At 41.9% G+C, this 288358-nt stretch overlaps 1 protein-coding gene across 1 annotated transcript; it reads left to right on the top strand.

Annotated features, from left to right (window-relative positions):
- The first annotated feature begins 139169 nt into the window (after positions 1-139169).
- On the top strand, positions 139170-155724 carry ST3GAL1 (ST3 beta-galactoside alpha-2,3-sialyltransferase 1). Its single transcript, XM_049765587.1, has 6 exons — positions 139170-139531; positions 146985-147181; positions 149074-149253; positions 150333-150378; positions 151935-152054; positions 153187-155724. Exons 1-6 carry the CDS (start codon positions 139220-139222, stop codon positions 153358-153360), a joined length of 1029 nt encoding a protein of 342 aa, XP_049621544.1. The 5' UTR covers positions 139170-139219; the 3' UTR covers positions 153361-155724.
- The last annotated feature ends 132634 nt before the right edge of the window (positions 155725-288358 follow it).

Raw genomic sequence — 288358 nt, 5'->3', positions numbered from 1 at the left:
GTTGGCAAAGAAAACAAAACAAATAAAGACATGTCAAACTAAAAAGGTTTACACAAAAAAGAAAACATGGCTGAAATAAAAAAATACATCGTACAATAAGTAGAAAAATAATTGCACATCATAAACTTGACAAGAAACAAATATTCAAGATACATAAAACATGTATAATACCACAACAAAAACAAATAATGGCATGCAGAAATAGTGAACGATCATGAACATTAATTCTTCAAAGGTGACATAGGAGGGACAATAGGCATATTAATAAATATGACAGTCCCTAAGGTGTGACACAATTCCATTTCTGCCCGTTCTCTCCAGATCCACTGGCTGTCTTTTCCTGGAATAAACTGTTCTTTGAGTGGTGTCTTAAGTTACAATTTTAAATCTCCTTGTCCCTCTGTGCCCTCTACTGAACACATTTCACTTGATCTCTTAAAAGAAATCAGGTTTTTATTAACAGCTAAAGAGAAAAATGGATGGGTGGCTGGGAAATTTTCCACAAAGGGGACTTCAACAGATGCAAAGAATCTGAGGCAGTTAGTCTTGGCTTAGTGAGGAGCCCAAGTCATGGCAGAAGTAAAAGTTGTCAAAGGGAAGTTAAAAGTAAATGAAAACTGGGCCAGAGAAATAGCACAGTGGTAGTGTTTTCCTTGCATGCAGCCTGTGGATGGTGGTTCAAATCCCGGCACCCCATATTGTCCCCCAAGTCAGCCAGGAGTGATTTCTGAGCATGGAGCCAGGAGTAACCCCTGAGAGCCACCGGGTGTGACCAAAAAAAGTAAATAGAAATGAGGTTATATTAGTTTTATTGGTCAATAATTCTACCTACATATATTCCTAATTATTAATTACTAATAATTTAGGATAAATTACTCATAATGTTGATAAAGTTCCAAGTAATGAAAGCGACATTATTCATTCATTTCAAAGACATATCAATGGCTATAAGGTGGGCAAGGTGGAAATAGATGATAGAAAGAAGTGAGAGTAAGAAAGAACAAAGCTAAACAATTGCAGCAACATAGATGGAACTAAAAGATATCATGCTGAGTGACAGAAGGAAATACGTACAGAATGGCTCTATAATAGGTGAAATTTAAAGATACTCAGCAAGGCAGAACCACAAGGCCAAAATCAACATATTGGGAGAGCTGATTAACACAATTGAGTTGAAAGGACATTGAAAGGGTGTAATGATTTTTGGGAAAAATATGTGATGGGTGTGGTGTTGTAATTATGTGCATGGCATAGCATCACTAACAGTATAATCGCATAACCTCAACCGATAAGAAATATTCTTTTAAATGTGACAGATGAAGTAACTTTCCATCAAAGTCATATCATCATATCCATCACCATATCACCATATCCATCAAAGCGCTATCATAAACATTCAAACCAAACATCAAAATAAAAAATATAAAGAGCTTACCAAAGGAAGAGATATTGGCAGATGGATACTGATGCTGAAACTGGTGCTGATTATGAAGTTAGAATATTTCATGCTTGAGGTTATTATGAAAGTGGCAAAATAGGAAAACATTTAAAATTAGAGATATTTATATTATTTAAGTCAAAAAATAAAGCGATAAATGATAACACAGAAAATTTCTGAGCAAATGACTACTATGGAACTTTGACACTGATGCCGAGATGGTTACTGTGCCTCCAGGAGCACCAAAGGAAGTGAAATCACAGAAGATGTGGAATATCTTCATTCAAGGCTTGTTTTCTACCATTTTTATGTTCCTTGTGAGCCAGGCACTCTTCTATAGGCCCACATAGAAGTTTTTCACTTTATTTATATTTTCAAAGAGCCTGCGAACTTAATCAGGTTGTTGTAAGGACTCTATCTTAGAGCTGTAGACCAGAGATCTCAAACTCAATTTACCTGGGGGCTGCAGGAGGCAGAGTCGGGGTGAGGCAGGGCCGCATAAGGGATTTCGCTTACCGAATATTTGCAATAAAAAATTGCATTAGTAAGAAAAAAAAATCGCAGAGAATCGCATTAAACATTTGCATACCCCAAACACAGGCCACGAGTTTGAGACCCCTGCTCTTTACACTGAGGTATAAAGAAGTAAGAACAACTCCCCACTGAGAGAAACTGGAGTGCTGCTGAGTGATTTTGGTTTCCCATTATCAAACCAATATGCTTATGAAATTCACATCACCTGTTCGGAGATCATCCAAAATCTGTGTATCATTTGAAATTCAGGAGACGGGGATAGGTGTGGGGGATCAATGGATCTTTCTAGAAAAGAGCTGTTCCACTGATCTCAGGGCTCCAAAACGAAGTCCTTTGTGTCAGGGTTGTGTGTGGGCTAGAAAACTGGTAAGAATTACTTTCTTATATTATAATGTGCTACAATCTGGGGACTTGAGGGACAAAGTAATTGTACATGGATTCTGTTTTATTTATCTTAACGTTCTTTGGCTGAAAGTTCAAAGTTAAGATATCAGCAAGGGGACTTCTTCTGAGAATTATGTTATGGCTGATTGTCCTTCCACTGTAACTTTACCTTGTCCTCTTTCTTTGCATCTTTTGTTCTCATAATTCAAAATAAAAAAATTAAAAATTAAAAAAATTAATGTAGTCCCATTTGTTTATCTTTACTTCCACATTCTTAGCCATTGTTGTTTTTTCCTTGAAGATATCTTTTCCTTCAATATTTTGGTGTGATCTGCCTATGTTTTCCTATGCACCTTATGATATCAGGTATAGTATAAATGTTTTTAATCCATTTTGACTTTTCCTTTGTGCACAATGTGAAATAGAGGTCTGAGTTCTCTTTTTTGCATGTTGTCTACTAGTTTCACAACACCACTTATTAAAGAGGTTTTCCTTGCTCCACGTTGTATTTCTTGCCACTTTATCAAGGATCACTTGATCATATACCTGGGGGTCAGTCTCAGAATATTAAAGTCTAATATAATAAAAAAAAAAGAATTACTTTCTTGAGGAATTGAAGTTGATTGTTGAGTCAATAAGGAGCTATTTATCCCATTACTCTTTTTTTGGCCTCAGTTGGTACAACTCAAATAATGACAATGAAGAGGTGGTGTGTGTGTCCTTGATCTCCCGACTAGAAAGAGGCAGGGTCCTCAGTAGGTTCTTATTTAGCAGCCAAGCCTCTTGGTAAATGTGTGAAGCTCATTAGTATTAAGGATGAGTTTGAAGGAGAAGTTTCTGAGCACATGTTTTTGGAGCACTCCCATTGGACACATCCTTGCTTCGGAGTGTTAATTAGAGCTTCTGTTAATCACAGCTTGGAATTTAGCGGGATATAAGTTGAAATAGGTTAGTTCAGGGACCAAAAAGGACTATTTCTCCTTGAAGTTTCATTATCTTTCATGTTTGAACAGCTGGGCGAGGGGTTAGGGCAGCGCCTGGAGATCTCAGCACAGTTTGTAGACTATGTAATACCCAGAGCTTCTTTCCCATTAGCAATGTCAAAATCCTGCAGCACACACACAAACCCGCTCCCAGATTTGTTTCTGGACTTGATTAGTTCTGAGACTGAGAAAATTCATACCATCTCTTTACATTTCAGTGTTTCCATGGAAATGAGAAAAATAAGTGTCTTACAGATATCAAAATCAAAGGCATTACCTAAGGACCCTGCAACAGAAGTAGATCCTCAATAATGTCTATGTTCCTGAGTTTGATTCTGTCACTGTCCTCCAAGGGAACCTGCTATGAAAGTGTTCTAATTTACAGCAGAGGGCAAAGATGTGTTTCCTAGAGGTGGCGCTAGAGGTAAGGTGTCTGCCTTGCAAGCGCTAGCCAAGGAAGGACCACAAGTTCGATCCCCCAGCATCCCGTATGGTCCCCCCAAGACAGGGGCAATTTCTGAGCACTTAGCCAGAAGTAACCCCTGAGCATCAAACAGTTGTGCCCCCCCCCCCAAAAAAAAAAGAAAAAAAATATGTGTTTTCTGTCCCAGGCCTGTACTACTCACTACTGTGAGAGGGTCTTCCTCTCTTTGTACAGTGACCCACTCTAAGAAGAACATACTAGTTGCTGAGAAGTAAGTCAGAGGAAATCTTCATCTCCTTGTACTTAGGCGTCAGTCCAAGGAAGGCAAGGGTATTATGTAAAAAAAAAAAAAAAAAAAAAAAAGCCTCTTCACTCCTAGAACCTTTTCAGATCACCCCAGGTGAGTTGTGTTTGGCAGATTGTTGTATTTTAGATTCGAAACACCTGTTCAAGTTCTATCTGGGTCACCCAGCGAGCATACCATTTCAAGGTACCTGACTATGAGTTCATTTCACTTCCTATAATATCAATATTGCTTCTTTAGCTGGTCATTATGGAAAGCAGAGTTCCTGAGAGGAGCAGAAGTGGATGGAAGTAGATATATCAATATTCCCCTCCTTGCCTTGGACAGGACATCTCAGAAGGAAAACATGCATCATTCCCCAAATTCCCCAAGAAGCTTCATCCAAAACCACCATTGATGAGGTTTTTCTAGAAATATAATTTTTCTTGGCCTGATCTCCTCCCAGGGCTTCTATCCCACCAACATAATAAAGCATTTGATGCATACAGTTTCTAATATGAAACTTCTGCACGCACTATTCCCAGCTCTTTTCTAATGAACCTAACCTAAAAGAAGCTCAAATTAAAATCCTAAATAAGTTGCCTTCTTAGTAAGCAGCTAAGTGAGGAGGCTTTTAAAAAATTGTATTATCTTCTTTTCCAACCAAGATGCCCCTAATATCTTTTTTGCCTATGTATGTATGTATGTATGTATGTATGTATGTATATGTATGTATAAACAGGTGATTCCTGGCTTAGATGTGGTAAGAAATGGACACTCTGATGGGGGAATTAGAGTTGGAATATTGTAAGCTTAAAACCCTACAATCCACAGTATTGTAAAATTGTAAAGCATGGTGACTAAAATATTTTGAAAATATGACCCTCTGCCCCACCTACCCAATGCATTATCTATTTTAATTCTCATAGTTAAGTCTAGAGAAATTTTATAAAAATAGAAACCATTGCCTTAGAAATGTAAAATATACTTCAAAATACAAAGTTAGCAGGTGATGTCTTGAAAGTTCAGAAGTCTTATGTCTGCTTCACAAGGATGGAATGCTAAAGGAGAAGGAAGCTGAGGGTTGCCATGTTGGCTGCAATCATATAGCAAGAACTTCCACCTTTACTCTACCTTGAGTTTAAATGGAAAATTTTGTGTCTATGGAAAGGTTCTGTTTAAAAAGAGCAAGCTGGAAAAACACTGCACTGTCTATGCTTCAGAAGAGAGCCAGGAAGATGAAATGATAAGATAATCATAATATGAGCACAGAACTTGGCACATGGCATACAGCTGATAAATGTGAGCAGACAGGATGATCTATTTATCACCTGCCCTCACAATTTTTGTTATTGTGATAAATATGCCATCTATAATTTAAGAATACAAATAATTTATGTATTTTCAGTAGATACAAATATTCTCAATGTCTAGTTAGTAGAAATAAATGATAGAAACATGCATATATGCATTATTTCTGGCTATATATTTAGAATGTATGGGTACAAACAATCTGACTCTAAGATATAGACTCATGTGATTTCTGGGGATGTATCTCCTAAAGAAAGGTGAAACGTAGTGGGGAAATTTCACCCCTCCCTACCTAAAATGCACCCTACTTAATACTCATGATTATTCTGTATGTCCCAAGAAGTTGAAAGAATTTGGCTTCATAACACCAGCTCATCTAGCCCCAGTACCTCAGCAGAGAAGACCTGGAGTGACTCTTACTGTCTGACTCAAAGCAGGTGTCAAGACCCCCTAAATCCATAGCTCTCCTCCTCGTTCTTCATCTCCTAGCAAGTACATGGGAAGACTACAATGTGGTAAGTTCTCTGAGAAACATTAGGACTGATGTGATGAAAAAAAAACAAACAAACAAGAAAACCGTTTGATTATATATAAACCCTCCCCACATAGTAAGGAAAAGTAACATATTTCAACCAATTATAAAATTTTAAAAAAGCATCTTTTACCCACTGATTTCTCTGAAAAAGTGAGGGTGGAGATGAAATTCACAGGATGACAAAGTATTAGTCAACAAAACCTGAGAAAATATTCAGGTGAAAAAAACCCTCCAAAACAGTGATCATAAAATTTACAGAACACAGAGTTGTTTTTTGTTTGTTTGTTTTAAGTGGAATTTCTCAAGTACTGTTTGGGAAGTCTGGGGGACACAGGGAAATACTTGGTCAATTGGGCCAGATAGTCTTTTTTTCAGGCCCCAAAATGATGGAATCTTTGGACTCACTTGTGCTAAGGACAACCAAGGCTGTTCTGGTGGTGCTTCAGAGAAATACCTGGGACCCATGTACTACTAAGAATTGACTTGGGTCATTGTGCTTCCAAAGCTTGTGCCTCTGAACCCTTAGCAATATCCCTGGCATCCACAACGAGAAAATATGGTAGTGATCAATATATATGGAACTATGCTTTAGTTACAATCAATAGAATGTGCATTGTCAAGTATGAGGACTAAAATAAAAACTATAAACTCAGGGGCCCTGTAATAAGGAAGAGACTATTGTTTAGACTATCAAACTACTCTGTGAGTTTTGTATTTTATTGGGTTGGGGGTCACACCCAGAAAATACTCAGGGCTTATTCCTGGTTCTGCACTCAGGAATCACTCCTGGTGTTGTTCATGACCTTGCATGTGATTTTGGGGATTGAACCCAGGTCAACTGTATATAATGCAAACCCCCCCCCCACCACTATGACTCCAGCTCCCTGTATGTTCCTTTTGCTTTGTTTGTTTCATTGAAACCCAGTGATGCTTGGAAGTAACTACTGTCTCTTCAGCATGGGATCATTCCTGTCAGGGCTGAGGCTATCACATGCAGGCTGTTCAAATACAAGTCAAGTAAATGCCATCTGCACTTACCACTCCCCTACCTGTTCCCTCAAGGTGTGCTCAAGAGAGAGTTTTCCTCCATAATAACCTTTGTTTTATTGCATTGTAACTATTTATTGCTCTTAGATAGTAAATATCTATATATCTTGTTATTTAACTCCACCTTAGTTTATTAAGACAGTTTGTAGGAATATTTGTAATTGAGATAAGGAATTATATAGACACGACTAACCATTTAAAGGGAGAGGGAAGGAGGGAAATTTCTCTCTGCACAAAACATTATGAAAATGTAAATTGAGTGTGCCCAGAGAGCTCAAACAGGCTTGTAGGGAAGATTCTCTTTGAGCTGCATATTGCAATATAAATAAAAGTTTCTTGATCAGAGAAGAAAAACATGGTGGTCCAAGCTAAGAGAATAATGTGTTGAAGTGCAGAAGCTAGAATTAACATGCCTATCAGCAACAGTATGTTTGTGTGTGTTGTTCTTGTGATGTCTGTTTTATATCTGGAAATGAAGCAAGCTTAGATACAGGCAACAGGAAAATAGGAAAGGTGATGTTAAAACAAACATCAAGGATAGAACTTCACCTACCATAACAATAGACAAAGAGAATTTGTAGCAGGAGATTGATGGTGGCCAAATAGCTACTTTTCTTCTTGACTATCAGAGCTGACTTAAACAAGTCATTCAGGATCACAAAACACATTGAGGCTAGTGTCCATTGCCTTTAACAGCAGCAATTTATATGGGGTGGGTCCTTTCCCCAGCTTCCTTCTGCAAGTTTTCCTAATGAAGAAATAACTAGCTTCTTTGTAGCTGATGGCAGAAACCCCAACTTTTTATATGTATTAATTGTGATAGAAATCCCACAAGGAATGATCACACCAGCACTAGAGACCAGAAATTGGAGTTCTTAGGGGTCTCCTGAGCCCAGCTCTGTATTCTACCTGATTAAAGTTGACAGGGCCCATGACTTTTCCCAACACATCAATCATAGGCAGAATTAACAATCAGATTTTTCTCCATATTCCTGAGCAGAGAGACTAGATCTCTAACACCATCCACTGTGGAAGCTTTGTCAATCCCTGGTCTGTATTGTGAGTCTTAGAACCTCCTAAGCACAGACAGGATAAATTTAGACTTCATAAGCTTAGATACGTGCATGTCAAGGACCAAAAAAGTAATGTTAATCACCGACTCTTTATCTTCCCAGGACTCCATGCACAGCTGTCTCCATCTCTAGTCTGAGACATCCCAACTCCTAGATTGGTCTAAGACTGGCACAAAAATATTCACAACTTCCAGAGGAACCTGAAATTTACTCCAGCCCAAGGCATGTCTCAGACTGAAAACATAATGTCAGAATGCTGACTGGTGATACAGCTGGACACAGATGAGATATGGGGAGAAAAGCTATATTCAATGGTAGGTTCTTTTCATCTCTTGATATTTGTTTTATTCATACAAAACTTGTTCAATGGGCACATTTTTAAATGATAAAAACTTGCTTTCTACAACTGGAGCCCAGATATGACTGATTCAGAGAATGAGACTACAGAGAAGAAATGGACAAATTTACAGTAGCTTCTGGACTGACTGGTACCTAGCATAATGTAAGTCTTATGACTCCGGTATATCTCTTGTTTCCAGTGGAAAAGAAGATACTATTTGGGTAGGTTTGAGCCATGGGTCTATTTCTGGAGTCAGAGGAAAGCTGGAGGGGGGAGGGTGCACCCATCTTTTTCAAGTTGTATTCATTGTAGAAATTTCATTAAAGAACAGTGTGTCAGGCACTGATCTCTTGCCTTCTATGAGCTTGCAAAGAAATGAAATACAGATGAAGCAGATGTAGTAGTGCGAATTCTGAGAAAGAAAATAAATCAAGTATTGGAGGGGAAATTCCCTAGAGGGGAGATGTTGTGGTAACAGTCAAAGGGTAGTTGAGCGGGGTCTCCTGGGAGAGACATTTTTGCAGAAACTAAGGATGCAGCCGATTAAACCAAGTGAGTCTTGGGGGGAAAGTAGCTACAACAGTCTGAAGAGCTATCTCTAAATCTCAACAGTACAGGCTTGAAACTTTGGGCATTGGCAGACATTTTCTAGCTTCATTAGCAAGTGACAGGCAACAAAAAGCAAGTATTGAAACCTGTGAAAGGACAGCAAGGACTTTGCATTTTATGCTGATGACAATGGATACAAAAGGGCTGAGCAGGTGGGTGAGGTATAATCAGAGAGAAAACAATTCTCAGAACAGAGACCAGCAGAAAAATACTGAGAGGATAACATGAATAGAACAGGAATAAATATTTGCAGAGCGACTGGGAACATCCTTGGGATAGGATATGGAGAAGAATAAAAAATATATATAAAAGTCATGGAAAGCCCAAGCAACAACCTCTGTTTAGACTAAAGGATTTAGAAAAAAGAGACTGTAGTAGAATTCCCACAAGGAAGACATAGAACAGGGACCAAATGTGGCCTCTCTTGTGCTCTAGACCCATGACCAGATGTTGTTGACATTCAGCCATGTCTCTGTGGAGGTAGAAGATGCTGGGTGAAAATATTTCCTTCTAATCTTCCTTCCCAGGAAACCTGCAGGCATGAAACTGACCGCTCAAGGGGAAAGTGATTTGATTTCGGTGTAATTTGAGAACACTTTGTGCAAAAGCAGAACTCAAGAGGAATAGGGAAAACATTTCCTGGAAACAGTTTAATTTCCATTTCTTTATAAAATCATGGCCAGCTCTATATTTAAAACGTTAGATGGAGAATATTGTAAACAGAAATATATTTCTCTGCTGCCCAGGAAAGGGTCAACGGTTTCAGGATTCCCAGGGCCATGAAAATATTGCAGGCAAAGCCCCAGAGTTGGCAAAGTACCACCCACATATCTACTGGCACAGTAGTAGCAGCTAAAACAGGAGTGAAACTTCACTCTACATTGCCCATAGCCTCGGGATTTTGGACGCACTCATATATCCCAACAAACACTGTATGACTTCCCAGTAATGTACCACATAATAGTCCCAATCTTGATGAGTGACTAGGCTTCTCGTTCATATCAAGATAGTTTTCTTTGAAAGGAGAAGCTACAGATACAGCTCTCAGAATATAACAGCCACAACAATGACCATAGGCAATACCCTGACTGTCCCTATATATTTACAGAGCACTTTTGCAGCTGACTTTTTCAGGGGCTTTGATCCATCTTGCTCTCAAAGTAACTCTATAACAGATGTTGAGCCATGTTTTATGACTTTGGAAAGTGAGTGAATGCTCTACAAGGCTCTGGTCCTTTTCTTATCATTCCAGCCTACCCCTCCTACTGTGTCCTTTCTATTGTCATTGTGGGATTCCTCTTTTTACCTCCCTATATGCAAGGCTGGGTTGAGGACAGATTTAATTTTGAGAATAATCCACAAACTAGCTGCTGTTACTGGCCTTATGTTCAGACTAAGATACTAAAAGTTAGATTCAATAAATAGTTTGAAGGTCATTGCTAGGCTTGACCCAAGCTATCCTGGCTCAAGAGAATAGACTTTGTAAACATTCTCACTTGGTACCTGGCAATGAAGGTGTTGAGTGCTCAGTGCGTAGAGCATTTCCAGTTGTTTTTAATTTCAGACAATCTTTGAAAGCTTCAGCGTCTCCTGCTCAGAACTGGAAATGGACACTTGGAGATGCTAAGCCAACCCTGATATCAGAGTCATTCTCTGTGGAAATGCCAGGGGTTAGTCTTGAGCCAACTTGGCCCCCGTCCCTCTGCTGAGCCCACATAGGATTTAAAATCATTCACAAACATTCCAGTTACTCTGGACATTCACTTCTTCTCTTCCCTTTGACATTCCAAAATTTTGGCCTGGTTGGGGTAATTTTATCCCCTACCCACATTGTCACTCTTAACTTCTGTTAGATGCTACTGAAGTTGGAGGATCCCAGGAGAGAGGGAGGTCACCAGGAATTTTGTTTTCATGTATCATACTGCTAGTCTGACCACAATTCAACACCAGGAACACAGTGTCCATTGATGGAAGGAGTGGTTGAGTTGGGGTGATTTTAGTCTGATTAGAACAACCTACCTGTTCCGTTTGCGAGGAGCAGTTTATGGATGAAAAGGACACAAGGCACAGAGTTGAAGCTCTTGCCTAACCTTCATGGCACTCATTTCTCCCAGAAAACTGCAATTCTGTTTGCTCTATCATTCCACTGTGGGGAGGAAGGGAGATTAGCTACCTGCTTATAGAGACTTTTATTACAGTGGAGATATGACAAGGAGTAGTCAAAACAACTGAGGTAGATAAAATAATATATAATCTTCTTTTATTGATGGGTCACTTTTTTCTGAACAAGTATGTCACACCCAACTTACAATTTATAAGTTCCATTTGTGTGTGTGTGTGTGTGTGTGTGTGTGTGTGTGTGTGTGTGTGTGAGTCAGAGCTCAGGGCCTACTTCTGGGTCACTTTGTTCTGAAAAATTACAGCGTTACACCCAACTTATAATTTATCCATTTCGTGTGTGTGTGTGTGTGTGTGTGTGTGTGTGTGAGTGAGTGCTCAAGGCCTACTTCTGCATCTGTGATCAGGGATCACTCCTTGGGGTGCTTGGGGAATCATTTGCAGTCCTAGATATCAAGCTCAGGGTTGTGAATTTCAAGGCAAACACCTAAATCTCCTTATTGTCTCTCCACAACCACATCCTCCTTGCACCCACACCAGATTGCTCTTCATAGCATTCTTTCTTCATTCTTCATCTTGTTATTCTATTGCTAAGCCCCTCTGAATAGCAGAGATGGCCATTTGCTGGTAGTGTTTGCAGAATAACTGGCAAAACCACTTCACAGGGACCTAGCAGCCTCTTGATGAGGCACATTGTGCAACTTGAAATTTTACAGAAAAACTTACTGGTAAAAATCCTGAAATCCACCTGGGGATTTCTACTTCATAAAGTAGGGTTTTGGAACCCTTCAGCTTCTAGAGAACTAGAGGAGAGATACTGTTGCCAGAGAGGATACCCAAAGTTTTTTTTTTTTTTTTAAACACCTTGATTACATACATGATTGTGTTTGGGTTTTAGTCATAAAAGGAACACCACCCATCACCAGTGCAACATTCCCATCACCCAAGTCCCAAATCTCCCTCCTCCCCCCCCAACCCCCGCCTGTACCCTAAACAGGCTCTACATTTCCCTCATACATTCTCAATATTAGGACAGTTCAAAATGTAGTTATTTCTCTAACTAAACTCATCACTCTTTGTGGTGAGCTTCCTGAGGTGAGCTGGAACTTCCAGCTCTTTTCTCTTTTGTGTCTGAAAATTATTATTACAAGGGTGTCTTTCATTTTTCTTAAAACCCATAGATGAGTGAGACCATTCTGCATTTTTCTCTCTCTCTCTGACTTATTTCACTCAGCATAATAGATTCCATGTACATCCATGTATAGGAAAATTTCATGACTTCATCTCTCCTGACAGCTGCATAATATTCCATTGTGTATATGTACCACAGTTTATTTAGCCATTCGTCTGTTGAAGGGCATCTTGGTTGTTTCCAGAGTCTTGCTATGGTAAATAGAGCTGCAATGAATATAGGTGTAAGGAAGGGGTTTTTGTATTGTATTTTTGTGTTCCTAGGGTATATTCCTAGGAGTAGGATACCCAAAGTTTAACCAAGTGGAGAGATAGTAACTTGGGGCTGGGATTGGATGGCTTGATACTGAACCCCCGGGCTCCAATAAGTGAAAGTTTGGCTTGGAAAAGACACCCCTTTTTATCCTCTGAATTTCCCTAGTGAGGATAAAAGAATGAATTAGAAATCTATCCTCTGTCACAATCATTAAAAAATAAATAAATTTTCTACATAAGAAAAAAAGAAAGAAAAAATTCTAAACGAGTGAAAATTATTATGTTCTTAAACATACTACTTTTACCATCTCATCATCTCATCACGTTATTTTAGTATAAGCATGAATGTGTTGGTGGTGGCAATATTCTCTATGTCACAGATAAAGAAGCACAAGTGATTTATTAGCTAGCACAGGACCCTGATATCACAGGGAAAGAAGAGATTGAGACAGCACTAAAGTCCTAAGGTTTTGAATTTCCTCTTCTTTGTTCTTTCATTAGGAGACTCTTTTGGGTCAACTATTACATATTAAAAATTTAATGTCTCTACCCAATTTTGAGAGCAATCTACACTATGTTCCAAAGAGACAGCAAATGTAGAATCAGGATTCTAAGAATTTCGTGTGTGTTTTCATTTGAGTCAAGAACTCGGGAAGCCAAGTTTCAAAGATCACCATGTTTGTGGTATGACCTCTCTCTGTCTCAGAGAACTATTCATAGGCCTCACCACCACCACACAGTAGGAGACTTAAGAGATCTTCTGATGTTTTCCTCAATTCACCCAAATGAATTTTCCTACACACCTTTTTTTGAGGCTCCTGGGAGGACTCAGCTTCTTTGCTCATGGATTCTTGTTGATGTTCCATCAACAGCTTCTTGGTTCATGATTTGTGCCTGTAAATACATGATTCATGCATATCCTGCAAGAGCCTAGCTATGCCTGCCTATCTTTCCCAACTCTCATTCCAATGGCTATGGAGGCTTCTCAGTGGTGCCCTAAGACTTTCCTCTCATATTATACCAGAACTTAACCCTTAAAAAAAGCTACATATTGTTCTCCAACTTGTCTTTCCTTCCAGAATACCCTCCCGGGTGAAGGGGCATGAAGACTTGTTGGTAAACTTTCCATTGGCTTCCTCCCAGGCCTTCTTGTTATTCTTGTTGTTCAAGTTTGTTTGAGTAGTCACACAACCCCCTCGAAGCAATTCAGAGAATGAAATTGCAGGTCAGCTGTCATCGAGACATTTGGTTTCCTGTAAAAGCGTGATTTTTTTGAAGAGTTGGTGGTTGAAACTGAAAAACTATTCTCTGTAGTTTACAGATATTGCCATGACTACAGACCTTCTGACAAATCCCAGATTTCAATAAAAGGATCTAAATATCTCTAACTGAACCTTTGGTGCACTGAGAAAAGTAAAAATGAATATTTATCTAAGACCCATATGAGGTGCTCTGTGTTCATGGTAGATTCTCTTCTTGATATGTTTTGCAGAATATTTTTAATATGTTTATAGCACACAGATGAGAAAACTGTGCCTTGAGGAAGTATTAAGATGTTATTACATAACAGGATCACAGTTCTGGGCTCATTTTTTCATCACTCACAACACCTATGGACTTTGCACTTGGTATGTCTGAGCCAGTGTTTGTGTTCAGTTGTATAGCAAAACATTTCCATAAGATTATTCTTTGCCTGTTGTCTCACCTTGACCTTCCAGGTGGGAAAGCTGTTCAGAGCCAAATAGATAGTTGGGGAGCGAGGTGTTCAGGGTCTTTTGGAGAGTTTTCTGGCTGGCTCCAGGTGTTTTTTAAAGCTTGCAGCAGGCAAACAAAGGACTCTCTTTGCCCAACTTTCACCCCTTAACACTCCTGTCTGTGTGGATTATTTGCTGCAGATAAATACTACCAAGATTTCCCCCCCCCAAAAAAAAAGAGACAATGGGATGGGAATCAATTTCTCATTCTGGGAGCTCTTTGAGGATACATAAATAACCAACATAGAAGTAAACGGGACCCCACAGGTGGGGCAACAAATGGCACCTGAACAGGGACATGAACCCTGGCAACGTGCAGTCTCTATTAAGTGGACACTCTTGAATGTCTCCTCACCGTGTCTCATTTCACCATCTTTGAAAAAGAGAGCTAGATTAGATTTCATTCCCAAATCTCACCAGTAACAATGGAAGAATCAATCCCTTCATGTTCACCGCACACAATCACACACATTCACATAGACTTAAAAAACAACAAACTCACATAAAACATGCCACAAACACTACTCACACAGCACACATAACCACCTTATATGCCCTCACACACTACAACCACACACTCATATACAAATACAACACCTATTAATGATACACTAATCACAGCATAAACCTATAGCACACAACCCAATACATACATACATACACACACCACTCACACGCATACACAAAGAATATAAAAAAATAGTCATCTATGACATACCACATACTGTAATACATCATATCTTCCCCATATCTCAAATTCCATAGCACATAACACATACCACGACACTGACACACATACCAAAAGAAAGAAATTGTGAGATACCTGGCTGTCAGTACTGTGGAATTCCTGGGCACCTAATGATGAGAACTAAACCAAATGACATCTGAAAAAAATAGTACAGATAAGTGCCCCAAATATGACACTGGTTTATCCTTTATTCTGCATGTGGACTTGCACTAGTTACACTATACTCTTCCCGTTTTACTCTCTCAGCAATGACTGGGAACTCAGGTTCAACAAACTGGTGTGGTAGCAACAGGGTCATGCTAGTTACTGATCTGATCCCATTATTTATCCTTTCTCCTTTACATGAGGATAATGCTAATGGCCAGAGAAACTGAGGCACTAGGAGTAGAGGATAGAAAAGAAAGCCTTGGCCCACCAGTTTTTATTTCAAAGCTCTTCTACAGGCTACATTCACAACTGTCCAGGAGTAGGTTACCTATAATTTTCTCATGCTGCTACCTGAAAGGATGGGCTATCACTTATTTTTCCTTTAAGTCTTTCACTATTTTCCTTCTTGGGATGAGGAACGTGTCAGACTTTCAATTCTCTTTTTCAGATTTTATTTTTTGCTTTAATTATTTCTGTCATTCTGTCTTGTGAAAAGACTTGCTCAATCTTCCATAGTAAAAAATATCCCTTTATAGATAAGCATCATATGAGAATTTCCTCCTCAATTGCAGTAACAGAGGGTCTTGTTCTCTTGTTTTCAGTCTCAGTGGATCCGGGACACTCACTGAACTCTCTCTGGATTGTTTTTATTTGCCAGTGTCACCTTCCCCTTCTCCTCAAAGCAAGCCAATGGCTCCTTTGAAAGACAGTGCTCAGAGCAAGGTCTCTAGGAGGAGCAGAGAGATAGCACAGGCACTGGCTTTCCAAGTTTAAGACCCAGTTCCTCTTATTGTATCCCCATCCCCAGTCAAGAGCTACCCCTGAGTACAGAGACAGGAATAAAACTTGAGAACTGCCAGATTTGGCCAAAAAAAGGGAAAAAATACAGAGCAGATTCCTTGGACCTTTATGTCTCCTCCAAGGTCAATTTAGTGTACTTTTCTTTTTGGTTTTTGGGTCACATCCGGCGGCGCTCAGGGATTACTCCTGGCTCTGGGCTCAGAAATCGCCCCTGGCAGACTCGGGGTACCATATGGGATGCTGGGATTTGAACCACCGTCTGTCCTGGGTCAGCTGTGTGCAAGGCAAACGCCCTATCAAAGTGCTATTGCTCCGACCCCAAGTTGGTGTTCTTGCGTCTCCTCATCTCAATTTTTTCAATTGTAAATTGAGGCAAATACTGCCTGGTTACAGGATTGGTAGAAAAATTGTATGAAATTATCTGGACAATGCAGGAAGCAAAGTTCCCAATGGAGAAATACTAGACATTGTTACTTTTTCCCAGGTATTGTGTTGAGTTTGACAATGGCTTTTTCTCTGTGCAATGAAAATACCAACTTAGTCCCTTACACCAAATTCCATTTAAATGAGAGATGAAAACCAGGCCCAATCAATTTTTGCCAGCCACGTCATACAACTAGATAATGAACTAGACTGCCTCTCTAACTAAGGAGCCTTGTGTTAAGTTAAATAATCTGGTTAAGGTAGATAACTATTTTACTTCCTTTGCGTTGACTCTCTTTGATTTATTTCGGTGATTTATATTGGGGAGCATTCTTATGTTTTAATAAGTAATCATGACATCTCAAAGCCTTTGACTCCCACCCTTTACCCCAATAAACACAGATCCTCCAGGCTTATATTAAAAATGACCCCCTTATCCTCTCTTTGTACCCACATCACCTTATTGTATGAGAGCTGTCTTAACTCCGAGTTATTTTTTAATAATCCTTTGCTTTTTCATAGGTTCTTGATGGTTTTTATGGAAGTGCATGTTGTAACCATAAGAGCTATAAGAAATTTCCCAGTCATACCAGTGGTTACTGATTTCTTAAACTTTGTACACAATACCAAGTAAGACCTTCCACCAGCATGTTTTAATTCCATTTAAGAAATTTTTAATGATCAACTCTCTCTTATGAATAAGGAATCTGAGGCTGTACATGCTTGCCTCCCACAAGCCTGGCCAAAAAGCTAGTTTAGTCATTTTAAAACTAGAGTAGGCATTTGAATCACCCAAACACCTTATTTTAAAAACTGACGGAGCCTTAACGCTCTTAGGCTGCCTAATTCAGTAGCTTTGAGTGTAGTTCAATAATTTTTATTTCTCCAGATAATGTTAATCTGAAGCCTCTTGAATTATGACCTTCTATAAAGAGAATGTTTCTCTATCTCTCCTGGTATCCCCCGCACTTAGCATGATGCCTTGTCTGAATCCAAACAGGTATTCTGGGACTGGTGTATGCATGCTTTGACTTCCTAAACTGTGAGTTCCTTGTTTGTTTCATAACAGCACTCTCCAGATGCCTTTCACTGGGTATCCTCCTTTTGCCAAGGAGGTATCTCTTATGTCCTCAGCCTGTTCCAGAAACTTCAGTGTGTGATCCAGGCGCAAACCTCCTAAAAATACAAAGAAAATCTCATTGTGCAGTATTTTAATGAAAGTCTACTGATCAGAGGGACAGTGGTGTACTTGACACATACAGCAGAAATGATAGATTTGCTAGGTGCCCAAAATTTAGGTTGATCTGGTCTAAGTAGAGTTCAGTCCCTTGGACATATTTGGCATTAAAATTTTTTTTAATAAACATGGTTTGTCATTGTTCTAATGCTTGTGTTTTGATGCACAAAGGTACAGCAACATCATCATTAAGTAAAGAGAAAAGACCCCTCCTCCATAATCCTTAAGTCACTTCTAGTCTTCCTCTGCACCTTCCCTATTCCCCAACCTGTTCTAGTGTATAAAGCTCTGCTTTATTGGAATGGTCCAATCACTTTTTGTTTCTTTTTATGATTGGTGTCCTCCAGTTGTACTTCCTCTTATTTCTCTTGAAGAGTTAAAAGAATTCCACTTTGTAGTAAAGGTAAGATTCATTTTTTCTTAGAGCTGAATAGTATTCCATTTCTTACAGCTTCTTTATTCACTCATTTGTCTTTGGGCTTTTGAGTTGTATAGGTCTTAGCTATTGTAAATAATATTATTTTTGAATTAATGTCTGTGATTTTGGGACTGGTACCAAGGAGTAAAACTGTTGTGTCATACATGTAGCTTTGCTTTTATTTTTTTCAAGCTATTCCTATTATTATCCATAGAGGTTAAATGAGATAATGTACCCACTCATATTGAATGAAGACCCTTTTATCATCATATCTCCACCTTAGTTTTTACTGAACTTTTTGATATTTGCCATTCTCAGTCAGGTTTGAATTTTTGGTTTGAATTTCCTGGATGCTCAATACATAAGCCTCTTTAAAGCTCCCCAAGGGACAGGAAAGTTTTAGGTCTACTGAGTAAACTATGTGCAAAAATGAGCTTTCCTGTCCAATGGCCAGCGAAGAAGAGATCGTATCAGGATGTGGCTAAAATCACATTGGATGAATAATTATCAGATATTCTGTGATGGTTTAAACCTTCAATTTGTTTTGGTGAAATGTATCACTTTTCGATTAAAAAAATTGCTGTTACACGTTGGTACTAAACAAATAAACCCAGTAACATCCTGGTTTGGGGGAAAGGGTAGAAATTTTCTGGGTGATCATACATCATGCTCCTGAAGGTGTCCAGCCCTTACCTGGGAATAACATGAGGCTGGAAAAGCAGTTTTTTATTCCCTGTGAATACAATGACTGTTCAGTGTCCTGCACTTGCCAATGATTTCTGTATCTCCTCTTATCTCTCATTTTTGATGTCTATGTGCCAAATTTTCTCTTCAAGTTGTTAGTTTGCCCTCCAGGATTAATATTTATTTATAATTTCAAGGAAATGCAGCATCTCAAGCAAAATTCCAATGAATGGGCAGAGGAAAGGCTGCCAGTCATCTGCCACTGTACCCATACAAAAGCAAAAGGGAATTTCTCAGAAGTCATGGAAGCACAACCTCATTCCAGGTCCCAGCAAAGAAGGGGAACAAAGAACTTCAAGCCACCTGTGTGAACCCCAAACCACTTCAGCCATTTCCACATATTCTGAGCCATATCCCCAGCAACTCCCATAACAATCTTGGAGCTGAGCCTCACCAATCACAAAGTGCTGCTATGCAACTTCAAATGTGCAACTTCAAATATGCAGAGTGCTGCTAGCCAACTTCAAATCTTAGCATGGTAGGATTCTGCAGGTCACCTCACTACTATAAAAATTAGCTGCTTGAATTGTAATATTAATTAATATTCACTTCTACCTGGGATGGTAGTGGAGATTATGTGTACAAGTGATGTCAGAGGTCACTCAGGACATCCCCCTGCTTCCTTTGTCCAAGTTCAGATATAACAGCTGTAAAAAACAACTCCAACCTTCCATGCTCTGGCATGAAGCCTGAGATATGGCACTTATTTGGGAAAAATTTAGAATCAGGTCAGTTAGAATTGAGCCTAAAGTCACCTCTTGTGTTGGAATATAACATTGCTTCCATAAGGCAGAACAAAAGAAAAAAGAAAAGAAGATAGCTAGAAATGTTGACATTTCTCTTAATTCTATAGAATTGTGTCTGGATATGTACAACCAACCTAATTTCTTTAGTTTACAGCTCAGACCTAATTCTAGGATAGTCTGTGTCATTCCTTTCTCTATTTGTATTTATTTATGTGAGCATTGAGTCTATATCCACAAAATACTTGGGTGTATAATTATTTCTGTAAAAGAGCAAATAACAGATATTTTTGGCTCTGTGAATTCTAGAATCCATGCCACAGCAATCCAACTCATTCCTGGTCACCACTTATACTAGCATCCTGGGGGGAAAGGGAGGGGGATATGGGATGCATGCTGGGAATGGGGAGTGGAGGGAGGACAACCTTGGTGGTGGGAATTCTCCTGATTCAATGTCAATATGTACCTAAAATATTACTGTGAAAGATTTGTGATCCACTTTGGTCAAAATAAAAATTATTATTATAAAAAAAGGAAAGAAAGAAGGTAGCATGTAAATTGTGCGTTCTAATGAAAACTGGCATTACCATTAAAGTTCTCATGAAAGCTCATGTACTTTAGTATGTGGAAAGTCAAATTGATCGAGGCATCCCTTTGCTAGAACCCACATTAAGTGCTGGGAACTAGGGATGACTGGTGTTTCCTGGAGAAATTCTCAGATAATGAAATTGTTAGGCACAGGTCCTTGTGAACAGGCTTCTGCTACAGAGGTGCTATACAACAAGAGAAGAGCCAGTCAGGTAAGAGAGAAGAGAGGGGAAACCTTTCTGGTCATTTTAGAGAGAGACCTATGAAAAAGATGAGTTGAGATGAAAATATGTCTTAAAAAGTGAGTTTATTAATCAAAGGGCAATGCATGGCCTAGGTAGTAGAAAAGTATACATAAACATGAGTGGCTGGAGAGTGCTGGCGTCACCACCATTTACATCAAGTCTTGTCCTAATCTAACTTTGGTTCTGTTTTATTTAACCAATTTATTTCACAAGTGAGCTAACCAAAAGTTCTGGAAAGACACAAGTGACCTAAAATATGTGGCATTCCCCTCCCCTTTCTTCCTCTTCCCCTCTCTCACAAGGCCTGATCCCACAATGAAAGTTACACTGTTTTTACAGTGTTTTTACAATTGTCTGTTTGTAGGTCTCTCTACTTCTCAACTGTGAACCTTTGAAGATAAGATCCAAGTATTTTTTTAAATTTGGATCAGAGATAATGTGGTTTAAATAGTGTCAATATTAGTGCTTGGCAGATACAAATCACTGCACCACCACCAAAATGCCAAAAATTCTACCACTGCCCTTATGCCACTGTTAGTCTGTCTTTAAAAAGAGTGTTATTAAAAGAAAAAGGGTACCTGCTGATGTGGTGCTTTACAAATGCCGTGAAAGAAAGTTGACATACTCTATCCCTTGTTAAACTGATCTGTGACTTGATCACTGTTTTCACACTACACCAGGAGAGAGAAAGAAACAGAGCGAGAAAGAGGGATAGAAAAATAAGAAAATGGGCTGTTCAGGGCCTCCAAGTGATAAAGGGGCCAAGTTGAGATGACTTCTGCATATTCTACAACGTGAAATCAAGTATAGGCCACTTCCATTGCTGTCCTTTCTTCTCCTAATGGAGGATTCAACTTTGAGAAGTTTCCCATTTCAAGCATAGTCCACTTAGAACAAACCCAACACTAAGTATTCAATTCCCAGAACCTTGAACAAGACCTTTACTCTTTTCTTGTTATGGATTTCATTTGAAATGTTTCTAACAGTGCTGAATCTAATTCATGTAGCATGAAAAGTTACTGAACAACTGCCAAAATATCAAAGACATGCCACCACTGATCTTATGTCACTTTAATCAGACACTTCTTTCCCCCTCTCTAATATCCCTCCCACCAACTCTTGATTTTCTGTTTTGCAAAGTACAAGGGTTGGTTGTAAATGGCTAAAGTCTATACCTAAGCTCTGCTGTCTTATATGCCACAGTTGAGAGAGCATATTGGGTATTTGTCTTTCACTGGTTATTTTTTTCTTTAACATAACCCCTTTCATGCCATCTTCAATATAATAATAGGGAGGATTTTAGCTTTTCTGATAGCTGAGTAGTATTTCATTATGCATTCATACCACAATTTCTCTTTTTACTCGACTGCTGATGAACATTTGAATTGCTTCCAGACCTTGGCTTATATAAATAGATTTGCAAAAATGTAGCTACGCATTTACAGTTTCATGATAATGACTGTATTTTGAGATAGATGCCAAAAAGTGGATTTATGAGGTCATTGAGTATTACATAAATTATTTTAATTTTGGACAAAACTGCATACTATTTTCAATGCGGGTTGAGCCACCAAAATACATTTTCACCAACAATAAATGGTAGTCCCTATTTCACTGCAACGTTGCCACCACCAGTTATTTTTGTTATGCTTGATATATGACAATTCCTGGTGTGAGATATTATCACATTATCATTTTGATTTGCATTTTCCTGAAAATAAGTGGTGATCAATATCTTTTCATATGCCCTGACATTGTGCATGTCTTCTACAAATGTCTAATCATCTTTTCTCTCAATTGTTGAAGAGATTATTGTTTATTTTGTTGTTGGATTTTGTCAACATTTTACATATTTTGGATATTTTGGCCCTTTGTACACCGTCTGGTTTTATAATATTTTTGCCTATTCAGTAGAATAGCTTTTGATTTCAGTCACATTTTCTGTCACTGTGCAAACGTTTTAAGTTTGATGTAGTCACATTTTTCTCTCTTTGCTTTTGTTTTATGTGAAATGGAATCAGTTTAGGTGCATGAAAAGACTGGTATTTTGCCTAGGCTTTCCAAGGTTTCTACCTATATCTTCTCAGTGTATATTATGGATTTGTGTATAATATCAATATCTTTAACCAATTTTGAATTTGTGTAGAATATGATATGTGGATTCAAATTCTTTTTTCTTTTTGTAAATATATCTATTCAAAATTCCCAGCAACAATTATTGAAAAGACTATTTCCACTTGATACATTTAGAACTGTTTTTCATGAAGTATAATGGTCTACATACCTACAGGGTTGCTTCCATGCTCCAAATTTTTTTCTATTAGGGCCAGAGAGATAGGGCATTTGCTTTGCATGCGGCCAACCCAGGACAGATCCGGGTTCGATTCCCAGTATCCCATATGGTCCCTTGAGCAGAAGTGATTTCTGAGCCCAGAGCCAGGAGTAACCCCTGAGCACTGCTGTGTGTGGCCCAAACACACAATTTTTTTTCTTCTTCTATTATTCTAAAAGTCATTTTTATGCCAATATAATGCAGTTGCTAAACTAGACAGTAGAGTTTAAAGCCAGATAATGAGATGTCTTCTATTTTTATGTTTTTCAGCTGTGCTCTGGATATTTGGGTTTGTTTTATAGCTCCATTTTGAACAGCCTTAGAATGTCATTGGTATTCTGAGAGTATCTACACTAAATATGATTAATACCTTCAGGAATAAAAGTGCTGTGTCTACTTAATTTACAGGTGTCTCCCCTGCCACTAGATCCTTCGATGAAGATAAGAAGAAATGCTTTTGGATGAATCTACCATTCAACATAGCAGACATCGGTAGAAATCTTGGTGCCAGAGGTAATACAGGAGATAAGGCTGGAGAGGGATCAAGGGCCAGATGCTGAAGACCTTATGCTTCACAGGAATGGGCTGTGAAGTTGATCCAAAAGTGTTGGGAGACATTGATTTGTCTCTTTGACAGGAGATCACAGTAGGAGAACAGTCACATATCCTGCTGGTGCAAATATGGGTGAAAAAGGTACAAATGTCTCTAAGCTCAGGACTACTACATCTTGAAGGAGGAGTGATTTGGGTGTATCTCAGCACCCAATATGCTCTTACTAGACCACTACTAAGAACAGAACTTAAATGCTATTACTGGATGAAGTCATATATTCTTCTGCACCAGTGCCCTAACTCAGACTTCCTAGACACCAAACTCAGATGAAGAAATTGGTGCAAAAGACACACTAGAAGGGACTCCCGTCCAAGTCAGAGGTGGGAGCAGAGGAATGAGGCAGAATAGGGCAGTGGAAGAGAGAGAGATTGGAATTAATTACAAGGGGCCCTGGGACTAGAAGGACATCAGGGCTTAAACTGAACTGAGGAAGGAGGAAACCTTGCTTTTTGGCCTCACTTAAACTGTCACTGAACTCAGATAGGTAGAATCAAAAACCAGAATAGAGGAAAAGCAATTGCTGCTACCAACTGTAAATTGAGGGAAAAGAATTCATGGGTTGAAGGATGAGTCTTCCCACTGAAGGTGGCCTGGAAAGCACCTTATCAAAGTGTCCCTTGTGGCCTGTGAAGTGTACTGAGTGGAACAGTTATTGGAATAACAATGAGAGGTTGTTATTTCAGACCCATTTTTGAGTCATCTCAGTCTTTGCACTAACAATTTAGTCATCATGTAGATTGTTAGGAAAAGAGCTAAGTCTAACAGATAGATAATTCACAGGTCTGTGACAACACTAAGAAAAGTTGCTCAGTCTAGGGCTATGTGTCCTGTAGAGAAGCCTAGGCATCAAGGGAACACTTCACATGACAACCCAACTCAGAGCGACAAAAATAAGTTTTCTGAATAGAGAGGTCTAGGTCACAGCTGACCGTATACCTGAGTCTCACTCCTCAACACTCCATTAATCTGGGTCTGCTTTTAAGGGCTGCATTTCCACTCTTCATTGTGGATTGTGATTTGCTTGTATTCTTTCTCTCTTTAGGAAATTGGCAAAGGGCGAGGACAAGGACAGTGCAAGGACAAGACTGATAAGAAGAACCACAGATTTTATCTGGATTTTGTTTTAGACCCAGAGGACACACTTCTCAGAGGCACCTATTGTGGGTGGTGAGAATAGTTTATCGACCTTGTTGGGGAGCTGTATCCCTCCACACGCTGCTCTGAGTGTGGCCTATGGAGCAGCTGCTTCTGTAGCACCTAGGAGTTCAAGCAGAATAAAATCTCAGTCTCTGCCTACCAGACTTCCTACATCAGAATCTGCTTTTTTAGAAATGTCCCAAGTAATGTCAGTTTGGAGAACAACTGTCATGTTACTTTGGTTTTATGGCATACAAACTTCATTTATATTTTCTGGAAGAAAATTTGCCATGGGAAACACCATATATATTCGAGTAAAAGCCAACCTGAATATAAGCTGACCCCTCCAATTTTACCCAAAAAACTGGGAAACTTAGTGACTCAAGTATAAGCCGAGGTGGAAAATGCAGCAGACACTGATAAATTGCAAAAATAAAAATATATACCCAAAACAATTACAATTGAGGAATCAGTAGATTCATGTTTTTTCATTATTTATTGCTAACGAAAAACTATAAACTAGCAACAATAACTTTAAAGCTTTAAATAAAGTGCAGAAAACCTAAGCTTAACAGGTAATCGAACTAAATCACCAAGGTTAAAATCTTCAAAACTGGATTCCTCCTCATCATCATCTGTATGTCCAAACAGAGCTTCAGCTGTATCTAATGTGAGATGTGAGGGTATCAGCATAGACATTGTCATCTTCACTGAGTTCGCAGATATCATCACTGTTGTTGGTCTCATACAAAGCGCGGAATATTGTGGATTAAACAGTTCAGTGTCATACAGTCCAGTTTAACCACAACTTGTGGACTGAGCTGAAGCACCGCCCCTGCCAGCAGACTGCAGAAGATGACTGGAGACTGAAGATGCCTGCACCAAATCAAATACCATGTATGACATGTATCACGTGTATAAGCTGAGTTCGGGTCTTTCGGCACACATTTTGTGCCCAAAAACTCGGCTTATACTCAAGTATATAGATAAATAGTTGAGCACATCTGTAGCACAGCTGTAACACCACACCCCTCCAAGAGACATATAAAATAATAAAGGTCAGAATCAAACTCTACTTATGATCCAATCACATGGTTCTAAGAATTTACAAAATAACATTTGACATAATATGTCAAAACATCTTTACCAATAAGAGAACAACTATGGAGGTCCAAGTAATATCACAGCATGTAGGACATTTGCCTTGCAAAAGGCTAATCTGTATTCAATCTCCAGCATACCATATGACTCCTGACTGCAGGGCCAAGTGTAATCCCTGAACACTGCCACGTATGTGCTCAGAACAAACAAGCAAAACCCAACTGACTTGGTAGAACAAAACATTCGGCTCTAAAAAAAGATATATGTATTTGCTGTATAATCTAGCTATTATTTGTGAAATGTGCTAGATAGTCTTTTTTCTTATCATTCTTATCATATTTAAATGTCTACCTGACCTGAGTCCATAGGTCTAAGCTGTAAAAGCTAATCCAACAAATAAAAGTTTTCACATCGAAACCCACACCCACACCCACCTATCCCCAACACACAATGTTTCTGGCATCTTCCTGGTCTCAAGAGGAGAGATTTGATCTCACAGTTGATTTCTCTGAGCTTCACTGGCATCCAGCAGATGTTAAAGGCTAACTGCCTTCCATTCTTGGGGTTTTTTTCTGAACTGTTTTTCTTTCTAGCATTTCCCTCTCAACTCCAATAGGTGTGTGTATCTCTATATGCAAGGTGACCTGATCCTGGTATCTCTGAGAGATGAGATTCTCATCAGTAAAAAACATTTCCCAGACACACTGCTGCCGGGGATGTATGAGCATTACAACAAAAGTGTCTGTGTGACTCCCACTGACCTCTAAATGTGCAAGAACCACAACCAAGCCTGTACGTGACTTTGTCATGCAATGCAAGTTTCCAAAGGATCCTGGGCACAGCAGATAAAGTTGTTTTGCACATAACCAACATGGATTCAGTACCCAGCATTCCATATGGTCCTCTGAGCCCCACTGGAAGTAATTAATCCCTGAGCATAAAGCCAGGAATAAGCCTTGAGAACTGCCAGAAGTGGCCCCAAAACCTAAATAAATAAATAAACAAGAGCTTCCACAAAGGGAGAGGAATGGTAAAAATAATGCAAATGTCCTGGAGCACAGGAACCTATGCGAATCATGTGCTGCATGTAGTACACTGCACAATGGCTACAAAGAGTTTGAAATCCAGCTCATTTTCTTCTGGTTAAACTGTGTCCCAAATCAAAATTATAACTGTCCAAAGCAAGTGGCATTTTTCTTCTTGCATAGGAGTCTTCTGAGTAATGGAGCTACACCCTTACACACACACACACACACACACACACACACACACACACACACACACACAAAAGGTATCCATACCTTTTCCCAAATGCATAGAGATTTGATAAGCTCAGTTTAGAAGCCTAGCACTATCCCAAATATGTTCAGAGAAGACCAGGTCTGAGTAGTTTTGGAAACTGAAGAATGTTCTCTTTAAAAATGAGAGAAAGTGATGACAAGTGGTAGCACAGCGGTAGGGTGTTTGCTTTGCATGCAGCTGACCCAGAACAAATGCAAGTTGAATTCCCTGACTCCTATATGGTCCAAGAAATTATCCGAGCCAGGGGTAACTGCTGAGCACCACCGAGTATGGCAAAAGGAAAGAAAAGAAAGAAGGAAGGAAGGAAGGAAGGAAGGAAGGAAGGAAGAAAGGAAGGAAGGAGGAAGGAAGGAAGAAGGAAGGAAGGAAGGAAGGCAGGCAGGAAGGAAGGAACGAAAGAAAGAAAGAAAGAAAGAAAGAAAGAAAGAAAGAAAGAAAAAGAAAGAAGAAAGAAAGAAAAAGAAAGAAAGAAAGAAAGAAAGAAAGAAAGAAAGAAAAGAAAAAAAAAAAGAAGAAAGAAGGAAGAAGAAAGAAAGAAGAAAGAAAGAAAGAAGAGAAAGAAAGAAAGAAGAGAAGAGAGAAAGAAAAGAAAGAAAGAAAAGAAAGAAAGAAAAGAGAGAAAGAAGGAAGAAGAAAGGAGGAAAGAAAGAAGAAAGAGAAAAAAGAAAGAAATAAAGAAAGAAAAAAAAAAAAAAAAAAAAAAAAAAAAAAAAAAAAAAAAAAGAAAGAAAGAGAGAGAAAAAGAAAGAGAGAAAGAAAGAAGAAAGAAAAGAAAGAAAGAGAGAAAAAAGAAAGAGAGAAAGAAAGAAGAAGAAAGAAAGAAGAAAGAAAGAAAGAAAGAAAGAAGAAGAAAGAAAGAAAGAAAGAAAGAAAGAAAGAAAGAAAGAAAAGAAAGAAGAAAGAAAAGAAAGAAAGAAAGAAAGAAAGAAGAAAGAAAGAAAGAAAGAAAGAAAGAAAAGAAAGAAAGAAAGAAAGAAGAAAGAAAAGAAAGAAAGAAAGAAAGAAAGAAAGAAAGAAGAAAGAAAAGAAAGAAAGAAAGAAAGAAAGAAAGAAAGAAAGAAAGAAAGAAAGAAAAGAAAGAAAGAAAGAAAGAAAGAAAGAAAGAAAGAAAGAAAAAGAAGAAAGAAAGAAAGAAAGAAAGAAAGAAAGAAAAAAGAAAGAAAGAAAGAAAGAAAGAAAGAAAGAAAAAAGAAAGAAAGAAAGAGTGTGGATGGAATCTCAGACTCTAAAAGTGGATCAACTTGCTCAGAGTCACATGCCCTATTAATGACATTCTTCAGAGAACTGGTTCAGCTGTAAGCTCTGTAACTTCCAAGAATCTGTGAGAAAGCCTTTGGGAATAAAAATTATGACAGTGAAGGAGAGGAGAGGCTGAGGTGGTGCCAAATCTTTACGACTTCTTAGAAACTCAGATGCCCTGAGGTCAACACTTCCTCAGATTCAACATAAGTGGCCTATTGTAATATTCATGTCTACAATCAGCACATGCAGATGATATTAAAAATATCCACTAGAACAGCAATCAATGGAAGTCATTTTCTGGTCAGCTTATATTTTCCCATGTAGTTTTATATCTCAAGTCTTTATTCTTTCCATAAATCAGGAGCTCCCTAGGATTATGAAGAATATCAAAACATATATTCAGAAAGATTTGCTAGAGTGGAGCGTGCCTCACACTGATGCTGTCTTAAACAAGTAGAGGGAGCTCGTTTATGCCCAGATGCTAATGTCTAAACATTCACCGAGTTTTGCCACAAGAGAAGCCAACTCTATATAGTCACATACAAAAGTCAATTAAATATCCGTCTGCTGCTCCAGAGGCTATGCACATGCCTTGTCTGGTGTGGGGGCTCATAGATCTTTTGCAAGAATCAACCCCACATTTCTAGAGGGGAGGGAGATCTCTGCTCTGTCATGTGTCAATACCAGCTCAGACAGTCTCCAGAAAATGCCATTTCTGGAAGAAGTGTTGTGAAATTAGGTGATATGGTAGCGTGTCAACCATTGGTCACCAAGCAGTTGACTACATCCTACTTTGTCAGTTCAGCCATAAATAGCCCACTCATCATGCTGAGTATACTGATGGGTTGAATATGAGACTATTAGAACAGTAAAGAAACCTCTCCCTTTTGCTTCACCTATGCTGGCAGTCTCAGTCCCAAAGCAACTAAAACAAATCAGTCCCTGCACAACATATATCCCTAGAGGCTGTCTGATGCATTCCCTTGCAAACCTCAGATAAGCTCCCTTTGCTCTGGGCTGAGTTACTAAAGCAGTTACCAGGTAGTTGTGGCTGTGGTTCACATTATTAGAAGACCTGGCTTCTATGTTTGAGTCCCTGAGCTCCATCCTGAGTGCTTCTGCTTGTGGCCACCACAGCAAAGCCACAAAACATAACGCAAAGTGTTAGCTGATGGAAAAGAGGGAAATACAGGGCAGTGTCCGTGTGTGTGTGTGTGAGAGAGAGAGAAAAAACAGAAACAAATGAAGAAATAAATACCTCCAAAGAACTTCACACTTGCTTTCCAGCCACAGTGACAGTCAAGGGCAAAGGACAGAGACACATGTGAATGAACAAAAGTGTTCTTTCCTCAATGGCTATTGTGCGGGGCTTTGAAGGAATGGAATGATGATGAGCCCCAAACAAAGGCAGCTTGGGGGCTCCCCAAGAGTGTCTGGTCCTGCCTTTCTCACTTCGGGCTCATTTGGGTGTGAATCAAATATTTATTGAACATCGAGGTACCAATTAAACCACCGAACATTTAAAACATTTAACCCCTCTGAACTTGCCCGCATTTACCAAGTCAAATCTTGTCACCAACTTATTAAACAAAGACGTTCTTAATAATCAGAAAACATTGTACTCGGTCAACAGTCACTCGCCTGTTAGAATTAGACATGCGCCACACATCATGTTAGATTCCAAAGCCCTTACACAGAAATCGGAGGCTTGTTCCGTAACACAGAGGTAAATAGAACAGACTAGACGGAATTGGCCAGGACAATGTGGGCTTGGACCTGAAAGCCAGCAAGATTCAACAACTCCACAAGACATGGAAAGCAAAGAGCCTTCACCTGCCAGACCTCCCCAAATCCTCTCTTTTCTAGCTCTGCCTGAAGTTTAGCCCTATTCCTGGGGAATGAATACGCTCCTCTAGGGTTCTCTCAGCTAAGGGGGGTGAGAGATAGCTATTCATAGCTCAGAAGTGCAGGAGAATGAATCCCCTGTGAAGCAAACCTTGATACTAGAAAGTAGGAGCTACTAATGTATTCTTCACCCTCCTTTTCCTCTTCTAATCTATTCCCTGGAGTCAGAATTCAAGAACCTCTTAGCCAACATTCACAAATGCGGGTAGATCTCCTGGGGACCAGCTCAGCAATGCTCCCTTCTAGCAGAAAATCCCCTGCCTGCTTCTCTCCACCACCCCACCCCGAGCTTGTACTCTTTCTAGCTGAGGAGCAATGTAAAAGGCTTTTTTTGTTGCATCTACTCTCAGTGGGATTCTCAAAGAGCATAATTGCTCTATCATTGCTATTCATTAGGAACAGCTGAAAGGCAAGAAAAAGGAGGAGAGGAAGGAAAAATGAAATAAGAAAAGACAGAAAGATAAACACACCAGAGAGTGATACAGGGAGAGGAGAAAAGGGTAATAGAGAGGGAAAGATTGGAAAAGAGCCTCATGGGCTGCTCGCTACCTGCTGAAGAAGTGTTGCTCTTTCGAGTGCTAAAGCAATATTTAGTGCAAGAACTTCGCATCCTCTGCCTGGGGTCATGCGCCACTTTCTTTCACCATAAGTCCATGATCAGAAAACTTGCTAGATGTTCAGTTTCCTCATCTGTAAAGTGTGTGTATGATAATTCCTACATCACAAGGTTTCCAAAGAGACTAAATGTGCTGATCTTTGTAAAGTATCCACAACAATCTGCTACACTGAAGCTTTATTTACGAGCCATAGTTTTCTTAGCAATATAAGGAAATATTTAAATGAATAATCAAATATTTGACCAATTCTAACCTGCAGTATGTAAAGGAGAACTTGGGTTTTTAGGGGAATTCAGCACCTCTGTGGATCAGGGTCAGCAATAATACCCAATATTACTGGCCTCATGCTTTATACAGAGACCAGAGAAGCAATTCATACCAGAATATTTGCTGTGCTTGTAGAGGATCTTGGTTTCTTCTCTACCTCTGAGCAAGGGTGTTTTGTTTAAATATATAAATCCTCTTGTAGTTTATCCTCATACGAGTTCAAAGAGGCTGTGGTATATCCTTATTTTATACATGAGAATGGCCTTGATTTTTGTATGGTGACACATGTGCTCTGGGGTGACATCAGAAACTCGAGTCAGATTGAGTCGAAAGCCCCACATGTCATGACGCAGGGTCACCGCTACCGCAGAAGTTGAAACCTCAGTGCTCAAAATGCAAAGGGCTGGCTACACTCTTGAAACTTGTGAATTTTTAAGTGTGCAAGTGATGTGATAAAAAAAAGAATGGCGTACATATGAGATGGGATGTACCCGGTGGTGGTGGATGTGGGTGAAGGAGGTAACACCCACTTTAGAGGGTAGATGCCAGCTGAATAGGAGCCCCATTGTTTGTATCTATCACATCATGTGCTGAATCTAGCACCAGGAAACTAAATCTCACTTTTTATGTGGCTACTTAAGGTTTCCCTAAAATTTTGGAGAAAAGGAAGTTTGTTTATTTTTCCTCAAACTTTTGTGGTTTTCCCTCCCAAAACATTGTCTCTAGGTTACCATAAAACAATTAATATTTTATTAAAGAAATGATTGCATAAAACAAACAAGATGTGGTTTCTTTTGCCACACCTCTCCCCAGGAGAATAGAAGAAAAAGTTTCAGTTATGATTTCACTAGTTGGTTTGAAAGTAAAAAAGCTGACAGGTAATAAATAAGGGGTTGGTGGGGCACCAGGAGGAGAAATAGAGTCACACACCGCACAATGCCTGTCCTTGGGTTTCCATTTCTGCAGAAATTCTGATACTTCCCTGTGGTCCAAGATAGCAGCAATTGCTGTGAGTTTATTTTGACATTGTCACAACTATTCCCCAGAGTGAAGCTGACATGCTTTTCTTCTCCTCTCGGTATCACAGGACCGAGTTCTTGCTCCTGGGAACATCAGAATCTCTTCATCTTGACACTAAATCCTGGCATCTGATGCCAAGTGACTTACTTATGCTTCTCTGAGAAGTCCAGACAGCCCCTCATGCGGGGTGTCCAAGAATGTCAAAGTCTTTTCTTTGGGTAGAGATAGCTTTATTTAAGGGTGGGAGAAATAGCTCAGACTGAGGTGTACAGATAGGCAAGTGCATGGATTATTTAAACACCTTTTTTCACCATTCACATTCCATACTAATGACCTCGCAGCAGCTAAGGAGACAGTTCTGTTCTCACAGAACGAAGATTAAGACCCAGTGTAGACAGTAAGTAAACCAATATCACGCATACCCACTTCCAAGAGTTTCCTGTTTTGTTGTTGTTTGGGTTTTAGTTTTATTGGGGGGGGTGGGAGTATACCTGGTGATATTCAAGGGTTACTCTTTACTCTGCACTAGAGAAATTACTTCTAGTAATGTTTGGGGATCATATGAGAATCTGGGGATTGACCCCTGGTTGGTCGCACGCAAGGCAAGCACCTCACCCATTGTATTATCTATTTGCCCCACCCATACAACTAGTTTCTAGCTTCAGGCACAGGAGTGGTATGCATCAGAGTTGAATCTCAGGGCCTGAGGAAGACCAGATTCTGTAAATATTAAGTATCAATAGCACTAAATTAGAAGTTATGCTGGCAGTGCATTAAAACTAAGAGAAAGACAAAACTTTGCCCCAAAGAAGACATGTCTAAACAATGCCAAAAGTGAATTATGTATAAAGTACAATATGAAGTAGGGGATATAATTCAACCGCATGCCTTGGAAGAAGTTGGGGACTGTTTCAGAAAGATGGTATGTGATCAGGTCCTTAAAGATAAGTTGGCAATTTAGTCCACAAGATGGTCAGAAGGGAAGAAGAAACGCTGGGATCTGGAGACACAGAAGGACACAGAATGCATAGGGCACAGCAGAAACTAATACTCAGGAGAGAAGCAGTAGCAGCATATGACAAGGAGAGGCAGAGGAGAAAGCCCACATTTGCCACCTCAATCCCAAGAATAAGAGGCCTACAGAATAACACGGCAAGGTGGTCTTGTTTTCCCCCTTCCTTAAACTGACACTTGATATATAGCAGAATTAGTATTTGCTCCTCTTGTAGTCATCATAGACCCTCCCAGGATATCTTGCAGAGTTTATAGTCACTGCTTATATGCAATCCTTTGCATCCTCAGGTGTCACTGGAAGCAAAGAAAGACACAAAAACATGGTAGTACTTCTTCACATAAAGGGGTCTAGGGATTCAGTTGGCTCATGGTTCATGCATGATCCAAGGAGGTTATCTTAAATTGCTGTAACTAGTAAAAAAGGACCAAATAAGCTCTGCACTGCTATAGTTAGTTACCTATTCAAACCTAGAGACAGAGGAATTCAGTGGAAAGAACTGGATGCATTCACGTAATTAAAACAAAATCTCTATAACTAATTAATGATTATTTATTAGTAACTTCACATAACTTAAGAACTTACATACCAGAAAGTATGATGAAGACCAGGATTTTATAGCCGAGGAAACTGACTCTCACAGAGGTTCAATAGAGAACCCAACATACATCACAACTAGGCAGTGTTAGAACTCTTGAGTTGATGGTCAAAATCTGGTATTTGGAATAAGTGACTTTTATCACTCTGCTGCAAAACAAGAAGCATAACTCAACAGTGACATATATGGAAGGGAAAAGGGAAGAGGCACCATTTACTACCTTGCAGTTTCCAGAGCATGATAAACAAAACTTCCCAAATTACTTGTGGTCAGACAGTTACTTCCATAAACTAAGGCCCACAGTGTGGTTCTAAATATAAGATGGGTTGTGTGTTTATATTTGAGCAGGAAAAAAACTTGGCTTGTTTGTCTTGTATATCTAAAGAGGATGTGGGAGTAAAGGGTAGTATTTTTTTTATCAGCTTCAATAAAAAAAACTTTTAGATCTGAATATTTCCGTGTGCATTCTTGTATTTTTAAATGAGGTCAGTTTTTTTGCTGCTGCTGTTCTAACCAGTTGGCAGTGACAGGTCTAGGCAAACATGTTTTTTTATTTATTAAAAAAATACTACATGGTGGTCAGGAGTTACTCCAGGTGCTCAGGAGACTGACTATGTGGGTGCCAGGAATTGAACCCAGAGCAGTACAACCTCTCCAGCCCTATTAACTTGCTTTTAGTATATGGTGCAGGTTGAAGAAAGAACTCAGAGGACATGTCCACATGGTTTGTATGTTGGAGACTAGTTTAGATTCTAGGCACAGTGCTCCTCTGTCACTACTACATAAGCATTGAGCACTGAGCTGGGAGTAGTTGTAGTTCCTGACCATTCTGACACAAATTGCCCCTCCCCAAATAAGTAAAAATGGAATACAAAGACTTTACAAAATGATTTTCAGTTTCCAGCACTGCTGGAAATAAATAATTACCTTCAATTCAGCTGTTCCCACCTGTCTAAACTGCAACTTGCCAGCACATCCCAGAATCGCTCTGCTGCTGAGAGAATATTATTCCTGTCATTCAAGATGTAACTTCCATATTTTGCCTAGTTTCTCTGCCCTCCTTCATTTTTCTCAGGTATCCAAGGGCTCTTTGATTTGATTTGTTGTTATTGTTTTGGTTTGGAGGGCCACCTCTGACTGTGTTCTAGGATTGCTCCTGGCTCTGCACTCAAAAAGTACTCCTACCAGCGCTTGGGAACCCAACCATATGGGATAATAGGAATTGAACTTGGGCCAGATGCATGCAAGACACTGGACTTTCTCTAGTCCCCTCTTTTATTTGAAAGGTTTGTGTTTATTTGTTTTTAGCTTGTGGACCACACCCAACAATACTTAGGGGCTATTTTTAATATAAAATATTTATTTAAGCACTATGATTACTAACATGATTGTAGTTGGGTTTCAGTCATAAACAGAACAACCCCCTTCACCATTGCAACATTCCCACCCCTGCTATTTTAAGTGCACTGCTTAGTGGTGACTTGGACCATATCCACCACATAGAAAGCATGAGCTAGTCCCTTTAGTTACCTCCTTGGCCCTTTTAAAAATATTTTTGGGGTTATCTTTTACAGGATGCTTCTCCAAAAGCAACGTTTCTGTTTTGAATTTTTTTTTTACTGTTTTATACACCAAGAGAACTCTAATTGCAATTTTAAATCCAAACATGCTCACTGTTCAAATACCTATGTCATTTTTAGAGAAACAAACTTTTTCCCACAAGATTTAACTTTGAACTACACATGATAAACAAATGGTCTTCTAAAGAGAAAAATTAATTACCCCCTGAGTTTGTTATAAAAAAAATTAGGAAAAAGTTCAAATTAGTGTAAGTTGTTTATCATAATCATCAGAAAACTTTTTCATAGAGAAGCAAATATTTAAGATTGACTTTTATATATGTTAATATACAGATCGCTAAAAAATACAATTTTTTACAGAGGTATTTGAATTTAATTTGTGAATCTCTAAACACAGACTATTTTAATAGATTCTTTCTCATTCAATCGTTAAAGAAAGTTAAATTACTTTAAACAATGGGCCCAAGTGATAAATTAATTCATTAAGCCTTTTTAAATCTTTAATCTGACAATCTAAACAAGTAATCTAGCAATGATTAAACTTCATATTGAGTTTAAAGAAATTCTTTGGTCTTTAAAAACAATTAGAAATAGCAAAATTCTAATAGAAATCTAAATTAAACTACGTTTTGGTTATCTTTTCTATTGGTATTATTAACTGCTATGTCTCTAAAAATTCAAAAACTTTTCTTATGAGACCATAAATATCAAATATCGTTTCTGTGATTTACCTCCCATGTCTTCCCATAATTCTAAGCTTACTGAGGCTGAACAAGCACTAGGAGAAAAACCAAGTTACTTTAATATCATAGCCAAGTCCCATTTTAACACAAGAGTTTATCAGCAAGAGGCTAGAGCACAGAACTTAAGAAGCAAGCTACATTTAGTTTCTTCACCCTGGTTGAAGTCCTTTTCTAGTTCTTAAAACACAAACTTCAAATAGATTGTATTTACCAAAGTCCTTTGCAGCTAAGGAACTGGGAGTGCTTCAGAGATGAGAAGGAAGCAGGAAGGTCTAAATAACTCACAGGAAAATCATCCTTAAAAATAATGGTCATAGGCTGGGATTGTGTCTCAGTATGTGCGAGGCCTTCAGTAAAATCCCCAGCACCACTACAAGAAGGCAAAGAGCAAGCTGTTTGTCCCTTCTGAACACTTGTAATCAAAGTTTAGATGGTTTCAGCCAGAGCAGACAGTTTGTACTCAAAATAAAATTATATTATATATTTTATATTATATATATAAACAAGTACAGTATTTTGGAATGATAAGGACAACAAATTTTGAATTTCTAACACTTTAGAACTCCATAACAGTTCTATACACTAGGATTTAAAAAAGATAAATATTACCTTTCCGCCATGCCAAAGGCCTTTCTAACCAGGCCAGCAAGAGTGCAGGGATTGGGTCACCCCAGCCCCTTTCCACCCCCTTTCTCCAGAGCTCCAGGGCTACCCCTGAGCCACATGCTGGGGGGGGGGGCAGAGAGGAATGTCCTGCGGAGGAGTTTAAGGGGTACCCCAGACTCTCCCCATTCCCCACCTAGCTCTGGAGGGAGGGTTTGGGTGGGGGTGGTGACCTCCTGGGCTTCCATCTCTTGAAGAATCTCTTTCCTTCCTTGGTACTGGCTTCAGGCAACTTTCCCTCCTACCACTGTCTATTCTGAAACCGCGCAGGGGCTAGTGGCCCCGCACGTAATGTATAGACAATTTCTTGGATATCATTGGATTTACTCTGTCATATACAGAATGTCTATGTTGTATAATTTCCTTACAGCCTTGGCTCATCACTCAAAGCTCATTTTTAGTCCTTTACTCCCTCACTCCCACGGCCTATTACCTCACATTTAACATTTTTACTCTTCAGTTCTGTGCTACCCATGAAGCCATTATTATCCTCACCCAAGCCAGCTGCCAAAGAGCTATCAAAGTGAAAAATATAGATTCTCAGGCTGCAAAGAATCCAGTATTCTGTTCCTACTTACCTACTCTCAGCACCCTCCTTTCCTCCACCTTCCTTTACTGTGTAATTGTGGTTGCTACCATAATAGGTTTCTGATTAGTTCCCACTCAAAGGCATTTTCTAATATGGAAATGCTAGTAGTCATTCGACTATTTTTAATGACATAAAAGAGACATGCATATATATAAATGTATTTGATGTATTAGATGTATTCCCTCAACTGCTATAACTCTTATTGAATATACCCTTAGACAGTGAAAATTGTGCCCACTGTTTTGTTTGCTTATTTGTTAGTTTTTCTTTCTTCTTTCTTTCTTTCTTTCTTTCTTTCTTTCTTTCTTTCTTTCTTTCTTTCTTTCTTTCTTTCTTTCTTTCTTTCTTTCTTTCTTTTTTCTTTCTTTCTTTTCTTTCTTTCTTTTCTTTCTTTCTTTCTTTTCTTTTTTCTTTCTTTCTTTTCTTTCTTTCTTTCTTTCTTTATTTCTTTCTTTCTTTTTCTTTCTTTCTTTCTTTCTTTCTTTCTTTCTTTCTTTCTTTCTTTCTTTCTTTCTTTCTTTCTTCTTTCTTTCTTTCTTTCTTTCTTCCTTCCTTCTTTCTTTCTTTCTTCCTTCTTTCCTTCTTTCTTCTTTCTTTCTTTCTTCTCTTTCTTTCTTTCTTTCTTTCTTTCTTTCTTTCTTTCTTTCTTTCTTTCTTTCTTTCTTTCTTTCTTTCTTTCTTTCTTTCTTTCTTATTTAACACAAAGAAATCTTTTAAACAAGAAATTATGGTAGAAACGTCTTTTGCTTTAGAATTCATGTTAGAACCAAGTTAAGAGGATAGTTGGACTTGTTCTTTTGGCTCCCCAGAGGCTCCAATAATACATTGTGGCATTGTTCCTCTTTTGCATAGGTGCATTAAAATGGGAAAATACTACATATGCAAACAAGCTATTATCTAACAGAGACAGGGACACAAATGTTGTAATGTAGTTAGGCCTTATACCCTGAACACTGGCGTAATGACTTGGCTCAGGCCTCTGAAGAATGGGCATTGTCCGTACACCCCTGAACCATTGACCATCTACAGAACAACCACAATTGTCTAGAACATCACCAGGAGGCAAACCTCTACCAGGGGAGATCCTGCTGCTACCCTGGCATTGACTTTACTCCAAAGAGTGTTCCATTGACACCCAGATGACTCAGTGACAGCAGCAACTTGCTTGCAGGGCAGGATGCTCCGCATCTGAGGATGAGGTGAAACTGGAGGACGCTCCACATCCTGACTTTGATGAAACACAGAAACCAGAATCCTTCTGGCACAGAAAACAGAATCTTTAACTACAGAGACAGGACAACAATAACAGCTAATGTGAGAAAAGAAATTTTTTTTCACCACAGAAAATGACTAAGGAATTGGACAACCTAGTATGCCTGGAGCCCAGAGTCGGTCTTATGCCAGAGAATTTCAGGGATAAGGTTTCTTTGTATTTAGGACAAGGCTTTTTTTCTATTTACCCATATTTTGCTGGGCCTATGCAAAAAAACACTTGCCACTCTTACACTGTTATTGCTGTATTTTTTTTTACTCTTATCCTTTATATATATATAAAAAAGAACTTACTAAACTTTCTGCTGGTGCTTCATTGAATTCAATGTGAGTCAATAGTTTTCTTTTCTTTTCTTTAATAATATCTTTATTTAAACACCTTGATTACAACATGATTGTGATTAGGTTTCAGTCATGTAAAGAACACCCCCCCCCCCAAGCCACCTACAAAACATCCAGCATTGTCTTTAGCATCACCTGGAAGCAATCCTCTACCAGGGAAGACCCTACCACTGCTCTGACATCGACCTATTCAAAAAAGACTTTCCTTAACACTGAGTAGACTTAACAACAATAATGTCCTGCTTACTGGACAGGGCTCTCTGCATTGCCCTTTAATTTTGAGGTGAAACTAGAGGACGCTTGACACCAGCCTGACTTCAATGTAGGATATGCAGATTCCAGGATCTTTTGCCAACTACAAAGACTGTTTGAAAAATAAAACTGTATTGGTACTACAGACAAGGACTTGGATTAGACAAACTATTCTGCCAGAACCTAGAGCTGGTCTTATGTGAGAAAACTTCAGGGGTAGGGTCTCCTTGTATTTATGCCAAGGCTTTTCCTTTTCATGTCACCCATATTTTGGTGGGCCTATGCAAACAATAATTGCCACTTTAACACCGTTTTTACTTTGCTCCTTTGACTCTAAATCTTAAATAAAAAAAACCTACTTAAGAAATAAATAACAATAAATAAAATAGATTTTAGGAATAAATAAATATGGCAGCAATTATCCAAAAAATAAAATCAACTAAAATAGATTAACATTTAGGATACTAGAAAAAAATCACTTATTGCAAATTAAGGCAATTAAAGAGGAATAGAGGCAGAAAAAGACGAGTTTATAAAAAGCAAACTTATAAATATTAACTTACTATGCAACTTTATTAAAAGGCAGAGATTGTCACCTTAAAGTAGAAAACACAATCCAAATACAAAAAAATATATTATAAATTCAAAGTTAAAGACAGATCAAAAATAATAGAATAGAATTATTTTATTATATTTCTACAATTTAATGGAATTATCATTATGTGTATTTTCAAATTATACCACTTTTTTTGTCCATTATATTTCAGTAAAGCTGGGGGTGGGTGTTGACTTTTAGAAAAAAAATAAAAAGAATACATGACTGGATAGAAAAAAAAAGAACACCCCCCCCCACCAGTGCAACATTCCCACCACCAATGTCCCAAATCTCCCTCCATCCCACCCCACCCACACCTGTACTCCAGACAAGCTTTCCAGTTCCCTCATTCATTCACATGGTTATGGTAGTTCTCAGTGTAGTTATTTCTATAACTGCACTCACCACTCTTTGTGTCAATAGTTTTGAAAAATACTCTCCTTTCTCTCCCATTTCTTTAGTTTTTCTCTCAACTTTCTATTTTCTTTTTTTTTTTTTTAATAAAAACATGTGGTGTTTGGTCTTTCTAAAAATGTATTATTCTAAGTTATGTCAACTATGTAATGCATTTTCTTTAAATACACTAAAAAAACTACCTTTCACCTGAATAAACCATTGTTATTGGAGGGTTTTCTACAGCCAAATCTAATCCTATCCATTACACATGCTGTAACTTGATTTGCAAATGAAATTCTGAATTATTTCTTTTCAATAGAATCCTACACCAGCTGGTTGCCTCTTTCGACGGGTAAAATCCCCCTTTATCCTAAGGACAAATGGCCAAAGATTCCCAAGTGGCATAACTGACTTTATTAAATTTTGACATCTTCGATTAGTAACATAAGTCTCATATTTTAGACCTAGGACCAGAGTTTCCAAAAGAATCTCCTTAGGCTGAGCTATTTTCAGAATTATTAAATGTATAAATTTGACATTAATTTATATTTTATAGGAGTTTATAATTCATAATACATGAGAGGACCAAAATATTTGGCAAATCAATACACATAAAATATCAACTGCTCCTTTTTAGCTTACTGTGCACTTACAGTGTATCCAAGCTCACTAACTGATATCTTTATTTAACCTTCACAGCAGAAGTACTGAGGGTCTACCATATCATTATCCTTCTAGCGTGGAAAAGCTACATGTCTGGTGGCATCTACACACACACACACACACACACACACACACCAGAGATAGGTGGCTCTCTACCCTCATTTATGTGTTCTATGTGTTGTTTTAAGTCAGAAAATAGGGGAAAAAAAGATGTGTGTGGCCTAATCTCAAGAAAACTTGGCTCATGAAATGATAAAATGCACAGATGTCATTTCAGAGTCACATTCATTTATAAACAATACACACTTAGATGACATTTCTATGTTTTTTTGAAAAATAAAACTTCATATATATGTATATATACTTTTTTATTAAATATAATTTTTATTTTAATCATAGTGGCTTACATATCATTGGAAATAATATTTTAGGTACATATATATATATGTATATATATATTCTAATGTCCTAAAGTTGAATCTTTATTATTTCAACTCAAAAAACAAAAATAAAAATAAAAACCAAGTCTCCCCTAGGTGGGATAAAAAGGGAAAGTTCAAATTTTAAGGTTGCCACCATGCTTATATCTCTTCTTTAAAAAAATATTTTTATTAAAGCACTGTGATTTACAAAGTTATACACAGTTAGGCTTTAGGCATACTGTGTTCCAGCATCTGTTTCATCACCACCAGGGTGAGCTCCCACCTGACCTGCCAGCTTACTTCCTTGACAGGAACATTTTTGAGCTTGGACGTTGTGATTTAGACCTTCTGCTTTCATTTTTATTGACTCTATGGTTTGGATATATAGCTAAACCACTGCTCTACACCACCAATGAGATACATTTTTAAAATTTATTTTTAGACCACAGCTAGCCACATTCAGTGGTCATCTCCAACAGTTTGGATTGATCTACAGCCAGGCATTTGCTAAGCAAGCACCTTATCCTGTTCTATCTCTCTGACCTAAAGTGCACAATGCTATTTAAAAAGAGCAAATAGAATGACTTTCTTCCCCAGTGGTTAGCCCTTGGCTTTAGCAGAGCTCTGATATTTGGCAACTTTAAGCTGCGTGATTTTCCATTTTCATTTGCAAAAACATTTGTAGGCATATTGACAAGTCTAATGCACATAAGAACTATTCACATTAAGGATGGTCATGTTTTATTGAAAGCTTACTGAACCTCTGACACTGAAACAGTAGCTTTTAATGTGGACTTTACCCCTAAATTGACTGAGAAATAAGTATAAGCATCCATTTTGTAGACTCCTTAAGCAGACAGAAACTGTGCCTTAGATTCATGTACTAAAAATCAGCCCCTGAAATGTCCCCTAGGAACATATCATCCAGAACCCCAGCTAGACACCTAAATGCTCCTATGCTTCCTCCATCATGTAGTGCTGTGTTTTGTCCTGCTCTGTGATTGTTCTAAAACTCAATTTCCCAGGTCAAGGTGCTGGTTTTAAATGTCATAAAATGGTGATCTTGCACATTGCTGACCCTTAAAAAGCTTCCACAATTTCTTCTAAGAATGAAGGTGCTAACCTTGGGGATTTGGAAAGATTTCAAATTCAGTCATTGCATTTGGCCTTCTTTGACATGTCACAGTGGTAAAAAATCACACACACACACACACACACACACACACACACACACAAACCCAACATCATAGAACAAAAGGTTTTCTGTGGCAATAGGACCCTTAGAGATCACCCAAACTCATGGCTTCTATCCCAGGAAGAATTTCTCCCAAGAGCAAACTAAGCAGAAGCATACACACATTTAAAACCATCATGGCAAGCTCCCTCCCTCATCCCTTCTCAGGTCCCAAGAGCTTCTCTTTGGAGGAACCTTTTATTATGGGATTAATCATTGATCCTGAGCGATCTAGCAAACATTCAATGAATTATTTGCTAAATGGATTAATGCAGGTGGGGAGCCAGTTAAGGAACCCTGAGGTCTCACAAAGCACACTTTGAAAACATATTCTAACACAAGTTCTTAGCTGCACAGACAAGAAAAATGATGTCATCAGAAGGAAACAGAAGTCAAATGTTTAAATAGCAACAGAGCCAGAACACCAAAACACCACGATTGTTGGTGATGCCAGTGGCATGAGTGATGGCTAGCTAAAGATCTGTTTTCCATCAGTCCTCGGAGAAACACTATGGAAGTTATTTGTAACCTCTGGCCTCCATGCAAATCTACTGAATGCTGAGTATCAGGGGCAATTTTTTGAAAGGTAATCCCAAAACCAAGTCATCTTGTACCTATTTGAATTTTGAGAAGCACACTCTTAGAATAGCTTGACTGGTCCCAGGAGGAAGTAAGAAATTCTATCTGCTGAACATTTTCTGCTTGAGGTCAGATAAAGAACTACATTATGTGTCTCAGGACAGTGTGGGATTTATACAAAGTCAAGTTCTTTTTTTTGGGGGGGGGGGCACACCCGTTGATGCTCAGGGGTTACTGCTGGCTATGCTCTCAGACATAGTTCCTGCTCGTGGGACCATATGGGGCGCCAGGGACTGAACCCAGGTTTATCCTGGGTCAGTCACATGCAAGGCAAACACCCTACCACTGCACTATCGCTCTGACCTCCAGTCAAGTTCCTAAAGCTTAGTTTTACATTAAGAAACATCCTGCTGGGGCTGAGAGATAGCACAACCTTAGACGCAGAAGGACGGTGGTTCAAATCCCGGCATCCGTATTGTCCCCCGAGCCTGCCAAGAGCAATTTATGAGCATAGAGTCAGGAGTGACCCCTGAGTGCTGCCTGGTTTGACCCCCCCTCCAAAAAAAAAAAAAGAAACATCCTGCTAAAAATTTCCATTACTTCAGAGCCCTATTTTTACCTCTTTTCATGTTTTATAATATTCACAGGTGATCTTTGCCATATCTATTAATGTGTGCATCTTTTCCAATAACTGTGATCTCCAAAATGTAATCACCTGTAACTGTGTGGTTTCCAAAACCCTGGCTGAAAAACCGTTGCCACTTCTCCCATGGAAATGCACAACCATGATCCCTTCTGGTGTCTGGACAGATCTATGGTTCCTTGTGAAAGAGAACAACAAATGCTAGAGATCATATAAAATATCTGTGACTTATCTGTTTCTTCTGGTTTAGAAGAGAACTTGTCATTCCAGATTAGAACAAGTTGCAGTCAAATTTTACACACAAACACACACACAAGGTGACATTTAGAAATAATACTCAACCCCTTTCATCTTCCAGAGAGGGAAGAGACTACCATCATCTATACCTGGAGTGCAAGTGACACAAAGAACCTCACATAGGTGCCTTAAAACAAGGCTTCTTAACCTTTTCCTGACCAGAGATCCCTTCTGACCTTATTTACTCTCTCTGTCCCTCTGTCCTACCATTGACTCCATAGTATCGTGTTGTAGTCACCCACTTGTATGATATCATACACAACTCTTTAGACTATCCTGATTCTCATAAGGGGACCTCATGAATTCTAGTTGAAAAAGGATTCCCTAAAGAAATAATGCCATGTATTGTTGTATTTTTTATTGTATGAACCAAATAATCCAATCTGGGCTACTACCATCAATGACGTCCTAGCTCAAGGATACCACTGGGGATAAAAGATCTGTTTATCTTTTAACCTCATTGTTTTCATGCTGCTCTTATCATAGAAAATGAATTGATATCTCCTGGGCATATTTGTGTGTTTATCTGTGCATGCAAGCATGCCACTATTTAAATAATCTATTCTGTGGCAAATAACAAGTAGTAAATGGATACTGGGTGTGTAAGTATTTTTGTCTGAATAACTATCAGTATAGAAATAAAACTGTGCCTCTTTCCATTGTCCCCTATCAATCTTGTATGTGTTGCTCCTATTTAAACTTGGAACTTACCCATCTGTTGCCATGTTTTATCTCTCTCTCAGATCAAGATCCCTGATTTCTCTCAGATTATTGCAATGATTAGATTCATGGTCCATGCTCTAGAAATTTTCCTCTGTACCTTTGTCAGGCTTCCCGGGTATTCTGACTGACATGGCAGTCACCATCTCCATTCCATTCTCTGCCAGGAAAAATCTCCAAGTGAATCCAACTGCTGTCCAACCAAAGTCTGGATTTTTCCACCTCCTTCTCTGTGACCAGAAGACTCAAAAAATTGCCCCTGATACTCAGCATTCAGTAGATTTGCATGGAGGCCAGAGGTTACAAATAACTTCCATAGTGTTTCTCCGAGGACTGATGGAAAACAGATCTTTAGCTAGCCATCACTCATGCCACTGGCATCACCAACAATCGTGGTGTTTTGGTGTTCTGGCTCTGTTGCTATTTAAACATTTGACTTCTGTTTCCTTCTGATGACATCATTTTTCTTGTCTGTGCAGCTAAGAACTTGTGTTAGAATATGTTTTCAAAGTGTGCTTTGTGAGACCTCAGGGTTCCTTAACTGGCTCCCCACCTGCATTAATCCATTTAGCAAATAATTCATTGAATGTTTGCTAGATCGCTCAGGATCAATGATTAATCCCATAATAAAAGGTTCCTCCAAAGAGAAGCTCTTGGGACCTGAGAAGGGATGAGGGAGGGAGCTTGCCATGATGGTTATTGTCCCCTGAACAGCCTGCTAAGAGTCTCTAGCTAAAAAAATTGCCATCTAAGTGACCTCACTATAACTAATTGCTTCCTGACACTGCCAGGATTTGGTTAAAATAGGTAGATGCCATTGATCCCCTGCAGAATCATGACTCCAAGAGGCTGGGGACTGGGCTGTCCATTTTGTGTCCTCAGCACATAGCATAAAATATGACACTTCCATAGATGCTCAGTGAAGGAAGGAAGGAAGTGCTTTTGTAATTGGAATTGTCAATGTGCAAGGAGACAATAAATACACACAGTAACAATAGCTTCTAAGAAGGATAGTAGGAAAGTAGCATATCCTAAGGGGAATAGACTAGAGTCATTCAGAGAGTGAGAGTACAGGCTTACTGTGGGGTGATCAATAGAAGGTCATGCCTTCCAGAGTACCACCACTCTATACTATATCCAAGCCTAATGACAGAATTTGCCTTTTTTATTTTTTGTTTTGTTTTAGGGCTATATCTAGTGATGCTCAAGAATTAACCCTGCTGGTGCCCAAGGGACCACTTAGGATGCCACGGATCAAACCCACATTGGCTACATCCAACGCCAGTGCCCTACCCACTGTATTATCTCCCTAGCTTCCAACAATGGCAATTTGTCTAGAACTGCTGCCATGAGTGAGACACAGGCATCTTAGATATAGGAGAATATTCCATTTAATTGTTCCTTATTATGAGTTGACTAGTTTTAGCTAGACATGTAGATTACATGCTTCTGCTGCCTCAAATGCTCTGGTGGCATTTTTCACACAGGTTTTCTCTCCTTCCATGTGTGTATATTGGGGTTCTCTCCTGTTTCATAAGCTGCACATTTAAAGTTGGGTTGTTGATCCATGACCTTACGAGAACTGCTCATTAAAATCATCAGGAATTCAAAATGGATGAAGAGTGGGTAACGATATTGGAAGGTCCCCTTTGAACAGTCAAGATATAGAGGGATGGGCCCATAAACACACAGAAAAGTTCTAGAGCAGACCCAGGACTTAACAGAAAGAGTTTTTCGGACATTGGTGATAGGAATGTTGCACTCGTGAAGAGGGGTGTTCTTTACATGACTGAAACCCTACTACAATCATATTTGTAATCAAGGTGTTTAAATAAAGATGTTAATAACAAAAATGAATAAGGGTCTTTGAAGCTAAAACTAAAAAGTGTTAAAAAAAAGAGTTTTTAGGTAAGCAGCAGGAGTGGGGAGGTAAGTAGGGAGAAAGAGAGAGAAAGAGAGAGAGAGAGACTCCCCTCTCTCTCTTTAGCTTCTACTCAGCTGCAGGCAGCACATCCCAACCTTCTTTCGTCTAAGAAAGTTGAGCCTTGCTGGGATCCCCCAGAGGCATCTCAGTAAAGCTCTACCCCAAGCACAACACTCATTGTGCCCCACTAAGATCTCTAAACTTGTCTTTGACAAACAAGGCTCTCCTTTCAGCACCATCACCCATAGCATCATGATCTGTTAGAGTCTTTCCGCTCTAATGTGCCAAGAAAGAAAGAAAGAAATCAAATTCCTTGACCATTATTCCTGAAAGCTTGGCTGCTGCTCTAAAAACATGAGGGAAATGAGCCTCTGATCAGTGTCAGGCCTCCAAGAAATGTTCTCTCTATAGTCACGCCCAGTTGAGACTGCTTACAGGTGCTCTTGATGAGTGGGGAGACGTACTTAGGATCACAGAGATGGTGATCTGAGTATCTAGAAAGGACCTGGGAAGGCAGAGCACTGCTTCAGGGAATGCCATGACTCTAGGAGAGAGGGAGTGGGGGTTGGTGGCAGAAAGGGTTCTTTTGACACCCAAGTAAGAAATAAAGCAGATAGGAAATGGGGCAGAGAAAAGGCCTTGCTGGGTTAACTCATCAAGATGGGATAATGACACGATGATATGTTGAATTAATTCCTTGGGTCCTAATGCTGAAACACTGGTGAGAGATGGGTCTGGAGACCGAAGGCTGTCTGAAAAATAATTCACACACACAGAAATGTAATGAAAAAAGTTTTGGAAGAGTTCCTCACGTTACCATACACTCCTATTAGCTGGCCAACATTTTCAACCAAGCATGTTATCTGAGGAAAAATGTCCCACCTTCAGAAAAACCATCAGGTTTTCTCTCCAAACTAAGGTGCAACATTCAAAGATAATTCTATCCAATGAGTAACGATTCATATACCAATTGAGGTAGAAACAGACAAGTCCTGCAATCCCACATCTCCCCCTATTTTACTATATAGAAAAAGTGCAAAAATAAGAGGTACCATAGGTAATATCCTTCTAAGGGAAAAAAGCTACTAAGGGGAAGATGAAAGACTCTAACAAGTTAAAAATGATAGCACAATTTTTGCATAGGCACAGCAAAAGCTGGAAAATTGGAAGCAAAAAATTTTGGCCTAAAACTACAGGATGTCCCAATCCACCAATCTCCTGCCATTAGATCAAATACAGGCTTCAAGCACATTACTGTATCTAACTCCAAGGCCTTTCTCCAATAAACCTAGAAGAGTTACCCATTGGGTGCCCCTTCCAATACTGTCTTCACAATCAGGTCACAGTCCTTCAAGATGTTGATGAAGCACTTCACAAAGTTATGATGTTTTGAGGCATCCTGTGGTTACCTCGCACCATTTTGCAATGAGCTAGCTCTTTCTAGACACACTCCAAGTTTCCAGGCAAGTCCTTCTTCATGGTTTCCTTATCATGACAGGAAATGTACAGGAGATTCTGAGGTAATGACTTGAGTCAATGGAGTCCATTGAGCCAGAAAAATGGCTTTAAACTTATCATTTGTAGTAGTGTCCTGATGGAGGCATTCACTCCTTCCATAACTTTCTTGAAGCTGAGAATGATTAAAGCCCAAGTCAAATCATTATGGTGTGGGGAGGAAGGAGTTGGAGGGCATTGGTGGTAGGAGCGTTGCACTGGTGAAGGGTGGTGTTCTTTTGTATAACTAAATCCCAACTACAAACATGTTTGTAGTCATGGTGCTTAAATAAAAATAATTTTTTTCATCTGTAGTATGGGTTTTTTCCTTTTATTTTTTTGTCAACAGTACAGAACTTGGTCATTTCTTCATATCTATATTCAAAGTTGTATACTATTCTTTTTTATTTTTTAATTAATATCTTTATTTAAACACCTTGATTACAAACAAACATGATTGTGGCTGGGTTTCAGTCATGGAAAGAAAACCTCCCTTCACCAATGCAACATTAAAAAATCATTATGGCAACTGTTCAGAGTGGAGTGGCCCAGTAACCAGAAAATACTGAGTTCTCATCCCTAATGGATAATAATTCCTCTTAAAATCTATAATTTTCCAATTTTAAGTCTCCCATGTAAAAAGAATTGTGCCATGGAACACTACTGGAGCCTAAGGGTACAAAATAATAACACACCAAGCAATTCTGACCTAATTATACAAGTAACATAACAACTACAAAGTTACTATTTATACTAAATTCTAAATAATTCTTACAAGCTAATCTATATCACAAGAAGAAAGCTATAATTACTTAGTAAAAATATACAAAAAAGATATGTGTTAAAAATTACACTTAAACAAAATACAAAGAAAAGATGCATAGTCTTTTAAATACAAAGAAAACATACATATCCCTTCTGCATGTTAAAATAGTGACTGATAAGTAAATAAAGTTTGGGTTATAATTTCAGTTAGTAACATAGTCTTGTGGAGCTTGAGGTACTGGTTAGCAGTAGTTACAGTTCTGAAGATAAATTAAAGTTAAGACACTCAAAAAATAAAAAGTTAATAATCTCTCTCCCAAACTAATACTGGTCATGAACAGTCTAAAGGTGGCATGAGTGGTAAAAAAAAAAGACAATTTCTACTAACTTACCAGCACTATCAAAGTGACTCTGAAGAAAGAATCACTGCTCAAATGATTTGAACAACTCTGACAGAATCTGCAACCAGAGTGGTAATATTTTGCGGGACGAACCATTGAACAGGACCATGAACATTTCACATGCCAATGATACCGTCCTTTCCTCACTCTTTATTCAGTGAGTGGTTTGCAGTGGCGACATAATCTTCTTCCCATGATGAAAACAGGAGTCAAGCGGGAGGTGGGGAGTCCCACCAGCAGCACCTGAAAATTTGGACCAGGTGAAATGGGTCAAGCACTTTTAAATATAGAGTCAGCCTGTTTGGAGAAAACCTTTTCCATCTTGTAGACGTAGTTGATATAGATAGAGTGGAACTTTGCTGTTGAAGTCGCAGTTTGTTTTCTGTTCTCATCCATTCAAGTGATATGTGTCACTTCTAAGGGGTGATTTACAGTCTTATATTGCATTTATGTCTGAATTTCTTTTTTATTTATGGGAATCCTGCTTCTGACAAGGCAACATGGAACCCAGAATTTCTTGCCTGGGTTGCCATCTGTTGAAACATAAGCATATCATTTTCCTCGATTGAGGAGGTTACCAGCAATCCATTCATTATCATTTTTACCCATAGAGGATAAATCAATTATGTTTTTTGTACCTGAGCATCTTCTTTAAAGTGTCTTTCTGCAGCAGTATAGGTTTCTGCTTGGTGTAAATTTAAGAAAGTTAGTGAAAATAATGTTAAAGGAAGAAGGTTGGTAGGCGGCATGCCACATTTTTCTATATCTTAATAGTTGAGTTTTGAGAGTCCTGTGAACTCTTTCGACTATGGCTTGTACCTAGAATTAGAAGGTAATCCCATGATGTGCTTGATTTGCCATTCCTTACAAAATGATTGAAAAGTTTTGCTTACATAGCCCGGGGCATTTTCTGTGTTAATGAATTGGGGGCCCCCCATGACAGAAAAGCATCATAGCATGAAGGTAAAAACTGCTTTAGCTCTTTTTTTTTTTTTTTTGGAACTCCCCATATAAAATGGGAGTAAGTATTCACCACCACACGAAGATAGTTTTTGTTTTTTGTTTTTTTTTTAGGAAAAGAATCAATCTGTGTGATATCCATTTGCCACAATTCATTAGTCTGTAACCCTCAGGGTTTGGCCCCAGCCACAAGTGTTCTTTTATTCCAGGGTACACAAAGGGTAGATGTACTAACTATTTTTTCTGGCCTGCCTCCAGGGAATATGATACTTGACATACAGCCAATGGGCATTTGTAATGTAATGCTGCATTTCCTTCTGCAGGAGACTTAAATATTGGCATGGTCAGGTAATCAGCAGTTTTATTCCCTTTAGCCTTCAGCCCTGCGATGCCAGAATGGGCTCTAATGTGAGTGATAAATATAGGATCAGAGAATTTTTGTAAGAGTGCTTGTAATTGCTGTAGCAAGTCTTTTTTTTTTTTTAAATATCTTTATTTAAACACTGTAATTACAAACCTGACTGTCTTTGGGTTTCAGTCACAAAAAGAACATTGGTGGTGGGAATGTTGTACTGGTGAAGGGGGATGTTCTTTTCGTGGCTGTAGAAAATCTAGAACAACCTGATTATGAGCATTCAATGAGGCTGTCAGTATACTTGGAAACAAGTATCATATAAGCTGAGTCCCTTACTTTATTGCATGGCTATAAAACACGTGATCATAAGTGACTTAAAGTAGCAAGACCCACCTGCTGATCAGACTTATAGTTAGTATGAACTATTGTGGTTAGTGAAGGACCAATTTAATCTCCTTTCCCTGATGCTAACCCATTAATGTAAAACACGGTGTCAGGTATAGGAGAGAAGCGAATAATTGATGTTACCACACGTTCATTCTTTTCAAGAAGTCATGGACTTTCCCAGCAGGATAATGGGAAGAAATTTCCCCTGAAAAATAAGATAAAGCCTGTTGAAGGAGCTAACTGAGAGGTATTTACATTCTATTTCCTTTTTAGGAATATGCAACACTATTAAATCTGTACCAAAACCTAGTAGGGAAACTGTTCTGAGCCTAGCCTTAATCATAAGAGCAGCTACCAACTCCAAATAAGGCACATATGTGTGAGGCTGTTTATTATGCAAATAAATCCATTCTAGAGGCCCCAACATCTGAGCAATAGCACCCATAGGAGAAAAAGGGGTAGCAAAAATTATGTCATACTTTCTCTCCAGGTATAAACCTACTAAGATAGGACTCTTTAATCAGTTCCATACAATTTTTGAATTCCTGTTATGCCTTTTGAGTTAAACACCTGGGACTATGTAAGTCTGATCACCTTCCAAAATATCCAACTCTGAGTTTAGAGTTTAGGATACTCAGAGATGGACAGACCCAATTTAATCACCTAAAATTTTTTGAAAGTCATGAAGACTTTTTTCTAATAAATAGATAACTTTTTTTTCTAATAAATAGATAACTTTTGTGGACTCGCTGAAGTCCACTCCAGTACAAATTTCAAATATTGGAAGGGAAGCAGTTTCTGGATTTTTAATGGACATAGCCCAGCACTCTGCAAGCAGTTAATAACAAGTTCATAAACACCTTGTAATAATTTGTGAGTCTTGGCTGAGACAAATGTCATCCATGGAATGGACCAAATATACCTGAGGAAAGTTTTCACAAGCTGGACATCAAACCGCTTCAACAAATTATTGACACATTATGAGTGAAATTGCCATGCTCTGAGGCAAAACCATCTATTAAAATCACCACATAGGGGCCCTATTACTAAGAGAAGGAATTGAAAAGGCAAAACTTTTTCTGTCTTTGAGTGTATAGAAATATTATAAAAACTGTCTTTTTTAAATCAATTACTATCAGAGGCCAGTCTGTTGGAATGGTTGCTGGGGAAGGTAAGCCATTTTGTATTTTGCCCATCAAACCATGTGAGAATTAACAGAGATTAAATCAGTTAAAAGTCTCCAACTACCTGATGGATTTTTGATAATAAATATTGGAGAATTCCAACTAGAAAATTAGGTTTCAATATGTTCCAGTTTCAACTGTTCGTCAACAAAATTTCTAAGCATTTCTAATTTTGTGCTATGAATGGACCACTGGGAAATACAGATTGGAACTTCGGATTTTTATTCAATGGAAATGGGTTCTGTGTGCTTTAACCCAGTGGCCCCAATTAAAAAGGCAAAAACTCTGAATTAGCATACTTGGAAGGTTTTGATAATGGATATGAAATTCTGCTCCCCATTGTTTATGGAAATCACGCCTCCATTTGTTCAAAGAAATTGGAGCTATAAATGACAAAAATACTGTTTGTTGTGTCTCTGGACCTACACATTACATAATTATCTGGCAAACAGAATTATTAGGCAAGACACCTCCTATCCCTTCTAAACTGTGTCGAATTTCTTGTAAGACCCAATTTCAGGGCCAACTCTCAAAAAACTATATTCACTTCCACCCACTATCAAACATGCAATCAAATTTCTTGCACTTAATTTCAAGAGTTAACATTGGATTTTCCTCTTTCAATTTTGTCATAATGGCTACACATTTATTAACAGAAGCTTCAGGGTTAGTGCTTCAAAAGCTTCCTTCGTTGATGTGCTGTGATTTCCCAGGCATACCATAATGAAGCAATACTATTTGAGCTATGTTTTCATTTCTCTTAAATGCCCAAATTGTGGGTACTTGTAGGCATTCCCTTTCCCAACTTCATGCTTATCCCACCTAGAACCCTAGTGAGATACAGGAGTCAGAAGGCTGTCTGAAAACTAATTCATATACACATGTATGTAATGAGAAAAGGTTTTAGAAGAATTCCCCACATTACTATGCACTCTTATTAGCTGGCCAATAGTTCAAGTCCAAGCTTACCTTCCAAGTGGGACCATCTGGTTTCCCCTCCAATCCAAGGAGTTACATTTACCATAGCAAGACTCTGGAAACAGCCAAGATACCCTTCAACAGATGAATGGCTAAAGAAACTGTGGTATATATACACAATGGAATATTATGCAGCTGTCAGGATAGATAAAGTCATGAAATTCTCCTATACATGGATGTACATGGAATCTATTATGCTGAGTGAAATAAGTCAGAGAGAGAAAAAAACGTAGAATGGTCTCACTCATCTATGGGTTTTAAGAAAAGTGAAAGACATTTTTACAATAATAATTTTCAGGCACAAAAGAGAAAAAAGCTGGAAGTTACAGCTCACCTCATGAAGCTCACCGCAAACAGGAATGAGTTTAGTTAGAGAAATAACTACGTTTTGAACTATCCTAACATTGAGAATGTATGAGGGAAATAGAAAGCCTGTCTAGAGTACAGGCAGGGGTTGGGTGGGAAGGAGGGAGATTTGGGACATTGGTGATGGGAATGTTACACTGGTGATGGGTGGTGTTCTTTACATGAATGAAACCCAAATACAATCATGTATGTAATAAAGTTGGTTAAATAAAAAAAAATACTATAGTCCAAAAAAAAAAAAAAAAGAAAGATAATTCCATCCAATGAGTAACAATGTGTATACAGACTGAGGTAGAAACAGACATATCCTGTCATCCCACGATGATAAGCATTTTTTAATGTAGATCTGATGATGACTTATATATGTTTCACTAAAGACTCACTCAATAGGGAACTTCCCACCCACTCTGTAGTCATCTAGGGGATCTTCCAAAGGCCCGTGACTGGAATAGCACTGGCTTGATTCTTGGCTTTGAGCCAGATGATCTGAGACTGCTGGTTTGCACACTAGCATCCAGTAGAATATTTCAGTTGATACCAATGAAGTCTTATTTCACAAAGTGCTCTCCTGGATATTATTTCCTGCAGTTCATACAGTGAATAGCACTTCTTCATTAAGTCATCCTAAACAACTTTATTATTATTGTAATAATTATGACTCGGGGCTACATCTGCTCAGTAGGCTCTTGTTGGATCTGTAACAAGAATCAACTCCCTATAGTGCTGAAGGACCAGGCCATAAATGAGTCTAAGTCTCCGGTATACAAAGCATGCTCTCAGACCACTGAGTAATATCTCTGGACCCCCCAGTATTTGTCTCATTTGTTATGTTTAGTGATTTAATGTTCCTTTTTTATATGTGGAGGAGTTGTGGGACTATACCAAGAGATGTTTAAGGTTTCTTCCTGGCTCTATGCTCATGGTAATGTCTGTATTGAACCAGGGTTAGCCAGTGTAAGGAAAATACATCTCAACTCTTATATTAACTGTCTCCCTAGTTACTGATTGGTTTATTGAGAGGCCATATTGGGTCCATGAACTTTGTGATTCCCAGGGCTACTGTGTGTTTTGTGCTTGGGAGTTGCTCCTCCTGGGTGCTCAGTGATCAATAGACAACAAAGTCTGAGCTATTATTCCCTGTACAAATCCGAAGGCAAGAACCATCAGCTCCACAGTCATGCTGCAAGAGCTGGTCCCTGGAGGACAGCAGGATAAAGGAGGGCAGTCGCATAAAGCAGAGGATGCCTTGTTTTGAGGAGATCATCCCAGGCACACAGCCAGTGGCTGAGCCCAAGGGGTCCATGTGAGAAGGATCTTGAAGAGAAGATCTGGGCTCTGAAGATAGTAGTTCAACCCATAGGAAATCTCTTTCTGCCCCTTTTCTCCAATACACTACTTGAGGAATATAATAATGAGGAATACCAAGACTCACATCTCAGAAAGAGCAAAACTCCACAGATGCCTCCAGTTAAAGCAGTTCGCCCCCTTCTCAAGAACTGAAACTTCAACATAGGTGGGGGCTGGAGCCACAGAACAGCCAGTAGGGTGCTTGCCTTACACATTGCAGCCTCAGTTTGATCTCCTGGCACCTGCCTGGTGAGATCTCTGAATACAGAAACAGAGCAGCCCTACCCTACGCACTGCTGGGTACGGTCTTCCCCTCCTCGCAAATAAACCAACAGGGTCTGGAGATGTCTGAGTCAGTCATGAAAAACCTAAAACTTTTTTCCTCGAACTCCAATGAGCAAATAGGAGAGAGGAACAAACGCAGCCAGATCCCAGGTTGTCCTAGCAGTTTGGCGGTGCTTCTGGAGAATCTGTGAGGCTGCACATGTTTTCTACTTGCTTGATTGCTTTGTTTGGCTTTGTTGTTGTAGTTTTACTGACTCCTTGCCTTTATTTTTGGCATCTAAATAACAACTGTCATTTTTTTCTTCTCTTGTTTACTAGTGTATTTTTTCCTACCAAAAAAAAATCATTGTATTTCAGACAACTATTAAGAACTTTGTAAATCACAATGATTTCAATAGAAATAAAAAATATTAAAAATACACATTTTATTCACTATGAATTATAGAGCTGGTGATAACAGAATTCTGGGCATTTAATGTTCTAGTTACAAAGCCACCACCTCCACCCCAATAGAGTGCGAGCAAGCGCTCTCTCTCTCTGTCTCTATCTCAGTCTGTCTGTCTCTGTCTCTGTCTGTCTGTCTGTCTTTGTCTGTCTGTCTCTGTCTCTGTCTCTCTGTCTCTCTGTCTGTCTCTCTGTCTGTCTCTGTCTCTCTGTCTGTCTGTCTGTCTCTGTCTCTCTGTCTCTCTCTCTGTCTCTGTCTCTGTCTCTCTGTCTCTGTCTCTCTCTGTCTCTGTCTCTCTCTGTCTCTGTCTCTCCCTGTCTCTCTGTCTCTGTCTCTGTCTCTGTCTCTGTCTCTCTCTCTGTCTGTCTCTCTCTCTCTCTCTCTCTCTCTCTCTCTCTCTCTCTCTGTCTCTCTCTCACTCTCTCCCTCCAACCCCAGATGGAATGCATGAAGGCTCCTATCTTAACCCCTGTAATAAATCCCAGGCCGACTCCCTCCCCAAACACAGACTGACCTCTTCCATTGGAGTTGTGGAAGGCAGAAGAATCAACCGACCTTTCCAAGAACAAATCGCGGCATTTTGCATCCCACTGCCCCCTCTGTCCTTTGGCTCATCAGAGGCTTAAGAGCTACCCCCCTTCTCTTCTCTACTCCTCTCAAATTTCTAGGAAAAGTTGCTCAAGAAGGGGGAGCCCCATTAAGGAAACAGAGACCCCGACCCCGGCAGGCAACGCGATGGACTTCAATGCTTCCCCAAAGCATAAGGCTGATATCCAGTCTTTAAGATTATTTTTCCTACCGCTTGGCAAGACCTTCCCACCGCCCCCACTTTCCTACACTGGGGACACAGCCCACTTCTATTCCCCTATTGAACCCCCAAAGGAAAGGTGGTCTCCTGTACCCCAGCCTAGGTGCCAATCTCTGCCTCGGATCACTTTGCCAAGCGCTCCAGCCTTTCCAGACCCGCCGCAGCCTCCGTGGCACCAGAGGCCAAGTCCAGTAGTGGGGGCTGCCAAGCCCGGGCGATGGGTGCCAGCGGGGTTCGGCTTAGAACAGCGGGGAGCACTGACTTGGCCAGGCAGAGGTGCCTGGCCAGCCTGCTCCCCCATTCCCACCTGGAGTCCTGCGCCCGGAGAGGAAACCGGTGGCCTCGCCCAGTCGCTAGCAGGGACGATCGGATCAGATCGGCCCCTTCTCGCCCCACTGAGCACCCGGACCCGGGGAGTTCCAGAGCAACACGGAGACGCCTCTTCGGGGAGCCGCACTGGGGTGGCGGGGTCGCCTCTGAGTCCCGCTGGAGATGGCAATGCGCCCCCCCCCCAAAAAAAAAATCCCAGAGCCGCTTCCAGCATCAGGGCCCGCCCGGCCTTCTCCTTCTCCTCCTGCTCCCGGTGTCTCGCTTCCCCGGGAGCGCGCAGGCCTCCAGGAGCGCCCGCAACGCCAAGCTGGGCTCTGGGGTGGAGAAAAGCGGGGGGCGGAGGGGACCCCGAGGGGCGGGAACTGGGCGGAGGAAGCAAGCGGTGGGCGGCGCGTCTTTGGGGGGCACCCTTCGGGAGGGAGGTGGCGCGCCCCGGGATCCCGGCCCTGGCCGGCCAGGGGCAGGGACAGAGATAGGACTGAGACGCGCGCGGCTCCTCCCCGGCTTTCCACCGGGGCCACCCCAAGAGAAGGTGTTCCCGAGACCGCTCCCCTCTTCTGCCCGCCTCCCCGCGCCCCGGTTCCAGCCCCGCCGGCGGTACCCACTATGCCAGACAGTCCCGACACTTTGCCAAGACAAAGAGCGGGGAGGAAGGAGGACCAGAAGCGAGAGAGCCAGTGCCAGAAGAAGGGGGTGCCAGCTGCGGGAGCTCGGGACGCTCCAAACCCCGGGGATTCTGCACCCCGAAAGTCCAGCTGCGAGTCTGTACAACCGCCGCGGTGAGTGCGCACGGGCGCGCTGGGGCGCCTAGCCCGGCTTGGGCTGGCACTTGGGGCGCGCGCTTTTCGGGGTTCAGAAGACAGAGGCGGACGCCTGCACCCCGAATCCGCAGGGGGAGAAGGCTCAGAGGCTGTGCCCGAGGAAGTGGAGCTGGACACTCCAGGCGCATGGAAGAGGGCGCGCAGAGAAGCGTTTTGGCTCCGCCGGGAAGGCTGCCCAGATGTTGGGCATCCATGCGCAAAGGCTGGCTCGGACCCGGGGCGCTTCTGTTCTTGGGGAGTTCAGCCTAGGGCGCGCGGAGGGTCCCGGGCAGCTGTTCCCGGGACGGCCTTGGTGACACCGCATAGCGGGGCACAGCTGGCATCTGCCAAGTCGGGGCCGCCAGAGGGTGAAGTGTCTACCCGGGTGGCGCGTGAGTGGGGAGAGATCCAGGAGTTTTGGGGGGCTTTAGGGGACACTTGGGGGGCTGAGGCCCAGACGAACGGACACAGGACCATCTCCTCTCCGGACCCGGCCCCCGAACCCGCCGAGAAAGACGCAGACCCAAGGGCTGGTGGTGGTCCTGGGGGTTGGTGGGTGATGATGGAGATCTGGCCGGAGACCGCTTCTCCACGCGCTCCGGAGGTGGCGAGGTGCCCCATGGCTTGGGGGACAGCTAGGACTTGTGGTGGGGGGCTAGTGGAAGACGGCAGGGGGTCGTGCGTACTGTGGGCAGCTTTGGGAGTTCGGATCCTCTCCAGGCGCCGAGTCACCATGGGGCAAAAGTTAACTTGGTGGCGCGCGCCTCTGGGTGCCCGACCCGCGCGGGGCAGGGACCCACCTGGCAAAGCGGCCAAGTGGGGGTACGCCTGGACCCGTCCGGGACATCGGGGTCTCCTAGTGCTCTTCTCACCCCCGTTCCAGCCAGAATGTGTCCAAGCGTGACCTTGCGGGAGGGAGGGAAGGAGGGAGATAGCGCGCCCAGCTGGTTTGGAGATGGAAAGCGGCGTCCCAGACGCCCGAGACTGTCTTCGCCCCCATCTCGGCGCTCAGTGTTCTGGGGAAGAGCGTCGGATCATCCGGAGTGCCCCCCTCAAAGCCTCTCCTCCCCCTGCCCGGTCGGACCTGTCCCCCAGCCCCCCAGTTCAAGACTGGACACTTGTGCGCCCAGGAGGCTGGGCTGGCCACTGCGCCTTTAGGAACACAGCCTTGACCTTAAGAGCAAGTGAGCATTGCGTCAAGGCACAAAGCAGTGACCCGGCCTTGGCTTGTCTGCCCCTGGGCCACGCTCACAGCTGTTTCTCCCCCCACTTTGGGGTCCCAGGGCTCCCGAAATCTAGGAGGGAGACTTCATCGAGCGCTCACAATGGTTTCATAGCGGTGGGACGGGAGGAGTGTGAAAAGGAGCGCAGGCAGCAAAGGTCCTGCCATGGCCAACCCGCAGGACAGTGCACAGAGGTGTCCATTCGGTTGCAAAGGACAGCATCGTCTTCTTTTTCCCATTGCTCTGCTCTTGGACGCACCGCCCGGCCTTTTGCGCGTCCAGACGCCCCTTCAGCACCTACTACGCGCCGGGCTCCGAGCCTGGCCTGTCCGTTCCTAGAATCTGCTGGGATCTTCTGGTGGCCTTTGCCCAGTCTGGGTGCGCGGAGCCCAGGCGTCGCCAAAACAAAAGCCGTGGAGCACCGCCCTCTACTGGCAGCTGTGGGGGCGCGTCTGTCTCTAGGCTGCTCTTTGGGGAAGGGGCAAAGGGTTTGGAGTTGCCTCGCTTTACTTCACTCTGGAACCCCTAATACCATGGCCATGTCTCTCTCTCTCTCTCTCTCTCTCTCTCTCTCTCTCTCTCTCTCTCTCTCTCTCTCTGTGTGTGTGTGTCTCTGTCTCTGTCTGTCTCTGTCTTTGTCTCTGTGTCTCTGTCTCTGTTTCTGTCTGTGTTTGTCTGTCTCACTCTTTTTGTCTCTCTGTGTCTCTGTCTCTTCGGTTTCTCTCTCTTTGTGTGTGTGTCTCTGTCTCTGTCTGTCTCTGTCTTTGTCTCTGTATCTCTGTCTCTGTTTCTGTCTCTCTGTCTTTATCTCTCTGTGTCTCTGTCTCTGTTTCTGTCTGTGTTTGTCTGTCTCACTCTTTTTGTCTCTCTGTGTCTCTGTCTCTTCGGTTTCTCTCTCTGTCTCTCTCTTTGTGTGTGTGTCTCTGTCTCTGTCTGTCTCTGTCTTTGTCTCTCTGTGTCTCTGTCTGTGTTTCTGTCTGTGTTTGTCTGTCTCACTCTTTTTGTCTCTCTGTGTCTCTGTCTCTTCGGTTTCTCTCTCTGTCTCTCTCTTTGTGTGTGTGTCTCTGTCTCTGTCTGTCTCTGTCTTTGTCTCTCTGTGTCTCTGTCTGTGTTTCTGTCTGTGTCTATCTCACTCTTTTTGTCTCTCTGTGTCTCTGTGTCTTCGGTTTCTCTCTCTCTGTGTCTCTGTCTCTGTCTGTCTCTGTCTGTGTTTCTGTCTGTCTCTCTGTCTTTGTCTCTCTGTGTCTCTGTCTCTGTTTCTGTCTGTCTCACTCTTTTTGTCTCTCTGTGTCTCTGTCTCTTCAGTTTCTCTCTCTCTCTGTCTCTACCTGTGTGTGTCTCTGTGTCTGTCTCTGTCTGTCTCTGTGTCTCTGTCTCTGTTTCTGTCTGTCTCTTGTGTCTCTGTCTCTGTTTCTGTCTGTGTTTGTCTGTCTCACTCTTTTTGTCTCTCTGTGTCTCTGTCTCTCTGTGTCTCTCTCTCTCTGTCTCTCTGTCTCTCTCTCTGTCTCTCTCTCTCAATTTCAGGTTGGCTGAAACTATAAACAGGAGTTTACCATTCCATGTTCCCCTCCTCTGTCTGGATCTGATGTGAAGCTCTTCTCTCCTATAAACCATTTCCTTGTCCTTCTTTGTCTCGGCCTTTGTTCAGAATGAGGTTGGGCTCAGGTCATCCCTGGGCGTCTCCTAGCTTAATGGCCCTCGGTAGTGCCAGGGCACTGGATGTAGTGACAAGAGATTTGAACAGGAGAGGGTAGAACGCAAGGCCTTAACCTCTGTACGATCATTACACTGGACATCTGCTAAATCTAAAACAAGTTTTTCAGTAGTCAAGAACTTAGCGTCTCTGAGATGGACTTTACAAAGAAGTGCATAGAGGAAAAGGCCACATGAGAGGGTGAACGCATATGCCAGCGGGTGCAAACACATGGTCACAATTCATTCACACTATGTATGAGTTTATATCTATGCATTTGTGTGGTGTTTAAATGAAAAAAAAAATGACTACACGGTCTTTCTTGCCTTTGCATAGTACCAAACAGCTGAGCATGTACTGACTTGTTTTATGGCCACTTAATATATTGAGCCAGGGCAGAGCCTAGGTGGGTGGATTTCTTCCTTACCCTTGTGAGTACTGGACTAAGAGAAAAAAAAAAAACTGGAAAAAGTTTTTTGCCAGAAGTGATGGCAAAGACTATCTCTCGGGATATGAATTCTGTGCTGACATTTCACCGCAGCAGACAGAAACTAACTTCTAAGCAGCTTTCTGGATGACCTCAAGGTTATAATCCAACTTGGCACACAGATTCTGGAGGCATGTCCCCTGCTGAACTCCCCAGCACCTCTGCTAAAGTTGAGAAACAACACAGCAATTATTGCTTTCCTGAAGTCTGTTGGTTCCCCCAGGTATGCTACGTAGGTCCATCTGGGAATTTGGCAGTAAGAATTCCCTGGAGGTACTGCAGCCTCAGAAGGGGTGAGGGAAAATGCTGTCATTACTCTCCTCCATAGTCTTGCTGTCTAGGCTATCCTCTGGAGTCAAGCTGTCTGTAGCAGGGAGATACAGGAGCCTCCGGATCCTGACTTTAAAACCTCCTGACCAGTTAACCTTGCCAAGTTTGTTGCTATGTTGCAGGCTGCTGATTCATAGGAGTTATATTTGGAATGGGCTTTGCTGCCCAGGCTGAAAACTTTAGCTCTCTCCCCAGGCCCCTACCTGTAGCACCAAAAGCAACCATAAAAAAAAAAAATAGGAAAATGTACCCACCCCAGGATCTCCTCAAGCTACTTTCCAGCCAGCTTTGTGTATATAAACACACACACACACACACACATCAATGTGCATGCCAGGAATGGCCCCCCAAAATTCTAAAATTGGGCTTCTACATACTTTATTCAGCTGTAGAACCTCCAGAATCGGATTGGAGAGCTCTCTCCTCTCTACCCTAGGAGCCCCAACCAAGTGGCCTCTAGTTTGGTGCCAGCGCTTAACTGCTTTTGCAACTTGACATCCAAACCACTCCCGACTGTGGGTCTCAGTTTCACTTGCTGCAAAACAAGAAGCTTGCAGTTCTACTGACATTACCTTGGGTTCATTAAAGCCTTTCTTTGTGAATCCAGCCCCTACTTATTTGGTTTTGCACTTCTTTCCTTCTCTGGACCCTATTGGCCCATCAACAAACCTTTCCATGTTATCCAGACTCAGGTCAAGAACCCAGGGAATCCACCTTCAACCTGGTCAAGTTTTGACAGAAGAGGTGGAGGAATGGAGTGAAAGTGTCAGTTGCTAGGAGTAGAAAAAGACTGTAAGGGTGAGGACATGGTGGGACTCTCTCATGATGCATGTTGCAAGAAGGAATCGCAGTGACTTCACCCAGACCTCACACAATCAAACATATTCTCAGAAAGCCTTGGTTCAAGAGGCTTTCATCTTTATGCAAATGCACTGAGTTCTGGAAGGAAGTCAGAGAGCTAGTAATGAGAAGCTAGTGTTCAAGGTTGGTAGATCTCAAAAACTCCAAGTGGGTAGGCCTTCTCTGTCCCCTTCAATAAGCCATCAGTGTCTCTCTTTTCTTCTGGGGAAGCCTGAGTTCTGATCCTTGTTTAGGGTTGTACTGTTGGTTGAATGTTTTGGATTGTCATTGAACCAACTTTACCAGGAACCTCCTGGGTTACGGGCTGTTTACAAGGGAATGAAATATAGTGGCAGGAGAGTAAGGGATTGACTCTTGTTGCCTCTTTCCCCAGGTTCTGGTGTGTGTTGGGACATGCGTGGGACTTGAAGAGTTAATTATTCAGAAGTGTAGCTTTTGCTACAAAGATGCCTGAGCTGGAAGAGGAAAGGACCCAAAAAGGGAATGGTTTGGAAGTGGTGTTTTCTGCTTTGGGGATGGGGGGGTTTGCACTGGAGGGTTCTTTGGAAACACAAAGTCCAACTAATTTGGAGAATTATAGTCGTAAATCACACTGCTTGTACCTGCAGAGATCTGGGCTCTAATTGGAGCAACTTGCACTCTAGAGGGCCAGAAAAATGAAGATAAATAAAAGAAAGGTTAGCAATAGGTCTTTTTGGCATGGCTCTGAATTACGGATATTCAGAGTCTTCTGCCTTGCATCTACCCACCCTCCTATTTGGTTTCCTGCAGTTGGTCCAAAATGTACCTATGAGGTGCAGTGGGCAGTTACGCCCCATTGATAGGGTTCATCCTAACTGTCAAAGGGGTTTGTATGTATGAGGTACACCCATGTGGAGCTGAAACCATCGTCTGAGCTAAAATAGTTACCTGTGGCACAGCATCGCATATAATACAAGCTAAAAGTCAAAGGAATGTGGAGATGTTGAAAGGGTGTGAATGCCTGGTTATTTGACAGACTTAAGAGAATGTTGCCAAAGACTTGGAGAACCTACATTTGGGTACATAAAGAAGACCCTTGCTCTGAATTTTATCTGGTGTCTTTAAAAAATAGAACCCAATAGAAGTTATTAGGGTATAATTTGTTACGTTAAATAAATCCATGTGAGTCCACATTGAACTAACAGACTGGAAGAGCTAAAAATTCCCTTCATGCATATTTACTTAGCAGAGGGCTCTTGAGAAAAAAAACTAAAAAACCAAAAAACACCCAACCAAATCAATCCTGGGCTGCTTCTCTAACTAAGAGGGTGGAATGACTCCAAAATAAAAATGTTTCTTGCTGAGAAAGCCTCAAACAACTTGTGAAAAATGAAAATCTATCTAATTGGGCATTTACCTTTCCAAAAATAAAAGCCACACATGGGAAGACAAGGAGACAAGAGGGGAGAAAAAAAAGAACTACTTTCCTTGGAAAAAGTGACAGGAATCCAAAATAAATCCCCCCTACTCCGAGTTTGTTTGGCCCAGTAATGAAGGAGCACATTCTTTCGTTCTCCCTTTTTGTACTGTTGTCTAATAACCCTAGGAAAGAAGCTTCCAGGGTCTGAGCTGAAAGCCCATGGCACCAGGCACCAGCTTTTGGTCTCGCTGACACACAGCTGTTGCACTGACCCTGTTTGGCCCTGTGTGCTGGCATCCTGGCCCTTCTCATTTGTCCAGAGAGGTGACATGTCTAAGGTCACAGAATCTCTCTACAGTCATCGAGATGTCTGAAATAACCTCCCAGGGAAAGATAATTTCTCATACTTTTCCACCTAGCAAAGGAGGAAGTTTAGTTGAGACTGGTTATATGCATCTTACCCCTGGCTAAAAGACAGATCTAGACTTTTTCCCTTTGACTTTATTTCTGGTTTCTTACACTCTCCACCTCTCACCCCCCCACCCTCTGCCTCTGCCACCCCCCATCTCTTGTTCCCTCTATCCATCTGCTTGGCCAAGAACGTTGGCAATGCAATAATCATCCAAATCTCTAGATTCAAGTTAGAGTTTACTCTCATTTCATGCTGCAAAAGCTTTACCATCATAGCACACCATATGGCCCAAACACAGCTATCTACTCCGCAGCACTCATGTCAAGTTGGTTCACATGACTTGGATCAGAAGCAAACTTGTCAGAGGGAGAGAGATGGACACAGAATAGTCTCATTCATCTATAGGTTTTAAGAAAAATAAAAGTCATTATTGTAATAATGCCCAGAGACAATAGAGATGAGGGCTGGAAGATCCGGCCCATGATATGAAGCTTACCATAAAGAATGGTGAGTTCAAGTTGGAGAAATAACTACACTGACAACTACCGTGACAATAGTAGTGAATGAGAAGAATAGAATGCCTGTCTTGAATGTGGGCAAGGGGTGGGGGAGATGGGAGATGGAGGGTATTGGTGGTGGGAATGTTGTACTAGTGAAGGGGGTTGTTCTTTATATATATATATATATATAACTAAAGCCCAACTACAAACATGCTTGTAATCATGATGCTTAAATATATTTATTAAAAAATCTAAATAAAAAATTAAAGTGTGCTTAATAGCAAAAAAGAAAGAAAGGAAAGAAAGAAAGAAAGAAAGAAAGAAAGAAAGAAAGAAAGAAAGAAAGAAAGAAAGAAAGAAGGAAGGAAGGAAGGAAGGAAGGAAGGAAGGAAGGAAGGAAGGAAGGAAGGAAGGAAGGAAGGAAGGAAGGAAGGACCACCATGATGACCCTGGTAGGCCTAGTCCCCCAGGTCCAGACTATTGGAATCTTCTCAGCATAAGGCTTATGTAGGATCCCACTAAACTCAACTAGGGAAAACAATTGCACAAAAGACTCAACTAGCAACTAGCATAGCAGATCTTGGACAATAATTTCAGTATACTATTACAAGCTATATGATAAAGAAAAAGTCATAGAAAGTAAGTTATTTTGTGTCTGCTAAAGTCGCAGAGTGTGGGTGGGTGGATAACTTGGGACAATGATAAAAGGAAAGTAATACTAGTGGTGGAATTGGTGGTGGGATATTGAATACCTGAAATGACTGACTGACCGTGTTGTAAACAACTTTGTAAATCATGGTGCTTATATAAAGTTTTAAACAGAAAAAAAGTGAGCTTGTTCTGAACAAGCTTCAGCATAGGGAAAATAGGGAGTTGCAAAGTAGAAGTCCTGGTGGTCTTCTAAAGCAGACAGTTTATAATTAGATTACTGTGGAACCTCCAGAATAGAGCTGTCGGTGAATTATTCAGAGATATTTAGTTATCTAAAATTATCCCCCATACAACCTAATTATTTTGTGTATAAATTATTTTTGAGTAAGGGAACAAGTCAACTAATCCATTGGATTTAAGTCAAGGGAACTAAGTAAACAGGATTTGTAAAAGGAAGTGAGATAGGAGAGAAAAACTGAATTGTTGGGGTGGGGAAATCTTACTAATGTATTTTGGGAGGAATCAACTAATTAATTGGCACCAAAATAAGGAGGTTATTCTTTGTATCCTGTCTTTAAGTAGGCTATCAAATATTTCATTTTAGTGCAAGAGATGTTTCAGTGATTAAGTCTAGAGTGCACTGACCCCAATTTGACTCTAGAACCATACTTTTCTCCCAGGTCCCCCAAACTGCAGAGAACAACCTTGGAGGCCCCTAATTAGTTCAAAGTATATTCCAGGAAGTCCTTAGCATTGTATCCTCACACCTTCTCATAGTACTGTTTAACTGGTTGATTGAATATTTCTAGGACCCTATGAGCCTTGCCTAGGAGCTCAAAACAAACAAATAAGAAAGTAAAAAAAAAAGAAAAGAAAGAAAAACCTAAAAAATAATTTCAGTTGCTAGCTTTTCCAGAGAATTTCCATGAGAATAAAGCTTTGGGCATGTGCAATAAATCATCTTGAGCCCCAAGGGTTTTGGGGAATTGAGTAAAAACAGAACTTTCCCTAGTGTGCCTCAGATCTGTAAGCAAAAGGCTTTATGTATAGATTTTGTCAGGGGGTTAGCAAACTTAGAGATGCCTGTTGGTCCACCTGCTTTAGTCAAAGACTAAGAAAAAGGTGCAGCTTCAGTACTGAATACATTTTCTTTAATAGTATTTTTGCAAAGGAGAGAGAGTTGGGCTGTCCTACCACCTGGTGGAGTGGTTACCGAATAAAGCTCATCTCTGGAGAAACATATTAACTATCAGCAACTAGACTGTCTTTACTAGGGGGTATTCTTGGTTCTTTCTAAAGCGTGATCTTCAATTTTAAACTCCAGGCTCCTGCCAAGAGGAGAAATTAAAAGGCAGCAGGGAAATTAGAAGGCCACCAAATAGTGTGCCACCACTTGATAGGAATCTGACAGGGAAGACTTGCTTTACACAGTGGTTTGAAGAATTGCTGTCCACAAGATCTACTGTTGTGTCTGTCTCCACCTATAACAGACAGCAAAGGGAGCTCAACTGGAAAGTCCTCAATGAGAGGATTCTCTATGATAGATTCATGTGTACACCATGGTAAATCTTCTACGACACAAGGAGAAAACCCTCGCTGGCCTCAGTGACAAGTTGAAACCTGGAAACTGTTCTCTGCAGCCTCAGGAACCAGCCCCTGGAATGGGGAAAGGATCTTTGCTCTTTTCTCCTCATGTGAACCAAGGCCAAGGGACCGGGAGGAAGTTGTGTGTAGGTGGATTTGAATACAAACAAGTTATAGAGGTTGCCTTGAAGAAGACCCACTAAAACCCTCACATTTGCAAAATGCCTCAGAAATGTCCTGGTTCAACCTTCTCTTCCTCCAGGACCTAAATTATTCATCCACTGACTCATTCATTGATTCACTTAACCAAAGACTAGTCTTGCTACTTTCCTGCTGTGTGACCTTGAGACATTTACTTAATCATTTTGTGCTTTCTATTTCCCCATCTAAAAAATAGAGATAAGTGAAGGTGAAGAGATAGTACAGTGAGTAGAGCTCTTGCCAGGTTCTACTCTGAGCCAGGTCCTATTTCTGGCATCCCATAAGGTCCCCCAAGGCCTTGACAGGAGTAATTACTGAGTGCAGAGCCAGGAGTAAACTCTGAGCACTGCTGTATATGGCCCCAAAACCAAGAAAAAGGAATGGATAATAGTCCTATCAACCTTTCTGTAGGTACTGAATGAGCACTCATTGGTCACTAAGTACTGTGAAAAGTTTTCCCTGCATATATGTTGGCCTGGTAAGTGCTCGCTAAGTATGAGTTATGGCCAGAATGATGATATGAATCCACGAGGCTCATGGACTCTTCTACCTCACTGCTACTATCATTGAGTTTCAGCATCTTGTCAACTGAAGGAAGGAAGGCCTTGCTTTCTCTGAGATAATCACCACCAGTTTCATTAGGTTCAGCTTCAAAACAGATGAAGATGACTGGCATTAGCTCTAAGGCACAAGTGGGGAAACTGAGGCTCAGACATACAAGTCACTTTCAGCAGATCCCAGGACTAATGCTAAAAGGTGGACTGTTACTGTCTCTAGGGCTGGAGAAGGCCGCTGCCCTCTGCCTTGCAGCCTAATGGAAGACAACACCACCCCTCTTCTTATTGGGGAGATGGACTTTGCCTTGGAGAAGTGTGAAGCTGGCTGGCTGAGCAGTCCCCAGGTCCTAGTGGGCATCACTCTCTGGGTCTGCTCAGAGCTGCTACTTCTTGGTCTCTAAGAGGAAGTGTGAAATCTGTGTTTGTTGTCTGGCAACAGCAGCCTAATTATGGAGGCATGGCTGTGTGTTTTTGAACAAGACTTGACTGAAGGAAAAGAGAGAGAAAAAAAAAAGAAAAATGCAAGGGAAGAAGAAAGTGGGAGGAAGGGAGGAACAAAGATCTATCATGGAACTCTAGAGTGGAAGGACAGGCTGATGGCATGCAAAGTGTCTGTTCTTGGTGGTAAATGTGACCACCAGTGCCACAACAACGGTCCTACTGACAGTTCATTGAAATATGACTGCGTGGAGGGACTTTCTTATTTTGAATCCTACCTGATTCTCAAGAACAGAGTGCAGGAAGAAAGGAGGGAGGCTGAGGCTGAGCTGATCTACAGGCAATCAGAAGCATGTGCTGGCCTGGAGCATGTGTTTGTAGGTGTATCGAATATGGTGGAAGGGGTGATGCCACAGCTCCCCAACTCAACTCCTCTCAACTAAGGGAACCACAGCCTCACTGGCCTATGTTCTGGAGCCTTTGTCTTCTCAACTATCAAATCACCAGCAACAATGACAGGCATATCCTGTTCAGAAAGCGAGTGGAGTCCAGAATGTTCAGCCATGGTGTTCAGCCATGGTATTTCTTTCTTTTTTTTTTTTTTTTTTTTGGTTTTTGGGCCACACCCAGCGGTGCTCAGGGGTTACTCCTGGCTGTCTGCTCAGAAATAGCTCCTGGCAGGCACGGGGGACCATATGGGACACCGGGATTCGAACCAACCACCTTTGGTCCTGAATCAGCTGCTTGCTAGGCAAACGCCACTGTGCTATCTCTCCAGGCCCAGCCATGATATTTCTTGAGCAGAAATTCGGAAGGATAAAGGGGCAGATATGCCGCTGCTAGATACCAGAATTTACAATAACAACATAGATGTGCTCAGAGGGAGATCTGGAGAAGAAATGATGGGGGAGGCATTTTGGTGGAAGAGAGCTTAGCCAGCTTAACTTATGAAGAAGTGGTACCAGAGTATGTGTGTGCTAACTGCTGTGGATGGCATTTGAGGTTGGTGCTTTGGGATTTCCTACGAAGACCTTGAGAGCCTCAAACTGCCAAGGGGAGGAACCACAGAAATCAAGCATCTTCCTACTTCGTCTTAGCTTACCAGAGGAGAAGGAAGGTCTGAAAGACCATGTTTAAAGCATGGAGGCTGGAGAGAAAGGACACATGCTTGTTGTCAGCCTTGGTTTTTGATCCTTGGTACCACATTGTCTCTCTAGCATCATAGCATGTGATCTTGAAGGCCTCAGCAGTTTACAGGGTCTCCTGGATAATTGTCAGACCTGAGTAGCATGGTATCCTCAGCCCCTGACACTGAGCTTTTAGCCAAGTAGCCAGGAATCAGTAGGAGGGGACCTGAGTACTGCTTTAAAAAAAACCTTCTGCTCCCCACATAAAAAACCCTGAGGTGTGCCTCACTGGTCTTGGGTATCTGGGGACCACACATTCTAGCTTCATAGAGTCATCAGTTTTCAACCTAAAATTACATGACAGCTCTGGCTAAACCCACCCTAACACTTCCTCCAGAAAGTAGTCCAGGATTGGAAGTTGCATGGGAAAGTTGCATGATTTCTAATTCACTGAAGAGTCCAAAGTTCCAAGGACCACTGAGGGTGGTAGTGGTAAGCCACAGATCTAGTTCCTTATCAGAAGCCTAGCGACCAAATGACAAAGAAAATGTCACCTAGGGGTGACAAAAGAAGGAAACCACCATGTGGTTGTGTAGATAAAAGAAACAATTTGTAAGAAGCAAAGTGAGGGGTTTCCACAGACCCAATGAGGGCAATATCCTATCCTGTGATGGGAGGACCGGGGAAGAGGGGCAAATGTCAAATCCCTAACCTGGGAGTTCCAGCTCCCTTAAGGATGAGATATAGTCACCTTTGCCTTTATGTGGGTACATTCAGTCCCACATTTAAGGGGTTTTGTAGGGGCAGAAAAAAGAACTGATCCCCCACAGGGTAGGTTGTCCCTGTGAAAGCTATTGACAGTCATGGGGGCATATTTGCTCCCCTGCAAAGCCAAACTACCTGGGTCCTGAGAAACTTGAAACTGAACACAATAAAGGGTTTCATTCTAGTTACCGGTTACTTGTGAGCCATTATGTTTTCCCAAATTAAATTGAGGACAGACCAGAACAGAAATCAGCTGAAATTTTAGGTGGTGCAGACCATGTTCAAATACCTGAACACAAGTCCCAAGATATAGGCCAGCAGTTAGGTGCATGCTTATTATACCCAAGATCCATATTTGATTCCCAACATCACATGACCCCCTGCATATCAAGAGATGCAGTTCTTGAGGCCTCCAGAGTGGCCCATGTGTCTCAGGGTCATAGCATAACTTCAGGGTCATAACAGCGCCATATTCCCCAGCCCTGGCCTTACCTGGTTGGTCTTTTTGACCACCCCTTGGGAACCTCCCAAAATAAAACAAAAATAAAATCAAAGTTCAGTGCGTAAGACAGCCCTGACTTTGAATCATGCCTTTGCCAGTTTCCAACTGGTAGTTGTGGACAAATGACATTTAGCACTCCATGAAGTGGGGCTCAGTCCACCTCCCCTAGTTTAGAGAACAGCTAAGCATAATTAGAAACCTGGGGTAGGGTTCTTTCTTGCAAACTCTTTCTTGCGAACTGCTCTTAACCATAACTCACCTTCCAAAGCAGCCAAACTTCCATGGGTATCCTCCAGTTCAAGCACCTACTCATTCTTTGCGTTCCACCCCCATTGGTTTAGGGACCCACTAAGAGAGGTTGTACACACTAAGAACAGTCTTGGACCAATAAGCTGGAACAAAGTGTTTCTATCCCTACAGGTCTTCTTCAATTTCTTTCTAGCCAGCCCTGGGAATGGAAGTAGGTGGTATCTTCAACATTCCACAGGGTCTGGCAAGCTGCTTCCTGCAGGGCCCTTTCATCCCTGCTCCTCATACTTGGAACTCCAGTCCCAAGCCCTACCTACACTGAGCATTCTGGCATTCACCCCAGACTTCCTAAGTTATCTGTCTCACCAGCAGCCTCTGGGCTCCCTCCTCTCCTTTGTGCTTTAGGTCACCTGTTCTCTTTGCAACCTACCCACTGCCCAATCTGTCATCTGTGCTCTTGGATGGAATCGTGCCATTTGTCTTCCACTGGGTACAGAGAAGCACTCTGCACTGCTTGGATGCCCTGACTCCTGTCTGCTTTGTGGGATCCTCACAGGCACAGTCTGAACTGACCTTTTTGTTCCTGCATGCAAGAGAGGCTCTGAAATACTGATGTGATAGCACAGCAGGCAAGGTGCTTGCCTTGCCAGTGGTTGATTCTAGTTCAACCCTTAGAATCCAGATGGTCCTCCCCGAACACCACCAGAAACAACTCCTGAACTCTGATCAGTGTGGCCCAAAAGCCAAAACAAACTGAAATGCTGATGAGAAATGCAATTCAATCAAGTCCAGTTGGCGTAAGATGATCATACTCCAAGCTTCTCTAGGATCCCGAGGACATGTATCTTTTTCAACCTCCATATATGCAAACTGGGACCAGAATATTAGCACAGTAAGTAAAGCAATTGCCTTGCTTGTGGCCAACCTGGGTTTGATTCCAGGTATCCCATATGGTTTTCTGAGCCTGCCAAGAGTGCAGGCTAAGTACAAAGCCAGGAGTAACTCCTGAGTGCTTCCTAATATGGCCCCAAAACAAATCAAAACAATCAAAGAAACAAAAAGAATGGTGGGGCCCATGACAGGTCCCTGGACTGCCAAGTTTTACTGTGATTTTGAATACATCAGGCTCACTGTAGCAAAGTACTAGTAAACAGCTAAAATATTAATCCTTGCTACTATCTCCACTGCTTTTTGTACTCTGATTACTGGCATTCCTCCTCTTCCCTACCCTGCAGCTATTGGCAGAGGTGGAGATGACTGGAGTTAGTACTGCTGTGGTGCTGGCACTATTTTTTAAGTGACGGTTCTGTTCAGGAGTTCCTGTAGATAATTCTTCACACCCCAAAACCAGAGGATTGGGGACATAGATCTGAAAACAAAGCTACTACAGGGAAATAATCCAAACAAAACTGGAGAGATGAAACGGATCTGGGGATCGTTCCACCATGAGAAGTGAGAGATATGCCAAAGCCACAGTCTTTATTGGGAAGAATAGGAACACCCCCATGGGTGGAGAACAGCCTGGGGGAGAGATCCGATCCAGAGGTTCTGCCCACCCAGATGGGATAAATATATGTAAAGAAGAAGCCATCTTTGTGTCTGGTACAGATCAGTTAATCCAACAAGTCCCCACTTATGTTGGGTTGGTGATTACATACATTTGACTGCAAGGTGCCCCATTTTGCAGACATCTCCCACTTTATTATGGTGTTGGAGAGCCCAAACAGTAGTGCTGCCTCCTTCTTACTCAGCATCTGAAGCAGTGGTGGTGGCCGAAGTTATGCCTCATGTTTGCAAAGCAACTGTTCTATTAAGTTATTAGGTGGGCGGGACACTTATGAATATTAGCTATGAATATTATGAACACTTAGTTATGAATACTCAAGTGTTTGCATGCTTAGTTTTGCATTGTTTTACTATACAACCCCAAAATGTAGAGGGAGGGAGGAATAGTTTTCGACTCTACAGTGAGGAAAGTGAGACACCAAAACAAGGCGTTTCTCTGTGTTCCACAGTGAGCCTATCTGGGCCTCCCCTGATGCCACCTTGAGCAACAGACCATACTGTTTCAGATGCTGACCTGGCCCCAAGCCTGTAGGAAAAGATTCCTGTATCATTTCCAAGTGCCACAGTACATGCAGCCAAGACAATGTTCGTGATTACATAGATGATAATTTTTTCCTTGGAGGGAAAAACTAATGATTAAGCAAGCTGGATCCTTTCTTCCAGGACGCATGTGGTCACCATTCCAACCTCCAACTCTACCTTGCAAGAAGCAAAGCTGGAGGATGGGGCTGGAGGGATAATACAGGGGTGAAACCACCTGCTCTGCATGCAGCCAACCTCAGTGAGATTTCATTATATAGTCCCTTTGCTCTGCTATAGCATGGCCTAGACCCCTAGACCCTCCCCCAAAGGAAAAAAAAACTATAGGAGGACGCTCTTATGCAATGTTTTGAGGGTCTCGAAGTGAAGAAAGGAACTCTGAGAAATACAAGGGGTCTGGGGTGGCAGAGACACAGAAGGATCCAGAGCAGAGTCGATGGGGTGAGGTGGGGATCATAATTTGATGACTGGAGCTGGGCCACATGTTCAGGGAGTTGGCAGAAGCTTTAGCTGCTGCGGGAGCTTCTGGTTCAGTTCAACAGTTTGTTACTAAGGGCCTCTGCTGTTGCCTGTGCCTGCCATGGGATAGGTGATAAGAGAAGAGCCACAGCACATGGGTCCTATAGAGTTAGTGACTCATGTAGGAACTAGGAGAGCATAAGGCTCTGAGTCCAAAGCCTGTGGTCCTACTCTCTAGCCCTGTGACCCCAATACTTCCTCTTGGGAATTTATTATGGCTGGGTATCCAGTAAAGCAATAGAAATACATCTCAACCCTTTGGAATTATTGAGCTAAGGAAGCCAGACTTTGGAGCAGGATAGGAGATTGGGAAATGCAGATTGTGAGACTAGAGAAGCCCTGGCATTGCATTATAGGAAAGGGTTCAAAATGTGTAGAAATGTGGCATATGAGGCTATTTTCTAGAGCTAGTAGTGAAGGCAGTGAATGACTTACCTCTGTCTGTGTTCAACACCCCAGAGTTATATTATATAAGCTCAGAAACAGGCCTCAGTAGGTGAGTAGCATTTTAAGCACTTTATTTGCTTTAATTAAAAACTATACTTTTTTATATGTAGATGCCATACCAGCAGGACTTAGAAGGCCTTGGGTCATTCATAAACAATGCTAATCTGGTGATTTGGGGCAGATAGTTCAATGCCTGTGCTCAGTAGTGACTTGGGACTACCAGGGCTATATTTGGCATTACTCAGGAGCTGATGCTCAAGGAAGCATGTATTTTTTTTTTTTTTTTTTTGGTTTTTCGGGCCACACCCGTTAGATGCTCAGGGGTTACTCCTGGCTACCCGCTCAGAAATTGCCCCTGGCTTGGGGGGACCATATGGGACGCCGGGGGATCGAACCATGGTCCTTTCCTTGGCTAGCGCTTGCAAGGCAGACACCTTACCTCTAGCGCCACCTCGCCGGCCCCCGGAAGCATGTATTTTTGAGAGATTTCGTGGCTTGACTATGCTAGGAATGTGCTATTCCACCAGACTATATTCTGGTCTGAACTAGACTTAAAATTTCTTCAGTTTTTGTTCATAATTAGAGGGAGAGAGGAGTGAAAGGGAAGGAGAGAGAGAGGAGAGAAAGAAAGAAAGAGGGAGAGCGAGAGAAGACAGAAAGAAGGAGAGGGAAGGAGAGAGAATGAGAGGGAGGAGGGAGGAAGGGAGAGAGCTCAGTGCATGGGTATGGAAAGTGATTAACTACATGCAAAACAAGTTAAAATTTAAAAAAGAGAAAAATAAGGAGGAGGAAGCAGAAGGTAGACAAGGAGGAAAAGGAAGGAGGTAGAGAAAGAAGGAAAAGGAGGAGAAGAAGGAAAATAAAATTGCACTTGGATACTGAAGAAGAAATTGGACCCACGTCACATACTACTTAATATCTGGATAATTAGATTTGAATCTAAAACATACATCAAGGAAAACATAGCTCAGACTCTCTATGATACTGATTTGAAAGATGCCAAAGAAAATAAGAGCAAATATAAGCAGGCAAAATTACCACTCACAAAAAAATGTCCGCATTGAAAAGACCATAGCTAATAAAAAAAATATACCCTACTTAATGGGAGAAAATATTTGCACACCTTAGATCTGATAAAAGACCAATATGAAAGATAAAAAGCAGTCACAGAACTAAATAAGAACAAAGTCACCTCATCAAATGTGTGGGGAATTTTTGAACAGACAGTTCCTCAAAAAAAGATATATAAATGACAATAGAATCATGACTAGGTGTTTATTTATAATTATCAGAGTAATGCAAAAATGTTAATTCAACATCTCATATTCCTTGGGGGTAAAAGTGCCATATAGTAACCAAACAAGATGCAACTTGTGATCTCAGGGATGTGGTAGAATTTTTTGTTGTTGTTGGTAGAATTGTTGTTTAATTTAGTCACATGATTCCACAATTTAGCATCTATCCCATAAATGCAAAACTTTAATTCAAAAAGATAAATGCACACCAGGGTTAACTACAACACTGTTTATAATAACCAAGTTCTAGAAATAGCCAAGTGCCCAATGACAGAATACACAAGTAATAGAATAATCCTTAGCTATAAGGAAAGATAAAATTTTGACTGCGTCTACAATTTGGTAGGAGAGCATCATTCTTCTATCTTTCTGTACCTATAGACCAGCACCTGTCCTGCATTTTGGTCCATGGACCAACAAGTATAACAAAGGTGGAAGACTAGTGGTTTTCAACTTTTCTACATTCACAGCTCAGCAGTGGCCCATCATGGACCAGTGGTTGAAGAATGCTAAACTTGTGTCATGTCATTTTAAGTGATTTGATTATGAAATAAAAAGCCAAAATGCCAGATAATCTCATTCCTGTGTGATATATAAAGGCAAAACAAAAATTAAACAAAGGCAAAGGACAACATACAAACCCTTGGGCTCTGACAACAGAATTGTTTACCAAGTGGGAGCTGGGGTGTATGGAAAGAAAGGTCAGGCTAGAAGTGACCTAAAGATAGTGGTGGAGTGTTTTGACACTTTGGTGGTGATGGTGCAGTAATTTGGACACCGAAAGAATAAACATGAACACTACTATTGAAACTATTATCCCAATAAAAATAAACAGAAAGCCTGCAGTTGCAAGCTGTCCAGTTGAAGTTTGGAATCTGATGCTATTTCTAACTGTATTAAAAAAAAAAAACTAGTTGAAGATTGGCAAAACCTTTGGTTTGGGATTAAACTTTGCTCCATGGTTAACATTAGGTTCTAACCAGTGATTTCAGGTGGCTGGGAATGCCAGGCTAATAGTGAGATAATACAACATGCAAAGCACTTGCTTTGTACACAGCCAAACTGGTTTTTGATCCCCTGCATCACAAGTGGCCCTGAACTGAACACAGAGCCAGGAATAAGCCTGTGTGTCTCCTCCCCTAGTGAATTAAAGAACATGGAAAGTGTATGTCTTTATATATGCATTATTTGCCAACAGATTACTCAGAGATATTCTGCTTCATTTTGTTCATTCATTCATTCATTCATTCATCCATCAGCCATTTTTGACAGCCTTATGATGTCCAAAAAAAAAAGGGGGAGGGAGTCTTATGAGAAGTGACATATTGACTCTCTTCCCTTCTGCAACCATAAGGTAAATGCAACAGATAATAGGATTCAGGTGGAACCTGATAATTAGGGACTTGCTAAATGGAAGAATATACTGAATGAAGATAAGCACAGGAAGCCATAGGTACCCCCAACGTTAAGGTCCTTTACTCAGTTTGAAGTGTGGAAGGTAGTGTGTCCAAGAAGGCATCTTGAGAGCTTGTTCGGAGATGCTAACAGGGGAGCGCAGCTATTCCTACACCCTCTACAGTTCGTCTCTATTCTCTATTCCGGAACAGGAGGGATACACATGAAGTAGGGAGGGAGGAAGGAGACACCTGTCTAGACAGCCAGATCAACCAAATCAGCCCTGGTTATCAGTGGGGTGACAGATATTGAAGCCAAATCGCCCTCAACCCCAGGAAGGCATCTTGGAAGTAGAACACAAGAATCGTTATCATTGCTCCCATTCAGGAATGAGGAACTGCATTTCTCCCATGCACTCACTCATCAAAGTGCTGAGGATGAAGACTCAGCAATGTATAGAGCAGGCACACATTTTTCTTTTTTGAAGGTTATCAGGCTAGTGACAAAGATTGTAGAGGATCAGTAGGAATGTTGGAACATAATGCAACATGTGTAGCCCATGTCTGAGCAGTCAGAGTCTCTGGTAAGTACCACTGCTAGTGAGAGAGAGAGAGAGAGAGAGAGTGAGAGTATGGTAGAAGCCAGAGGGAAGAAGGTCTGAGCGACAGTTAACAAGGTTTCTTCTGGCTGCTTTAAGAGCTGGCGAGGGCACTAAAGGAGGCCCAGTGGAAAGCCTGGTTAGAAGGCAGGGCAGCCAGCACCCCTTCCTAAATCTTTCAAATACAAGGCACTTCGAAGAAAGTGTGTTTGTTATTCCCCGTGCTTTCCCTTCCCCTACAGCTCTGAGCCCTAACTGACTTGGCTCTTACCACTTGTGTATCTTCCTTCCTAGTAAACATTCCGCCTCCATAAGCAGCTCCAAATAGATTCAGTTTAGAGTTCACACCAGGCGCTTTCAAATAAACCTGGGGTCAATCTGTCACCAAGTCCTGTTGTTGTTCCATCCAAAATAGCTCTGAAGGCTCTCTCTCCCCGCCTAGTTCTCCTTTAATTCAGGCTCTCAGCCTCTGATAGTCATCCATGCACAGACTTCTTATTCTAATATACATTTTTGTAGTGTTATTGCTGCTGCAAGTTTATGATGACCTAGAGATATTATTACTTAGCTCTTCCTGCATATTACACTGCGCCAAATCTTAGTTCCTTCACAAAGTATTGGTATTTCCTCTGATTCTAGGCATTAAGTAGACTTTGTAGGGAATGGGGAGGTATCTGGGCTCCTCGGGTCAACTGCCTACATTGGTCTCACCCACTAACTAACTGGGTGCTCCTCTGAAAAATTTTAAGGCTTTGAGTACAGTTCCTTGCTGCTTCACCTCTGTAGGTCCCTAACTCAAACTTGTGAACACAGCAAAAGAATGAGCTCCAACAATAAAGGAGAAGAACACGCTATTATGTCTGAGTTTTGTGCCTTGTTAGCCTTTGTGCTTTGTGATGGGTTCATTGATCAATGCAGATCAGATGCCTAAGGTCTGATATAAATGGAGGACAAATGTGAAGACTCCCTGTTAGGAGATAAAGCAAAGTCAGATTGCAAACGGGTGTGTTGTAAGATGTGTGAGTTATTCAGGGGACTTAACTACAATTCTCAGTTCCACTGGTTGGCTCACAGAATATTGCTGTGGTTGGCTGTGCTACAGATCTGCCTTGATTTTCTGGGCGAGTTGAATCACCGAAGCCTCATGTCTTAGTATGGGAATCATCTAGGATAAACTCAGGGATTTTCTGAGAAGATCAGGTAAGAGATGGCACAGGTTGCATCTCTTGGCACATAAAATTGTGAGTGTTACTATGATACTTTCCAAATGAGGAGTTTGTATCTGACCATTTCCTGACTACCCCAGTCCCACAGATCTTTGACCCTGAGCTCCTGCTTCCACTCTCATTTCTTACTTTAATCTTATCCTTAGAGATGCTTTTCCCAAACCCTTTCTTTATTTTTTGACAAACTGCCTCTCACTGGTACTGTTAGTGAGGAAAACGAGGTTTCTAAGAAGAAGGGGTCCCTTTGTTTCTTTGTCTTTGAGGGAAAAGTCAAGGGCAAGAGAATGTTAGGTGTTATTTGACCACCAGTCAGCAGGTTCAGAAAGGTTGAAAACCACTGTTTACTACCTTGATTATAGCTGTTGTTTATTGGACATGCATGCCAGGTGCTGGTTCACGGATGTCAAAGTATTGAAGAACTCTGGTATAGATAATAGTAGAGAGAGCTAGTAAAGAGGTAGCATACAACTCAGACAGATGTGAGTACAGGTCCTCTCAGTGACAGTCCCCCACTGGATTTGGGATAACAGTTTTTATTTTAACTTATTTTGGGGGGATATGTGGGGAGTTGTAGGTTTGGACCATACCTGCCATTGCTTAGTCCTGTCTTTCTTTTCAAGGATTACTTCTAGCAGTGTTCAGGAACCGTATCCAATATCAGAAATAGAACCCCGTCTCTCTGGACTGGGTAAGAGTTTTTAAAGGAGTGATCCAATGTCAATATGTACCTAAGATATTACTGTGAAAGATATGCAATCCACTTTGGTCAAAATAAAAAATACTATTGAAAAAAAAAGGAGTGAGTTGAGACAAGAAGTCTGCAGGAAGTGTGAGGCTTAAAGTAGTATAAGATGGTGCTAAATTTTCACATTGGTATAAAATGACATTCCTGTTAATACAATACATATATTATTAGCATATAATTTCCTCCAGGGGATGTGTAAGTAAATAGAGAGTTGGGCTTTAATAAGGAGGAGAGTTAAACAGAACAGTTTTCTACCCACTGAACATTCACAGTGGCTGGCCAGAACTGGTTTTCTAAAATCCTCTCATTATTAGAAAGCTAGTAACTACAAAGCATTCTGGTTTGGAGTCGCAAAGATCCTATATTTTTTTAAATCAGAGATATAAGATTGTCCTCTTTGTTTCTTGTAGTATTTTGGGGGGACGACACACCAAGTGATGCTCAGAGGTTACTCCTGGCTATGCACTCAGAAATAGCTCCTGGCTTAGGGGACCAGATGGGGTGCCAAGGGATTGAACTGCAGTCTGTCATAGGTTAGCATATGCAAGGCAGACACCCTACCGCATGCGCTATCGCTGAAGCCCTCTCTTGTAGTATTTTCAACATGACTTCTCCTTTAACATTACCTTGATTGAGGAGCCAGTAAAAATATCTTTGGATTATCTTTTCAGACCAATCTGTTATTTCTTTCTTAATTCTCTGATATTCATATTCACACTGTATTACCTTGCCATGGATCATTTGTTTATTTCTCTTTTTTCTTGATAAAGCTCAGATCCTGTAGGGCATGAACCTGGTTGTACTAACCTATTTGTCTTTGGTGCTAGACTCTGCATGGAATAGAGTGGGTGCTAATTGAAAAATGGGGTAAAAGAAGTCAATTATATGGTATACCATAAAAATGATATACATGAATAGTGAGCATAAAGTAGTTCTTATATATATACACACACTATATAAATAATATATGATTTATAATGCAGTACACTTGAAAAATATGTGATGTTATAATCCAATACTATTTTAATTAAAAATGTAAATATATAGGGCCTGAGCCATGATGCAGTGGTAGGGTGTTTGCCTTGCACACTGCTGACTGGGTCAGGCCACGGTTAGATCCTCAATATCTCATATGGTCCTTCAAGCCAGGGACCCTAGGGATTTCTGAGTGCATAGCCAGGAGTAACCCCTGAGCATCACCAGGTGACCAAAAAAAATGTAAATATAGTAAAATAAAACAAGACTTGGCAGTGGGTTTAGTCAGTCCTCTGCTTACATTCTTTGTCAGAAGTAAAGGCCAGAGCAATTTTAAAAATAACTAATGTTATGTTAAGGTGTGCCTTCCAAATATGGTATGACAAAAATCTCACATTTGTCTCTGGGACCTGTTCTCAGAAAATTCATAAATTTAATATGTTCTGGGGGAAAAAGGAAAATACGACAAATTCACTTTGAAAACCGATTACAAAATATTTGAATACTGCGCCTTAAAACTGTCATGGTCATTAAACACAGCAGAAAGCCTGAGACCTGGCACAGTCAAAGTATCCCATGAAATGAGGCATGACTACCTGGACAAGTGTTCTGTCCTCAACTGGGGCCCCAAATGGAATAAAAACCTTAGAGCTCTTTTTAAAAGTGGGGTTTTCAGTTAGTAAAGTTCTGTCAATATGGGCTGATTTATTATGACAATTATTTCCTACTAATGTGACAACTAACAATGTAGTGCAAAATAGCTTGCACTATACTGTCCTTGCAACTTTTTAATTAATATAGGATTTTCTTTAAAACTTTACATATACGGGGCCACAAGGGCTGCTTGCATGTTTTGTATGCAGGAGTCTCAGGTTTGATTCCCTGGTACTGCATAGTTTCCTGACAATAAAACATATATGGCCCCAGAACAAAACTATATGTACATGTGAAGCAGTAGAAATATGAATAAATGCCTTTTATTTTGAGTTATCTTCAAGAGGCAGTAGATGAATTAAATATCAAAATTGACTTAAACTTTACTCTTCTTCCCTGGACCTTTGTGAACTGGAAATACCAAAGGAAGTAAATAGCGTCTCTAGAGCCTGTGAAGAGCAAATATTTTGAGCACTGTGGTTGGAATGCAGTGACATACATGCTCTCAGCCTGCTAAGGTAAAAGGCTAACTGACCTCTTCTGGCTCTAGGGAGATGCACCATCTTTTCTGCTATTATCTAGAGACAGAGTTGGGTGAGGGAAGGAGATTCCTCCTCTGACCTTTCTGCCAACTTGATAACCTTGATTTTGTATTCAAAGTTCAAGGAATTGTTGTCTTTATTCTTTGGTTTTTATTATAATTTTTATTTTGTATATACCACAGATGAGTAATAGTATCAGGTATTTGCTTCATCCCTCGGTTTGCACTTATTCCCTATACCTCCATCCAAATAGGGGCAAAATGCAAAGATTCCATCTTTTCTTATAGCTAAGTAGTAGAAATATATACGTTGTGCATAGACACCACAAGTTCTTTATCCTCTCATCTGTTTTAGGGTGTTTGTGACAGCTGAGAGTCTATGAGAATTAGTAGTAAAAAGTTGGATTGGAGAGTGTACATTCATGACATGGACTGCATAAAGTGAAACTGTGTGTCCTGGAGTAAGCATTAGAAAACTTCCTCCTAGGCCTTGCCATTTTGTTGTTTTGTTTGGATTTGGGGTCATATTCAATGATGCTTAGGTAATACTCATTACTCTGTTACTCAGGGAACTCTCCAAGCAGTGCTTGCAAACTCAGGTTGGCCTCATATAAGGCAAGCACCCTATTACTCTATCCTGGGCATTTTATAAAGCTTTATTGGTACTCAGCCATACTCTTGTTTAGGTTTGTCTGTGGCATTATGACTCCAGAGCAACAGTTCTGACATAGACCATGTGACTGAGATTTTGCCATAATGTCCATCATAAAAAAAAGTATGCAAGTCCCTGATCTAGAGCTAAACTATTCCTATGTGGCCACTCCATTTTATGTTGCCTTTTTGGGGGGTTGCTATTTACATTTTAATTACTTAGAATTAAAGTTTAAAATTAAGCTCTCCGTTACACCCAGTACTTTCCAAGTCCATAATAGTCACATGTAGTTTGTGGTTGCCACTTGGCACATCACAGAGTTGGAATATTTCTGTCTTTATAGAAATGCTTGGAAAAAGTGATCACCCTGGGATGTCACTTCTCTCTGCCAATTTCATCTTTCTCATAATAATGGCCATTGTGAATGAAAGAAGGTTGGCTTTGTATCTTTATGTGTAGGGCTTCAATATGATTTCTGGTAAGATATCAATATATTTATATTTATGTAAGAATTAAATCAAACTACACTAGCTTTTTAAAAACTATTTTTTACACAACCATCAAGTGCTACATTATCCATCAGGGTTGAAGATAAGGACAAGGAGAGAGGATCAAGAAGAAATAAATGAGTTAAAGATATCTGTGGGGCCCTGAGAGATAGCACAGCGGCGTTTGCCTTGCAAGCAGCTGATCCAGGACCAAAGGTGGTTGGTTCGAATCCCGGTGTCCCATATGGTCCCCCGTGCCTGCCAGGAGCTATTTCTGAGCAGACAGCCAGGAGTCACCCCTGAGCAACGCCGGGTGTGGCCCCAAAACCCAAAAACCCCAAAAAAAAAAAAAAGATATCTGTGACTCAAGAAGAATGATAAGACAAAAGATGTTGAGGAATTAAATTTGTGTCTCTAATAACAATTTTCACTGCTATTATCTGAAGACTTCCCCATACCAAGAAACAATTCTCTAACACCATCAGGTATCCAAGAACTCAGTTCAGTTCAGCTCATTTGAACACTGTTCACTATCAGACTCTACAGGTTAAGGGTGACACCTGCTAAAAATAACCCGCTATTTCAGACACTGGTCTAGGTTGTCTTTACCTGTGACTCTGAAAAGCTTGTTTGAAATCAAAAGTTTCTCCAATCACTTCTTAAAGTTTGAATAATCTACAGTGGCTCATTTTCTCACCAGATCACAACTTTATTTCAAAATTAGCATCTAATCGGAAGAAATAAAACAAAATATGTCAAAGAGGGATCAAGCTTTCATATACTCTTCAGGTGTACCTTTCGCCCCGAACTCCATAGATGGTCTCCAGAAGATAATATTGTGAGGAGGTCAGAGAGGTGGCACAAGGGGTAAGGCGTCTGCCTTGCCAGCACTAGTCTAGAAGGGACTGCAGTTCGATCCCCTGGGTCCCATATGGTCCCCCAAGCCAGGAGCGATTTCTGAGTGCATAGCCCGGAGTAGCCCCTGAGAGTCATCGGGTATGGTCCAAAAACCAAAAAATAAAAATAAAGATAAAAGTTAATATTGAGAAGCTCTATTTTCCTGTGCTGTTGTTTTATTTTATTGCTTTTATTTCATTTCACATTTTTTAAGTAAATACCAAGAACAAAGGCAAGAAGAACAATTTAAGCTCATTTTATGTCAATATAAAAATAGAGAAGTTGGGAACCAAAGCTATAGCACAGCAGTAGAGCCTTTGCCTTGCACATGGCCAACCCGGGACAGACATGGTTTCAATCCCTGGCATCCCATATGGTCCCTTGAGCCTGCCAGGAGTGAATTCTCAGCTCAGAGCCAGGAGTAACCCCCGAGCACGGCTGGATGTGGCCCAAACCCCCCCCCCCAAAAAGTTGCAATACATTTAAAAATCACAGACAATACTAGGAAAGAAAGTAATATCCTGTTGTTTTTGAAATTACAAGTCAGACCCACCTCTAATTAAATTGAAGCCAAGGGAAGTCTTACCATAGCTATGTGAAATATCTGGTCACATAATTCATCACCCAAAGAACAATTATGTTTTCACAGGTTTATATGCAAGAGCCTCCAACAAAATCAATATCCACTTACAATGCAAACTTAGCAATTGAGGAAGAACTAATCACCTTCAAATGGATAAAAGCAGCTATGAAAGAAAATAAGCTGTTATCATAAAAATTATACTCAATGCAAAAAATGAAAGAGCATAAAGATAGAATTAAAATAAAGCTCCTTCCTGTCAGATTTTTTTTTTTAAGTTTAATACATTAATCCATCTGCCAACAAGGCCCCCAGGGCTGGCCAGCCAGGGCCATCCCCTGAAGGAGAAGAGTCCCACCCAAGGTCATGAGGAAGATCCTATAGGGAAGGGATATAGGGAGGTTCCAGCATTCTGATGATGCTTAAAATGATTGGCTATTTTCTATGGGTACTTTCCTATTGCTCCCTTTTCTTTCCCTAATAGGTTACCTGGTATGGCCAGGTAGCTTGGGCGGAGTCTATGGAAAAAGGCTTGTGAAGTCATAGCATGTGGCTTACACCATGTGGTTCTCACAAAATGGCGTCCCTCCCTCTTCAGAGCCTGGGAAACCTGCCATGTGGCCTTTACAAAAATGACATCCCTCCTTATTCAGAATTCAGGTCCTAACATTCCCTCCTCTTCTTATGGACCTGAGTCAAATCTTTGTGTCTCCTTGAGGTTCCTCACCTTTGTCCCTACTTGTGGACACATACTGGGACCTTAGTACAAGCATCTTAGTCAGGGAGGTTTCCCAGGGTGATGTTGAACCACTGTTTATACCAGATGGCAGTCTTCCTGTTGCCTTTCCTGCTCCTGCAAACTAGCCTTCACATGCTGCAGTGTCTCATGGGTGACTTCTGATGTCTTAGCATCGAAACTTTGTTCCCCCTGAGCCTAGGTTTAGTTCCCACCTGCTCTGGAAGCAATGTAAGCTAACATCCAGATCAGAATCTTCTCGATAGACGAGTTCAACTTGTTCGCACTCACTCTCTCCCTCCAGGCATGACACTTGGGGTGGGAGAATGACTATGATGCAAAACTAATATGAGTTTGCAAAAACAGTGGCAAACATACAGGGGTCAGTTCCTTGATACACACAAAGTCATGTCCCATTTAGCCTTGATGGGGATTATTTCCCCATGCAACTATTGGCTTCTACAGTCTCATTGCAATAGTCTAGGTAAGGGGAGGGGACATTGATGGCCCTCAAGCCAAAGTTTAGGGATGGAATCCCCAGGGTCCTGTCAGTTTTTTTTAAGGAAACCTATTACTTTAGAATGATTGAGGACCATTGGCAATTTCATTCCATCTCTAGCCCTTTGTATTTCCTAGAGTTCAGGAGATTGTACTGGAAATTCCAGGAGCCTACTCTTTTGACGAATTTTCCTACCAACCAGCCCACCAAACTTAAGTACTTCCATGGGTAATCTCATTTAGATAACAAAAAAAAAGATAATTTTATAACTCTCAAGTCTTAAAAAATTTAGAGGCTTGAGAAATAAAAAAATGAAGACCAAACCAAATAGATATAAGAGATTATCTTATCTTAATCACATGAATAGCCTAACTGAAGTTTCTTATAAATTATCAGAAATGGATTTCGAGTTTACTTTCAAAGAACATGTTGAACAAAATAATTATATGTCGGACTTGATTAAGTCTCAAAACTGAGGTCAACTCTGCAAATTTTATACAGACAATCAATAGAGAAAGCTATTTACTTAACAGTACTTCTTCCATCTTAGATGGGTCAGGATTGGAGTTAAAATGAAGCTGTACTTGAATAAGTCAGTGTGCAGTAAAGTAAAATAAAGGCCATCACTGAGATGCATGGTTTAAAGAATGAGTTCCAAGAAGAAATAGAAATTCTCAGAACCAGCACATTGAAACAAAGCTCCAGGCTGCGTGTTAGAATATTTAAGGTCTTACTTAACCTTGGGTTTTCTAGAAACTAGCAACAGTCAAGCTGAGATTCTAGTGATAAAAAATGTTTCATTGATACACATTCTATATCTAAATGTGCACCTAGATCTTCTACCTATCTGCGTTTTAAATCTAGATATAAAAGTGGCCCCTGTCTTTCATCTCTTGGTTGCCCTTCAGTCTCATATTGTAGGTGAGCATGCAAATATATAAAACAGGCGCTTTAGTTATAGATCTTTAAACAGTACAGTCTCATTTAGACATTGGGTAGTTAGATGTAAACATAAGAAAAAGTATCAAGTTTTCAAATTTAACTTCAGACACATCAAAATGGCATTGATGAAAACATTGATATTATTTTCCATCCAGTTAAAGCTTATTATGTATCAAATGCACTGTTCTACTATGATTATTATTGGTGTAGATTTAAATTATTCGCCATGTAGAATGTTCCAATAATGTCCTACAGCTTTCTTGTCAATCTTCCTTTTTATTTATTTATTTTTACATTGAAATAATTTATAATGCTTCTAATTCATTTATGTATGCCCATGTTCATAGCTGCTTTATTCATAATAGCAAAGATAAAAACAGTTCATAGGTCTGTTGACAAATGAATAAATAGAATATGGTCATGTCTACAATAGAATATTATTCAGCCTAAGAGGGAAGAAACTTTGACCCTGCTACAGCATCTTGTCAATCTTTCTTAATCATCTGTATCCAGAACATTCTTTTTAATTTTCTAGAAAGGTTTTAATTTTTTATTATTGGAAATTTAAAGATAAGTAAAATAGTCATTCCTATATTCCCTCTACCTAATTCTTTGAGAGCTTATTTTTTTACTATAGTTCATTTTTCCTATACTGTTTACTAGAATTATGTCTCTCTATATATTTTCCTAAAGTCATAAAAATAAACAACTTTTGAAGGATGATATAGGATTGACCTCAAAGTGATGTGTAGGAGACCTGAGAATTTCCTGACAATTATTATTATTATTAATATTATTATTATTATTATTATTATTATTGGTTTTTGGGCCACACCTGGCGGTGCTCAGGGATTACTCCTGGCTGTCTGCTCAGAAATAGCTCCTAGCAGGCACGGGGGACCATATGGGACACCGGGATTCGAACCAGCCACCTTTGATCCTGGATTGGCTGCTTGCAAGGCAAATGCCACTGTGCTATCTCTCAGGCCGACAATTCTTAACAAATCAGATCAGCTATTACCTGAGGATGCAGCACTGCAGGGGCCCTGTAGTGTCTGAAGACTACAGAGCTATACTCTGGCCTGAGAAGTAGTACAGTGGGTCAGGTCTTACCTTTCACCTGGCCAACCTGAGTTCAATTCCAAGCATCCCATGTGTTCCAAGAGTCCATTAGGAGCAAGCCCTGAACACAACCAGCATGGCTTCCAAAGTGATGAGGTATAAAAGCAACAACAACAACAAAGCACTGAATTATGTGGTGCAAGGGATTGAATTGGGGTCATCATCGTGGAAGAAAAACACCCTAACCCCTGCACTATCTCTTTCAACCTTAGAAATCCTTATAAACATAACAGAGCAGTGTTGATTTGTTACCATTAGTTCGTTTTCAAATTGCATGTTCAAAGTCACAGCAAAGAAAAATTTTGTTTGCATGTAGCTGTTCTTTTTTCTAAACTCCCCTTTACTGTATTCCATGATATTAACCTTTTTTGAAATATTCAGACCAATTAATTTTTCAGGATATGCCTCATTCCATGTTTGTCTGGTGCCTCCTCATGATTAAGTTTAGCTTTTATGCTTTTCCAACAATACTGTGTGGGTGCTGTTATGTCATCCCAGGGTCATGCAACAGGAATCAGGTAGCATAAGTGTCCAATGATGTTGGCTTTTTGCTGTTCCTGTTGGTCATCTGTATGTCTTCTTAGACGCAGATTGTATCTAGATTTTCTGTTCATTTTTTTTCTCAATCAGGTTGTTTTTTGTTGCTAAGATAGATGAACTCTTTATATGTTTTGGATATTAACTAGTCCTTTAAGAGTTCTTTAGTTTCCTCTCCAGCATCAGAAAAGTCAAAACATATGGGCCGGCTGCCCCCCTTTCTTCACTCTCCAGGAACCATATTTACTTTGCATCACTCCTGAGCCACGCAGCATCTAACACAGGGTGTATGGAGATGATATGGCCATGTGAAGATATGCACATAATTGTGTGTACCTGCATGTTCTCATTGTTGAGTAAGAGCTACTGTTCTTTGCTTGCAAAAAACCTTAATCAAGTTGAGGATATGATTATAGAACTGGACCTCTTTATCCAATGGGCATATCCTGCCCTTTAGATGGTACTAAAGATTGAATCCCACACTTCATCCATGCAAAGCCTGCATTCTACCTAGCCAGTCTCATTTCCAGCACAGGTATTTCTTCTCTTGCAGGGGGGTTTTAACTTAAACACAACAGTATGCCCTGCTGGTAGCCAAAAATAGACACACAATGTGCACTTGATTAATTCTAGTTTCGTTTCTGCATCAATTATTTCTGAGTTGTGTGCAAGGCATGAAAGGCAGAAAAGACAGGGAAAATCCTAGAGAGTTCCTCTCCTAGCAAGGATTGGAGCAGAAAATGTTGACGGTTAAATAAGAGAGATAGTAGACCTACATGACTGGGGTAGGTAGAGGAGCAAGGAGGAGCACAGTGATGGGGGTTGGTCCAGGAAATGTTTTCTGGACCCAATCACGTTGAAAATAGGAGATAATAAACAGTGTGAGTGGGGAGTTTGGGGACTGACCAGGCACATTTGTTTTTCTGGTGAGGGGGCAGCAACCCTTCCTCCTTCTTCTCTATCACTTCCCTGAAGTCTGGCTTGTTTCTTCCTCTGGGTGTGGGTTCAGTCTTAAGAGAGTCCCTCGCATCAACACTGTGCTCCCAAACTCCCAAATTTCCTCCACCAACTAGAAAATGTTATCAGCTGGCCCAGAGGCAGCCTGAAGGCCAAGACATTCCAGCTAGATAAAGAGACTTCCTGGCAGCCATTTGTTATTAAAATAGACAGCAGCAAAAAGCTTGTGGAATTTTCAATGCTGATAACCTTTATAAAAAAAAATAACGGTATTTGAAGAAATAAAGTTTGCTTCCTTGGAAGGGAAGCATATTCTTCAATATGCTTTAATAGTTTAATGAGAAGCAGACGACAGAGCAAACGGGTGGTGCTCACAGATACAGCTCTGAAAGCTGAAACTTCTAACAAATGGGAGTTCTCTTTGTTGTCTGCTGGAGCACTTGTTTCCCAGAGCTGGGGAGAGGTGCCATAATAGTGTTTTGTACCTCCCTGTTTGATCCAGAGCACCTAGCAGAGAATGGGCTAGGAAGGTCAGCCCTGAGCTCCAACATGCCTTAACGCTCAAGACCTGAGCTCTACCAAGTTTACCTAGCTTTGTTGTCCACTCTAACAGAAATGATTTAGGAGCAGTAAAGAACAGATTTTATGAAAAAAAGTAAGAGAGGCAAAAAATTGCTATACATAAGAATGTAGGCTTCACCGGGGGGGGGGGGGAGAGACACGCCCAATATCTCTACACACACCCATAAAGTAAAAGAAAGGAATTACAGAGACCAGAGCAATAGTGCTGGCCTTGCATGTGTCTGACTCAGGTTCCATCCCCAACCCCAAAAATGTGATCCCTAGGCATAGACCCAGAAGGAGTAGACCCAACCACCACCACCACCACCACAACAACAACAATACAAAGGAATTACACACCCAAAGTTGAGACTTCGGTTGTCTCAGAAATTCCCATGTTTTCTAAAATTTTTTTTATATAACTGGACTTGAGTCATTTTTTTTTCAAACTGCCTGATCTCAGGTCATTCTTTGTTAGCTAAATGTTTATTGTTAGGGTTTTGTCTAGAAAAAAACTGTGAACTTTGAGGGCTTTTATTTAAAAAAAAAATGTATGAAGCTCACCAAAAAGAGTGGTGAGTGCAGTGAGAAAAATAACTACACTGACAACTATCATAACAATGTCAATGAGTGACAGAAGTGCAAGGCCTGTCTGGAATACAGGCTGGGGGTGGCGAGAGATGAGAGATTGGGGCATTGGTGGTGGGAATGTTGCACTGGTGAAGGAGGTGTTCTTTATATAACTGATACCCAACTACAAGTATGTCTGTAAAAGCAGGTGCTTAAATAAAAATATTATTTAAAAAATATTTTTTTCAGGGTCTTTTGTTTTTGTTGATCTTTTTTTCCCCTGAGGACTTCATTCAGCCCTTTTTCAGTTTCAGTTTCTATAGACTCTTCTCCAGTTGCTGGGAGATTCTTTAATCCTCCTTCTTTGAGGCTAAACAGAGAGCAGATAGTTATGTAGTTTCTTTTCAGATCCTAACTTTGTTGTATTAATCCCAAAACTCTTGGTCAAGGGATGTCTACCTGACTGCCAACTTCATCTTTTTAAAAGAAACACTGGAGGAGCCGGAGCAGTGGCGCAAGTGGTAAAGCATCTGCCTTGCCCACGCTAGCCTAGAACAGACCGTCATTCGACCCCCTCCCCAGCGTCCCATATGCCGATCCCCCAAGCCCTGAGTGTCACCGAATGTGGCCCAAAAACTAAAAGACAAAATTACAAACCTTAATGGGCTCTACATCGAACATGCCCTGAGTTCCTTCCTCAAGCCCTAGCATTGCCTGACCCTGAATATCACCTGCTGTGACTTTTCTAGCCCCTGAATCCCACCCAACCAGAATCAAGGAAGCAATTATCTCTGGGTGTGTCCACAAGACTCCCAACCTCCCTGGGGATGCCAGTACCTAGGTGAGTGCAGTGTCAGAGAGGGTCTTACTCCATAGCTTCCTAGGACACCAAGTTTCTTTATGCTGTTGGTGGAGAAAAGACTTGATTTGGGGGTACACAGTCGTTACAGGTCTGGGTGGGATTTAAGAAGCTGTGCAAACTCTTGCCCAAGAGAATGGTAGGGGGGATTCTGGTGTCTTCGGAGTCCTCACAGTCCTTGTTTGTGAACTAATCAATAAAGGACAAAGGCCAATTTTCTTCTAAGTATTGTTGAAATTTGTTTTTGTGACCACCTCTAGAACATTTCCACTTTCTCGAAGGTACTACCTATAGTAAGAGTACTACCTAGCAGTGGTCCTCAAACTATGGCCCGCAGGCCACATATTGTATTTGTATCTGTTTTGTTTCTTCATTGCAAAATAAGATATATGCAGTATGCATAAGAATTCGTTCCTAAGTTTTGTTTTTACTATAGTCAGACCCTCCAATGGTCTGAGGGACAGTGAACTGGCCCCCTGTTAAAAAAGTTTGAGGATCCCTGACCTATAATATTCAGGGAATAATGTGGTGGTGGGGATAGAAATACGACTCCAAGACCCATGTAAGGGAAATGTATGCTTAGCACTCTGAACTGTTTCTCAACACAATTTTGCTGGGATGGTCAATCATTTCCCTGCAGTTTTTCAGGCTGGCCAATGCTCTTGCAGTCCAGTCTGTGTTCTATGGAATATTTGAACCTCACAAATGGAGGCACAGGTTTGTCAGCAAGAATAGAAGAATGACTGTGTGCCTTCTGTTCTCATCAACCCAGGCACTTAAGCTATTTCTTCAGCTCCCCTGGGCTATCCACTGTCATTCTCCCAATTTCACTAATTCTGGACCTGAGTGGTTAATACTGTGCCCACTCCTGCTGAGCTAATACAAGCGGAAGAGTTGAGCTTTCCAGGAATGGGATGTACTGTTAGACCCTACGCCTCTTGCCTCTCTGCTTCTCTGTGATTTGTGCTGCCTAATTTTTTTATAACAAGATTCTGGAAATATTCAGAGTAACCAGGCTTAAAGAATGGCCAAATTCATCTATAGAAAAGAATATTCTGTTGGATACACACAGCAATTTTTACCAGAATGTTGGAAGACCTTGGATATTAGATTTAAAAGTGAAAATAGAGCAGGTCTTCAAGTAATGGCATTTTGCTTCATGCTGTTGTATTGTAAGGAATTAGAAAATAAAATTAATTCCAGCTGGTCTGACTATAGGACAAGGGACTAAACATCTCTTTTTAAAAGTCTTGTGTAGGTCTTCTCCAGAAAAGCCTCTGCATTAACTCTTCTGTATGGGCCCTTCCTTTACAACATTCTGTCTGGAGCTATAGCACAGTGGGTAGAATGTTTGCCTTGCACATAACAAGCCCAGAACTGACCTGGGTTTGATCTCTGGCATCCCATATGATCCCAACCCTGCCAGAAGCAATCTCTGAGCTCAGAGCCAAGGATAACCTCTGAGAGTCATCAGGTTTGGCCTCAACACCCCCCCCCCCCGAAGTATGCAACATTCCAATTAATGACTTTTCCATAAGATAGAATTGACTGGAATAGCTCTTGACAGCAGCATCTTGAATTAGAATGTTAAACACATTTTGCCTTCCTAGTGAATGTGGTGCCCCCTTAAGAGGAAGAATATCCTTCCTGGGATGGTTCTTACTGTACCTTTAGTGGCCAGCACAAGCTCTAGTCACTTATGACCCTGAACTGGTCCGAGTAAGTTGGAAAATGATAGAGTCTGAAAATTAGATTTTGGGGGGCTCTATATTTAGATGCTTGGTGACCGATAATCTGCCATAGGAATTTGATTCTAGCTTCTAGACCCAAATTTGTTTCATTACCATTTTATTGTCAGGTTGATATTTTTTGCCAGGTCAACTTGGTTTTATTATATTTTATTTTACTGGAAAACTATGGTGTCTAAGAACCTTAAGTGTGTTAGTTACTATACATAGAAGACCACACAGAGTATTAAATGTAACTGAGTGTCCACGCTGCTTGAACTCACTCTTGGCTTTTGTACCTCCTCTGGGGTGATGACAACAGGTTCATGCCTACTGTCATCAGGTTGCATGCCTGGTGATGGCTGGGGAGACAGTGGGAAGAACATAGACATGATTTCTATTCAAAAGACACCTACAATCTGGCCTTCTCACTGTCCACTCTGCTGTGTGTTTTCCCTTCAAATAGCACTAGAATCTTCCAGCAGCCCTCGCTGGTCCCAGTGCTTTCAGATTAAGTCCTCCTCAATAACAATTACTTCTTTTGTACACCCAATTAGAGACCTGAAACCCTTTCAGACTTCAGAGGGTAGGCCCTCCACACTTGTCTGCAGGAGACTTGATTGGCATTATTATTGCTCTGTTTTAGAAAGGTCAGCAACCCAATGCTGACACCCTGGCAGTGATCAGAAATGAGTGTCCTTTTACATGCTTTTTAAACCCAGCTCTAGGAGACATCTGATTGGAAGGGAGAAGAAAGGGACTTGATGTATCTTTAGAAAAAATTACAACATGGCTCTTGTCTTGCCCATCCTTGAGCTGCTAAGTTTTTTTTTTCCTTCAGTAGAGCCATTCCCACCCATCAAGAGGGAGAGAGAGAGAGAGAGAGAGAGAGAGAGAGAGAGAGAGAGAGAGAGAGAGAGAGAGAGAGAGAGACCTCCACAAGAATGTGTAAAGAGATAGCTATTTCTATTCAAGATTCTGGAATCAAACATCCAGGCAGGCTCTCCAGTCACCTCTATCTACCTCTTGGAACAAGTGCAGACCTTTGCTTCACTTGTCAACAACTCAGGGCCCCTCTGTGTCAGAAAACAGTCAGTGAGCCAACCACCTGCCAGGCAGGATAAAGGTTAAGTGGATCTTGATTCAAGAGGGAGATTCTAAGCCACAGCTGTGGTCAGTGCTAGAGAAATCTCACTGTATCATCAACATTATATGGCCTATCCCACCATGGGGTAGACCATGAATGATTCCTGCAAGGGACTTTCGACCCTGCAGCTCAGGGAGGCTGACTGGCCATAGCAAAGATCATTGCTTTCTTGAAAAGAGGTCCCTACTTCCCTGGACCCAGAGGCCTCACTGACACTTGGTCACAGGGAAGAAAGTACACATGGAAATTTCCTGTCTGCTTCTAGAAGCCAAAGTCGCATACTGAGTCATCCTCAGAAAAACTGATTTTTATTCTTGTTTTGTCCAACTGATAAGTTTTTGGACACTTTCCAGTGACCTCTTGTTCTTCTCTGTGTCTGTGTCCCTAAGGCCCTGGAGCCAAGTCCAGATCCCATAGCAGGCTGGACAGAGGACCTGCCGTAATCTATAACTTTTACTCTGGTTTCTCAACCTTGCCTCACCTTCCGCCAATTACATAGTAAGTTGTTGAAGGAGGATTAGTGGATTTTTAATATTTCAAATTGCATTGGCCAGAGGCAGCACCTTTTTAAGCAGGCACTTAGTTTCCTTGTCACTGTTGGACTGGGACAGCCCCATAGTTCTTATGATGGCTTTTTTATTTCTTCCTTCAGATTCTGACTTAGGAGATAGCTCAATGAGCTGAGTTCATGCTTTTCTTAAAGAAGGTTACAGATTTTTTTTATTTATCACTGGCATTGCTTGGTCCCCTGAGAACCACTGATGTGATTCCCCAAGAACTCTATCTCTGATCCCCAAACAAAACAAAAACTCCATTCAAGGAAAGCCTTGAGTAGAAATCACTCTTCTGGGAATCTCTCCTTTTGCATTCTATTAGTGCCAAAGGTCACGGAATTTTGATACACAGTGTGGATTCCTTCCAGGTCTGAAAAGATTCAGAGCACTCAATCTCAGACAGGGAGATTATAAGAAAGAGAGGAGAGAGGGTGTTCTGTTTTTATTGGGGTACCTAAAATTTCATTGGTTCACTACTGGTAAATTTCAAGAGAGGTGATTAGGACCAAGGGAGGGAAAAGATGGGGTCGTTCAAAGTGATCAGTTTTCTGGGTCATCTTGAGCTTCTTAAATGGGGACTCCCTGGGCATCAAGGTGTGTGTCCTTCCCAGTTGTGTGCCAGGAAGTGCATTTAGGGAGATGGATGCCTCATGTTTGTAGTCATGGCGCTTAAATAAAGGTAGTAGGACATTGGGAAGGAGAGTGTAGGAATGCTTCCTTTTTCATCCTATCTCCCCTCTGCTTTCCCTGACTGCTGCTTTGGGAGTATGGTCTGTGTGCTCACCCATTTCTCCAGTTTGTCAGGTAGCTTTTGGTCTAACGGTATAGTTCATGGGGACTTGCTGAGGGATGTATCTCCCCAGACTGTGTCTGCAGACTGACCCAAATGTTGTCTGTCACAGCCACTGATGTGAGACATCTGGGGACAGCTGGCTGAGCAGTTCCACTGAATTGGACATAGGCTGGACACAGCCTGGCTTTCTTTATTTCTTATTCCCCTCAGGCATCACACAGTCATCCCCAGGCTTCTGTGGGGATGGAAAGGCAGGAATCTAGTGTCTGGCAGCTTAGGGTTCTATTTTTTAAAGTCCCTCCTCCTTCCTCTTCCCTTTAGTGCTCTTGATGGCGCTGTGGCCAGGGCCACACACAAATGTTTGGATGTGTGATTCACACATTTCACTATGGTGCCTGCTGGGAGTGGTACAGTAGGTAGACAGTGCTCAAAGTGGGCCACAGTGCTGGCACCAGTGCTTTTCTGGTCTTGCACTCTTAGTGGAAGCCCAGGTGTTCTAGTTAAAGTGCTCACTGAGGTTGCTGCAGTATTTATACATGCTTGCTGGGGCTTACACTTGTAAACTGTCACTCACGTCTTTCACTGTCAGTGCTCACTGAGGCTGTGACCCTCTGTCGTGGTAACCATCAAGCTGCACTGAATAGCTTTGTGGTACCAGAGAGCTGAGGCAGTAGCAGTAGAGCTAACACCCTCATCCTGAATACAAGTGGTGACACTAGGGATTGAGTTTATGATGACATGCTTGACAAACTCCAGGGGTTCATGACCTCTGAGACAGGTCACTTCCTCTGTTGCTCACAGCTCCATCTGTGAGCACCTGCTATTAGGATCCACCAGACCTTAGATTCACTAGAGCCCAGTCTAACAAACTAGCCCCTTCCTTTCAGATATGAAACCTAGCAAGAAGGAAGTACCTAAGGGAAGTGGAGCTAGCCTGTTGGCATCTGTTTGACAAACACTATTCTGTCTACCCTGTCCAGAGGTATATTAAGAAAAGGCACCTCATCTGGTTTCGCAATGGTTTTCATGTCATTACATTCTTGCAGGCATTAAAAATCTCTGTGCTGGGGATTAGCTATCAGAAAGAGCTGTGCAGGAAAGCCTCATGAGAGGAGAGGCAGATTTGCTCATGTTACTGTATAAATAAACTAGAATTCTTCCATGTACTTGGACAGTACACATGGCAAGTCACTCAATGGCCACATTCTAGAAACGAAGGGTGTCTCCTTCCTTCAATAAATCCCTAAACCCTGAGTCAAAGAGCAGCCACTCCTGGGGTGTTTGGGGCATTGGTCTTAAAAGTAGTCCTCTGTGCATTATTGTACTGACAAGCTGTTGCCTTATATATGGATCCTGTTACTCCATAATGATAAGCTATGTCCCTCGATGTATAACAGCACCATCATCACTATTATATAAACAGAGCTGGGTTGGACTTCTCTGCTTTTTTTAGGCATTTCTTGCACTTGAACTATTTCCTTGATGTGATCTCAGGGTAGAAATTCTGGAAATACTTGTAAATTCTTGCCCTGGCTCCTGCTCCTGCTTGTGCCAGGCCCCAGGTCCAGGTCAGGGAGGAAAAAGAAATGACTTTGGGAAGGTAAATGGAGACACTCATGAAGTAAAGGAGGGAGGCGTGTTATGAGAGCATATCTCCCGAGCCTCACATAAAGGAGGAGAAATGCTCTAGCTACTGCATCGCATTGGACTAGAGCTTCTAGGCTCTCCAAAATCCAACAAGGAGATGTGGCGTGTTTTTAGTCCATGGCGGAAATAGAAACATTCTCTGGCACAAATAAGGATCTAGAAATCCCCAGTGTCTACAAATGACACCAAATCATGTGTCCTGGTTCCCAGGACACAACAAATTTTAAAAATGTTGGAGAAATGTGGATATGATGAGTCTCTTAAGTCCATGGTGCTACAATATTTGTGCGAGTATATGTGGTAAGGTGGGGAGTGCAAGTGAAGAGAGAGGGAAGTGTGTGTGTGTGTGTGTGTGTGTGTGTGTGTGTGTGTGTGTGTGCATGTGGGATGAGGTGCCATTGGATGGGAGGGAAATATAGTGGCTGAGCTGTACAGAGAGCCAGGGGCTCCCAGAGTCGCAGCAACCAATAGAAATCCAGAGTTATAACTCCTAAGTAATTCATCTGCATAAAAAATAGTGAAGATGTGTTAATTTACAGCAACTCTGTGAGCTCCAACTTACCAACTAATTAGGCCCCTAGAGGTTTGAATGAATGAGGAAGGGAATGAGGATTCATTTCCCCACCTCACCACACAAACGCAGACACATCCCCTCACCTCACCCAATACACTCACACACACCCCACATCACCACATAGAGACACTCTTGCTCACACATCTTCCTCACAGTCCCTTCCATTCTACACACACACACACACACACACACACACACACACACACACACATGTTCGCCTCTCATCACACACAGTCAGAAACACAGACATTCTCCCACTTTACCACATTATGGACCCATCCACGCACATAGTCACATAAGAAAAGAGGCATGCTGGCTATGACAGCACTTGGAGAATCTTCTGGAATTTTGTAGGCAGGTGGGGATTTTCTACACCCTGCAACAGACATGTCTGCCCTGGATAAAATGGCTCATCCCTTAGCAGAGGACCCTCACTTTGTCTTCAGGACTCCTTTCTTCTCTCCAGAATCACTGACAATCCTACATAATTTTGTTTCTGTTATTCTCTTTGGTATATTAAATCAAGTCATTTCTCATTCAATTGATATGTAACTATTAAATAATTTCATAGTAATAAAACATTATATATTATATATACAAATTCATGAAATCACTTTAAGACAGAACATCCTAAACCCATCACACAGTAAAAGAAACAATCATGGAATCCAAAAGAGGAAAATCAGTGAGAATCTGGGTGGTGGTTGACAGAGCTGTTTACTCTCTGGCTTCTATGGAAAGAACCAGATTCTGCTTGTCTCTGGTCTTCTGTGTAAAGGAAGCTTCACACAGTACACTTGGCATGTTTAAGAGTGACTGTGTTTTCTCCAAGAACTCCAGGCTTCGCCTCAGCCCAGAAATGTACCCAACAGGTATTCGGGCATGTCTCAGTGGCCTCTACTGGAATGAGTGTATTGCAATGAAGGGTGACCTTCATTGGTGGGGGGGGGGGCATTCCTGTACTCTAATGTTGCCTAGCAGTCCTAGCCACTCTACCATAAATTGAAATAAATGGATTGGAAATGAATGACACAATGGTCGTTGAATAGTAAAAGTGTTTGGGGTTGTTAGAAGTTTGGTGATCTTTTTGTTTGGTTTGAGGACCACACTTGGCTGTGTACTCAGGGCTTATTCCTGACTCTTCACTCAGAAATCACTCTCCTTGTGGGGGTTGAGGATCTATTTGGGGTGCCTAGAGTCAAACCCAGGTAGGCCTAGTGCAAGCTAAGAGTTGTATGTAGTATATATTCTATATCTGTCCCCACTTTGGTGATATTTGGAAGACAAGAAATATGTCCTAAGAATGTAACACTTGTTTATATTCACTAATGAAGGTAAATTGGTTTAACTATATTCTATTTTGTTTAGAATGACAATTTACAAGAACCCATTTAAACATTTAGTGTAATTTACTTAGTATGTTTAAACTGCATACAAATACATCTAGATCTAGATAATCATGTACCCTGAGCTAGTAAAAAAATACTTTTAACATATTGCAGCAATAGTTACCCATTTTAAGGAATCTGAATTATAAACACAGTTTATAAGTTTAAAGTTTTAAAAACAGACCTTCTGTTTCCTCACCAGAGTGAGTCCCCACCCTACCCTGCTCAGGGACAGAGGCAAAATGTAGGAGCCCGCAGGAAGGCTCTGGAGCCCTCTGCTTCTCCTTGAACTTCCTGGGAGTCCTGACAAATGACAGCCGCTGCCTACCCACCTTGATTTCTCTCCCTGCGTTGGCTTGTGAAGTTACTGTCTTCTTTTACCTGGTGAAAAAATACTGGACTGAAATCCAAGAAGGGATCCTGGAAGCCCCAGGCTTTCTTCCTTGTAGGCTCCTGGGGTATCAGATCAGGGACATACCCCAAACAGAATGGCTTTTCCTGAAAGGCCTTTTGTTTGAACCTCTCAGCATTGCTTTATAGAGGTGAGTTAAAAATACACACAGTTATGAAACAGGGGCAAGTGTTTCTGGCATAATCTTACCACTTAACATAAAAGCCTGTGAGGAAGGAACTGTTTTCTTTTACTACTATTAATTATTTTAATTTAATTTGGGGGCTTTGGTGCCATACTCTGGTACTCAAGCCTTACTCCTCCTAGCTCTTTGCTCAGCAGTCACTCCAGGTGGTATTTGGAGGGACTTCTGTGGCTCTGGAAATAAAATTCTCCCAAGTGCTTAACCCTCTGTACCATCTCTTTGGCCCAGGGAGGTCACTTTTTATAGCCTCCCTTCTTTTCCTGTGCCAGGACTCTCCGTGGACAGTATCAGGAAGTTCATCTCAGCATCGCCGTCCCCTACAAGCTTTCCCTCTGGTTTACTCATGAATTCCATGAATAAACATTCACACATTGATCAAATTTTCTGGGTACCTAGTGGTAATGAGAATATCTGGAACCAAAGAGTCATCTTTTATGAGGGGTTTGGTGTGATAAACTACAAGGTTAACAGATATTCAAGGGTTTCTAGGAAGAAGAGAAGTGCTATGAGAGAGAGAGGGGAATGGAGAGGACAGGGGAGTGAGATCATGGAGGGAGATGAGGCCCAGCCACATGGAAAGAGGAGAAGAGGCTGGAGGCTGGAGGATTGGGGTCTCCTGGGGGTACAACCACTGCCAAGCCCTGAGGTTTCGAGGAGGACTGAGTTGGCATATCTGAGCAGCAGAGAATGTACTGGACACCTGCTGTGAGTAAGGCCGTCAGACATGGTCATAGGAGAAGGAGGAGTGACTTTGAGTGACATTGGGAGACACTCCTGCAGCCATGATTGTGAATTTAGCTTTGACCAGGCCTGGAGACATGTGACCTTTGAGGCTGATCTCCAGTGCCACAACCCCCCCTGTCCTGTCATGCCTCCCGTCCTGCTGACTTGTACTTTTCAGAGTTCTACCAGTTAGCAGGCACATCCAACTGACCCTGGATTTTATGGGCTCTCACAGCTCTTCAGGAGCCCCATCCCAGGCTTCGGGGCTAGTGAGTCCCCCATCTTTACCATCTGAAATGCTGTGGAGGGACTGAGTAAGCTCTCAGGGACCCTAAAACTTTGCACCCAGTTTTCTTCTCCTAATGCAACATTTCTGGTAAGATTTTATTGAATTCAGAGGGGCTCTTTGCCCTGGAATTGTCTCTGGAGAATTCAACATTGTATTTTCTCTAAAATATATTAGGAATAGCTTCTTCCTGGCCACAGCCCCCACCTATGATTTGAGCCCACCTGATTTGCCTTTCAGAGTATGAGGAGAATGATAGGGCAGGTGTGATTTTCTGGGTGCTGAGGAATGGCACTGCCCAAAGGCAGGTGCTTCCTCTAGGCAGGAAGCTCTGGGGGTCACTTGGGTTCTGAGGGAACCTGGCTTGGATCCTGCTGTTCATACGGCAGCATCACATTTGTTTCCCTTATACTTCTCACACTTTAGAATAAAGTATGCTGGGGAATTTGGTACTTGGGGTAAACTGAGTCACAGTAGGTGACTTGTCTTTGCTGAGGAGCAAGGCTTGAATTTGAACTTGATGACCTGATACCAGTGACAGACACACCCGCCCCTTCTTCCCACTTGCCAAAGAAAACAAATGATCAGAGTATTTTCAGAGCCATGGTGGATTAGATGGGGTCAGATTCGTACCTCTTGCAGGCCACCCGTCTCTAGCTCAGGACACAATTGCACAGAGAAGTTAGCCAGCTTGTTCCAGGTCACACAGCATTTATTTGTAGTTATAGGCTCAAGAATTGACTTAACAATCATAATTCAAGGGCTGGAGAGATAGCATAGAGGGGTAACACTTTGCATACGGCTGACCCGGGTTGGATCCTTGGCATCTCATATGGTTCCCCAAGCCAGGATTGATTTCTGAGCGCAGATCTAGGAGGAACCCCTGAGCACCACCAGGTGTGGCCCCAAAACCAAAAAAATAAATCACAATTCATCATTTTATCCAGAAACCCAAACTCTTTTTTTTTTTTTTTTTTTTTTGGTAAAACAGAGCAGAATAAAACCATCATCCCTCCTACCTTATCTTTTGTTGTATTTCTCTGAAAGAGAGACCAAATAAACATGGAGCATCGAGGGTACACTAGGTCTGGAGTAGCTGTATGGAGGCTCAAGAACCAGTGGTAGGTGTGCTTGGGCATAAGTCAGATTTTCCAAGAAAAAATTACTTCGACTAACCTCTGAGGCCACCAAGCCCCACTTAGCTATTTTGCTCTGAAGACCAAGTACCAGGCTGGGAACAAACCTGAGCATCTGGCTTTCCCGTTACTCTCCACCCTCTGCAATGTGGCTTCTGTGGCTACACTCTCCTCTCTCTCTGCAGCTTCCTTACTTACTATCCCCTGGGGAACCATAGGGCACACCACCCACAGCTCGAAGCTGCAAAACCTCATCCACAGATCCTCTTAGAGCCACTCCTATGACCTTTTGTAGCAAATCCAAATCCAGTCCAAATCCAGGAAATCATGACAGACTATTTCCACCCCACCTCACCCTCCTGGACCATGCTGATCATTTTTTCATTCTTGCCCAGTAATTGCAGGGTGTTATGGTGGTTTCTCTGTTGCCTTAAAGTCCCAGTATTCTCTTTGACTTATAATTGCATCTCAGGAATGCAGCCGAATTAGGTCCCCAGCCCCTCAGTGATGTCTGTTTCTATGGAGACAGATGTCTGGATATGAAAGGCAAGCATTAGTGGGAGGAAGCAAACACTATGATTTCCCCAACCCTTGGAGAATCTTTCTGAGAAAAGAAGTGCATGGATGTCGGGGACCCTCATCAACTCTTTCTGTTCCTTCTTCTTGATCTGGAACAATCTGCAGAAACCCAGAACTTAAGCAAAGGGAATGAGGGAAGTGTAGGATGAGGGTCTCTAGAGCCGGAGGGAGGTCAGGACAAGGGAGAAGTGTCATGGCAGGAGGGGAAGGGGGCTAGGGTAGGTTTCCCTGCTCAAGAGCTTGTTAAAATGCAGGCTGACCCCAGGAGCCCAACTTTGCCTCTCAAAGCTGTCCTTTATAGAACTGGGGGAGAAAAAGGAAGGAAGGAAGGAAGTAAACACTCATCTGCACAACAGTGTTGGCAGCTGGTGGTCATAAGACTGGTGATTAGGGCTGGGAGATAGTCAACAGTCAGGTTCTATCAGGAGTGCCACTTGTTTCCCTAAGCACTACTCCAGGGTGCAGCCCTGGAGACTTGCCACCACCACCTAGGAGACCTTTTATCCCTAGTACACCAGGCCCAAGCAGCACACCAGCCTTGAGCCTTTGCATTGAACTTCAGTGTTGTTTGAGAATGGCCCAGATCACCTCAGGACAGTTTGAGAGCACATGTGGTACTTCCAATGAGCCAAGCTTTGTTCTGGTGAGGAGGGTGAGTGTTGCCAGTGTTATGTACTTGTCTTATGTACTTGCTACAACCTTGGGTGTATCTGAAAATTGGATGTATTAATAACTCATTAACTCTTGTTAAAAGGTGGCATTTTATTTTAGAGATCTTAATCCTGCTACCCAGAGGGAATGCTGACCCACAGCAAGGCCAGCTGTGTTAGCTGTGCTTGGAGGTAATGGGAGAGAGGACTGGCCCATCTTTTGCATCTCCATCAGCTCCTCCTTCCAATGCAGGACCCTTCTCCAGTGCCTTATTTGCAGCAACACCTGACATACCTCAAACCTTTTGAGGTAGTGGCTTCTTTTAGCCTCACTGGGATGGCTTTTTTTTGGGGGGGGGGCATATGGAGGAGCCAGTTAAGTTAAAAAGAAGTTGGGACTTTCTCTAGAATGGCCAATAGAGAATCTGTGGTGATGAATTCAGCTTAATCATGAGGTTTGTCTGCTTCTCACTGGAGGGTGTGGCTGTGCCTTCTGGATGTCATATTGTGAAATCAGGAGGAGAAGGATCTCTATGTCCTTGACCCAGGCTCCGTCTCAGGAACTTGCAGCCTCCCAAGAAGGGCCGTGACCCCCTCCTGCCTTTCCTTCACTGGGGCCCAAACAGTTCCTGCCTGTAGTTGAGTCAGAAGGTAGGGCACACCCCCAGACTTTCTGGGGCCCCTGGAGTGGGCAGAAAGCAGCGTGGCAGGGTGGGATAAGCTCAGACCCATCTGTTTGGAATTAGACAGAAATGGAGCCAGAAACTAGCTCTTCGGAGCCAGAAAGCAGGGCTGGGAAGCACTGAGAGTGCCTAAGCGAAGTCTCTGAGAGTCAGCAGGATCGTCATTCCAGAGCACTTTCCCCCTTCAGGGTTGGGAGACATTGCCAGAGATCCTTTTCCTTGTCCTGTCCTGGGAGGGTGGAAGGAGGATCTTAGCATCTTGCCCCCATGAGTCTGTAGAAGTCCTTGTTTCAGGGAGACAGTGGTTACAGACGACATGAATGACATCTTGTCTGTGCTGCCAGTGTGCCAAGGCCAAGCGTCGGCCCGATTCAGCCAAAGTTAGGCTGTTTTCCATGAATATGTGGAACCTTGGATCTCACAGTGGCCACTCGGTGCTCATTGCCATGATTTGAACAATCAGCTTGAGGGTGCCAGTTCTTGCCTTAGGGACCAACTGTGGTGAAGTGGGATTGGAGGCTTGATCCTGGAGTCAAATGAAAAAACTTGAGACTCGCTTATTCTATCTGCTACCAACTGTGTTGCTTTAGACCTTCAGCTGAGACATTCATATGACTTACTTCATGTATATGAATAATTTAATAAAATATTATATATAATTGTAATATATAATATTTTAGGGTGTTGTATTAAAGTCTATAATAATAAAGGAAGTCATGGGGTATTACAAGAACACCATTTCCACTGTCACCAAACCTTCAATCTATATAACAAAAACTTATTGAGGCTTGGGATAGGAAGCTTTGACTGACCCAGGAGCTTTCCCCTGGGCATTTGGAGAGGAAAATATGGGGTTCCGGAATGGGGGACAGTGTTCTCAGTTCCTCATTCTTCAGAAGTCATTTGCAGGAGTAGCCACACTTGCCTCCCTAGGACACAGAGCTACTTCCTGTTTCCTTCCCAGCTCTTGATCTAAGTCTCAGCAAATGAAATCCCAGATCTCTAGGGACTCATTCAATCAAGTCTGCCCTTGGGAGAACTCTAGATCAGGTTCCAGGAAAGTACGACTCAGCAGTATACTTTAAAAAGTCCCTTTAAAAGTGACATTGTTCTTCATTACGGATTTGGGGATGTTGTTTGTTTGTTTTGTTTCATTTCTGATAATAAAAGTCAGCCATGATCACTGAAGAGGATCACATACAGTACTGGAGAGATAATTACAGTGACTAAAACACTTGTCTTGTTTGCAGCCAATGCTGGTTGGATCCTCAGAATCACTTTTGGTTCCCTACTCACTTATAGGAATGACCACTGAGCACAGAACAAGAAGTAAACCTCAAGTACAGCTGGATGTGAAGCAAAAATAGGGGGGAGAGAGAGAGAGAGAGAGAGAGAGAGAGAGAGAGAGAGAGAGAGAGAGAGAGAGAGAGAGAGAGAGAAAGACAGAGAGACTCTGAAACCCCAAAGAGGAAAACATGAACAGAAACTCTCGCTCAGAAAGCCCCTTTTCTCAAAAGTCTACACTTTGTCCTTTCAGAGTAATTTTGGCACCTGTACTTTTGAGATTAATTCTCATATTGGGGATAACACAGGTTCAATCCCTGGCATTCCATTTGGGCCCCTAAACTTACAGGGACTGATGCCTGAATTCAGAGCCAAGAGTAATCTTTGACCACTTTATTGTGTATGGCTCCAAAAACAAATGAAAAAGAAAACAACCCACTAATTCTGATTCTAATGTATATTATTTTGCTTTTCCTCATTTAATTATATAGCTATTATTTTCCCATATTATCTTACGTTCTTCCTGAGCAATATTAAGAACACAGACTTTTCCATTGTAGAGCAGATAGATACCTGAACATATACCATCATTTCCTTAAGACAGCAGTTATGAGTCCTGGCCTTGACACAGACCCTGGAGGCCTTTGAGTACCGCTAGGGTGACTCCGGTTATTTCCTGCACCATGGCAGCTTTGCATCCGGGGTATTCACATTGAACCATCAGCCCCTTTGCTGAGAAACATGGGTGTGGCTTACAGGCCAGAGAGCCACCTTTTGGGAAAACCCTCTTCTCAAAATAAAGTTACATGGGGAAAAAAACTTCTTGAGAACCAAACTACCCGTTGACAGAGCTATTTCTTGGAATAGAGTCTAGCAGAGGAACACAGAGGGATTTTGGTCTGGTGAAGGCTTTGGATGCCACTAGAATACCATGTTTTTTATTTTCAAAGGCGTGACTGCCTTACAAACACAGGAGGCAGAGGTTTCTGCTGGAAGGGAACTAAATGCCTCTGAGTGCTCCTGTCTCTGGAAAGGATCTAGCTGGGACATATTTAACACTTTTCCATCCTGGGTCAGCTGAGTGCAAGGCAAACATCCAACCACTGCGCTATCACTCTTGTTCCCACATTCAATACCTTTCCTTGCTAACTGGAAAGTAGGTTTCTAGATCCTGATAGAAATGAGGTTTCACATGAAGTTGGAGTTACTAGCTGCTGTCAGGAGTTAGATTGTCAGAGTACATAGTATGGATCCTTGGTCATGCTCTATTTGGGAGGTACCCCCTCTTGGTAAGGATCCCCACAGTATGTGCAGCAAACACTATACTAGCCTGTATGCACATTCATTCCCCACACTCCCCATTCACCTCCTAGGAATTCGTCTTCATCTCTGACTTCTGGACGTTGGGCCAAGAATGCATTTACTTCTTGTTTGCTATCCACTAGAGATGTCACATTATGTCATGGCCCTGGGGATCCCATGCTTGGACATATGGTGTAGACTGCCAATAAACTTGAGGACTCATATTAGCCGGGCAAGTGCTTTCCTGCTGAGCTGTCTCTGTACCTGCATTTAATTCTTTGTTGACTAGATTAAATGCCTAGAATGAAAGTTCCTTTCATCCATTTACCTATAGTCCTGCCAGCTGGAACATTCTTTGATCACTGTCAGCGATCAGTGAAAGATGTATTGAATGAATAAATGATGAAGGGGTGGGTGGGAGTATGTAAAGAGTGACAGGGTAAAGGTTCCAACCATGATGTTACATACATGCATTGAGAATGACGAAATGTGTGTCTAACATGTATTGACTCCAGACACTTCCCAGGACTTCCTTTCCCCACACTTTTAAAAGGTAGTTCTGTTAATGTCCTACCACTGAGCCTTTAAATAGAAACATCCTCCATGTTTCTCAAAATGAGAAACACTTGTAAGTCAAAATGCTGGTGAGTCAAAATGCTTTTTTCTTTAACATACATCAAGAACATTCTGGGGCCGGCGAGGTGGCGCTAGAGATAAGGTGTCTGCCTTGCAAGCACTAGCCAAGGAAGGACTGCGGTTCGATCCCCCAGCGTCCCATATGGTCCCCCATGCCAGGGGCAATTTCTGAGCACATAGCCAGGAGTAACCCCTGAGCATCAAATGGGTGTGGCCTGAAAAAACAAAAAAAAATCCAAACAAACAAAAACCAACATTCTGGTTGGTGCTTTCCTTGACACATAAGATAGCCCAATGCTCATTTTGTAGTGGGGTTGCAGAGCCTGCCTGACACTTGTGTCAGTCCTGCCAGGAGATTCTCTGCAATAAATAAAACGGCTGCTTTCTCATTAGCTGGCCAGAGGGTTTCCTGTCTCACACACGCCTATCAATACCTGACATACCAGCTAGCACCTTCTAAGTTTTCCCAGAACAATAGATGTTGAGTGATGTTTCTTCTTCCTGTCTTCATTGGCATCCTTTGGTTGTTCATGAGTCTCTAGAGCGCTGTGCTCAGCCCAACCCTTTCTCCAGCATGGCCACAGTCTCTTCTGCTCAGTTTCTTCAAAATTCAGAATTGATTTGCTCCTTTTACCAACTCTGCTCTTCAACTAAAGCAGGCCTAAGGCTATTTGTTCACAGGGTCAATTCAGTCCTTTAACATGGTCGGACTTAAGTTCCTACCCTGGTACTTAATGCAATTAGTTTCTCTGAGCCTCAATTTTCTCTGGAAACCCAAGGATTATTTGTAGCAACACATGGTATTTTTCTGGAGCAGGAGGTCAGATTGAGCACAGTGTTTTGGTATTTTATGACTGAGTAATGGGAACTCTCCCATGCTAGAGACCTCAGAGCTCAGATTTGAGCAATAGCTTTGTCACCATTTATTTACCTTGTTCTGGGAGTGCTTCTGAGTGGAGTTGCATTTGGTATGTCTTTATAGTTTCAGCTTCCATTAGTGCCAGGCAAATAGTAAACCCAAGAGTAAGCCATATCAGCCTCTCTGTAGGAGAGTGAGACATCAAATGAAGGATTAGTTTAGATGTCTTTTTATAAAGTTCCTTACAGTATATGATTGGGAAATTACACAGGAAAAAAATTCCCCTGGTGGGGTCCTTTCTAAGGGTTCTGAATGGGACTTTATTACATGCTGCAGGTAATTATAGGAGAGGGCAATGGCCAGGGTGCCCTGTGGCCTGACTGTTTCTTAGTGCATTTCAGAGGCTCTCATCTTTCTGCTGACCCAAAGCTTGGAATCCTTGCAGAGCCAGGCAGAGCCCCTTCTTACCACACACTGGAGAATGTTGGTCTGGACATTTTAACCTCAAACTGGCATTCTTCCACAGACTATTCTAGGGTATGGCAGAACATTCTTGGCATGGGAAGAATATCAGAAAAGTCATGAAACTTTCAGAATGCCCCACCCGAAGGGCACAACCTCCTATCTATACAGTGGTGCTTAGCTTGATACCAATGAATAAAGAGATTTGGGTGACAATAGGGAACGCTGGGTCCTGCAGGAAACTGGAATACTAACCAAATTCTGACCAAAGTCACTGACTACTTGCTCAACCCTAAAGAACTGTGATTATAGGAACTGCCAATTCAGATATTGCCTGCTTTTATCAAAGAAGTATTTTTTCTGTGAGGTTTTCTGTTTGGGGGGAAGGAAGGCTTCGAAGCAGTGCCCAGGAGATCCAGGGACCCCACCAGGATTCTTAGACAATATAATAGCCCAGTAATGCTTGTTGGGTCCTGCATGGTTCAGATACTTGGACCCCAAGGGTGGTGCTGGGGGCCTCCAGAGTTGCACCTGCCGATGCTCAGGAAACCACATGCTGCCAGGAATTGAAACTAAGCGAGATGTTTGCCACACCGGCTACCCAGTCTCTATACTCTAGCTTCTCATACCCAGTTTTCTGATTTTTAAAGGTCGCAGCTCATGATAATTTTGTCAGTTACTGTTGACACAGAGGATTGAGCTAACCCTGTTCATATGCTCTGATTTAGCTCATTTGATGGGGGGGGGAGCCAGAGAGCAGAAAGATAAAAGCCACAACAGAGAGAGAGAGAGAGAGAGAGAGAGAGAGAGAGAGAGAGAGAGAGAGAGAGAGAGAGAGAGAGAGAGAGAGAGAGAGAGAGAGAGAGAGAGAGAGGAAAGTTCTGCTGTTCCCCGACCTTGCAAGTGAGGGTGTGCAGGGATCCAAACTGATAAAGTCTGCAGAGTCCTTTCATGGCACAGACTCTGGCCCTGCCAGTTTCCACAAAGGCTACCAGCAACCTGCCTCTGAGGCCCATTTGATCTGCACGCTGTGGGATCTGGTTCCTACCACCTACGTTTTTAGCAAGTCCTATCTCTCAGACTGCAGTGAGTCTTTGATCAAAACAGAGGTGAAGGGAAGACAATTTGGTGATGGGAATCCCCCCTGATGTTATGTAAATATTTAACTAAAATATTATTGTCAACATGTAAACCATTATGATCAAAATAAAAATTATATAAAAAAATAAAAAAATTAATCATTTAATCTTTGCTTTGATATTTAAATCCACTGGCTTGTAAAAACACAATGTCTGTGCTTTTATATGTTAAAATACTATTGAATAAAAATAATTCAGAATTTAAAAAAATAGCAGGTTTACAATATAAACACATTCACTCTATTAAAAATGAAAATATCTTTCTATGCCTTAAAAAAAAAAAAGAAAAGTCCATCTTGGTTCTCAAGATCTTTGTATATTCTTACCGAAGAAATTTCAGGAGAAGACAAATAGAGGAGCATAGAAATTGTATCAAGAAGGGAGGGAGCAAAAGAAACCTGTTCAAGTGAAAATGTCATTTTTTTTTTTTTTTTACAAAGAGACCTTTCTGGAAGGGGTTATATGTAGCCTTTCTCCGAGGTGTGTCGGCCTGGAGTTCTCTGAGAAGGCAAAACTGTTGCAAAGGTTTGTTGAATCAGAAGAACTTTGAGCCTTTGTGGATTTCTTTTGTGTTTTCATTAGGGCCTTTGGTCCTATTGAAGATGTTCCCTGCCCTTAGGGGGTCCAGAAACCCCCTGGACTGATATGGGCTAGTGCCATCATAAAGCCTGTTGGTCCTTTGTTTCTACTGAATCATCATCATCATCGGAGGAGGGTCCAGCATGCCTGCTTTGAGGCTGGCCAAAGAATAACTCAACAAAATTTATCTTAGTTTTATTATTTTTCAAAATCCCTTGTTATGAAACCCTCTGTCTGCCTAGCTGCCTGTCTTACTGTACAGCCTCCAGGATCTGAATTTTGGGGTTTGCCATATATCCCCAGGGATATCAAAATGGCCTTTAGTGATGTGACACTGTTCTTCCACTCCCTTGGATTCCTCGAAGTCATTTTTATTTGAGGAAGCAATAGAAATCCAGAGAATGTATGGACAAGATACCCTCAAGTCACACATGTTCACCCTGACAGAAATAGAGGTTTGAGGACTTCTCCAAGGACAGGAATCCTGGACTAAAGAGAGTGATGCCAAAAGTGATCCTAGAATGGTTTTCGGAAAGCTTGATTAGAAGGTGGAACTTTGCCATTCTGACCTCCACCAACCCACAGGGAAATGCTTCCCAGGCCTGAGCCAGGAAGCTGCCAAAACACTTGCTCTGTTCAGGGTTGGTACAAATAAGATCATGAAACAGCGCTGCCAACCCACAGGGTGCAAAGAACAACTCTGGCTCTCTTGCTGAAGATAGACAGCTGGCGTGGATGGGATTTATCTTGTGGAAGAGTCCACCTGTAAATTGTAGGACTGAAAGGTGAAATTGTTTCGCTTTAATGGTTAGCCATAAGTCAAGGAAAGAAACTTAAACTTGAGTTAGAAGACTTCTGAGCAGTCTAGTTCACATCATAGATGTCACACTGGTCTGGCCCTTTTAATATCATTGTCTTGCCAATAACATTTAATAATATTGAGTAATGTCAGCCAATAGATCTGAAGTGCCAGTAAAAATATTGGGCCAACACAACCTCTTTGGGGCTTTATGTGCTATGAAAATGATAGGAAAGTGTCAAAGCATTCAGCAAGTGTAAAAGCCCAAAGGCAGGAATAGGTTTGAAGGATTTACAAACAGGTACAGATGGAGTTATCAGGGAGGAGAAAGAGGGCACCTAAGAGAATGTAGTAGAATGTGTCAGAGCAGCAGCAAGGCGGACCAAGGGCTCACTATCCCGGGCATAGGGTAGTGAGGCATTCTGCAACAACAGATAGAGCACAGTTTCAGAGACTGAACTTTCTATCCCAGCGCAGGATTATACGTATGAGAACAGAGAGGTAGAGAAAGTGGAAAAGATTTCGGTGGTGGTAAGTATCTATCATCTTAACACTCATCAGGAATGGAAGGGTAGGTCATCTGGTATGTGAAGTGAAAGCAAGAATTTAAGTAGACAGTGAAAGGGTTTATCAGATGGCACTTGGGATTAGACGTGGGGAGAGCATAGCAGTGAATTTTACTGTTGGCCTTCATTGAGTCACAGATTAAAGAGAAGACCCAGAACAGCAGACTAGAAAGGCCAAGTCTTGGGGGGATAGAACCATGTAATGCTTTGATTCCAGCTACATTAAATGCCTCAGAAATGCAACACTCCTTGCCTCACTTTCAGAATTCAGAGAACTTGGGAAAGAATCTCCATATCCTAGAATGAGGAGGTTGTAGTGTTCTAGGGACCACATTGCCTCTGTATTTGATTTTCAGATAGTAGTTTAAATGACCATCCCTCAATGAGAGCAAGCAGTGGAGAGGACAAGAATTCCTCTGAGTCTGAGTGACTATTGGAAAGGGTGAAAGGGCATGGAACAAACACAGGAAACCCTGAATTTTATCATTCCTGCCTTTTCCTTCTGTTCCACAGCATAGAAGGCATATCCCCAGTGTGTTCAATATTCCCAACACGATGGCAATCAGTGGATATGGCTTTGGTAGTCCCAAACTCACCCGTGACCCTAAAGCTCCATGACTAGCCCCCATTCCTTTGAGTATGTTGTCCAAGGTGGGACAATATTGAATGAAGAATGAAGTAGGGATTGATCAGCTATGTTCATCCTTGAGATGTATGTAAGAACAACTCTTGGGCTAGAGATAGTAAAAAGGTTAAGATATTTGCATTGGGGATGGAGCAGTGGTGCAGCAGTAGGGCATTTGCCTTGCACTTGGCTGACCAAGGATGGACCACAGTTCAATCATTTGGTGTCCCATATGGTACCCCAAGCTAGGAGCAGTTTCTGAACGCACAGCCATGTGTAACCCCTGTGTGTCACCAGATGTGGCCCCAAAACCAAAAACCAAAAAAACATAAAAAACGATAATTGCATTGCTTGTGCTTCATTATGTTTGATCCTTGACATCACGTATGATCTCCCAAGCACTTCTAGAAGTGATTTCTAAGCACAGAACAGGAAAACTAGCAGGAGAACTGTTGAGTTTGTCTGTCACACTCTGATACCCCATCCCACCCCCCACCCCACACCCAAAAAAAAGGCAGAGCAAGGAAAAATGTATTCCAAAGTGATCTGATTAAATGGTCCTATACAGGCATCCTGGCATTCTGGTAATGCTTTATCTGGTCTTCAGCAGGTTGTAAGTCCCTGGTGACAGAGGGTACCTCTGCAGGGGAGACCTGGAGAAATCCCTGAGCAACTGTAGGCCTCAGGCTGTGACATTGGAGGTTCTCTGGCTTTGAGCCTCCTCTGGCTATTGCTCTCACTGCCGACCTTGAAAACCAACTTCCCAGGAAACTTTGATTCTATCAGGTCTTGAGTGACAGACAAGTCAAGTCAACCAACTGGTTCTAGGGAACCAAGTAAAAACCTTTAACTCATGTGAAAATATTTAGTCACCATTCCTTTCTCCTCTTCTGTGTCTGAAACAGTTTGTTGCTTGATTTTTTCAGTCTGATTTTAAGGAGTCACATGTAAGTATTTGTACAGAGCAAAGAAGAGTCCTCTACCATTTTGTTATAATGCTATTTCAAATTAACCCAGTTAATTCAACATTTAACAGAGTACTAAGTACAACTTTCTGGTTAAAAATGATAAATTCAAAAATGCACACGTGGGTAGAATGATAGGAAGCAGGTAAGGCATGCAGCCAACCTGGATTCAATCCACTGCATCCCATATTGTCCCCAAAGCATACCAAGAGTGACTCCTAAGTGCAGAACCAAGAATAACCCCTGAGAACCTCCAGGTGTGGCCCAAACCCCCCAAAAGTAAAAAATAAATGCGAACAGTTGAGGTATTTAAGTCTCTAGATTTCAAGATGTGAAAGGATTTTCCTCCTTTATCCCCCAACATGTACTCTGTCTTAAAGCTTGGGAGAGCTCAGACCACACTGCAGAAAGAAGCTTGGGGGTGACCACTCTTGATTAGTTTCCTGACTGACACCAGCTGGCCCTAAGACCTAGAATGGACCTTTCACATTTCGGCATCTCTGAGTTCTTAAGAATGAGCCAAAGGATGACAGGACACTGGTCAGTTCTGTCACGGGGTGAGGAGAGGGAATAGGCTATCATCTGGTTAGCCTCAGCTCCAGAGCCTGGGTTCAGGCATTCAGTTTATCAGACATGTGATCTGGGGCTCACTCCATTCCCCCCCTGCTCCTATAAACGTGGGATGAAAATCAAGTAACCGGTAATAAGTGATTTGCAAAACAGAATGGTTTGACTTAGACAAAGTCTAACAAGAGCGCACATACTTGGGCAGTGAAAACTAGCTGTTATCATCGGGTATTTGGCACGTAGTAGGGGCTTTATACACAACAACTGTGTATTTAGCTCTGCTGGAATAATTCTATTCTGTTAATCTTGCTATTTTCAAAGGGACCATATGTTCAGGTCTCTCTACCTCACATGCTATTAATTAGAGCCCAAGATGCAGATAACCTTGCTTTTCTGTCCTTTGCAAGCTCCACTTGATGAGAATATGTGAGATGTGTTTGTTGATCTTTTAAAACCCCTAAGATGAGTATTTACTGCAAAATGTGCACGTAGATCGAAAGGACTTAGTTCCAGCACTGGATAATAATGCTGGAGATTTAAAGAGGGGGGAAATGACAAGGTTTGTGTGGCTTTGCCCTCCTGCTGCTGCGGCGACCAGCCTTTCTATAGATCACTGAAAATACCCTTTGTAAAGGTCACCAGAAATTTGTGTAAATCACGAAGCCTGCCTGCTCAGAGTCTTCCTCTATCTTTGGCCTTTCCCCAAAAAGAATTTTATCCTGTGTCTTCTTCCTGTTATCTACTCAAGGGCTAGTTTGCGGCAGTGAAGGGCTACTAAATGGATGGAGGTGGTTCTGACTGTGAATAAAGACCAGTGACTGTTGTTCGTAAGTGCCTCCATGCCTGCTTTCCTGTTCTTTAGTGTTCACATTTCCCAGAGAAAGATGCAGAATGCTAAATGCCTTCAGCCCTGTTTGCCAGCAGCTCACCAAGGAAGCCATAGCAGATTCCACAACCTTGGTGGTGAGTTTGAGCTCCTGCCCAGCGTGTAAGCTCTGCCTCTGCTGCTCTCTGATTCATTCTAGCAGGCAGACTCATCCTGCAGCTGGGGTTTCATTCACCATGAGATGAAACACGGGTGATAAAATATTGATCAACTTTGTGTCTGATGGATACCTTCACCTTCAAGCACAGAGATGTGCTCTGGAAAGCAGAACTGGGGAATCCAGAGGCCACTCATGAGTGTAATCTCAGGGAGGAAAGTTGTCCATGGAAGATGGGGGAACCCATGTGAATAGGCATGCTGTGTCACTTCCAAAGATTGATCTCCCCAAGGACACAAGATATGATGTGGTCAGAAGCTTCCGTACCAGGGATGACGTGGTGAGTGAGCAGGCCATGTTTTTCAAGATGATGTGATGGGGAGCTACTTTCCTTGCTGATCCCATGCTGTGCTACTGTGTTGGCCTGTCTCCAGGTATCATCATCATACCCTCTCTTGGGCCTGAGCTCTACCCTCCCCACTTGTCTTTGAAGGCTATGCCATCACTTCAATCTTTTGCAGAAGACATGACCAGATGGTGGCTTATTTCTTGGAACTGTCATCAGTGATCTTGCCACCAGCCAAGTGCCCACATCCCCAAGAACACAAACTTCTGGATGTTCATAAGGCCCAGAGTTGCCCCAAGCAGCTGCTGAGGGCTCTCTCTGTGCTTGACAGAGAACCTGATATTTTGTCTTCCTGCTGGTCCCACTCAGTAGAGCCTTCTGAAGCAGGGATCTGCCCATAGATCAGGAGTTCGTGAGTAGCTGGGAGATACTATGTGAAGAGGGAGGGAAGGAAGGAAATATGTGTGTGTGTGAACTCTGAGGCTGAGTAAGGGGATATTCATGCTATAAGTGGCCTCTAACTTAATGCAGGGTCTCTTGAAGTACTGACTCTGCCCATTGTGTCAAAACAGGAAGCCAGCTGTGAAGTACCCCAATCCCTAGGGATGTCCGGGGTGATTGGGGACAGATAATATAGTTATTGTGGTGCTAAGATCTTTCTATGAAGTCTAGGGTGGCTGTGAGCTAAACAGCCAACATCCCAGAAGACATCAGCCTGAACTCTACCTTTGTGAGTGAAGGCACTTTAAGGGTCACTGGGTGTCATTTGTCACCAAAGGAGCACCAGGCAGGTCTTGATTACCACCTCCCGTCCTACAGAGCAGCTCAGGTTTCCTCCTGGCCCTTGGGCCCAGCTCTGAAAAGAAAAAGGAAACATTTTCTTTTCTTACTGTCCGGATGGTGTGTGTTGGGATCTTCCCAGGAGCTTTGCATAGATTGTTGGATTGAATTGACTCCTAACAACCCTGCAGGGGGTCTCACTATTAGCAGAAGACGGTATTTCTGACTGCAAAACCTGGCCAAGGGCTTCGAATATAGACTGGCAGTCCAGAATCTCTCCTGGGACTGAGGGGCCAACTGACCTCCTGTAGTGTACCTATCTGAGACCCTAGATCTAGGTGTAGCTACCTGAGACCCACCCATTTCTGGGAGGGGTCTTGGGAACTGAATATTAGGTGTGACCTTACCTGCTAGACCCCGCCCATTCCTGGGAGTGGTCTTGGAATAGGTTTATAAACCCTGAAGCCAGCAAAGATCCAAAAGCCAGCGAGCGCAGCAGGGCAGAGACCCTTAATTCCCTGGCTTCAGGGTTTATAAACCTATTCCAAGACCCCTCCCAGGAATGGGCGGGGTCTAGCAGGTTATCAGTTCCCAAGACCCCTCCCACAAATGGGCGGGTCTCAATTAGCTACACCTAGATCCAGGGTCTCGGATAGGTACACTACAACCTCCGATCTCTCATTCCACACTTTCTCCCTGATCTTGAATGGAGAGTCAACAAGTTCTTCAGCTGTGTACAATTATTTTATGGTGAACTAAAGATTTGGTTTGATTTCTATTTTTTCAGAATTACAAAGTTGTTCATGGTTGAGTTTCAGTCATATAATACAGGACACCCGAAAGCACATGTTCTGTCACCGTTCCCAGTTTTCCCTCTTTCTCTCTCTTTCTCCCCCGCTGCCTACCTCTGTAGCAGACAATATCATCCTCTTTCTTTTTTATCATTTTAGAAACTGTGGTTTGCAATATTGTTCCTGAAATAGTTCATATGTATCACGTTCTCTCCTTTCAAGGCTCCCACATGCCCATGCTATGACCAAGCCATTGGTCTTGGCTTCCATAACTCCTATGATTTCCCCACCTTCCTTCCTAAACAATCATCTCTCCATATCACCTGCCGTGTCACATCAACTGTGGTGTGAAGGGAAAAAGGCATTTTTCTCAATAACTAAGAAATATTAACTCTGCTTCAGCGAGTCCTCTTCCTAGGCTCTGTCTAAGCTATGCATTTGCTAGATGATATGCTGTATAATGCTAACAAGAACTCAGGAGGTCAGACCTGTTTTTCTTGCCTCCCAGATGAGAAAAAAAGGACTGCAGAGAGGTGACATCATTCATTTGATACATGAATCTCAAAGCCAGTGAGTAGGGGCAGTTAGGTTGACCCGGCTCTGTGCCCTTCTCTTGACAATAGAGCTTCCCAAATGAACTTCCCAATCTTAAGGATGTTCTATCCATGGCCTCTCTAGCCATGGAAGGCTATTAAATGCTTGAAATGTGGCCAAGTGTGGCTATGTGTTCTTTTAATTAAAAAGAGGCATATGTGGTCATGGCTGAAAAGCTGGGATAGCTGGAGTTGCCACTCTATCTGCAAACTAATTCTTGAGCTTCCTTATGGGAGCTGGCATATGTGAGTTTACTGAAGCAGAGTCAAAGGACATGATTGCTCAGAGTACATGACCTGATGTTGGTATGTGCAGCCTCTCTACCTGCCCTCTTCTTCCCATGACTTTGCTTCATGGACGTGGAGCCAGGATGTTTTTGTAATAGACAGCAAGCAAACTTATCCAACTTTCTCCATTAATTTTCTTAGATTGTCTTTAACACTCTACGCCATCATCTCTTTACTTTGCATTGTTAAAAGATGTTCACTAAAGAAGTTGTCCACACTTCTGTCCCAGAAACACATCAAAGTGCAACACTCCAGTGGAGATTCTGGGGATCTTGTATTGGAAATTGCAACTTGAGACCTTGTTGAATATTAGTTGTATGTCCTTGCTTAAATCTTGTTTTATAATTCTGACAAAGGTGCCATTGGACAGTGTTTTTATTGGGCAAATGCCAGAATGTAATTATACAAATTATAGATGACACAGACCACCATATGTGTCTGATCCAGCATGGTATATATGTGGTCTGCTATTGTCTCAGATGTTGTTATATGGCATATGATAGTAATCACCTCCCCGAAAATCTTTTTCCAAATCTCCAACTGCAGTCACAATATAGTGCAATACATCCAGTCAATTCATTAAGCGCCTACTTTCTGAACTGTTGTGATGATTTAACAGACTCAGGACACTGAAACTCAAGGAAACATTGATTAAAGTTGTGTGCTGTTAGTACTCTTTTCCATGTTATAATTATTAAGTAATAGTCATTGCGCTGTTTCCTGCCATGATGATTTCCCATCCTTTCTTCTACCTTTGACCTCTTCCCAATTCTTGTCATAATTGGTGCTTGGAATATACCATGAAACACAATTGAAAGGATTCAAGAGTTTGGGGATTCTGGATTACGTCTGTTTCCCCACAATACGGCCATTTTGCTACGTGCCTGTGACAAATCACTGTCATTTTGTGCTTAGGGAGGGAAGGAGAGGTTTCATTAGTCACAATATATTATGGATATATAGATATATTATGGATACTCTTGGCTACTCCTGGCCCAGTGCTTAAGGGTCATACTCAGTGGGTCACAAGCTAAAGTAAAAATCCAGGTCTCCCACAAACAAGCATTCACTCAGTACTCTCTACTATCTCTGTAACCTAAATCTAAAATCATGATTTTAGGCCAAGCATGGTCTGCTCTGCATGGAGATAGGCTTTCCAAGAAAAATAAATAAATTCTGGTGCTCTTTAGACCAAACTTGGCAGGAAAAAATATTTTTGTATTATTAAGTAGCACTTGCCTGTGCTCAGGGATTATTCCCGGCTCTGCACTCAGGAATCACTCCTGGTAGACTTGGGGGACAATATGGTGTGCTGGGTATTAAGTCAAGGTCGGCCAGGTAGAAGGCAAATATCCTACCTGCTGGACTCTGGACCAGGCAGACAGTGTTCAGAGTCAAAGGCGACTTGCAAAATCTTTTTCAAACAAAACTATGGTTACAAACTCCACAGTGGCAGTAATTCTCCAAATCACTTCAAAATGTACTGTTTTGTGTTTTTTTTTTAAAACTCATCTTTACCCCAGGAAAAGTAAAAGCACCATGATGTTTTGTGAAAGGGTTGAGCAAGACCAAGCATCAGGAAAATTTACTTTTGCTGATTTGTGCCCAGGGATGTTTCTGGTCTTGATTATAAGTCTAGATAATGTTCTGATTTTGAATAATTACTTACAGACACAGAGCCCAGCCTCAGAGCCTCCTCTTGGAATTGCTCTGCAAGTCATTGTCTTGCCCACATCTGCCCTTGTTTAGGAAGGGCTGTGCGTAAGGAAGAGAAGGCTGTAGGACAGCCTTTGGAAGCCCCCTGCGTGCATGAAAATACAGCACCATGAGGAAATTGTTGACCCTCCTTTTAGCTCGCTGCAATTATGTTTTACCAGAGGAATACTTCAATGGGTGTTGACTGTTTTCACATGTGTAAAATGGGTGCAATAACACAGTGGTGATGATGATGACGACAATGATGATGATGGTCCTGATGATAAAGATTATGGTCTTGTTGATGATAATAGTATTAAGGATGGCCCTGATAGTAATTGAGACAATGCTCACAATAACTGAGCCCTTCGAAGTATGATAACATGGCAAAAAGACTTTAAGCACTTTATCCAGGTTCACTTTATCGCAATACTTCACAAGTAAGCTCTAACATGAGTCTGTATTGACAGATGAGGAAACTGAGGCATGACAGTCAGTGACTTTCCTTTCTATGACAAGAGAAAGGGCACCTATATTGTAATTACTCATGATTCAAATGAAACGAGAATCAGATTCTCCCTTTTGTGTTGTTTCCATGAGTTGAGGGGCAGGGCGGGTCTATTTTGAGCACAGTTGTTGCCTGCTAGCTGGGGCAGTCACCCTGTAATATTACCATCTACTGGCCTCTGGGCCATGCATCATTGATGTGCAAGGTCAGGAGCTCAGTTCCCCAGAAGTAGAGCTCAAGGTGAGATGGAAAGAAAAGAAGCCTGAGCTGCCTTGAGTCCTCAGTATATTCTTTTCCCTCCATGCCCAGGAAAGAATTTTTTTAAATCCCAGGTGACAAAGGCCAAGACAGTGTAAGTCTGAAGTTGCTGCTTTAAGTTCTTAGACCAGTTTCAGGGAGTAGATATTATTGTTCTGAGTCTTTGTTTACTGTTCTTAGTTGCTACTATTTAGTATTGCTGCCACAAGCATTAATACAACACCTACAGTATTATTGTATTATCAGTTATTGATTTTTTTTAGTTCTATGGGGTTTTGTTTGTTCTTAAATCACACTCAGTTATGCTCAGGGGTTACTCCTGTCTCTGCATGCGAGAATTATTACTGGCGGTGCTCAAGGACCATATAGGGTGATAGTGATCCAACCCAGGTTGTCTGCATGCAAGGCAAATGCCCTACCCATTGTACTATAACTCCAGCCCTGAGTTATTGTTATATATAAAGACCCTTCATCTAAAACAACAGTAGGATTTTATCAAGTATAGGCACAGTTCATTTTATTCTATTTCACTTTATGACCCTCTAATATGTTCTGCATTTTTGCTCAAGACAATCTCAACCAGCATAATGATTTCTACTCACCAAAGTCACAAAAGACATACAGCATTATTTTTTTTTGTTTAATTTTGGGCCATACCCAGTGATTCTCAGGGCTCATTCCTGTCTCTGCTCAGGAAATATGCTTATGGCAAGACAAGGAAGAATGTAGGGTGTACCTGAAGTCATGCACAACAAGTATGCTACCATACTATCTCCCCATTCCCAAGCATTCAAATATTTTTAATAATGGAATCTAGTTTTCACAACAAGAATGCAAACAGATGACAGGGCTATGTAAACAGATTTGGAGAGCAAAGTAGGTAGGCTCTGGTGACTCACTTTGTTGTGATATTTGCTCCATCTCGGTCATCTGGAACTGAACCTGCAACATGTCTGTTTTTGCTCCCTTCACAAATGCCCAGATGTATTTCCTGGCAACTGGAATATTCCAAAGTTAGTTGCTCCCTCTTCTCCCCCTCTCCTACCCCGCACAGGACTTTGTGGTGAGGACCCACACATCTTTCACCTACAGAGACTTTCAGCCTCTCTCACCCACTCACTACCTGTGATGCTGCAAAGCTTCCAAGACCCCATTTCTTCTGTGCAATGGGAAACTGGGGCTGTTTTGAGAAACTGTTTTGAGGCTGTATGGTAGAGGTGAAGTTGGTTTGCCAGCCCTGGGTACATGACTGGTCCTAGAAAAAAGCGTGTATGCCCTCCATAGTCTGATGTTTAGGAAGGACAGATCTTAGAAATCAAGCCGTACAGAGCTTTTACTTATCTTCTTCAGGCCACACCCCCTGCCCCCCAACACCCAGCCCTGACTCCGGCCCTCACCACAGTAGTCTGGTGATCTGGTTTCATACCGGTGGCCGGGTGGGGCTCTTCTTATTACATTAAAACTTACATAACTTAATATTTCCTCCTACATATGGCACATGTTGCATGCATTCTCTAGAATTTTCACAACTAACCTTCTTGGTACAGAGTCTGAGTATTTTCTCTTCTGTTTTCCAGAAAAAGAAACAGAAGCTCAGAGAAGTTAAAGGACTCAAAGCTCACAGACCTGGTAAGAAGCAGAACCCATTTCTCTTTGGCTCTAGAACTCGGATCTATGAGCGGCTTTACTGTGTCTTATATGTTATTGAAATACTTGAGTCACTCCACACAGTGGGTTACAGAAGGGTCCGTGATGTGTTTATTGTATCTCTCCCTGTGTCTCCTTCAATACCCAAAATGTCATAGTCTCTGTAAATGTCTCCTTAGAAAGCAATCTCTGTTTTTATTATTTTTGGTTTGTTTTGTTTTGGGGACATACTTGGTGGTGGTTAGGGCTTACTTCTAGCTCTGCACTCAGAGATTTACTCCTCATGAAGCTTGAGGATGTCACGAGGGATGCCAGAAACAAACCCCAATTGATTGCATGGAAGATAAATGCCTTAGCTGCTGCAGTATCTCTTGGGACCTAAAATCATCTTATAATCTGTGTGTGGGGGACAGTGTTCATGGAATGGGATGTTCAGGAGAACATAAGAAAGTTCTGATTAATTAAGAGTTTCTCTTTTTCTTTTCCTCAACATCCAAATGCATCAACAGAACACTTATTGGCATGGATAAAGGCAAACAGCTCCTCTCTATGACTCTCATATTCCATGTGCAAGAGCTTATCTCTCAGCTATTTTGAAAGCATTTTTATAGGACTTTCTTTGTGATTCAAAAAACAGAAATCTTGACTTCATTCGGGGAAGGAGGGAGGGAGGAGCAGGAAAAGAGGTGGGACCCAGAGCCCACATCCCACCCTCAGCTATGTAGCAACTGTTAACTTTCCACTTGACCTCTCTTCTGAAAAATGGCTGATGACTGTCCATTTTCTCCTCCTGTTCCTTTTACCTCCCACTCTTTATTATAAATTTACTTATTTATTATGATTTATTAATTAAACTTGCTTATTAGAATCTCCCCTTTCTTTTTCCTAACTAACTCTCCACCCAGCTTCTTATCTTACAGTTTTCCAAAACCTGTTTCTGAAAGATCACTGAGAGTAGCAAGCTTTCCTTTGTAAGAAGACCATAGATTAACTGATAGTCTCTGAGCTCCAGAGAAAACTCAGCATTGGGGCCACTCTTCTGAAAAGGGGAGGATGGAGGCATTTTGTTAAGAGCATTGGTTTTCATATAATTTCACAAATAGTGAGGAGAGTCAGCAACTGCCTTTCAGGAAAGTTTAGTTTCAGTACTTCATCTCAGTATAAGTATAAGTATAAGGTAAAGCCACTTTAAAGAAAATAGAAAACCAAAATGTACAGGACATATCACTGCCCAGAAGCCCAGAAACCGGGTTCTAACTCGGTTTCTGCCACCTTCTGCTGTGTTATATTACTAAGCTCCTACCCTCCACTGGGCCTCAGTTTACTCCTCCCACCCAGACGGTGACTGTCCAGTCAAGAAAACCATAATCTTTTAGTAATGCTCATGCAGATTCCTGGGTTGACAGGAAAGTGCCTTTGGGTAGAGTACTGAACAGGGGAAAATAGTTGGTAAAAACAATCCTACAGCCTATGTGTGATCTGAACAGACACAAGCAGATTCTGGAATGAATCTCTAGTGACTGATGAAAACCTATAACCACCAATACCAAGAAATTATTTCGAGTCTCCAGGCTCTCTAGGAACCAGCCTGTGGGTCCACAGTGGGCCAGGGGCTCCTTGTGTGCTGTGACCCCAGCACAGGAAACCCAACCCATAGACTCGCCCTCACTGATCACAGATCTGTGCCACTGTTCTGAGGCTGAATGTGGTTTTGTAATATTTTGGGTTTTGTTGTGTTTTTGCAAAAGTCAGAGGAAGTGTGTAGGCTGAGCTCCGACTTCCTCTTCAACACAATGGCTGATCTGCAGTTAGCTTGCTCAGGTTCAGAAAAATGCAGCCAGGAACCAGGAGATAGTAACTACCTCAGTGGTTGGAGAACATACAAGGGCTCAACCTGGGTTGGCTTCCCAGCACCACTTGATTCTTCAAGCATCGCTTTCTTTGCTATCTTCATCATCGCCGGGATGACCCAGTATCCCCAGCACCAGCTCTGCATTCTTCTGCTCTTAAGCTGAACCAGTCACCCATCAATCACTGTTGAGTTCCACAGACCTTATGAGCACTCATTGGGACTCTCCTCCACCCAATAAAAGAAGAACTCAGTTGGGTAGGAAACCACAACCCTAGGTGCAGAGACCAGCAGGTACCACTCAGCCCACCTTGTGGCTGGGCCTTTCATGGGTGGAACTGATTTTCTGTTGTCCCATCCTGTTTTCCTATTTACTCAGATGCTGAGGCACAAGCACCACAAGACACTCTTCCTTTCATCAGTCAAAGCTCCCCACATGCTCTAATTGCCTGATGGCTGCCATGGCTTCTCTAGACCTTTGTATCCTTAGCCTAAGGGGTTCCCTCTCCCACATAAAGCAGAAATGTTGGCTCCTCTTTACTGTTTTCTGTGATCCTAAAATGTCATAGCCTTTGCCTTAAGTGGCAGACAGAGCTCTGACAAAGCCCCTTTGATTCTGTCACCAGTGACTCTTAGCAGAACTGTGCCTAAGGGGACCTCCCACTTCGGCACCCCTGCTAGAGCATTAAGATAAAAGCTTCCTTTCCCACCTTTCTCTGATCTGAGACCTGTGGCTGCAGAACCAGAAACTCATTTCCTGGAGCAGGAAAAAAAAAAAATGTGTCTCTTTCCTTGGAACCCAGAAGGCCTTATTAAGTCTTCCATTAACTGAATTTCATTCAGCTGGAAAAATAATAATCAGAAAGCTGTTCTGCCTGGTTACCAGCCTCTGAGCTTTTAAAAGTATCCCACAAGGAACACTCAAAACCCTCATCTGGGATGAAGATTCAGCCTGAGCCTGCCGTTTGCTTTACAGGGTCGGTGCTAGTGGTTGATCAGAAAGCCCGTTGCCTGTCCGTCCCACTGAGATCTGTCTGTCCCTTTGCCTATTGTGCTGGGAGACAGAGCTAAATCAGCTATGACTGTGGTCTCAACAGGAATTCATGCTCAACTTCACCACTTTTTCTATTTGATTGAATTCCAGAGAGAACTTGACTGAGCACATTCCCAAGGCCATAAAATTATAAATGGTCAGAGATTTTCATCTCTTCTCTGTGATCCATTTTTTTTTTCAGGATCCATGTTAATGGAGTATTTTCATTGGCTTTATGTTTAGTAAGTATAGCCGATCTTTCTCTCTCTTTCAAATGCATCCACTTTCCGCCAGGTCTTTATCCAGTCCATCCAAGACTTGGAATTCTGAGGAATCTAAGGAAGAGTAGAGGGAATGAGAAAGTGTTCTAGCCAAGGAGGTGCTTGAGGCGTGAAGCTCATTGGGAGGGAAAAGATGGTCACTGCACTGCACATTCTTAGTAATAAAAAAAAATGCTTCAATCTGTGGAAGATAGAATGGCAGCAGTGTAAGGCCTTGGATTAGGTTTTGTTCCACTTGAAAGCTAATCAGTTACTCGTGAGTGTTTCATGGGAACTGGCAGAAGACTGATAGTTAGTTGGAGACAGGATTTCTTTTTAATTCATGGCAGAGCAAACTGCATGGCCCTCTGTACCTGCTGACTCCCCATTAACCCTCAAATTTCCTAATGCCAAATAGCGGCTCAGACAGAAGCCTCCATGTTTGATGGATTATATCCTGAAAAGGAACCCTGAATTTAGGGTTCCATTCTGATGAAGCTGACAGTAAGCAGCCTATTGTTTTGTCCTGGAGGAAGACATTCCCACATATCTCACTTTTGATGTCTGCAAACCAATCCCTTCACACTCAAAATGCACCAGGTAAATAGTGGCCAGAGCTTTGTATTCTTAACCAACTCAGAAAATTCTATGTATAAACAGGATCAAGGAGGAGGTAGCATTGGAGACATCTACATTTGAATTTGATATCTGGCATGCACTGAGATCAGGCAGACTATAATTCTGTCTTTGTTTTTTTAGCCTCAGTTTTCTTATCCATAAATTGGATTACCATGAAAGATCATGTGCAACATCATTTCAGCTTTCTATAAAGTCAGAAAGCAAAAACATATTGGTGAATTGACATCTGATGCAGGAATGCAAAAGGTGTAGAAAGGTGAATAAAATGACCCAGTGGTGGAGCACTTGCTTGTATGTGGAAACCGTGGGTTAGAATCCCAGCACTAACAATAATGATTATAATAATATTTAGTACTCCTAATAAAAAGAATATAGCAAAAGGTGCAAGCAAAGTGCACCGGATTGACCTTGAAAACAACCTCCTGATTTAAGTCAAGAAAATGTTAATATCGGTATGGAGAGATTTGTGTTAGGACATTAAGCTTGTGCTCTGTTTCTGTGAATGGCATGTGTTAGGTCAGTGTAACTTGAGCAGAATAAACAGGAGAAAATGTGTCAGAGGGGATCACCAAGGAGGAGGAGGAGTGGGAGAATCTTGCAGACCTGAAAGAACTTGGAGTTTGATTCTGAGGGTGGAGGAGTCTATTGGAGACTTTCAAGCAGGTGAGAAGAGAAGCTTGAGTGAAAAATAACATAGGAAGGGCAGGAAAGGGTGTGAGATCTGGGATCTGATTTTATTCTCCCAAGACTCTAAAGTAAGCCTGTTCATGTTTCATGGATCCTGACAGAGGGAGCAGGGTTCCCAGATCTAAAACAAAGGAGGGCTGTGAAGCAAGAAAGCCCTCACTCATTTCGTGCCTGCAACCTGAACTCAATGCACGCACTTCTAAATTTTAGGGAAAATTGTAGCTCTGTTGAGATTTTAGAGGCTGAGCTCAGGAAACAACAGAGAGTAAAAGTTCTTGGGACCAATTCCAGCTCCTGTTTCTCAAAAGGCACTTATCCCTTCAAAGTCTGCTATCAGTCTACAAAAAAAGGGAGGAAATTAGCATCTAGGCTCATCATGGGGGTGAGAGTGAGGGAGACTAATAAATTGCTTTTGAAAAACATTTGCTCTATCTGCAAAGTCATCCTAATGATTCATCCTTCTAGGATCTTTTTTTCTTTTAATTCCTGTGGTTTCATCCTGAAAAATAAATGTTTGCATACATGCAAGTACCCAAGCAAAATGTGTCTGCCTGCATCTTATCAGATGGAGGGTATTATTGCTCATTCATTATCAGAGGGAGAGAAAAAGCAAAAAATATTGTACTCCCAGAAGGCAGAAAAAGAGAGCAAAGCAAAGAGCTAAATAGCCTCTCTCGAAAGCATATGCCTCTTTCACCCTTGCTGTCTAGCAGAGACAGTTTATAATATTGTCTCTCTACCCACAAACAGTTTTGGTCTTTGTGCTGCCCTTTGGATACTCAATGGAGAGGATTTGCATTATTCACTTTATAAATGAGAAAGTCACTCATTTATAAAATGGCAAAATTTTGACCCAGTGGCAAAATACAAGTGCTAGAAATTCTTGCCAAATCCACAGTACCCCAGCATGTGCCAAGGATTGGGGAAATAGCTCAGAAGGTTGAAATGCCTGTTTTGCATGTAGGAGATTTGGCTTTGATCCTCAACATCTCATGGTCTCCCAAGCACTGAGCTGGGAGTAGCTCTCAGTCAGTATGGCCAGGTGCTTCCCCTGTAAACAGAGAACTTGTCCTTTTAGGGCCAGAGATATGGTCTGTTGGGATGTGGTTCTGTGGTTGACCACTTGCCTTAAAGACAAGAGATCCTGAGTTTGATTCCTGGCCCTATCAAAAACAAAAGGAAAAGGCCAGCATGGGCTGGAGTGCATGCTTTGCTCTGAGTATGATCCCTGGTGTCAAAGCTCCACCAAGCACCATATCAAGATTAGGTATTAAACAAAATAAACCAAAATGTATACTTATATATATATTATTTATATAAAGCATGCAGAAATTTTGTCCTACCTAGTCTGGGATTCTGAGACCACAGAATAGCAGCCTACCTCTCATCTGTGATTCACAAGATCAAACAGCATCTGTATGTTATTCGGTCAAGTTGGCAGAACAAAAGACTTTAGTTAATGCTCTGTTCCCCCAAGTGGGTGCTGTTAATAAACTTCAGGGCACAAGCTGTGCAGACTCTTGGCCCAGCCCTTGAGAGATGGACAGATAGCTTCTTTCCCTGAGAAGCCCAGACATTTAGAGTCCAGAGCTCTGAACCTTTGCCTTCTCTTCTGCCACCTCCGCTTCACAAAGTCCTCTGTGGGTGGTGGGTAGGTGATTAGGAGACATTTTGAGCTTCTGCCTGCACCTTTGTGAACCAATAGCACTGTTCTTGTGAAGTCTGGACATTCAAAAAAAGGTCTTGAACTTCAAGGGCCGGAGCAATAGAACAGCGGTAGGGAGTTTGCCTTACACGCAGCTAACCCCTACAGACCTGGGTTCGATTTCTGGCAACCCAAATGGTCCCTTGAACCTGCCAGGGGCCTGAGTGCCACCGGGTGTGACTCAAAAACCAAAAGGTCTTGAACTTTAATTTTCTCTGCTTCAACTGGAACCCAGCAGGTGCCCCCAGTCTGCCTACCAATTCACCCCCTTGATTGTGGCTTCTTATCAACCAGAACACTCTTTCAGCTTGTCCATCATATGTGCTGCGAGTAAGGTATGGGAGGAGTGGAGATAGGAGTAAGGCTGTGTGGGAGAGGCTGAGAAAGAGGTTGAGAAAGAGGCAAATAGTAAGCATCAGAATGCATGGTCCTAGGATATGTGATTTAATCTCTTTGGAGCTCAGTTTTCTTATATATACAATGGGAATAGATATAGTAGATATAGAGGCAAAAATTAACCAGTATTAATTAATTAGATCTGTGCTGAAAATTATACTGACACACACAATCCACTGTGGCAGGGAAATAGGACACTGTCTAAGGTACTTGCCTTGCATGTTGTTGACCCAGATTTTACTTCTTGCAGAGCATATGATCCCTTGAGTCTTGCTAGGATTTATCCCTGAGAACAAAGCCAGGAAGGAGTAAGCCCTGAGCACTTCTGAGTGTGTAACACCGAATTAAAAAATAAATTGTTAAAAAAAATGTTTGTGTACTGGAGGTATCTGTCTGCTCCTGAGGATCAATCAATATAAAGAACATCCTCTGGGAATGTCTGCTTTATTGTTTATTATCTGAGGAAGTGGCCATACCCAGTTGTGCTCTGGGGCACTCCTGGTGATGCTCAGGGAATGAAGAGAAATGTCAGGATTTGAGTCAAGATGGTAGCCACACGCCAAGCAAATGCTTCACTTTCTGCACCATCTCTGCAGCTGTTGTTTCTGTCTTGCACACAGGTGGTCTCCCTGTGATCAGGTTCAAGGTTATACAGCTAAGGAGGTTTGAGAACTGCCACCGCCATCTTTCTCATTTCCCATTGTAGATGGTGAAAGACCCAGATTCTGGCCTCCAGTCACTGCTTGTGGGACACATGGTCCTTGCACCTGCCTGGGCCCTGGGGTGTTCTGAGAATAGAACAAGGTGTCACTGAGCGACAGATTTGAGGCCAGGGTGCCTTCTCAGCCTCCACTGTGACTCGGGTATCTCCAGACTCTGAATTCAGCCCCTTCCCCTCTACACACATAAGATGATTTATGCATTTTAAGCTCCTTTGTGCAGCTCAAAATATGAAAATGTATCCCTCTCCTCATGTGACCCTAATCCTGGCTAATCCTATTTCTCAGAATGTCTGTGTCTAAACGCCCTTTCTGAGCCACTGTTGTGCTTCAGGGGACTCTGCTCCCTCAGCTAACCAGCAAAGGAATAAGCAAGAGGTACTGGGGTGAGAAAAGGGAGGTGGGTACACCAGAAGAAAAAAAAAAGACTTCCCCTCATCTGACAGCACTCCTGGGCTGTCAGGAAAAATCAATGCAGGCAGAAATGGGGACCACAAAGAAACAAAGAAGAGTCTCCAGGGTTGTTTTCTGACTTTGATGTCCTCTGTCCTCTCGTCTAGTTCAGTTTCATTCTGCCAGTTGCATCTCACCAACCCTTAGTGGCCCCAGAGTGCATTTGTCTTGAGGTCTGCTCTCCTGTCTTGCCACTTTTGGCCAACCTGGAATGGGCCCCATCTATCGGGCTTCCTTCTCTCGTAAAGAGAGACATGGTGCCAGACGCATAAAGCTGTTCCAGTGCAGGTCATGCCTGAGGTGAAAGCAAGTAGGGTGCACTGAAGAGCTTCAGGCCTTTCTATCTGGTGATCCTAGGAAAGCTATCCAGGCCTGTTTCACCCTCTGTAAAAGGGTAATTTGGTCAGCCCCTGGCATCAGAACCCAGAACTCTCTTTCAACCTCTGGCCTGTCCTTCATCAAAGCTTTGCTCTCAGAACCAAACTTCCTCCTCTGGAAAATAGATCTACAGGGGATTCCCCTAGTAAATCTGGGCAATTTGATGTTCACTGGACAATTTGCCTGGCCAGCAACAGGCATACATATATGGGCTCCATATTCCCAGGGCCCACTTGGTCTGGCTTGGCAATTATTTAGGAGACTTTATCTGCAGACAGAGTCATGAAAATGTTCAGAGGTCAGTCTTTGAGCAAGCAGCCAATGAGTGGAGAGGAGTGCAAGGAGAAACAGAGGGAGGCTAGGCTGTGGGTGAAAATCAAGACACAGTCTCCAAGGGGAGAATCCAATGACCCCCAAGGCTTCAGATGCATTTCTTTTGTTTATCTTTTTGTTTGTTTGTTTGTTTGTTATTGGGCAAAGCTCAGCCTCACTCAGGCTTACTCCTGGATCTATGCCCTAAAATCACTCTTGGTGTTACTTTGAAAGCACTCTTCTCAGTGACCTTTCTCAGCCTCCTATTGTTTATTTTATTAAAGTTCCATGACTTACAAAGTTATTGATAGTTGAGTTTTAAATATATAATGTTCTAACACCTATCTCTCCACCATGCCAACTCTCCTGTTCCACTGATTCCAAATTTCCTCCTGCCTTCACATCCGCAGCCTGCCACCTTGACAGACACGCTTAATTTAAGCTTTGGTTGTTTTATTTTGGACCTCATGTTTTCATTGTTTTTACCATTCCCTCACATTGCCAATGTACCCAAGACCTCTGACCCCTGTTCCTCCATTCCTTCCCTTTCACATCTTCTTACTCCCCCCTCAATTTCTTTCCTTCTCTGTCTTTCCTATGCTCTGGGGTTAATGGTGATATAGATATCTCTGTTTTCCACACTGCATTTCCTCATCTTGTTGTTCTAGTTGTCAGTTCAGTGATATTATTCTGTGTTTGTCTTCTTCTGGTGTACTTCACTCAATATATCGTCCAGTCCCATCCTGCTTTGCAGCAAATTTCATGATTTCATCATTTGGGGATATTGCGATGTATTCCATTGTGTATATACCAAATATTTATACTCTATTAATCTGTGGTTGGGCACAATCTCTTAGCTTTTGTATTAAGTGTAGCATCAACTATATTTTATTGTTTTGTTTTGCTTTTTGAGAGGGAATTCTTGGCAGGCTTAGGGAATCGTATGGGATGACAGTGATAAAACCTGAGTAGGTCACATTCAAGGCAAGTGCCTACTCGCTATACTATCTCTCTGTTCCATTCAACTTTATCTCTGTTTGAAGCAGGGTCTCGGTGATTGATGATTGTCGTTATCTTGTAAGCCTCCTTTGTGTGGCTTGCAGTGTGCTAAGTCTGGAATCAGAGGGACTGGTCTTGCCCATTCTTTGGCCTTTGCAGGGGAGGACATCTTCATGGGTGAGTTTCCCAGGTGATGGAAGAGTTTCAGAAGAAAAAAAAAAAACAAGAAAAGGATTTGAGGCTTTCAAACATGCAGCTGAGGGATCTTGTGATGAGTCTGAGGGTTTTTTCAAGAGCAGTTTGGTCTCCCATTGGGAAGCTGGGGACAACAGCAAGCAGCACCCTTACAACCATCAGCACCCCAATAGGATGCAGTGAAGCACCAGTGGGGGTCCTGAGAATGGTTAATATTCACAGAAGCAGGGTCTAGACTACCACAGCTGTGTGCTGGAAATCACAGGACAAGGATGGTATGGTCCCCGAGATGGAATTTGTAGGTATCTAGAGTGGTAGCTAGAGAGGCAAAAAATGAGGAAGAGATGCTTCAGGACTCCTGAGACAGAGCTGTAAGGGTTTCCTTACAGAAGGCCCTCGACCCCTGGCTGCTCCACTGGAAGGCCATACATCTACCTCAAAATCACAGAGAGAGCCCCTTAGGTAGCCGGCTAGTGCAGCAGCCAACTTGGACATGGTTGGGGGGAGGAAGAAGGGATCCTTGGAGGGAGACACAAGAGACCAGATCACTCTAGAGGTCCAAGATGGCCTGAGCAGGAGTGCCCTCTGGGACAGGCATACCTGACAGCCTCCTATCACATGTGACCCCAGGCCAGAGCAAGAAAATATTGTCTAGGCAAGAGCCCAGCCCTTGTGGGATTGCAGAGTTGCCCAAACCATCTCCGCTCCAACTCCGTCCTGCCTCATCCTCCTGGGCCCCAGTAGCTGTACCTGTTTTTTTTTTTTTTTTCAGTTCCTGCAGGGGCTCATTTTCCCCGCAGCTCTTGGCACCTGTGCTCACCCCTGCCCTCTATCCCACCTTACCAAAGACACCATCCTGCAGCCTTTAGGGCATGACCACTTTTACAGGATGCCCTGAGTCCCATCCCTCACCCTGTCCTCCATAGCTCTGAGGAAGGGCATTTGTCTACGCATGTGCAGGGATTTATTTTCTAGAATGGACTAATGAGACAGTGGGAGCTGGTAAGTTCTATTTCTCTTGATGGTGAGGTTGATGGATTGGAAACTCAGGAAAGTTTTGATTCCTGTGTTACAGTAGAGGAAGAAGAGGGAAATTTGATGTCTTTTGGACTCTTCATTTCTCCCTGTTCTCTAAGGGTGACCCCTTTTACTTAAAACTGGCTGTCAGTGCTAACTACCTGCATACAGGCATCTTTACAACAATGCCTAGAGTAGAGGTGGAGCAAATATCTGGACACCATCTGGACTGCCCTATTTAATACATAAAATATTACCATCTATGTATAATTCTTCAACCATCTCAGCCTCCACCCCTCACCAACCCCATTATGCAAAGTTAAATTTCAGTAAAGCAAGGACCAAGGGCTTTTGTTCCCCCCCCCTCCGAGCTTTTTTCCTTGAGCACTTAATAAATTGACAACTACAAACCCAGTAAATAGTGCCAGTAGAAAGATATTGCCCAGGGCAAAGTAACAGGTACGTAGAGAATATTCAATGGCACACGTCATTGTTTCTTCAATCTAAACTACACCTTCCACCAAATACACACACACACACACACACACACACACACACACACACACACACGCCTGCACTAATTTTTCAAATGCCTGCCAGGGCAGGGTAAAATTTTCCTTTTCTAAAATTGATCTCTATTGCCTTAGACTTATTGTCTGTCCATAATTTTTTGTCATGGATCCTGGTGCACATTTAACATGTTGTCTGACTTATGAGCGGTATATATTATAATCCTTTTGGAAAGCATCATCCTGGACAGAGAACTCATTCGTTTCTTCAGCTCCTCTGAGTGTCGGATGAATTGAGACTGGGATTTTTGTCTGTTTTCTGGATGAGGAAGTGAGATCTCTGAGGCCCCAAGTGGCTGGAACTGCAGATCTGTCCCAGGGTAGGACTTTCCCTTTTGTTCCAGGGAGATGCAGGCAAGATAGAGGCATCAGGGTGGGCACAGAAGCTTGCTGGGTTTTGTGGGACCTGGTTTGGGAGTAGAGTTTCTCTACCTTCCTATCCCTGCAGTAATAGGGAACCTCTGTGGACTCAGATCCTACTACTCCCAAATCTAACCCCCAAACCAGGAAGCTATAGGAAATCAAGGTAGAACGTAAGGTTGACCTGTGAGGAAGCAAGCTAGTGGTCACTGATGCCCTGTTCTTGCCTCTACTGAAGACTTTGTCCTTCTGGAGCAAGAATAGGCTTGCAGCCTTACTGCCTTTCAACTCTTCTTTTTCTTGCCCCCACATCGCAAATTCATCTAGAGCCCTCAGGTAGAGAGGCTAGGAAATGTGGCTTCTTGACTACCAAGCACAGCAGCAGTGATAGAGAGAATCTTCACTCCGATTCACTATAAACAGCACCAGGAGCAATGGGCCACCGAAGCAACTGGCCTCAAAAAAACCAGTATAAGGCAGGACATATTTCTCCATTGTTGGGGTCCAAACATCTGTTAGTCATGTCCCGGGGTAGGCTGCCGTGTGTCATGTTGTTCGTGTGTGAGAAAGGCGTGGAGGCAAAGTGAAAGCAGATGGACCAGACATGCTGCAGCTGCCTTCGTCTGTTGATTGTTTTTTCTCCCACCATCTGGGTAAGTGCCATGGTACCTCTGGGACACCTCTGGAGCCCCACCTTGATCTTTAGTGCACTGAAACCCCAACATGTTCAGGATGCCACATAGGTGCAAAAGAAGCAAAGAGTAGAGACTGTGACTACAATTTGCATCCAATTAATTCTCCCCGAGTGAAATGAAATCCATCTCATTGAGTGTATTAGAGGATGACCAGGGCAGCCAGGCCTTGCGGGGTGAAGGCTGTGTGGAGAGGAAGGTTATGAGGGGAAGAAAACCCACTATCTAATTCTTGATGCACACAGGATATGGAGTCTCAGAGTGGGCTGTAAGGAGTCAATTTTGGTGCTTCCGTAGTGGCCAACCTCCAAGCTGGGGAATAAAAACAAAAGAGAAGAAATGGAGTTCAGGAGTGCCAAGGCAGCGGAAAACCCAAAGATCCAAGAAACTAGAGCAACGGAAACCACAGAGTCCTTATTTTCTATTTTGGAATCTGCCAGTATTGAAACTGCTGGATCCAGTACCACACTGAAAGCAATTATTGAAAGGGTGAAAGGCTGGTCTGAGTTGATGAAAGTCTCACAGTGCAGGGCATATAGGCACTGTAGAAAGTCTGCAAGGAAGGTAGCCCTGGGTAGACAAACTTTCGCTGCTCTTGTGAAGGGCTAGATTCTGTCATCAAAGGCAACTAGATGCGATCAGGAGCCAAATGGTCCCAGTCACCAGTTAGAACAAGGTCATGGCCTCTGCTCCTCTTGCCCAGAAAAAGAAAGTATTTCTCTCAGAGTAAGGACAGCCTTCTCCAGAGTGTCTAGGGCTTGGACATAGGCAGGATGTTGATGGTTCTTGATAAGTCAGAATACAGAACTATACAGCCAAAGAGATATATATAATAGACAATCATAGTAGACCCACATGTTATCCATACATCAGTGGATGTAGAATAGACATAGATTTTAAAGTACTGATTGAGGAAAATAGGTGACAAGATGGAGACATGCCCCACAAAAACTAAGGCATAATAGAAATGCATTACTCAAATGGAAATTCAGGAGCTGACAAATATAGAAACTGAAATGAGAAGCTAGGTTCAAATTTCAACCAAAAAAGCTACAACAGAAGAAACAAATAAGCTAGTATCCATTTCAAGGAGCTGGCAAGATAAAGCTAATTTCAAGTGCAAATAAATTATAAGGAAGGCAATGTCAGAGACAAGATAAAAAACTGATGAAATGGGGCCCAGAGCCATAGCACAGCAGTAGGGCTTTTGCCTTGCACACAGCCAACCCAGGACCTAACATGGTTCGATTCTTGGCATCCCATGTGGTCCTCCGACTCTGCCAGGAGCGATTTCTGAGCATAGAGCTAGGAGTAACTAAAAACTGGAAAAAAAATATAAATAAAATGAAACCTGCTAGTCACAGCTACCAGAAAGGCTCTGGAAAAGGCAGAAGTCTGGGTCTTAGTATTTGTTTTGCTCCATTTTTCTACATGACCTTGGACAGCTCACTTGCCTTCCCTGATCTTCTGTTTCCCACTTCAGGGAAACAACCAACCAATAACCATAGTGTGGGGAACTAGGCAAAAAACAATAAGGGTATTTCAGCCTCCAGAAATCCATGGTGTTCATTCACTCCATTTTACAAACACTTTAATGAATTTTCTTCCAGTGTCTGGAAGCTGCTACTATCTCTCTGTGCCAGGAAAGTTTATTTATTTTTATTTTTTTATTTTATTTTATTATTATTATTTTTTTTTTTTTGGTTTTTGGGCCACACCCGGCGGTGCTCAGGGGTTACTCCTGGCTGTCTGCTCAGAAATAGCTCCTGGCAAGCACGGGGTACCATATGGGACACCAGGATTCGAACCAACCACCTTTGGTCCTGGATCGGCTGCTTGCAAGGCAAACGCCGCTGTGCTATCTCTCCGGGCCGGAAAGTTTATTTTTATTAGAGATTTTGTGGTGAGAGGTGTGTCAATGGCTAGGTATGCTTCTCAAACTGGTCAAGTAACCGGATTAATTTTGGTAGATTAGCAGGAGAGAAGGACCAATTGAATTGCATACATGAGGGGAATGGACACAGACCTGCCAATTCCAGAATTAGTGAGAGAAAAATAGGGTGCAGGAGGGACCTATATCTGGAGCTAAGGATTGGGGCAGGGGCCTGGCAGCTTCAAGGAGAAGAGGAGAAAGGGTCTTCTAGCAAGGAGAAAATCATATATTGAAGAAGCTTGCACTCTGCTGAGTAGTTGTTCCTGTCATGTTCATAACCTGTTTTCAAAACGAAAGCTTATTCCTGGCAATGACTCTAATTCTGGGTGCAGGAGGAAGGGTATTCTACTAGATAGTTAAGGGAAGGGTATACATTTCTCTTGGATCTGAAGGGATAGTATAGTGGTAAGACTGTATGACTTACATACAGTCAATCCATGTCGATTCCTAGCTCCCCTGAGCTTCATCAGGTGTCATCGCTGAGTACAGACCAGGTGTAAACCCTGAGGACTGCAAGGTATGTCCCCAAACAAACAAAAACTTTCTCATTAACCTTCAATTGATCTCAACCCAAAATACACCTACCTAAATGGCAGGGACGTGCCATTTCTGAAAGTCCCGGAGATCCTATTCTGAGCACCTTCCATTCAGCACTTTCCATAGTGAAATTTTCACTTTCTAGAAGAGTACAGATTGAGTGGCAGGGCAGTGCTGCATGATGGCAGACTCAGCTCTTGTCTGGCTTCTCTCTTCCCACCTTGAGCTGGCAGGGCCACAGATGAACCCTGAATTGTTTCCACAACCCTTCCCTCTACTTTGCCATCCACGGGCATAGAGTAGGCTACCTCACCTTATTGAGTATCAGACTGTCACCACTTTCCTTGAGGCAGGAGGCAACGAAGGGCTACTCTTTTCCACAAAGACTTATATTCCAGAACCTCTGCTGACAAGTGGGACTCTAGAGAGAACCTCGAGTGAAAGATGGTATTAAGAATGCTCCAACTGAGCCAGACCTTGACACCTCTGCTTCTGTAACTCAGTCATAGGCCCCCCACAGGCTACGTAATAGCATCAGAGTGGAGCTCTAATATCTCTCATATAGAGGTAGGAAACAAAACCTCTTACTCTAGACTCTTACTTCTACGTATTTGGGTACTCAGTAATTTAAGTCAATGTCTGTTCTTGGCCTTGGCAAAAAATAGGAGCATCAAAGACTCTGCTCCTTGCAAAGAAACGGGGAGGGGGGGAGTGGCACTGTCACCTCTCTACTCAGTTTCTTCAGCATCTGTCCTTGCCCCATCATCAGAGAGAACAATCTTGAACCTGGCCTCCTAGGTCCTGTACACTCTCCTCCCTAGTACCTGCTTGCTTACCTCTGACCCCACTACCTGCCCTCTCCAGCCACACTACTCCAGCCATTTCCTCTCTTGAGAAAGCATCTGATAACATCTCACAGAGATGTCACAGAAACTTCCTTCTCCTAATCGCCTTACCCTAGGCATACCCAGACTAGATCCCCCCCAAAATAGGCAAGTAAATAAATCAGAAGAACGGGAAAGCCTTGCTTTGCTTGAAAGTTCCAGGAAGTGATCAGTGAGTGTGTTCATAGCCCCATTTTTTTATATATATATGATACAGAGTAATTTGTTCATGGTCATACAGAAAACGAGTGATAAGAATCATCCTGATAAGAATCTTCTGAAGCTTTGTGCTTTTCTTTTTCTCTCTGCTCTCTCCTTTGAAATGTCAGCCGTTTCAATCATTTGCCTTCATTTATTTCTGCATTTTGATGCCATGTAAAGGACCGAGTGAGAGAGCGCAAACATTTAGACTGGATTTCTGTTCTCATGGGCTCCCAGAAGGGAGGAGGGATATTTGGGTCATTGGTGATGGGAATGTTCCACTGGTGATGGGGGATGTCATCTGATATGACTGAAACCTAACCACAATCATGTTTGTAATCAAGGTGTTTAAATAAAAAATATTATTTAAAAAAAAGAGAAAGAAAAAAGAGTGCAGGACAGTGAAGTCTAGGCACTGGGAGAGGCCAGGTACACATTCCTTCCAGGGGTCAGTTGTAGGCACGCCCTGGAAGAAGAATGAAGAAGAGTCACTCTGCCAAGCAGGATGGGATGGACTTTCTGCACAGAGGAGAGCACCAGGGCAGGGGCCCAGAGGGAGGAGGAACTGGGCCCTGTGGGTCAATTGCATTGGGTTTAGTTACCTGTCATCTCTTTTACACAGTCATGGCTATTTGTTCTCCCACAGCCCTGAAAAGTCAGAGATAGTGGGGACTGTAAGGATGGCTAGTTAAGGTATTTAGCACCAAAGGTCTGACCTGTTCCTATGGCAGAATCTTGACCCTTCCCTCGAAGAACAATACAACCAGAGCAAAGCTTGAAACGTGACCTTCTGGGGTTCATTGATGGCTGAATTAGAAAGCACCCATCTCTGGGCCAAGTATTGCGGTAAGCAGAGCCCTCTGCTGGCCAAGGTGCATGTGACTCATCCTTCTAACTAAACAGGTTGATTTAACTCTGGCAAAGCTGCTTCGGGCAGCTAGAAGCCACAACTGTGGAATGCCGTTGGTTCCCAATGCCAAGCAGGTTGCTGCGAAAAGTGCAACATGAACGCTCAAAACAATAAAAAATGACTTTGCCAGATAATGATGGTTCTGAAACGAGGTGAAGAGATGGAGGGATTTTGTGCGTGCCTTCAGCACACAGTTGAGCTGTAGATGTCCTCAGGAAGATATTGTTTAATGAATCAGGTTTTGAGCTGTTCCTCTTTCTACCCTTCCTTCAGTGCTCTCTTTCTCTGAGAAATATTCTGCTTGATGACCATCTAACCAGTGGTCCTCAAACTATGGCCCGCGGGCCACATCTTGTATTTGTATCTGTTTTGTTCCTTCATTGCAAAATAAGATCTATGCAGTGTGCATAAGAATTCGTTCATAAGTTTTGTTTTTACTAGAGTCAGACCCTCCAATGGTCTGAGGGACAGTGAACTGGACCCTGTTGAAAAAGTTTGAGGACCCCTTAAACATTAAAGACTCAAAGAATCAAAAGAATTGATTGAGCAAACAGGAATGATAGGTCTAACAAAAAAGTAGGTATGCTCAGGTTCAGAAGCTATCAAAAGTCACTGAAGCCTGGACATGATGTTCTGGGCATTTTGGAGCTCCTCCTTTGTAAATGCGATTGATCAGGTCAGATATCAAGTGGAGAAGTCACTGGTGAGGTCAGAATCTCTGGATGCCAGAAGTCACTGAGGTCAGATCTCAGGCAAGTAGAGTACTCACATAGAACGCGAAGAAGCATCCACCAGCCATTTGGGGAGAGTGACTGCTTATTGTAGGTGGAAATGGATATTTATATTAGGGGAAAGTAGAGTGTGGATTCTGTCAGACAATCAGGTAGGATGTGAGAGGAGATTGAAACAGGAGTGTGCTTCTGTGTTTAGGAAAGACAAGGGTAAGGTTGTTGGAGAAAGCAGGATGCATGCTCTGGATGTTAAAAGAGGGTGTGTGCTTAAAATGATTGGCTATAGTTCTTGACTTTCTTTCAATCCAGTTACTACCCTTTTCTCTCTGTCCTTCTGGGTGCATGGGATATGAGGAGTGGATTTGGAATGAGAATCTGCTTCCTTCTTTTTCTAGAACTTCTGGCAGGTCATTTAATCCTTTGAATCTCAGTTTCTTTTATTTATAAAATGGGAAACTCCTATTTACCGGGCAATCTACTTTGAGGAGTCTCTGAAGAAGTTGATACAAATGAATATATCATCACGTGTAGGTGTTAGTTAGTGAACAAGCAAAAAATTTCATTTATTCAGAACCAAAACTAATATCAGAGTGTGGATTTTGATCTGTGTCCACCTGTCAATGCACAGGCCTTTGGGTGAATGCCTAGGAGTGGACTGAATTATTTTGTTGAATTTCTAAATCCAGGAAAGTGAAGAAGTAAGAACTAATGTCTCCTCAATAAACTCGGTGTTCATTGCACTTGGGCTTAGCTCCCAACCCCACCTTTAATCCTCTGTGTCCTATGTTATAGCTACAGAAAAGCTGACTGGGACTTTTTTGTGCCCCTTAGCAGCTTTGTGAAGTAAGAGTACACTCCCAAGTCTTAAGAGGACAAATGAACTGTTCAGAGTTGTCTACAACTTTGACAACCGCAGAAAAGACAACTGAAATAGTCTTAACAGCAATAGGGAGGGGATGAAACGTTTTTCTAGTAAGTTAATAGAATGTTGTTTTGTTTTCTAGCCTCTTTCTGTGAACATGACAGAAACCATGAGTGCCTTCATTGAACTGACTGCTTACCCGTGAACCTCTATCAACAACTGGAAAGAATTATCAAAGCTTCGTCAAGAGACCGGATCTTTTGTTCCAGGATTACATACAAAGCCAATTCCTTATTTCCTGAAAAATCAAATTCTCTACACAAAGAGGGTCAAGTCACTATGAGCTATCCTCTTAGCATTTGACTTCCATCCTTATGGCGGTCTTTGCACCAGCCCAGTGGAAGTGAGGGCAGCCCGAGATATCCCCGAGGCTCTCCACCATCAGGAATCTCTGCTTGACTTTGGAGTTCAAGTGTCTTCGCTGGGATTCCAAATTCTTTCTCCATCCAACATCGAGAGGGGCCCCCTGAGAAGCGAGCCATAATGGCCAGCCTGAAGAAAAGGATGCTCAAGATCCTTACCCTTCTGATCTTGCTCATCTTCGTTACTTCCTTCTTCCTAAACTTATCCCTCATCCTGGTCCCCACTACCTGGATCCCCAAGCAGCTTGTGCAGGAGCTCTCAGAAAACTTTAAGAAGTTCCTAAAATACCCCCACAGGGGCTGCAGCTGTACACGCTGTATCGACGAACAAGGTTTCTCATCCTGGTTCGACAGCAGGTTCAACAGGTCCATGCCACCACTGCTGACGGTGCAGAATGCCTTCCTAGAAGAAGACACATATAAGTGGTGGCTGGTGAGAGTTGGGCCTGGGAGAAGGGATGATGGAGGTGTGGGGAGGAAGACTGTGGTAAAAATGGCAGATTGCTCACAGCCATTGCTCATAGAGGCTCAGGAATCAATGTCCTTGACCCTGCCATGTGCTTTCAGCAGAATCAGAATACGGGCCCTAATAGAGGCACTATCTGTTATGAGCATAAAGCAGCTAATGGTGCTTCACTTTATTGCTTGTCACAAATCGTTGTGCTTCTGTACAAAATGCAGGTTTGTAGCCTGCATCCAGTAAATCTGTTGGGCTCATTTTTTTTCCAAGAGCTTGTGTTCACTTTCTGTCTTTCTATCGCATTTCATTAAGGCAGGGACTTTTGGGGGAGAAGGGTTGTGCTACACCTAGCGGTGCTCAGGAGTTGCTCCTGGCTCTGTGCTCAGAAATCATTCTTAGTGGGCTTGGGGGAACATATAAGATTTCAGAAATCAAACCTGGGTCTGTTCTGGGTCAGTCTCTTGCAAGGCAAACGCCCTACTACTGGAACATTTTGCTTCAGACACTATCTGAGTATTTTTGTGGTGTATGCGAATTGTAATTTATTTCTTTCATTGTTGCATCCCAAGCGATATTCAAAGGGTCACTGACACTGTACCCAACAAGGCTCAGAGAGTCATGGATGTCAGGGATCAAAGTTGGGGTATTGTACATGCCAGGCATGAACTCCTATCTCATGAGCTCTCCTCTTAGTCTCTAAACATAACTTTTATACACACCAGGAAGGAAAAACAAGATCTGCCACTCACTTTATTGTGATACCCAGTTTATGACAATATTTGCATTCAATAGTGGTCTGCAACCAAACCATATTATTTCTGAACCTCTCTGTATGTGCACGTCAGAGCAAAGAATTCCATATTTATTTTCTCTCTTTTTTGTAATGGGATGTAACAAGTGTGATGGTTTAAAACAATAGGGCCTCATTGGCTCACAGTTTACAGAGGTGGATGTCTTTGACCAAGGAGTAGAATGACTTGACTCATCATCCAGACCTTGTTACTGGACTGTGACCCGCACAATCCCTGACTTATATAAACAACCATCCTATCTATGCCTTTGATTTCACATGGCCCCTTTCCTATGCCCCAAACCTCCATTTGTCTTGCCCTGGCCATGATTCAGGGCTCAAATTGTATCTAAAAGTAGCCCTCATTTAATGACTTCTGTGAATGTGGACATTGTGTTTTCCCAAAAAAGTCATATTCAGAGGTTACGGAACCAGGACCTGATTTATTCTCCTGAAATTATTCCTCTGTGAGCAAGTGATATTGCAAAAAGAATAAGAAAGGAAGAAAGAAGAAGAGGGAAGGGAGGGAGGGAGGGAGGAAGGAAGGAAGGAAGGAAGGAAGGAAGGAAGGAAGGAAGGAAGGAAGGAAGGAAGGAAGCAAAGAAGGAAGGAAGGAAGGAAGGAAGGAAGGAAGGAAGGAAGGAAGGAAGGAAGGAAGGAAGGAAGGAAGGAAGCAAAGGAAGGAAGGAAGGAAGGAAGGAAGGAAGGAAGGAAGGAAGGAAGGAAGGAAGGAAGGAAGAAAGGAAGGAAAGAAGGAAGGATAGGCTCAGGACTAAGGATAAGTAGTACACTGAGGAAGGGCAAACATGGAATGTAATGTAGAAACTTGGGAAGCCAACCTTTGTTCAAGGGAAGAATTGGGGAGGTCTCTAAAAAGGCAGAACTTGAAGTGAGATCCTAAGGCATTAGAAAGTGTCTATGAATAAAAAAAATGAAACAACGTATACATGGTCTTAGTATCTGCAAGAGTGAGATATGAATACTGGGACAGGAAGTAGCCTATGTGGTTGTGAAGTGGAACAGGGTGATATGAGAAGGGTCCCAGGGCAGTAAAGATGCTCAGTGTGACTGGAGGACTCTGGTATTTATTTTAAGCCTCTTCAATTCTTAGTCCTAGAAGTTGATGATCTGATAGAGTTGATTGCAGGACCATTTCAGTTACTGAATTCAAACTCAATAGAATGGGTGCATGAAAGCACTGGCACACTCAGATAAAAGTCTGTCTGCCCTTTCTGGGGTACAGGGAAGCAGGCAAAGAAGGGTAATTGGTGCCCAGTAAGGATAGGGAAGTGCCATTGGGTAAATGGGACTAGGAAGTAGAACCACAGGAGGTATTTTTCCATGGAATAAATAGCCACCTCATGAAGACTGGTCCAGGAAGATATTAGAGGAAGAATGATCACAGCTCTACACTGGCTGAGCTATGAGATGTTGTGGGCCAATTCTGTTGCAGATGTCAGCGCCTGCAAACAGATTCTTCATGGATTTCGGGAATCCTTCACAGGGAGAGAGTGGGTACACGAAATGGCGAAAAGACGGAACACTATTGTAGAAATGAATGAGACCACACAGAATGCATGGGGACTTGCGTCTAGAAAGACGAAGGCAAATTTATTTTTTGAGCTGGCTGCTTTTAAGGTTTGAGGTTTGGAATGTAGGGTGTAAATTTTTGACATCAAAGAAAATGGAAAAAGAATGAAGGACCCTGGCTAAAATTAGCATATTAAAGAGCCGATACTGAAGGTGAAAAGGCAGTTTCTGTTGGGTTTGCTTTGTTTTGGGTAAGCAGGGGGAAACAGGTAATTTTCAGGGAAGTGGGAAGAGAGAGAAATGTTTTAGAGTTTTTGGGGGAAAACTGAAAATTGTTTTACTATGAGCTAAGTTTTTGGAAAAACCTGATCTTGGCGCCAAAGTAGCAGAGATCACAGGGAGCTGTTAGTGGGAGACTTTTGGCGGGATTTGTACTGTCCTCCTTTGTTAGAAAGAATTACTAAGGCCTGGCCTGATTTTTAGTAATGGTTAAAAATAAAGAGAGAGATAGTTACAGCCACTTTAGAATTATGGCCAAACGATCCACGCAAAGGGTGAACTGATTTTGACTGCTCTAAGCGGGCCTTTTTGGCAAATAATTCTTTTTCAGGAGTGCAACACTTTTAATGTGTGCCCTTCCTGAGTGAGGCGCAACAATGAGATGCTGTGTGTTTGCTTGTGGGAGTATGCCATGGCTCAAATCTGTGTGTGGGCAGAGAATGAGAGCTATGCATGTGGCTATGGATATAGCCACCAAGTTGGTTATAAATTATTCTAAGAGCGTGAACACTGGTTTGAAGGGACCCAGAAGTTCATGGCCAAAGGCCTGGAGCAGGGTCTGTTTTATCATGGTGCTTTAACTTCTATGTATAGGTGCTAGAGTGGACACGGGGCTGGTGACAGCAGGAGGTCAGGGTTTTTACCCTCTTAGAGATTTGCTGCTCACAGAGGCCAGGAACTGAGTGTGATCGGATGAGAGAAGAGTTTGGATTGCAACTTTATGAACATTTGAGGTTGAGATGCAGGGGTATCACTATCAGGGGCCTGGCAAGTAAAACCCATGCATAAAGCTCAAGACCCATGTTTCAGGTTGTATCAATGCATTATAGAAATGGCTATATGATTAACATTTAGTACTATGCTTCCATTCTGCCTCTGAGCTTGAAGGGGCTTGTATGGCAAAGGACTGTGTTTGTGGTTTGGCGGGGGTGACTCTTTTTTTTTTTTTTTTTTTTTTTTTGGTTTTTGGGCCACACCCGGCATTGCTCAGGGGTTACTCCTGGCTGTCTGCTCAGAAATAGCTCCTGGCAGGCACGAGGGACCATATGGGACACCAGGATTCGAACCAACCACCTTTGATCCTGGATCGGCTGCTTGCAAGGCAAACACCGCCGTGCTATCTCTCCGGGCCCGGGGGTGACTCTTTTCAACATGGCAGATGGAATGTGGAGGTCAGAAGCCAACTATGGTGTCTTATGGCTGAACAGCCCACATCCCCATAGCTTCAGAGTATGGGATGGGGCAGATATGGAGATGTGTTAAGTGAAGACCTCTAAGACCTGCCCATGAGCTTCTCCTTGCCCCTGATATGTTTGTTAAAATAGATTCATATTCCCAGCTCTGTGTATTGTACCCATCTTTCTGTGCAAGCTAGAGAATCTCTCATGTCTCATTCTTACCCTTCTGCATTCACATTATCACAAAGGGCAGAGAAAGTAGAATGCTCTAGGGGCCTGAGAGATAATGCAGAAGTGAAGGTGCTAATGCTGTATATGGCCAACTTCAATTCCACCCCTAACAGCAATTATGGGTCCCCCATTACCTCCAAGGGTTACTCCTGAGAAGAGTCAGAAATGGCCCCTGAACACCACTTGGTGTGACTCAACAATCCCCCCATAAAAACTAAACAAAACAGAATAAAGTAACCACCTCTCCCCAAGGTTTTGTTCTCTGAGGTTTAAGTTATCCAGCTGCTAAAAAAATGGTATAAACAAGAATCAGTAGTATAACTCACTGGTAGATCACAAGGGTGAGAGTCTGGATTTGACCCTGACAACAATGCCAAAATAAAAAATAAAATGTTTAATTAACTGCAATAAAACTCATATACAATAATATATTTTGAAAAGAGAGACCAGAGTCACATAAGTTTTACTGCAACGTCTTATTCTGGTTTTACTATTTTGATAATTGTTGCTCTTAATTTATTATTTATGGCTTACTATGCCTAGTTTCAAAATTATGCTTTTGTGTGTGCTCATATGCATAAAAAAGAATACCTATAGAATTTAATAGTGGCCACATTTCAGGCATTTACTCAGGGTCTTAGAGGCCATACCTACAGATGGGATGGAGTGAGGCAAGGAACAAGGCTGGCTCCACCTTGAGTAGGCAGTCCTATCTGACCATCTGGGCTTGATTTAGGGTTGGGATCTGCATACATACAACTCAGTTTCCCTCAACAGAGCTCTAGCTTAATCTGCAGTCCATATGCCCAGGGACTCATTCTATAGTTATAGTCCCTTCCTTCTCTTTGCCTCAGTTCTCCTACCAGTAAGGGGACTAGAGCAGATCCCAAGATTCTACTGTTGGTCACACTTCCAGTACATGCATCATGACTGTGGGTAATCTGAGGGTGGGAACTCACCTCTTAGTTCAGTGCAGTGATTTCCACCTCAACTGTCCCTCTGGCTTTGCAGGATGAGGACTAGCACCTGAGCTGTCTCTGAAGGCACCTCTCGAGCACATGTCAAGGGTGGTTTTAATGTGAGTCAGCCTGTTGGGGTTAGCAGTGGGAACTGTTGAAATCCAGTGACATTGCTTTGCTCCATATCTGGTGTGATGGCTCCTTTACTTCTACCAAGTCATTCTTGCATTGTGTGTGTTGGGGATATGAGCTCTCCTTTATAATAAAAAACACTAGACCCATAGTAGCATCATAGGAATGGGTCCAGGCCATGTTCCAACCCAGATCCATTGCCAGAAAATGACACACACATGTGAAAGACTCAGTGAATAGTAGGCTGACATTCCCATATCATGGACAAAAGAGAGAACATGGTTATCACATGCGTGCACGAGCTCAAGTTCAGTTTCTGGCATTACATGGCCTCCGGAGCATCATGAACTATAGTCCTGATGGATCTACTGCTGAGCCTGAGCACTGCTGGATGTGGGCCTTCCTGAGTATTTCTTGGAGCCAAAAGACTCAAATGCCATGTCACTCTTGCAGTATGACATGTCACAGCTACCTATTGGAGTGACAGTGCAAGGTTTCTTTCTGGCCTGAGAGTGTCTTTGCTGGCTTGAGGGTACCAGAGAGTCATCCAAGGACTACAGCTCTTTCTCCTAGGCTTTCTAGAATGTGGTTCCTACTGTAGCAGCAGCAGCAGCATCCAAGTGTCCTTGAGAAATGCAAGATTGTGTACCCCAAAAAGCCTATCTAAAGCTGGGCTTTCATCTGCATATAGTTTCTCTTTGGTTGTGGTAAAACATGCATAACATAGTATGAGTCATTTTAACCATTTGTAAGTATACCACTTATACTTTCACAATGTGGTGTGACCCAAAACCCCACACTCACTAGATACTAATGTCCCAGGCCTGTGGCCTGCCCCTGGCCAACATTATTTGCATTCCATCTGTCTGTAACTGGTGGTCTTCTGTAACTGGTGGTGGAATATCACTCAGCTGACAGTCCGCTACTATGTGGATGGAACTGAAAGCTGTCCTGTTGGGAAAAGTGAATCAGAGGAGTAAGACATTTGTGAATATAAACACTATAAGAGAATTCAGAGACACTCAATAATGTCAGATGCTGCTCTTCAGCTCACAGAATTGAGTTTGCTAAGTGTGGCGAGGGAAGGGGGAAACCTGGCGAGGGTAGTGGAGGGTCTCTGACGGTGGTGGTGAGTGTGGAGGTGTGAGTCCATGTACTTGAAACATTATTTACAGTCAATTACAGTGCCTTAAAAATATTCTAAGAGACAGTACAGAGGGTAAGGTGCTTGCCTCGCACTCAGCTGACCCTTGCTTTATCCAGGTCACTACATATAGTTCCTTGAGAACCAACAGATAGGATCCCTGAGCATGAAACTAATATTACGCCCTGGGCATAGCTGAGTAGGGCCCCAAAACAAATAGAACTGCACTATCCCTTGGCTCATTTCCTGAGATTTTTGTCCCACCTCTACTATAGGATATACTTAAACGCCAACCCTTCTATTGTTGGCAATTTTGCTATTATACATATATTTGCCTTTATTTTAAAGTTTAGTCTTAGTTTGTGAGCCATACCTGGCTATACTTAGAGATAATTCCTGACTTTGGCTTAAAGAGTACATTTGGTGGTTCTCAGGAAACATATGAGGCGCTAGGGACCAAACCTGCGTTGACTTTATGCAAGGCAACTTGTATTATCTCTCTGATCCCAGCAATGGGTGTTTCTTAGGAAATCTCACCTGGTTTTCCTTTGAAGGAGCAAGCCAGTTTGTCAAGAGGTAGCCATATGCTGAGTTCATCCTGGAGTGGGCTACACATGGAATGTGAATCTTTCTTAATCCCAGGCAGGAGACTAACAGGGAAACTCTGAATGGTTTAGCACCAAAAGTTCTACATCTGGAGAAACTCAGCCCAGCCAAGAACACAACCAGCTTTTGCTTTTGCCTGGGACTAAGAAAGTTCCTGGGGCAGCTGATTCTCATGTCAGGTGCTAGAGAATTCAGAATTTTGTGGGGTCTTCCTGGAACTTGGTGGTCTTGAAGCTGGTGGAGTTGAGGGGTCTGTTGTAGGTTGAGGGAGTAGAAGCAGGTGAGATGGGTACAGAGGGTTACCTGACCCTTCTCTCTGAGCTTTCAGACCAACCGATCAGGTTCTTGCTTCCTGCAGCCAGAGCCATGCTTCATCCTTGATAGATGCTCCTTAGACATTTGTAGAAGGAATCAATACCTAAAGGACCAGCTTCCTTCCCACCTACCTAAGCATCATGGGCATCTGCAACCAAGAGATGATTATCCAAGACATGTCAGATTCCAGCTCCCCAGTAAGGGAAAGGGACCAGAAGCAATGCAGCGAGGCTGATTTGTGCTTTTGATCCTCTGCCTACAGCGACTCCAAGGGGAGAAGCAACCCAGTTACTTTAATGATACCGTCAGGGGGCTCTTCCAGGTGGTCCCTGGGAACACAGACCCCCTTCTGGAAAAGAGGCTGGTGGACTGTCGGCGCTGTGCAGTGGTGGGCAACTCTGGAAACCTTCGAAATTCTTGGTATGGCAACCAGATCGATGACCATGACTTCGTGATAAGGTGAGTGCCCCAACCTCAGCCCAAAGTTACCAAGCCATGCCCAGTTGCCCTTGGAAGCTATTCGGTAAAGAACCCACATGAGGAAACCAGTGGGCTAGGAGCTTGGCACCTTAAAGCCTGGTGAGAAGGCAAGATTTATTTGAAAACTCATTGTTCAGCCTTACCTTTCACTCCCATTTTGCTAAGGTGCTAAATAAGATGTTTTTAGTATAATCCCTCTACTCTTGTCTCCATGAAATCAAATGTCCAACATTTCTTTGGGTGTCTTATAGTCCCTGCCATACCATTCTCAACTTGAGAATACCAGTGTCTGAATGTAATGCAAACCTCAGGATACTTTTATTTATTTATTTATTTATTTATTTATTTATTTATTTTTAATTTAAACACTATGATTACAAGGTTTCTCATAGTACAGTTGTTTATTTTTTCACAGATAAGGTTGTTTTGATTAACTTACAGTTATACAATGTACAACAGACCTCACCAGTGCACAATCTTATCACCGATGTCTACAGTTTCCCTCTCACCCTCCCCGATGCCCTCTCTCCTTACTGTCTCTGCAGCACACAATTTTCTTTTCTCTCTCTCTCTCTCTCTCTCTCTCTCTCTCTCTCTACTTATCACTCTCTTTTCAGGAAGCTTGTAGAGTAGTTTGTTCTGTGATCTCTGACATTTTGCCTGTAGACCCCTCACCTGGCCTTCGGGGGCCTCTATGTGTCCAATATAAGCATTGGAGCTTAGATTGGGGTCATCCAAACCTGAGCTCTGGGCCTTCACTCGGTAGCTCTGGGGTCTGACACAAAGTCTCTGCACTTAAAATTCCTCAGCCACTAGCCAAGAGCACAGATGCCACCCAGGTTAATGAATCATATCACTTGACTACAGTAGAATCTCTCTCATCATCAAAAGCGGGGGCTAGAGAGACTCATCAAAGGATGAGTACATGCTCTGATGTAGGAACTCCATGCCACCACATGGTAGCCTAACATTCCACTGAGAGTGATGACCATGTATTGAACATAGAATAAAAGACATTTGAGTTCTTCTAGGTATGGCACTATTAAAAATGAAATAGGAATGATGAAATTAAAATATATTAATCATGCTTTTGCTTCTATGAATCATGCTCCTGCTCACAGGCTTTATTTAAAGTTTAACTAGAGCCCCAAAGCCTAAATAGTGGACAGGACATACCAGGACAGCTCAAGCCTACAAACTGAGCAAAAAACAGAACCTCGGCAGCTAAGAATGTCTTACTCTTGCCGTTTATTAACTAGGTATTATCCTAGGTATACCATGAGAGATACAAACATAAAAATAGTTAAAAGGACAATAATCTGACATACACAGAATGCAGGTAACATAGGAGAGAATGAGCCCCTGGGGACCAGGTAATAATAAAATCCCCATGAAATTGGCATTACAGATTGGCAGTCTCTCTCTCTCTCTCTCTCTCTCTCTCTCTCTCTCTCTCTCTCTCTCTCTCTCTCTCTCTCTGGGTTTGGGGCAATGGACAACCCTTTGGCTTCTCTGACTCTAATAGCACAAAAATCTAATTAAAAACAATTTTTTTTGTTTTGGACCATATCCAGGTGTGCTCAGGGCTGAATCTTGGCTCAGGAGATACTCCTGATGGGGTTTAGAGAATCATATAAGGTCTTACGGATTGAACTCAAGTCTGTTGCCTGCAAGAAAAGTTCTTTACCTACTCCGCTAGTTCAGGTCCCTGGTTATTTTTATAATTTGAAAAGATAATTTCACAGATGAGGAAATTGGGACACAGTGAAGGTGGAGAAGAAGCCTGAGTTCCACACTGTAGTGCAATACTGAAAGTTCCCCTTGTAGTCCCGGTGAAATGACCTCTGTGTCTTTGTTCCCTTCCTCTGCAGGATGAACAAAGCCCCTACAGCAGGCTTTGAAGCCCACGTCGGGAGCAAGACCACCCACCACCTTCTGTACCCTGAGAGCTACCGAGAGCTTGGGGAGAATGTCAGCATGATCTTGGTCCCCTTCAAGACTTTGGACCTGGAGTGGGTGGTCAGTGCCACCACCACAGGCACCATCTCCCAGTAAGTGGATGTCTGATGGAAGTCCTGTCCCACACTTGGCTGCATGGATGCCGCCTCCCTCTTCATCCTCCCGTCATCCACCTTTGCAGCCTTAAGCTGCTCCTCTGGAAATGTCTTTTTCCTCCACTGGAAATTTCTCTCTCCTTTCAGGATGCTTGAGGGCCCTACCTTCCAGACCCACCCACTCCTTTCCTGTTTTTCTGGGCTTTTCCCGTCCAATACACACTCAGCTCCCCCTGATTTCAGCCCTATAATGTCCTGGGAAGGCGAGGAACCTCCTTCCTCAACTCCACTTCTGAGAAGATGCACCAATTTCTGAGTTGGAGCCCTGGTACTGAAAGAAAAAAAAGGTGTTGTGGAAGGACAGTGGTTCAAATTCCGGTATCCTATATGGTCCCCCGTGCCTGCCAGGAGAGATTTCTGAGTGTAGAGCCAGGAGTAAGCCCTGGGTGCTGCCGGGTGTGACCCAAAAACCAAAACCAAACAAACAAACAAACAAAAGAATAAAAAAGTGGAGATCAGCTTAGCCATGGCTTGAGTCTCATGGAGATCTCTTGAGTGGAAGCACTCATCATCTGAATGACTGGCTGGCTTATTCCAGCCATTGAGGTGAGGTGTGATTTGTCCAAATCGGCCTTTTCTGAGCTTTGGGGAAGTCTCAGGAATGGATTTGCAGGGCTTGTGCACCGGAGGAGAGTAGAGGGAGAACTGACTGGTCCAGGTGGGTTCCTCAGGGAGCTAGAGACAAGTGTCCTTACATGCTTTTATTTAGAGAACAGCTTGGGCCTGTGCTGTACCATCTTGAAGGTGCAAGTTGGGGCCTCAACACAGTGTGACCCTGTGTTCTCTCTACAGCTGTGCTGATGGCTGGGCGCAAGGTTTTGTTCTTCCTTTTCTGGGAGAACCAGTCATCGAGTCCAAAAGCCTAGAGTTAGCCAAACTGACTCTGCTTTCTGCTGAGGTGGCTGCTCAGATATCGCCAGAAATATTGTCTCCTCTTTGCCCTCTCCCTGTTAACCCTGGAGCTGTAGGCAACACAGCTTGTCCCTCCTGCTTGACGCCTGTGCTCTCTCCCACAGCACTTATGTTCCTGTACCCAAGAAAATCAAAGTGAAAAAGGAGAAGGTGAGTGGAAGCTGGAGTTGTATTATGGAGGGCTCTGCTCTTCTGTGCCCTTGATTTTCATTATTACTCTCCTCCTCCCAGCATCTGGCTGCAGTAAACGGCCTTCTCCAAGGCTGAGGAGGAACATTCAGTGCTTCCCCAGTGAGTGAGGTGCAACTCACCCAGAGGATGGCCACATATACAATATTGCAGGCCCCCCACTCCTAATATTATTCCACTCCACCCTCCTCTGACATCCCATCCTGATACCCCATTCCTGCCTACACAGAATGCCAGTGTGAGTGTAGTCTCTCAAACTGGTCTCAGCCTGTCAAAATTGTTCATCTTCTCTCTCTCTTTATCTTTATATATAAATATATTATATCATATAGATGATATATATCTTATATATATAGATATATTCATCACTCCCCTGGCAAACAATTGGCCAATGACATGCTCTAAAGCAGGGGTCTCAAACTCGTGGCCCGTGGGCCGTTTGTGGCCCTCCGTACAACATTTTGTGGCCCTGCCCTAGAGGAAACTTTTTTTGTTTTGTTTTGTTTTACTTGTTTGGGTGACACCCCCCCAATGTTCAAGGCTTACTACTGACTTTGCACTTAAGGATCACCCCGACTTTGCCTCCTGCGGCCCCCAGGTAAATTGAGTTTGAGACCCCTGCTCTAAAGTCAGAAGTGTAAAAGAAGGAACTTATCATTGGCAATAAGCACTGATTCTGTGCAAAGATTATCTGTAGATGGAAGGAAAGGATCCAGAGGTCAAGTTACTTGCCCAGGAACACAGCTGGTTCTCAATCTGGCTAGACCCATAGCCCTTCAGGGCCTCAAGCTCTAGTTGTTGGCTTTGGGGTCTCACAACCCTGGGGAAGAGGTGAGATTGGAGAAGCCAAAGGAAAGACTAACTTAATGCCTTTCAGTTGATAGAACAGGAAATGGTTTGCCAGACACCCACCAATTTGCTCTCCAGCCTTCTCCTGGAGGCAAGTGCTAGGCTTCCTGTAGATGCCTAAGAAATCAGTCTGTACTCCTCCAGGTCTATGGGTGGTGAGTGAAACCAAGGAGGCCAGACTTGGCAGTGGGAGATCTCAACTTGTTTCTGCCAGCTGTGTGAGCTAGACCAAACCACTTATCCTTTCTGAACTAGTTTCCTTTTCTATACCAGAAGGAGAGAAAGACTGTGCATTGTGCAAGGCTCAGAAATTTTTAGGGACTGCTGAGCACACAGGCAGAAGTAGGCAGAGCTGGGGAGTCCCCTGTCCTACTCTCCTATTGGAACAGTGATTACCCAGCTGCTTCTCAAGCTGTTCCCTGGAACCTCTGCCCCTCACCTCTCTCCCAAATGACTCCCTGGCCTCATATGCATGTCATTCTGTTGTCCTCTATGCGTATTTTACCTTCAGCACCTTCCAGCATCCATTATTTAGATCACCATCTGTCTTCCCTCTGGAAAACCAGCCCCATTAGATGGCAGCACCTGTCCAACTGTTTTTTCATGAGGCTGTGCCCCATGGCCACTGCTGGAGATGAGGCTCCCTCACTGTCCTCCTTCTCCCACAGATCCTAATCTACCACCCAGCCTTCATCAAGTACGTCTTTGACAGCTGGCTTCAGGGCCATGGACGGTACCCCTCTACCGGCATCCTCTCCATTGTCTTTGCACTGCACATCTGTGATGAGGTAGGCCCCCTGGACCTGCAGGGCACCCCAGGGGCCAGGGTTTTTGTTTCTGGGCCTGACACCATGAATGCATAGCTGGAAGACCATGTCACCTCTCCCTGAGGTCAGCTGAGAGGGAACAGCTTCCTAGGGGAATGTTGTGAGGACAGAGTTGGAGTCCTGCTGAAGGACATCTCCAGGAAGCACCAACATGGGCTGGAATCAGGAGCAGGTAGAGAGCAGTAAGCACTGTGCCTTCAACTTCAATGGCTCTTTGAAATTGTTTCAGGCTAAGTGGCAGTATGTAGGGCTCAACTTTAGCAGATGTGAGAGCAGGAACCGGACCCTGAGGCGGCAGAACTCACGGGCATTTCCCAGCAGGGGTTAGCTGCTCTCAGCAAGACTGTGTCCAGCTTCCTATCGGAATCTGGATTTGGAATTGGACAGATAGTACAGTGAGCAACGCTCTTGCTTTTCACTTGGCCAATCTGGGTTTGATTCAATATTCCCTATGGCCACCCAAATACATCAGGAGTGACTCCTGAATGTAGAGCCAGGAATAAACTCAGAAAACTACAGGGTATGGCCCAAAAAGAAAAAAAGATCTATGTTACTTGGATGCTGGAGAGGCAGTACAGAAGTGAAGGTTCTTGCCTTGCATATTGCCAACCTGGATTCCATTTCGGGCACCTCATATGGTGTCAGTAATAGAACCCTACCAGGAGTAAGCCCTGGCATGGCTAGGTGTGGCCCCAAAACCAATAAAATAAACTAAGAAGCAATACCTTTCACCTGCCACATTTCCGCCTTATCTTGGGACTCTATTTTCTAGGTGGAGAAGTGGGGGGGGGGCTCCAAGAATGGATTGGGCAACTTTGGGGTCTACAAGGAAAGCTCAGAATTAGAGTTTGGGGCAGCTTCCTCCATAGCTCCTAAACAAGGAGAGAAGTTCCAGACAGTGGAAATGAGCTTCTTGAGGGCAACCGTATGTATAAAATCATACCTTGCCTCACCTTCCTTTGACTTCACTGGGCCTGTGGAGGTCTACCAGGAACCTGGAGAAAGATTGTAGGAATCTTTGGAAATGGTACTTCAAGAATCTCTTTGAAGACTTCCCCTGAAGCTCACTTTTACCCTTGCTTTAACCCTGTAGGTGGATCTATATGGCTTCGGGGCAGACAGCAAAGGGGACTGGCATCATTACTGGGAGACCAACCCCTCTGCAGGGGCTTTCCGCAAGACTGGTGTGCACGATGGCGACTTTGAGTCTAATGTGACCACCATCTTGGCCTCCATCAACAAAATCCAGGTCTTCCATGGAAGATGACAAGGCCCAGCTTGGAGATTCTCCTTTCCACGGCAGCCCCAGGTGTTCACTAGAGCCATGTGTTCCAAGAGCTTCCAAGACCAACCTCGAGAGAGGGGGTCCAGCCTCTCCTACTCCAACATTGGGCAGCTTCTGTTGAACGAAGCCAGCTCCTAGGGCTGCAGAACATGTGTGGGAACCAGCATTGGGTAGGAGGACCTGCTCTACTCCAGGGCAGGGACACTGTGGGGGACATAATGGGAGTGTGTGGGGAGGTGTCAGACCCTGCAATCTTCCACGTTCCTAAAGGAAGACAGTCTCCAAGAAGATGGGATGCATCTGTCCTCGGCCAAGGTCATGGTGCAGACTTTGCATCTGGTGCTCCTGGCACAATTCTCAGTGAGGACAGCCACTTTGGGACTGACCCCGGTGGACACTGAGGATTAGAAGACCTCTCTCTGCATGATGCTGGCCTTCTCCACCTGGGGGCATGGCCTCCTCTCCCTTTGCTTCCAAAGCTCATGTCAAATGGCCACGAGCTGTGAGTGTGCCATCCATAGGGCAGCATGAGCACTGGGTCAGGTGCCTCTACCATGCCAGGTGCCTCAATGTGAAGGAATCGTTCTATGACCCAAATCCCAGTGGGCAGCAGCCCTTGCGACTTCCTCGTGCCTTTGTCTTGGGAGGGGAGCAACATGGGCTCTGCAGATGAGACCCTGCACCATACAGCCTTTGCTCGCTGATTGGGTTCCTCCTTTCTAATTTCCTGAGCCAGCTCATCAGTGGGAACATGTCTCGGAAGATACTGATGCCATCCTGAGGACCATTGGCCATGACACGGCCCCTTATCCTATCCCAGAGTACTGGATGTGGTACCCCACATCCCACCTTCCAAGTTGACCTCCAAGTGAGTCGCCTTAGGCTGGCTTTACCCTGTGATGGTTGCATGGCCCAGGTCACAAGGTGCCCAGATGACTGCACAGGAGAAATCATACCTCATACCCTGGCTCCCCCAACCTATTCTTTTGTTTGACTTGTCTGCTTTACTGGTTATTTATTGATTTGTGCTTTTAATTCAGCTGACCTTGTATGCACTTTGTAGCTCTAATGCCCATCCTGATCTTCCCATCAATCTTACTCTTGCTTCTGCAGAGTGGCAAATTTCAAGCCAACCTTTTAGATATCTACAGGCCTGGATCTTTGGAGGGGTCTAGGGTTCACTGATGAACAGATCCTGGCATGTCAGGATGGTGTTTCCCTATCCCACCTCTTCCAGTTTTACTTTCTTCTTTACTCATTGTGAGTCCATGTCAGCTAGGAATCTCCAAAACTCAGGGGTAACATCTATGGACTAGGTAAAGAGTGGAGTCACAGCATAGGAAGAGAGGTTGTTGACTCCGGTTTCTGATAGTCAACAGAGCCAAAGCGCTTTTCCTTTGAGCACATTTGCTAAGAGACCATTGCCACCTGGAACAGATGGAGCATGAAGGTGCATTGTCAGGAACACAGGACTTCTCCTTCCCTAAGGTTAGTCCTGCTTTTTTGCTGGCCACTCTCTGCAGACAGGAAAGGAGCATAGCAGCCACCAATGGCATCAGGTAATTTACAAGAGTTCCTAGAAATTGCACGTCTTGTCTTTCCCCTTTGTCTGTACAAGTGGGTATTTTCTTAGGCAGATGTCCCTGGCACTTTTAAAAGGATTCTCCAGGATTCAGAATCCAGAAAATGTTTAGAAATAAAAACAAACCTTATCATCCTCCAAAATATCAGGGTCTGAGACTCATATACAGTCACTGTGTCCTTTATGACACCATGAACACCGTGTCAAAGTCAGGCTCTCAATGGTGCTTGGAGGCAAAGTCTCTGTGGGCATCTGCCAGTCAGCCAGTTAATTCCAGGGACAGAGCTGGAAAGAAAACTTTGGTTGACACTAATTGGAGCATGAATTTCTGAGCTGTCAGCTGGTCCTACAAGCTGAATATGCTTAGGAGAATAGGGACAGAATGAGCACTCTGCTTCGCAACTCATCATTAGGATGATGAGGAAGGAGGCTGTGGTCATGGCTGGGCTGGAAGCCGACCTGCCTGGCTTACAATCCAGCCTATGTTCAGTTTCCTATTCTCTCCCTCCTATGAGGCCCTTCAAGTGAGAGGTAGGTGCCTTCCATACACAGCATCTTCCTCTCCCATTGTATAGATGAGAAAAAGCAAGACTGAGAGGTAAAATGACTTTGGAGGTGAAAATAAAAATGACAATTGGCACCAGTCAAACCAGTGAGGAAATCGAGTTTGCTTTTCTCAGCAAGGCACCCATTGACATCTCCATACTGAGAATCTGTTTGCAGGTTTTAGGTTATGCTTTGCTTCATTCCCAGTCCAAATGCCTGCCGGTGACTTCTCTGTTTGTCTCCTGGGCTTATTGTCTCAAACAGTACCTCACCAAATAAAAGCCAATAATTAGACTTGAGGTGAAATGCATGAGAATGAGAGTGTTATTTCCCACAGTAAAGTTGTGTCCTGAAAAGAGAATAAGAAACATCAGCCCTGGGAAATGTGAACCCAAATATAAGCTCAGGGCACCACCAGCTGTGCTTGCCAAAGGTTGGGAAGATCAGATCAGTCATATGGGTCTTGGGGTCTTGGAGACTGGGTGCCATCTTGATCTTTAGTGAATCAGGGCACTGACTATGTCCAAGCAGAAATATCTACAACCAAACCAGCCTCTTCAACCACACCTCCTGGCAGTCCCTGGTCTTGCCCATGTGGTGAGTAAAAAAGAAGTGGCATGGATTCAAAACCTCTAGTTCTCAGGAGAGGCGGAAGGGACAAGTTCATTAGAAGAAGGGTCTTGAATTGATGTCTTCAGAAATTCTTGGTACCAGAGAGGTAGCAGTAAGGAAGTGTACTTTGTACCTGGCTGACCTAGGTCTGATATCTGGCACCACCTATGGTCTTGTGAGGAATACCAACAATAATCATTCAGCATAGAGTTAAGTGTAAGCCCTGAGTACTGGTAGACATGGCCCCAAAACCAAAATAATACAGTAGAAACCCTGGGTTTATGGATCTGTCCAGAAAACTACTAGGGTGCAAAAGAGGGAGATTAGAGACAATGGTAGGATTAATGGAAGATCACAGTGGTTCTTGTAGCACAAAATTGGGAGGCTGCTGGCATCCCTGTCTCCATTGTCCCCAAAAGGGCTGCTGGAGACCAATCCTACCTCAACACCAGTTGGACCTCTGGGTTAGAGTAAAACATAAACTCGGCCAGTCTTTAGAACCACCATAGATGATTTACCTGATCTTAAGGCAGCACAAACAACAAAGATAAAAGTCCTCAGGCACTTCATGCTGGGATTATGGAAAGGATAGAATGCCTGGTGCCCAAGGTGGCCAGTGCTCTACATCATCTTTTGTCTAGACCAAAGAAAGAGACTTGAGAGGGACAGACAGACCAGTCACAGGGCATCTTGATGTTTTCACACCACACCAGCTGTGTGTCCTCCTATGCACCAGGGATCAGCACTTTTGTTGAACACAACTGCTCAGATCCCAGGCTCCCAGCTGCTAGCTTTAGCCCCACACCCAAGGATAGATGTGGGGGTGCCTAATCGCTTTAGCAATTCACTGAATAGATGTCAAAGCCAAAGGTTCTTGAGCACTTTTTCTTCAATCTTGCTAGGTTGTATGGTTGTTGCTTTTATCATTTTACAGACCCTGCAAACCCTCCCTGCCTCGAGCTTGTTGGTTGTTTTGGGGTCTTATTTTGGAGCTGAGTGTTCATCTGGAATGTTTGGTGGGAAAGTAACAGAGACTTTGCCTTCCTCCTCAACTTCTGCTCTGTCTTATTTATTGTTGAACATTTCCAATGTCCCAATCAGAGTGAATAAAGAAGAACTATTTTATCATTTGGCTGTTGGTGCTTTCCCCACATGTACCCTTTTCCACGCTGTTTTCACTCACATCTTTAAAATCCTCAACACACATGGTTCGTTGTGCCTGCCCAGGCCTCCTTGGTGAGCAGATCTCCAGGGAACTAGTGAGAACTGTGTTCCTCAATAAGGCACAATTCCCCACACCACTCAGGGCGCCGGAGAACCCCACGGGATGCTGAAATAGTCTTGGAGCTTTCTATTTGTTTTCTTAAAGTGATTTCCAAGGGAGGTACCATACTGATTATCTCTGGAGGTTCAGAAGAACAAGAGATCTCTACATGCCGTTCTGCCTCTCCCTGTTGCCCCCTCACCTTTGGGGCCTGGCTGTTTTATTGGATGGGTCCCATGGGATTCTGGCCATTGTGGAGGATGAGGGCAGGATGAAAATCAGTGCAGGAGGCTGAGCAACTGCAGGACAGCTTTGCCACATTTGCTATCGGAAATAACCTTAACTGAGTATTCTTATGGGACCTGTTATTGTCCATCTGTCCTAACACAGCAAGCAGTACTCGTGGGTGAATGGGATTCTGGCCCCAGGTTCTATCAATCTCCCTTTAAAATAGAAAACAAGATGGACAAGAGATAGTCCATTGGTTAGGGACTGTGTGTGGCTTGGGTATTTCATGCACCATGGGACAAGCCTATGTACTGAAGCTCTGGCCCAGTTGGTTGAGGAGTCACCAAAATTCTTAATCAGCCATGCAAAAAGAAAAATAACCAAGAACTAGGATCAGAAAGATAGTACAGGAGTTGTGAGTTCAAATCTTTGCAGTTCAAATCTCTAGCACCTCTTATTGTCTCTGGAACACCACCAGCAGTAACTCCTGAGCACAGGTAGCCAGAAGGAAGCCTCAAGCACCACCAAGTGTAGCCCCCAAGGCTAAGATAACTTGATGAAAGAAACTTCAGTAGTAGTAAAACAACAAAACATCCATGAATCTAATATTGGGGCGCTCACATAAGAATAGTGTATAAAAGCTCCCATTTCTGAGGTTTACACATTTACAGGCTTGACTTAGGTTTTACTACCAAATCCTGTACAGGGCCATCCATGAGCAGTTGCTAGATTTCCATTGAGGAAATAAGCACAGAGTATAAGCCAGTTGACAGCAGAGGAGAGGATCAAGCCAAACCTCCCCTCAACCCCAGACCAGGGACTCCTAGTTGTTCTGCTTCTCCTCAAGGACATAGACCAGATTTACCTCAGACATTTATCCTTGGGAACCTTCTAATGGCAGCACAGAATCCTTTAAACCAGGGAGTAATAAGCCCTGAAACCAGGCAGTCTGGGTTTCTACCTGTTGCTGTGTGAGATTCAGGGAGCTAATGTACTTTTCTGTGTCCTGTGCTCTTAGGGATCAAATCAGGTTAAAGCCTCACCCCTATCCATATCTCTCTAGACTTGTTTTGAGGAACAAATGATTTACCATGCAAAGTACTTAGATAAGAACTCAGCACCTAAGAAAGAAACCTCAGTGAATGTTATCGGTCATTCAGGCAACACAGGAACATCAAACAAGATTCCAGCAAAAGTGTGAGGTCTTCCAGAGGGCTTATGTCTGATTTCTGACTTTCTTTCCCCTCTATTCTTGCTTTTCCTTCCTGTGCCTCTTGCCCCAGATGCTGGAAGCATTTGCTCCAATAGTTTCCTTCAGTTTCAAAATATTTTTTCTCCCTTTCTTGAAGCACTCACTTATCGTCACCCTATCTGGGACCCTGCATTTAACCATTGTTTTCACATATCCGACCCTATCCCCACCCCTAAACTCAGTTTCCTACAGATGCAAAGTACACATCTAGCTGCAATGTTAATAGGTGGCCACCAGGTGGCCACACTGGTCAGCTTCCACGAGGAAAGTTCAGGTGGTCCCTGGAACAAACACCTGGGTCCTGCCATCACTTGCTACATGTATGTCTTGCTCAATCCTGGTCATAGCCCTGAGAAGAAAAGAAATGATCCAGGGCCCTCCACAGAGAGCTATAGGGGTTAAAAGCATTTATCCCAGATCTTTCAGACACCTGTTGACACAGAAATCAAGAGCAGGGACCAAAGACGTTGCCCACCCTCACTCCTCACCTCCACAAAGGAAACTTGATATTGGGGGATTGGGCAGAATTCAGGGCAAGTTCTGCTACACACAACGCCTCAGTCTTTTTGAGCAGGGTCTGGGTTGTAGCTGGAGTGTTCACAAAAACCAGTGGAAAGGTGTCTCATGTTCCTTTAATAAAGCGAGCTTTAAAAATTTACAAATCAGGGGCCAGAGAGATAGCATGGAAGTAGGGTATTTGCCTTGCATGCAGAAGGATGTTGGATCGAATCCTGGCATACCATATGGCCCCCCGAGCCTACCAAGAGCAATTGATGAGCATAGACCCATTAGTAACCCCTGAGCACTGGCCAGGTGTGACCCCAAAACAAAACATATACAAATCATGGGTCGGAGAGATAGCATGAAGGTAGGGTGTTTGCCTTGCATGCAGAAGGACAGTGGCTAGAATCCTGGCATCCCATATGGTCCTCCGAGCCTGCTAGGAGCGATTTCTGAGAGTAGAGCCAGGAGTAACCCCTGAGCACTGCCAGGTGTGACCCCCAAAACAACAACAACAACAAATATAAATCAGTAACTATACACAGCAAAAACATAATTTAACATTATTGTAAACATGATACAACCTAGGATAAGTAGATACAAATATATACTTTCCACTCTGAGATTCAAGAACCATTCCTGTTGACTTCATGGTTGTAGGCACTATGGTTTACATGGCTGTTAATTACAGTCTCTCTCCACACTCTCTCCTACAGTGCTCACTTCCCAATATTTGTCCCAATATCCCCCACCTTCTTCCCCTATGGTAAACTTCTACTGGAAAGCAATTTTCAGTTACTTTTAGCCATTTGTTACTCCTCAGCTCTCTTCCTTTATATCCCACACATCTCAGTGAGATTATTCTGTGTTTGTCCCTTTCCTTCTGTCTTCACTCTGTTGCATTAATTTCCTATATATTTTTTATTGCTTCTATTTTTATACAGGATTGAGTGACCCACGTCAGAGGTGGCCCTCCTCTTGTGTGAAAGAGTGAATACCTTAATGGCCTCTAAATGTGTGTGGGTGCTCAGGTTCACTGCATATGAGCAATCCCCAGAATGTTTAAACAGCTGACCTCTTTACCCCAGAACTCATTCTAAACTATGTACTGGCTAGAAAGTTTAAAGGTCACAGATGATAGAAAGCTAGAGAGTTGACAGATAGGTGCATTGATGATTGGTGATTGATAGAGAGAGAGAGATAGTGTATGGTAGGTCACAGATAATATATATATATATATATATATATACATACATACATATGCACTTTCTTATCCTATTCACTCCCCAGTCTCAGCTGCATTTATAAGCTGCTCTGATCTCTGCCTGAAGCTTCTCTGTCTCTAATACCGAGCCAAGCTCTATCAGTTCTAGAGATTAAGAAGCTGCCTTTTATATGCCAGAGGCCATAGCTTTTACCGAGGTCCTCAACTGAGATACCAAGTCTTCACAGTAGTAGCATATTATAGGTATCCTGCTGCAAGGAGATGTAGGCAGTTCCACACCCAACCCCTACTTGCTAGCCATGCTTCAGGTCCTCTAACCTGGCTATAAGAGACTTGCTCAAGTCAACACCGAGTGTTGAGGTCCTTCTCGAGTCCTCAGAGGCCATAAGAAGTCCTAAAAGGATGGAACTGGAGATAGGGTCTTTGGTGTCAATGAGGGTCTGTGAGAATAAAGAGGATGAGACCCTGAAAGGATGGGATCAGCACCTTCACAAGGAGATGCGCCCAGAGTTCAGGCCATAGAGACTGTGGTCTGAAGGAGAAACTTCTGGGTGATGAGATCTGACAAGCTCAGGAGAAGAACTGATGCAGATAGTACAAGAGTGAGGGCAGCAGATACCTCAGGCTGGGTGGTACCCCAGATAGTCCAGATGGTAGGGTATTTGCCTTGCTTGCTGCTGACCCGTTTTCTATTTCTAGCATGGCTAGGAAAAATTTTGAGGGCAGAGCCAGAAGTAACCTCTGAACTCTGTCAGTGTGGTCCAAACATTCCAAATGTACTTTTGAGGTGAAACAAGCAAAGAAACAAAACCCAAGGGCCAAGAGGTGACTCAAGTGGTGGAGCACATACCTAGCAGATGTCAAACCCTAAAATCAGTGGGCCAGATGTCAAACCCATAGTAATCTGTAGTAAAGATGGCCATGGCCCTGGTGACTTGACAGTACTGCTGAACTGGGGCGACTGCCACAGGCTCGCACTAGTGAGGATTGCAGCATTGAGCAGTGCAAGATGTATTCTCTCTACACAAGTCAAACAAATGCAAACATAAAATTCTAACATAGGAAAGCCTGAGTCCTACTGGAGTTTTTCCAAATCCTGGAAAAATTTAAAAGCTGAAAAACCCTGAACAAAATTTCAAGTGATTCAGAGCTGGGTAGGTGTCTCGGCCTCAGTTTGATCCCCATTTTATTGTCTGAGCCTAGCCAGGAGTGGTCCCTCAGCTCAGAGTCAGGAATAAGATCTGAACAAGCTTATGGTCCAAAGACCAACAAAAATGAGAGAGAGACAGTAAGAGACAGAGTGAGAGACAGAGAAAGACAGAGAGAGAGAGTTGTTTTCTTAATTGATGCCCTCAGAGTATGGCATGCTAGGTGCAAGTGGAGGTACAGGAAGAGATTTAATAACAAAGTCGTGGACCTTCCCACACCCCATTGGGTGGAGTGAGACAATCATTTTAATACAATATATGACACAGAAATCTGAGCTCCTAGACCATCTCAGGATCTTGAGTTAAAAATATCTGGCTTCAAATCTCAGTTCTGCCTCTTACTAGGTGTTTGAGCTTGGTGAAGTCCCTTAACTTCTCTGAGCCTTTGTTTCTTTATCTAATAAAAACAGAATGGAAACTATTCAGACTTTCCACCAAGATGGTTATGCATGAAGATTCAACCAGATAATACAAGCAGCATGCTCTTCTTAGGAGGAAAACATAAGTAATGTAAGTTCTAATGTAAGAATAAGTTAGCCTGCCACTGATCTGAAGCCAGATCACCAGCCTGCTGTGCTGTGCAATAAGAAACCGAGTAGAAGGGACACTATGTCCTAAAGGAAAGTGAAGGCTCTATACTGCTTGATCTCTAAGATCTGTCCTTCCTAAACAAGAAATGCAACTTTACCACTACTATCCATCCTCAAAAGAATTCCACAAAACAACCCCAGTTTTCCATCCCACAGAAGAAATGCAGTCATGGAAAGTTAGCATCATCACAGGTGGTGAGTAGGACAGATCTGGGCTGAAATCCCTCAAAGGTCAAAGATGCTTGTGTCCCCTCCACAGAAACCTGTCTGGGGTGATGGGAAAGGAAAGGGATCAAGTAACTTTGGAATATTTCAGTTGGCAGAAAAGAAATCTGGGCATTTGTGAAGGGAGCAAGTATAGAGACATGCTGCAGATTGGATTCCAGATGAATGGTGTTGGATTACTGGTCCTACCCTAATCAACATCCCTACTCCACTATAGGGTGTGATCTGTTGATAGGATTAGTGGATTATTCCTACTTGGTATTCCTCTCCCACCCTAGGTTGTGGCCTGGTTCTTGTCAATAAAAGGAGGAAGGCAGGTGCTCATTCTTCAGTCTTCTTCCACTAAGCTGCATTCCTTCGTAGGAGCAGAAAGCTCATTTTCTTCAGCTTTTTAAGATATAATTTAAAACTATTTTGTACCAGTACAATATATTAATTTTAAAAGTGCAAAATGCTATCAGTTGTTAAAACATCTGCAAAAACCACACAGCCTACTTGAGCCTTATTGCACAATATCTATAAAAAATATTAATTTTTAAATTAGAGAACATAAAATGCTTTCAATATAGAAAAGACTGTCTGATTTTAAAGACGATACTTGAGAAGAATGTCTACACAGAAAATAACAAAATCACAGGAATCCATATTGGACTGATGCTTCAACAGATCCAGTACAAGGCACTACCTGAAATAGTTCTTGATTCTTCATTTAAACTATATAGTCATTCTTCATTAGAAATCTAGATGCAAGGTGGTTTTTTATACTTAAGAAAACTGAGTCATTTTTTTTCATTGTGAGCATTCTGAATATGCCTAACATGTCAAAACAACATTTCAACTTAATACCCATTTGCTGGTTTATTTCTTGTGTGCAGAATATCTCTGAAAATTGGTTCAAAGCTCTATTCGATGATACTTTGCTTATGCTAGTTAAAAAACATACAGTGAGGGGCTGGGAAGGTGGCGCTAGAGGTAAGGTGTCTGCCTTACAAGCGCTAGCCAAGGAACGGACCGCGGTTCGATCCCCCGGCGTCCCATATGGTCCCCCCAAGCCAGGGGCGATTTCTGAGCTCATAGCCAGGAGTAACCCCTGAGCGTCAAACTGGTGTGGCCCAAAAACCAAAAAAAAAAAAACATACAGTGAAATATGCTTTTAAAACCTTGTCCTTTACAAAAATCCGTTTATAAATGTGTGTCATAAAAATTAGTGTCGAGACCATCGAGCTGGTCTTCCTTTTGTTTTCTTTTTGTTGACTCTCCCAGAGTTGGGATGGCAACTATTACAATTTTGTATGTAGTGTTTATTGGGAAATCATCCAAGTACTAACTAAGCTGAAATTCCAAAACAGTTAATAAGATTGTATGATAAATTTTAATGGGATGGATATTTCAAGAAACAGGGCCTTCTTCTTTTCCAAAGAAATTAAAATACCTAAAATCCAATACATCAAAGATTATGAAGAAGCCACATTAATGGAATGTAAACTAAATCCACAAATCCCATACACAGAATTTTCTGACATTATTAAGAAGCAGAAGATCATGAAAAAGCTGATAGAAAGAAAACAAGCTCATATTAGAAAAGTTTACCCTGGACTTTCATGTTTTAAAGATGGAATTTGACAGATTCCAACAGAAAGTATTCCAGGAATTAGAGAGACAGTCTGGAAACTGAGCGGAAAGAGAAAAGTAAGAGCCCAAAGACCCTGACCAGTTTTACAGCATCCTCAAAAGCATCCTCCAACAGGAAAAGAGCCACCAAAGTGCCCTTCATGGAACCGGTGAAGAGAATAGAAGCTCTGGGAATATTATGAAGTTATAAGGTTTCTCATGGATCTGACAACCATGAGTGAATACCTCAAGAATAGGTACATGTCTAAGAAATTACCCATGGCAGACTTACAGCGAGTTATTTTTACCAGTTGCAAGGAATACAACCCCTCTGAGAGGAAATGCCACAAATTTGCCAATATTCTGGAGAAATCTTCAGTAAAATTAAGGAAGCTGCATTAATTGACAAGTGATTCTCCACCCCCCTGGTTCTTAGAAACTCATTAAACAAAGCCAGAAATCTTGTGTGGTTGGATTCTTTGCTTGAGTGCTGGATTTTCTGAACCCACCCTTATACCTTTTCACTGAGTGAATTACTTCCTGTGTCAATGTTTGCTTCCATACCTGCATCTCAGCAGATCCTCATTTTGGAGCCCTGTGTTCTAATAGCTGCTATGATGCAGCAAATATCACAACACACAATTATGAGGCCTGCTTTTCTCATCGATGCACAGAAAAGTCCGTTTACATGACCCTGTCTTTTATTCACAACTGGCTATGACAAGTAGATTCAGTTATTAAAAATGCTTGATTCCTTGGAGCTGGACAGATATTTCATTGTGGAGGATGCTTGCCAAGTATGTGACCAACCTGGGTTTGATCTCTGGCATCCAAAGCTCTGCCAGAGTGCAGAATTAGGAGATCAGAACTAGGAATAAGCCATAAGCTGCACTTGTTGTGGGTTAAAACAAACAAACAAAAACATCTTTAGTGCTATAACCTGCTATCTTTTTTTTTTTTTTTTTTGAGCCTAAAGTGAATGGCAATCTTTTAGCTGGTGGAGAAACTTGTCAAAAATGCAGAATCTGTGGAGTGTGATAAAGTTGAGTAAAATGAGTTCAAACAGATGAACTCAAGTATAAGGCTGTGCCTATACTTGAATCTGAAAATCAGAAAGGTGCTGTTGATGTTTCAGATGAGGGGCCTCTGTACATAACTATAGCCAATCATGATAATAACACTAGCTGTGGTATTAATATTGAACAACATCTGAGATCAATATTGCCTGTGGTATTAATATTGAATAACAATAAGTGAGAACAATAATACCTGCTCCCTGAAACTGGTCCATTGACTTACACCAACTTTAGACTCACATTGTCTTGGCCCTTGTTACTGGGAGTTTACAAAATGTTTCCTATGGATGGAGGGGAAACTATCCCTGAGGAAAATATCCTGAGGGCTCAAGGAAGCCCGGGCTTCATTTCTTTCCCTCTCACATTAAGCTCTGCTTCTGAGGAACTGAGCACCCATGCTTACACTCAATCATGATGCATGGCCTAGAGACCAGTAGATGGTAAAATTACGGGGTGACTGCCCCAGCTAGCAGGGGACAACTTGCTCAAAATGGTTCGTATCTGCCCCTCTTCTCCAATGAAAACAACACAAAAGTGTAGATTTTAATGATTATTATATAGTTGAATTATAGATACAGTTCATGTGTCCTTTCTCCTGTCACAGAAGAAATAGAAATGGCCAAAAGACACATGAAAAAATGCTCCACATCACTAATCATCAGGGAGATGCAAATCAAAACAACTATGAGGTACCACCTCACACCCCAGAGATTGGCACACATCACAAAGAATGAGAACAAGCAGTGTTGGTGGGGATGTGGTGAGACAGGAACTCTTATCCACTGCTGGTGGGAATGCTGTCTAGTTCAACCTTTATGGAAAGCAATATGGAGATTCCTCCAAAAATTATATGGGAAATCGAGCTCCCATATAACCCAGCTATATCACTCCTAGGAATATACCCTAGGAACACAAAAATACAATACAAAAATCCCTTCCTTACACCTATATTCATTGCAGCACTATTTACCATAGCAAGACTCTGGAAACAGCCAAGATACCCTTCAACAGATGAATGGCTAAAGAAACTGTGGTACATATACTCAATGGAATAATATGCAGCCGTCAGGAGAGATGAAGTCATGAAATTTTCCTATAATGGAAGTACATGGAAACTATTATGCTGAGTGAAATAAGTCAGAGAGAAAGAGAAAGATGCAGAATGGTCTCACTCGACTATGGGTTTTAAGAATAATGAAAGACATTCTTGCAATAATAACTCAGACACAAAAGAGAAAAGAGCTGGAAGTTACAGCTCACCTCATGAAGCTCACCTCAAACAGGGATGAGTTTAGTTAGAGAAATAACTACATTTTGAACTATCCTAATAAAGAGAATGTACGAGGGAAATAGAAAGCCTGTCTAGAGTACAGGCGGGGGTTGGGTGGGGAGGAGGGAGATTTGGGACATTGGTGATGGGAATGTTGCACTGGTGATGGGTGGTGTTCTTTACATGACTGAAACCCAAATACAATCATGTATGTAATAAAGTTGTTAAAAAAATAAATAAAAAGAAACACACCTGAATAGTCAGAACAAACATAGACTCAAAATCAAAGGCTGGAGAAAAATCATCCCAGCAAACAACACCCTCAAAAAAGCTGGGGTGGCCATATTAATATCTGATGACACCAACTTTATACTCAGAAAATAGTAGGGGACAAAGATGGACACTATGTACTAATCAAGGGATATGTGCAAGAGGAAGAAATCAGACTATTAAACATATATGCAGAGAGACCAGCAAATTATCTAATACAGTTACTGACAAATCTGAAAGAAGGCATCAATAATAACACAATAATTGTGGGAGACCTCAACACGGCCCTGTCAACACTTGATAGGTCAACCAGACCTGGGGAGGTTTTAACTCTCTTCCTTAAGTATTCTCAGAGGATACCAATGCTCAGGTCCTTTCCTCCTCATGAGGCCCATACCCTGCACTCAGCTAGTGTGCCAATGGTGCAGAAAGAAAATAGAGGGTCCAATTGGGATTTTCCTGAAAGCACTGATAATGAGAATATGGGCTGGCCTCTGTGCACTGAACAGGGCTGGAAATTACCTCCCACAGCAGCAGGACAACAGAGCTTCTGTGCCTCTCTTTGTTTGAAAAGGCCTCTGGCCCGTGTCTTCCTAGGAAATCAGTTAGGCTCTTCCCATAAAAGCTTCATTGCATGACTTAGAAAGGCCACATAAATGAATGTGGTAAACAGGCACCTTGAAATAGAAAGGTGCGAATGCCTCTAAATTTTGGGTTGGCTAGATCTTTAGAATGGGGTTACTTAAAACATGTGCTACTGATATGGTCCAGAAGATCATATTGAATACAAAAGTTAGGAGACACAAGGGACTGCTTTGTGACAGTGACCTTCAAAATGAATAGTGTTTATCATACTTCAAGAATTATGCCTATTTTAATGAATGTTACAAAGCAATATTTTCAAATCCCTAACCTTGCTATGGATTTGGCTAAATAATACAGAAATGTGGTGTTTGTTTTGAATTTTGCTACCCCCAATTCAATCCTCAACTTCACATTTGACTCCCTGAATTGCACATATGGTGCCCTGAACAATGCCAAGAGTGACATCTTCAGCAAAGATGCAAGAGTATGTCCTGAGCCTATCTAGATTTATCAACCTCAAACAAACAACTAATTCCTAACGTGAAAATGAGTTGAATTTTTCTATTCAAAGGCAAATAGCTAAATGGGTTAGAAGACAACGTAGCTGGATGGTTCTGAAAATAAAATTTAAAATAGTGCATGTCTATATGAGCTAGAGTGCTAGTACAGATAACAGTCATTTGCTTTTCAATTGGCTGAACTAGGTTCCCTCAGACTTGAGGAGAGTAATGCATGAGAGCAGAAGCAAGAACAAACCTGGAGCAACACTGAGGGTGGCCAAAACCACCATCACCACCACCACTACCACCAGCACCACCAATGACAACAACAACAACAATCCATTTTGCTTCTTTGAGTAACTCATCACTTCCCAAATGATTTGGGAATTACATGCAATCCCATGATAAATGAAAAGTGATGATCATACTGAGAACAGAACCAATGGCCTCAAAGCTAAACTGTCCTGAGATAGAGATGAAGTTTACCTAATGTCTAAGGGTCCTAACCATCAGCAGGACTGCATTGTTGTCCACATCTTTACACCAAACTAAGAGATAGTAAATGTTTTGAAGCAATGACTGAGGATCACAAGGGTGCTCATTGAACAGAATGGCCTTGTAAGATGTTAACACTTAGCTCACATCTTGGGATATATCCACCAATCTGATCATCAGACAGAGTCCCAGTGGTCAGCAACCTGTGGCTTGTGAGCCACATGTGGGTCTTTCCACTTTGAATTTGGCTCTTCTGTGTGCCTGGCGGCCCCTCCAGGAGTCAGGACTCTGCTCCTAGCCTCTGTCAGTGCACACCCTGTGTGACTCTCAAAATAAATTTCAATCATGGTTTTGGCTAGATTTGGCTCAGTGAAAAAAAAAGGTTGCTGACCAGTGGAATAGGAGAAACTATTCACCCAATATCCATCTGGTAAGAGATTAATATCTAAGTTATATAAGGCACTGGTAGAGATTAACAAGAAAACAATATAACCTCATCAAAAAATGCAAGAATTTATGAATAAAAATTTCTTCAATGAAGAATTACTCATGGCCTAAAGGCAAGTAAAAATGCTTCATATCATTAATCACCAGGAAAATGCAAATCAAAACAACTATGAGATATCATCTCATACCACAGAGACTGTTACACATCTAAAAGAACAAGAACAACCAGTGCTGGCAAGGATGCAGGGAGAAAGGGATTCTTTTTCACTGCTGGTGCAAATGTTAAGTGGTCCAAACTTCCTTGAAAGCAGTATGGATATTCTTCACAAAACTAGAAATTGAACTCCCATATGACTTTGCAATACTGGTCCTGAGAATACATGGTAAGGACTCCATAACAATGCAGAAAATTCATCTGTACTTCTATGTTCATCACTATTCATCACTATTCTGGAAACAACTCATGAACCTGAGAACAGTTGCGTGGATAAAGAAACTGGGATGCAGCTTTTAGAAAAAATAAAGTCATGAAATTGACTTATACATGGATGTACAAGGAGAGTATTATGCTGAATAAAATGAGTCAGAGGGAGAGAGACAGATCTAAAATGATCACACTCATTTGTGGGATATAATAAAAGATATTATGGTAATAATAAACAAAGACAATAGAGATGAGGGCCAAAAGGTCAGGTCCTTGGTAGGAAGCTTACCAAAAATAGCCATGCAGTGAAATTTGGGAAGAGAAAGGACCCAGTATAACAATGTTAATTGGAAATGATTACTGGACAAGAACTGGGTGCTAAAATAAGTTAAAGTGATATGCATGAAACCCCCTCAGTCACAATATTATAAACCACAGTATCTAAAAAGAATAAAGAAACAGAGAGAGAAGAAAAAGAAAAATGTCTTCTATAAAGACAGGCAGAGGAGAAGGCAGTAAGGAAGGAGGGATGAAAATGTGACAATAATGGCTGGAAATGTGCACAGGTGAAGGGATGGATTTTGAATATTGTATGATTGGAACTCAATCATGAACAATTTTGTAACTATATTTCATGGTGATTCAATGAAAAGTTTAATTTTAAAAAGTTTAATTAATAATAAAAAAGAACAGAATCAAGAAGTCTGTGCTGCATTTCCCAATTCGAGACCCAATGTTGATCATCTCCACTCTAGTCTTGCACTTTGATGTCTTTCTAGGACAGAAATTTAGAAAGCTTCTTTTCCAGACATGTTTTTAAGGATACAGAGACAAGAGAAGATGGAGTAGAAAGTATCAACTGAGTTTAGGAAGCACTTTAAGAAAGTTAAACTTTCTCCAGTGAGAAAGTTAGGCAGGTATGCTTGCAACCCATTACAAAAAAACATCCTTGCTTTTCATATGAAACAAAGCCATGGAAATGAGAGGGCAGGTAGAGAGGTCACATACTAATTTCAGGTAACCTGTGTGGACAGTAGGGTCCTTGGTCTCTTTGCCTTATTTCACAGCTGATATGTTAGTTTGCAAATGGTTTTCCAAGAGGGAGTTATGTGGGCAGCTGGTGAGAGAACCACGGTCGAGGAAAAGTGGCAAAGTTACAGTGGGTAAGGTGGCATGGGCAGCAAATAACAGTTTGCTGTGAGGGCATCCAGCTCAGAAACATTGGGTGGACCAGTGCTCACCGAACACTTCTGGACAAGAGCACCATTTGGTCAAGATGGCAGTCAGTATAGCAACTTCCTCTCTGTGAGAGCTTAGGGCTTGAAGGAACACGTGACTCTCCACTTAGACACTGAATGCAGGATCTGGTCATTGCTTCTAATCTTGATAAGATTCTTTCTTGACTCCCTTGGAAGAATGCTGATGTAGGGTTTATTGATGCCAAATTTGGATCACTTGAGAAATGACCGACTGACTGCTTTCAAGAAGAACTAGCGCTGCCCAGGAAATCCAGTGTGGACTGAGGCTCCTTCTGACCTTTGCCCCGACTTGGCTACTTCGTGATGGTGGCCACCAGAGGGTGCCATGGACTCACCTTCATCGAGTTTTCTTTAAATAGGCTTTATTTGAAACTGGATAGAGGATGTTTGGGAAACAATTAAAGGGGTGGGGGGAAGCATATGCCCATATGCTATAAGAACATTGAAAGCTCAAGTCCAGAATCCTTCCGATAAAGAGTCTGCGATCTCTGCTATTTGGGCAAGAGAATTGGGTCAAGAGGAAAAGTCTAGGTTCTGTTGGTATTAACCTAGCTCAGTTCCATCTAAGTGTGAACCTGGCTGATAGGTTTCACCCGTCATCATGTCTTCATCACAAAGCACAAATGGACGCTTGACCAGAGAAGTTCCTTTGACACTTTTCTCCACTACTCATTCCATTCCATTTATAGCCCATGGGGAAAATCTACTCTCTTGGCACCTACAATCTTGAACTGAGAGATGGGTATTAAGTGACAACATGAAAAATGCCTGAGACAGTAGGTGCCATCTTCTGAGTCCTAGCTATGTGCCAGGTTTTCAATTTTCACAACAGCTTGTGAATATTGTCACCCTTAGGAAGAAACAAGATGATCTGGGACCAGCCAGATCCTGAAGGATTCTGGACTTCAGGCAAACCCAACTCTATCATTCATCCCAAGACAGGTTAATACTGCAGCAACAAACAATCCCAGAAATGTAGAAGGTAAGTCCATGGTGGAGTTCTTAAGATGTTACAGCAAAACCAGCTGATATCTGGATCCTTGTTTGTTTGTTTGTTTGCCATACCCAGCAGTGATCAGGACTGACTCCTGACCCTGAACTCGGGGTTCTCTCCTGGCTCAGTGGGCTCATGGTGCTAGGCATTGAGCCTGGGTTAAAGTCAAGCAAAACAAGTACCTTAACCTCTATAACAATCTATCCAGAAACAATTCTTGTGGACAATGTATAGATTAACATGCTGAGAGGTGAAGTAAGGACTATGGCACAGGGTCATGAACACGAGTGATGTACAGTAATTGAGAATTAGTAATACTATAGACTGTTGTAAATATATTACCTAAGCTATAAAAATAAAGGGCTTTTATTTTATTTTGGACCACACCCGGTGACACTCAAGGATTACTCCTGGCTATGCACTCAGAAATCGCTCCTGGCTCAGGGCATACGGGATGCCAGGGACTGAACTCAGATCCATCCTGGGTCAGCTGCCATGCAAGGCAAAGACCCTACCACTATGCTATATCTCTGGCCCCTCGATAAATTGTTTTTCTTTTTTTGTTTGTTTGTTTTTGTTTTTGGGTCACACCCAGCAGCGCTCAGGGGCTATTCCTGGCTCTACACTCAGAAATCACCCCTGCCAGGCAGGCTCTGGGGACCATATGGGATGCCGGGATTTGAACCACTGTCCTTCTGCATGCAAGATAAACACCTTACCACTATGCTATCTCTCCAGCCACTCAACAATTTTTTTTAAAAAATTAGCATGCCTACCACCAAGTTCCTTATGCTACAGTTTATTTATTTTACATTATAAGATAATTCATTATAATATACTGAAATATAAAGTTGTATTACATATAACTCTGTAGAAACAAGAATCTATGCATCGGAAATAGTAACCATGATATCTACTTTTCTTTCTGCCTTGTTTTATGCAGACTTGTCCCACACTGTATTGGCTGCATTGTATATGTCATCTTCGCCTCAGAAGTCAGATCTATGCAGTGATCTTTGTTTATATATCTTACCTACTTCCTCCTTTAGCTGTCTCTACAACCTACACTAGATCATCGAGGCTAGCATTATTGTAGGTAGAAAGATAAGTGGGACAGATTATGTGTATTTTGGAAAACAGTAAGAAACCTGAACCAGCTTAAAGGGTCTTTGATACAAAAAAATCCATTTCATGAGGCCAGAAAAATCACCAGGATGCAAAATTTTAGGCCTTGTACATAAGGTTTTCTGGATGAAAGGTGGTTGGATCCCCCAGGTGGAGGAAAGGGTGTAGCACTGGAACAAGAGTCTTTAAAAGAAAACAATCAACTGTCCCAAATGCACACTTGTGGCCTTGTGGTGGCCAGCACATGTCACATGCAACTCCCCTTTTGAAATGTGGACTTTACTACTTATGTTTGTGTGTATGTTTGCTTTTGTTGTTGTTTTTTTTACTGAATCACCATGAGATAAGCAGTCTCCAAAGATGTGATAGTTGAGTTTAAATTATACAATGTTCAAACACCAGTACATATTTCCTGCCACCTATGTTGCCTTTTTCACTGCAAATCCCACTCTCTCTTCTATCTCTTTCTCTCTCCTTTTTTTCTTTTAGTATTTCACTACTGTTACTTAAATAATATCATGCATATCACTTTACCTCCTTTCAACACTCAGTTCTTATCCTGAATGATCGTTGTCAACAATTATTGCCATAATGGTCTGTTCTTCATCCTAATTGCAGTCCACTGGTCTTTGTGCAAGCATCCTACCATAGACCAATCCTCTTAGCCCTCATTTCTATTGCCTTTGGATATTATTCTCATGGGTTTTTTTTTGTTGTTGTTGTTGTTTTGGTTTTTGGGTCACACCCGGCAGCACTCAGGGGTTACTCCTGTCGCTATGCACAGAAATTGCTCCTGGCAGGTTTGGGGACCATATGGGATGCCGGGATTCAAACCACCGACCTTCTGCACGCATGGAAAATGCCTTGCCTCCATGCCATCTCTCTGGTTCCTATTATTCTTATGTTATTTTTAATATCCATTATATAAATGCAATCATTCTATCATTCTAGTTTGTACCTCTTACTCTTACTCTTACTCATTTCACTCAGCATAATGCTTTCCATATGTATCCATGTCAAAGTAAATTTCATGACTTTACTTTTCCAATGGCTGTGTAATAATCCACTATGTAGATGGAATGTTGTTATTGTTGTTTTTATCCACTCATCTGTTTTGGAATACCTGGGTTGTTTACAGATTATGGCTATTATAATATTGCTGCAATGAACATAGGAGTGCTGAGGGTTTTTTGCAATGCACTTTTAAATCCTGACTTTAATACTTTTTTTTTTTTTGGCTTCAAGCCACACCCTGTAATGCTCAGTGGTTACTCCTGGCTATGATTTCAGAAATCTCTCCTAGTGATCGTGAAAATTGTGAGTGCTTCCTGTGTGTGTCTGTCTCCTATCCTGTCGCATGAAACTCTTGGGAGTGGGCTGAAAAGAGACTCCAGAAGAGCACTTAACTCCCCTTTGCTATGCAACCATGTGCTCTTTCTAAGGAAAGAACACCATCGCACCAAGAAGAAAAAAAATCACACTAAGAACTGAGCTGGATCACTGAAACCCAGCATTTCTTTCCAGACTGTCTTCTCTGCAGCATGCTCAGGCCTAAGATTTGATCCTGTGAGAGGCTTCATCCACGGAGGACTCCCCTCCCTTGGAGGCAAGTCGACCCATCCAGAAAGGGTGGAGCCAAAGGAGTGTGGCTGCGTACATCATTTAGCCAATGAATACCACCACAACACATAGAAAAACCCACAATACAAGTGTGACAATGGGAAAAAAACGCAGGCCAGCATCAGACATAGAGAATGAAGATGACAATTCTGATGACCAGATAATGACCAACCAACTAATCAACCTCTCAGATAAGGACTTTAGGTAAGCAATATGGAAGATGCTCAAAGAACTCAAAGAAAACATGGATCGAGTTGAACAGAACACTAACAAGAACCAAGAAAATATGAAGACATAAATCACAAAACTCCAAATTGAAATAACATGTCAACTAACAGGCCTGAAAAACTCAGTAAACGAAGTGAATGACAAAATGGATAAGCTCTGGGATAGGGTAACAGAAGCTAAGAATAGAATTGGTGCTGTGGAAGATGAGATACATAACAATTCCATACAGCGGGAGAGATTGGGAAAAAAAATTAAAGCAAATGAACAGACAATGGGAAAATTAGTCAAAGAATGGGAACAGATAAAAATAGAAGTCTGTGATTAGCTCAACAGAAACAACTTAAGAATCATTGGAGTCCCAGAGACCCAGGAAGAAAATTTCCAGGAAGAATCAACGGTCAAGAACATCATTAAATAGAAACTTCCAAAGCTAAAGAATATATGTGATCAAATCCTGCATGCTCGTAGACTACCAACCAAAAGAGACCCCAGAAAAAATACCCCAAGACACATCCTAGTCACAGTGAGGATTCCCACAGATAGAGACAGAAAACAGGAAGATCAAAAAGGGAAATTACATGCAAGGGAGCATCCTTGTGATTTACAGCAGACCTGTCACCAGAAACACTCAAGGCCAGAAAGCAGTGGTGGGATATTGTGACAAGACTGAATGAAATGAATGCTTTACCCAGAATACTATACCCAGCAAAACTCACTTTCCGGTTTGACGGAAGAATACATGGTTTCACAGACAAAAAACAGCTCAGAAACTTTACAGACTCAAAACCAGTCTTAAGAGAAAAACTGAAAGACCTAATTTAAGACAAGACTAACCAAAAGACACACCAAATTTTGATATAAAATGGCATTAAATCACAGGACAATTCTTTCTCTCAATGTCAGTGGACTAAATGCACCAGTTAAGAGACACAGAGTGGCTAAATGGATCAAAAAAACTCAATCCAACCTTCTGCTACCTAAAAGAAACGCACCTGAATAGTCAGAAAAAACATAGACTCAAAAAAAAAGGCTGGAGAAAAATTATCCAAGCAAACAACACCCATAAAAAAGCTGGAGTGGCCATACTAATATCAGATAATGCAAATTTTATACTCAGGAAGGTTGTAAGGGACAAAGATGGACATTTTATGTTAATCAAGGGGTATGTAGAGCAGGAAGAATTTACTCTCCTAAACATATATGCACAGAATGAGGGGCCAGCAAGATATTTAATACAGTTGTTGACAAATCTGAAAAATAATATCAATAACAACACAATAATTGTGGGGGACCTCAACACTGCTTTGTCAACACTGGATAGGTCAACCAGACTGAAACCCAACAAGAATATACTAGACCTGAGGAGAGAAATGGAAGAAAGAGGCCTAGTGGATATATATAGGACACTCCATCCCAGAAACCTGGATACACATTCGTCTCCAATGTACATAGGACATTCTCCAGGATAGATTACATGCTGGCATATAAAACATACCTCCATAATATCAAGAGGATAGAAATATTGCAGGCTACCTTCACTGACCACAAGGCTCTGAAATTATTTGTGAATTCCAAAGGGACTCAGAAGAAAAACTTTAACACCTGGAAGTTAAACAGCCTCATACTGAATAACCAGTGGGTCTGAGATGAAATCAAGGAGGAAATCGAAAGGTTCCTGGAAACAAATGATAATAAAGACACAAGCTATCAGAACTTATGGGACACAACAAAAGCAGTACTGAGAGGACAATTTATAGCTTTGCAAGCACACATTAGGAAGGAAGAAGGGGCTTACCTGAGTAACTTAATGACGCAGCTCATAGAACTAGGAAGTGCTCAACAAAAGGACTCAAAAATAGGGAGACAGAAAGAAATAACAAAGCTGAAAGCAGAAATCAACAAAGTGGAAACCCAAAAAACAATATGAAAGATCAATGAAAGCAGAAGTAGGTTCTTTGAAAAAAAATAAACAAGATTGATAGACCACTGGCAAAACTAACAAAGAAAGAGAGAGAGAAACTTGATAACTCATATTAGAAATGAAAAAGGAGAGATCACTACTGATATGGCAGAGATTCAAAGGGTAATCTGAAACTACTTTGAGAAACTCTACGCCACTAAAAATGAGAACCTGGAAGAAATGGATAAATTCTTGGACTCTTATAATCCTCATGGTTGAAGGAAGAGGATGTAGCATATCTAAACACCCCCATCACCATTGATAATATTAAAATGGTAATAAAATGTCTGCCCAAAAATAAAAGCCCAGGCCCAGATGGATTTACTAATGAATTCTTTCAAACTTTCCAAGACAAACTACTACCAATCCTGGCAAGACTCTTTCATGAAATTGAACAAACAGAAACACTTCCAAATAGCTTTTATGAAGCCAACATAACCTTGATACCTAAACCAGACAGAGATGCTACGAAAAAAGAAAATTACAGACCAATATCGCTAATGAATAAAGATGCAAAGAACCTCAACAAAATCCTGGCAAATAGGATTCAGTGCCACATTAAGAAGATTATCTGGACCCGGACAGATAGCACAGCGGTGTTTGCCTTGCAAGCAGCCGATGCAGGACCAAAGGTGGTTGGTTCAAATCCCGGTGTCCTATATGGTCCCCCGTGCCTGCCAGGAGCTATTTCTGAGCAGACAGCCAGGATTAATCCCTGAGCACCGCCAGGTGTGGCCCAAAAACAAAAACAAAAACAAAAACAAAAAAAAGAAGATCATCCACTACGATCAAGTAGGTTTCATCCCAGGAATGCAAGGCTGGTTTAACATCCATAAATCTATCAACATCATACACAACATCAAAAACAAATAAAATAGAAATCACATGATCATATCAATAGACACAGAGAAAGCATTTGATAAGGTCCAACACCCATTCTTGATCAAAACTCTCAGCAAGATGGGAATGGAAGGAACCTTTCTCAATATAGTTAAGGCCATCTACCACAAGCCAGAGGCAAATATTGTCCTCAATGGAGAAAAACTGAAATCATTTCCTCTAAATTCTGGCACAAGACAAGGCTGTCCTCTCTCACCACTCCTATTCAACATAGCACTGGAAGTACTTGCTATAGCAATTAGGCAAGAAAAAGATATCAAGGAAATTCAGATAGGAAAGGATAAAGTCAAGCTCTCACTGTTTGCAGATGACATGATACTCTAACTAGAAAACCCTAAAGTCTCTACGAAGACGCTTCTAGAAACAATAGACTCATATAGCAACGTGGCAGGCTACAAAATTAACACACAAAAATCAATGGCCTTTCTATACACCAATAGTACTAAGGAAGAAATGGACATTAAGAAAACAATCCCATTCACAATAGTGCCACACAAACTCAAATATCTTGGAATCAACTTGACTAAAAATGTGAAGGACCTATACAAAGAAAACTAAAAACTCTGCTCCAAGAAATAAGAGAGGACACGTGGAAATGGAAGCACATACCCTGCTCATGGATTGGCAGGATTAACATCATCAAAATGGCAATACTCCCCAAAGCATTGTACAGATTTAATGCTATCCCTCTAAAGATACCCATGACATTCTTCAAAGAAGTGGATCAGGCACTTTTGAAATTCATTTGGAACAATAAAAACCCTCGAATAGCTAAAGCAATCATTGGGAAAAAGAATGTGGGAGGAATTACTTTCCCCAACTTTAAACTGTACTACAAAGCAATAGTTATCAAAACAGCATGGTATTGGAATAAGAACAGGCCCTCAGATCAGTGGAATAGGCTTGAATACTCAGAAAATGTTCCCCAGACATACAATCACCTAATTTTTGATAAAGGAGCAGGAAATCCTAAATGGAGCAGGGAAAGCCTCTTCAAGAAGTGGTGTTGCCTCAAGTGGCTAGCCATTTGCAAAAAATTGAACTTAGACCCCCGGTTAATATCATGTACGAAGGTTAAATCCAAATGTATGAAAAACTTTGATATCAGACCCAAAACCATAAAATATATAGAACAACACATAGGTAAAACACTCCAGGATATTGAGACTAAAGGCATCTTTGAAGAGGAAACTGCACTCTCCAAGCAAGTGAAAGCAGAGTAACAGATGGGAATATATTAAACTGAGAAGCTTCTGCACCTCAAAAGAAATAGCGCCCAGGACACAAGAGCCCTCCACTGAGTGGGAGAAACTATTCACCCATTACCCATCAGATAAGGGGCTAATCTCCAAAATATACAAGGCACTGACAGAAATTGACAAGAAAAAAACATCTAATCCCATTGAAAAATGGGGAGAAGAAATGGACAGGCACTTTGAGAAAGAATAAATACAAATGGCCAAAAGACACATGAAAAAATCAATAATCAATAATCATCAATAATCATCAGGGAGATGCAAATCAAAACAACAATGAGATACCACCTCACACCCCAGAGATTGGCACACATCACAAAGAATGAGAACAAGCAGTGTTGGTGGGGATGTGGAGAGAAAGAAACTCTTAGTCACTGCTGGTGGGAATGCCATCTAGTTCAACCTTTATGGAAAGCAATATGGAGATTCCTCCAAAAACTAGAAAGTGAGCTCCCATATGACCCAGCTATACCACTCCTAGGAATATACCCTAGGAACACAAAAATACAATACAAAAATCCCTTCCTTACACCTGTATTCATTGCAGCACTATTTACCATAGCAAGACTCTGGAAACAGCCAAGATACCCTTCAACAGATGATTGGCTAAATAAACTGTGGTACATATACACAATGGAATATTATGCAGCTGTCAGGAGAGATGAAGTCATGAAATTTTCCTATACATGGATGTACATGGAATCTATTATGCTGAGTGAAATAAGTCAGAGAGAGAGAGAGAAAGATGCAGAATGGTCTCACTCATCTATGTGTTTTAAGAAAAATGAAAGACATTCTTGTAATAATAACTTTCAGACACAAAAGTGAAAAGAGTTGGAAGTTCCAGCTCACCTCTGGAAGCTCACCACAAAGAGTGATGAGTTTAGTTAGAAAAATAACTACGTTTTGAACTATCCTAATAAATAGAATGTATGAGGGAAATAGAAAGCCTGTCTGGAGTACAGGCAGGGGTTGGGTGGGGAGGAGGGAGATTTGGGACATTGGTGATGGGAATGTTGCACTGGTGATGGGAGGTGTTCTTTACATGACTAAAATCCAAACACAATCATGTGTGTAATAAAGTTGTTTTAATAAAACAAATTTAAAAAATAAAGAAATCTCTCTTAGCTCAGAGACCTTTTTGGAGCACTGGGGGATCGAACCAAGGTCCTTTCTAGATCAGCCATTTGCAAGGCAAACGCTCTACCACTGTGACTTTAGTACATTAATGATGAAATGTATGCCTGCTCCCTCCTCTCTGGGAGCTCCATCCACTCTCTCCTGAGCACTTTTCTTACCTTAGCTCTCTTCTTACCTCCCTTCATTTTTGGTAAAAATGTTATATTTCACTGTTCATCTCCTTCTATCATTCTTTTTTGGGAGAAAGGTAACAGATCCTAATGACCTGGTTAAGGCCTAGGACTAAATTTTTTTTCCTGCAAAGAACAATTCTTCACTCTAGATTGAATTTATGAATCCCCAGGAAATTGGGTACTAGGGATCAACTGTGACACCATGCAGAACAAGTGGGTGTCAGGTGTGGCTGATGGATGCCTAGTAGGACTAGTGGGACAGGAAGTTTGTGCCACACTGAAGTTCATAGCAGCTGCCATTGGTCCTAAATCTCTTAGGCTTTCTCAAGGTGACAAATAGTAAAAGGAAAAGAAGAAGATTTCCTTTTCAAGGCTGTTGCCTCTCCCCCCCACACACACACACTTCACATAAGTTAGGAGACCTTCACCTCACTGATAATAATAACAATTGAAATGCATATATTCTATGTGACTGAGATTTTGTAAAACAACCAATGAACAGTTGGAAGTCTTGATTACTGACACAATTCACTCCCTTTCCTTCCTTTGTAATAACAGGACAAGTGTTGATGTGCTAAGAGTTTCCCTTCAGGTGCTGATTCTGTTTCCCCAGCTATTTGCTTCTTTTTTTTTTAACACAATTTTTATTTTAATCATAGTGGCCTACATATCATTGACGATAATATTTTAGGTACATAAAATCAGGGGAATTCCCATCACCGAATTGTCCTCCCTCCACCTCCATTCCAGTCCTCCCTCCCATATCCTCCTCCCTCACCCCTGGGGCTGCCAGAATAAGTTGTTCCCTCTGTGCCTAGTTTACTACTTAGTGGTCTTACACCTGTTTGGTCTTGGTACCTCCCTTATTTCCCACTCTAATTGGGAGGCAGGACTAGATAGTTCAAATTATGTGGTTTTGTTTGAAGAAGAGAAAAGTAATAAACTGGGGGAAAAATCAAATATGCCGAAAATGGGCAGAGTCCTTCTAGAGGCTCTCATTCTAGGTTTGAGAGAAGAAGGGAAAAAGAAGGTGAAACACCACCACAGTACAAAAAGAAGTGTCAAATAAAATATCCAGTGAGCACTCCAACAATAAAGATAAGCACCACATAAAAGCCATGGTCTTGAGATAAAAAAAACATGGCAGAGCACATAAAGGAAGAAAAGAAAAGAAGAAAATAAATAAAAATGGAGACAACTTCAATAACCACACCAAAACAAAGAAATCAACGAAAACTAGATAGATAAATAAAAAATTGTTTTGTGCTTTTTGCCTTTTTTTTCCTTTTTTCTTCCCTCCTGCACAGGCACAGTAAATATTGGGGTCATTCGAAAAGGAATTTCCTTGGCCTTGGAGATACAGGGTTTCTCCACCCTTAAAGTATATTGTCATGGGATTAACAATAGACTCCTTTCAGGTTCATTTACTCTCCCCTTCATGCTTTTGTGGTGTATGGAAGACTTCTGCTCTGTCCTGGGAGATAAAATCAGACATTTGTATCTAGAGATCTCGGTATCTGCACAGGTAGAGATCTCGGTATCTGCACAGGTTAAGGAGTGGAACTTATGATGAAGTCTTTCTTTGTGGTTCTAGAAGTTCTGTTCCCTCCATGCCCTTTTAATCCATTTTCTGTGATTGGTGGTCTTGGTCTTGCGCTGATCCTAGAATGGGGCCTGGGATAGTGTCTTTTATTATGTTTCCAGAAGATCCATCCATTGCAATTGTCTCAGACAAACCTCTGTAACTAGAGATCATGGTTGTTGTGCAGGTCATAGCTCAAACCCTACAATAAACCAATACAGCAAAATGGCTGGTTACAAAGTTAAATCACAAAAGACAGTAGCATTTCTTTATACAAACAATGAAGTAGAGGAGAGAGAGATTAAAAATACAACTCCATTTAAAATAGTATCAAAAACATCAAGTACCTAGGAATCAACCTTACAAGGGAAGTGAAGGACTTATACCAGACAAACTTCAAAACACTTCAGAAAAAAATTGAAGAGGATCTATGAAAATGGAAGAACACCCCATGCTCATGGGTAGGTAGAATCAACATAATCAAAATGACCATCCTACCCAAACTCCTATATATTTTTAACACAATCCCCATCCAAATTCAGACATCATTCTTTAAAGACTTAGAACAATCAATCATAAAATTTATCTGGAACCACAAAAGACCCAGGATAGCCAAACACATACTAAAAAACAAGAAGCTGGGTGACATCACCTTACCTAACTTATTTGCTTCTTGTTGCATGAGCAATGTCATCTTGCAGCACTTGCCCTTCAAAGTCACCAGGCAAGGAGAGATGAGAATGACTAATTTTTTACTTTCTCCATTTGGAGCTGGCACTCAACTCTTTTACTCAGGCTTAATGACCAATGCTGTCCATATGACATGATCAAAACTCTGAGGAGGCAGAGAGCTGTGGGCGAGCATCTGAGACAATAACTCATCTCTCATGTCACAAAACCCAGGTCTTGGATCAGTGACCCAAAGGCACAATATCTGCCTGCTGGCTGGTGACACCTCTGTTTTCAAAGTTGCGACATGGAGAAATTAAACAAGAATTGATGTCTAAAGAGCACCTGATTGTTGGGTACAGGGATTGAGAGCTCAGTGGAAAAGTGCAGGTCTTACATGCAGGAGCTCTGAATCTGATATGTGGTCACACACACACACACACACACACACACACACACACACACACACACACACCTACTGGATCCTCACTTAGCGAAGAGTCCTGAAGTCAGGAGTGTCTTTCTACCCTTTAGCACCCTGAGACTTAGCTGGATATCAAGCATTATGATAACTGTGTTGGTTGATTAGAAGGTCTCTTGGAATTTATTTGATTTAAGTGAAATACGATTTGATGAACTACCATGCTGTGGTCTAGTAGTGGTGTTTTCAGGTTATAATGCATCACCTTTGCACATACTCCTGCAGGCAAGCAGTAGGTATTTTATAGGGATGAAAAAGGTGTGCTCAGACACTTGAAATACCTTGGTGGGGGTCACATGGTTCAGCCGCAGTGGAGCCCGAGTGTAGACCAGCTAGTCAGACTCCAAGTCGCCTTTAATTCCCCAAATTATTCGCCTTGCGATATCCCTCCCAATGGCAGTGAGATAGATACCTTTGAGGACATGAAACTGTGATGAGCATAGTAGTGGCACATTCCTGAAAGAAATGACACATACTGGCATGTAAAAACCCTGCTCTGTGCCCCAGCCTGGGGTCACAGGGCATTGCTCTCAACTAAGCCTTTGGGACTTATTAATCCTAGAAGGGTCAGTCCAGACCACAGAATCTGAAGGAACCCAGAGTATTCATCTTAAGCTTGGTCAGGAGCATTGGGTCACCAAACCTAGGTGGAGTGTGATGCTAAGCTGGTAAACTCAGAAAAGAGAGGGCAATCTCACCCAGCTGGGTGATGAGAGTTCAATGGGTGTTTAAAGAAAAGAGAAATCAAGGGAAAGGAATTCCTAATTGAAAGGCTGATGATCCTATAATTCCTATCACATAACTTGTTCCTCTTTGAGTCCTTCTTGGGCCCTTTGACATTTCTCATCTCTCATCTGCCTTCAAACATCAGTTTCTCCCAAGATGGCGTAATTGACCTTTTACCCTTTCCTCTTTATTTTGATGTAGGGACATACCTGGCTATGCTCAGGAGTTACTCCTGGCTCTGTAATCAGAAATTATTCCTGCTGGAGCCCACGGGTCCACATAAGATGTTGGGGATCAAACTCGATTGGCTACATGCAAGGCAAGTGCCCTACTCACTATACTACCACTCCCCCCTTCTGTTTTTTTCTCTTTTAATGAGAGTAGTGAGGATGTTGAGCTGTTCTCAAAGCCTACCCCTGGCTCTTTACTCAGGAGTCACACCTTGTGGTGCTTGAGAGAACAACATTCAATGCTGGGGATTGAACGGAGTTTGGCTATGAGCAATGCAAGCACATTAGCCCAAACTAACTATATTCCCCCATTATTATTTTTTTAATAAAATAGGGAGTCTTCCAGGAAATGCTTAGCTTAACAGTGCCATGCTCAGGAGCCAGGCTGAGAAAGGAGTAAGGCAGGGCCAAGAACCAAACTGAGGGTCTCTCATATGCCAGGCATGTGTTCTATCTACCAGCTTCTTATATGTCACAGTCATCCTCCTAGCTACTGGTGCCACCACCAACCCTGCCCATTTTTCCTTCTTTCCTCACTGAGTCCATATATAAATATGTCCTTTGGAAATTCCCCCTATACAACTCTAAATGCCTACAATTTTTATACTTAATGCAACTTCCAAGCCTAATGCATCCCCCCCCCTTTTGTCAACTCCGGTCTCCAGGTCTTCCTTACAAGAAAGGTCCTATATTTTGAGGCACCAGCCAACCCAAGTAACATCTTCCCCTTGAAAAGAAAATTTCCTTTACCTTTCTTTACCTTTGGATCTTCACAAGCTCTGTTGGTTTGACATTGATCCTCTCTTCCACCCCACCCCTCTGGCCCAATGGCAAACAGAGTACAAGTCTTAAATGTTGGAACATTTGGAACTCTTATCTGTATCTTGAAACACAAGCTTAGGGATTCCAGCAGGGAAACTAATGCATGAAAAGGGAGGGCCATGGAGGGAAATCCCAGTATCCTGGTCAGCTGACAGGAGCACTGGCTCACGACCACATAGGTTTGCCTCCTTGAACAAAGATCCCCAGCCTCAGAAGTGCTGCTCCCAGCATTATTATAAGGAGCTGAGTTGTGCCCTCCCCAACCAAGCCTTACTCCAGCTGTATACTTATGAGTTGGGTAAAAGAATATTGTGACTTTGGACCTCTATTTTTGAGGGGAGGGAAGATATTATTATTATTATTGGGTCACTGATAACAAGAATAGTTGACTATGCTCAACACGCTGAGTGAGGATCAGCTCTCCTTCCAGTGGTAGGTCATGAAAAAGCAGAATATGTTCACATTAAAGTCAAGGGAATAAAGTATGAGAATTGCTCATTTAAGGTACTGTGGTAGACTGTTGTCCATATATCCAAACATTAAGGTTCATGATAAAGACCAAAGTCCTTAAGAGCTTGAAACACTGATACCCCCAAACCTTCTTATAGCCTGGGCCTACAAGTCAGCCACTTTAAAGTCCCTTATACTCCAAATTGTTCTTCTCCTCTTGGCACTTAGTACCTGCTATCAACACAAAACCCTGCACAAGACAAAGGCAAGAATGGAATATCTCTAAGAAAGGGTTTGCCCTGGCATGGGCTCAGGGTCTGCTCATCAGTATTGACTCCCAGCTAGAAAGACTTAAAGAGGGTCCCCATCTTCAAAAGCACACTCACAGGCCCCTAAAAGTAGATGCTGCCTGGACAGGCCACTGCTTAATATGCAGTGGTCAGAGGCTGAACTGTATGGGACTCTGTGCCACAAATATATCCTGCATCTATCCACATCAGCCAGGCACAGGCACTGATCTCAACTCTCATTAATGTTGCTGCGCAAATACCACTGGGAACAAATGTCCCGTCTCTCATCTGGATGGTTGTGAGGAGATCCAGCCCCACTGTATCCCGAAGAAGCAGCTTGCAATGTTCAAAGGTTAACCACCCAGACATCGCCACAGAACCCAAGTGCTCTGCAAGTTATGACTTGAATCTTTGACTAAAAGAAAAGGCCATTTTTCTTTCTTTGTGAAGGGAGAGAGAAGAAGCAAGGAAGAGAGGCAGGGGAACAGAAGTGGGAGAGAAACAAGTGAAAAGAGGGAGGGAGGCATAAGGGGAAGAGAGTAAGAAGTGAAGGAAAAAGCAGAAAGGAAAGGATATCCCAGTAGCTCTTGTCTTCTCCCTCTTCTCACGGATGCAGATGTGTTTTATCAGAGCTCTGGTCCTACTGGGGGATCTGCATTACATTTTGAAACACGCTTTCCAAGTTTCCATTTTATTGGCAGCAGGGAAGTCATTCCAAGAGACTTATTGAGAAGCAACTGCAGCCAGTCATGACGTCAAGAACAGGGGTTGTCCTCCAGACAGAACTCATAGGCCAGGAATAGGTGTTGGGGGGATCTTTGGGAGAGGGGCTCGTGGTTGGAGAAGTATCACAATTAAGTAGGTCAAGTCTGGGAGTGGAGGCAGAATGCCTGTGGGACCCGGAGGCTTTATGCCTCAGTTCCAGGAAGTCAGGCTCATTGTGGGGGAATGTGGAGTTCAGAAAGGAAGGATATCTGTGGGAGTTGGCAAATAAGGAGGTACTAGAAAGAGCTCCAGGGAAGAGAAAAAAAACCCTTGCTAAAGTTATTCTGCTCTTTCTTTGTTCATCTATAAAGAAGAAAGCATGTGGGGCCAGAGCTGTGGCACCGGATGTAAGGTGTCTGCCTTGTGCATACTAGCCTAGGACAACCACGTTTTGATCTCCCATATGGTCCCCCAAACCAGGGGCAATTTCTGAGCATATAGTCAGGAGTAACCCCTGAGTGTCACTGAGCGTGGTCCAAAAACTGAAAAAGAAAGAAAGAAAGGAAGGAAGGAAGGAAGGAAGGAAGGAAGGAAGGAAGGAAGGAAGGAAGGAAGGAAGGAAGGAAGGAAGGAAGGAAGGAAGGAAGGAAGGAAGGAAGGAAGGAAGGAAGGAAGGAAGGAAGGAAGGAAGGAAGGAAGGAAGGAAGGAAGAAGGAAGGAGGAAGGAAGGAAGGAAGGAAGGAAGGAAGGAAGGAAGGAAGGAAGGAAGGAAGGAAGGAAGGAAGGAAGGAAGGAAAGAAGAAAGAAAAAAGAGAGAGGAAGGAAGGAAGGAAGGAAGGAAGAAAAGAAAGAAGAAAGAAAAAAGAGAGAGGAAGGAAGGGAGGAAGGAAGAAGAAAGAAAGAAAGAAAGGAAGAAAGGAAGGAAGGAAGGAAGGAAGGAAGGAAGGAAGGAAGGAAGGAAGGAAGGAAGAAAAAGAGAGACAGAACAAAGCATGTCATTGAGAAGATGTAGAGCTTTTTTTGTTTTTTTTTGTTTTGTTTTGTTTTTGTTTTTTGTTTTTCCAGTCCTATGATTGGCCATACTGTTTAAGCTGGCATTTCTGGGCTCTACCTACCAAGCCTTACAGCTAAAAGAAAAGTCCATGTAGCATCAGTGATTGAATTCAGGCTCCATGCAAGGCATGAACTCCTGTCTTTGGAGCTACTCCTTAACCTCTGTGTATAAGGTTTATAAAGTATTTGAAAGAATACTTTAGGAGGAAGAAACATAATGGGTAGAAAGAGAGGTAGGAATGGAGGCCATTAAAAAAATTGTTCCTGGGGGAAGGAGTTTGCTTTGTGGTGGCCAACCTGAGTTTGATCCAAAGCCCTCCATATGGTACTCCAAACCCCACTAGGAATGTTTCATAGATCCAGAAGTAAGCCCTGAGCCTATCTATATAACCCATCCTCCACTCCAAAAAAAAAAAAGAAGATTATTCACCCACAGGGTTTAATCAGAAGAAATAACAAAATCAGTTTCAATCAGTTTCATCACTGTCCTTCTTTGGGGGTAATGCTCTGAATGTAATGCCCTCTGTTATTCTTTCTGTCATTTGTGTAGATGGAACAAGCTTGATACACAAATGCTGGTTGCGACCCCAACCAATGACATATTTCTGAAATTCTAGAGTTACTTTCTTACCCCAGCCTTCTATTCATATTCCAATTCCTCAGTTTGGGGAAGAAAATGAAAGAATTCAAAATTCACATTAATTAAGTATCATTGCATGCTAAGTCCTCCAAAACTTGGCAGAAAAGTAAACGCTTTGCTATCTTAATTGCTGGCATCAGAACATCTCACAACAAGACTTGATTAAGAAAAATTCTTAACAAGTCACTTAGAGGAATGTGAGACCAGGAGGGGAGAGATGGGAATAATGAAAGGAATGAGCAATCCTTAGAAAATGAGGAAAGAAAATGAGGGGCATCTTGCTTCTGAGAGAGCAGGGGAGGGATTGCACTGCTCTTGTGTTGGACTAGTGCCAAGCCCATAGTTCCCCATCCTGGGAAGGAGAACTACATCATTATACTCATTCATGCTGTTTGTGGGGAACAGGGAGAGAACCTAGCACCATGGCCTGTGTCTATTGGCTCTGCATAAAGAGCTATTTCAGGGCAGGTAGCTGGAAACCTATCATGCATCTGCATTTGCCCATTGGTTGGCTAAAGGGGTCTCCAGGAGGCAGGGAATAGGAGCAGATATAAAGGTTTTACTTGGGGTGTGTGTTCCTTATTGCATGGTTGTCTAAGGGAAGTCATATTCTTCCAGGTCAATGCAAGTTTCTATAAGTTACCTCCTTGGGAGCAAAAGAGAAAAACTTGCTGTTCCTTATGAAATTATGTGGCAATGTGGCAATTTTTTCTTTTTCAAGCTACTTCAGTGAAACCAACTCAGACCTGCCCAGAGGATCACAGCCTGACACAGATGAAAGAGGGAGATGAGAATCAGAACAGTAACTCTGGGACTTTGGGACACTAAATCTGGAACTAACTTTGGAACTTTGAATTCCAGGTACAACTTGTGGTAATGTGAATAAAGACGGAAGCAAGACTCCCAGGCTTTAACCGATTCAACCAAAAGGAAGCCAAAAATCCAGAAGCAAATTTGAAACATTAAACTCAAGTCCCTGGAAAATTTCAAAGCTTGACATTTCCCTTTGGAGTGCCACGGAACACAGACAGGGGAGCCAAAATAATTTTATTTCATCTCTCTATTCATTTGCTTAGAAACTACCTGGCATCAGAGATGGTGGCAGTACTTGAAACAACACCAGGGACCAAGGGAGCTGGAATCTTTGTTATCATCATTGGCCCTTTAGTGAGAGAGACCCTCACGAATGAGCAAATACACATAAAAATGTCAGGGATGGCCAACCATTGCCAGCTTTCAGTAGCTCAAAACTATGGAAATATTGTTTATGAAGTATTCCAGTGTGTATGTCTGTGTGACTTCTTTGTTCTCAGTCTAAGATGTACTATCAAGTGATCCCTCTTCATTGACCTTGATCTTCATCAGGTCCTTAGAATCTGACCTTATGGATGAGTAAGGGAACAGAAAGGTCCTGCATATCACTCCTGACCATGGCCACTGGCCACAGTTACAGCCTGTGGTCACACCTCACCACAGTGAAGAACGGGGATGTGGAAAGTGTGTCTCAGTCTAGAAAGAGAGGAACATAGGAAGTTATAAAAAAAAATGAGAGGCTGCCTTGCATGTGTCAACCTGGAATGGACCCAGGTTCGATCCTCAGAATTCTATATAGTCCCCTGAGCCTGTCAGGAGTAATTTCTGAGTGCTAACCCCTGAGCACTGCCGTGTTGTGGCTCAAAAATAAATAAATAAATAAATAAATAAATAAATAAATAAATAAATAAAATAATGGTCCCTTAAAAAAGGTATGGAGACTGGGGGTACGGGGGGAAATCAATTTCTATTGAGCATTCAAGAAAGGCCTGTTAAAAAGATGGGACTTATGCCAAGAGCTTAAGATCTCGAGGCAGTGATTCTAAGGATTGGGGAATACATGAGATGAGAAGCAAAGCCAGGAGAAAACTCAAATGTGGGACCAGGTTTGCTGTGTTCAAGGCATCAAAAGTCAACCGGAGGAGTTAACGGAAAGGTGGTCACGGGCCATGTACAGGTCCTCAGGGAGGAATCATACTAACTGCAAGAGCCAGTAGAGGCATCTATGAGAAAGTACAAAGCATGAACAAGCAGAATCTGGGCCTGTCCTTATCATAGGGGCAAATGATGGCAGTGGGTATTTGCATTCTGTGCATTAGAGTGACCTTGCCAACCTCCTCTTACAGCAAATTACTTTGTTAGTTTAATTGCTCTGGGGTGACACCTGAGAGTGCTTTGGAATTACCTTTGGCTGTGTGCCCAGCAATCACTCAGAATAGTGCTCAAAGGACCGTATGTAGTGCTGGGACCAAACTTGTGTGGGCTGAATAGAAGAAATTGCCTAAATCTTTGTACTATCCCTCTGGACTCCTCCCTAGGAGCTTTGGGAAGGAATATCATTGTGTCTTGTATACATGAGGAAATGGGAAACATCAGAAGCTATAAAATTTTGTTCACTGTCAGTCTTGACATAGGAGAGTCTGGTAAAGTGAGAAGCCATGATTGGAACTAGAAGGTAAGACTGTGTTAGGATCCAGGGTATATAACAAGGGTGGAAGGGGTTGAAATCCTGTACTTGGAGTTTAAGATGGAGGGGACCAGTGTGGCCATAGTAGCACTGAATAGGAAAACAGAGAGATGAGTCAAAGTCTCCAAAGATACATCATAGTGTGGGATTGTGGCCTTGAATCAAGAAAGAACCAGTCTCGAACCTCAAGGAAGCCAGTTCTGTTGATATCTAACTGTGACCCCTGACCTCCACAATAGGCTCGTGATCCGCATCAAGTGCTCAAAGCAGGGAGGAGAGGCTGATTTCACTGCACATAATGAGCCTCATGGATGTAGAGGAAAAATGAATCCAGTGCCTTTGCCCCCAAAGCATCCCACAATGAGATTCCAGGTGACCACTCAGTGCAAGCACACTCATTACTTACTCGAAGTGTCTTGTCTTGACACAGGACCGGAAGACGAGCTGGGGCTCCGATGTGTGGCCTCCTTGGCAGCAGAACAGCTGGCAGGCCGGGACAGCAGAGGTCAATTAATCAGTAAAGCTCTTGTTTGTCTAGCTTGGCCTTCTGGTCCTTTCTCACTGCTTGGCCTATTTGGGAGGGTTTACCATATCAGCGTTTAACACTGTGTAATGAGTAGCCAAGACCCCCCGGGGAGCCACACCTGCCTTCCATAAACACAGTTGCTTGGTCTCCCTCACCCTGGAGGACTTTAACCTGGGTCAGATTCGATATGCTTGAGAAGGTGCAGCATTCTGTGGGGATGGGCCTGAGCAGGCTCCTCTCAGGGTCACTGCCCAGTTCTCCTGACCATTGTGGGTCACTGACCCCTTTCTGGAGGCTCTGGGATTGCCTCTGAAAATCACATGCCTTTGTTCATCCAACAAATGCTCATGAACCATTACTTGTAGGGCAGTGATCAGCAATCAGCTGCTCCAGAGCCACATGTGGCTCTTTCCACTTTTAATTTGGCTCTTCTGTGAGAGAGCCGGGTGGCTGCTCCAGGAGTCAGGACTCTGCTCCTAGCCTCTGTCAGTGCCCGCCCTAACATAGATTGTTTTCCTTTGACACGGAATCATGAACCCTGGAAAAGGAAACAGTGTGACTGAAGAGCTCGGAGCACTCGACATGCGCAAGATGCTCCACCTCCAACTATGCACCTAGACATCACTTTCCAGTGCACATGATACGTTCATGAAGATAAGTCAAAAAACAAGCTGGAGCACAATTCAAGGATTCATACATTTAGAAAAATAGAATTGATATAGAAGGATCCCAAGTGGAAGAAATACATTTTCTTTAATGGCTGAAAAAGATGACTGAAGACCAAGTACCACTGTCCCACCACACACCACACACATAGGATTAGGACAAAGTGGTTTCTTCCTGAAGGACAAAGAAATTATCTGAAATGTGCTTGACCAGGAGCTAGTAAAAATTCCACAAAGAACTATCTTTTATTCAAATTTTGGTACCAGCTATAAAGAGAGAGTCAATTATAAAATAACCATTCTCAAGTTAACATGTCATTTTGATATAACATATCAATATACTAAATCGAAGATATAAGTTCTAAATTATGGTGTACATTAAAATGTTTTCTAACATCGCATATAATAGTATAGATAAAGTATTTGGTTTTACTGCACTATATATACATACCTATATATGTATATATGTTTACATACATTATATATATATATATATATATATATATATATATGATAGAGAGGAGAGAAAGTTGAGGAGAGTCATTTAAATTTCCGGAAATAATGTGATCACAGATGTTACCAGTCTCCATGTCTAAATGTGTCAGGAAAGAAGAAAGTGAAAACACAACAGTATCTTGTACTAGAAAAGGTCTAGGACACTGCTCAATTTATTTTTGATTAATGTATTAATATTTTATTATTATTAATTTTTATTATTAAATTAATAGTTAAATGACTAATTTATTTTAAAGGATTCCTTGGATTCCCTTCTCATATCTGATTGCTAGTGCTAGGACTTGTAAAATTATGTTGAATAAGATTGGAGAAAGATTATAGAAAGACACTAGGCAGCCTTGTCTACAACCCTGACTTTAGTAGAAATGATTTCAATTTGTCGCCATTAAGGCTAATGTTGGCTGTGATTTTTATAGATAGCTGCTCTATCTTTTTTTTTTTTTTTGTGGTTTTGGGTCACACCCAGCAGTGCTCAGGGGTTATTCCTGGCTCCATGCTCAGAAATTGCTCCTGGCAGGCACCGGGGACCATATGGGACTCCGGGATTCGAACTGATGACCTTTTGCATGAAAGGCAAGCGCTTTACCTCCATGCTATGGATAGCTGCTCTATCTTAAGAAAAGTTTCTTCCTGCCCTATTTGCTGAGTGTTTTCATCATGAATGGGTGTTGGATTTTGTCAAATGCCTTCTCTGCATTGAAGGATACGATCCTGTGGTTTTGTCTTTCTTTTTGTCGATGTGATGAATGATGTTGATTAATTTTCTTATGCTGAACCATCCTTGCATCCCAGGGATAAAACTCCCTCGTACATAGTGAGGAATCTTTTGGTGTATTGTTGGATTCAGTTTGCCAAGATTTTGTTGAGGATTATTATCTATTATCTATTATCAGAATGTTTGATAGACTTCACCTGTAAACCATCTGAATAATTTTTTTTCTTTCAGGATCTTTTCCTCTTTTTCTTTTTTAATTTTTACTTTGATCATATTGGCTTACATATCTTTCACAGTAGTATTTTAGGTACATAGTAACATTGAATCAGGGGAATTCCCATCACCAGATTTGACCTCCCCCATCCCCGGTCCCTTCCTGTTACCCATATCCCTCACCCATCATCACCCCCCAGGCTGCTAGAGTAGGTAGTCCCCTCTTTGTCTAGTTTACTACTAGTGATCAGATATCTGTTTGGTCCTGGTACCCTACCTTGTTTCCCCCTCTATTTGAGAGGCAGAAGTAAATAGTTCGAGTTATGTGATTTTGTTTGAAGGAAAGAAAAGCAATAGAATGGGGTAAAAAAATCAAATAAGCTGAAAACGGGCAGAGTCCTTCTAGAGGCTAGATATTAAAGTTGATGTCTGCAATTAATTTTATTTTATTTTATTTTATCTTTCTCTGTCTTTTTGCACTCCGGCATGGTTTGTTTTCAGGACCGAGACTATTGTGTGGTGCTTGTCTATATTGCTGCAGTGCTCACTGGATATTTCACTTGATATTTCTTTCTGTATTGTTGTGGTGTTTCAATTACCTTTTTTATGTCCTTCATATGAATAATTTTTTAACCTAAATCTTCCTTCCTTCCTTCCTCCCTCTCTCCCTCCCTCCCTCCTTCCCTCCCTCCCTCCCTCCCTCCCTCCTTCCTTCTTTCCTTCCTTCCTTTCTTCCTTCCTTCCTTCCTTCTATCCTTCCTTCCTTCCTTCCTTCCTTCCTTCCTTCCTTCCTTCCTTCCTTCCTTCCTTCCTTCCTTCCTTCCTTCCTTCCTTCCTTCTTCTTCCTCCCTCCCTCCCTCCATAAATAGGGAAATTTGATGACTTTATTTTCCAAACAGCTGTGTACTATTTCATTATGTATAAGTACCACAAATACACACATGACACCCCAGAACATATGATATCTGATTGGCCCCCACATCCATGCATCAACCTCATCTCTCTTCATGATCTCACAGAGCAGAGACTTTAGTCTCCTGGGAGGACTCAGTGCCCAGAATCATTTTCATTCTTCTGTCAAGAATGGATGCTTTGGTAGGAGTTGTGATATTAGTATTGGTCAGCTTGCAGGATGCTGATCCTTTACCGGTGAAGTACAAAGGTAAAAGTTTTTCCCCAGTCAGTTCCCCAGAAGCAGAGCTGAGCACTAGGCCTTCTGCATCCTCCTGTCCATATGCCTGGAGCAGAGTCCTAGGGAGGTTTACAACTGGACATCAGTGCCCAGCTCCGACCTTGACATGACATGCCTGTGGGCAGAGCACTCCCCCGGGCCTTTCCTTCTCAGAGAGTCCCACAGTCTTCTTAATGAGGCATTGAATCCTATTTGCCAGGATTTTGTTGAGGATCTTTGCATCTGTATTCATCAGCGATATTGATCTGTAATTTTCTTTTTTGGTAGCATCTCTGTCTGGTTTAGGTATCAAGGTGACGTTGGCTTCATAAAAGCTGTTTGGGAGTGCTCCTGTTTTTTCAATTTCATGAAAGAGTCTCTTCAGGATTGGTAGTAGTTCCTCTTGAAAGGTTTGAAAGAATTTATTAGTAAATCTATCTGGGCCTGAGCTTTTGTTTTGGGGCAGATATTTGATTACTGTCTAAATTTCCTCAATAGTGATGGGTGTGTTTATATATGCTACATCCTCTTCATTCAACCGTGGAAGATTATAAGAGTCCAAAAATTTATCCATTTCTTCCAGGTTTTCATTTTTAGTGGCATAGACTTTCTCAAAGTAGTTTCTGATTACCCTTTGGATCTCTACCATATCAGTAGTGATCTCTCCTTTCTCATTCCTAATATGAGTTATCAAGTTCCTCTCTCTCTCTTTCTTTGTTAGTTTTGCCAGTGGTCTATCAATCTTGTTTATTTTTTCAAAGAACCAACTTCTGCTTTCGTTGATCTTTTGGATTGTTTTTTGGGTTTCCACTTCCTTGATTTCTGCTCTCAGCTTTGTTATTTCCTTCTGTCTCCCTATTTTTGGGTCCTTTTGTTGAGTACTTTCTAATTTTATGAGCTGCGTCATTAAGCTATTCAGGTATGCCCCTTCTTCTTTTCTGATGTGTGCTTGAAAAGCTATAAATTTTTCTCTCAGTACCACTTTTGCTGTGTCCCATAGGTTCTGATAGTTTGTGTCTCCATTGTCATTTGTTTTCAGGGAGGTTTTGATTTCCTTTTTGATTTCATCTCGGACCCACTGGTTATTCAGTATTAGACTGTTTAACTTCCAGGTATTAAAGTTTTTCTTCTGTGTCTTTTTGTAGTTCACATATAATTTCAGGGCCTGTGGTCAGCGAAGGTAGCCTGCAAAATTTCTATCCTCTTAACATTATGGAGGTATGTTTTATGTGCTAGCATGTAGTCTATCCTGGAGAATGTCCCATGTACATTAGAGAAGAATGTGTATCCATGCTTCTGGTGGTAGAGTGTCCTGTATATATCTACTAGGCCTCTTTCTTCCATTTCTCTTTTCAGGTCTAGTATTTTCTTGTTAGGTTTCAGTCTGGTTGGCCTGTCAAGTGTTGACAATGCCATGTTGAGGTCTCCCACAATTATTATTAGGAGAGTGATTTCTTCCTGCTGTATGTATCCCTTGATTAATACAAAATGTCCATCTTTGTCCCTTACAACTTTCCTAAGTATAAAGTTTGCATCATCTGATATTAGTATGGCCACTCCAGCTTTTATCTGGGTGTTGTTTGCTTGATTTTCCTCCAGCCTTTTATTTTGAGTCTATGTTTGTTCTGACTATTCAGGTGCGTTTCTTGTAGGCAGCAGAAGGTTAGATTGAGTTTTTGATCCATTTAGCCACTCTGTGCCGGATGGCCGCTCCAGGAGTCAGGACTCTGCTCCTAGCCTCTGTCAGTGCGCACCCTATTTGGCTCTCAAAATAAATTTCAATCTTGGTTTTGGCGAGATTCGCTCGTTCAAAAAAAGTTTGCCGGTCACTGTGTCTATGGTATTGTTAAGGACCATCTATTGGAAAAAAGAAAGCAGAGGGGGAAAAATTCAGCAATCAATAAGTATTTATACAGGAAACTCCTTGTCCCCTCTGTCTCTACATGTCAGCAAGGACTGTAGATCCTACTCTCGGGGGACTTTTGAACTCTAAGAGAGAGGAGTGGAGTCGTGAGGGGCCTATGTAAAGAGGGCATTGTCCAAAGATGCCAGTCAATGTTGTCAAAATAACATATGGTACTGGACCAGACTATGGTATCCAGCCATGGGCAAATGTGCAAATGACCTTGTGTCAGAATCAATGCACTGATATGAATGCATCCATGTCATGCTTGGCTAAATGAGAAGATCTAACTGTCACCTGTGTGACAGGTACACAGAAGTATTGAGCAGAGATTGGCTATTCTTCCTTCTCCATTCTACTAACTCTTACCTCAATCCAGATGCTTACTCTATGCTACTTACTGTATGCTACCTCAGGACCTGGGGGCGTGAGGATGCTTGTGGATACCTGCATTAGGATGATCCAGTAACAACTCTGTTCTGGACCCTGCCCTGGTTATGAAAAAGAGCTCAGATTTCTGGTGTCTCCTCAGGAGTCTGTTTTCTGCTCTTTGGAATAAAGATTTGGCTGCAGCCTTGCCTGTCTCCACCTCCTTCCAGCTCTAACTTGTTTCAGTGGACTCTGAAATGGGCTTAATGCCATCACACTCCCTGGATTTGAAGAGCAAACTGTGTCTTTCATATGACCACAAAAGCTCAAGATATGAACAGTCTACACTCTGTTTTGAGAGAACGGAATTATGAGAAATGGGGGTGCTCTTTTCCTCTCCTCTTGTCTCTGTCACCCCAAGTGCTGGCCTCTCTAGTGTCCCTTGTAGATATGGGAAACTGGATAGAATCTCAGACTTCAAATACCTCTTCCCTGCCCTCCTCTTCCCCCTTCCCCCTCCTATTTCCTCTTCTCCTCTCTTCTCTTCTCCAGCCCCTATCCTCACTTCCCCTCCACTGACCTCTTCTCTCCTCTCTTCCCCTCTCCTTTCTCCTTTCTTCTCCTCTTCTTTCCTTTCCTCTCCTCTCCCCTCCCTCTCCTCCTTTCTCCTCTTTCCACCATTTTCTGGAAAAGGCCTCTTATGCATTGTTCAAGATGTCTGGGAGCTATTCCCCATACTATTCAATCAACTGGGGTAGTTAGGTTGACAGATTGCTAGGGTCAGCAATGCAATGTTGTTTAGAGCCAGCAGTTCTGGAAGCAACCCGGACCACACCCCATAGTGTGGGTGACCATGAAGGACCAATGATAATATTCGAGGTCTCATATACGCAAAGCATGCTCTTTAGTTCTTTAAGCTCTCTCTTGGGCCTCTTCTGACCTTTTTTTTTAAATTTATTTTTATTTATTTATTTGGTGAGAGGCCACACTCATCAGTGCTCAGGGCTTATTTCTGTCTTTGTTTTCGGATCACTTTATAAGCATTCAAGTTGCCATATAGAATGCTGCAGATAGAAGTTTGGTGGGCCACATACAAGACCAACACTCTGCCTGCTGTACTGTCTTTCTACACTCTTTTTTTTTAAAATATGTTGCATATTGAGCTCAATCTCTGCTGGCAAGTTCTAGTCATATTTACTTCTTAAAGGCACATACATTTTTTATAACAGTATATTGCTTTTCATACAATGTCTCTTAAAAGTGACATCAACTTATTGTAATCTTATTTTAGAAAACAGAATTGCCAAAGAGTGAAACCTGCCATCTTTTTTCTTTTGGAGGGGGGTGTTTACACCCACTTGTTCTCTGGAGTTATTCCTGGCTCTGCACTCAGGAATCATTCCAGGAAGGGCTTGAAGAGCCATATGGGATGCAGAGGATCAAATCCAGGTCAGCCACATGCAAAGCAAATGCCCCAATTTCTGTAGAATTTCTCTAGCCCCCTGCCTGCTGTCTTGACAGGCATATTACAAAGTTTGGAGATCGTAGCTTAGTGCTCAGTGCTGCTGAGTCTGTGCTTTGGATGCAAAGCTATATTATTTTCCCACAACATTAGTATAACTGAGACCCCTACCCTTGTTCCCCATTACTTTGCTTTCTTATCTTCCTTTCAGCTTTAATTTCTTTTCTTCTTTGTCTGTCTCTTCCCTAAGCTCTAGGAGTCAAGAGTGATCTAGTCATGCTTTTCCCTCCGTTTACAGTCATTACACTTTCTCATCCAGTTATTCTATATATCACAGATAAATTAGATCATCTCATGCTTGTCTTTCATTTTCTGATTGACTTGACTGGATATAGTACAGAGGCTGAAGTGCTTGTTTTCATTGAATCCCAGTTCAATCCCTAGCACCACATATGGTCCCCAAGCACATCAAAAATATAATAATTATTACTAAAGTAACAATAATTATAATGATGGTGGTAATGATGATATATCAGAATGATGAGCATGGTTATCTCTGTGGCTGAGTGCAGGCAGGGGAGGGGTGGAGAATAGGACACGAAGGAGTATGGGAACTCTGGTATGGGAGTTGACACTTGTGGTAGGATTTATATTGAAATTTGATATAGTTAAAATGAGCCTCTTTACCCCCAGTTCTTACCTCCTCAGGAACCAAGACTGTCTCTCAGCCCCAGTAAGCTGCCACCCAGCTCCCAAAGTGAAAGGACACCCTCATAATCCCACATCTGTCAGCCCGGCAAGAAGCTGCAGCTGCCATCCCTGCTGGTTCATTCTATGTGGCCTTTTATCTTCCAGCTCCCCTCAATATGGACTTTTGCTTGTTATGGGATTCACCATTAGAGGAACCTTCAGCTTAAGGCCATTTCTCAGATTCCATAAGACCATGGAGCAGGACAAAAATGTGCCCTGGATCTTATCTCCCAATTCCAGATGATCTCAAAAGACTTAATGGGTATATCTATATTTCCTTTGCAAGTTTATTTCCTTAATAGTTGTAACTCTTCGTGTGTTTCTTTCCATATGTAGAGGTAGGTAGCCTCCTCTATCCTTTTTATTTCTTAGTAAGAAATTCTAGTAGAAAAGTTTTGCTTGGGATAAGAGCTCAGGTCAAAACCAGGGCACAGAGATTGTATAGCTTGTCATTTTACCCTCAAATGAACCAATAATATAGTATCTTATGATAGATATCTTATCTAATAGGGATGAGAACCCACAAATTATATAATACAGGAGCACCTTCCACCCTAAACATTTGTTATGGGGATTCAACTTAGACCTCATGTGATCAGACATCAGACATGCAATCCCAAACCCTGGGTCCCAACCTTAGAACTGGCACAGTCCCTCCACCAGCACTAGGAATCAAACTCCCCCTATTAGGGGGAATGTTAATACTGCTCTAGCACCAACTTGTGCCAGAGTAGAATTATATGACACCCTGGTGATGAGGAAACAGCAACCATCTTGGTCAAAGAGCAGGAAACGCCAACTCATCATCTAATAGTGAGATGAAATCAAAAGACCATCCATCCTAAAATCTGTCAAAAACCAAGATCACTAATTATAGAAGACTGACTACAACAACTGCGACTGAGCAGAACTTTTTCTGGGACCATAAAGAAATACTGTATTTTAGTCTTTGTACAAAAACCAAGATCTCTAATTACAGAGGACTGACTTTGACAACCATGACTAGGCAGAATGTTTCCTAGCACAATAAAGAAAAACACAAAAATTTGACAACTAACATGTCCAGAGCCTGTACTCAGTCTCATGACACTAAGAAATTTCCTTTCTAATTTTCCAATATTTACTGTACCTAGGCAAAAAAAAAGAAAAAAAAAGACCTTGCCACATCAGCCTCCCCCCACGTTTTTTCTTTTAATTTCTTGTCCTTTTTTTCTTCTTTTAAATTTATTTATATTTATAGCTTCTAGATCATAGCTCCCACCCATTCTTTTCATTTTAACTGAACTGTAGAACATGAGTCATCTTGTTCACCTCATATTTCAATGACTTCCTACAAATTGAGAAAAAAAAAAGTGGATGGGATCCAGGAGCCAAGTGGTTTCAAGAGCATTGGGTGGAAATTAAAAATGGTCAAACCAAAAAAACCAAACCAAAGTCAATGACAATAGAATCAAGAGACACAAACTACAACAAGCTATACACAAAAGAGACCTTTTACACTAGCAGTCCAGGGTGCTTAGGAAGGAAGTATAGGAGACATGCTAGGACCTACAGTGGAGGGAGGTCAACACTGGTGATGGGAATGGCCCTAATTCACTGTCACTATGTACCTTAAACACAACTGTGAAAGACCTATAATTCACATTGGTGTCAATAAAAATTATAAAAAATAAGAAAGTAGGACTCTTGCCTTGCACGTGGGTGACCTGGGTTCAATCCACATTACCTCATAGGCCACCCTACCCCATACTAGGAGTGATCCCTAAGCTCAGAGCCAAGAAGCCTAGAGAACTATAGGGTGTGTCCCAAAACAAATCAATAAATCAAAATACACCTGTGCGTTTTTATTGAATCAAATTATATACACAGATTTTATTCTATTTTCACATAATTCTTTTTTTTTTTTTTTTTTTTGTGGTTTTTGGGTCACACCCGGCAGTGCTCAGGGGTTTTTCCTGGCTCCGTGCTCAGAAATTGCTCCTGGCAGGCACGGGGGACCATATGGGGCGCCGGGATTCAAACCGATGACCTTCTGCATAAAAGGTAAACGCCTTACCTCCATGCCATCTCTCCGGCCTTTTTTTTTTTTTTTTTTGGTTTTTGGGCCACACCCAGCGGTGCTCAGGGGTTACTCCTGGCTGTCTGCTCAGAAATAGCTCCTGGCAGGCACGGGGGACCATATGGGACACCGGGATTCGAACCAACCACCTTTGGTCCTGGATTGGCTGCTTGCAAGGCAAACACCACTGTGCTATCTCTCCGGGCCCTTCACATAATTCTTTATCAAATAAAAATCCTACAAAAACAAAAAATTTAAATGTTAAATTCTACAAAAATTTTATTTTATAACATACATAGCTTATAATCACATGAAATTACCAAAGCTTATTTAGCTGATCCTCTACATTTTGTTATTTCTATTATATCTTTTCATTTTTTATTGTTAATTTTAAAAATTATGAATATTCTTAGAATGATACATTTTCTATTCATCCATGAATGTTCCCATTTCTGATTCTTTATCATTTGCACCTGTAGGAGGTGAGGATGCAACTGCCCAGCATGGAGTCTGGGAAAAAATGTGGTGTCTGTCCAGGTGGCCCACACAAGCCTCTCATTGCGCCCTGAACCCCCTGCTGTTAGAATTCTGAGTGGAGTAGCAGAACCGGATTTTGACTGGCATGTGGGCAGCGCCAATTCCAGGAGCCAACTGGCACTGCACAGAGATTTCTGGAAAAAGCCACAGCCAGCCCACCTGGACAGGCCCTAAAGCTAACTTGGCACCCCAGTACACCTCCCCTCAGGAGGAGCCAGGACTGGGTGGGGGAGGCTCTGGGCACAGACGGTCTGGCTGGCTCCATGATTTACCTTCCAGCTCTCTTAACTCTCAGCAAAGCTGACCTGCCATCAGTCCAGACTGTTTTCTTCTAGTGCTGCCAGCCTTTCCCTTGGGAAAGGGAGCAAAGAGAAGATTAAAAATAAGAAAGAGAGAGTTCTGCCTTTGGAATCCCTGGATCACAGAGATGAAGGTCTTGGCACTCTTTGATTTAGAGGAGCTGCTAAGAGCTGGGTTTCTGGAGCCAGACTGCCTGGTGCCAATCCCCACCTGCCATTTACTGCTCACGTGACAGTCACTCTGCTTTTGGGGGCTGAATTAAATCACAAATGCGGTGGTGTGAGCCCAGGGGAGACAGGGAATCCCAAAGAATGCTGGTACTTGGCGTTTGTGTTGATTTCTTCTCAGTATAGCAAGAAATTAACTTAAAAATGACACAAACAGGCAGGAATCTACTATCCACAAATAATTCAGTGGGTAGGGCATTTGCTTTGCATGTAGCCAACCTGGGTTCAATTCCTGGCATCCCCTATGGGTCCTAGCAGGAATGATCCCTGAGTGCAGTCAGTAAGGTTTGAGCACTACATGATGTAATCACCCATTTCTCCCTCAAAAACAAAACAAAACAAAACAAAACAAACAAACAAAAAAAACACAAATTTAGGATCTTACATTATAAGAGCTCAAGATAATAGCCAGAAGGCTAACATTAAGGTGTAGGAATGTTGTATTATCTAGGCACACTGGGGAACATTTGGGTTTGAAATTCACATACAGTAGTACTCAGGGGCTACTCCTAGAAACTATACCATGCTGGGGGGAAAACCTGGTCACACATAAGTCATGTATCTTAACCCCTGTACTATCTCTAGGGTCTTGAGATAGTTGTTTACTTCTTTTTACAGCTTCTAGAGTTCACCTGCATTCCTGTGATGGTGGCCCCTTCTGTTTTCAAAGTTACTATTCCACCATTCCTTCTATTACCCTCTAATCTTATAAGTATTCAGTGGGCACCTTGGGGAGCCCAGGACAATATTCTTAGCTTTAAATGCTTATTCACATCTGCAAAGACCCTTTTATGTAAAATCATGTCTGCACAGAGGTTAGGGATGAGACATGGGGGAGACCGTTATTCTTCCCATGACTTTACCATAGTCTCAACCATATTATTTTTTGATGACCTTAGTATTTTATTATGATTTACGTAGCATTTCGGTCTATTTTCTCAAGAAATTCAGATGTGGGGGCCGGAGCAGTGGCATGGAGTGGTAAGGCATCTAGCCTAGGATAGACCACGGTTCAATCCCCTGGTGTCCCAAATTGTCCCCTATGCCCGGAGCGATTTCTAAGCACATAGCCAGGAGTAACCCCCAAGCATCACTGGGTGAGACCCCCTCCAAAAAAAGAAGAAAGAAAGAAATTCAGATGTGATGCAAAATAAAAGGTTTTAGACTATAATGTTCTTTTTTCTTTCTTCTTTTTATTTTGTGGGTTTTGGGCACCCGTGGTGGCTCTCGGGTGTTACTTTTGGCTCTGTGTTCAGAAATCACCCCTGGCAGAAGGCCTTAATGCTGCCGTGGCCTCAACTTGCTCAAGAGTGGGTTCATATGACACCGCGACGACTGAGTAACAGCAACAATCTTCTTTCAGGGCAGGGTTCTCTGCATTGACACCAGAAGATGGCCTGCGTCACCCTGACTTCCACACAGGATTTGTACAAAACCCAGGATCTCTAACTACAGAAATCTGACTGCAACAACCATTATTCTGAAGAGCTTTTACTGGGACCACAGAGAAAGACTTGGGGGGGGGGGGTTTAGACAACTCAGTATGCCTGGTCTTATGGCAGAATACTTCATGGTTAGGTCTCCTTTTTAGGCCAAAGGTTTTTTTTCTTTCTGTTTTCTCCATATTTTGCTGTGCCTATGCAAACAAACAATAAAAAACTTGCCGCGACAATTGTGATTTGAAGAACTTTTGCTGGGACCACAGAGAAAGATTTGGGGGTTGGATAACTTAGTATTCCCGGAGCCTGTAGTTGGTCTGATTCCAGGATACTTCATGGGTAAGGTCTCCTAGTTTTTAGGCCAAATCCTTTCTATGTTCCCCATATTTTGTGTTCCTATACAAAAACAACAACAACAACAAAATATTTCCTCACACACCTTTTTTACAATTATTACTGTATTTTTTTTTGTCTCTTATCTTTTGAATTGGAGCTCCTGCCTTTTTCATGGAATCTTGGGTCATGGATTACTTTGTTTTGCCACATTTTCCCACATTTTTTTTTTTTTATAAAACTAAGAGGAACAGAAGGAAGACATACTTGGGACCCAGGGCCTAGTGGTCTTGGATACATTGGCAGGAAAATAAATAAGGACAGAACTAAATATCAAAACCGAGGTCAATGATAATAGAATCAAGGGACCTAAACTTTAATAATCTAAACTTAAAGGGGCCTATTATACTGGCAGGCCAGTTGGCAAAGGGTGGTGATGTAGGATGTTTGGTAGAGAGAGGTTGACACTGGTAATGGGAAGGGTCCTGACTCATTGTATATCTGAGAATTGACTATAAAAGACACTATAGATCACAATTGCTTCAATAAAACACAATTAAAAAATGAAATTGCAGCCTTGGGGACCATATGGGATGCTGGTAATCGAACCCACATCAATTACATACAAGGTAAATGCCCTACTTCTGTGCTAAGACTCTGGCCCATCAGAGTATGATGTTCTGCGTAGAGAATAGGAAGACAAAATGAGGAAGAAAAGAGATCACGGTAGAATAAATCCCAGGTAGAAGGAGCAAGCTAAGTAAACACAAAAAGGTAGTAAGATGATAGGTCAAGATTATGCCAATGAATACAATATGAGTACTGCTAAGAGTATGTTGATATAAGTAAATTACATATAGGTATAACATATTAAGATATAGTATGCTTACATACATCTATATGTATACATTAGAGTTGTAATGTGTTTTGTCATGGGCTAAAGTGACACTGAGACATTAATCTAAAATGAAGGAAACAAGCTAGATTATAGAGTATAGTATATACAATGGTAAACCACTTGTATTGTTTTTAGTAGGCAATGAAGAGAAGGTGAAAAGTTGAGAGCAGGGTATAGTATGAATATATTTCTATTTTATAACTATAAAACAAATTTTAGGGGATGATGCACAAAGGGAAATCAGCTTATGATCCTCTTCCATCCTTTACCTACTTATTTATACATCTTTCCAACCATCCTCTCCTCCATCTGTTCTTAATGTACTAACCCATATATGCATTTAATAAGCACTTATTTAGAATATTTCTGCCTGAAATTGTGCACAGAATGCAAAGACGTAAAGAAAATCATTTATGTCTTGAAGAACTCTACTTCTAGAATTAATAATGATTAAAAATAAGTTACACTAAAAGTGATGAATATCAAAATGTCAGATAGTCCTAAGGTTAGGAGAAGGGATGGTTGAAGGCAGCACATAAATATACCTAATCCAGAAGAGTCGATTGGAGAGGACTTCTTGGAGGTGATAGTGATTAAACTGAGTATTTACAGTTGAGTAGTGACTAACAAACAGAACGGGGTAAGGGCAGGAAAAGCATTTGAAGCAGAGGAGACTTAAATGCATGAAAAGCTGATGAATTCTGTAACTTTTCAAAGAACCATACAGGAGTACATAACAGATATTCCCATAACTTTTTTTTTGGTAGAATGTCAATTCTACTATACGAATTAGCACATTTGATATCCAGAAGGTCTGACTTATGCTTAGCTACAACTTTTTGAATGACTGAAGGATGAATAAATGAATACTGAATGGGTAAGGATGAAAAGAAAGTCAGTTTCCTTACATATATTTCTAACAATTGTCTATATCCACTGCTTGTTTATTTTAATTGTTATTATTATTTTCTTTTTTTTTTTTTTTTTTTTTTTTTTTTTTGGTTTTTGGGCCACACCCAGTGACGCTCAGGGGTTACTCCTGGCTATGCGCTCAGAAGTCGCTCCTGGCTTGGGGGACCATATGGGATGCCGGGGGATCGAACCGCGGTCCGTCCTAGGCTAGCGCAGGTAAGGCAGGCACCTTACCTTTAGCGCCACCGCCCGGCCCCGTTATTATTATTTTCAACAACTGGCTTTTAACATCTTGTCTCCTGTTTCAGAACCATAATTCTTGCAATAGATTTTGAAGTACTTTGGCATTTAATTGAATTCAATGTTCATCTCTAGTCTGTTTGTAACAGCTTCCTCACATTAGAAATTTTTATCTAGATTTGTCCTTGGTTAACAGAAATTCCTATAAAACCAGGTTTTCTCTTGTTTTCCTTTTTCATTTTCCCGAAGGACTTTATAGACTCTCTGTTCCTAATTTCTCTTTTATTACCACGCTATCCCTAGATTAGTTGTTGCCTTCATACATAAAATTCACCTTTGTTGTTTTTTGCCTATTTAGACCTCCCTTCCTTCGAAATTCCATTGTTTTGGTAACAGCTAGAGAAAATGCAGGAATCAGCCTCCAGTTATCCCCTCTTATGTTTTCTTAATAGTTTCAAATTCTACTAAGAATTATAAAATTCTACTAGGACTCTCAGGGTGCTGGTAATTTGTAGGCATCTGTATTTGGTGAATTTGCTCGTTGAAGCTTCATGTTGATTTTTTAAAAAAAATTGTGCTATAATTATGTGAATAATGTTTCCATTTTTTTTCTGTTTCTCTTCACAGAAATCCTTATGACTGGGGCTGGAAAGAATACAGCAGGTAAGGTGTTTACCTTGCGCACAGCTGACCACAGTTCAATTCCCAGCACCCCATATGGCCCTCCTAGTTCTAGTAGGAGTGATTCCTGAATACAGAGCCATAAAAAAATAAATCCTGAATATCAATAGATGTTGGTGAAAAAAACCAAGATGCCCTTCAACACATGAGTGGCTAAAGACACATGGTACATATACACAATGGAATACCATGCAGCCGTCAGGAGAGATGAAGTCATGAAATTTTCCTATACATGGATGTACATGGAATCTATTATGCTGAGTGAAGTAAGTCAGAGGGAGAGAGAAAGACACAGAATGGTTTCACTCATCTATGGGCTTTAAGAAAAATGAAAGACATTTTTAACAGTATCTCAGAGACAAGAGAGATGAGGGCTGGTAGGTGCAGCTCATGACATGAAGCTTATCACATAGAGTGATGAGTGCAGTTGGAGAGATGACTACACTGAAAACTATCATAACAATGTGAATGAATGAGGGAAGTATAAAGCCTGTCTCGAGTACAGGTGTAGGGGGGTGGGGAGGAGGGAGATCTGGGAAATTGGTGGTGGGAATGTTGCACTGGTGAAGGGGAGGTGTTCTTTACATGACTGTAATCATACAACTATAATCATGTTTGTAATCACGGTGTTTAAATAAAGATAATTATATAAAAAAATAACAAGAGAAAAATAAAGAAAAAAATCTTAGTAATGAATATATTGGAAAGTTTCAGATTGTCTTCATTTTTACTTTGCTTTCCACACTGTTGAACCAAGGCAAAGAGAAGAAAGTGGAAACTAAGAGGGATATATATATATATGTATAAACATATTATATAACATATAATATATAAATGTATATTATAATATATTATATTATATATTATATTATATTATATATTATAATATATTATATTATATATTATATTATAATATATATAAATATAAACACAGGCCATAGAGATAGTTAAAGGGTAAAGCACATAACTTACAGGTACAAAGTCTTGATTTTGTATATGCCAGGGCAACATACTTGACTGTATTAAGGATTTAATTCTGGCTTAATGATTAGGGATCACCCCTGGTGGTGCTCAGGGGACTAGACGTAGTGCCAGGGATAAAATTGGGGTCAGTTGCCTGCAAGACAAGTTTCTTATGGCTGTAATATCTTTAATCCCTGGCACCATATGACACTTTGAGCATTGCTGGAAATTGTCCTTTGAAGCCTGCTGGCTTTTAACCCCAGTATTCAGAGATAAGTACCAACACAAGCCCTCTTTCTCCAGGTTGTGAGAAGTCCTGGATTTCCTGGAACATCCTTATTGAAAGCAAGACAGAAGTTGAACGATGCATGACTTTGCAATCACCAGAAAGTTTTAAAGTTTCCCCTCGATTGACATAGAAAGCTAGTAGGTCACAAACTATTGGTAATGTTGTATTTGTAGCTATATTTAGCAAAATGGCTGCTGGGCCGTGAATTGATTATTCATCTGTAATTGGGTTAAACTTGACCATTTCTCTGCAGCACTAACAGTAAATAAACCCTGAGTTCTGTGCCTATATCCTGGGTCATAATACTCCAATCACAAAGAGGCAGGTTGATTTGCCTCCCTGATCATCCTCCTGTTTGGTTGTCTCTGCACAAGTAGCGAATCCAATCCAAGAAGCAACAATAATTACTAATTTAGTAACCAGAGAGAGACCAGCTTAGCACCCAACAACCATATATTCTTGTTGAATGTTATCAGAAAACTCTTCAAAATTTCCATTCTTTTTCCTAGATGTGAATGAAGACATAGCATAGGATCAAAAGGGGGTTAGAGGGAAGTAGTTGGCATCTTGTCCCATTTTGTTAAAATGCCTGAGGCATCAGAGAATGGCTGGATAAGAAAGTCCTGACAAATAGCCAATGATTTTACAAAAACAAAAATAAAGCAAGAACATGGAAGTCTCCAGGCAAAGATAAAGACCACTGTAGTAAACGGCTACTAATATCAGATGCCAGAGAAATGAGGATCGGATGAGCTAGAAATGTGGGAAAGGAGGCAAGGATTTTAAGCAGTGAGGAGTGTACAGAATGATAGTGGATTCAGAAAAAAGATGCCAAGTCTTGGGTTGAGTTTCCAATAATCAATTCTGACACTGGATTTACATGTCAGTAGGTCATTATTTGTAACATGATCCAAGTAAGCACCAAGGAGTAGGAAAGAGAGGCACACTATGGAAGCTGCACGCATCAGCAGTGCCTGTGTGTGAGTTCTTGAAATTACTCCTGGAATTCTATTTTGGGGGCAGCAATGGCTCATTCAACAGGCAAGGGGACTGGAAAGGTATCCATTACACTTCCCATATGACACTGGTATATCCAGGTAACTCCTAAAGGCCTCTGTTTTTGCCCCATAACCAAGAACTTTGCAGGTGCTGGGAAAGAAGCCTTCTCTCCCTGAGGGATACCAACAGGAAGAAGAGAACTTTAGCTGTAGCCTTCAAAGGTTTTATCTAGGACATTGTCTGTATAGGGTAAAACCATGTAGGCATGAATGGGCTAGAAATGATCCTGCTCCCATCCTGGGCCAATTCTCATACTTCTGTCCCACACAGAATTGTGGGACGAGAAACTGCTCTAATGTACTTGGAATCCTCCCTTTCCATGAGTTAGTGGATTTTGGGGAGGACTCTTCAACTTATTTTTTTTCCAACTTGACTAAGGAATTCATAAAGTCAGCTCTTACCTCCTCCATATCCCACCAACCCATTACAAACTGGGTGAAACTTTGCTGACACTGTATAAAGATAGGTGTATTTCTCTTTCCATTTACAACTATATATGTAAATAATATTTGCGCATTACAAAAAGACTGATTAAAATGTGAAATAAAGGAAATAGATTATACCTGACATTCTATCACTAAATGATAAACACTTAACATTTTTTAACTTAGCTTTCTGATTATATTCATCACATATATTTTTGTGATTGAAGTCATATTGTACATACAATTGTGACTCCTGCTCTTTCAATTTAATGCAATCTGAGCATTTCATTGTTGTTAACTTTCACAATGTGATGTTTACAATAGCTTATCATTCTAAGGTGTCACTGAATTTAATTTTGTTTACTCACCACTTATTAGCTGGACATCAAGGTTTTATTTTACCAAGTGTTCATCTTATACAAACTCTCTGATGACTTGGTTTGTGCCTGAAGCTATCTTTGCATTGGAGATCATTTCCTTAGGGTATCTTCCTTCACACTCACTATTAAGAAATCAGATCAGTCAAATAGACTTGAGTATTCAGAAATTTGGCCCCAAACATACAATCAATTAATCTTTGATAAAGGGACAAGCAATGCACAATGAAGCAAGGAAAGCCTCTTTAACATATGGTGCTGAGACAACTGTTTAGCCACATGCAAATAAGTGAACTCGGATTCCATCTAACACAATGCACAAAGGTCAAATCTAAATGGATTAAAGACCTTGATATCAAACCTGGAACCATAGGTATATAGAAGAACATGTAGGTAAAATACCCCATGGCATCAAGACCAAAGGCTTCTTCAAGGAGGAAAGAGCACTGCCCAAACATGTGGAAGCATAGATAAACAGATGGGAATGTATTAAACTGAGAAGCTTCTGCACCTCAAAGGAAATAGTGACTAGAATACAAAGGCCACCCACAAAATGGGAGAAACTATTCACCCAATACCCATCAGATAAGGGGATAATATCTAAGATATATGAGGTACTGACAGAACTTAACAAGAAAAAACCCAACTAACCCCCTCAAAAAATGGGGAGAAGAAATAAACAGACAATTCCTCAAAGAAGAAATACAAATGTCCAAAAGGCATGTGAAAAAATGTTCCATATCACTAATCATCAGAGAGATGCAAATCAAAACAACAGTGAGGTACCATCTCATGCCACAGAGACTGGCACACATCACAAAAGAACTTTCATTCACGGCTTGTGGGAATTCTGTCTAGTGCAGCCTTCATGAAAAACAATATGGAGATTCCTCAAAAACTGGAACTTGAGTTCCAGATCCAGCTATACCACTCCTATGGATATACCATAGGAACACAAAAATACAATACAAGAATGCCTTCTGCACAACTACATCCATTTCAGCACTATTTATAATAGCCAGAATCTGGAAACAACCCACATGCCCAACAACAGATGAGTGGCTAAAGAAACGGTGGTACATATACACAATGGAATACTATGCATCCATCAGGAAAAATAAAGTCATGAAAGTTTCCTACACATGGATGAATATGGAAACTATTAAACTGAGTAAAATAAGTCATAGGAACAGATAGGCACAGAATAGTCTCACTCATCATTTTAAGAAAAATAAAAGACATTATTGTAATAATACCCAGAGATAACAGAGATGAGGGCTGGAAGGACTGGCCCACGGTATGAAGTTTACCACAAAGAGTGGTGAGTTCAGTTAGAGAAATAACTCCACTGACAACTATCATGACAATGGTAGTGAATAAGAATAATAGAATGTCTGTCTTGTATACAGGCAGCGGGTGGGAGAGGAAGAAAATGAGGGTCATTGATGGTGGGAATGTTGCACTGGTGAAGGGGTGTCCTTTTTTATGACTGAAATCCAACTACAAAGATGTTTGTAATCATGATGCTTAACTATATTAATTTAAAAAAGGAAAAAAATGATACCTCAAGTATGGAGTTAGTTTAACAGGAGGCAGAGAAAAAGAAAAAGCAGAATTATGACAAATTCTACTTCAGACTTTCACGAACAAGAAGATATTATGCAGATTCATTTAATTGTTTCTATTTTAAATGAAGATTAGACTGGAATAAGAGGAGAAAATATCGCCACTCACTGACACATTTTTTTTTTCCCGTGGATAATGAAAAGTAGATTAGTTGAGTCCCCTAGCTCCAGATTTAGGAATCCAAACCCATTTTGAAAATGGGCAGCTCAGGACCAGAGCAATATAGCACAGTAGTTAGGGCATTTGTACATGGCTTCATACATAGGGTTCAATCCTAGGCATCCCATATTGTTCCCTGAGCCGACCAGAAACCATTTCTAAGTGCAGAACTAGGAGTAACCCCTGAGCACTTCTGGGTGTTCCCCAACTAAGAAAATGGACAGGTTACAGAATATGTTAATAAATGAGATTTTCAGTTTCCCTTGAAGATGTAGTTGCAAAGAACCTAAATTTAGCAGAGGGGAAACTGGTGTTTCATAAGAGGTGCATTGGAAAGACTGTTAAAGGAATGTTACGTCCCTTGCTTTTTGGAGTTGATGTGTTTGGTGCTATTTAATTCCCTATTAGTGAGTGGGAACTTTTATTGCATTTAGACATGTGGTCCCTAGAGAAGGTGATATGATTTCTGTGGATTATGTTTATGATGAGATGTGAATGAGCATATATACCTATGCACTCAGTAGCGGTGTTCAACTTTCATTGAGACATTTTTCTTGCTTGTTTGGGTTAGTGACTCTCTGTTGGAGAAACCCACATGCTATCACTGGATGATCCAGGCTTGGAATTAGTAGGTCTAAACTTGATTTCTGATCTACTAATTCCCAGCTGTTTAAGTCTGAAAATTTTCTGTAGTCTGCAGACCCTGAGTTCACCTATCTGTAATATTGAGATAATAATAGCCTATCCTCACAGATTTAGAGTGAGAATCAAAATAAATAATGCATGGAGCAGCGATATGGTTGAGGGCTTCTTCTCTCATAGGTAAAATAATAAGTTTATCCCCAGCACTATTCCACATACCAAGTACATCATTATCTGTGATCCCCGGCACCGCAAAATAGCTTCTGTTTTCTATCCAACTGTGAGTATGTGAGAAGTCCAACAAAAGTGTGTAACTTCTGGCAATTTCCACCACTGTCTATGTAACCCTTACAACTTTGTATACAAGTCTTAGAATAAGCATAAAAACCAACTATGTGAATCCTGCTCATCACAATAATAACATAAAAATGGAAGATGGGAAAAAAGAAAATTATGTGTGTATTTAAAATAAAAATGAACAAATGGACTAAAACAAAACAAAATTAATTTTTAGCCTATAAAATCAATTAGTGTTTGCCAGAGAGGAAAAGTGGAAGGGAGGACAAGTAAATTGATTGAAACAACTGTGTGGTGAAGGAGAGAATTAGATATTTAGGGTTGACCTTACTGATCTAATCATGCATGCATAATTTGAATAATTCACAAAAGTATATTTAATGCAATGTTATTTAATTTTGACTCAATTTTTATTTTTAACTCAATTTAAAAAAAATGAAAGTAAAGCATTTAATATTGCACATGGCCCAATGCAAGTATCCAACTCAGGATAGTATGATTATTTTATATTGTCTATTTATAAGCACAAAATGCCTACTAAATACTAAATATTCCTACTAAATGCTAAGCTCTATGAAAGTGCCAGAGAAATCACAAAGTCCCTGTGATTAAAAAGCACACAAACTTAAATAAAAATACCAGAAATAAGCAATTGTGGGCAATCAAATACCTAATTATAGAAAAAAATAGATCCCAGAAAGAAAGCATTAACTCTTCCGGAAGAAATAGCCAACAAAAGAAGATCCCCCATACACAGTTGGTTCAATTCCTCAATTAAAAGATACAGATTTTCTTATATATATTTGGGTAATTAAAAAAAAACTTTCAATTGGGATGTGTATATTTTGGGGGTTAATAAACTTTTAATTGAATTACTGAGTCAAAATTATAAAGTTGTTTTTTATTGAGTTTAGTCATAGAATGTCTAAGACCTAGCCCTTCCCTAGTGCACATTTAGTTTATCTAATAGGGATAAGAACCCATACATTTTATAATACAGAGGTGCCTTCCACCCTGAACATATGTTATGTGGACTTGACTTAGACTTCAATTGATAGGACATTGACCATCCAACCCCAAACTCTGGACCCCAACCTTAAAACTGGCACAGTTCCCTGCATCAGGAATCACCATCCCCCTAATACTAAGCCCTAATACAGAGCCCTAATACTGCTCTGGCACCAAATTTCTTCAGGGTAAGTTCAATGATATCCTAAAGATGAGGAAATAGCAACAATTTGATCTAAGGGCAGGTTGCCCTATATCACCATCTAACAATGAGATAAAATCAGAGGGTGCTTCACCCTAGGTCTGTGCAATAATCATGATCTCTAATTACAGAAGGCTGACTTTAACAACTGTGACTGAGCAGAACTTTCCTGGGTGTCCAGAGTATGTAGTAGATTGTATGACAGTATGCTTCAAGGGTAGAGACACTCTGTATGTCTTAAGCCAAGGGAATTTCCTTTCTAATGTTTCCAATGTTTTCTGTCTGTGCAAAAAAAAAAAAAAAAGGTCACATCTGCCCCTCTCTCACTTTTTTTTTGTTTTCTTTTAATTTTATTTGTATTCTAGATAGGAACTCCCACCTTTTTCATAGAACCTTAGACCTTGAATCATTTTTGTTCTGTATCATCTTTCTATGTCTTCTTACAAATTGAAAGGAAAAAAAAAAAAAAACGTGATGGGGTCTAGGGGCCAAGCAGTCTTAGGAGCATTTTGTGGAAAAAAACAAATGGTCAGATATAAATACCCAAGACAAATTTAATGACAATAGAACCAAGAGACCCAAACTATAGCAAGCTAAACACAAAATGAACCTGTTACACTGATAGTCCTGGGGGCAAAGGGTGGAGGCAAGGGATGATTGTTGGGAACTTTTGTGGAGGGAGGTCAACACTGGTGGTGGGAGTGGCCCTGATTCACTGTCACTAAATGCCTGAAATACAACTGTGAAAGACTTGTAATTCACAATGGTCTTAATTAAAATATTTTTTAAATTTTCATCATCGTCTAGTTCAAAAAATCAGGGAGATAAAACTTCACTCTTTGGTGTGTCAAGCTCAAGATTCACAAGGAAGCTGGGAATGGAGATGAAGGTAAGTCTGTCATTCCTGCAGCTAAGAGATAATATAGTTGGACAAGCACCAAGACACTCTGAAAAGCTCAACCTCCATAGCATGAGAAATGCTTTCATGGAAATAGGAACAATTATGAGATCAAAACCAAGGGAATGCAATAGTCTTGCTTTACCTCTAGACCCACCCTCAGGATTCCTCCTTTTCTCCCTTCAAGCCCCACAGTCCTAATTGGGATGACTTCTCTAAAGAATTGGAACTCCTACTAATAGAGTCAAACCTTCTAGGCCAAGAGATTTCCACTCAAACCACTTATTTTTCTCTTATTTCATTTTTTTCCAATTTCCTATAAGCAATTCTACCAATCAAAAAAATTTGCTTGTGTTATATCCAACACAATATTCCTCCTCTGATTCTTTGCAACATGCCCAAGCCAACCATCAATTGCATATGCTTTATCAGCCACTATGAGTCAGAACCACCAAGCAAAATGTGAAACAAAGCATTCACAGTTTTGTAAACAGCAAAAGGCTTAGTTAGAAAATTCCGTGATTTCCATGGAGGGAACCTAGTAGAGCCAGCTCACCACAGTAGTTCAGGCACTATGGCATATCAGGAAGCTTCCAGAAATTTATTGAAGGGTATTGGAGGAGCAGAAGTGGGACAGGGCTAAAAGTAGGAGCTGCATATCTCAGCTGTACTGTCCTTTCAATGCTTGCACTTGTTTCCTACATTTTCTGTTGCAGAATCTGAAGACAATTCGTATTAACCGTAACACAGTTCTGCAGATCACACTCCCAAAGTATAATAGTTAGCAAAGCTGTGTTTCTCCTGGAGATTGTATGGGAAAACATGATCTTTGCCTTTTCCAGCTTCTAAGGGTCACCCACATTCCTTGGCTTGCTCCTCACATCACATTTTCTCCCTCTGCCTCTGAAGGTCACAGCTTCTTTCTCTCTGATTCAGGGATTCTTTTGAATCCCTCTCTTAAGACTCCTGTGTCTTTCTCAACCCACTCCAAGATCCTTCACTGACTCACATCTGTAAATCCCCTTTTGCCTTGTGAAATAAGAGGTTCACAAAATCGGAGGATTAAAAATATGGATTAGGAACTGGAGAAAGATTATTTATGGCATCTGCCTTGCATGCAGCTGACCTTGGCTTGATCTCTGGCATAACAAATGGTCCCCAGAGCATATGGAGTGACCTTTGAGTAGGAATAAATACCGAGCATAGCTGGGTGTGGTACAAAAACCAAAATAAAAAATTAGTATTGACATGTTTTTAGAGGAGAAAGTGTTGGGGATGGAATAAAGGGTAGGGAGGGGAGGCATATTCAATCAACCTCCAGCAATTTCTATTACAAATAAACTCTATTCTTGCATCTCAAGTCTCTGTCGAAGCTTGCAAGTCATGACAGTCAGTCCAATGAGCTCGACCTTGACCACACACACACACACACACACACACACACATCTTGGCTAGGAAAGTGGAGTCCACCCTGATTGATGTTCCTAGTAGAGTGAGAAACTTCTCACCGAAAGCCCTGAGGACCTTTTCAGAAGCTAGGCATTATGGATTTGGACAGCCACAGCACCACAGAACTGTTACATATAGAAAAGAAAGGAGTATATGGAATGAGGACAAGGTATGATAGATAGCTATCTGGAATGAGGCAAAAGCCAAAAGAAGTTACATTTGAACCCGTTAGACTTCACCCTTCTTCCAATGGAAAGGCTGATGTCCCATAGCAAACAGGATCTTGCTGAAGCCCACCAGTGAGTGGCTAAGGGTTCACCTAGAGGAGAAAAAGAAACTTCTAGATCACTATAAATATGGACTATGTTATGAGCATATAGTGGTGTTTGCTAGGAACATATCGTGGTGTTGAGTAAGGAAGATTTTTTTTTCAATGAGACCAATCCTCTGGGTTCCACAGACTCATGGACCCCAGGCTCTTACCCTTTTCCTCCTGAATTGGTGACAGTTTTAAACCCATGGCAAGAGCTTCTTGTTTGTACCTATTTTTACACAAGAAGCCAGTAAAGCAGCCCAAAGAGGTCAAACTACTTGACCTTCTCTATTTTGTTTTCCAAGAACTTCAGAGTTGAGTAGTTTAAGAAAGGAATGTGATAAATTTGCTTAAATCTGGAACCTTTCCCAGAGGTACAGGGAGAGAGCGTCAAGCAATTGCAGGCACACCCGTGGGGCCAGAAAGTTCTTTTAAACTGCATTGTCAACTCTCACTTCCTCTTTAAGCTCTGGGAAGAGATCGCAGGGGTCCAAGTGAAGTAGAAAACTATTGCCCACAGAAAACAATAGAAGACATCCCTTTGGTGAGTGCCCAGGGCTGGACGTGGATTCTGAGCAGAAAGACGCCAAGAAACCTGCCTCAGGTCACACAGCAGAGACGAGGCAGGCATGCCCAGTCAATTGGATCTTGCTAGACCTCAAAGTCACTCTTGTCTGTCCCCGGAGAGTAGCTCTCAGAACAAAAGTGGCTTTGGTGTCCAGAGAACCAGCTCAAGAGTTGAAAGAAAATTCCTTCATTCAATCGGTAGGAACAACTCTTATCTGTGGCTGCCAGTAGCCCACGTTCCAAATAGGAACACCATGCAGAAAATCCATAATTGTGTCCTGGAAACTCGACTTTGTGACTGGGAGAGGACACATACCATATTGTTGCATAGTTTTTTCCCAAACCAATCCCAAAATCCTGAGTGTGCCGGTTTGTCTTAGGGTCTCACCCATAAAATAACAACTTCAAAGCTGAGGGACTTTCTGCCCAGCATGTACATATGGAAATGTGTAAAATAAGTATATTCTATGGTATTTGTGTATATTTATATGCTGCATGGTATATATAAGTGGCTTTTGTGTAGCATGGTACTCATATATGTATATTATATGTGTGCTAACTGTGTGTATGTATGATGTATATATGGCATGCATGTAGTACAATACTATGTCTAGGTTTGATGTGTAGTGTGATATAGTTCTGTATATGACATGTGTGTTATATAATGGGGTTGATATGTGTATAGTTTTGTGTAATCTGTGAGGCAATATTGTATATGTGTGATGTGTCTGATGTGTGTTCTGTGTGTGACATGCCATGCCATGCCATATACATATGTGTAATGTCTGCAATTTGTACTGTGTATAGGACTGAGAACAGTGGCCTGTGAGAAAGAGCCAGCTAAGCTAATTTTGTGCTTCTCCCACTGCTCCCTCTCCCTGTGCCCTTGCTGAATAGCAAACACTCAGCATCCTAAACTCAGGGCCTGAGCATTGCCTCCCATCAATGGCTGTGCCAAAGCATCAGGGTGGACAGAGGGAGAAAGTGAGTCTCCTAGAGCCAGTCAAAGGCCCCAGGCTCACCGGCCCTAGCTCAGCCTGCAGCTTCTTCTCAGGCTCATGGTCCCTCCAGCTGGCTTCAGGCCTTCATTTCCTGCCTAGGGGCTTCTGTCTCGGCCTCATTTGGCCCCATTCCCTCCCCCTGGGAACACCAGAGCTGGGCCAGGGGCAAAGGAGGAATCCCCAGCCTCCCAGCCTTATTGCACTTCTGGGTTAAAAATAATGGGGTTGGGGTGGGAGTTTGGGGAGTAGCACTTCTCTTCACTAAGACAGCTGAAGCCTGGCCTGAACTCCTGTGTCTCCAAGAGCTGGTGTCTGGAGACAGACAGGGAGGACATGCCCTGGACCTCTAACCCTACAAGCAAAAAGCAGCTTCTGAAAAGCTCAGATCTTCCTGGGGACTCCTTGATGTCTCATATCAAACGCCATCCCCTTCCCCACTAGTTCTGAGATTCTGGCTCCTCCCTGTTACTTGCCCATCCATGCCTGGCTTCCCTCTCACCCCCTCCTGCCTCATAAGATGGATGGGGTCCCCTTTTGTGTCCCCTACGGAGCCAGGCCCCTTCTTAAGCTCAGGTCACTTTCCCAGCTCAATAGCTGATCTGTGATTCCTGCCCACCCTGGCTGTCTGCTCCTCCCACTACATTTTTTTTAACTTTCCAGTTTATTTATTTACTCATTTTGTTTGGGGGCCACAACTGGGGTACTCAATGGTCATTCTAAACTTGGTTCTCAGAGGTATTCCTGGTGGTCTTTCATGGTTCATATGGTGCTGTGGATCAAACCAAGCTTCCTGGATGCAAAACTTTCACTTCAGTAATTGTATCCTCATTTTTTTTAACAGTAGCAGGGCAATCAGGTGCTTAAAGGCAGAACTCGAATTTTGAACACCTGTTAAGTTATTTGTCATTTATATAAATCATCCTTGATAAAATAGCTAATGAATCCTTGGTCTATTTTAAAACTAAAAGGCTTTTTTAAGAAAATGGAGCTGTCTATCAATCTTATTAATATTATGTATCAGTATAATTGAATTACATTAAATCTATATTAATAAATGCATTGTTTCTTAATATTTAAGTGTCTATTATACGACTACTTTGAGAGGGGAAAGACCAATGAAATCAATAGCCATGACTTTTCATTAGCCAGGACACTCATATAAATGGATAATTATTTTGAGTTAGGGTTCTGTTTACCTATAGTGCTTATGATGTAATTGTCTTATTCCAAATCTTTAGCCTACAGTCAAGTGGAAAGAAATCAGCAGGTACAAATAATGTTAATCAGGAAAGTAGTAAAAAGGTACATAGGAGAAGGCAAAATTCATCGGAACATTGGAGTTGGGAAGATGATTTGGAGGGTAAATTTTTGCAGGTTCCTGCTCGAGGGGTTGCAGAAGTTTAATGCCAGCTGGACTTTGGTAGAATCTGGAGCTTCCTTCAGGGAGTACAGGTGGGTGTAAGTTAGAGGAGAAACAATGCCACTTAGCATACAGGAAATGGTTGTGAGTTCAGAGTAGAGCAGTTCTGTCTACACCTCAAATTCTGATCTGGGAGGTCAACTAAGAAATACTTCCCTGTCTTAGTTTTCTGGATCTTTTCAAGATCTTTTCAGTTGGAGAAAGTCACTGAGGGCTTTAGAAAGGTGAGCTGGCAGTTCTGAGCTGCAACTAGGAGGGCCCCTTGGAGGAAGGGTGATCAGACTGAGGCAAGGCTGAACAAGTAGCCAGGGGAGAGAAAGGGGATAGAATGTGGCCTTACATTATCTACCCAAACTTTTGTGGGAAAGGGAAGAAATTTACATTTTTGCGTTAGATTTTGTTATTCACAAAAATGTTTTTCATTATAGTTTAGGTAGCATGAATCATGTAGCATGATTCTATTTTGATGTGTAAAACATATATTCACCTGTGTCTGGGATGTCCATTATTTTTTAAGAAATCTATAATCATAGTCAGACTGATGCACTAAGGTTTGCACTAAGCTATGGCAGCATTTTTTGTACACCTGGAAATGCTTTTACATTCAATAAATCTTCTTGTACACAGACAGATGTACCATCAACTTTAAAATACCTAGGTGTATGGCCAATCAAGCTCTAACTTAATTATGTAGTTCTATCAGATTTAGCTTGTATAAAGAACAATGAGTAAACATTTTAGGTGTAAGTAAAGCACCTGACATTGAGTAAATATTTAATAAAGATAAATTATTATGAAACCATGGATTGTATTTCTTCAACAGCTGGTATCATGTGGAGATTCACAAAATGTCCTGATTATAAGAGACACATGTGAGTTGAAGGGAGGGGGTCAGGTGGTGAAGCCTCATCCCCCACCCTTTCTCCCTAGGTAACTTGACCTTACCTGCAAGACCCCGCCCATTCCTGGGAGGGGTCTTGGAAAAGGTAGATAAGGTATGGACCAGAGGGATTAGGGCTTTTGGCTGGCTCTCTCGCACTTCTGGTCTTTGGCCAGGATGGAGCCCAAAGGGAAGATGGCTGAAAGGAATTAAGATGCAGGGTAGCTAAGAATGGCTGAATGCTTGAAAGGTTATGATATAGGCCACACATGTGGTGAATAGGGATGAATAAAGCTGATGCTTCCTGATGCCTGTTTCTGGATGAGTCTGATTCCACCCTTCACCTAAACCTGGGACCCGCCAGCTGGATGGGGGTTGCGGAGCCACGTGGCCTGGGATGGCATCCACCTCCATCCAGATCCATCGTTAATTATTTGATTCAACAAGGTGGGAAGGGTTGGTCCTCTCATTGTACACATTGTCTAGGTTTTAAGGGAGTTCTTAGTCATTGTACTCATCACTGCAAACAGAAACCCAACATTTTTAGCACATACCAATTCAGGGTGCTAATCATGAAACAACAGCATGTGATACAACAGGCCCCAAACCTCAGAATTCTGCCTAAAAGTGAGACCAGGTGGAAGGCAAGGTACAGTGTATGAACTAGAATAGACAGTGGCTTAGCCTACCCCTCAACTAATATTATTTTTTTCCATGAAGCAAATGAAAAGTTTAGTTCTCAAAAATTTCTTAAACTATGCATGCTCACTACTTTCAGAACTGTTTCCCAAGAAATACTAACAGCCTTAGTACTGAGTAAATTTGGGGTGGGAGGTGCTGTCTCCTGTGTTCAGGCTTGTTTGTGTGCTCAGAGATCGCTCCTGGAGATAGATGCTCAGGAGGCCATATGTGGTGTTGGGTTTCAAATCAAGGTCAACAGTGTGCAAACCAGCACTGGATCTGCTGTACTGTGTCTCTGGTCCCAGCACTGAATAAATTTTTTTTGCAATGTTTGCCATTCATGGTTAGAGAGCAAAAGAATTTTCCCTGGAGGCAGGAATTATCTTTGAATCTCTAGTCTCCATGGCTGGATTCCAATGTTGAGAGAGGTTAATTGACTTCCCATGTCACTCTGAGGTTAGAAGCAGAACCCAGACCAGAATTCAAGTCTATTCCCTTGACATGGATTGCATTAGTTTTTCCCTCTAATCTTTTCTCCAGTGCAGTTAGCCAGACATTGAGAGGCACCTGGTCCAAACTCATTGGCTTGGTAATTCCATGGGGACATTTATGCAATATTGAGTATTGGACTTGAAACATATTTGAGGCTATCTTTTCTGATTCACTTTCTTCGTGGTTCACCAGACGATTTAACTAGATCTTAAACCACCTGACAAAAATGGAGAAAATGTCCACATGTAAACAGAAGCCAAGGGAGAAATATGCAGATGATGCCCACCATCAAAGGGACAGGTACTATCCAGAGAGTGATGTTATGGCTTAATTTATTTTCTCTCCTATAAGTTTCTGTCATGTAGGTTCCTCTCTATGCTATTTCTACACCAAAAAGTGAAAATGGGAGAAAAAAAATTTATCTAGATCTTTATCCATAAAAGCAGACAGGGTAACAATAGGACCTTTGCATTGTCAATGCATTGGCTTTATATCTCCTGTCCTATATACTTAAAAAATGGCAGGCTATTACTTTTTATTAAACCTTTATTCCTATCTATTTTAATGATATTTTTTTTTTACCTTTATCTGCTCACTGCATTACTTGGTACTTTAGGAATTAAACTGGCCTACCCAGTTACATTTTATGACAGCCAATGCTATCAGGCTTCTTGGGAATGTCAGGATGGGGGAAATCCTTTGATGCTGTGTTTTTCTAAATATCTACTAAAGGAACGTAAGAAGTGGGTGGGCAGAAAAGAGAAAAGGGGAAGCTTTCGTAACAATGCAGCTGCCTGTAAATAAGTAACCTTTCTAGCCAACAAATTAACAAAACACAACGTTTCCAGAAGAAGCTGGTTGATAGGCTTATCCAGATACATTTCCAGATAAATTTTATCCAGATAAATTTTCCTCAACCCTACCCACTATTTTAGCCCCAAACATTCCCAGGTATGTCCTTGAGGCCAGTGTGGTGGTGTAGACTTTCCTATTACTGCACAGTGGACTTTGACAATGAGCTGGGAGACACATCCTGCCCTCAACACTGAGAGTGACCATCCTTGGGACCAGGATCATGGATCTCCAGGATCTGAGACCTCAAGATCCCATCCCTGTTTTTGTTCCCTTAGATCCAGCTGATTGGCACACTGACCATGTGAAGGTCTACCGAACCTTTAGGGCACAGAATAGCTCTCTAGAAACTCAGGAGCTAGTACTTGTACCAACTACAAGCCTCTGCATAAAATCAGATGGAGGAAGATGTAAGAACTGATATTCAATATTCTCCCATGATAATGAAATAGTGAATTCCTGCCTCAGATACTCTTAAGCAGATAGTCGTTAAGTTCTGTTCCTGTAGTTTTTAGATCTTCAAAAAATACTTATAGCTCCCAAACACCATATAAATAGGAGTTTTGATGCTTAATTGTAATTAAGATTCTGGAGGCACGGTTTCCACAGTCTGTCTCCTTTATGGCTGGCATATTATCTTTCAGGTTCTCCCATATCATCTAAAAGAAAGAAGTAAGTGTGTATCTAAAGTAAAACAAGGCCAGAAACTGGTCATATTAAAGCAGCGTGTTCACACTATTTGCACCAGATGTTGACTGAACCAAGGTACATTCGTAAAAGGGCAATTGGTAACAACTTTCTCTCAGTATATTTTTGGAGACTAATTGAGTAAAATGTTATATTTTCATACTATATAGAACATATTATATATATTAGTTTTGGGGCCACACCCAGTGATGCTCAGGGCTTACTCCTGGCTATGCACTCAGAAATTGCTGCTGGCTTGGGGGACCATATGGGACTCTGGGGGATTGAACTGCGGATCGTCTTAGGCTAGCAAGAACAATGCAGATTCCTTACCACTTGTGCCACCACTCTGGCCCCCACATTATATTTTAAAGTATAATATTTAAATATTTAATTTTAAATAAATTTAAATAAAAATTAAAAAATTAAATGTTTAAAGTATAATAAAGTATAATATAATATATATGTGTGTATATATAAAGAGAGAGTTAAGCAACAACTACATCACATGAATCATTTTCTATGCATATACACATCAGAATAACTTTGCTATGAGCATAGAGAAACTTATAGAAATTTGTAATTATTAATATAACTGGTCAAAAATGGGACTAGAATGGAAAATGTTATCAGACATAATTAAATCCAGGCCCAAAAAATGGAAATACAATCAATAAAAGAGGAGCTCAAATAAATGGTAATTTAGTTTTTTTTCCTAAAGGAAAGTCCAGAAATAGACCATCCAGAACTAATATGGAAACAGTTAGAAAGTCATCCGTTAAAGTTGTCTATCTGCTTTACCATCCTTAATTAATGCCACTTAGTCTCAGAGCCATCTGTAGTATGAGATGGTGATTTATTCTTGCCAGGTTCACAGAAGAAGCTGTCTATGCTGCTTTCCAAAGGCTATGCCCAAAGTCTTGACAATCTCATAGAATTGCCAGGGAGGCTGATAAAAGAATTCTTTTAGTTGGCCACAATAATTCTAACATATTGTGCTATATTATATTGAAGTGTGACAATATTGGTTGTCATATATATTGGTAAGCAACTAGTGGTCTTCACTATACGAAGATTACTTGTATATGATTTGATGAAATATCATGAGAATGCGTGTTTTGTGCAATGAAAAAAAAGTTTGCAAATGTTTTCAAGTGTGAGAAAAGGACAGAAAGGTTCTTAAAACACACTGTGAGCTAAGTTGACAATGTAGATTCCATGATTCCCCTTCTCATCCTCACAATTATCTGTGCACTAGTGGCAGGCAAAGTATGGCGACCACTCCCTGAACTTTTCTGGGAAGAGAGTACAGATGCAAAGGGGTGATAAAAATCTCCTAGTGTCACACTGTCACCAACAAGCAAAGCCAGGCTAGGAATCCAGGTACGTGTGGTTATCATCTCTAATCCCATTTTCAAGAAAAATATGAAACCCTGAGATAACTTATGTATAATTCTAGAACTCAAAATTTTAGCAGACATTGTATTCCCTAACCAGATCATTAGGATGAGAACAGGAAGGTGACTGCATGCTTGACTAACTCTCTCTGCTCTCATGGATGACATCCAGTGAGCCACTGGGCTGCCTTTCCCTCTAGATTTGTTTCATTTGCCAGCAGCTTAAGTTTTCCCTTTCTTTTCTCTTCTTCCCTCTTGTTACTAGCCATGCGAACATTCAGACACAGACAAGGTGGTGAAAAATAAGGAATACATTTTCTTTTCTTTTCCTTTGTCTCCCACCATGAGTCTCATCTCCTAAGGGGGAAAAGGACAGAACCAGGCTTACACAAATACTTTTCCATGCTTGAATTTTCCTCAATAAGAATTTATGAGGGAGTCATGGGGGGCAGGGAACCAACAGAATAATATTATTGCAACTGAGATGGCTTCTGCTGCCTGCTGGGTAGGAAAGCATGAGGGGTCATGTATATTTCCCTTGAAGCACTTTCAATTCTAGACAGGACAGAAGCAAATATAAAAAACTACAGCATTCCTTCATCTTGTGCCAGCTGTTATCTCTTTCTTTCCCGAGACAGACTTTTGACCATGAAATATAAGCATTCCTGGGAGCAACGTGAAATGCTTTCTCTGGAGTGAGCTTCTCATGATAAATTCCAATGAATCTTTGGAACTTGCAGGCTTCAGAAAGGTCCTGCTTTCTGAAAGCCCAAGAGAACATGGCAGAACTTTTTCTTCTCCAGGGCCCACTGAGTATCCACACACACTTACATTTCTGCCTGCAAGCATGGCAGAGAGTGGATCTGACCTGGGTCTAGTCCTACAGCTCTGTCCCAGCCAGCCACAAAATGGGTGTGTCCCTTTAAAAAGAAGACAGGAATCGTGATAGGATGGCTGAATCCATAACCACCACCCACCATCCCCAGGGAAGATTGGGTGTGGAGAGTTGATTGGTTGTTTAAAGAGACAGTTGATAGAGCAAGTGGATTCAATTGTTTCTACCCCTGACTGTGGCTTTTCTCTTTGATTTGAACAGACCTTTGGCTACTATGGGCTGTAGCCTTTTACTTGGCCTGGTCCTCAATCTGAAGTTACCCTGATCCTAAACCCATCTTTCTCTCTTTATCTCTCTTCTGGCTGGCCTAGGGGTTTCTCATAGGCCTCTGGGCTTCTCTAATAAAAAAAAAAAAGACTGAGATATCTGTCAGAGTCTTGTCTGCAAGGCCCCGTGGACGCCAGCAGCATGGGCCCATTTCCGGCAACTCGGTTTTGACACTGGGTAATTCCCAGATCATTTCTTACCAGCTGGTAGAGCTCAGATCTCTTGCTTAATTCTCCTGGCATGATTTCATCAAGAATAAAGTGGATATAATAAAGCTGTGCCTTCACTTTCCCCCTCCCCACCCTTGTCGACTACTAGTCAGTCCTCAAGACTAAAAGCAAGCTGACTGGTGCTGCAAGAAACTTTCTTATTCCAAAGCAGAGATTATAGCTGTGCTTTGGTGAATAGTAAGAAATTTTCTAGCATATCTTACCTTTCTTTGTGCCAGACTGCTATGGATGTGCTTTCTGCTCTCTGACCTCTTCTGCTCCCTGACAACAAACACATTATCCTTCCTCTCCCTTCTCCTGGGGTTGGGGGAGGACCGAGAGCTTGCATTTGCAGAATCCCCGTGGAAAGACCCTATATGGTAATATGATTACTGAAACCAGTTTTCAAGAAACTGTGTCTGAGTCTCAAACACTGACTTGACCCAGTTCAAGGATGACTTTGACCTGAGACTGACCTGCCTTCATCTTCAGGTCTTTATTTTTGCAGAGTCCAGTATGACTGGAGGCTGAGGGCCCTCATCTGAGAGAGGGAGACTGAGGACCTAGGAAGGTCCCCTTGGAGAAAGAACAGAAGAATCAGTAGGGTAGACTCTGCGTAAAAGTGGGAGAAGGGGACTCAAGAAATATAGGGAAGCTGTTTTTGGTGCTGGCTTCTAGCTAAGCCCTATCATTCCTACCCACTAGTTCTCTCTAAATAATCTGTGGCATTGACTTGCTTGAGAATGTTGGCTGCAATGGGGTGGGCAGGTAGGCCCAAAGACAGGGCAAAACAACTGGTGATACTGGTGCTACCCTAAGCTCGAGAACTAGGGTACACGAGTCCTTCTTGTGAACCTCTTCCCACTCAGCCTTCCTCTAGCTTCTGGTCCTCTGTGAAGCTGAATGTTTAGAATTCCACTTCACCTCCAGGTGCTGCCATGCCTCAGACTGGACATGTGCCAGATGTTAGCAAGATGGAGCTCTAGTGAGTTCTAGGTTCTGGATCCTAGTCGCGCGTCTCCCACCCACTCCCTGTCCCCATCTCTGCACCGCAGTGATCCCCCATTTGCAAACTGAGGTCCTGCCATACTTTTCAAAGCTGGAATTGTTATTCATGCAACAGCAATTGGAAAGAAAATCTACCCTAACTGACCACCTCGTAGAGGGAGGTCAGAATGTCACTTCACTGTCTCTGTTGCACAGAGGAGGAAGATAGCTCTAGGGAACATGAGAGAGTCTGGGGCTACTACAAGTGAGGTAGTAGACAAGACAAATGTGCTAGGACTATGCATATATTAAGCCTAAACTCTGACCTGAGGCCATGCAGAGATCTTTATTTCTATTTAGTCACTGATGCTGGAAAGGTCTTTGTGCTTGAACTAATTCTGGCCAATAACACTGAAGCCTGATAGGCTTAACAGCACGTTGAAAGTTTATTGGTTAAGGTAATCAATAGTACTCCTACTGCAGAGTAGGATGACAATTCATAGCCAATACCCCACAAGGTGGCTGGGTCTTTATAAGCACTCCCAAAAGTTCATTCCTGTTCTTTTTATTGGCTGAGATTCTTTGGATTACAACACTATAATTAAATTTTTCTCATTCTCTCAGGCCTAGTTTTGTCCTCCCTACAAAGATTTGCAAAAAGAGCAAAGACCTCTTTTCCCTTGGTGTCCCTTTCCCTCAGAGAAATGAACAATGCTCTGGAAACTCTGAGGTCCAGGCTCTTGGAGGCCCCATTTACAAGCCCTGAGGGCAGAGGAGAATAAAAACTGCCTGAAGAGACAAACACAAACAAACCTGCAAACAAGGGATGTGTTTGTTACAGCAGGAGAAAGGGCTCATTCATCACTGGCCCTAAGTGCCCCGTGCTTCCTCCGGGCCTGATGGTCAGGCCAGTTCTTGAATTTATCCTGGGGCCTAGCTTCCTCCAAAGCCACCAGTGACCCCTGACCTCAGGGAAGTGGCTCTAAAATGGAGACCTGACATATCCCAAAGTCAGAGAGCGTGTAGAGAAGGTAGCTCCCTTATCCCAAAGATTTATGGGGGTTAAGAGGAAAGCTGAGGCTATATTTGCTCTTCCCTTCTCTACCCTTCCTCCATGCAGCCATACATCTTCCTCTCTCTCTCTCTCTCTCTCTCTCTCTCTCTCTCTCTCTCTCTCTCTCTCTCTCTCTCTCTCTCTCTCTCTCTCTCGTTTTTGGCCAACACCTGGCAGCACACAGGGGTTACTTCTGGCCCTGTGATCAGAAGTCACTTCTGTCAGGTTTGGAGGACCACAAGGAATGCCGGGAATCGAACCCGGATCTGGCTTGGGCCGGCTGTTTGCAAGGCAAATGCTAAAGCTACTGTGCTATTTCTCCATCCCCTTCCATTTCCTCTTAATCCCCAGTGTCAAAGAGTAAACCATTTTCCAGAATGAAGGCATAAAGATGGGTTAAGGGATTTATTGATTGCCTAGTCTTTGCAGAGAAGGAGCTGAGGCTCAGAGATTAAAAAAAAAAAAAACTATCTTAATAAAAGTACATCACCTTTCCAGCTCTCAATTCACTTCATATTACTGTGAGAGGAAAAATATTAATGCAAAAGACCAATACATAGTAGGTGCTCTCAAAATACAAATTTATCTAATATCCAAATCTCTGGGGGATTTTCTGCAGATTTCCTTAATAGAAGAGAAAAAATTGACTGCTATAACCAGCTCATTATTTCATTCCACCAATATTTCCTAAATACCCATATGTGTCACAAACTAGGTAAAGGCTAGAATATATGCACAGCAGATGCAAACAAAACATTTCTCCATAAAATTTTACTTTCTAGTGAAATTTCAGGGAGGGGTACTATTTTCATGTATTTATAAAAACTTTCTATTGTGTTGAATGTCTAGTGTTCCAGGTGACAGAAAGAGAGCAACTGGGAATTCTTTCGAGTTTAGGTTTTTAGACCAAAGCTGACAGGACATTAAGATCCAGGCTTCCGACATGTGCAAGCATTTTTTATACATATCAACCTCCCAAGAAACAGCTGAACCCACAGCAAACCACACAGTCCACCCAGGATTCTGATCTGACCAATTGCTGCTTGACAAATTTCCACCAATCAGAATATGCTGACTGAAAACCTCATCAGCATGCATGGACCAGTATCTGAATTAGTCTTTATTTTGCCTTTATGAGTTCCTCACCACTAGCAACTTCCCACACAGCTGGAGTGCTTCTGGCGATCATCACTGCCTGGGTGGAAGGCTGAACCCTTCTATCAATGTTTTTCCTTTCATTGATCTGTACCAGGCTTCAGTTTCTCTGCCTTCATGAGTTTGTTTCTTTTTTCTCTATTCTTGGACCAAAACACTGTTATGCTAGGAAACATTCTATGCTTTCATGGGAACTTGAGAGACTGTTATTTCCTTTGACCTTTTCTGGAAAATTGGTCTAATCAACTGGTCTATAGTCTCCAGTGACAAGTGACAGCGATGTGAGTGATGCCCTCTGGAGTTGTGAAGTAGACAAGCCAACCAATGATGCTTCCAAGGCGCCAATAGGAAGAAACTACAATCTGTGTTTCCTAAAGAGATGCTTTACACACACACACACACACACACACACTGAAGTAGCCCTGTGACTTTAGTAACAACAATGATAAAAATAAAAGTTAGTATTTACTCTAAAATTATGCTATAAAACCTTGATTATGTTTAGTTTTCCAGAGCCCATTGGCTAACTGGTTCAACTTTATTCATCTCTTTCCTCATTCCTATTCATAATATTAAAGTCCTAACCTCTAGGATTTCAGAACCTGAGAATATGTATAGAGGCATCAAAGTGGTTAAGATAGAAGGTCAAAAATCGTGACTGATGTCCCTATTAAAAGAATAAGAGATGTGGAGTTAGATCTCCAGGGCTTTCCTAGGCCACATGCCTGGGCAAGCCAGCGAGGTAGGTCCCTTGGCGGAGCTTGAAGGTACCCTAGTCTTTCCCCCATTCCCCACTCAGCTCCTTAGGGAGGGTCTGGGTGGGGGCCCTGAACTTCCAGCCTCCCAGCTTCTTAAAGGATCTCTTTCCTTCCTGGGAGCCGGGAGTCTCTAGCAGCATGGGGTTCAGCAGGCCTCCGCCATGCCAGAGGCCTTCATAACCAGGCCTAGGGGGTGGGTGCGGGTCGTGGGTGACCCCAGCACTCCTCTACCGCCTTGCTCCAGATCTCCAGGGCTTTCCCGGGCCACATGCCTGGGGTAGCCAGCGAGGTGGGTCCCTTGGCGGAGCTTGAAGGTACCCTAGGATTTCCCCCATTCCCCACTTGGCTCCTTAGGGAGGGTCTGGGTGGGGGCCCTGAACTTCTGGCCTCCCAGCTTCTTGAAGCAGTCACTGGTAATCTCTTACCAGTCTATATTTTCAAAACCACGCCGGGGCTAGCACACGCACTAGATACATTAATAGTACTCACTATCATTGGATTAGGTTTTTATGTATGCAGAATATCCATTTTGTACTCTGCACACCCCTACAAAATCATTTTTCTCTTTAACTCTCTCACCCCCTATCATCATTACTCCACATTTACCCTTTTTAACTTAAGTACTGTAGAGTCCTAAGTCACGGACCAAAGTGGTGTCCTGGATTTAACACCCCCCCAACTATTCCAAAAGGTATGAAAAGGACATGTATGTCTTTTCAGCCTTTTGTGTGTGTTTTCTTTGATGGCTTTAACTCTTGCTGAATATTTTCTTATACAGTGATGATTTCCCCGCCCCTTCCTTTTTTTTTTTCTCTTTTCTTCTCCTTGTGAACTGTTCAATGGGGAATTTGGTAAGAGTTCCTCAATTTAATGCTTATGTTTGAATCAAGTCATGGGTTTTGTTGGATGTGTTCTTACACCCCCATATACTCTGATATGCCACGTGGCTTTATTTCTTGTTTGCATAGGCACATTAAAATGTGAAAATACTATACATACAAATAAGTTCTTATCTAATAGAGATGGGAACACATAAATCTTGTAGTGCAATAGAACCTTACACCCTGAACATTGACATAAAGACCTGGCACAGGCCTCAGAAGAATGGGTATTCTCCATCCACCCCTGATCTAGGAAAGACATCTACAAAACATCCAAGGTTGTCTATAACATCACCTGGAGACAATCCTCTAGCAGGGAAGACACTACTGCTGCTCTGACATCGATGTACTCAAAAGAGACTTCCCTTAATCCTGAGAAGACTTAACAACAACAATGACCTGCTTATGGGACAGGGCTTTCTGTATTGCCCCTTAATTGTGAGGTGAAACTAGAGGATACTCCACACCAGCCTGAGTTTAATGTAGGATGTGCAGATTCCAGGATCTTTAATACAGAAACCTGATGCCAACAGTAGAGACTGCATGAAAAATAAAACTGTATTGGCACTGCAGACAATGACTTGGATTGAATAAAGTAGTTTGCCTGGAACCTAGAATTGGTCTTATGCCAGGAAACTTCAGGGGTAGGATCTCCTTGTATTTAGACCAAGGCTTTTCCTTTCCATGTCCCCCATATTTTGGTGGGTCTATGCAAACAATATTTGCCACTTTAACACCATTTTGACTGTGCTCTTTTGACTCTAGCCCTTAAAAAAACCTTAAACTTTTTATGTTAACTTAAACTAATATGCATGTGCATGAAAATATAAAAAATACTATCCCTTCAATATTTAAGGAGTCACATAAATCTCATGGCTTTAGATTGCTTTGTGTACTGCTAAGAAATGTTATAATGTACTACAATCGGGGGACTTGTGGACAAAATAATTGTACATGGGTTCTGCCTTATTTTTCTTTTTCTTTTTCTTTTTAATTTTTATTTTTAATTATGAGAACAAGGGTGCAAAGTAAGAGGACAAGGTAAAGTTACAGTAGAAGGACAATCACCCATAACATAATTCTCAGAAGTCCCCTTGCTGATATATTAACTTTGAAATTTCAGCCAAAGAACATTAAGATAAATAAGACAGAATCCATGTACAATTACTTTGTCCCTCAAGTCCCCAGATTGTAACACATTATAATATTTCTTAACAGTACACAAGGCAATCTAAAGCCATAAAACTTATGTAACTCCTTAAACATTACAGGCATAGTATTTTCTTACATTTCCATATACATGCATATTAGCTTAAGTTAACCTCAAATTTTAAGTGAGTTCTTTTTAAGGATTAGAGTCAAAGGAGCACAGTAAGAATGGTGTTAGAGTGGCAATTGTTGTTTGCATAGGCCCACCAAAATATGAGGGACATGGAAAGAAATAACCTTGGCCTAAGTACAAAGAGACCAGACCCCTGAAGTTTCCTGGCACAAGACCAAGTCTAGGCTCCAAGCAAGCTAGATCGTCCAATCCAATACATTGTCTGTAGTGCCAACACACTTTTATTTTTCACACAGTCTCTGTTGTTGGTATCATGTTTCTGTATTAAAGATCCTGGAATCTGCATATCTTACATTGAAGTCAGGATGTGGAGCATCCTCTCCTTTCACCTCACAATCAAAGGGCAATGCAGGGAGCCCTGTCCTGTAAGCAGGTCGTTGTTGTTGTTAAGTCTTCACAGTGTTAAGGGAAGTCTCTTTTGAGCAGGTCGAAGTCTGAGCAGTGTAGGTCTTCCGTGGTAGAGGATTGCTTCCAGGTGATGTTATAGACCAGCCTGGATGTTTCGTGGATGGCTTTCCTGGTTCAGGGGAGAATGGAATATGCCCTTTCTTCTGAGGTCTGTGCCAGGTCGTTATGTCAATGTTCAGGTGTAAGGTCCCTTTGCACTACAAGATTTGTGTGTTCCAATCTCTATTAGATAGGATTTTATTTGTATTTATACTATTTTCCCATTTTAATGTGCCTATGCAAATAAGAAGCAATGCCACATGGTGTTATTGGCACATATGGGGGCCATAAGAACAATTACAATGATTCCATTGACATGATTCAATCATAAGCATTAAACTGGGGGACTCTTCCACCAAAATTCCTTGTTAAACAGCTCAAAAAGAGAAGATAAAAAGTGGTTAGAATCATCACTGTATAAGACAACATTTAGTAAGAATTATAGCTGTCAGAGAAAAAACACAAAATATTCTAAAGAAATACGTGTCCATTTTATGTATCTTGAAACAGTTTGGGGTTGTCACACACAATGCACAGCTTTGGACTGTGATTACGATTCTACACTACTGAAGTTAAAAAGAGTAAATTGGTTAGTGATGTTTGAGAAGGGGTTAGAGAGTTAAAGAGTAAAAAAGAGCTTTGTAGGGGTGTGGGAAAGGGGAGAATACAAAATAAACATTCTGTATACGGAAAACATAACATAAGAATAAGGAATATTCTGAATACATGAAATATATGAAGTACGCACGGGGGCGTAAGCCCCCACGCGGTTCTGTAGTTTTTGGATGCCTAGGGAGGAATTTCTCACCCCCTCCCCCCAAGGCCCGATTAACCAGGCGTGGCCCTGAAGACCCGCCTGGTGTGGGGGGAATCATGCTCTCCTGGACAAAGTGGTCAGCCCAGGGTCCTATGGCTAGCTGTCCTGCCCAGAGCCCCCAACATACCAGGCAAACACACCAAGAAATCCTGGCATTCGGAGTGTTCTGGGCCCAGCCGAGCCTCTGTAGTTTTTGGATGCCTAGGGAGGAATTTCTCACCCCCTCCCCCCAGGGCCCGATTAACCAGGCGTGGCCCTGAAGACCCGCCTGGTGTGGGGGGAATCTTGTTCCCCTGGACTAAGTGGTCAGCCCAGGGGTCCTATGGCTAGCTGTCCTGCCCAGAGCCCCCAACATACCAGGCAAACACACCAAGAAATCCTGGCATTCGGAGTGTTCTGGGCCCAGCCGAGCCTCTGTAGTTTTTGGATGCCTAGGGAGGAATTTCTCCCCCCCTCCCCCCAAGGCCCGATTAACCCTTATTTTTCTTAATGTTCTTTGACTGTAAGTTCAATATTTAGGCGTCAGCAAGGGGATTTTGTTTGAGAACTCTGTTTATGGGTGATTGTCCTTCCACTGTAACTTTACCTTCTCCTCTTTGCATCATTGTTCTCATAATTAAAAATAAAAAATATTTTAAATAAAATAAATAAAAAAGAGAGATGTGGAGCTGAACAAAGGCAAGACCATGGAAGCCACAGGAAGAAAGTGGCACCTCCAAGCCAAAAGAGAAGCCATAGAATATACCAGCCCTATGAATGCTTTGAGTTTGGCCATCCAGCCTGCAGAATCATGAGAAATTAAATATCTGTTGCTTCAATATTTTTTAATATGGTCTTTTCCAGCAGACTACCAGTCCACAAACTGGGCAACTGAGACTGACATATTTAAGCTAGTATTGCTAAGAAATTGAAAGGTAAATTCACATGCTTAGCTGTACTTCATTGTATAAATTTTTCTTTAAAGAAGAAAAGACACTTGTTCATATCTTTCAGAGGCATTTTTTTCAAACTGCATCTCTGTAGTTAAGTTATCCCTGTGACTAAAATGATTTCCTCTGTATTCAACTTTATTTTCAAAACAGCTGTGGTATTTGGAGGCAGTGATCTTTGAAGGGAAGAAGCAAAATGTAACCAATTCCAAAGACAGTGAGTAATCTGAAAAGTCAACTGCAGACTTGGGAGCAACAGCATTTTCTCTATAGAGTTTGATATCTAGACTTTGCCTGCCAGATAGTCTCCATGACAACTATGCAGTTCTGCCACTGTAGCTACACACTGTCATTGTAGAAACTTTGGAAACAACAACAAGCTTGGCTATGTTCTACTAAGAATTTATTCAGACATGCCTAAATTTAATATTACAACATTTTCCCTCTGTCACAAAAATATTTTTCATTTTACTTTATTTCTATGAGTAGAAAACACAAAAACCTCATTTAGCTGATAGGACTTCCGAAGGACAGGTGGATTTGACCCATGGTTTGCAGTTTGCCAGCAGTTGAGATACGTAATCATATTTAGTATATTTACAAAGTGGTTTGGTCTGTTAGGGTTGGGAGGGTTTTGCAGGCAAGGCTGGTTATTAAGAAAATTGAGTAAGCAGAGATCTCAGCTTACAGATAAAGACATTGAGACTCAGAGAGTGAAATGACTTCAGAACCCTAAGTACTTTGGGCCCATATGGCCAACTCTAGTCTCCACATCCTCCCACCTTAAAGATACAAGTGCTACCATAGAGGATGAAGATGTCATGCCCAAACTGAGCCTTGATTTGAACCTAAGGCCCCCAAGTCCAAAATAATCTATGTACTCAGGTTAAAAATGCTTTAAGTCTGATGGGGCCAGAGCTATGGTATAGCAGATAGGGCATTTGCCATGCACTCGACAAACCTAAATTCCATTCCATCCTCCCATGTGCTCCCTGAGCACAACCAGAATAACTCCTAAGTACAGAGCCAGAAATAATCCCTGAGCATTGTCGGATGAGGCTCAAATACATCTCTCAATAAAAATGCTGGGAGCCGGAGAGGTGGCGCTAGCCTAGGATGGACTGTGGTTCGATCTCCTGGCATCCCCAATGGTCTGCCCAAGGTAGGGGAGATGTCGGAGCACATAGCCAGGAGCAACCCCTTAGTGTCAAAAGGCTGTGGCCCAAAAAAAAATAAACAAAAATGCTGTAAGTTTGAATTCCTATTAGAGTCTCAATCATACTACTTACTAGAATTTTGGATTCCAGTAACAAAAGATACCACATAGTACATTTTTGCATCTAGGTTTTGGCAATTGTCAGATTCTAACTCTAGATTCCAGCTTCTATTAAGATTAGTCACTCTAGATTAATTTCAGCTTGGGCGCAAAGTGCTTGACAAATATCATCACATTATCTCATTAATCCTTCAGACAATCACATGAAGACTGTTTTACAGATGAGCTAAGAAGAGAGGTCAAGTGACATTACACTGCTGGTGGGAATGCCGTCTAGTACAACCTTTATGGAAAGCGATATGGAGATTCCTTCACAAACTGGAAATTGAACTTCCATTCGATCCAGCTATACCACTCCTAGGAATATACCCAAGAAACACAAAAATACAATACAAAAATCCATTCCTTACTCCTATATTCATTGCAGCACTATTTACAATAGCCAGACTCTGGAAACAACCAAGATGCCCTTCAACAGATGAGTGGCTGAAGAAACTGTGGTACATATACACAATGGAATACTATGCAGCCATCAGGAGAGATGAAGTCATGAAATTTTCCTATACATGGATGTACATGGAATCTATTATGCTGAGTGAAGTAAGTCAGAGGGAGAGAGAAAGACGCAGAATGGTTTCACTTATCTATGGGCTTTAAGAAAAATGAAGGACATTTTTAACAGTATCTTAGAGACAAGAGAGATGAGGGCTGGTAGGTGCAGCTCAGGACATGCAGCTCATCACATAGAGTGATGAGTGCAGTTGCAGAGATGACTACACTGAAAACTATCATAAAATGTGAATGAATGAGGGAAGTAGAAAGCCTGTCTCGAGTGCAGGTGTAGGGGGGTGGGGAGGAGGGAGATCTGGGAAATTGGTGGTGGGAATGTTGCACCGGTGAAGGGGGGTGCTCTTTACATGACTGTAATCATACAACTATAATCATGTTTATAATCACGGTGTTTAAATAAAGATAAAAAAAAAAGACTCACAGCTGGGGCTGGAGCAATAGCGCAGCAGTAGGACATTTGCCTTGCATGCAGGGCTTACCCAGGACAGACCTCAGTTAGATCCCCGGTGTCCCATATTGCTGTGAGCCAATTCTGTTCGCAAGACGCCAGCGCCTGCAAACAGATCCTTCGTGGAGTTCAGGAAAAAATCCGCGGGGAGAGAGTGGGCACACGGAACGGCGAATGACAGAACAATATTGTAGAAATGAATGAAACCACACAGATTGTATGGGGACTCGCATCTAAACAGACGAAGACAAATTTATTTTTTGAGCTGGCTGACTTTTAAAGGTTAGAGGCTTGGAAAGCAGGTGCAAATTCTTGACATCAAAGAAACTGGGGAAAGAAAGAAGGACTCTGGCTTAAATTAGCACATTAAAGAGCCGATACTGAAGGTGAAAAGGCAGTTTGTTTTGGGTTTGCTTTGTTTTGGGTAGGCAGAAAGGAACCAGGTAATTTTCAGGGAAGTGGGAAGAGAGAGGAATGTTTTAGAGTTTAGGGAGAAAACTGAAAATTGTTTTACTATGAGCTAAGTTTTGGGAAAAACCTGATCTTGGAGCCAAGGTAGCAAAAATTACAGGGAGCTGTTAAGTGGGAGATTTTTGGCGGGATTTGTACTGTCCTTATGTTAGAAAGAATTTACTAAGGCCTGATTATTAATGTAGGTTAAAAATAAAGAGAGAGATAGTTACAGCCACTTTTGGAATTATGGCCAAACCATCCACGCAAAGGGTCAAGTGATTTTGACTGCTCTAAGTGGGCCTTTTTGGCAAATAATTCCTTTTCAGGAGGGCACTACACTTTGGTGTGTGCCTCTCCTGAGTGGGATGTGGCACCATATGGTCCCCTAAATTAGGAGTGATTTCTGAGTGCATAGCCAGGCGTAATCCCTGAGTGTCACCAGGTGTGGCCCAAAAAACAAACAAAAGAATAAATTGCCTAGCATATGATTAGACTAGATTTCATCCCAAGTACTACATTTGGCATCTTGAACACTGAGCGAAGATCCAAGAGAAAGTCTTGAGCAGTCCTGGGTGTGGCTCCTAAAAAACGAGGCACACCAATAAGTGGCAACTCCAGACCTTCAAATCAGGCCCATTGATTTCATTGCTGTGCAGTCATGGTGAAACAACTACATTCCTCTGACCTATTGGTCCCCAAACTTGACTTGGGCTGGATGGGAGCCTGACCAAGTACAGATGCAATGTAGAATCTTTTTTCAGAGCAGATGGATCCTAGCCCTGCCCAACTATGGCAGAGATGGGGGGTGGTTTGAGGCCACACCTGGCTTCACTCAGTGATTACTCCTGGCTTAGAAATTGCTCCTGGCAGGCTTGGGGAATCATATGAAATATCAGGGATCAAATCCGGGTTAGTCCTTGGCCAGACAGCTGCATGCAATGCTAAAACCCTACTGCTGTGCTATCTCTCAGGACTTGCACCTAACTCTTTTTTTGCATTATCTGCATTGGGCAAGATAGTGGACAAGGTAAGGACTAGAACACAGTAATAATTTCAAGAAAATATTCCTGAGATGGTGGGTTGTAAAGGCTTCACACTCCATAATCCCACCCCAGGGAAGCAGGTCTGGAGCAGGGAATGCTGCAGGAAATAATCCAAACAAGGCTGATAAGGATGAAATACGTGTCTGGGGACCTTTCTACCTCTTGGAGCAAGAGGAAGAGGCCTGCCAGACCTCAATGTTTATTGGAAAATTAAGACCACCCACCATGGGTGGTGGAAGTGAAGAAAAACTTCCCACTTAGGTGGTCTTTAAAATGTAAAGAGGAAGAAATCTTTGTCTAGGGTGAAGACCGGTTAACCCACCAGTGGGTGATTACTTATTTATTTTTGTTTGGAAAGCCACACCTGGCTGTGCCCAAGGCTTACTCTAGATTTGCACTAAGGAAATGTGACCCCTCCTCCGATTCCATAAACTAACCTCACCTGGATGGTCAGATCTACTCACACCTGGAAAGGGCTGTTTTTGGAAGAAAGGACAATAGGGCTGGCTGGGGGTAGGAGGGAGGGTTAGAGAGCATACAAAACTAGAGTGAAAAAAGAGCAGCAGGAAAGAAGCTGCTTAGCATAGAAGCCATGTGGAGAAATGCTCTGTAATAAAGCTGGATTTCTCCTGAAACTTCATCTGACTGCTTTGTGAATTTCTTCTTCCTGCAACCTACAGGACCACTGGCCAAAAGGGCTGCAGGCCCCTGGCTGAGCCAAGAAAGTCCTAAATTCCCTCCTACACACACTCTAGGACTCTGTATTTTATATTTAAACAAGGACTCACTCCTGTCAGGCAGGCTCAGGGATTATATGGGGGGGCTAGAGATTGAACTTGGATCAGACACTTGCAAGGCAAGCACCCTACACACTGGACTAACTCTTCAGTCCCCAACTTTATTTTGTTCGTTTTTGTTTTGTTTTAGGGCCATATGGTGACACTCAGGGGTTACTCCTGGCTTTGTGCTCAGAAATCGCTCCTGGCTTGGGAAATCCAATGAGGTCCACTCATCAGCTGCGTGGAAGGCAAACAAATGCTCTACTACTGCGTTAGAGCCCCAGCCCATCCAACTTTTTATCTTTAAATAGACCTTTTTTACATCAATTTTGAAATCCACAGCACAGTTGAGCAGAAGTCACAGAGAGATACTATGTGCCCTTTGACCCAAGCATGCACAGCCCTTCCCACTGGGAGGGAGAGGTATTTTGCTTGCATATCACCATCGACTTTAGCTCAGAGTTCATGATAGGCTCCATTCTTGGAGTGTCGATTCTATAAGCTTACACATGAATAATAGCATTTATCTTGCATTTTTGAATCGTAGAGAAGTTTTGCTGCCCTAACAATCTTCTGTGTTCTCCTAATTCCTTAAAAAACATTGCAATTTTGCTGGCTTCATAGTTTTACCTACTCTTGAATGTCATAATTCGAATTGTATAGTACGTAGCCTTGACAACATGACTTCTTCTAATCTGCTTTTAAGTCCCCTCAGGGACATAAACTCATCTTTCATGAGTCGAAATATCATTTATTTCTGGATAATATTTGCTTGCTTAGATGTGCCATAGTTTATTGATCCATTCATTTACTGAGAAAGATCTGTGTAGCTTCTACGTTTTGACAATTATGAATGAATATCTATGTGAAGGTTTTGGCATGGAGTTGATTTTCAGCTCGTTGGGATAACTATTAAGGGACATTTTTTGCTGGATTTCATGGTAATAATGTACATCGTTCTGTAGGAAATCACTAGTTGATTCCAGAATGCTTAAAAATTTGTATCCTCACACGCAATGATTAGAGTTCTTGTTCCACCCCTTAGAGGCATTTGGTTTATTCAATATTTGGGATCTACACATATTTACGATGATAACAAATAGTGTTTTATTTAATTGGTGTTTTAATTTGCAATTTTCTAATAACATGTACTGCAAAATATCTTTTATTTTTCTTGCTTTGGTGAAAGACAATGTTCTGGTCTTTGATTTATTTGGGGGTGTGTTTGTGTGGTGTTGGTATTAAACCTGAGGTCTCAGGCATGCTTTCTATCACTGAGCTCAAAAATTGACCAATTTTATTTTTTATTGGATCTATTTTTTTCTCACTTCTCATTTTATGTGTGTTTTGAATATTACTGATATATCTATGTATATCTATGTATGCATACTATGTATGGATATATTTTTATCAGATACATCTTTTGTAAATATTTTCCCCGTCTATTATTTATTTTCTGTTCCTCTTAATGATGGTTTATTTATAACACATTTTTTTGTTTTGTTTTTTGAGTCACACCCAGCAGCACTCAGGGGTTACTCCTGGCTCTGGGCTCAGAAATCGCCCTGGCAGGCACGGGGGATCATATGGGATGCCGGGATTTGAACCACCAACCTTCTGAGTGCAAGGCAAATGCCTTACCTCCATGCTATCTATCCGACCCCTTTAACATATTTTTTTATTTTTCTTGACTTAACTATGGTGAGAAATCTCTATATATTTTGTATATCAATGCCCTGTTAGTTATATGAAGTGTAAATATCTTCTCTCAATTGCTAGGCTGCCTTTTCACTTCATGCTAAGTATTTTGGTTTGTTTGCTTGTTCACTGTATACTAGCCCTTTAATTTCTTTTTGTCTCATCTATTTTAGCTTTTTTTTCCCATTTCACTAGAATTGAGTTTTCAAATACATTAGTAATGTTGAGTTTCTGCACTGTATTGAGAATGCATTTATTTATATATTTTATGGTTTGAGGTCATATCTAAATTTTTCACCAATTTTGAGTTAATTTTGATGCATGGAGTCAAATAGTAATATATTCCCCCCTTCTGCAAGTGACAATCTCATTTTCCAACACCATTGTTGAAGAGGACTAATTTCCTTCATTTTATGAGTTGACCTATTATAATATATTAGTTAATCATACATATATTTCTGGGATTTCTATTCCTTTGTATTGATTTGGTACCCGTTTTTCTTCAAATACTACAATTTTAATTGCTATTGCTTTATAATTCTTTAGAGTTAGTCTCTATTTTTCTTCTTTCCTCTCAGAAATAGGCTATTCAGAAACTTTTATGGATCCATAAAAATTTTAGACTTGTTTGTTTTATATTCTGGGAAATGTTATTGGAACTTACAGGGTTTGAGTTGAATTCATGTATTGCTTTTGGTAAGATGGTCATTTTAATGTTTTTTGTTTTGTTTTGTTTTGGTTTGGTTTTTGGGTCAGACCCAGCAGTGCTCAGGGGTTTCTCCTGGCTCTCTGCTCAGAAATTGCTCCTGGCAGACTTGGGGGACCATATGGGATGCTGGGATTCGAACAACTATCCATCTGCATGAAAGGCAAACGTCCTTCCCCCATGCTATCTCTCCAGCCCCAAGATGGTCATTTTAATCATGTATTTTCCTCCTCTTCCTTATATAGGTCTTTCACTTCCTTTCTTATGTTTCTTCTTCTTTTTTGTTGGTTTGCAACTTTTCTGGCTTCCTTTCCTCTCCTCCTACCCTACTCCCACTTCCCTCCCCGTTGGCAGTTGGAGATTGAAGGTTTTTAATAAAGGACAGCTGGTTTGACAGGCAGGACTCTTGAGTTCAAACTTCCTTGAGTTTGAAAGCTCTCCAACCAGAGATGCTTCACCCTCTCAACTTGATCTGGTTTTATTTTCTGTGGCAACCCTTTCTCTAGACCTGTTTGTTCAGGGTTGGATTACTGGTGTGAAATCCCCACAATTCTCTTATTTTCTATGTTCTTTAACACCACTACAAAGGGATTTTTTTAAATCTTTTCTCTAACTTATTTCTTGCATGTACAAAAACAACAGTTTTTGCATCTTTCCATATTTACTAAATTCATTATAATTTTAGGATTTTTTTTCTGCGAAGTCTTTAGTTGATGCAACATGACAGGCTAGTACTGACAGATTTTAAGAGGAAAACTTCCAGTTTCGCACTATTGAAAATTACATTAGCCATGAATTTTTTCAGTGGGCATTTATTATGCAAAACTGTTATCCTTCTGATCCCAAGTTACTGAAATTTTTACCCTAAAGGTATGTTTAATATTTTCAAACGTTTTCAGCATTTATTGAGATAATCATATTCTTTTATCTTTCATTTTTTATGTGATATGTTCCATTAATTTATTTCACTATGCTGTTGGATTCAATTTCATGATATTTTGCACACGTTGTTTGCATCTATATTTATCAGACACACGAATATATAGTTTTCTCTTGTGTCTACTATCCTTTTCTGGCTGGGGAATTAGTATGATCGTGACTCAGAGATGTATTTCTCCCTCTTCTTATTTATTTTATGGAAGAATTTGAACAGAACAAGTGTTAGATCCTCTTTGAAAGTTGTGTAGAATTCACTGGAAAGCCATCTGGAACTGATTTTTTGTTTATAGGGAGTTTGGGGCTTTGTTTTTGACTATTTCAATATCTTTACTTGCAAATTTAACTATTCAAGCTATTTATTTTTTTCTGACTCAGTTCGGTAGGTTCTATGATTCTACTAGTTTTTGTAATACTTCACAGTTAAATAATTTGTTTTCACATAAGCCCTACTTCCTAGCATCTATTATATCAGAATATGTAATACTGCATTTGTGTTTTTTTTGTTTGTTTTGGTTTTTGGGCCACACCTAGTGATGCTCAGGGGTTACTCCTGGCTATGTGCTCAGAAATTGCTCCTGGCTTAGGAGACCATATGGGAAACCAGGGATTGAACCCAGGTCCATCATGGATTAGCCACACAAAAGGAAAACACCCTACTCCTACAACAGTGGTTGGCAATCTTTTTTTTTCAACTGAGCCAAATCTTGGCAATACCACAAATGAAATTTATTTTGAAGCCACACAGGGCTTGCACTGACAGAGACTAGGACAAGAGTCCTGACTCCTGGAGTAGCCGCTCGGCACACAGAAGAGCCAAATTAAAAGTGGAAAGAGCCACATGTGGCTCTCGAGCTGCAGGATGCTGGCCACTAGAGACAAAAGGAACTGGTGGATATGTCCCAAGATGTGAGCTAAGTGTTAACATCTCACAAGGCCATTGTGTTCAATGAGCACCCTTGGGATCCTTAGTCATTGCTTCAGAACATTTACTATCTCTTAGTTTGGTGTAAACATGTGGACAACAATGCAGTTCTGCTGATGGTTAGGACCCTCAGATATTAGGTAAACTTCATCTCTATCTCAGGACTCAGTTTGGCTTTGAGGCCATTGATTCTGTTGTCAGTATGGTCATCACTTTTTGTTCATCTTTGATGGGGTTGAATGTAATTCCCAAGTCCTTTGGGAATTAAAAAAGAAGCAAACTGGATTTTGTTGTTGTTGTCATTGGTGGTGCTGGTGGTAGTGGCGGTGGTGATGGTGGTTTCGGTCACCCTCAGTGTTGCTCCGGGTTGATTCTTGCTTCTGCTCTCACGCATTACTCTCCTTAAGTCTGAGGGAACCTAGTTCAGCCAATTTCAAAGCAAATGACTGTCCTCTGTACTAGCACTCTAGCTCATATAGACATGCACTTTTTTTAAATTTTATTTCCAGAACCATTCAGCTATGTTGTCTTCTAACCCATTTAGCTATTTGCCTTTGAAGAGCATAATTCAACTCATTTTCACATTAGGAATCAGTTGTTTGTTTAGGGTTGACGTGTCTAGATAAGCTCAGGATATACTCTAGCTTCTTTGAGGGGGTATCACTCTTGGCATTGTTCAGAGCACTATATGTGCACTTCAGGGGGTCAAATGTGGAGTTGAGGATTGAATTGGGGTTAGAAAAATTCAAAACAAGCACCACATTTCTGTATTATTTTGCCAGATCCCTAGCAAGGTTAGGGATTGGAAAAGATTGCTTTGTAACATTCATTAAAATAGGCATAATTCTTGAAGTATGATAAACACTATTCATTTTGAAGGTCACTGTCACAAAACAGTCCCTTGTGTCTCCTAACTTTTGTATTCAATATGCTCTTCTTGACCATATCAGTAGCACATGTTTTAAGTAACCCCATTCTAAAGATCTAGCCAACCCAAAATTTAGAGGCATTTGCACCTTTCTATTTCAAGGTGCCTGTTTACCACATTCATTTGTGTGGCATTTCTAAGTCATGCACTGAAGCATTTATGGGAAGAGCCTAATTGATTTCCTAGGAAGACACTGGCCAGAGGCCTTTTCAAACCAGAGAGAGGCACAAAAGCTCTGTTGCCCTGCTGTTGTGGGAGCTCATTTCCAGCCCTGTGATCAGTGCACAGAGGTCAGCCCATATTCTCATTATCGGTGCTTTCAGGAAAATCCCAATTGGACCCTCTATTTCCTTTCTGCACCATTGGCTCACTAGCTGAGTGCAGGGTATGGGCTTCATGGGGAGGAAAGCACCTGAGCATTGGTAGCCTCTGAGAATACTGAAGAAGATAGTTAAAAAATCCCCAGGTGTTCTGCTTTGGTTGCAGGCACAAGTAGACATAGAGCAAAGTAGAATTTAGAAGTGCTTTATTTTATTATTGAAATGATTACTTCTATAATAGTTTATATTTTAATAATTTTATATTATTTTAAGGTATTTTATTTTAGAAACAGGAGACTGTTTGAAAAGTTTAAATAATAATAATTATTTTCTTTAAATTGTAAAATAACTCAATAAATTGACTCGGGTAATCAGGACCCCACAGTTCAAAAAAGGCTAAGTAAATGAACCACACTCTAAGTAGCATAAGATTGGATAGTAGTTAGGGTCTGTGTGTTTGTTTGGGTATATAAAATCATGCACATGACATATTGTATATACATTCTATATCAATTTAACATACATATATAAGCTTGTATAGATACACCTGTTTAGAAATTATTCTAGGTTATGGTTTGAGAGATGTCTCTGTGCTGAAAATTTAGGAAAAGAGACAAAGAGATAGCATGGAGGTTGGGAGTTTAGTTTGCCTTGCATGCTGAAGGACAGTGGTTCAAATCCCAGTATCACATATGGTCCCCAAACCTGCCAGGAGCGACTTCTGAGCGTAGAGCCAGGAGTAACCCCTGAGCACTGCCAGGTGTTACCTAAAAACTGAAAAAAAATTGATGTAGGCAAAGACACTCACCAATTCCATAAATGCTTAACCTGTGTCATTCTTGTGGAGGGAGCATAGGCAAATGAAACGAGAAATGGCTCCCAAAAGCAAAACAGAGGCCAAGAGATAGTACAGTGGGTAAGGCACTTCCTTCCAAGCAACTAACCTAAGTTTGGTCCCTAGGGCCACACCAAGAGTCCATCCTGAGTGAATGGTCAGCAGGAACCCTGAATATTGCTAGGTCTGGCCTCAAGTCCAAAGAAAACCAAACCCAACAAAGATCATAAAACAAACATGAACAATACAGAAAAAGAGACTCTAATAGACCATGAACAAAAGAAAAGAACAGAAAAGAAATACCAAACCCAGATCCATCCAAAACACCTGGAAGAGAGGATGATGGTTGACAGCAAAACTCCTGGACACTGGAATCCAAAAAAACGGGACTCCATGAAAATGGCTTTTGGGTCAGAGGGTGTCAGGGACTGACTCAGCACATCCTAATTAGGAGGCATCTGCTCTCCCACTAAGCTGTGTCTCTGGAACTTGTAGACATTTCTCTTTCTTGCTAACGAATGCAGGGAACTCTCCACACACCTGTGGGAAAGACTTGCAGGCCAGAAACTCACCCCTCCAGCTTATTGTCCGCAAGCCAGTTGTTCCACCGAGTCGAACCAAGTGGCAGTTGGCTTCCCAACTCCAGGCCGCCTGAGGAGCCTTTGTTGGCATAAACCAAGCCCACCCCCAAGGGAGGAAAAAGCCAGACACGGAAAACAACATTTTATCAAGAGGAAAAGCCCAACACCTTCAGAGGACCCATCCCCAGTTTGTCCTGTCAGGCGTCCATCATTTTGGACAGGGCTATGATTTCGGCAGGTGCGGCTCCTTCCCTGATGACTTCCATTGTCATCGAGGCAGTGTCCACCACTTCCACACTTGAAGCAGCTTCTTCCAAAATTCACCCTCCTCCTTGTCGAAGCTGCCCTCTTCCGAGCTGCTGATGGTGGTGTATCCAAACTCCGCTGGCAGCTCAAACTCATTGACTGCATCGGGGTGGAACGGGGAAGAGCAGCAGGTTTTGGTTAGACTAGCGGTCATCCCAGCTCTTGCCTCGTTCCTCTTAGTTCCCTCTGAATGGTCACTTGGCCATTCTGGGCAGTGAAACTGCAGGTGGGACTCCGGGAGCAACCTGGGTCTACTCTGTGCAAGACAAGTGCCCTAATGCTGTCCTGTGGTCAGTCCCTGGAAGGTAAGTCTCTTACCTGATCTCTCAGGCATTTCTGCCTGATCTTGGAGGGACTATGTCAGTAGTTGGACCTAGAGGGGAAGGAAAGCCCAAAAGTCTCCCACTGGACCTCTCTCACTGCACTGGCCTCTCCCAGCTCGAGTGTTTCCAATCCAGTCAGATTCCAGGGAGAGAGAGATGGGTCCCTGAGAGGTCTCCTTGCTCTGGGAGGAAGACTGTGGGACTCTGTGAAAAGAAAGTCCCAGGTGAGTGCTCTGCCCACAGGCATGTCATGCCAAGGTTGGAGCTGGACACTGATGTCCAGTGAAAACCTCCCTAGGATCTGCCCCAGGCACATGGACAGGAGGATTCAGAAAGCCTAGTGCTCAGCTCTGCTTCTGGGGAACTGACTGGGGAAAATATTGTACCTCTGTACTTCACCGGCAAAGGCTCAGCATCCTGCAAGCTCACCAACAACAATATCACAACTCCTACCAATGCATCCATTCTTGACCAGAGAATGAAAATGATTCTGGGCACTGAGTCCTCCCAGGAGACTAAAGTCTCTGCTCTGTGAGGTCATCCAGTGAGATCATGAATAGAGATGAGGTCGATGCATGGATGTGGGGGCCAATCAGATCTCAGACGTTCTGGGGTGTCATGTGTGTATATGTGGTACTTATACAGGAAGAAATACTGCACAACTATTTGGAAAATAAAGTCATCAAATTTCCCTATTTATGGAGGGAGGGAAGGAAGGAGGGAATTTGGAAGTTTTTTAGTTTTAAAAATTAGATGAAAAAAAATTATTCAGATGGAGGACAATAAAAATGTAATTGAAACACCACAACAATAAAGAAAGATATCAAATTAAATATCCAGTGAGCACTACGTCAATAAAGACAAGCACCACACAATAGTCTCGGTCCTGAAATCAAACCATGCCAGAGTGCAAAAAGAAAGAGAAAGTTAAAATAAAATAAAATTGGAGACATCAACTTCAATATCTAGCCTCTAGAAGGACTCTGCCCATTTGCACCTTATTTGATATTTTTACCCCATTCATATTGCTTTTTCTTTCCTTCAAACAAAATCACATTACTGGAACTATCTATCTCTGCCTCTCAAATAGAGGGGAAACAAGGGAGGGTCCCAGGACCAAACAGATATAATGATCACTAGTAGTATGCTAGACTAAGAGGGACCACCTACTCTAGCACCCGAGGGTAATAGTGGAGGATATAGTAACAGGAAGGGAACGGGATGGGGGGAGGACAAATTTGTGATGGGTATTCCCCTGATTCAATGTTAATATGTACCTAAATACTACTGTGAAAGATATGTAAGCCAATAGGATCAAAATAAAAATTAAAAAAGGAAAAAAGGAAAAGATCTTGAAAGGAAAAATAATTTTCTGATGGTTTATAGGTGAAGTCTATCAAACATTCTGATAGTAACATAAAAATCCTCAACAAAATCTTGGCAAACCGAAACCAACAATACACCAAAAGATTATTCACTATGTGCGATAGGTTTTTATCCCTGGGATGCAAGATCCCGGGATGCAAGCATAGGAAAACCAATCAACATATTCATCACATTGACAAAAAGACAAAAACCACAGGATCATATCCATCGGTGCAGAGAAGGCATTTGACAAAATCCAACACTCATTCATGATGAAAACACTCAGCAAATAGGGCAGGAAGGAACTTTCCTTGAGATAGAACAGCCAACATTATCCTTAATGGCAACAAACAAATCATTTCTACTAAGGTCAGGATGTAGGCAAGGCTGCCTAGTGTCTTTCTATAATCTTTCTCCAATCTTATTCAACATAGTTTTACAAGTCCTAGCACTAGCAATCTGATAAGAGAAGGGAATCCAAGGAATCCTTTAAAATAAATTAATCATTAAACTATATATTGATTTAATAATATAAATGAATAATAATAATAATAAAATATAATAAACTAATCATTTAAAATAAATTGAGCAATGTACTAAGACCTTTTCTAGTACAAGGAAACTGTTGTGTTTTGCTTTCTCCTTGCCTGACACCTTTAGACATGGAGACTGGTGACATCCTGTGATCACATTACTTCCGAAATTTAAATAACTTTCCTCTACTCTCCTCCTCTCTATCATATATATATATATATATATATATATATATATATATATATATATATATAAATATATATATAATAGTGCACTAAAAACCAAATACTTTATCTATACATTATAGTCCATGTTAGAAAACATTTTAGGGGCCGGGAAGGTGGCGCTAGAGTAAGGTGTCTGCCTTGCAAGCGCTAGCGTAGACGGACCTCGTTCGATCCCCCGACATCCCATATGTCCCCCCAAGCCAGGAGCGACTTCTGAGCGCATAGCCAGAGTACCCCTGAGCATCAAACGGGTGTGGCCCAAAAAACAAACAAAAAAAACAAACAAAAAAAAAGAAACATTTTAAAGTACACCATAATGTAGAATTTATATCTTCAACTTAGTATATTGATATGTTATATCAAAAAGACTGTTAACTTGAGAATGGTTATTTTATAGCTCACTCTCCTTTATAGCTGGTACCAAAATGTGAATAAAAGATAGTTCCTCGTCGAATTTTTACTAGCTCCTGGTCATCCAAATTTCGGACAATTTCTTTGTCCCTTCAGGAAGAAACCACTTTGTCCTAATCCTATGTGTGTGGTGGACAGTGGTAGTTGGTCTTCATCATCTTTCTCAGCCATTAGGGAATACGTATTTCTTCCACCTGGTTCCTTCTAGTCAATTCTATTTTTCTAAATGTATGATCCTTGAATGGTGCTCCACTTGTGTTTTTTGACGTATCTTCATGAATGTATCATGTGCACTGGAAAGTGATGTCTAGGTGCATAGTTTGGAGGTGGAGTATCTTGCGCTTGTCGAGTGCTCCGAGCTCTTCAGTCACACTGTTTCCTTTCCCAGGTTCTGTTTCTGTGTCAATGGAAAACAATCTGTGTTTGGTCTGTCCCAGTGGTCGGCAACCTTTTTTTCAACAGAGCCAAATCTCGCCAAAAACCATGATTGAAATTTATTTTGAGAGCCACACAGGGCGGGCACTGATAGAAGCTAGGAGCAGAGTCCTGACTCCTGGCACACAAAAGAGCCAAATTAAAAGTGGAAAGACCATAAGTGGCTTGTGAGCCGCAGAATTTCGACCACTGTCTTACACTGTTGCTTTGGCCCCTTTGTGAATGATTTTTAATTTTTATTATGTTTTCCAATCTTTTGACAATAAACACAGACCACTTTAGTATAGATTATTTCAAAACAAAAATATTGCACTTAAAATTTAAGTTTAAAGCAGGAAACAAAGGTGCTTTTGATGCACAGCTTTTAGTCATAATATTAGCCTTGCATGGGAAAATTATGACATACATGTATTTATACTCATACTCAGGCACATGCAGAAACCAATGTCTGGAGAAGTAAACATCTGGCTTGGAGTCATAGAAGTAGGGAATGATGTTGGTATCTCTTAGGAGGGCCTATCAACTCAGGTCTCCCTACCACCACTCTACAGGAGAACCATAAAAACAGAGGATTGAATCTTCATTAAAATAGGGCCCACTGGCCCTGCAGAGGCCCAGAATTGTTTCTCCAAAATCACTTCTGTTAGGCTATTATTACCCGCAAACCAGTCTGGTACTACTCTTACTGTTTTGCAGTTTAAGCATGACCAACAGAGTCTAACTTCAAGAATCGAACTCACCAGGGGCAACAGCATCAATGACTATATCTAGGGCCAATAGCAGAGTCAGAAGGGTAGAGACTGAAGCAGATGGGACACTAAGCTACACAACTGGGATCTGATTCTCTTCATCCCTGCGATGGATAGTTTTTCCTACACTCCTCGCTAGTGGCTGTTCAACCTGGTCTCGCAGCATCTGGCACACATCTGCCGTTTGTTCCTGGCTAGTGCATTATTTTTCCTGAGATCTGGCCTTTGTTAGTCACATCCAGGCTCAGGAGGTCATGTTCTTCTCACCTGCTGGCTCTCCTTGAAAAGACTCCTCTGAAATCTTTAGTCTAAATTCTGCCCTTGACAAACTTACGCTCATGCCAGATGAGAATGCATATGATGGAATAAATATCTCTTGTCTCTTCCACTCCTCCCACCAAGGCATTTGCATTATACTGACATATCACAGTTTTGTTTCACCACTCCTTAATTCATTCATGGAACCACTATTTATGAAGCACTTCCTAGGTGCCAAATGCAGTTCTAGATGCTGCAAAACAATGAACACAACAGTTTAGAGCATTTCTCTACTCATGGAACTTAAGCTAAAATCCAGGTTACAGAGGACAAAACAAAGTAGGAAAAAAAAAAGACCTGCTGAGTGTAGGTGGTTTTCAGTTTTCAAAAAGCTGTTCCCTTAAGTAAGTGCATGCTACGAAAAAATAAAAAAAAAATTATTTTTAAACATTCTGCCAAGTTAATCATATGTTTGTCTTTTAGGAATGCAATTACTTTTACTCTCCCTACCCCCGCCCTGCTCTCTGGGTTTTAATCTCTTTCTTAAAAACCCCTGTTTACAGAAGTCTGAGTCAGGGGAGATGCCAGCCAGGCCCAGGCATGAACCTATGCCATGTCTCATTGCAACATTTAGACCAACATTGCTTTCATGTCCTGAGCCAGTTGAGCTGTAGCTCTGGCTTGGAGAGTTAAATGAGGTGCAGAAACTTGAGGCATTTGAGAGGCAGAACCATGTGAAAACTCTCTGCTGCCCTAGCCCTCTGCAGGGATACGAGAGAGGTGTCAGCAGAGGCAATGCCTCTGGGAGAGTGGACATGCCTCTGATCTGGGTGGATTCCCTTTCATTACCCCCCAAATCTTCTCTTCTGCACTTTGGCTTCAGCCATGGCCACAGGTGAAATGTCCCTGAATAATTTCCTCCCTTGCCTTTGTTCAGTGTGTATCTGAGAGCTGGCTCTTTCTTGACTACCACACTCAGCACTTATACCTCCACAGAAATCTTTCATCAGGATCCCAAACACTGAATGTCCATCCTACCCACACCACAAAACCACACAAAGCTCTGAGCCGCTCCTGAGACTCCTCTCTGATTCTCACATACCAATCTCAACACCTCCCCTAGGAATTTTTACTTTCTGGACACCCAGGTCTTGGCAATGGGAGCACAGCCAAGTGCACACCACCTTACCATTCAATCCCAGGAACTTATGTGAATAATGCAGACTCCTGGTGCCCAAGTCTCAGCTCCAGTCATCTCTAACCATACAACATCTTGACCAAACTGCTGCTTGTCTGAGTATGGATAGAGAGGGGGCTTGACTGAGTTGAGATAAGTTTGACACTTCTAGATGGTTCACAGACCAGCAGGAGTAAGGCATAAATGAAAAACAACTGGTACTGACTGCATGTCCAATTTATATTCAACTTCTGCCGTGTAATATTGGCAGTGCCCAGGGCCTCTCTGAAACTTCAAGTTCTCTTCAAAAATGGAGATGAGCATTTCTGAGAGTAATGAAAATCAAGAGATGTGATGAGGCCGAACTCTTTAAGTGCCAACACAGAATTAGTCTTCGAATCTCGAAGTGTACATTTATACAGCAGTTCAAGCAGCTTGGTTTTGCGCAGACTACACAACTGCAAGAACCAGCCCCCAGCTCTCCCCACTTAGCCCCCTGACCCCCTATCCCTTCAGTCTTACTTTATCCAAGACATCCACAACTCTAACACCTAAATTTGGCTCCAGACCAGGTCTACAACACCACTGGTGTGAGAGCTCATGTCCTCAGTTTGTTTTGTTGTTGTTGTTGTTTGGGGCCACAACTAGTTAGGTTACTCCTGGCTCTCGTGCTCAGAAATCACTCCTGGCAAAATGGGGATACCATATTGGATGCCGGGATCCAAACCCGGTCGGCCACCTACCCACTGTGCTATTGCTCTGGCCCTTGTGCCACTTTTACAAAGAGTTTTTAAGAATTTAAGGGGCCGGAAAGATAGCATGGAGGTAAGGCATTTGCCTTGCATACAAAAGGAGAGTGGTTCGAATCCCGGCATCCCATATGGTCCCCTGAGCCTGCCGGGAGTGATTTCTGAGCATAGAGCTCAGGAGTAACCCCTGAGCGCTGCCGGTGTGACCCAAAAACCAACCAACCAAACAAACAAAAACAAACAAAAAACAAAAACAAAGAATTTAAACCTTATGAACAGTGAGAACTTTGGGAAGTTCTAAAGTTACTCTGACCAATTCTTGGGCACAAGACTTCTTCAACTAAATGTGCAATTCAAGTTACAGATGATTAATTATCAAAAAAAATATTCTCATACCAAATTTTATAAAAGAGAAAAGCCAGTAAAAATTCACTTAGACTCCCATGCCTTATTTAAACCAATATTTTTCAATGTAAAGTCAATAAAAAATATTGGTTTATATTGGTTTGTTTTTAATATAAAACCTTTAAAATCCACAGACTCTAGAGATAACTCAGGGATCAGTAGCACATGTCTGACATTTGCATGAGCCTGAATCTGATGCCCAACTCCTCATGGACCTCAAGCATGCCCAGGTGTGTCCTGAGAAGTGCTGAGCATTGTCAGACCTGATCACTGAAACGCCTTTCACTGGTCAGCTGACACTACTTGGGAAGCCCCCAAATTAAAGCTTGAAATCTGGCCTGCATTCCCCACTGCTGCACAGATCTGGAAGCTAAATCTTCATCAGAAATGCTTGATTGGTTACACTGAACACATTCACAGTTGAACAGAAGAACGTACAAAGTTCACTATTCCCAACACAATTTGAGTGTGGCTTTTCCATCTGAGTCACCAGGGGCCATCAAACTACATTTACTGGGGGCCGCAAGGGGAGGCAAAGTCGGGAGTGATCCTTGAGTGCAAAGTCAGTAGTAAGCCTTGAGCATTGGAGGCGGTGTGTTGGACCCAACAACTAAAACAAAACAAAACAAAAAAGATTCCCTATTGGCAGGGCCACAAAGCTGACTGCACAACCACATGAGGAGGGCCGCACATGGCCCACAGGCTGCGAGTTGAGGACCTCTGATCTGAGGTCCAAATGGAATTCCATCACTTCCTTTGCCACGAGGCACCTATCAACAGCTTCTTCTGAGGATGAAGACCAGTCCCTGTCCAGCCACAATGACTCCAAACAGGAAACAGAGACCATATAGGTCCTGCTCCAAGGACCTCTATGCCCCCACTATATCTGTCTCCCTCTCACCAGTCATTTCCTTTGTGCCTCACTCACTCTCCCTCTCAGTAATGTGGGTAAAAAGGAGGTGGGAGCATCATGATCCCTGAAAGTCAGCCCTACTCTATTGGCTAAGTGCTGTGGAGGAAAATTCAAGGAATTGGGATTAAACTGAGCTAGTTTTCCTTTGTTTGCTCGATTGCCCTTTTATTGTATGTTATCTGATTTGCAATGTGGTTTTTTGACAGGGTTTTCTTCAGACAGCCGTTCCAACACCACACACTTCATTTTTGGAATCTCACCTCTTGAGCCCAGTCTTGGCTTTCTCTGAGCCTCAGTTTCCCCCTCCCTGACCAGACAGGATGGCAGAGAGAATTGAGCTTTAAGAGGCTTGAGAATAGCAAACCACCAGCATTTCATTGTGTTCAGGGAAGGTTGAATGGAACGGAATACTTGAGGAGGGAGACACCTTCCCCTTACCACCAGGATAGGAAGAAAACCAGAGAGAATCGGAGCTGAACAAAGTCCCTGTTCTGGCAGCTCAATCTCAGGTGTCAGGCAGCACGTTCTGCTCCACTCTGCACCCCAGATGCTTCCTGCCACCCCCATCCCCTCCAGCCTCCAGCTGCAACTGGCCAGAGGCAGGATTCACAAAGAGCTGAATCATCTTTCACTCAGGATTCCTGGGAGGGGTGTGAGGAAGAGCACGTCAGTCCAGACCTGAGAAAGGAGGGGCAAGGAAAGTGTCTTTCTGGTGGTGAGGACAGCCCCAACTGGAAAGAACCATCAGATTTCTGGGCACTGGCTGCAAGTGGAAGTTGAGTAAGCCAGACCTGAGCCCAGGTTTGCACGGAGTTAGATCTTCATTGCATCTAAAGCAAAGGAAGCGTACAGACCCTGTCATATCACTCCAGGGATCCCGGGCCAAATTCTGAGTTCTCTGCATTTCTATATTCACACCTGAAGATTGAGTCCAATGGGCTGAAGAGAGAGGACAGGGGTTAAAAGTTTTCCTTTGCAAGCAGACAACTCTTGACTTTTCTCCTGGGATTGCAATATATTTCCCAAAACATCAGCTGTGGTCCCCAAAACATCAGCTGTGGTCTCAGGAGTAAACCCTGAGCACCACTGAGTTTGCGCACCTTCCAACCTTTGAACCAAATCCAGGCTGCTAAGGGTTGAATGCTGCACAGGTGAGCAAAAGCTCTTCCATAAGTGAGCAAGGGACTCTGTGGTGGCCGTGGAGGACTCGCATTTGGGAAGGAACCTGGGCTCATGTTGATTAACAAAGCCTGGCTTGCTCTTTGGAGGCTGGAGTAGTTGATTCTTATTGATTGATCTGGCCCCTTGCCCTGAAGACTACTTCTCTGCCAAATGGGCCAGTTCTTCCTTCCTCCTATGGAAAATGTCTTCCAGATGAAGTGAGATAATGGATGAGCAACAGGATATTGTTTCCCAATCTCCAAGGCTAGATGGGGTGGGGTGGGGGGCTCATTCTTGTATCCTTATAGGGCAGAAACATGTTATTATCAATCATCTCTGTGTTGGCTCTTTTGGACTTTGCAAGAGATCTTTTGGGGGCCTTAGTCCTTGCTATATTCTTTTTGTTTTATTTTTGGGCCACATCCTGCTGTGCTTAGGGTTTACTCCTAGCTCTGGGATCAGGGGATCACTCCTGGCTATGCTCAGAACCCATCTGAAGTACTAGGATTAAATTCAGTGAACCTTGTGCAAGGTATGTGCCCTGCCTCTCTCTTGCCCATCCCTGGTGTATTTTTTAATGCTTGACTTAAAAAAAAAAACCCTTAGCATATATTGTTGAATGAATACTATGAAAATGGGTGCCCGAGAAGTCTTATGAGTCTAGAGCTATTGGGAGGTTGTCTTTGAGCAGCAAGACATAATGGAATCCTCAAGTAGTTGGGAGGCACCAGTGTATGGTATGAGTCTGTCTGGAAGGCCTGAGTTACATTTAAGCGAGGTGGGCCTGGTTTCCTTGTCTGTAAAATGGGGGGGGGGTGAAGCTGAAACAAATACTGAGATGAATGAATGCTATTGTCCAATAAAGAAGGAAGCTGCTTAGATTTCAATGGTGCATTTTGGATCATGGCTGTTGCTATTATTGCTATTTAATTAAGCATCATTTTTCATTACCAGGATAAAATGCAGAATACAGAAAGCATGCCTAAATGTGTGATGAGCTTTTACATATGCCTACAGTACAAAGTTGCCATTAAAAAAGAATGTTTCCCCATTCCCCTAGAGACACCTGTTTTCTTTCCTGGCCAGTGTGTGGTACTTCCCCAAAAATAGCTCCCAAATCTGACCTTTGCTTTACCAATTTCCTCCTTTTAGGTTTCATATAAAGGGATTCACTGTAACTGTATATTCTTACCAGGAGCCCACAGCAAGGAAACCAAGACTCAGCCCAAGGCAACACTGAAGAAATGGCACAGGAATCCAACTCAGTGCCTCATGCCTTTAAGGCCAATGAGGATATATAAATATCTCACGTTTTCTAACTTCAGTTCTCCTCTCTCTCCTCCTCTCTCTCTTTCTCTCTCCCTCTCTCACCCCTCCTCTCTCTCATATTTTGGGCCACACCCTGTGATGCTCAGGGTTTACTCCTGGCTATGCGCTCAGAAATGGCTCCTGGCTTGGGAAACCATATTGGATGCCCAAGATGGAATCAAGGTCTATCCTGGATTGGCCATATGCAAGGCAAATGCCCTACCGCTGTGCTATTGCTCTAACCCCTCACCTCTCTCTCACTTATCTTCTTGCTTCCTTTCCCCCTACAGTTTCTCATTCTCTCCTCTTTTTTTTCTTCTCTTCATTCCCTTCTCCTTCTCTCCATCTTTGTCCCCTCCCCCTTCTTCCTGGAGACACTGAAGTTTTTTGACCCTTTTCCGTCAGCTTGTGACATAAAAGTCGCAAGGCTCCTCAAGCCTAGTTGTTGGGGAAAGTACTAGAAATGGCTTAGAAAAACATTGTCAAGTTGACAGCTCATGTAGGAAGATGAGGAGGAGGTTAAATGCTTCTGATCAAGACAGAGCATGATCAGGTCTTGTGGATAATAAATCTACGTCTCAAGTCCAGGTCTTCCCCCACCCCACCCACATTTCATTTCAGTAGCTCAGGTTCCAGGACAGAGTTTTAAACAGGTAATTATGGAAATGGGATAAGGGCTATTTTAGGGCTTGTGTAAAGACTGTTGGAGCTTGGGAGAAATAAAAAACTTTGCCTAAAAGGTGGGGCCTGGAGAGATAGCACAGTGGTGTTTGCCTTGCAAGCAGCCAATCCAGGACCTAAGGTGGTTGGTTCGAATCCCGGTGTCCCATATGGTCCCCCGTGCCTGCCAGGAGCTATTTCTGAGCAGACAGCCAGGAGTGACCCCTGAGCACTGCTGGGTGTGGCCCAAAAACAAACAAAAAAAGGTGGGGTACAGAAAGTCCTAGAGCCCTAAAAGCAAGGAAGCAAGGGAAGCAGATTCCACCTACAGAGCAATGGACAGACTGACATGGGTCAGACTGTGTCCCGCTTTCTGAGTCACCTGGACATGCAACTCTATCTAAGAAGCCAGAATGTTGACAAGAATATGACCAATGTCCAAGGATGCATTGGAATTGGGTCAGATGACCTGTCAGCAGTTACTATGAGAGAGAGAGAGAGAGAGAGAGAGAGAGAGCTCTGAGTTTGCACAAAGGTTTTGGAGGCAGAGATAGATGGTTGTTTTGAAGCTTTCAGCAGAAGCAAACACTATCCTCTGCTGCTCCACAAACCAGCAGCATGAGTGGGCCCTCCTCTGTGCCATTGTCTCACCAACCCTTTATTGCCCACCCAGTCTATGAGTGAGATTTTTTAATTGGGCATTAAGCCTACCTGTCATCTTCTCAGGTTGCTAACACCTGACTAAACACCTTTTTCTCACACCAGCTCTTATTTTTTGTGCATTGGCTCTAGAATGGTAAATAACCAAATCTTGAATTTCTTTTATTCTTTTAGTTTTGGGGCCATTCCCAGCTGTTCCTGGGGCTTAGTCCTGACTCAGTGTTCAAAAATTGCTCCTGACAGGATTCAGAGGACCATATAGGGTGTCAGGGATCAAACCTAGGTTGGTGACATGCAAGGAAAATGTCCTAATTGCTGCATTCCAACCCCCCCCCCAAATTTTTAATTCTTATTTGAGTAATCATGAACAATAATTGAGTTAAATTGTAATATTATCGAGGTGACTTTGTTACTAGAGTTTCAATGTTTATACCTCCGATGCACAAAGTTATTGCAACCTTCACCACCACCAAATTGCCTAAGATCCTCAACCACTACCTTATATCACCTTCAGACTTTTTTCTACATCAACCCTTGTCTCTCTGTTGCCCGCTTCTTGTTAATCTCTGTTGTCAGAGTTCAAAGGTTTGTTTTTATTCACTATTGTCCACTCTCTTTCTGAGTCTCTTTATGCTTCACACATAAGGGTAAATATCTTTCATTTTGTCTTTCTCCCTCTGACTTACTTTGCTTAACATGAGCCCTCTTGTTCCATTTATGTTGGAGCAGAAAACATGATTTTATCTTTCTCCTATCTGAATAGTAAGTATTATGTTGTATATATAAACACCAACATTTCTTTGTTTGTTGTGGGTATTTGGATAGTGTCCAGATCTTAGCTACTGTAAATAGAGTTGTAATGAATCTAGGTGTGTATATAGCTTAACAAATTAATTATTTCACATTCTTGGAATAAATGCCAAGGAGTGGAATCACTGGATCATACAGGATTCTTTACTTTTGAAGTTTTTATTGCTTTTGTTTTTGTACTACACCTGGCAGTGCTCAGGAATTAATCCAGTCTCTATACTCAGGAATCACTCCTGGAGACTATACAAGATCACTCAGGAGACCAATCAAGATGCCAAATGTCTAATCTAAGTCAGTTCCATTCAAGGCAAGCACCTTACCTACTGTACTATTCCTCCAGCCACTGGGACTCTAGTCTTAATTGTTTGGGAAATCTCCATACTGTGTTTCATAGATGCTGAACCAGAAAATTAGGGCTCATTTTCCTCTACATCCTGACCATCACTGGTTGTTTCCCTTTATTTATTTATTTATTTATTTATTTATTTATTTATTTATTTATTTATTTTTTTGGTCACACCCAGCAGCTCTCAGGGGTTACTCTTGGCTCTATGCTCAGAAATCACTCCTGGCAGGCTCGGAGGACCATATGGGATGCCGGGATTCTAACCACCATCCTTCTGCATGCAAGGCAAACGCATTACCTCCATGTTATCTCTCTGGCCCCCATTTTTTTTTTTGATATGACAGTCTGACTGGTGCAAGGTGACATCTCATTGTTATTTTGATTTTTCTTTCTCTGGTAGTCAGTGATGATGAACACTTTTCAATATGCCTGTTGGCCATCTGTATAACTTCTTGGAGGAAATGTCCGTTCAGGTGAAACAACATTTTAAGGTAGGCCAGATACTAATGGCTACATAAAGAAAACCAAGAGTCTATCTTGGCCCTAGAATATGGATTCTTGGAGGAAGGAAAAGTCTCTTTGATTCTTGAGTAGGGGTGGCACCAGGAGGGGTGGGGGGCAAAGAATGTCGAGATGACATGGACCCTGTGTGAGAAATTAGTGCCTCCTGCACGCCTAGGTGTCAGGAAGGATTTGAGGTGGAAGTATATTTAGAGTTAAAGGACCTATCCATGCCTAAATAAGAACTTCAGATTTTTTTTCCCACTGCTGTTTACAGCTGGGAGACCTCTGACTTTTATCCTCACCCACTTCTCCTTTGCTTTCACTTTCTATTCTCTGAAAAACTGGTCCTAAGATAAAACCTCTCCTGCCAGATGCATAATGTTTCACATTCTTTTTTCTTTTGGCTTTTTGACCCACACCCATCTGTGCTCAGGGCTTACCTTGTTGGCTCAGTGCTCGGGGATCACTCCTAGAGGAATTTAGGGGACCCTATATGGTGCCTGGAATTGAACCCAATTTATCCATGTGCAAGGCAAACACTCTGACCATTGTAATATCTCTCGGTTCTCATAAAATTTCATGTTCTTCAAACCTTGCCAACTCCCTGGAAGACACATGCCCCCTTTACTCTCTCTCAAGTCCTCAATCCCGCTGCCTCATCCTGAAAGGATTGAGGGCTCCTCCAGACTATGCCACCTTGTTTGGAAACTTCCCATATGGTGAATGGAAAGAATTTCTCCAACAAATGTCCCTATCTTTGTGGGGGCACTCTGGTTCCATTTGGCTGTTCAGCCCCCCCAGTGAGGAACTCTCAAAACCGCAGGCACACAGGATTCCCAAACACAACTTGCCCCTTTCCTGTATAGATGGAAACCCTCATGCTTCAGAATGACTAGAATCTGCATGATCTCTTGCAAGCTAAAACTTACTTCCAGTAGCCAATATTGCTGCATAGGAAAGAAGTAGCATGGGTATTACTCAGAGCTGGACAGATGTTTTCTGGTTTCTTAGCTTCCCAGGAAGTGTTCCACTTCTTCTTTAAAGTCTGAATCAGCCCCATAACTGTGATGGAGCAGAAAAAGAGATCAAGCTCTCAGCCAAAGAGTTCAAGTCAAGCTGGCAGCATCATGTCGTGGCTCTATGAAGTCAGTCCTTTATCCTCCATCTGCCCATGACAAAGACTAGTAGATTGCCTGCCACATTAAACAAACAAACAAACAAAAAATACAATCCACTGACAATAAAGAATTATCTGCAGAAGAGAAACTTCTGTTTTAGGAAGCTCCAAATGGAGGAAAAGTGGAGCCTACATATAGTTTACTATAAGTTTATGAGTATGAGACATGAAGAATAAGACATGAGTATAACCCTGAGTTTAAGACAAAGTTCTGTTTGTTTGTTTGTTTGTTTGTTTGGGGAAGGAGCTACAGTTAGTATTAAACAAGGCTTACTCGCTATGCATTGTGTTGTTGCTCTAGTCTTGTAAGGGTTTATTTCAAAAGAAGCATGAAAGTTGTGGGAAAAGAGGTCTGAATAACTAAAAATCATTGACATCAGCTTGCATGATGTTTTCTTGAGCCACTTGGGTCTTGTCAGATCCCGAGGTTATTTGTGACAGATTCTAGTAATAATATCTTGAAAGATTGCACATCAGACGATCTGGCACCAGTAAAGTGATACAGATAGAGGGTTGTACTCAGTGCTCAATAGTTCATGGGAAGGAATGTGGCTATCAGTACTTAAGTGATGGATACTAAGATACTTTTGCTATTTACTAAGATCTACAGTGATCTAAGGGACTTTCTAAAACTATCTCTTTAAATAGTTTGGAGTTGTAGGAACAGAGTACAAAACATTGGGATATTGGTATGGTTCAGAGAAACTCATACATCCTTGTAGAAGTCTTGAAAACCCAAAATGATCATGAGAGACATTTCAGTGGCCTCATGAAGTCTCATTTTGGATAGATAGCACCCTGTGCTAGGCTGTGTGTCCCCAGCAAACTCACCATGGAACAGAAGTGTTCATCTGAACCTACCCTACATCCCATATGTGTGAGAGAAATGTTCACATGCTGAGAATTGCTAACATTGTATTGTCTTGATCAATGATGGACCCCATGCATAATAGGGCTCCTGCCACACTACTCTTTCTAGCTGAGAAATACAGCAGGCTGTGCTATCTAGATTGTTGTTAACACCCCCCTCAGCCCTTACGGTTTATATAATGATGAAATCACCCAACAAGATGCTTCCCAGACTGTTAAATGGTGCATAAATGCAATAAATTAATGTCATCTCAAATTCTGGCATATGAAGCTTTGTTGGGCAATATTTAGTAGTTGAGGGGCTGGAACAATGGCGCAAGTGGTAAAGCATTTACCTTGCAGGTGCTAACCTAGGATGGATCTTGGATTGATCCTCTGTAGTCCCAAATGCCCCCCCCCAGGCCAGGAGTAATTTCTGAGTGCATAGCCAGTAGTAACACCTGAGCATAACTGGGTGTGGCCCCAAAAAATCAAAACCAAAAAAAATTAGTAACTGAAAGAACCTCCACCCAACACACCATATTCTCTCTTCATAATAAATTAGATCCTCCCTACACAATGAATATTTATTGAAGGATTACTCAATGACTTTAGGGTCATGTTACACCTTTCTTAAATATATAGAATTAAACCTATAGAGTAGTTTCTATGCATCAGGAACTGCTTTGTCATCTCATATCTTATGAGAATGCAGTTTAAACACTAAACTTGTTAAGTTTCACACAACGTGTGTGCTTGTGAAATGAAGAAATTGTGAGTTATCTACATTCCATGCTCATCTTGGGCACAAACACTAGAGAAGAATAAGATTACCTACCTAATTCAATCCTATGTTTCCTGCCCTTTTGTAGAATGAGTGTTACATCATTCAATGTATTCTATATTCTATAGACTAGTCTGTATTTTATATTCAATATTCTATAATATAGTCTTTATTCTATAAACATGGATAAAAACCATGATAACACTGCTATATCTCCAGGTATAAAGCATATCCAGTTTTTTCTTTGATCCAGTCCTTGAGTGTTTTGGTTTTCCTAAATAATTATATCCTGGGCTCACTTGAAGGGACAAGCTGAATATTGAAACTAGATTCCTGGTTAATATTAAAATCCAAGACTCAGGGCCCTTCCCTGAAGTAATTCTGGGTGCAGTCTAGGATTCTAATGTGCAGAAGCAAACATTTTAGTTGCTTTTTCAAAGCAAGAGTGTTAGGAAACTCGATCTTCTCTCATGAACTCAGTCCAGCAGCTGTTGGTGAAGACTGCTATATTCACTTCCTAGAACTGCTGTAACCAAGTGCTAGCTTATAATAGCAGTCCTGTGTTATCTCACATTCTCAGAGGTGAGAAGTCTAAGTATTTTCATTGACTTGAAATCCAGGTGCCAGCAGGATTGTGCTCCCTTTGGTCTCTCTAGGGGAAATATATTCCTTGTTTCAGATTTTGATTTCTGGTGAACTTCAATAGCTGGTGGCTGCCTTTCTCTCTGGAGTTGATCTCTTCTCTGTCTACCTACATCACTTCAACTTTCACTAAGTTAGAAGGAGGTAATTTTCTTGAGACCACAATATATAGATATTGGGGGATCTCTTTGCCTATTTGATACTTTGAAACTTAATTGGAATTTATCAAGATAAAAACATCAGAGAGCATATATGTTTTTAGCATGCTTTTCTAGATTTGAAAGTCTTGGAAGACAACATAACTCAACTGGGTATCAGTTGATTATGTGTTTTTATGTGCTCTTACTTATTCTAATCTCTCTCATACTTACTATAATAGTTGCAAAACAATAACAGGTACAATCAAGTAGACTTCCATCAATATTCTACTGGGAATTGTGTTGCAATGTCTGTTCATATGACATTTTGGAAAGAACTATTCCATATAACATATTGTAGGCTAACTATTATACTATATATTTTTATTTAAAACAAAAAACAATTTATTAATACCTGTGAAAAAAAGCATTAAACCATTTCGGTGATCCTCTTGATTGATAAAATGTTTTAATAAAAATTTGCACACTGGTTTTCTTCTCATATGTTCTCATCTGAGCTCTTCTGCCATTCTGGCAGCAAGGCCAGCTATGTGGGTTCTCCAGGTCTGCCAAACCTCTTAGGCCACAAAGGACAAAGGGAGAGCAGAAAGAATAGGGGCCGGTGAGGTGGCGCTAGAGGTAAGGTGTCTGCCTTGCAAGCGCTAGCCAAGGAAGGACTGCGGTTCGATTCCCCAGCGTCCTATATGGTCCCCCCAAGCCAGGGGCAATTTCTGAGGGCTTAGCCAGAAGTAATCCCTGAGCATCAAATGGGTGTGGCCCTAAAAACCAAAAAAAAAAAAAAAAATAGACTAAGACTGAAGGAGGAGAGGTGCCTTAGAGGTGGTATAATTGAAGAAAAGTTTAAGTATGAAGAGGGAGGTGATGGTAAGAGGCAGAAAGCAGAGTAAAATCTTCTAGGGGTTGACTTTCCGAGTCTAGCCCTCAGTGTGTGTGTGTCCTACTGAGGCAAACCAGGTGCTACAGATGGCCACTGAGTAAGAAAGCTCAGAGTCACTTGGTGAATAATGACAAGAAAGGAAGCTGTTTCATGTCTTTTCACCTCCCAGAGTCTTACCTAGTCAATGAAGTCCCTGTAGTTTGCAACTTCTTTTTTTTTGGGGGGGGGTCACACCTGACCGCACTCAAGGGTTACTCCTGGCTCTATCCTCAGAAATCGCTCCTGGCAGGCTCCGGGGACCATATGGGATGCTGGGATTTGAACCATCGACCTTCTGCATGCAAGGCAAATGCTTTACCTCCATGCTATCTCTCCAGCCCCTGGTTTGCAACTTCTATGGCAAATTACATCCCATCATCCATTGAGGGCTAGATAAGGCCCTATGAATAGATTGTGTTGTAGGCTCAAGAGCAGCAATGGATTGTATAGTATGTCTTGAAGGACATTTATTTTCTTTCTTCCTCACAGAAGCAGTGGTGAGTTTCAGTGGCATGTTGTACAACTCTGGAGAGTACCACCTCATTGCTTTCTCAGTGACTGACTCAGAGTTGTGCAATCAATCAGAGCCAATGGGAATCATCTCCAATTCTGAGGATGAATCAATATTCCTGGAGAACAATTGGGCTTTGTGTTTGTCTCAGGAGCTCCCCATCACCTACTAAATCCTTGATCATTGGATTTCAAATTCTCCATCTGCTTTTCCAAGGAAGAACTTACTTGGAATTCTACATCTTGTTTGTACGTCGTAGATATATCATCTCTGGAGCTTGTAGTTGGTTCCTTGACGCATGTTTCTGGTTTTGGATGCCCTGTGTTTAGGTTAGAAGTTTTTCTTTACTTTTCCCTGTGATGCGCTTGTGCAAACAGCTGCTCTTTTCTTATTGCTTAGTTGTTCCTTTTATAATTATAGAAAATACTACTTACTTCTGTACATTATTATTGTTTCTTTACTAATAAGGGGGGAATTGTTGTATATGAAAATATTTTCATAAGATTAGTCTTTGAATGGTTGTATATGAAAATGTTTCCGTAGAATTAGTCTTTGCCTGTTGCCCCACCTTGACCTTCCAAATGGGGGCGCTGTGGAGAGTTGAATAAGTAGCTTGAGTGGGAGGCTTGCAGGGTCTTTAGCCAGAGCTGGTAGCAGGCTGGAAAAGGACTCTCTCTGTCCAACCTTTGACACCCTAACCTTCTTGTCTGTGTGGATTATTTGCTGAGGATAAATATTACCAAGATCTCCCCCTGAAAAGGGGACAAGGGGATGGGAATCAATTTCTCATTCTGGGAAGTATTTGGGGATCGCAAGCATCCAACAAAGGATTTAATTGCACACCTTTGCAACAGGGACACCATTGCAGGAGTTAAAACAAGGAGCTCAAAGCCATCTCAATTATGGCCAACCCAAGTCCTTCCTATTTCATGAGAAGACAATAAAATTATCTCTTGATTCAATATTTCTGGTTTCTATTGAAGCAGTTGATCCTATATTGCAGCAGATAGACTTTATTACTTTCCATTACCAGGGAAATCGGTTCCACAGCTATTCATCCTACTCAAGTTCCAGAACACTCTATTAATACAAGACCCTTCTTTCAGAAGCATGATTACATCAAGTTTAACCCATCATCCTGTTCTAACTGCATCCGATGCCCATACACAAGTTGACAGTATATTTCACACATAGCAGCATCTATATCAATGTTTCTTGGCCTTTTTTTCTAATCATGGCCCTTTTCATCCTTGTTTTGTTTCTGTGAGTTCCCATAATCTATGACTCATGAGGTGAGGCTCCATTTAGGTGACCTGTTATTTAAATATAATATATATAAAGTCCTGGCATTGGTAGGATGAGGCCTTTCTTGGCTTGGCCTGACACCTATAGCCTTTTTGCAAGGCGGGTCTCTAGGTTGTAGGGTGATGGTGGAGAAATTCACAAAGCAATCAGATGAAGTTTCAGGAGAAATCCATCTTTATTACAAGCCCTAACCATCACGTGCCACATGGTTTCTGAGATAAGCAGCCTCTTCCTTGTTGCTCATCTTCCATTCTAGCTGTATATCCTCTCTTCCTCTACCCCTACATCCAGCCTTTCTATTATCCTCTATCCCAAACCCAAATAACAGCCCTTCCCAAATGTGGGTGGGACTGGCCATGCAGATAAGATTAGCATACGGAATTGAGGGAAGGGTAACAGTGGCCATTTTGAATATCCTGGGGGCTCTGAGGTAGAACTAGACCATCGATAGCCAGAGTCAGCTCACCCAGGCTGCTCAAGTTTCTCCATGATCTGGTTCTTCCCATCCATCTCCTTTCTTCCTGTACAATATTCTCTGTGTGAACCAACCATGTGAGATATGTAAGTTTCATTTGACAGCATGTTCGAAATGTAAAGTCATGAGATGCACCTCAGAAATTGAAGTAGAATGCTGTAAGCTCTCTCTGTGTTGTTAATAGGCTTAACATTTTTAGTGCAACTTGAGGTTCATAGCAAATTTGTAAGAAACTAGAGATTTTGTGCTGGAGAGATATTACAGCAGGTAAGGCATTGCCTTGTATGTGGCTGATGTAGCACCCCATATAGTCCCCTAAGTCCTGGAGTGATCCCTGAGCACAGAGCCAGGAGTAAGTCCAGAGTACTATTGGGTGTGGCCCAAACACACACACTCACACACACATACACACACACACACAAAATCAAGCACTTACACTCAAGGTTTTTTTATCTGAAGCAATACTACAGTAAGGCATTTCCCTTGCACACAACTGATCTAGGTTCAAAACTCAGTACTGCATATAATTTTCTGACCCAAATTTCTGAGTGCAGAACCAGGGATAACCCCAGTGTACTACCAGGTCTGGATCACCAAAAGGAAAACAACAACAACAACAACAACAACAAACAAAGTACAAGATTTTTTATATACCCAATATCCATTCATATTCTCCCCTCTTATCAGCATTCTCACTCATGTGAAATAAAGCATTCTCACCAGTCAGATAGTCTTCAGCTATCAACTTCTCCAGGGATGCAGTTTTTAATCTTTAAAAGTTATTTTAGAGACTGGAGAGATAGTACAGCAGGCAAGGTACTTATCTTGCATGATGCCAACCTACGTTCAATCTCCAGAACCCCTGAGTGCTGTCAGAAGTCATAGCCAGAAGTGAGTTTAGAGCACCAATGGTGAGGTGTCAAAATAAAGAACAAAATAGTATTTCATGGCTCATGTGATAACTATTGTAATGGGTTTAAAAGTTCAACCTTACAGTGGGTAAGGCACTTGTCTTGCACGAACCTGACCTGGGTGCCAGGAGTAATTTCTGAGTACAAAGCCAAGAGTAATCACTGAACATGTTGGCTGTGACCTGGAAAACAAAGGACCCCCCCCAAAAAAAAAAACAAAAATCTCAACCTATAGCTTATGGGAATGGGACATAATGGGCTAACCAATAGGTGTGTTAGACTTATGTACATGAGAAACAATCACAGTATTGTAAATTGCATAATAACAATCGATAAAAGTATTCTATAAATTGGGGCCAGTGAGAGAGCAAAGCAGTAAGGCATTTGCCTCGCATGCAACACATTCAAACAGATGGCTGTTGCAATCCTGGCATCCCATATGGTCCCCCTGGGCCTGCCAGGAGCGACTTCTGAGCACCACCGAGTGTGACCCAAAAATAAAAAAAAAAAACTGTAAATAAAATAAAGCAACAAAACATGGAAAAGTTTCTTAGAAAAATATCTAGACAAATTATTATAAGCTAACTTGATAATGGAGGGTATGATGTCAGAGATTGGCTACTTGTTGGGTCAGGCCTTATCTTGTTAGACACAATCAGTTTCTGAGTAGAAATCATAAAACAAGTGAAGTGTGAATGAGCAGGTGTTCCAGTCTAGCAAAAATGAATTTCAATAACATCACACATAGCCAGGCAGTCTGGGAAAAGGAGGGAGACTCTGGCAAGGCTAGTCTCTGACTCTGCATTTCTGAGTCCTCAGGTCAACCCTATGTATGTGGTATAAACTGTGGTTGAATAGCAATGGTTGAGTTTAGTGTTCAAAAATACCAGCCATGGGGCTGTCATAAGCCCATAAGTCTGACAAAAGGAGAGGGACAGGCAGAGAATAATCTCTGTAATATGTGGCAAGTGCAGAAATATAGTAAGGGCATGATAAATGGTCCAAGGCATTATAACCTGAAAATTGATCTACAGAATTGAACTTACCACACACAATGGGGGCAACAGCGGAGAAGGGCCTGACAGGGGACCCTGAGACCATAGTAAAAAGAAGCAAAACTCTGGTGCAGGATCTAGTATGGAAACACTATAGACATGAAACCCTATCATTCATGCTTTTGTAAATCACAGTGACAAAAACCAAGTGCCAGGCATGGGGTTGAGGGTTTTGGCTCAGAGGTAAGGTACCCATCTTACATCCATGAGGCCTGGAAATTGGAAACCTAAATTGACCCAGGTTGAAAATCTAGGGGTCTCACATACACATTTTAATTTCTTCCTCTGGGATGATAATAATCACATGATCCTCTTTGGGATAGACCTTGAAGATTTGGGGCACCATGCCTGTAACCCCATGGTCCTGTCCTTGGTGAACCTGGGCCTTACCAGGATCCGTACTGCTCAACGTTTTCAATGCTGCTTCCAAATTCTCAGAGCAACGCAGGGAGGGAAGGAATGTGTTCTGTCAGGAGAGGACAGAGTTGGGGTGCTGCTGGAGGGGAGGGCATGTCTCCTCACTACGTACCCTTCCCCCTGCCCCTTCCCTTCTAGGCCAGTCTTCTGAGCTTGAGGCGAGGTTAGCATCTTGTTTCAACCAAATCAGAGTCTGCCTCTATCAGACTCAGGACAGAATGAATACTCACAAGTTGTTTTATATCCAGATCCTCAAGGGAACTATCCAGGTCAGTTCTATAGACTGCCAAGCCTGCCCCATCCCATGCCTAACTTGTGGTCAAGAGGCATGCTCTTACAGCCTTGGGTTCTGATTTCAGTTCTGCCCCTTATACTCTGCCTTGAATAAATCTTTTGCTGAATTTCCAGTTTCCTTCCCTCTGAAAGGGGAAGAAAAAATAATCCAGCCATTTGAAAGCATAGAGCCTGCCTAATGGAAAGCTTGCAGACATGCTAGCCTATTAGGAACCCTTTCTACCCACCTTCCAACAAATGTATGGCCATGTATACACACACAGAAACACTCTCAGACTCACATGTATAGTCTCCTCCACCTACCAACTTGTACACACAGACATACATACTCTTCATATCATGCATATATACATTTCTGATTTACAAACATGTGCACACATACACACAAGACTGTTTCACACACTCTCATATATAACATGTATTCATATATTCATATACACACATTCTCACACACACAAACTCTATCACAAACTTCTCTCTCCTCAAACATATGCTAAGGCAGACATGGGAAATGCCGTATCTAAAGATATCGGAGTAGTGACATAGCAGAGCCATGGTTAACTCTCTACTCAGCCCCTCCTGCCTAGAGTTACACCAGCTTCTGTCTACTGGAAATTTCTAGTTTCCCAGGGAGGGCAGAAGTATTTCATGGATGGCTAAAATCTGGAAACGAAGTCATGATGTGATCTTGGGGAACAATCCCAGATTGCGAAACAAAGGTCCACATTTCTGGAAGAAATGATGCAAGGAGGCTGAAGGATGAAGAACATTGGAGGAGGGCGTGTGTACATTGGGTTGGCTCTGATATGGTCTTCAGGAAGGTTGACAAGGCAAGGCAATGTTTGGCAACCAGTGATGGCATTGACTAGGGTGCACAAGAGCTAAAATTGTATTACTACTATTATTATTATTATCATCATCATCATATCCTTCCTCAAACCCCTGTCTCTACCCTAAAAGGTAGAGGCACACTTCTAAGGTCCCTCATGGCTAACGTCCTTGAGGATATCTAAAGATCCCATGAGAAGGTGAAAGATTAGGCAGGAGAGGTCATAGTACAGCTCCATTCTCTCGGGTTTTCAATCCAACTTCATTCCATTAAAAAGTCTTTATGGTGGGTGAAAACAACGTTTTGGGGAGGAATTATCTGGTTTTCTTAATATTTACCCTCCCTACATCCCCAGGAAAAAATATATGGCTTTATAAAAGATCCAGGAACATTTCAAATTCTGGATGTAAAGTTAGAGGCTTTATCGATAACTGAATTAGCACTGATGTTAACTTGTTATTCACTTCAGGATTAATACAGGCGGGGATGGCCCATCTAGGCTTCTTGGTAAGGCAGCTAGAAGTCTCAATACCGTGACTCAGCATTTCTCTTGTCTTATCCAAGTAATTAATATGTTCCCAAAGTTTTGACTTTTCTTCTTTCAACTCTGCTTTACCCTATGCTACCCATTTAATTCTTTTTAGCTTCTCATTAGTTGCCAGAATTGCTGTTTTAGTGACTTTTAATAAAGGTCTACCCTCCTGTAAAAAAATACAAAAAAAATTTACCCTCCCTGCTGGTTAGCAAACATATGTTCTATCTTTACCATGTGTACCGCTACGGAAGGGTTCAGATAATTCCACTTCCTTCTGTGTGCTACTGCCCCATAAGGTAGTAACAATGCTCAAAACTCTCTTGTACTTTTGAGTTTAAGTGTCATGTTTACCACAGTCTTAAAAATTGACCTCGACTCCAGGCATCTGAATAACCAGTGGGCTTCTAGAACTAGAAGTGAGTTTGGACAGATGATGCGCTGCACAAGGGCATGTGTGGAGGCTAACATCTGTCTCAATTTGTTCTCTAACCTGGGAATGCATGGAAGAAGGGACACAGCCCAAAACTCTTGAGACCTCTAGGCCAAGCCTACTGCTCTAGGAAAGGCATTCGCTGACCACATCTCAGCTTTTGTGTATCTGCACAATCAGTCTGCGTTTTAATCAGGACCTTCTCAAAGTCAAATAAGAGCCCTGATCGAAATACAAAGTGCATGGAGGCGAACAGACAGGGTGCTGCTGTCACAGCTACTGTGGGAACAGGCATGTAAACATTTCAGAAGAAATCATGGGCCTGCAACGTGCCCCGGGGCAGTCTTGGCAGGCCTGGCCCTGCCTGTGCATCTACACCATCTGTTTTCCCAGTGGAATCATTTCTAGGAATCCACTGGGCTGAAATGCTCATTAACCACGGCTCTCTGTGGAAGCCTATTGTAAGAGCAAAATGCTGAAAAACAACCACAAGTTGTAAAGAAGAGATGGGTGAGCTCAGTGATACCGGCTTCAAACTCGGACTTGGAACAGCCCTTGGCATGAAGGAAGATTGTCTTAAAATAGCAAAGAAAGGGGGCAGAGTGGTAATGCAGGGGTAGAACACTTGATTTGCATGCAGCTAACCTGGGTTCTATCCTCAGCACCCTATATGGTCCCCGGATCCTATAGGAGTGATTCCTGAGTGTAGAGCCAGGAAAAATCCAGTTAACTCCAGCAAAACAAAACAAATAGACACATGAGGAAAGATCTTCTGATGCACAGAAAATTCTATCCATAGAACACTGCCTGGTAAATAAAGTTTTGGTGTGCATTTACATATTTAATTATTATGATTGAGAGAGAGAGAGAGAGAGAGAGAGAGAGAGCAGGTTAGGCTGCACAGGGGCAAATCTAGGCTTTCAGGCCAACCAATGAGCATAGGTGAGGACAGGTAGACTACTTGACTTCCTGTGTCTCAGATGCAAAGTCCAGGGTTTTGGATTTGAATCTTCTTTCCATGGGGACTTAGATCTTTGGGGTCAAACTGTAAGGTTCTCAGAGGGATCAACTGGGGTAGGCTATTTGCAAGATTAGTGAATTTGCCCCTGAATTATTTTTCTGGGTGGCCTTAATTTGTTTCTCTGCCTCTTCTTTCCTGTGTGGCCTGGAGCAAGTAACTCGTCTTTGTGTGTGTTCTGTTTCCTATGAAGAGAATGGGCACAGGCAGTAGATTCCAATAGAATTGTAGTAAGGAGTCAACAAAAGGCAGTACTTGGCATGTTCTCTGCAGGCCTCAAAACAGGGGGCCCCATGGGGCTTCCTCATCACACTGAGGCCTGGAGGAAAATGATGGAGATGCTAGGTCACAGCTCTTAATTGGGCATCTCTGAAGTGCATTTATTATTTCAAATAATTTAATGTTTTTTTGGGAAAATACAATTTACTTTTGCAGTTAGGAAAATATGTGCTTGTTATCAAAAGAAAACACTTGTGCCAGAGAGATTGGAGAGCAGTTAAGGCTACGTTGCCTTGCCTACAGCCAACCCCTTTTATCCTTGGTACCCCAAGTTCAGAAGTGGCCCATTAGATCAGAGCTAGCTGAGCATTATCAGTTATATCCCACCTTTCCCCCTACTAAAAGGTTTGCAAAAGGAGAGGTAAAACTTTCCTCTAATACATGAGGGTGGGTAGACTCAGGGGCCAGGCACAGGGCTTGTCATGGCCTGTAGACTCAGTCCCTGTCACAATCGCTGTCACATTCTTACCCCCTCAAAGTTGTTTCTTTACAGACCAGCCTTCCTCTGGCCCTGCAAACTCTCTCCAAAGGAGAGATAGCATCTGAGTGATATCTCTACATCTCCAGGGCTGGTTCAAGACTTGGCACATAAAAGGTACCTAATGAGGACTTGCTGAATATTTGAACCCGAATGCATTACCCAAGAGCTTAGAGAAGGAAGTTCCTTCTCCAAGCTTACAGTAAACATGCTTCCTTCTGACCCCTCAGGAATGCTCTTGGCACTAGCTCCCAAGGCAGGCCCTAAAAATGAACACTGTGTCTAAATTGCACAACAAAACAATGCATTCTGAACTCCATTTTGGGGTGGCTGACCCTACGAGCTGCATGTGGTCGGCCAGCTGCAGCAGAAATTTCCAGGGGGAAAGGACCGTCTCATCCAGAATAGCAACCCCAAGGGCCAAGCTCGGAAGCCACCTGGAAATGAGGAACCTACTTCGCTGAGAAACAGGATGTTTTCCTCTGCACAAATATAAAACAGTGATCAACTTGATAGCGCTGGGAAGTTAGAGCAAGATGCAGAATAAATACATGTGGAAGGCCCAGAACTCAATCCTCAATATCATAGAAAGCCCTCACCCACCTTGTATCAATAACAGTGGCCCTAGTAGCCAACTCATGCCAATTTGAGCTCTGCCAGGACTGGTCCCAGATCCCTAAGCACCATCAGGTTTTCCCTCTTTAAAAATTAAATACTGATGAATGAGAAAACAAAAGGGATTCTAGAGAGAACCTTAGAGATACAGACTCTAAGACAAGTCCAAACAGACTCTGAGAAAAGTCCTACTACCTATTGTCAAGTGTAGCTGACACTGTTGAGGAAATAGGGTTTTGGAAGGAGGGGGCAAAGGAACATTGAAAAGCTCATCCCCAGAGACATCTAAAACCTTACTCCTATCTCTGCCTTCCCTAAAGAAAATAGATACATACCCCAGTGATACCAGTTTGGCCCCATTCTACCAGACATCTGGAGTTTGATTTGAAAAATACTGGTTGTTTTCATTGCCATGGAGGACGAGCACAAAGGAAAATAAAATGTTTCTACATGGACCCTAGAAATTGTGTGCATAAGTTGTCACTGACTGACATTCCTCTTCATTTTTCATAAGAGCAAACTGAGGAGATGTAGCTTGTCCAAAGTTTCTGGGAGATAGTGAATGGTCCTGAGTGGAGGGTTCTAGTTGCCCCAGCCAGGCTCTTCTTCAGCTTTTGTCCTCTGGCCAAGCATCTAAAGACTTTTGAGGCAGGAACTCTTGGGGAAGTGGTGGAAGACCAGCCTAACTTCTAGGAGACCCCATGTTCCCCCTTCCCAAAGCCCATTGTGACACCAGGGTGCCCAGAGACAGTGAATAAAGAGGTTGATGCTACTGGCTCTAGATGGTAGAGGAGCAAGTGGAAAGGGCTGAAGCTGTTCCAGAGATTCTAGATGAGGGGAGGAGGCTTCTCTAGATGGAGGGCAGGGAAGAAGGGGCAACTGCAGCTTTCAAGCTGGACCGCCAGCTTTAGTGTCCTCTCTCTCATCCCCAACTGAGTGAGTGCCTACAATGGACATCGCCAAGAACAGCATAGCAGAATGGGAGAGCATTTGCCTCACGAGAATGCAGCTTTGGACTCGGTTCTTGGCATCGCAAAGCAGAACAGCAACATGCAAATGACAACTACAAAGATGCAAACATAGGATACCACACCAGGCAGTGCAAGGGGAAGTGAGCATGCAGAAAATCCCTGGACGGAGAAGGAGTCACTATGACAATGATAGTTGGCAATGATCACTTTGGGCAAAACTGGGTGCTGAAAGGATATATATATATATATATATATATATATATATATATATATATATATACACATACACATATATATACATATATATACATAGATAGATAGATAGATAGATAGATAGATAGATACCCCTTCAGTAACATTGCAAACCACAACTACAGTGTCTAGAGGAGGAAAAAGGGAGAGAGGGTGAAGAAAGGAGGGAGGGGGAGAGAGAAAGAGAAAGTGGGGTAGAGAGCCAAAGAGAGGAAAAATGCAGGGCAGAGGGTGAGGTTGGGTGGAAGGAACACTGGGACACATGATGGTGGACAATGTGCCCTGGTGAAGGTGTCGTACTTTGTATGACTGAAACTCAATCATGAACAATTTTGTAACTGCATCACAGTAATACAATTAAAGAATGTAGTTTTATAAATGTACATGGAATCTATTGTGCTGAGTGAAATAAGTCAGAGGGAGAGAGATAGACGCAGAATAGTCTCACTCATCTATGGGTTTTCAGAAAAATTAAAGACATTATGGTAATAATGCCCCAGAGACAACTATCATGACCATGGTAATGAGTGAGAGAAGTGGAAAGCTTGTCTCAAATAGAGTCAGGAGTGGGGAAGGGTGGGATGGGGGCATTGGTGGTGGGAATGTTGCACTGGTGAAGGGGGGTGTTCTTTCTATGATTGAAACCCAACTACAATCATGTTTGTAATCAAGGTGCTTAAATAAAGACAATATTTAGAAAAGAACATCTTTATTTTTAAAAATAAAATAAGACATCGAAATAAAAAAAAGAATTCCATACAAAGAAAAAAAATAAAAAGAATGAATACCATATGGGCTGAACTTGCCCTTTGATCACAGACTCTGAGGCAGTGGAAGATGATCTGGGTCAATTCAAATGGAAATCACTCCTTTGACACCAAAATGGTATCAGGGCTAGAGTTAGAACTAAAAGTAGACTTGCTTAGAAGATAGCACGGAGGTAGGGCATTTGCCTTGCATGCAGGAAGACGGTGGTTCGAATTCTGGCATCCCATATGGTCCCCCAGGCCTGCCAGGAGCAATTTCTGAGTGTAGAGCCAGGAGTAACAAAACAAAACAAAACAAACAAAACAAAACAAAACAAAAAAAAAAGAAATGCCAATTCCGCTTCACAAACTCAGCTCCCCAAGGCCAAAATGGAAGAGTTTGGAGTGGGAAGGTTTGAGATAAGAAAACTCAAAGACTGAGGAAATAAGCCACTCTAGGCCTTCTTTCAAGAACCTGCGTGACTTTGACAAAGTCACCTAACAACTCTACAAACCAGACTACACAACTGTCACTGGAAAACACCATCTTGCTGCAGAGGGAAGCTGAGATGTGGAAGGCAGGTAGTCTAGTGAGTCCATCATCACTGTGACTTTTGAAGAGGTCCCAGTTCTTCATGGGTGTCTTTTTCTGAGTTTCATTTTACTTGCCAGGATCCATCTTAGTGTCCCACTAATATTTCCGAGTCTTTGGTATGTAACACTGATTTTTTACTACATATATAAATGCATTATATATGTATAAACATATATTTTAGGGATTCCCTGTGAAAACTGAAATGTAAAGAAATCGTATGCTCAACGTGGAGAGGCTATTCCTGTACTTATCAATCAAACTCTTTGTAAACAAACCCAATCACAATCTTCTAGCTAGAAACTTCTAGTTAGAAACAGATGCCCTGAGGCTCCAGCTGCAAAGCCGTATTTTCCTGTGAAAAAGAAAGAAGTGATAGAGAAAAAGTATGCATGCCAGTGCCAAACCAAGCCTTGACCCTTAAAGTAACCCAAAGAGTTTGAGATATTAACTTGGAAATCTATTTCATCTCTGTGATTTGCTTTGTTTTGTTTTGTTTTTTTGGTGGTCAATAGCAATCTTTATTAGGGCTATCTTTACTTTTTTTTTGTTTTGACCATATTGGCTTACATATCTTTCACAGTAGTATTTTAGGTACATGTTAATATTTAATCAGGGAAATACCCATCACCAAATTTGTCCTCCCCCCATCCCCGTTCCCTTCCTGCAACCCATATACTCCACCATCATTCCCCGGGTTCCTAGAGTAGGTGGTCCCCTCTATGTCTATCTCACTATTAGTGATCATATATCTGTTTGGTCCTGGTACCCTCCCTTGTTTCCCCCTCTATTTAAGAGGCAGAACTAGATAATTCAAGTTATGTGGTTTTGTTTGAAGGAAAGAAAAGCAATAGAATGGGGTAAAAAAAAAAATCAAATAAGCTGAAAATGGGCTGAGTCCTTCTAGAGGGTTTCAACCTCAGTTTGAGAGAGGACAGGAAAAAGGTAATTAAAACACCACAACAATACAGAAAGAATTATCAAATAAAATATCCAGTGAGCACTACAGCAATAAAGACAAGCACCACACAACAGTCTCGGTCCTGAAATCAAACCATGCCGGAGTACAAAAAGAAAGAGAAAGATAAAATAAAATAAAATAAAGTTGGAGACATCAACTTCAATATCTACACCAAAATAAAAAAGTCAAAAAAAATCAATATATATATATATATATATATGAATAAAAGGATTATTTTGTGCTTCGCCCCCCTGCATAGGCACATTGACTATTGGGGACATTATAGAGGGAATTCCCTTGGCCTAGAAGATACAGGGTTTCTACACCCCTAAAGTATACTGTCATGGGATTAACTATAGACTCCTTGCATGATCATTTACTCTCCCCTCAGTGCTTTTGTGGTGTATGGAAGACTTCTGCTTCATCATGGATGGTAAAATCAGACCTCTCTATCTAGAGATCTTGGTGTCTGTACAGCTCAAGGAATGGAGCTTATGATGAAGTTTTTCTTTGTGGTTCTAGCAGTTCTGCTTCTTCAGTGTTGTTTTAATCCATCTTCTGTAGTTGGTGGTCTTGGTCATTATACTTGCTCCTAGGATGTAGCCTGGGATAGAGTCTTTTGTTATGTTTATGAAAGACCCGTTCAGTTGCAATCGTCTCAGTCAGACCTCTGGAATTGGAGATCTTGTTTGTTGAACAGATCATAGACCAAAACTCCAGGATCCAAATCCCCTCCGGGGCATCCATGCTGCTCTGACACCAATATGCACCAGTTCTAAATTGGTAACTTGACAACGAGGAAATGGGAACACCTTGATCTAAGAGCAAGTTGTCCTTCCTCACCAGCCAACGATAAGACAAAATCAGAAGACATGTCACCTTTTGATCTGTGCAAAAGCCAAGATCACTATACACAGATGACTGGTTGTTATAACCAGAACTGGACAGTACGCATCCCAGGACGAACAACAACAAAAAGCTCTAGTCTGTGATTTGTTTTTATTACTTTGAACCTGTGGATCAATAAACTATCTCGGGGAACCCCCACCTCATCTCTGTGAGGCCCACACTCTGGCATATACAAACCTAAGAGATCTTGTTGGTACTTCAACTGAGATGGGCAATGCATGCAAAAGGACTTGGAAGGGAGTGTGGATTGTGGAAGACAGAATGAAAAAAAAAAGACATGGGAAATTTGCAGAAGATCCGGGCTGGGGGACAAGTGAAGACAGAAACAGCCTTTTCCAAGGACTTGCAGATGACAGAGACTTTTCTTTGCAGAGGCCCCAGGTCTTTTCCATAAACAGAGTCTGTACCCATGCAAGTTTTTCTGTGTGGCCATGTTTCTCAGGCTGAGATCCTAGAATGAGATGGTGTGACAGAAGGAAGTGGTTGTGTGGGTCTTTGAGAAGGCCATGATGTCCACAGACCTTCAGGAATGAGTGTGGGAAGGCTATTTATTGGCAATCAATGGTAGCAAGAGGAAAGACAGTAGACTGAAAACCGCAGAAAGAATATATTTAATAAGAGAAAAGAATAGAGAGACCTCAGAGGCTCTATTAACCACAGCCAATAACAGTCATTCAAAGGGTTGCAAATGCATCATAGACAGAATAAATCCATGAGAGCCACTAATTCTATTTGGCTCCACCCAAGAGAAGCCTCCCAGAGTTTTATTGACTTTCATATGGCTCACAAAAAAACTTACAGAAGCTTTCATAAAATCTCAACACTGCTTGCTTGTGCATTTACCATCTGTTGGCACCATGCTAACTTTTTAAAAGGCTTTTTTTTTTTTTTTTTTTTTTTTTTTGGTTTTTGGGCCACACCCGGTGACATTCAGGGGTTAGTTCGGGTTCTGGGCTCAGAAATTGCTCCTGCCCTGGGGTACCATATGGGACGCCGGGGATTGAACCGAGGTCCATCTTGGGTCAGCTACATGCAAGGCAAACAGCCTACCACTGCACTATCACTCTGACCCCTAAAGGCATTATTTTATATCCTTTCTACAGCTGGCCATAGTGAGACCATTGTGGGTGATGTCACTGTATCATATGGTATCTAGGAGCCAGAAAGGAGCTTCAGATCTCTGATTTGTTGGAACAGAATGGGAGCAGCCATACCTGAAAGGACAGAGTGGACAAACTCTTATGACCCAAAGAGATAAGACAGAGGCAGAAGGTGGAATTTACCAAGGAAAAACTTGGAAATCAAAAATTAACAGAGTGTCTGAACTTTGGAATGAACTGCTTCTGTGAGCTACAGAGAAATGCCTGCCTGCAATAGCTGAGCCACTGTCTTAAGGGATAGGTCTTCATTCCAGCATGTAGGGAGTGTGTGGGACCATTGCCATTTATAATTATCCAGTATTTACTGTCCACATGTTACCTTACCCTCTGCCAGAGGTCTCATGATTTGTGACTCCTAGTTCTAACTTTACCGACTGTCAACAGAAGTCTAGAGCCATGAAATTAGCTCCCTCAAGTCCCGCCACCAATGCAAAGCTGAGTAAGAGTTGAACCCAAATTGGGCCCAGGAGAGCGAATTTGAAGCTATGTGTTCTGTGAACCTAAAACAGGAAACTAGTGGTTATTGGGTAATTATAACTAGCAATAAATGTAGCATACAGGAGTGTTATTGGCACATGAGGTTTGTTTCACTGTCTAGTGTAGTCTAAGGATGAGGCGCTGCACTGATACAGTGAGAGGGCACCAGACCACTTCTCAGGAGGTACTGCTGACTCTGTGTTTGTGGCTTGTTCCCAGAAATTATCAGGGTATACCCTGTGGTTCTAGAGACCAAATTAGGGTAGGCTGCATGCAAGGCACATGCCTTACCCCTTATGCCCTCTTTTCCACATCATTACCCAGTTCAACTCCCCCTTGTCTCACAATGCCTCATCTTTAACAAAAGTTGAGAGGAAAGATTAAGATGAAGTCATCGAATTAAAGCATGAGAGTGAGAAAAAAAAAACTTACATAAAATCTTTCTTCATCTCTAAGTCCAAGAGATTGATGCATTCTGTGAAGATATCAGTTGTGTTCAGTCAAGGTACAGGGACTGATGAACTCAGTGAATATATTATACATATCACACTTTGGGCTGAATGCTGGGAAAAAAGGAAGTGACAGAGGACAGGAATGAAAACTGATGGAGACAATCCTAACAAAGCAGCGAGATGAAGGCAGGTAGGTGCTTCTGGAAATCCAGAAGGGTTTCATGGAGGAGACAAGGTGACAAGGTGGGTTGGATTTGGCAAGCATGTTCCCTCCACCCACCTAATGACCCTGGCCTAAATCCCAGATGGCCTCTATAACGTCCATTTCTCACATTCCATGCCAACCATCTGTCAGCAGGTGTTGACATTCCATCTTTGAAACTATCTCAATGCTAGTCTTTCTTCAAATCTTCTCCTGCCTTTATTGGTACAGTCACCATTGTCTTTCAACCAGTTTTCTCCAGTGGCTTCTTTGCTTCACCTTTAATTCCACACACTGGATGTTAATCATCACATAGCTGGAAACCTTTTCTAAAAGGTAAATTTATTGGGACCAGGAGATTATACAGGAGTTAAAGCACAAACTATGCTCCATCTGGCACCCAGAGCATAGCCAGGGTCAGCACCGAAAGACTGAAGAATTTTTGAGGTGCCCTGGTAAGCTTCAGCACTGCCAGGCTGATATTTCAAACTTGGGCCCTTATATAGAACTAATAGTGCCACTGCTGGAGAATCTTGATAGACCTTTAGGCTACCTGAACTACACTCAGGAACCTACCCCTACAAAGAACCCCCCCTATATTTTTAAAAGTATAAATAAACCCCAAATATAATAAACCTTGCGTTTCACTCCTAATAGTCTATTGACATCAATTTTTAATAAAGTTCAAAATATGTGTCAAATCCTACATTATTTTTTTTATGTTTTGGTTTGTTTTTATTGTTGTTTTGGGACCACACCTCGTGGTTCTCTGAGATTCCTGGTTCTGTACCGAGGAATCATTTCTGGCAGGACTTGGAGGACCACTAGGGATACGACCAAGTTCAGTTTGCAAGGCAAACATCCTCCCACTGAACTATTGTTCTGCCCCTCCTCGTGGTTTTCTAAAACTCTGATTATGAGTCCTATGTTGCCATCCTAAGCCCTAGATCCTTGGAATGAGACACATTTGGATCCCGAGTTACTGAAAAGTTAACTGAGTTAATATAAGTCTATGGGTGGAGCCAGATGCAATAGCATGATGATTTCTAACAATTAGCACACAGACACAGGAAAGATGACCTTGCGAGGGGACAGGGTATCTCTAAGCCAATCAGTGAAAGCTCAGAAGAAGCAATTCTGCCAGTCCAATTCTCTAAAGTTAGGGGCCCAGAGAGATTTTTCACATGAGGCCATCCTGGGTTCGATCTCTGGCATCTCCTATGGTCCCGAGCCCACTCTCAGTAATGACTGAGTGTTGAGCTGAGTAACCACTGAACACTGCCCACTCAGTGTGGCCCAAAAACCAAAGCAAGTAAACAAGCAAAACCAACTCTCAAAAGTTTCACTGAGTACAGTCGGTTTTAACAACCTGTACCAGTGGTCCTCAAACTATGGCCCGCGGGCCACATATTGTATTTGTATCTGTTTTGTTTCTTCATTGCAAAATAAGATTTGCAGTGTGCATAAGAGTTCATTCATAAGTTTTATTTTTACTATAGTCAGACCCTCCAATGGTCTGAGGGACAGTGAACTGGCCCCCTGTTTAAAAAGTTTGAGGACCCCTGCGACCACAGGCATAGTCCACTGCTATTTTGCCCTCTGATTTCCCTTTGCTCTCTACTCCTGACACACAGATCTCATCTAAGCTCATGGGCTGTCATCATTCCTGCCTCAGGACCTTTGCCCTGGTTAGAGCTCTGCCTGCATTTTACCCCCCAAACCCCCCCCCCAAAGAGCAGCAGTGAAGATCATCTGGGAGTAAGATCTCTGATGCAGCAGCTGAGAATCTAACTGGATTTCATAAACATCGCTTGGTAACTGTCTCAAGCCAGGCAAGGAGCCAACTCCAGGGTTGAAGAGAAGAATAAACAGGCTTCTCATTCCTAGGAAAGAAATTCAGGCTGAGAAGGCATTAGATGATAAGTGTAAAAAGGGGAGATTGAGCAAGAAGGCAGAAAAGTATCCTTCTAATCTTGGAGTGCTATAGAATGAATGTGTGGCCCCCAGTTCACAATCCTCAGTGTGTGGCTAGTTTAGAAGGTGGATCATTTGGGAAGTACATGGGAATTAGAACAAGATGAAATTCAAACCCATAAAAGAGAAAGAGATCTAATATGGGTCCCCCACCTCCATTTCTCTCTCTCCCTGTGATATATGTCAAGAAAAGAAATCTGTCAAGTAGAAAGTGGCAGCTAACCAGAAACTGTTTCTGCTACTCTTGGGCCTTGGATTTCACAGGAAACTTAGATCCCTGAGAAATACATCTGACTAAGCCTAAGTGAGCAGGTGATTTGTAAAAGTTCACTAAGTGGATGCAGTCAGTGATGCTGAAGGCCACGAATGAATTTCAGGGGATTGAGTTTGTGCTTTTCTTCTGCTCAAGTGACCCTAGGTGTAGACATGTCTACTCTGGGCTCTGTTCCAGTTCTTGTGAAGGAAAGATAACTTTAACAGCTAAGACTGGCTAGAATAAATATAGGATGAGTCTCTCCCTATGCAAACCAGTACTGGGGAACCAGAAAAAGGGGCATCCTGAGAGCTGCCTGGCAGCACTCCTGATCCAGATGGGAGAGGCAGAGAGGCACGATGGGCAAGAATCTCCCCCAGCACTTTTCACGAATGCCTGTAGTTAGGTCTTGGGGTGGAGACGTGCAGAATCCTGGAAACCCAGAACATACTTGTCCCCTTCCTAGTTAAATATTGGCCTGGCTTGGCCCTAGCTTCTGAGGGGTCAACCAATCAGCCCAGCAAGCAGGTTTGGAGATGGTCTTGCACATACTTGGGCTTATGGCTAATGCAGCACTTGGGTGTTTAGGTTTTTAACAAGAAACCCAATAGAGAGAGGAGAGAGAGAGAGAAACAAAGACAGAGAGACAGAAACAGGGAGATAGAGAGAAAAGAGAAAGAGGAATGAGAAAGATTCAAAGAGAGTCCTCATTGCTCTTCTTCCACTGTCCAGCTGTGGACCAAGGGCATGTGTGACCAAAGGCATCATTTTATTTTATTTTATTTTATTTTATTTTATTTGGTTTTATGGGCCACACTGGTAATGCTGTCCTTCCTAGGCTAGTGCTGGCAAGGCAGACACCTTACCTCTAGCGCCACCACGCTGGCCCCCAAGGCCATCATTGTGAGCCACAAGTCTTGATCCAAGCACACAGGCCTACATCTTGCTTTGCCCCTGGGATAACATCATGTCAATTCTCTGAGTTTCCCAACTCCTCACATCTTACAGATGAGCTCATAAAGGATGTGTGACCTGATCCCTCTTGTGTCTGCACTCTTTCCCTCATACTCCTTTGCTCTGCCCAACTCACGTTCCATTCCAATGAGTAGCTTCCCCTACCCTGAATTTTGGGTGTATTTGTCAAAACAGCAATACCTGCTTTGACCATTAGAGATAGGGAACCTGAAACTCTAACTAAGCAGTCTTTTCGATGGCAAAGTGGGTGTCATTCCAGCAGTACCCTGGTGTCCACATTTGCTGACACTGGGCCAACAAAATGGTTTAATGCTTAGGCTGCTGATGCAGTGCTGCTGGAAAATGGGCAGCAATAAGAGTATTTATAGATCCCTGCAGGGCAAGAGATTAAACCAAGGTTTGGTTTGTGCAAGGCATGTGGCACTGACCATTGAGCCTCTCCTTGGCCCTTCAGATTCCATCTCTACCATTTATCTTCCTTGTCATCTCTCCACTTTGAGTCCTCTTATATAAAATGGGGTTTGAAGATGGTGTATTCTTCTTAGGAGTGTGTGGTGAATGACAGAAAATGATGTGTGTGGGTCAGAACCTTGATAAAGATCAGCATATTTATTAATGATACCAGCTTTCTACTCCTGCCCTATTCCTTTCCTTACCTACGGTGACTGTGGCTTCTGTCTATTGACCCCTCTCTGTCCCCGACACTGGGCTGATCTCTCTAAAGTACATAACTCAATGGCATTTGCGTCCATTTATTTTTCAAAATTTTTTTTCTATTGAGACCACTGTGAATTGCAAGTCCTTGATAGTTATATTTCAGGCATATAGTGATAGTGAATTAGGGCCAGTCCCACCACCAGTGTTGACCTCCCTCCATCAAAGTTCCCAGTGTGCATCCTGTATCTCCACCCTACTAGTGGAATAGGTCCATTTTGTGTTTAGTTATTGGTTAGTGCTTGGGTATTTAATTCTGACCATTTATTTCCCACCCCTTGGCCCTGGGCCCCATCCACTTTCCACCTCCTTCTCTCAATTTGTAGAAAGACATAGAAATATGGGGTAAAACAAAGTGATTCATGTTCTATGAAAAAGGTAGGAACCCCTATCTAGAAGATACAAATAAAAGTTAAAAAGGGGGATTGGGTGTGGTGGGTATTTATTTTTGCATAGGCACAGTAAACATGGAGGAAATTAGAAACAAAATACTAATGACCTAAAAAAATAAACATATGAAAGCCACATACTGTTAGAAGACTGACCACAGGCTCTGGGCATGCTAATTGTCCAGCCCCAAGGTCTTTTCCAAGGTCCCAGGAAAAATTCTACTCATTTTCTGTTGTTGTAGTCTTCTGTATTAGAGATCTTGGTTTTTGAACAGATCCTAAGTAGAAGCTAGGATGTAATGGAGCGTTTGCTGATTTCATGTCTCCATTAGATGGTGAGACAAGGAAACCTGCACTTAAAACAAGTTGTAGGTTCGTCATCCTCAAGATGTCATATGGACCTACTGTGGAGTAAGTCAGTGCCAGGATGGCATTTGGACCTCCTGTAGGGGGTTTAATTCCTGATGCTGGTGCAGAAAACTGTGCTGGATCCAATATTGGGATTCAAGGTTTGAGGTTGGACAGTTGATGGAGGCCTAAGTCTCCATGACAAATATTCAGGGTGAAAGGAGCCCCTGTACTATAAAATTTATGGGTTCTTATCCCTATTAGATAAGAACTTCTTTCTATACATAATATTTTCTTATTTTAGTGTACGTATGCAAAAAGGAACAATGCAGTTTGATACTCCGGGTGCATATGGGGGTAAAAGTAGCAAGCTAAACAATCTCTATAACCTGGTTTTAACCTGAGTTCATGTCCCAACCAAGACTTTTCTACTAGAATTTCCTACTAAGCATATCTAAAAAATAGATGAAGGAAGCTACCTCTACATATGGAAATGAACACTAAGAATTATAACTATTAAGGAAAATATTAAGGAAGTATTAAGGAAATTTATGGAAATGAACACTAAGAATTATAACTATTAATGAAAATATTAAGGAAGTATTAAGGAAATACATCTACAGAATCATACCAAGGAAATCTAGATATTCCCTTTAAGTGTTTTGAGATGGTTCAGGGTAGGGGTGGATAAAATCCAGAGCACATTTTCATTCCACACTGTGGCCTTGTGAAGTTTGAGATATGGTTCACGGCAGTCAGGGATAAGGTAGTGTTCTTGAGCTAAGGTTCTCGTGGGAGCCGAACCCCATAGCAAGCAACAGTCCACAGTGGAGGGAAGTGGAAGAAGGGCCGCATAGAATGTTTCCACACAAGTGGTGGCTGCAGCTTCTTCCCAGGGCTAGACATACTTTGGGACCCAATTGACAGCTTGGTGGGGTAGAGAGAAGACTCTGGTTCCTGAGGAGTTAAGAACTTAGGGTAAAGGGGATTAAATAGGAGTAGATAATGGATCAGGGTTGAGGGGTAAGAGGATATAAGAGGATTTGTAATGCAGTAGATGAAGGGGAAGGAGGGATAATATATAATAGGAACTATACACAATATAGGCAGGGATTATGTACAATACAGATTAGACAAACATAGAGGAGTCCACCACGTACACACACATATAGACAGACATTGGAGATCTATTCTTAGGTTACAGTTGAAGGACTGACCCTATGGAATGGGTCACAGCACTTAAAAAAAAATGAGGCCAGCACATGGGGTGGGGAGTTTTTCTAGTTTCTAGGCAATTCATCAATGATGAGAGTACACTTTGCTAGATAAAAGCTTCCAGCATTTGATTGTGCATGGAGCATTCTTAGAATAATCATAATTTTCACATCTAAAGGATTAAGCAATATGATAGTGAGCTCTGTAAGAGGAGTATACCCCATAGAGTATTGTCTAGCATGTCTCAAGCATACAGATTCCTTTCCTGGAAGCAAACAAACAATGTGGGCATGATAATCTAATCGTTAAACTATTCTTTATAAAACTGGGCCCAGAGAGATAGCACAGCGGCGTTTGCCTTGCAAGCAGCCAATCCAGGACCAAAGGTGGTTGGTTCGAATCCCGGTGTCCCATATGGTCCCCCATGCCTGCCAGGAGCAATTTCTGAGCAGACAGCCAGGAGTAACTCCTGAGCATCGCCGGGTGTGGCTTCCCCCCTCCCAATAAAAACTAAACTAAGTTGCTTTGTGGGATGTCTGAGTCCTAGGGTCAAATCCCACAACTTCCCTGCAGTGCTCAGACCCAAGAGATGCTACTAACAATACCCCCTGTCAATCTTATTTTGGGTCTACATCTATACTGAATAGTACAGGCTGTTATTTTCTCATGTTTATTATTTTCTATTTATTTGGCTCCAAATAAAAAGCCAAAGACATTACATCCTTTTAGTAAACTTTATTTTTTTTTTAAAGAAAAAAGTTGTAAAAACATAGTCAATGAATAGGGTCTGTAACAAAATTCTATAGTGGGCAGTTCTCTATTTCAGTGGTCTCTGTGGATATAAGCATTAGATCATAATAACAGGTTTAATCAAATGAAAGATGAATAAATTAGAGTATTTTGTCAATGCATTACCATGTTGAAGACTTTATTTGGAGTTTTATTTTTTTATGATAAAACACTAAAATGCAAAGTTGGGCTACCAACGTATATCTTCAAGAACCCCTGAACCAGATTGAAAGTTGCATGCCGGAGCTTTTCCCCGGTGTTTATTTTTTTATTGCTGATATTGTTGTGTGCCTCCAAGGCAGGGGAAGTCTTATCTATCTTCTAATTCCCTTTATAATTAGTTTTTGAGTGAATGAGTAAATGTGTAAGCAAATACATGACCTGCCAATGACCTTCCCAGGCCTTGGGATACATTATCAATCCTCACTGATTAATATTGATCTGTGCTCCACATTCTAAGTCACACCCTAGATAGATCACTGGACTCACAGATATTAAGGGTCATATCCCCATGAGGAGCACATGACTTACCATAAATAAAGGAACATCATACCTATTTATGTCTTTCCATACCTTTCACAAAGGTGGAAGTGGGGTGAAAGCTGACCTTATCAGGAGCTGGATACAACCTTCAAAGAGGTTATTTAAATTGTGTTGAAGGACATTGATAGTAGAGGGGGTAAGGCACTTGCCTTCCAAGCAGTAGACCTTGGTTTTTATTCCTGGCAATGCAGAAGAATCGCCAACCACTGCCAATAGTGACTAATTCCTAGAGCAGAGAGCCAGAAAGAAGTCTTGAACACTGATAGGTGTGATTCGGATTCCTTCCTCTCCACCCACTAACATAAATCATTAAATAAATTGCATTTGAGGGATAAATAAGTTGCTTTGTAGGATGTCTGAATCCTAGTGTCAAATCCCACAACTTCCCTGCAGTGCTCAGACCCAAGAGATGCTACTAACAACAACCCCTGTCAAATTTATTTTGAGTCTGCATCTACACTTAATAGGACAGGCTGTTATTTTCTAATTTTTATTATTTTTCTTATTATTTGGCTCCAAATGAGGAGCCAAAGAGATCATATCTCATTTTCTTGGCACCCTGCCTGCATTTATCTTTCTTATAATTTTTGAGTACAGTACAATGGTTATTCTTATACCTACTTCCTAAAATTCAAAACTGTTCACATTTTATTCTTATATTTACTTTTATTTTCTGAATCACTTGGTAATAAAAATAGGTATATTAGTATTGCTGAATACTTTAATACCTATATTTATATGAAAAACAAGAGCATGGAGCGCCCATGATATGGCTTAAGGAAATGTGCATGTCTTTCATGCAAGAAAACTGGGTAACATCCCGGCTACCAAAAAAAAAATCCCTAAAATGACATTGATTGAGAAAATTTTGTTTTGTTTATTTTGGCCACACCCAAAACAATGGTACTCAGGGCTTACTCCTGGCTCTGTGCATAGAGAGAACTCTGGCCATGTTGTGGAGACCATATATAGAATTGGAGTTCAAACTTGGGACAACCACATGCAAAAAAAAAAAAAAAAAGTGCCTGAACCTTTTTACTATCTTCCCAGATCATCACCAATGAAAATTATTTTTTTCATTATGATCTGGTACACACATACCATATTCAAAAACTCAGAATTGTCTCTCAAATCAGTATGTATCTCTTCCAGTGGCAATATGGCCCCTCTGTGGGCATCATGATCTTTCAAGGGCCCCACAAGTAAAAACTGAGGCCACAACATGAAACTAGCAATATGACAACATATCAGAAAGCAGAAGGCTACCAATAAGATGGAGGAATTAAGGGAAGGAAAAGAGGAAATAAGATCAGAAGGGGATCATAGTGGTAAAACGATTGGGCAACACTGCCTTTAAAAGGTGGTTCTAATTTCTTTGCTTATCACATCAAGATTTTATCCAGATTCATGAGGGGTATTGTGTCAGATCCTTGTTTTCTCTCTTTTAACTAGAGGTAGAACTCATGCCTTAGCTTCTGTTTTGTGTTTTTCCCTGACATTTTTTACAGGTTGAAAGTGATATCAAAGCCAGCCAGCAGGAATGAATATTTCTCTACCTATATTAAGTTCCTGGTTAGGCCTAAACTCAGAATTATATGTGCCTGGCTATGCTCATAGAAGGAAGACTTGGTGACTTAGTCATGAAAAATGATGGAAAGCCCCAGAAATAGCTCCAAGTGAAGTAGCACATTCCTTGCATAAGCCAAGGTATGATTTATCCATGAAACCATGTGGCCATGAAACCACGTGGACAACAACCTCTACGTCTAACTCCCAAGACCCCTGAGTACCAGCTGAGTTAGAGTTTTTGCAGTCACATGGGTGGACCAAGCATTGAAGCAGTGGTAGTGGCTCTTCGTCCTCCATTAGCATTGTTTGGATAGGTTCCCCAGAAGTAATAGAAGGGAAAATGACATTGTTCATATCAGAAGGAACCCTAAAGATACAGACAAGTGTACTACTCAGATCTTAAGCCTGACCTCCACCTGAAATGCCACCTGCCAGCCCTCTCCACTCAACAGTGTCCCGCATGGCTTCTCCTCTCTTCTCCCACATCCTCATGCTCTCCTGATCTCAAGGCAAGGAAAATTCCTAGACACCCACAGATCTTTCTATATTCATGTTCTGTATGATTAAATGAGAGATCGATAAAAAAAACCTCGAAATCACATATAAAATAAATATACAATAACAGAAGAGTGAAAGACTGTGTTCATATTTGATCAAGGTGAGGAAAAGGCTGTAAGCCTAGAGCCAAGCTGAAATTCTGCAGAGACAAAGGAACACATTTGATTCAATCAATTAGCTCTCAAATGCAGGGGAACGAAACTTTTAGAGTTATCCTCTGCTACTTAATATCTTCAAAGTGTACAATTATATCTGAGATATATTTTTAACCAAAATGAGAATTGGGTAGATAGCTCAATGGTAAGACTCTTGCTGTGTATATGTAATACACTTAGACTCCATCCCTGGCACCACACTTAAAAGGTGAGGGGGTGGTAATATGATAGAATTATTATAAAT

The sequence above is a fragment of the Suncus etruscus genome, chromosome 19 (genome assembly GCF_024139225.1).
Source record: "Suncus etruscus isolate mSunEtr1 chromosome 19, mSunEtr1.pri.cur, whole genome shotgun sequence".
NCBI classification, from domain to species: Eukaryota; Metazoa; Chordata; class Mammalia; order Eulipotyphla; family Soricidae; genus Suncus; species Suncus etruscus.
Note: the sequence above shows the minus strand (reverse complement) of the source record. Positions and strands in the feature narration are given on the sequence as shown.

What these genes read in the sequence shown, in the direction of transcription:
- ST3GAL1 (XM_049765587.1), top strand. Translation starts at nt 139,220, where the DNA reads ATGGCCAGCCTGAAGAAAAGGATGCTCAAGATCCTTACCCTTCTGATC. An exon ending in ACCACAGGCACCATCTCCCA is followed by an intron (nt 149,254 to 150,332) that starts GTAAGTGGATGT and finishes TCTCTCCCACAG; the next exon opens with CACTTATGTTCCTGTACCCA. An exon ending in CACTGCACATCTGTGATGAG is followed by an intron (nt 152,055 to 153,186) that starts GTAGGCCCCCTG and finishes TTAACCCTGTAG; the next exon opens with GTGGATCTATATGGCTTCGG.